Below are 288,358 nucleotides of genomic sequence, written 5' to 3' on the forward strand. Positions count from 1 at the left end.
CCCAACATGGACAGCCAACATGGCCCCTCACCCCCCGCTGGTGTTGTTGAATTCCAACTCCCATCAGCTCCAGACAGCATAGCCAATGGTGGGGAAAATGGGTGTTGTAGTCTAGCAATTATCTGAAGGGTGCCGTGTTTTAGAAACATATAAATCTACCGGAAAAAATGCAGTGCATAAAGGGCTAGAAAGGGAAGCCCTGGAAGAGCTGTTCACATTGCCAAGTGATCAGGGTCAGCGGGTAGGGACAACTGAGAATGAACTTCTGCAATCTTTCCAGGCAGGCTTACAGTATATCATCAAAAAGCCTGATAATGACACAAACTGATTAGCAACCCATAACTGGTATTTTTACAGACTTTGTATCACTGCTTCAACTGAGCGAGAGTGGCAGGGCGGTGTGCCAAATTTTAACATTGCACAGGGCACCATTGAAATTTGACAGCACAAAGTCCACCACTGGCTGTATGGACCTTCTTATGGCAGTTTATTATCCTCTCTCTGCCACTGAGCTATGACACTTCCCCTACATGAAAATACTGTGTAGTCTAACAAACTGAGTTCTTACGAAGATCACTGTCCTTGCTCTCAAACACCAAAGCAAGCACAAAGGAATGATTCATGAAATTAAAATGTCTCACTGTCAAAAGTTGAATGAGATAACAGCAGGAGAGGTTTTCTTTCCAAACTCCTATCAGGAGTCGCCATGCTGCATTTGAAGCCCAAAGTAAAGAGCTTATCTGGGAAAGCAAGAGATAAAATAAAAGCTGTTGAACTTTCAGAGGCAAGGTATTGGTGGGCTCTGGTACAGAGATAAAGATTTAATCAAATTGCATCACTCAGTCATATTCTTAGTGCACTCTCCAGCCTTATCATTCCTTATCATGAGCATGTAGCAAAAAGGGGTGATCTTAGCAATGCAAACCGGGTTACCATAGCTCTAACGGTGACAAAAAGGGATGCATGACATTGCTAAGCAACACTGCATCTCTAAAGGGGTTTCTTGCTGCCTCTAAAGGGTATGATAGTTAGAACAAAAGAGCGAAGGGAAGATGGGCCAGTAAATAAATAAATCAGAAACAAAAGTAATATCGGAACAGATGAGCAAACATAAAGGCAAAAGGGACAACTTAAAAATCAAACACCTATCCAACTGAAATTGCTAGGATATAGAAAAAGGCCAGATAATCAGAACACATAAGAAGTGCCTTATAGTGAATCAAGACAGGTCCACCTAGCCCAATATTGTCTAAACCAGCCTTTCTCAACCTGTGGGTCCCCAGATGTTGTTGAACTATAACTGCCATCACTCCTAGCTAGCAAGGCCAGAGCTCAGGGATGATGGGAGTTGTAGTCCAACAACATCTGGGGACCCACAGGTTGAGAACCGCTGGAATCGACTGGCAGCAACACTCCAGGGTTTCACACAGGGGACAATGCCTGGTCCTCTCTGAAGATGCCAGGGACTTGGGGTCTTATGTGTGTAAGGCAGACGCTCTGACACTGAACTACAGCCCTTCCCAGCATGATAGTCACTGACATATATAATAATATATTTTATTAGTAATATTTAAAAGTCCAGATGGAGACTCACTAGCATGTGCCTTTACCCTGCACAGACACCTTTAAATCTGTTCCTAATGAGTTCACTGAAACTTAGCACTCCTCGGATTTGTCCAGCTTAACATTTCACATTCATCACAGGCAGAATTTTTTGGCTGCAGAGCAGAAATTAGTTAAATCGCTGTCATGACCTTTTCAGTTTCTCAGCACAGATCCAATTTCTTTTGAGAATCAATTTGGGCAAGTTTTCGTAAGCTGAATCCCTTAAACTAAAGCAAAGAACTCTCTTGTCTTCTCTAATTCTGAAATCCAGCCTATTGTGGAATACAAATCCTTGGGACTCGCTGTGGAACAAACAGCAGCAACAACGAAACCCTGCATAGGAAGTGTGTTTTTATGAGTTTTAGTAACGGTAACTTAGGATCAGACTAAAGGATCAGTACCCTGTACCCACAATGAGCAATTAGATGTCCACTAGAAGGATATGAGCACAAACAGCACAATTATTCCTGTTAATTAAAATGTTACAGATCTGAAGTAACAGAGTTTGGGGGTGCAAGTGCACCCATAACTGCTACAGTTAGGGAATGTTAGAAATCAATAAATGGTAGAATTTAGATAATATCTGAAGTATTGAAGATGCTAAATGTTAGATTTAAAATGCAGGCTAAACCAGGAAATTGCCTGAGGAGTAGGTTCATGAAGGTGTAATTACAGTCATTGACCCTCTGCCTGAGTTCTGGATAAATAGCAGAGTTGGGAGTGGGAAGTTACGGGAGCTGTGATGTCACACAGGAAAATGCGTCCTTTTGAAATTTAGAAATTAGGGAAGAAGAGGGAGAGCTTGATGAAGGCCAGAGCCATCTTGGCAGGTGGCTGAAGGCAGACTGGGAGAGAGGCACGGAGATGTCTGCAAATCCAGTGCTGGGCTGTTAGGAATCATGGGTTCCTCCTGAGATGTGAATGCTGTGAAAACTCTCTCCGCTGAAAGCTTCCAATGTAAATACATGCAAATGCATCATATTTCAAGGACCCTGCAGACTCTGTCATGCCTATTTTCCCAAAAGGAATACAGGCCCTGGTTGAGTCCCAAGACCCCTTGGAATCCCATGCACTGCTCGATCGAGATCAGGGTGGCCAGGAGCAATAATAGTATAATCAGTGCTTTTTTCTAGGGGGGGACACGGATGCAGGGGTATCCCTAAACATTTTGTGAATCTAAGTTTGGCCTCATTGAGGGGCAGTATTTCAATATGAGCAGGGAAATGCGAGTCCCCCTAAACATTTTTTTAAAAGAAAAAAAGCACTGAGTATAATACTTGCAGTTTTGTCTTGTAGAGAGTAACAGTCATCAGATTATTCTCCTTAGTATCCAGTACTATACTGAAAATATAGTGGCTGGTGGCTATAGGATATGGTGGAAACAGCCATAAATACAATGGTGAAACCCCTCAGATACATCAGATGCAGAGCTGTGCCAGTGGGCAGGATGTGGACAACACAGGGGAGAAGCACCCTTATGATGTATTCTAGTCCCCTTCGATCCACAGCTGCTGCCACCCCATGCCCCATCCCCTGACAGCAGCAACAGCCCCATACCAGGCACAAAACATTTTCCTCCAGCTGACTTCAGTTTAAAAATGGAAGATTCCTTTGCGTGTCAACAACTGCCCCACTGCGTCACCATGGTGGAGCACAGGATGTGGTATAACTCGACACCCAATCACAGTACACAACCTCACAGGGAAGCCACAACTCAGATGATGGGGCATGTGTGGCTTCATGTTGTGCACACTCACAAAGGGGAACTCTGGGGTGGGAAACTACGCAACAGAGCAGTCTTGTGTATTGTCCATGTGTTGATGCAGAAGTGTGTGCTGGGGGAGTATCCTCATCACTGTGAGTTCATTGGCTTCCTCTGTGCTGGTGTGTGGTATGTGATTGTCGTTGCCAGCATAATCCTTGACTGATGAACTGTGGCAATGTTTCAAGGGTCACACTGGGCATGCCTGTCATTTTAACACAATTTTTGTATTTCAGATTATATGTGTACAGTGGTACCTCTGGTTACGTACCTAATTCGTTCCAGAGGTCTGTTCTTAGCCTGAAACTGTTCTTAACCTGAAGCACCACTTTAGCTAATCGGGCCTCCTGCTGCCGCCGCACCGCTGGAGCACAATTTCTGTTCTCATCCTGAAGCAAAGTTCTTAACCCGAGGTACTATTTCTGAGCTAGCGGAGTCTGTAACTTGAAGCATATGTAACCTGAAGCATATGTAACCTGAGGTACCACTGTACTTCTCCTTCAGTGCACTGAACATATCTCTGAGCCAGTGTGGTGTAGTGGTTAAGAGCTGTAAGCTGAGGAACCGGGTTCATGTCTCCGCTCCTCCACATGCAGCTGCTGGGTGACCTTGGGCTAGTCACACTTCTCTGAAGTCTCTCAGCCCCACTCACCTCACAGAGTGTTTGTTGTGGGGGAGGAAGGGAAAGGAGAATGTTAGCCGCTTTGAGACTCCTTCGGGTAGTGATAAAGCAGGGTATCAAATCCAAACTCTTCTTCTTCTTCTTCTTCTTCTTCTTCTTCTTCTTCTTCTTCTTCTTCTTCTTCTTCTTCTTCTTCTGCTTGTGGAATAATGTAAGTGTAGGATTGCTCTGCTTGTGTACAAAATTCATTCATTCATTCATTCATATACCACCCTGAAAAAATATCTGCATTTTTCAGTCAATCCATTGTGATGTCAGCGTGCAACTCTAACAAACTCATGCTGCTGTTTGTTTGTTTATTTGTTTGTTTGTTTGTTATTACCCTTTTACCTCACTTTTCCTCAAGGGAGGTCAGGGTGGCATAAAAAGTTTTCCCTCCCTTCATTTTATCCTCACACCATCCCTGTGAGGTAGGTTAGACTGAGAACTGTGACTGGTCCAAGGTCACTCTTAGGTCCTAATCTGACACTCTAACCACCACACCACATAGACTAATAGTATGTGCCAAAGAAAGCTCGGATCGGCTCTTGACAGGGTAGACAATGCGACAGGTTGATGATTAGTTTGGAGAACATGGGGGCAGGAGCAAATTTGTGATTTATGTGCAATTGTTGGAAAGGCTAGAAGAGTAGAGGAAAATGTGATGAAAATGATGTATAGATGGTACATGACCCCTGTTAAACTGGCTAAAATATACCATTCGTCTGATAGCAAATGTTGGAAATGTAAGGAAAATGAAGGAACATTTTTTCACCTCTGGTGGACCTGCCCGAGAGTGAAGGCCTTTTGGGAGAAGATATATAATGAATTAAAAAAGGTGTTTAAATACACCTTCACTAAGAAATCAGAGGCCTTTCTCCTGGGTATTGTCGGCCAGAGTGTGTTAAAAGAGGACAGAACATTCTTTTTGTACGCAACAACAGCAGCAAGAATATTAATTGCCAAGAATTGGAAAACTCAGGAGCTACCCACTGTGGAAGAATGGCAGATGCAACTGATGGACTATATGCAATTAGCCGAGATGACCGGCAGAATTCGAGACCAGGGAGAAGAAAGGATGGAAGAAGACTGGAGGAAATTTAAGATTTATTTACAAAAATATTGTAATTTGGCTGAGTGCTGAATTGGATGTCAGTGCAGACAATTGTCTACCATTAAATTAGATTTAAGGTTGAATTATATGTCAAACCAAATTAAGATTACTAATTAAGATGAATTAAATGATAATTTGTTTGAAACTAATTTAATAATGATGTAAGTGTATGCGGGAGGTGTGGGGGAGTCCCATGTAACAATTGAGAGATGTTAAATGGACAATGATAAGTGCTTATCTAATATATGCTCTATTTGAAAACTTTAATAAATATATTATAAAAAAAAAAAAAAATAGAAGAGTAGCTTCTCTCTCTTTTTTTTAATTAGGGTTATGATCATTCTAAAGATATTCATCTTTCTAACATACTTATGTAGCCATGTTGTAGTGACATCACTTCAAGATTACTGCAGGCAACTGTACAGCGTCCAAAAATGGTCATCGAAAACCATGCCAACAACCATAGTTAATGTGTTGGGAATCTTTGGAACATTAATTAGGCTGAAGTGAACAGTTCTGTCAGCTGACAGAAGGAACATGACTCCAGCAAATTACTCATTTACTATAGTCATCATTGTGGGAATACATTTCATCTCTTTGTTATGGACAATAATTCCATGCATGAAATGTGCTAATTTAATTGAGGTAAGCATAAGTGCCATAAGAACTAGGAGGCATATGGTGCCGTATGGCAACATGGCAATATGGCTAGTTAGCAGTTATTTTATGTCAGCACGAGTAATAGGATGCCAAGTCAAGGAGTAACACTTGCGTAGCTGCCTTTTTTGTGACAGCTTGCGATGTGATTGATTTCTGGACAGCTCGCAGAAGAGACTGCTACCTTGCAGAGCACCTAGCAAAGGCGGGGAAAAGAAGCAAGCGGTTCACTGTTGAATACTTTTTGAAGAATCAAGAGCAAAAGGTGTTCTGGGTTTCTGTGCCACCTTTAAGTCTCATAGAGCAATGCTGATCATTTCCAGAGTGGCGATGAGTAAATAAGTAGACACCGCCCCCCCCCCCGGCAATAACACAATCCCAAAGCATGATTACTCAGAATCTAAGTTCAGTGGGACTTACCCCCTAGAACAGGCAGCCCCAAACTTGGCCCTCCAGATGTTTTTGGCCTACAACTCCCATCATCCCTTGCTAACAGGACCAGTGGTCAGGGATGATGGGAATTGTAGTCCCAAAACATCTGGAGGGCTGAGTTTGGGGATGCCTGCCTTAGAAAGTATTCTTGGGATTGCACCCAAACACACTTCATAGGGGATAAGCTGTACTGAACACAGGGTAGATATATCAGTAAAAATGCATAGGATTGCCCCACAAAAGTCTTTTAGAAACTTTGTCAAGAGACTAAAAGAAAGTGTTAGGATTTTCCCCAAATACAGGCGGAAAAATATGACAAGACTAAGTGTAGGAAAGTATTTTAACTTTCTGCTTTCCTGGTGTGCCAGCTGTTTGGAGCAAATCACAGCTTTCTCCAGCCTTACCCACAAATAAAGATGGATGTTATCTGCCATTTCAAGTTCTCGTTTCCCAGTCTTAAGTTTGGTTGCCACATTTCTGCACCAGTTTGTGTTTTTTTTTAAACCCTCATGAAAATTTTAGCATGCATTTCCCCTAGTGCTTAAGGGCCCTTTTGTCTCATGCAACCATTTTTGCAAGCAGTTTCTTCTACTAAAATGCACTTTTATGTTATTTTCACTAACATATGCATTTTAGTACACTGGAGGACTGAATTGCAAAATCTGGAGAAGTGAAAAAGTTGAAACATGGGTATGCTTCGGTTTGTGTCCTTTCCAGAAGTGCAAACTAGGTAGAGTCCCACTGAAATGTGAACCAAGCTCAATTTCTCCATCTCTGTCTACAAATAGCCACCAGCTTAGTCTTCCCACAGCTCCCAGAAAGCATTGGAGGTAGAGGGTGCTTGTGCATGAGGAGCAAAAGCACATCTGTCTACTGATGCTACTATGCTAGTAGCTGTCTACTAGCATAACAATGGCTCATCACGCAGAGGGTGATGAAGTTGTCTGCAACAGGACTTCCCCTTCCTCTCCTCTCCCCTGCAGTCCTCTGCACAAAATCAGTTCCAGAGGGTTGGGGGACTCTCTGGAACAGATTTAAGGGGTCCATAGAGGGGGAAGGCTGTACAGGGAGAGAAGACGAAGGCAAAGTCCCATTGGCAAGAGGAATTCCACTTGCATGGCAATGGATGCTCCTCTGAGAACCCACTCAACCCCTCCCCAGGGCTCCTAACTTCCATCTCCCAAGCTTCTGAACAGATTCCCAGGAACAGACACTTCTTGGGGTCCCAATCCTCCTCCCCCATCCTATGAAGACCCTCCCCTGAGGCCCCCACAGCTCCAACTCTCTGAGATCATCCCATTCCTCCACATGATCCAACTATCCCATCCATGTCACCTTCATGGGACTCATGACAGGCTGCTGATGAATGACAGTGCTTCTTGCCATAAATATCTGGGACAGGAACTTATGACTGAAAGAATGCCAGACTCAGACAAGAGGGTTTACAATAAATAAATAAAAATCATTGATTTACCACTTGGTGCATGGTGCAGTATGATGAACTTCATGGCACACGTAGAAATGAAAATTTAACCACAAGAGGGAGCTCATAATGTTCTCTTGTATATGACAAATATGTAGAGACTTACAAAAGCCTGTGTACGTGTACGTGCACACGCACACACATCTATCTGTAACACGAGAATAAATGTGATATACATGAGGGAGAGCACCTTTTTGCCTTTGTAAAACATGAGCTTAGTATGCAAGGAAAACGTAATTAACATTCATATTTAAGTTATTATTGATTGTGGGGCACAGTGGAATGAGAATCAACTCTCTGATTATTTCATTGGGTCTTAAATATCTCTTAAATATCTCCCATTTACCGTAATACTGTAGGACTCAATTCCGAAAATATCACATATTTTACTCTAGTTTTCCCAGAGTGGGCATTATTCTGACATGGTTGCCATTTTCGCTTCCCAAACCCATATTGTAGAACATTCGGTGAACACTAGAACATATTAAATTGTTCAGAATGGTGGGAGGGGGGAGTGGTTCTGCTCCCTCTGCCATGCCCTCCTTGCCCATTCCCAATGAACTCTACACACTGGGGGCTCAACGTTGAGCTAGTTGGACCAATGGCCAGTATAAGGCAGTCTGCTCTCTGCTAGCCTTCCAGCCTGAGGCCCTTTGATAAATCAGATTCTCAATTCTCTCTCTATTAATTTGCTCCAGCAAGTAAATGGCTAGTGGCCAAAGGGCCAGAACCAAACCAAAAAGAAAAAAATAAGTGTATTAAAATAACAGAGAAACGGAGAAGCATAAAGATTTATTAAGAGAAGTGATATAAAATAAATAAATTGCATAAAAACATAAGTAATGAAGCAATTCTAATATGGATATCACCCTCTTTCTCTCTCTCTCTCTCTCTCTCTCTCTCTCGCTCTGTGTGTGTGTGTGTGTGTGTGCATCTATGAATACAGCAACACTATCAATATATCTGCCTTCCAGTTCCAGAACAGCTAACTGAAGAGCAAAGACAATGAAAACATTTCACTATTATCGTGAGGTAATAAATGCAGTATATAAAACAATACAAGAAAAATTACTACAGTCTCACAAGAGTCAGGAGAACACCCAGTACAGCCTGCAGGATGAGGAGAGGGGGGATCATGATGACTGGCAAACTGACATGTTTACACTGATGGATTGATTTCCATAGTGCTACATTCAATTCCTATTTTGTATGTGTATATATAGGAGCATAGAATCATAGAAATGTAGAGTGAGAAAGGGCCCCAAGGGTCATCTAGTCCAACCCCCTGCAACGCAGGAATCTCAGCTAAAGCATCCATGACAGAGCCAATGTATAGAAATTGTAAAAACTTCACACTTGTGGCACGTCTGCTGAGAATTCTTTCTGGCCACTTATTGGCTTGTCTTCTTTACATAGTAAGGTCTAACCATCGCCATAAATCTAGTCAACCTTACAGCCATAACAAAAGATGAGGACAATATATTTTGCTCTTGGTTTCATATGCAATACATGGCTCCATTGTGAACCAAAGTTCCATAATTTCAGCTAAAATAAACCAAGGCCTCCATAGGCCCTTATTTTTCCCTATACAGGAGATAGTTAAAATCCTTCAAAAGCTTGGGATTACAACTTCCATCATCCCTGACCAATGGCTCGGGTGGGGTTCAAGCATCAGGTTGGGGAAGGCTTCCAGAAAATGAAGAGCCAGACCTTTAGCCATTACACTTAAGAGTATTTAGTCGCGACGCTGGTTTTACAGTTTACAGATCACAATCTCAAAGAATTTTCCCTGATCACGTTATGGACTTAATTTCATCTCAGAACTCTTTAGCTATAGCCTCACATAGTCTAATAAATAGCATCTACACTGCTGAAATATTTATAAGCTATTACCATGTCTTCTCTCCCCTACCACTGACACCCTTGATCTTGAAAAGCTAAGGACCCGAGGGCTACAGAAAATAAAGCTTTGAAGATACAAATCAGCTACAGCGAGAAGTTTAGCATAAGGATGAGGGAGGAGATAAACAGGGTTGGAGAAGTGCAAAATATTAGGGGGGGGGGTTGACTAATCATTTATTTTGATACGACCAAGAGCATAATCTTATATACCAGGCACATCCAACAGGTAGATTGTGATCTACTGGTAGATCATTTGATGTCTGTGGTAGATCATTGGTAGCACTTTGGTTCCCTAAAAAAGTTCAAATTTGACCTGAACCCTGCCAGTTTTTAACTCTAAGAGGTAGATCACAGTTTCTTGGGAGTTGGGCAACCCTGTAGCGAACCCCTTCACTGGGGATCTTTATGTAGTCAAAATGGGACCTCCACAACAAGAAAATGTTGGGGGAAACCCAAGTTTTGCAGAAGAACAAAATCAAGGTGCCTCATCCTTTTACAAAGAACCAAGGACCCCACAAGTCTTTTGATATGTGTGTAGGGGTGGATGCTTCTTGGAAGTAGAGCTGGTCCAGCTTTTAGAGGCAGTTTGTGGTGTGGAAACAAACCACCACGACATTCAGGAGCCTTTTGGTTAAATTTAAGCAGGGTTATACTTACTAATAAGAAATATGATAAGGCTACCAAGGAGTGTTCTTCCTTCTTTTAAAAAAACCACAGATCTTTGTGTACTATTCTTTGCCATTTCCCCAGGCTGTATACAGTTTCTGGAAGGCCCATGGGAGGGTGCCTCATAGGAATTCCAGGTGTGGTGTGTTTGAGGTGATGTGCAGAGACATGAACTGTCTGCATGTAGCATCACCAGTGCCTCCTGCCTCCCCATTTCACCTCCTCCTCTTATTTGTAGGCCACATGGTCCGTCCAAACTCACACCCCAGCCTGCTGCCTCAGGTGGGGTGGAGGATGCTATCCTGTTGCCAGTCTTGAAGTAAGATTCAGCTGCCAGTCCAGTCATCATCTGTATGTGTGTTTGGGAGGGGGGTGTCAACATTTTGTCTTTCTCCTCAGGCAGCAAAATGTCTTGGGACATTCCTGCCTCGCTGAGTAATGAACATGCATGTAGTTATCACAAAGGACATTTCTTCATCTACAAAGCACAAAAAATGGCCCACTACTTCTCTCCCCCCCCCCTTCCAAGAGCTTGTCAGCTTAAATTTGTAAATATAAAAGCATGCAAATCAGCAACCAATCCAAAAGCGGTGGATCTGCTGACAGACTTCAAGCCACAAGTTTTTCCAGCCTCTGACGAAACCACCGCCAACATGTAATTTCTAAAACATGGATGTAGATCGCTACTGGTTTAAGGGAAAGTGCTGTATATTGATTTTGAAGGCAGGGCCTCTTGCAGTGTATAATGTTGCTCACAATCAGCCCACCGTCTACCCTTTCCCCTAATAAGTCCTCGGAAGAAAAGAAAATGCCACCTCCAAGTGCCAATTGCTGCCCCTTGCAAATTCAAGGAATTATTCAAAGGGATGCTGACTTATTATAGTCAGCAGTCACGACTGTGCATATCTAATTTCTATGGAACATTTTACTGCATCGCACATCTGCGATAGCCATCTAATTCCATTGTGGCTCAAATTCTGCTGTCCCTTTGGACTTCCTTTTCTGCTTTGTCTATTTTACATCTATATTAATCTTGCCCAGATTCCTGTCTTTTACTTCCTGCAGAGGTTTTCATTTGTGTTGTATAACCAATAACACCAATGACAACAAAATCCAATATGCCTGCATAATGTTTCCCCTTCTTAAATTCACATACCCAAGAACTGTTACTTAAGGGCACATTTTATGGAAAGAAAAGAGAAAGGAGGAGAAGCACATGAGTGTTCTTCTTGTTAAAAATGATTCTTGGAAGGATGTACAACCCTATTAGAGGATATCATTATACACGTTTCTGCAATAAAAGTAGAGCTGACCTTTTAAGCAGCCCCCAAATTTGCCAGCTACTGCATGACTTTCCACAAATAGCCTGCCAAAATTGAGGGGAAAGCTGGCCAGCTTCTTGCCATTCACATCTGTGTCCAGTTTGTACACAGTAAGGACCCTTGCCCTGTGGATAATATTGTTTGTGTCAATCTGCTGCATTTAATTCAGACGTAATCATGACCTTCATGCTGCAGATTGGTGGAAACAGGTGAACACTATTCTTGCAAGGAGAATCTACTTCACTGAGGCAAAAATTATGAAACCGGACCATCCTTCCCTAATTTAATTATATTCATCAGAGCTGTGGTCTCACAATTTTCCAAAGCTTGAGGAAGGAGCGGGTGTTTGTGGCTCATAGATGTTCTCATGTGTCCTCTAGCAGATCAGTGCACAAAACCACAATCAAAACTGATTGAAAACTTCTGTAGACCCACTGAGAAACTTCCATCTATTAAACAGGACCAGGACACAAGTTTGGATAGCATGGATGTTGTTTTTTTAGTAGTAGCTCCAGAATGGCGGTAACATTTGATGCTACATTTGAAAATAGATGACAAAGATAAATCGCTATCCAAATCTTTTACTTTACATTTACTTTTGTATTTTATTGTTTGGCCACCTTTTCAATCATAGGGGACCTCAAAGTGGCTGACAACATAAGAATAAAATATTGCAGTATTATGGTAAAATAAAATTTATCAAATTAATTTGGGAATGTACTGAACCTATGGATCTAGGTCATTAGATTATGTGGATGAGGCCAACCTACAAGAAACGACGGGGAACTTCTTGACTTTTGTGAAAATATTAGCTGCAAGCAAACGGTGATGCCAAAAACATCAGCACTTTTTGAAAAAGTCATCACAAAAATCACCAGCGTTTTAGTATGAATTTCTCTGAATATACAAATTTTTGTCTGTCATTTTGTCTGTCATAGTGAGTGCATTTGTATTTTCACCAATATGTGCATTGCAGGTACCTTGAAGTTGTGCTGTTTGCAAAATGTTAAGACTTTGAAGGCTTTCTAAAATGTATGACTAAACCATTGTCAGATACAAGGAAGCTTTAGTGCTTCCAGGACAATTCAATTTGTCTGTTTTACAGGAACACTTCTTCATGAACGGAAAGTCATGAGCTAGATGGATCACAAATAACCTTTGAAATTATTAAGAGCATTGACAAACAGCATTTGCTATTGAAATGCGGTATTCACAAGTGTGCTAAGACAGAAATTGGAGAGGTTTAAAATGAAGGTTTTTACAGGTTCACTTCAGCTCAGAAGGGACCACTTGAGAATCAAGAAGAAATGAATGTAACGCTGTTATTCAAGAATGGGCCCCAGGAAATGCTCAGGAATCACAAAACAGTTGAGTTGACGTCAGTTGTGTGTAATATCTTAGAAACTATTTTAAGGGATGAACTGGAGGACATCTGGAACATGCTGTTTGAATGAAGTGAGCTGGTTTAACTTGAGGAAACAAAGAGAAAAATACATCCAAAATATATGATGTGGTTTAAAAAAGAAAAGAAATGTTCCCTGGTTTTTCAGCAGGTAAGGACCACATCAGGTCAGAGCTGTTTGATTAAGACGTCAGTACTGTGCATACATACCTGACAGTAAGTTCCACTGAACACATTGGGACATACTTTTTAGTTAATATGCATATGACTGGGTTGCTAGCCTTTGAATCTCATCCACAGATTGCCTCATCATATAGAACCATAGAACTGTAGAGTTGGAAGGGAATACGAGGATCATCTAGTCCAACCATCTCCTATTCAGAAATCTCAACTTGATCATACATGACAGGAGGCCATCCAACCTCTGCATAAAAACTTCCAAGGAAGGAGAATCCACCACCTTCTATGGGAGGCTGTTCCACTGTCAAACAGCTCTTACCGTCAGAAGGTTTCTCCTGATATTTAGTTAGAATCTCCTTTCTTGTAACTTGAAGCCATTGGTTCAGGTCCTAGCCACCAGAGCTCAAGAAAAAAAGCTTGCCCCATCTTCCATGTGACAGTCCTTTGGATGAGGGCAGCCAAACTTTTCATACCAAGTGGGCTGCAAGAGTACTTCAAACAGCCTCAGCTCAGTATACCTGAAGGAGCATCTCCACCCCCATCATTCAGCCCAGACACTGAGGTCCAGCGCCAAGGGCCTTCTGGGAGTTCCCTCACTGCGAGAAATGAGGTTACAGGGAACCAGGCAGAGGGCCTTCTTGGTAGAGGGCCTTCTCGCCCACTCTGTGGAACACCCTCCCATCAAATGTCAAGGAAATAAACAACTATCTGACTTTTAGAAGACATCTGAAGGCAACCCTGTTTAGGGACGTTTTAAATGTTTGATGTTTTATCATGTTTTTAATATTCTGTTGGGAGCCGCCCAGAGTGGCTGGGGAAACCCAGCCAAATGGGTGGGGTATAAATAAATTATTATTATTATTATTATTATTATTATTATTATTATTATTATTATCTGAACTCACAGACCACATGCTACCTTGTCACGTGGGGGGTGAGTGACAAATGTTGTCTATTTCTATCTGTCTGTGCATATCCTAGGTCAGCACTATTTTTAAAAAAATTCTGAAACTGAGTCAGATCATGTATCCACAGCAGTGACCAGAAAAGAAATTACCACTGGGAGGAGTTCAGAGAAAAGAAACGCCATGGTGCATCTGTAACAGTGAAAGCCGACGCCTTCATCTGCCCCAGCTGCAATGAAACCTGTATCTTCCATATTGGTTTCATCCACAGCAGGTGCTATAACTTTCCAACGGTTTACCTTTACCCCTGATGGATTGATGCCAACAACTTTTTTTAGAAAAGCTTCCTGAAACTAAAGTTCCTCCACCAAGATTTTCCCACAAAGAAAAAGATTTAGCACTTAACTGCAAGATGCTGAACTTTCTTACAGGTTCAGAGGAAGTGTGTTGCCATTAAGTTGTCCCCTGCAGAAAACCAGACAGTATTGGCCTATAACTAATAGCACTTTTCATCTTGTTACATCCAACTCTCCAAACGCGAAGAAAATATCCAGATGTAGGAAACATTTGTTTCACTCATTCCAGCTACTTTCTACAGTTTATCTAAAATTGCATCACCACACTCAGCAAAACTGGCCGGTTTTATTTCTATAAAATAGACCTAGAGGTTTCATGACTAAGAGAGATGCAATCAAAGGTGCAACCAACTAATTTGGAGCAGTAAGCCTTAAGGCGCCATTATCACATACATCATGGTAGAAAACAAAAGATTGGGTCTCTTCTGCCTCCTGTTTCTGACCCTTTCCTGACTGGGAAAACATTTTGCACATAGTTATTATAACTGATTATTGACAACACTGGTTTGTCAAAAACAGTCTCAGGCGAGTTCCATCCTTGCAACGCTAGCGCTAGTTAAGAATTAAATGCCATCTTAAAATTGCCTGAGGGTGAGCCATGATGTTAGTCCTGTTTATCTTGGTTTTTCGTTTGACCGAACATTGACCCTCCATAATTACTTGCTCAAAACATCAGCAAAGGTGAAGAAGTTACTGGGCAAATTAGTTGTCTCTTCATGGGGAGCAAGCATGCAAACATTGCAGAGAGTCATCTAATTTAGCTACTCTAGGGTGACTGAAAATTGTGTTCTAGCCTGTATCCACACCTTTCAAATTAAGTTAGAGTGACCTCACAGGTGACATTGAGGTAAGACGATATAAAAAATATGTATACACCATAATACATGCACACGTTCATTGTGCCCAATTTGCCACTAGATTCTGCATATTAATTTTTGTGTCCTTCATGACCCAAGGCGCAACTTCCTACACCCAAAGCCAGCTTTCAGCATGCTAGATCCAATGGTCATTTTTGTTTGTTCAGAAGTGATTTAGATAGATTTCACATTCACTGTCTTGGCTGATTGATGTAATGGACTCCTTTTCCTTTTTGGCTTGAAGTGTTTTGCTCTCACAATCCAGCTGGGGGAATTGTATTGCAGGGGTAAAAAAAAAAACCAGCCTCAAGCCACCAGTGACCTAGAAGGCTGTCACACACATGCTCTTCCCATCAAGCAAGCAGTGATGAAACACATGGGAATCTTCCTTGCTTCCTCCAGGGAAAGTTTCCAGTAGCACAGCTCAAGCCAGACTGAGATCCAGTATAGGTCCACCCCAGTGATGCACAAACAGCACATGAGCCAAATGATTGCCAAGTGACTAAACTTTTGTTCAGCAAATACACTCCCATTTTAACTTTTCAAGTAATTTCAGTAACCAAGGGCAGTTTCATGGGATAGTGAGGGATGGAAATAATCCATCTCTGAGCATGCTCAGCAGTGACAGACTTTGGGTGTCTGTTCTGATGAACGTCGACCACACAGGTACAAAACTGGCATGTGCAATATGATACGATACGATACAATAATCTTTATTATCATTGTCCCATACAGAACAACGAAATTGAAAAAATCTACATCAGACATTCAAAAACCAACAAGTCTGCTATCCCAACCTGGTTAAGCCCCCTAAAAACTCTGATACCCCATAATTAAATACAATATACTCCCATATAGACTATCTTACACTATGTTTAAAACCAAAATCGCATTTGAATAGAAACTGTTTCTCAGGCGGCTACATCTCAAATTTAATTCATGAACTAAGCCAGAAATTTGGGAGAATTTCAAGACTTTCAGAATTCAGCACCACCCTTAGTATTTTCCACAAGCTTTTCCTAACAAATGCATAAAGGACTCCACACACTCTGGCTAGATAACCATCCCTTTTGTTTCTCTCATAATTCACTCTGAGTCCTTTGTCTATCATAAAAATATAACTGAATCACTTTTTGATTGGTTCTAGCTACATGAAACCCTCTATTGCAGAGAGTGCATTTGCCATAAAAAGAGTGTGTCCCTGGCTACCTTGGTATTCTCTCTTCTCTTTCCATCCTTGATAATTGTCAGTATCCAGTGTGCCCATGTTATGACACAAACTTGTTTTGCTTCCTGGGAAACACATGCCTGAAATGTATAAATGACCTTAGCTAGAGAACTGGTAGCTAAGAATCATGCCCATGTCATTTAAGCTGTGGCAGTATCTAAGGCTATTGTGCTATTTCTGGTTTTATGCTCCTTTTACCTCTTTTGTGCAATAACTATAGCCAAAGCGCTGATATATAAGCTTCTAACCTCTTGGTTCCCTGTTTCAGGGCAGTGGGAATGCCTTCTGTTGAAAAAGAAAAAGATGGACATAGATTCCATACCCCAGACACACATGTTACCTGAATGTCCTTCTTGATGTAGAGTGGAGATACCGCCATCTGATCAAGTTAAGAGCCTTGGGGTTGTCTCAGCTGAGGTTGAACTGTGAAAAGCAGGTTGCAGTCATGGCTAGTACATTTTGTTATTTACATCAGGGTGAAGAACTTCTAGTCCCCCAGATGTTGTTGGACTCCAATTCCCGTCATCCCCAGCCAACATGGCCAATGGTCAGGGATATGGAGCTGAATTCCAGCAATACCTGGAGGCTTGCAGGTTACCCACCCCTGATTTACATCTACTGCTTAGGCTCTGGCCCGTTTAGAAGGGGGGGAAATAGTGCTATGTTAATCCATGCTGTGGCAATTCTAGGCTTGGCTACTACAATGCACTTATGTGTGGCTACTCTTAAAAAGGACTCTGAAGCTGCTGCACAATCCTGCTGTCAGTCATTTAATGAGTAGGGAAAGTTGCCAGCATATCCAACCAATATTGCGTAACTACACTTGCAACAATTTGCTTCGGGGGCAATATATGGTGCTCATTACTGAGAAACCACATCTCCCTATATCACCCTGTGCACCAGTTGAGAAATACTGAGAAAAAGCTGTAGCATAGGGATGATTAATAACATTTTGCTGTATTAATTATATAACAGGGATGACGCAACTGAAAACTAACGATACGGGGTGGGGGTGTGGAATGGCGCCCACTGTATGATTAAAGAGTTTAAACGCTTCAGTTAATGTGGTGTCACAATGAGCTTGTAAAAACTTAAGTTAATTGTGGTCTTTGCAACACACAGCTCTAGACTCCCTAGGCAGGTGTCATGTGATTCTATGTAATACCAAATCCACACCTAGGAAAAAGACAGAGGGCCTTCTCAGTAGTGGCACCCTCCCTGTGGAATGCCCTCCCTTCAGATGACAAGGAGATAAATAACTTTTAGAAGACATCTGAAGGCACCCCTGAATTGGGATGTTTTAAATGTTTGATGCTTTACTATGTTTTTATATTCACTGTAAGTCGCCCAGAGTGGTTGGGGAAACCCAGCTAGATGGGCAACGAATAAATAACAAAACTGTTGTTGTTGTTGTTGTTGTTGTTGTTTTATCTCTATAAAAGAAGAAAGGGAGAGGGAAGGAGGGATGCAATACATGGATACCTAAATCAGACTATCCTTCCCCATCTAATCCAGTATATTCTGACTGACAGCAACTCTCTGACTGACAGCAACTCTCAGATTTTCTGATCCAGCAACTGGATCACTGGCAGAGGTTGTTCACACTACTTGCTATCAGTTCCTTTTAACTGGAGATGGCAGAAGCTGAACCTAGGCTCTTCTTTTCCTAAGCTATGAATGTTCCCCCTTTTGCAAAGGCAAATGATAGACAACTGCACTTGCCTGTCAGGACTTAACAAGGGATGGGCTGAGCACACAAGCTGGGAGTATTGCTGTCAATAGGCAGATCTGCATCTGGTTAGTGTCTGGATGGGAGATGGCTCGGGAATCCCACATACACCACCTTGAATTTTGTCACGGTAAAAAGGCAGGATATAGAGCACCTTACCTCAGCCTCAGCTGAGAGTGTACTGTAATCCATTCTGCACCAGTCTAGTAGACCTGAGGGAACTGGTTGAGCTGGAAAAACAATAAAGGCAGGAATGGGGAACCTACAGCCCTCCGAATGTGACTGAACTACAACTCCCATCATCCTTGGTAATGACTGTTGGCTATGCTGGCTGGGGTTGATAGAAGCTGGAGTCCAACAACAGCTGGGGGCAGGGCACAAGTTTCCCATGCCTAGACTGAGGGATTTAGAGGAGGCAGAGGCCAGGCCCTACAAACAGCAACAAGGAGGAGAACAGGAGTCACCTGTTTCCTGTTTCCTCCTCAGCAGCCCAGTTGCCAGGCCATGACTACTTGGCACCTAGACTCGCCCCCCCCCCCCGAAAAATACCTTGTCTAAAACAAAGTCATTATGTGTACTTTTATAAACAACCTTTCCATTTCACCATATAAGCAAGTAATATACTATACAAATTAGAACCTGTGAAGTCCATGTAGCACCACTGGCCAGGAAAAAAGCTACCTAGATTTTTCATAAATAATAATAATTGGGGCAGACACTGGAGGCAGGCAGAGGAAGGGAGCTTCCCCCAGCACTGTATGAGAACAGATGTCTGAGCTGCAGTCTGCTAACATTTTGCACCTTTCAAATGCTGCTCTGACATTTGGTCTGTGTGCTATGCCCAAACCTCATTTGCTGTTTCTTTTCTTCCTGTTTCCGGGCATTGCAGATCAGGCACCTTTTCACAACCTTGCCCTGTTGTGATTCATGCAACCTTAGAAGTTCAAGCTATAACCAATTTAGAGTCTGTGGAAGACTCTAGCTTGTGCGACATTGCTGTTGCTTGAAGTGGGGCAAGGTCGGGGGGGTTACTAGAGGACGTTGTCAGAACCCACAGAGAACACCTACTAAGCTAACCTATCGTTGCCCTGCCCTTTTGCTGAGCTCTCTTTTTTAGAAACAGCTTTTGAGTCTAAGAAGTTTTCATTGTGGCTCTCAGTATATTCTCTCACGCAGAATCCTTTTTCTTTCCATTTCCCGCCCTCAACTAAATGCAAGACCAATTATAATAGCTTCCCTTCCTCTACCACCACCCCAACTAAAAGCAAACTTTTATATTAAAGTTCAAGTGACTCAGCGTACAGGTTTCCAAGACAGGGGTTGAACATCAGGGTGAGCAGAGAGAACAAAAAGAATGTGGGACTGCATATTTAACAGGTCCTTTCTCAGTTTCTCTGAGTTTCATTTAAGCAGTGGACAAATACATGGGCGTCTGGGGAGACGGACTGCGGGCCCCAACAATACAGCAGGCGCAATCACTCCTATATGCAGAATCCCTTGGCCTCGCCCCTGACATTTTCAAACCACACAACCTCTGCTTCAGAAGGCCTTTCTACCATTCATACAATAGTCACACTCTTACTAAGCTGCTTTCTTGATTGCTGCATCTTATTCTTGTACATTTTTATGAAGACTAAATTCCAAAGTGACATCTCTTCTACACACATATTTCACTGTATGGGCAATTGCTGAAAGCCCATATGTGTAGGATTCTTCATACGACAGGCTGGTTGTATGCCTTTTCAAACTATGCAAGTGCACTCTAGTTTGAAGTGAACACCAGAAGCCATCTTTTGAATTACAGCCGTCAATGGACATTCTTTTTTCCACTGACCAGTGTGTGCCCTCCTAGTCCTAACTTCTAATCTTCCCAACTGAGAATGTGAGAACTGAGAGAGTAGAAAACATGAGCGGACAGGCAAGAGAAGTGCAAGAAAGCATGACTCCTCATTCGCATTACAAGGCAATCCAAACCATGGCTCACCTGGATCTCAAAGCTCCCTAGTCTTTTTTTTTTTTTTAGACTAGGGTTTAGCTTAGCATGATTTTAGACCATGTTTTAGCTTAGCATGATGTCCAAACCCGCACTTACTTTTAAGCTCTCTCTTCACCAAGTTCATAAGTTGATTGTTCTAGCCAAAGGCCATGACCAACTTGTACTAGGCAATAGTATTAATAAAATAATATAGAACATGCATCCATGATACAAAAATCTTATAGGGAGTTAGCAAATTCAGACTGATAGGGATTTAGCAAACTCAGATCAACCCCCATCTTGAGCTAGCTTCAAACTGTCACTAACTTCTTTGCTGGTAGGTCTTATATGCAGGGCTACAGTCAGAATTCCTGTCTCCACTAACCCAACCAGTGGACCAGTTATGGCATTCAAACCCAAAACTTCCGTTTCCAATGTGTCAGTTCTGCTAAAGATTTCCTCTGCTGTTTGTTTAGACAGAAGGCACTGGTTGTGGAAAAGTTCCCACAGTGAGTGAGTTTCAATCTCTGTTGCATCCCAGTCTATTATGCCAAGATTGTTGTTATGTCTGGTTGAGGTTTTTTTAAATGGAGGAAGCAGAGGTTGCCTGGAGCATATATATTTGCTCCTAACAAGTCTGGGTCAATTGACCAGTTAGCTAAGCTTTCATTAGGGGAAATATATATAGCAAAATCTCTTACTTGGGATAAGGCTTCTCCAGCCCCATTACTTGCACACTCACAATGTAAAGGGCTAGGGCTGTCCAGGTAAGACATATTAATTTCATACTGCAGCAATTGTTTTGCAGTTACCTCTGCCTCCCTTGCTGAGTCACAGTAGTCCAGCATAGATTTCTGGACTAAATTTGGCAATGGAGTTCTGGATGCTTTAACTGAAGCACTGTGGGTCTGCGCTCGTGTAATATCCATGTTAAAACTGTTAAAACATCAGAGTATCCTTTGGTCGAGATGGTCTTCTAAGCATTTTTTATCGGTTAAAAACACTGAGCCAAAACAGTTGCTCTCCCAGTTTCTGTCCTCCAATTAAAATATACAGCTTTTAAGGCCACACAGAAGTAAAACAGACATGTTCCTTGCCTGCGTGAAGCAATTAACATTAACTGCTGAGCCAATTGACTTTAAAACTTTAAAACTATTCAAGATAAAAACAAATTAAAACTTGAACAGACTGTGGAGCTCAAGGACAAGCAGCCATACTTATCAATGTCTTCACCCAGAAGCTTCTCTCCTCACTAACGGCCAGCACAACCACATACAACTATTTGGGGTTAGTTGAAGTAGAATCATGATGTAGAAATTCTGCAAAATCCATTATTTGTAAGGCCAATGTCACTATGTGAGACTGTGGACTGACCACAAAACTGGCAAGAACAAGTTTGGGAGCAGCCGAACGCAGACTGCTAGAATGGAAAACATCTCCACATCTTGGAGAAGATGTGAGGGGACGCCATAATTGCTTTGTCCTGTATATATTGCTAAATAAATTACTTAGAATGCACACACCTAAGCTCCACATCGTTTCTGCTATACTCTGCTGATTGAGTGTGCACATATCTCCAGATATGTTTTGCTGGTGTGCACCAGGACTGAAGATTTATGAATGTCCCGGACTGTGCTTCATCAGGAAGATGCCCAGAGAGGGCTCTGCACATACAGCAAAAAACTTGGGTTGAATAAGTGAGGTTGAGGACTATGGTTGGATGAAGAGGTGGTGAGGTGCTGGGATGGCAGAAGGCATCTGGCTATAGAATAAACAGCCAAGGTCACATATTGTGCCTACATAGGGGGTGTACTAATGGCTATGTTCTCACAGACTCTTTGGGGCTCTGTCCTGAATAATGTCTGACTTATTATGAAGCTGGTTTGAGCCTCCAAATTGAACCCCCAAAGGGAAATAGCTTGGTTTTTTAGTTGTTGCCATGTTAGCTGCGTTTTACAGATTGCAATTGTTTCACGGATGATCTGTAAATTATTCTACACGATTTATGCTGTATTTGTGATGCTCTATAATGTTCTATCATGTTATTGCTATTTGCTGTTTGTAAGCCGCTTTGGGATTCGCTTGAATGAAAAGTGGCATAGAAATATAATCCAAATAAAAAGTAAATAAATAAATTCTCCCACAGTCATCACACTGTATTTTCATGCATTTTGCTCCAGCGTAAGGTGATCTTATGGAGGGGGCCCCACATAGTAAAAACTCAAAAGACCACGTTCCTTAAAAACCTAGCAAAAGAGCATTTTATACAATATTTTCATTAATGACCTTCAGTTGCCCAAGGAATTTCAGTGAGTCAACATCCTGTGCCATACTATTCTCCCCATGTAGATTTGCACTCACACATTCAATAATATGGTTTGGGGTTGATTTTTATTTATTTTTATACCAAGTTTTCAGATTATGTTCTCTGTCTGTGATGCAATGATGAACCATATCTCAATGGGTGGCCCAACTCTGTTGGAGATGCCCAACATGTTCCTGTGATACAAACAAATAACAAAACCAACTATATATAGCCATGAAATTGAGATGAAAAAATAATTAATGTTCCTACCTTCTATGCAAGAACATCTGTGGGGAACTTTATGAAGGCGACTGTGGATAATGAAGAAAATAATGTTTTCCTGACCAGCCACACCACTGCAATCTGAGAGAAATATCGTACTTCGTGTCACTGTTTAACTTAAGAGCTAGTGTGCTGAGCTTGAGAAAGTGCTAAAAAGAAAGAAAGAAAAGAAAACCTCCCCCATATTGATGTCATTGGCTTTGTGATTCATCAAATGTCAGTAAGGAAGAGGGAGTGGGGGGAGAACTACCTGAAGATTCAGCTGCGGTTGTACATTTAATTATTGATGGATATTTCCTAGTCTTCAAAATCTCTCGGCCAAAATAAAACGTGTCAGGAAACAGAAGGGATGCATTCCAGCAAGAAGGTTTTTAAAAAGAAAAAAAAGATGAATATTAAGCAACACTTGTGTGTTTCCTGGTATGCCTCTTACAAAGCTATAAACATTGGAAAAGGCACGATTTCCCGTTTCTGCCATCAAAGAACTTTGCTGGGACCTCTGACTGTAAATGTGTGTTGGAGAAAAAGAGAGATTGGAGAAGGACAAGGCATCTTGTCATTTGAACAGATGTAGTAGCGTGTGGAACGATGATAATTCGAGGGCCAAATTAGCAAACTGCAGCTGAGGGCCAAATAGGTACCAGCCTGCAGCTACATTTCCAGGTTTGGTATTCCCATTCAGATTTCATAATGTATGTATGAGGCAATTATTATGTGCAGAGAGAGGTTTCCCCAAGCTGAAATTAGGATGGGAATCTCCTCCACCATCACAGATGCAGCTAGGAGATGCAGCTTAGAAAAAAAGTTCTCATTGGCAGCAAAGGGATTCCCCCCCCCCAAAAAAAACCACCCTTGTCGTCATGATGGAGGGCTTACTATACTGCAGGTCCTGGCTTCAGTTAGTGCTAGGGGCTTGCAAAGAGAACAGCAGGATCCTGGGAGCTTTCCAAAGCTCCTGCGGGCTCTCTGAATGTCCCTTGCCATTACACACAAGGTTCACCGACCACTTGTTCAGAGGCGCCAGGTTGTGAGGGAAATTGAGGGGACCAACATCACACATGCTGGTGCCCTGACATCATACACATGATGTCCTCACATGATGTCAGGACATCAGGAGGAGCTGGGGGCAGAGTCAAACACCCCTGGAGAAGGAGAAGGAGAAGGAGAAGGAGCAGGAGCCAGCCACTGGAGCCAGGCTGCACTCTGCTCTGCATTTCGCTTCTTTGCTTTTTGGACATGGCCCCTACCCCAAAAATATTTGGGGGTCCCCAAAAGGAGCTGGAGACCCTGCATCTGTGTAACCTCTAGTATACATAGGGCTGGTGGTTCAGTGCTTCTTTATGGTATATGTAGGGAGGAAAATTGTATAGATGGAAATACAGTGGTACCTCAGGTTACGAACTTAATTCGTTCTGGAGGTCCGTTCTTAATCCGAAACCATTCTTAACCTGATGCATGCTTTCACTAATGGGGCCTCCCGCTGCCACCGCGCCACAACCACGCAATTTCCATTCTCATCCTGGGGCAAAGTTTGCAACCCAGAGCAACTACTTCTGAGTTAGTGGAGTTTGTAACCCGAAGCGTTTATAACCTGAAGCATTTGTAACCCGAGGTACCACTGTCTAGCTTGTGCAACTTGTCTTTGGACATTTCTTATAATCAAGCACTGACAATCATTTATGGGAAATGTAACATCAAGAGCCACCCTCTGCCACCTGATTTAGCATAACCACCTCATTGGCACATTTTAACTTTTATCATTTTTAGCTTTGGATCCAGCATCTGAATCAGTTCAGACTACACTGATTCAAATTTTATTCAAAGCCACACCCACAGCCCTACTGTCAACATCCAGTGTTAGCAAAGAATACATAAAGCAGTGAGGAAATGGAATAGCCATGACAGCTGGCTAGTCACATTGATTTAAATGAGATGAGCGGATGGGCCAGAGTCTCATTGTGTCGGTATGAGAGAGAAACGCTTTCAAACCCATATTTGGCCTGTCTTTCTCATGCTTGCAGTTTTCACTCATGGTAACACACTCATCCTTAAAGCATCACAATTCTTTCCATGGCAACAGATCTTCACACTGGATACATGTGAGAGCAATGGCAAGGGGGCAGTAGAGTCGAAAATGTTTGGTGGGGGGGGTTAATAAAAAAAAAATCAAATGCAATCTATTTTGTTAGGAATGAAGAAGAGATACACAAATGTGATGCAGCAAAAATATTTTTTTTTGCTGCAGAATGATAAAGCTGTCTCCTTTTATGCCTAACTTGTTAATACATGACACAAAGAGAAACAGAATTGTCAGGTACTTCCTGACATTGCAAAATTTGCTCCTGCATTGTGGGATATCATGAGAATTTCCCCCGCCTCCCTGTCCATAAGTTCTAGTACAACTTAACCCAAGTGCTGACATGGCTGTGTTGTATCCTCAGCCCTACTTCCCAGTATTAGTTGCTGTGAACAGGGGTGAGAAAATGCTTGTCAAACTTAACCCAGACCCTGGTGGAATTCAATATTGTACTAATACTATGGTTCTGTCATAATCAGAGCAGATTTGGGGGAGTTGGCGGGAAGCCCCATTGCATTAGCGAGAGACTCCTTTGTTGTCTTCTTCTTGTACACTGGCCTAGTTGAGCTAAGAGAACAGTGCTGGATTTAGGGTAGGACAGTCAGGTGCCCCCCCCACAGGGAGCCGAGCTGAGGAGGTGCATAATATTTTGATTATTGATTTATTAAATTTGTATATCAGTAGATCTCAGGGCGGTTCACAACATAAAATTACAATATAAATTACAATATATAAGAAATAGATAATAGAAGTAAAAACAAAGACAAGACAATAATTCCTCCTTCCACAGCACATTTAAAAGGCCTGGTTAAACAAGAATGTCTTCGTACATGGAGAAGGGCCTCAGATGATGATTGCAGGGTCTGGGTGAGTTCCTATGGAGAGAGGCTGTCCTTGAGGTGTTGCAGTCCTGACTTTAGGTCAAAATCAGCACTTTCAATTGGGCCCAGAAACTAATTAGTAGCCAGTGCCATCAGACCAGTTTTGGTGTAGTATGTTCAAACTGTCTTGCCCCAGTGAACAACCTGGCCGCTGAATTCTGCTCTAACTGAATTTTCTGAACCATCTTCATAGGCAGCCCTCCATATAATGTGTTGCAGTAATCTAACCTAGGGGTTACCAGAACATAAACAAGTATAGCTAGGGTGTCCCTGTCCAGATAAGGGCACGGCTAAACCACCAAAATGCTGCTAGATTCAAAATATGGCTAGATCTCCCACTTCTCTAGCAGGGCTTCCAACTATGCTAGGCAAACACTTGCAGCAATCTGGGTGCATTCAGTTATTCAAGTCACAAAGATGCCACAGAGCCTGAAGGACAAACTCTCAGCCAGAGAGGAGTTTTGATTTGCATAAGCTAGAGACCTTTCCTGAATAGAAAACCAAATCTCCAAGTTACTAATAATCCTACTGTCAGAAAAAGAAAAATCAGATTAATACTATTGGTATGGAATAAAAGAGACAACTTAATTAATTCCTGTAAGGATCAAAGATGGTGTCTGTGATAAACTCAAGTGTCCACACAGGACTGCAACATTTCAGAGTCTTCTCTCATCACTATTTCATTTAGAAGGTCTGTGTAGGTGTTTATAGTAAAACCTAGATTATGCCTGCCTCCCATCTGCTTGCCATGTGTGATCTGCAAAGGGGTATGAAGGAATGGTAAGAAACATACTGGGAGTGGGAAGAGTTGTTTTGCCAAAATTAGGAACTTGCAAAGTGTGTAAGGTTCAAATTTCAAGCCAGGGTAGGTTCACAATCCTTGGGCCCCTTCTCAGGGTGATCAAAGGCAAGGAAAGGTCACCCATGCCTTTCATGGCTATATTGAACCAGGACCTGAGAGACCAGGGTTCAAATCCCCACTGAGCCCTGAAGCTCACTGGGTGACCCTGGGCCAGTCATCAGCTCTTCGCCTAACCTACCTTAGAGGGTTGTAGTTAGGATAAAAAGAAAAGGGGAAGGATCAGGTACTTATTTATCTTTACATGCAAATGTTATATTTAAATCTTTCACTTAAAAAAAAAAAATCACATCCAGTCCAAAACCTTTGTGGGTGGTGTAGATGACTATGAAATGGGATGGGGGGAATCAATGTTTATGTGGAACTAAAACCTATGTCCATCAGGGTGGCCCATTTAGGTGAACCAATGTCTCACTACTGTGTGTATATCAAAAATGCTACTTCATTAAATAATAACACAAACATGGTTACTACCAATTGTGGACATATAGTATATCAACTCCAACAAGCTGATACGCACCTTTCTGCACTTTAAAAATATCATCTCGTACCCTGTCTTTAACAGTTTGATTTCATTCCCTCTTTATTTACATCGGTTCTCACAGTTGTCATTAAAGCTTCAACACCATCAACTCTTGGAAATTCACAGCATCAGCTGGGAGACATGCAGTTCTGACTGCTCTGCTGCTAAAGTTCATTAAAACATGTCATTAGTAGGCAGAATGGAAGATCAGTTGCAGCAGCAACAAAGCGAAGCAACTCTCTCTCTCTCTCTGTCTCTCTCTCTTTCTCTCTTTCTCTCTCTCTTTCTCTCTCTCTCTCTCTCCAGCACTGAGAACGAAGCTATGCTGGCTTACAAGGTGTGTGTTGGTGGTGGTGAGTATGCCTTCCATTTTGCAACACCAGCTCCAGGCTGACATACTTGAAGGCCTTGTGGATTAAGCCTCTTGGGAATCCACTCACCAAAATATCCCATTCCAAAGCAAGATAATTCCTACTGTTAGCTTTCTGCCTACTAGAGCATTAGTCAAACCTCTGCCATGGCAGGTCCCCTTCCTACACCTGTGGCACTCCTCTTTGATGGCAATGTGCCATCCACCCCAGACAGACACACAGCCATTGGGTGGGAGTTTGGACTGTGCTCTTGGATAATGTCCAATATGCCAGAATATAACCTTCGAAATGCTACAGGATTCTTTTTCAGGCTTATGTTCAAGAGAAGGAAAAAGGGGAATGGATGTTGAACCTACCTGGCACTATATCCTGCAAGATGAAGGAAATGGGCTAGAGCAGATCAGGTGTGCAACATGACCCCTGCTCAAATATCATGTTATCAAAGAGTCTTTGAGGGACAAAGTAGTGAATTAAAATAAAAACCCTTAAAAATAAAAAAATAACATTAGTAATTTATGCCCAGTCTTCCTGTTGAAAGCTGCTTCTTGTTGTTGTTTTTTTCAGAAAAGAGAGCTCAAAGAGACTTTAAAAATGACTTACGAAGCTCCTTTGACCTCAGGGAATGGTAGAGAGAGGGGACAGTCTTTATGTCAGCAAAACTAGAGACTATTTCTTTATATTAAAAAAATGCTTTCTATGCCGCTAAATAAAGACCATTTGCTTATTTGTCTAGGCTAAAGAGCTTCTTGTTGTGTCCCTGAGAATAAAGCCCTGTAAAGACTGAATAGCCTTGGTGAATTTTATTCCAAATACATTACTTCTCTTTTTGGATGGCAACATTTAAGAGCACAACTCTCCGATATTCTGTGGCTGCGAAATTGTTTTTTAAAGGAAAACAAATTGCTCTTGATAACATATTTCCAATTCAGTTGCTGTTCTACTAAAACCCCCGAAACAGCAATAAATAGAGAATTTATCTTGCAATTAAACTGAATTCTTATGAATGCCCTTTCCAGCCTTTGATAAGTGGTAACAATCCAATTCAGCACAGCTCAGCACAATTAGCATCCCCTAATTCAAATTCCATGCAGTAGAGGGCAGTAGCACACATAGAGTAACTGGCAGCTCCTGCACTAGAGCTAAAAAGAAAAAAGAAACACACATGCCCCAGTTGTTAACTTATTTAATGCACAAATGAATGGAAACATTAACAGTTATCTTCTAAACATGAAAGTACTGATAACGTTAAGACCAAAGTATATGAAAGAGAACTCTTGCTAGGCATCAAAAGATAACACTAAGAGACAATTCAAGTGGTACATTATCAATGCTTTGATTCCTGCTGCCTGAAAATTTGGGGGGATGTGGACCAATTTCATATTTACATAGATAAGCATCAGATCAATAAAAAATAGGACACAAGTTTTTTTGTCTTTTTCAGGCAATGCAGTTATGGAGGCTGGTGTATGTATGGCAAGGGCCTACTGAAGCCCGAGAAAATCCATGAAGATGGTTTCACTAAACACACATCTAGCACATCCTTTGAGTCTGCAGTATCACCAACCCAATCAAGCATCACTGTGTGATGTATGGAGGGCATAAGATATATCTTGTGGTGATGCAAATTGATTTCATCATTGTCCAGTGCAGTGTTGTTGATGCAGCTGTACGCTTTGAATGAATCCTAGTTATGCCCCTAAGACGTTCCAGAATCCAGTGGGTGGGGTGGGGTGGGGTGTTGTGGAATGCAGCGACACATGGTACTTTTGCCATCCTCAGCAGAACCCCCATTTCGAAAGTCAAACGGACTTCCAGATTGGATTAAGTTGGGTACTTTTCTTTTTGCTATTTATTTTGCATTTTTGTTTTCCAGGCTTTTTTGGTTAATTTGTTTTTGTGACTGTGTGAAAGTTACTGACTGATTGTGTGACTGCAGAAATGGATAAAAGCCCCCCATCCAACCAATGACTATCATCGGTGCAGAAAAATAATTTTAACTTTATCAACCTACAATACTGTCTTATTTATTTTATAGTCCAGTACATTGATTATTGCTTTCATTTTATGGATCAATTATTGCTTTCGTTTTATGGATCAATGGTCTCATTAGAGAGTACAATACATGTTAAATTGCTGTTTTGGGGGGTTGTTTTTAAACGGATCAATCCGTTTTGCATTACTTTTGATGGGAAAGCACACCTTGGTTTTGGAACGCTTTGGTTTTGGACCAGACTTCTGGAATGGATTAAGTTTGAGAACCAAGGTACCACTGTAGAGTACTAAATAAAGAATATCAACAAACTAGAGGAAATTCAAGGCAAGACCAGTGTAGATGTCCAAAATCAAAGGATATATGTGGAAAGTTTGTGAAAAATTGACATGTACAGCCTTTTCATCCTATTGAGGGTGGAACTGATTCTTTTTCAATATCTTAATATTTATTCAACACATATTTTACTAGGTATTCTACAATAAAAATGGGGGGGGACACATAACACATTCCTGCTTATATAGGGGCAGGGAAAGAGAACTGAGAGGAAGAAATAGGAATACGCTACTCCTCACAAGTAAAGGGGAGGGGGGAGTGTTTGAGTCCCAGGTATGTGACATCGGAATTGTCCTATGTCAACCTCTTATGCACATTTCAATACCAGTGGAAATCCTTATGCATCTCGTATATGTTTACGATTTAAAAAAACACGTATGAAATTTGTACAGCAATTTCCGCATCGACTGGATCTCCACAGAGAGATCATTAAACAGCTGATTAAAAACCAACAACAAACCAACGCTTCTTCCAAAACCCAGTTTCCTTAACTACGCAGAGCATCAATGTTTTACCTGCCTTAAGGAAAGCACTGCAAGGAACCATAAGCAGAAAAGACCCGACCGCCTTGTCTTCCTCCTCGGCAATAAGAGAAAATTACATGTTATTCCTGAAAGTGGTACTTTAGCACAGTAGGCAGCTCTTATGTTGTGACAAGATAATGTGTGTGTAAAGCACTCCTGTAATTTAGCTGTCACACAGACACAGCTCTTTGACTACGTCTGGGCTGAGAGAATTTGCTTTGATTTGCTAAAATACACCAGCCAATTTTCATCTCTTAGCAATGAAATTGACTCCACTTGATCACAATTGTCCCCCAGACCCCGTGCCACCTCCCTTGGTGGGTTTTGGTGGCAAGATATGGTGCCGGCATTTTACACGCTGACAAAGGCGATAAATATTTACAGCCTCGTGGCATAGAGTACCTCTGTCATTACTGAAATATTTGGAAGGAGGAAAGGGTCATTTTCAGCCCCGAGGAAAGAATAAGCTGCTGATTGGAAGACACTTACATCCAGCAGGAAATTCAGCAATTACTTCCCCTTCTTGCAGGGAAATATGGGAGAACATGATACTCCTAGTACAAACAATTCCTGCCCATGCTGGGACAAATCAATTAAGGCCATGAACTTCTACACTCATTCTTCTATTTGGGCCAAGGATGGGTAGAGGGGAGGTGGTATTATAGCTCATTATACAGCCTTGGCCATATTGGTACCCGAGGTTATCCAAAAGTTCTTCTCTTGTGACCCTCTATTCTCAGCAAATATTCTCAGTGCTTTGTTTGGTTCTATTCGGTGCTGCACTTCAGTTCGTACAACACATTTGCCCACGTGCAACAAAAAATCCCCTTCCACTGCTGCCCCCTGCTGCCCCCTGTCACTCAAAATTTGCTCCAGAGTTAGGAGATTCTCCAGAGCAGCTTTTGGGGGTGCATGTGGGGGATGACAGGAAGGGAAAGTCCTGATACAATATGATGGGAGAGAGAAAAGGGAGCAAGAGGAGATTAAAAAAAATTGCAAAAACAATATCTCCCATCCTTATAGAGACTTCATCTACCCCAGCTGCAACAAAACATGTCTCTCGCACGTTGGTCTCTACAGCCACAGCAGTCACTGTAACTATCCAACAATTTGACTACACCCCTGAAGGTGCACTCTTTCATTGTCTCCTGAGACAGATGGATGCCAACATATAGACTTACATAATTGATATCATACGAGTCAGGCTCTTTCCTGGAGAGGTCCTTGAGAGATGATTAAAACAGCATTAGCCTCATCTTTTCAAATAGACAGGCTTAACAAGGGGAAATGAGGGTCAACCAATCAGACGTAGCCATTGTATCAGTAGGAGGAGCTTGTCATGTATATAAAGGAAGATTAGCCATTAACCCTTGGCAACAGCAGAAGAGGCAATGAATTAGAGCATTCTCCTCTTGGATTGCCGTGAATGGAATCATCCAAGATGAAAATGCCACCCTGCATATTTGTGAGAAGATAGTTGATACATGCCAGTAGAGCAAGCATGGAATTGAGACCTTAGGAGAAGCAACTAGGGAAGAGGGGTGCAGAAGGAGGAGTTCAGGGTCCAAGAAAGCAGCAGGCTGGGAGAACTTCCGGTGGAGTGCGATCTTGCCGCAAGCGAGGGATTTCTCGGAGTGAGGAATCCCAGCTATTTCGGGTGGATAGGGGGGCTACAGGGCGCAGTAGCTCCCCAGAAAACCTCTGGAGGGTGTCCAGGGGGTCAGGTTCTCAGCAGTGCCCTAAAACTGCCCGTCCGGCCGTCAGGTAGCCCCTAAAAGCGTGAAGAGTACGGCGGAACGGGTTAGCGGGCTATCGGGATGCCATTGCTGCACTCGAATAGCGAAGCCCCGAGCTTGCAAAGAATAGCGCTCCACTCTCAAAACTAAGGAAATTTAGACTCAATTTAAACGGTAACTCTTAGATGTGGAACTAAGGAAGGCTCCGGATTAATAAGATCTTTTTTTCCGAGTTCGGCTGTCATCTGGAATCAGCTTTGACGCAGCAACTTATGCAGAGCTGGAAAATGAAAGTAAGTTGCCATTAGCGGCTATTGTTTCCGTTTCCCCTGTAACTTTTAGAAAGGAGATTAAGAAATAACGACAACTTTTTGAGAACTGGGAAGAACGGAAAGACGTAACTTGTCTATTTGGGGAACAGAATGTAACTATGGGACTATATAAAGATCTTTGATGGAATGGAGGATAACTAAAAGAGGGAGTTTCTGGCTGCATTACTTTCACTTTTAAAGACTAAGCGCAATCTGCTAAGGCTACAGTTGTAATGATTTGGCATACTCTCCTGTTTTCTTCACTTTTTTAAATTTTTACTCTTCTGTGAACTGGATTAAAAATTTGGACATCAAAATAATAGATAGAATTTGAGCATTTGGATTTATTAGCCCACTTTTTTCTCTCTCCCTGTCCTCTTAAATCTGGCAACAAACTCCCTAGTGGAGGGACGGAGTTATTACAACTTGTTTTTCTCTGATTCTTCTCAAGTCAGTGGAAAATTTTTGTAAAGTGACCTTGGCTCCCTTCCTGCTCTTGTTTTGTTATCCTCTCTGTGGATCTCTCCCTCTTGGATATTTTAGGAGTGCAACGGCTGATATTTATTAACAGTATATTATTATTTTTGGGACGTGCAAACAAAGAATTTGAATTTGGCATCAAGTTCTTTATCTATTTACTTTTTTGGGTATTCAACATTATTTGGATTTAACCTCTGCTTGGGTGTCTCTTTTGGATTAATTTTACTTGGATTTTTAATGAACTAAACCCATTTGGATTACAAGTCTAAGATTAAAAGGAGGAACCTAAATATGGATTAGCCCAATTGGGGGCAAGAAAATTGTTTTTATTTATGTTGGCGGTGGTGTGTCCTCCATCCCCCCTAAATTACTGAAGGATTAAGTACTTTCATTCCTATTTATCATCGGTGTTTATAATTTATCTTCACTAACGAAAGATTTCAACTGTATATGTTTGTTATTTTTTCGGATTATACAATTTCGGTATTTTTTTCGAATTGAATTGTAAATCAGATATATTTGTGATTTGATTTGGAGGGAGTGTTTAGGGATTTGGAAATGGAGAAAAAAAAGGAGGCGGAAGGGGGGACACCAACAGATAGGAGAGCATCCAAGCAGGAATCGGACTTTAGAGCAGAAATATTGAAAATGTTTGCAGAAATAAAACAGAGTCAAAAGAATTTGGAATCAAAGTTGGAACAAGTGGATAATAAAATGGAACAAGTTGATAACATAGTTGGGAAAATGGATAAAAAAATAGATGAGACAGTCAATGAATTGAAAGGACAAATTAAAGAGGTGTCCAAAAGAACGCAATCAGTCAAAGAGGGATTGAAAAAGACAAAATAGGAGATGAGGGAAGTGAAGTGAGAGGAAGAAAAGATGAAGGTGGAGATGATTGAAATAAACAAATCTCAGGAAGAGATTAAAGATACAATTGCAATGAATGAATTGAGACAGAGGGAAGTTAATCTGAGGCTGAGATCAGTACCGGAAACACAGAATGAAAATATCAAAGAGAGACTGATAACAGAAATTGCACAGTGGCTGGAGTTGCCAGTAGAGGAAGTCGGGAAAACTGTACAAAATGCATTTAGGATGAGAGTAAGAACAACGAAGGCAAAGAAATTTCCAGGTGATTGTTTAATCACGTTCAAGGATAGAGAGATGCGAAATTTGATTTTACAAAAGAACAGAGAGAAAAGACTATATAGTGACGGAAATTACATAATTATCTTTAAAGATATACCAATAAGGTTGTTGAAACGAAGAGATCCTTACAAGCCACTGGTTCAGATTTTGAAGAGAAATAAGATTGACTTCAGATGGGAGTATCCAGAAGGAATCTCCTTCTTCCATAAAACTAAGAAACATAGGCTGACAAGCCCAGAAGAAATTGGGAAGTTCACGAGAAGATATAAGGAACTGCAAGTGGAAGAAGAAGAGGCAAAGGGAGCAGGAGGAGGAGCAGGACCTAAAGATGAGTCAGAATCGGCAGATGAAGAAGAAGATCAAGGGAAGAGATCTGAAGAAGAAGAAGTAGAAGAAGAGGAAGAAGAAAAAGAAGATAGGTTATAATTAAACCTAAATTAAATTTATTTAATTCGACTTCAACATGGCTTTAAAACTATGGAATTGGAATATAAATGGGATGAATGATAAAAGAAAATGAAATAAAATTGAACAATTCTTAAGAAAGAAAAACTTGGATATTATCTGTCTACAAGAAACACATGTGGCAAGGAGGCACAGAAAAATCTTGATCAATAAAAGATTAGGGAATGAATTTGTATCTTCGGACAAGGAGGAAAAAAAGGGGAGTTGTGTTATACATCAAAAGCAAAATTGAAGCCAAACAAATTTTCAAAGATGAAGAAGGAAGAATTATAGCAACCCAGATCAAATGGCAAGGCGAAAATCTAATAATTGTCGGGATCTATGCACCTAATGGAAATAAGACTGATTTTTACAAAGTTTTGGAAGAAAAACTATTTGAACATATGGATCAGAAAATCATAATAATGGGAGATATGAATGGGGTGGTATCATTGGAAATGGATAGACTAAGAGAAGGATTAAATAAAGAAGGGAAACTACCAAGGACTTTTTTTTCGATGACTAAGAATTGTAACTTGGTTGATATCTGGAGACTTAGACACCCATTAGAGAAGCAATTTACCTACTATTCAGAGCCGAATCAGTCAATGTCAAGAATCGATCAAATATGGGTCTCAAATGAACTGACTCCAAGAATCCAGCAAATAGAAATACAACCTAAAGTAATCTCAGATCATAACCCAATAAAATTAGAAATAAAGGGTTTTGAAGAAAGAACTTTTAGATGGAGAATCAATGATTATCTGTTGGAGGATCAGAACATCATAGATAAAGCACAAAAGAAACTATCGGATTATTTTATAGACAACATCAACAAAGGCACAAAGATGAATATCGTGTGGGACGCAAGCAAAGCAGTTATGAGAGGATTTTTTATACAACAGAATTCATTGAAGAATAAATACAGGGGAAAAGGGGGAAAGGAAATCCTAAAGCAGATTATGGACAATGAGCAGAAACTAATCAAAAAACCAAATAATGCAAAAATCAAACAAGAAATTAAGACTTTACAAACCCAATTTGCAATGATGATAAATCAAGAAGTTGAATGGAACATAAAGAGACTTCGACAGAAAAACTTTGAGTTCGCCAACAAGTCAGGAAAACTACTTGCTTGGCAAATTAAAAAGAGAAAAGAGCAGAACACGATTAATAAAATTATTGTTGATGGCGAAGAGACTGTTAACCCGAAAGAAATTAGGAAAGGATTCTTGGACTTTTATAGGCAATTATACAAAAACAAAGAGAGAAACAACTTAAAGAAAATAGAAAAATTTTTAAAAGATAAAAAGGTGCAGAAGATCCCGACAGAACAAAAAGACCAGCTGAATACCCCAATAGAAGTGGAAGAGATCAAAGAGGCGATAAAAGCATTGAAGAGAGGCAAAGCCCCGGGTCCAGACGGATTTACTTCAGGATATTATAAAGAAATGAGAAATGTCTTGTTATTTCCAATGAAAGAAGTTATGAATAACATCTTAAAAGCAAGAGAAATCCCAGAAACGTGGAAAGAAGCATTTATTACTTTGATTCCGAAACAAGATGCTGATTTGACACAAGTTAAAAACTACAGGCCTATCTCTTTATTGAACACGGATTACAAAATATTTGCAGGAATTTTGGCGAGGAGATTGAAAAAGATTCTGACAAATATTATCCACAAAGATCAAGCAGGGTTCTTGCCAGGCAGACAAATGAAAGATAATGTAAGGAACATAATTAATATTGTAGAATATTTGACTGCCAAAAATGAGAAACAAGCGATACTGATGTTTGTGGACGCTGAAAAAGCCTTTGATAATATTACATGGGATTTTATGCTGAAAAATCTAGAGTATATGGAAGTGGGAAAAGACTTTTTCAATGGAATCAAGGCAATATATACAGAACAGAAAGCTAAACTGATAGTCAATAATGTTGTTACAGAAGATATAAAAATATCTAAAGGAACAAGGCAGGGCTGTCCGCTCTCGCCATTGTTATTTATAATGGTCCTGGAGGTTCTGTTAAATACGATTAGACAAAACAAATTAATTAAAGGGGTGACAGTAGGTCGGAAAGAATATAAAGTAAAAGCCTTTGCCGACGATCTGGTTATAACGATGGAAGAACCAGGGGAGAGTGTCAAAAAAGTGTTAGAGGAGATTGAACAATTTGGGAAAGTGGCCGGTTTTAGGCTAAATAAGAAAAAAACTAAAATAATGGTGAAAAATATGGAGTATAATAAGATAGAAATAATGCAACAACAGACAGAGATAGAGGTGGTAAAGAAAGTAAAATATTTAGGAATTTGGTTAACTCCTAAAAACATTGACCTGTTCCAAAATAACTACGTTCAGGTGTGGAAAGGAATTAAGAATGACCTGGAGGTGTGGGGTAGAATGAAACTGTCCTTTTGGGGCAGAATATCTACGATAAAGATGAACGTGCTCCCAAGGATGCTATTTTTATTCCAGACTATCCCTGTTATTAAAGGGGTAGGGATTTTCAAAGATTGGCAAAGAGTGATTTCAAGGTATATCTGGCAGGGCAAGAAGCCAAGAATAAAATATAAATTATTAACAGATGTAAAGGAAAGGGGAGGCTTCGCCCTGCCAGATATGAAATTATATTACGAAGCAGCTTGTCTTTGCTGGTTAAAGGAATGGATCAAATTAGAAAATACGGAATTATTGGACTTAGAAGGTTTTGATAACAGATTTGGGTGGCACGCTTACCTATGGTGTGACAAGAAGAAAGTTCATAAAGGATTTGGGAACCACATCTTCAGGAGTTCCCATAGAAGTATGGGACAGGTACAAAAACCTTCTGGAGCCAAGAGTTCCACATTGGTTATCTCCGTTAGAGGTTATAAGTGTTAAGAAAATCAATATGAGAGGGATATGGGCCACATACGGAGATTTAATAACTAAAGAAGGAGGAAAATGGAAACTAAAACCATACGAGTTGGTAAAAGATTATGTGTATGACTGGTTGCATTATTTCCAAGTAAATGAAATGTTTAAAAAAGATATAAAGGAAAGTGGATTTGCAGAAAAAGGTTCAAAGTTCCAAACGGAGATAATAAATAATGAATGTAAAACTCTGTCAAAAATGTATAAGATACTGTTAGAATGGTTTACGAAAGATGAAGAGGTGAAATCGGTAATGATACAGTGGGCCAAAGATTTTGGATATAACATTCAATTCGAAGATTGGGAAAAACTCTGGAAGGAAAATTTAAAATTTACTGCATGCATGGGGTTGAAGGAAAATGTAATGAAAATGTTTTATAGATGGTATATTACACCGGCAAAATTGGCAAAAATGTACAAAACATGTAATAAGTGCTGGAAATGTAAAGAAAAGGAGGGCACATTCTACCATATGTGGTGGGAGTGTAAAAAAGTAAAGAGTTTCTGGGAAGCAATATATAATGAATTGAAAAAGATGTTAAAATATACTTTTGTTAAGAAACCAGAAGCTTTTCTTTTAGGGGTTACAGGAAAAGAAATAAGAAGTAAGGACTGTAAACTTTCCCAGTATGCAGTTACGGCAGCAAGAATTTTAATGGCCCAAAAATGGAAACAAGAGGAAATACCGACGATTCAAGAATGGAGAATGAAACTAATTGACTATTCGGAACTGGACAAACTGACTGGGAAAATAAGATATGCCCGAAACCAAAAGTTCATCGAGGATTGGGGAAAATTTGTAGAATATCTGAAAAATATATGTGAGGTGCAAACAACGCTAGTGGGGTTTCAAGAAGCACTGTAAAAACTTTAAGGGGTATTGTTGAAAGAAAATAGAAAAAAGGAGGGATGATAAATGGCAATGCAATTAAAGAAATGTGTATTGAAGGGTAAAAATGGATGATTACCAGAGAAGCTGAAGGAAGACCAAAATTTGTACTTTGTTAAAATTAGGTAAAATTTGGATAAAATTGTATGATTGTATTGAAAACTAATAAAAATAATTACAAAAAAGAAAGAAAGAAAGCAGCAGGCTGGTCCAGAAGACTGAGGTGGAAAGAGGCTGGTTTGAGAGGGGAAGGAAAAGAAGGAACCTGAAATTCACATATTGCTTTTGATTTGAAATTAGCAGCCAAATCTTTGACTTCAGGTTACTAGAGATTTATTATCAGTAGATGTATAAAATAGACCACCATGTCCAAGAACTTTTCTTTGGTTTCTTTCAGCATTTTGCTTTCCCCGGCCTTCATCCTGTAGCCTTCTACCACACTTTGCATGTGCCTGGTATTTCACAAGCACATCGCCGCTTACAAAATAACCTCCCACCTCTTTGCATTTAGAGTGCTAATGCAAAGCAGATGTAAGCAATTGTTCTAATATTCCCATGAAATGGGTTATAAAGCACCACACTGAAAATATTTTCTTCTGCCCAAATGGGAGCAAAGTTCAGCACACCCTTGTTAGCGATACTCAGATTTCAGGCTCATGCAGTAACAGAAAAGAGCAGGTTGCAGTGAGACTGCATATGGAGATTTTGGCTCAGGAATAATATCGTATATTTGTATACAATAGACATTTGCTGCTTCTAGTTGTAGGCTAGATTCTGGCATGGAGAAGGGGAGCTTGAAAAGCCAGAATGTGAGTAGGCAGTAACTTCAAACAGATTTGCCTTCAAATTGCAAGGAGAATGAAGCTCAAGCACTGTGTCTAATAAGTATAATGGTTTTCAAAACTCTGGTGCTGTGCATTCAAGAGCCCAAGTGGTAGTAAATAAAGGCTTTAAAACCTCACTTATGCATAATGTCTGGTGGAAAATATTTTCTTTTCGTGGTGGTGCACGAAACATAATATTGTCTAGGTGGCTGTGGGGAAAATGGCTGAGCAGAAAAGGGAAAAAATGTTTGGGGGATGTTGTCATTTGTGGTTGCCATGATCTGTGCACAGCTATTACAAGCAGGGAAATTCCATTTGTGGCATAACAAGACAATCGGCACAAGATGTGGGCTTAAGGCACACTTCGAGTGTTACAACAGGAGCATTTGGGATAAATAAATCAAATTCAAAGCCACAAAAGAGTAGACCTTCCATGAAACTCCCAAATGAGAAGCTGTTCTCCATCAAGAGTAGCCAGCAGCAATTAATTAAAAGGGATGTGGAGGGATACAAAATTGTAGAATATTATAATTATAGAGTTGGAAGGGACCCCAAGGGTCATCTAGTCCAACTCTCTGCAATGCAGGAATCTCAGCTAAAGCATCCATGACAGATGGCCATCCAACCTCATTGTAACTTGAAGCCATTGGTTTGGGTTCTACGCTCCAGAGCAGGAGAAAACAAGTTGGTACCACCTTCCATGTGTTAGCTCTTTAGATATTTGAAGATGGCTATCATATCTCCTCTCAGTCTCCTCTTTCCCAGGTGAAACATACCCAACTCCCTCAAGCATTCCTCAAAAGTCTTGGTTTCCAGACCCTTGCTCATCTTAGAGAAGGAAGTAACTCATTCTGAAGTCTGAAAAGACCACAGGTCAAGAAGTGGGACTTACTCCTTAAGTCACACTATCAGAAGATGTGGTGAGGATTTTGCCTGGAGTTTGCCTGGCCTTGGGTGTTGTACAGCACAGGTTTGTTTCAGAGTGTACCTACAATGGACCCTTCTCCCTGCCTTGCAAGGCAGGACCTAGCTAGACCAGATTTCATGTCATTTATGAGTAGGCTGCTACCATTTTTTTTGAGGTGGAAACCTGAAATTATTATGGGGAGGGGCTAGTTCTCTGACAGGACTGAGCAGATTCTCACCTGACTACATGTGGCCACAGTACAATAATTCTGGTAACTCCCTTGCAGCATGGAGCCAATTTTACTAGTCAAAAAACAACTCTGAGTATGACTAACATTGGATATCACAGTTAGTTAGTGCCAGGTGTTTGTTTTTGTTTTTGTTTTTGTTTTTTTGTCTAAGGGAGGAAGTTGCTGAACCAGGGTGAGTTTACAAATCCAGGAGTTTGACAAAGTCAAGTTTGACATGGTGCCCAGTCATAGCAGGCCATACCAGCCAAGAGAATCAATTTCCCAGAGTGTACTTGCAGGATTGCTTTACAGACAACCTGCTTTGTCCCAGTAGGTCCAGATGTTAATGTAACAAATTATGTATTTATTCTGCTTTTTCCTACCCAATTCTAACCAAAGCCTGTACACCATAAAACTCACAAAAAATATTTTTAAAGCCAAAACAAGAAAGCCAAACAAATGTTGATACTGAATGTCCCTTGCTACTTAATTCTTTTCTTATGAAGAATTTTCTTTTTCTTATATCTGGATATGATGCCAACTGAGTAACAGATTTTATTCAACTATCATCATTTATTATTATTATTATTATTATTATTATTATTATTATTAGGCTTTTAGAAGACACATAAAACCATATCACCGACCAACTTTTTATTATTCTTTTTGCCTAGACTTAGCTATCAGTCACACCACTCTGTAAGGTAGGATAGGCTGAGAGAAAGGCACCAATGCAATGTCACCAAATGAGTTTCATGGAAGAGTAAGGATTTGAACACAGGACTCCCTGGTCCAAGTTCAATATCTCAACACTTGTACTTGTCATGACTTTCGAACCTGACACTACATAGCAGAAGATTCTAATGAGGACAAAGCTCAGGATGATCCCTTGAGAGATGAACTTTCAGTATTCCAGGCCCTACCATCCTCAGACTCAGCAGATCTACCCCCTGCAATACCTTTCTTTCCCCAGTCTCTCAGAAGTTCAATACTACGGAAAAAAGCAAGGTCACCTTACAAAAGGCTTCAGCTGGCTCTAGCTCCCTGCAGAGACAGTATCTACTGTAGCTGTCTCAGGAGGAGAACCCTTCAGCCTGCAGGCCCTCTGGAGCTGTCCAAGGTCCTGTTCTTCCCTGCTATCTGCTTGCACTTCACTTGGAACAGAGATTGCCCACTTCACCTCAAGCTTCCCCAGAATAAACTGTATTGGTCTTCTTGTGACCAAAGGTATTCTACCATCATTTAAAGAAAACTCCACAAAGTTCAGCTCAGTATTGTTCTCATTCTCCTTTGTGTTGGTAATAAATGGCTGATGATGACAGTTGGCAAATAAACAAAATTTACTGAAGTACTTCCAAAAATCTGAAGGCCAAGACATGAGAAGAAAGACTGATGAAATCCATTCCACTACTAAGATTGATGTGCTATTTTTCATAAGCTAGTCTAGAGCCAGCTGTTAACAACAGCATACCCAAGTACAACGGGAAGGTATTCTGTAATAAGATTAATAAGCAATCATACCACAATCTTATGAATCACAGCAATGCTGAACTGTAAAAACCAATCAGTGACATTGTATGAATTTATTATGTAAATAATCAACTCTGAAATCATAAAACTATTACAAGACTTTGGTTATAACCAGCAAGCTTTAATAGAGGGAAATGTTTCACATATTCATTGTCTCAGTTTAAATTGCTTTACCTCCCCTAGAGAGCCTGGACTTCAGAAGGATCATGTTTTATCAAAGTTTTTATTGTGAGTCTGTGAATAGCAGGAATCCCAGCTGGACTCTCATTCCCTCTCAACATCTTCTTTTCTTCAACTGGTTTTGATCTGTCTCTCTTGAGCTCAGCCTTGCGTCATTCAGAAAAATAATTCAAATAACTTCCATCTCAAAGTGGTTCATTGAGAAATCTTTCTTCTTCTGCACACAGAATGAACTCTGTTGTTCAATTAGCATAGTATCCAGACAGCTCTTCATTAAAAAAAAAATCAAGGACATGTTTTACCTGTAACAGCAAGCTTTCAAACATTGCAGCTGTAAACCTTTTTTTTCTAAAAGGCAACAGCAAGAAGGTATTTGACACCAAAAATAAATAGGAACCTTTTTTAAGAAAAAGAAAATAAACCTTGATCCAAAATACAGAGGCTGCATAAAAATCCAGAGATCCAATTCAAAAGGATAAGGTTGCATAACTTCAGCTTCAATGACATGGTAATATAAAAGGAAACATTATTGTCAAGTCATTGAATTTCATATTCTAAGGCATATTGTTTCAGTAAAGAAAGGCATATGGAGTGCAATGTACTTTGAAGCAAGTTCCATTGAGTTCAATGAAAACTACTCCCAGGTAAATTTGTATAAGATTACAGCATTACTAAATGACAGAGAAATAACCCTTGACTATCAGCTAAACTAGGGCTGGGCAACCTCTTTTCTTTGAGGTCTAAAGATAATAGAGCAGATAATAATGTAATAACAACAGAAAAAAATGATTCCTAATATGATGGAATTCATTGCAGGTGTCTATTTGAACACCAGTTTATAAAAGCTTAGCTATGAACTCATGACAAGACTCATAATTAAATATGCTCACCTGAGCATCTAGAGGTGTGCCTTTCCCTCAAGGCTGGTGAAGCACAATTCTCCACATGCATCTGATAACAGATGAAGGAATTTCATGGCAGAGGGTAGACTAAGCTCGAGGTTAGCTTGACCTTCAGTGCTTCCTCTTTGAGGAACTGAAACTGTTGATTGTTAATACTTCAGTCTTTCTCTGAGAAAAGTCTGAGGGCTTGGGTCTCTGGTCCTCTTTGCCGAACCCTTTATCTTCCATCTGAGAATCTCACTTCCCTTGAATATCCTTCCCTACATTTTAAAACAGAAGGTACCACCCAAGTGGAACAGAACAGGAAACAAGGTGAAGAGTGATTGATTGACAAGACACATTTTAATGAGTAAGCCTAGCATAAACTGATCAGAATGCTGGTGCTGTGCTTCTAGAGGACCCTGAAGGCAGGATCTAAAGAGTTGCTTGTTTTCTCTGATTTGGTTCATGCTTCAGCCCCACTCACATGCCATAACCTGTTTCTTATTCTTGTTGATGTATGAGCTATTCTGCCAGAAATGTTCACTGCTATGATGATGGGAGAAACTAAATGTAAAGATGAAATGGATCTCCATGGAGATCTAAAGGACCCCCCTCCTCAAAGAAGCCATGGGTCTAGGAATCGGAGAGTTCAGTCAGAAAAGAGGTGGAGCTTTATCCACACAATACTATTCTACAACCAATCTGCACAACCAGAATGTTCCAGAATTGCCAAATTGGGACTTGAGGGGTTTGCTGCATCAGTACTCTTCATCTCCAGAACTGTATTATTTATTTCATTTCTATACCACTTTATATTTTAAAGAAAAATCTCAAAGTGGTTTACAGCATATTAAAACATCAATAAAACAATCCAGAATCAAACATTTCTGAAGAAAGTCAAATGTGGAGTATACAGTCAAAGCAACATAATTGACAGAAAACTAAAACATTATCTTAAAGATTTCAAAATAAAACATTACCACGGGGGTCAACTACAGAATAAATATTTAAAACAAAGTTAACAAAAAAACACATTTTACACATTTTAAACAGCATAATTAGCAAAAGAATAAAATATTATCATAAGCATGAAATTGCTGTTTGACAGGCACAAAAAGATGGGGCAAAAGAATCCAGTAGTTAGGGTTTGATGTTCCTCTGGTCTCCCCAGGAGCCTCATTATTAGAGCTGGTGAGTCTGGGCTCTGCCCCCTAGGCCAGGTGGAAAGGGCCTTGCAGGGAGCGGCCTTCATGACTCACAGCCAGGCGATGTTGAGATGAGCATTGCCACTATTGCCTCAGCTTCTTCCAAGACTAGCAGAAGCCTCCCTTATGATAATTGTAGGATCTGCTTCATGATGTTGGTGTGGCAGTAGAGTGACCCACCAACTACAATATGTTCTGGCTATCCTTTCTGCACTCTCTGGCTTGGTATACATAAACAGAAGTCAGAAAACAGTAAGACCCAATAAAGAGCTCTCAAAATTAGCATGCACCATTTTACATTAGGGGGAATCTAATGTAAGTCGCTTGCACTGGGACATATACAAACCTTGAGCTGGCCCTACAGAGGGTGCTCTGGTTCTCTGGTGTTGTGAATAACCCTAGGAAAACAGCCCTTCAAAAAAGAAAAGCATTGCAATGCATTGCCTTCAGCAGAAAGTATCACTAAACTAATATGTTTCCATGGTCAAAGATTTGTCTTTTGCATTCACTCTGGAATTGCTTGGAAATGTACCCAGGATGGAGGGATTGTATCTATTTCTGAGAGCTTATTGTATACTATGTTCTTGGGACTTTTATCAAGGTGACAATTATGCTAATGAGCCTCTCTAATCTCCCAATAATTCAGGCCAACTAAAAATAGGCCCTTTAGAAACAATGAATCATCATAACTTCACTGTGGAAAGCTGAATCCACTTTAAAATTGGAGTCACAGCTTCACAGCTTCCGCCAAGCAGGCAGCTGATAAAATTGATCAAACTATTTTCTTCTATTTGTGGCTTCTTGTTTTCCAGGATTGCATTCTGGCTCCAAATATAAAATAAAGAAATAAACAGGGTTGAAGTGGAAGAAGGGTGGGGAGAGAATCACAGGAAGATGAATGCTGCAACCAAAAGATGGGCATTATAACTGACATAAAGATATTATGATGCAAAATGTATCGTCATAAAAGGTAATAATGTGAAATGCAGACATTTCAAACACGCCTGCTTGAACACGCTACAAGCTCCTTGCAGTTCACAAAGACATTGAAAGGGAGGCAGAATATGTTTGGAATGTCCTTGGTCATCAGTCACACTTCCCAGTGTTTCCAGATTTGCTAAGCACACCTAAAGTGATCAGCATCATCTGGGAAATTCAGCACCACCTCCAAGCTTGGGATTTGGGCTCTATTTGAGACTTCTGCACTTTTTGTGCATAAAATGTGAAACAATTTGCAAAATCCAAAGGCCTGCTTGGTGCTGCTCAAAGTTAACTCAAAGAGAGACTCGTTGTTGTTGCTTTTAAAAACCCCTCACAACAACCATAGCAATGTTGCCATACCAGCATCCCTTTTTGAAAAAGGCCCAGTGGATGTTTTATGCACTTGATGTCACAGCCATCAGGTGAAGACCACATGCACTTGTGAATTCTAAACATCTTCCTTGGAAATATTTCAGAAGCAAAGGGCACATAAGGAATGAAATGAAATAAAATAAAGGAGGACGGGTACATAAGATACGGAGAGGCTAGGGTCAATTCAGCTAATAGCAGCAGCAACTTTTCTGACAGTGAGGTCAGTTTCAAAGACTTCTGAAGAATTGTCACCACCTGGGACACTTGAAGCTAGGCTAAACAAAATGCTGGGAAGCAAAAAAATAATAATTCTATCTTTGCCAGGGGATAGTGTGGCCGCTCTAAAAGAACATTGCAGCTCTGACTCACACAGCTGAATTAGCAAGTCTTACCTCTATGGGACTGCATTTCCTCCGCATCTCTTTTAGACAGTCTGTGACCAATCAGCACTCTCATTTCCTTTTCATATACTAATTTACTCATCATTTTGATCTTTTTTTAAAAAAAGGAGGCCCAATCTTTTTTTAAACAACCCAGGAAGGTAAAATAAGATTTGGATCCCCAAGTCACAGCTTTGGTTTATACCTCCAAGTAGTGCTCCTTTGTGTATGATATTAGATTATTATTATATCTTTATTTATTTATTGCGATCATATCCCACTTTTCTTCCAAGGGGTTCTATGGACAGCTTTGGTGTACATAGTTCTCGCCTCCATTTTATCCTCACAACCACCCTGTGAAGTAGGTTAGTCTTAGAGTTAATGACTGGCCCAAGGTCACCCAATGAGCTTCATGGGTGAATGGGGATTCCAACTCTTTAACCATTACACTACACTGGCCTTTAGTGGACCTTGGGCTGGAAAAAAGGGCCCCATTTCTCCTTAATGCCCTGTGAATGCCACAGGCTAACCTACAGGGATCCTTCATGTGATCCAGCATGACTCTTATGGAGCAGCTCATTTGCTTTTGGTGTGAATTAGTTCATAGAATTGTATTATTCTCCCATATCACCAAATGGCACAACAAACCATTAGGTTCTCCTGTACAATTACATGCCTATCAACAGTAGGGAGAGCCTTAGATTTTGACATGTCGAGATTTAGATTCTGCAGTTGAGAAGTACTCTTCCTTGCACTGTCCTCTAAGCAAATTGTTCTCATCCCAAGGAGAATAAGGCTCGGTGTGGTGATTTTGATAAAACCTTGCATGTATGTATTATATTGGGTGTCTATATTTTGCATATAAATAGAATTCTTCACAGGTTTATTAATGTTCCAGTTTGGTGTACTCACTAAGCCTGACTCAATAAAGCTTCCATTATGACGAACAATAATGAGAAAGTTGCTAAATTAGTCAGATTGACAAGTTTTAAATAGCCCAAATGCTGACTGATTGAATTTTTGTATTTCTTGAGAACATCTCGCTTCTGTAACTGGCATAATGTTACCACAGATGCTCTTACTGGAAAAGATCCTTACAGATTTTCCCCATCCCGCCCTGTTTGCTCCTCTGGGAATGGTCATTGTTATAGAATCCAGATCTCTTGAACAACAGCACACATAAACAACAAATGAGGGGAAAGGAGCCGGAATCATCCTATCCAAAAATCAATAATCCCAAACTGTAGATTCTTACAATTAAGACTGTAATAGCCATAAATTATACTCTTTATAAATCTTGTATAACATTTAATATAATCTTATGTAAACAGCCACAGTGTGTTTCATTACATTCCTCTTGGCAGTGAAAAGTATTGGTCAAGAAGCAAATATCTGACTCTTCATCTATCATTAATTTTTTCTAAAGGTGCTATGTTAAAGGCACTATGTGCCATGGAAGAAACCAAGAGATAGTCCAATCACAAGAGAACTTTTCCAATAGTGGAACAGAGAATTAAATTTGCCCGTGATGAAATATCGACTACCCACTATCTCAACACACTAAGAAAGATAGTAACACAATAAAATTCAAAACAGAAATATTTAATTGCATAATTATTCAAAATCCAAATAAAACTATTTAGTTAAATTATAAAATTGATGGACTTGATCCATTGATGACAGCTTTTTACGTCTCCAGTTCCCCCTAACACCCCCCTTACATTTTAGAGCCTGCTAGGTCAGAGGTTTTCAACCTTTTTGGGTCCATGGCTCCCTTGACCAACTACCTTCTTTCTGCAGCTCCCCTGTGGAGTCCAGTTATGTTAGCCCTTGCCTGCAGAGCCAGCAGCCTCTCACCCTTTTTCGAGCACCCTCAGCCTCCTCTCTTCTCCCCTCTCCTTGGGAGTCCTCTGGGCAGCTGAGCTGCTCCCCCCCTCAAAGAGAGGTGCCTCTTCACACTGTCCCACAGGGGCCTGGGAAGCACTACCTGGCCAGCCCCAGAGGCACCATTCACCTGGGAAGCTTGTAGCCTTGGCTGCTGCAACAAACAGCTGCACAAGCCTTTGGGTGGCAGAGATGTGAGAGGGCATCAGAGGAAGGGAGGGAAGGAAAGAGGGACAGAGGCCAGTGTTGCTTGAACGGCCTCAATCCAGTATACCTGAAGGAGCGTCTCCACCCCCATCGTTCTGCCCAGACACTGAGGTCCAGTGCCGAGGGCCTTCTGGCAGTTCCCTCCATGCGAGAAGCTAAGTTACAGGGAACCAGGCAGAGGGCCTTCTCAGTAGTGGCACCCGCCCTGTGGAATGCCCTCCTACCAGATGTCAAAGAGAAAAACACCTACCAGACTTTTAGAAGACATCTGAAGACAGCCCTATTTAGGGAAGCTTTTAATGTTTAATAGACTGTTGTATTTTAATATTCTGTTGGAAGCCACTCAGAGTGGCTGGTGAAACCCAGCCAGATGGGCGGGATATAAATAATAAATTATTATTATAATAATATTATTATTGCCCATGCCACCCCTTCCATCATTCAAGGCACCCCAAGGTGCCATGGCACACTGGCTGAAAACCACTGCCCTAGGTAATTCCACTACCTCCAGGGGGTGCCCCCCCACTTTGAGAATCACTGCCCTAAACCCCTCCTTTATTCCCTTCCTCCTTTCAATTCTGCTGCAGTTCTCTTTTTCCTTTATCGTTATCTATACTTGAAACATGTGACATTTGCGAAGGGATGGAGAAATAGAAAGACTTTTGGTTGTCTGGCAGGCCGGCCAGTTAGTCGTTTGAGATTGTTTGGTTTGCAGCATCAGCTGTTTTGCCCACACAAAAAGATGGAAATATTTTGATCACAAAACATTCCCTGTTCAATCTCCAACATCTCCAGGCAGGGTCGGGAAAAGACCCTGTCTGAAAACACAGAGAGTCCCTGCTAGTGTGTACAGCTAATACTGAGCTACATGAAGGAACAGACCGACTCAGTATCAGGCAGCTTCCTATGCTCCTTATAAACAGTTTTTTAAAAAATAATGCAAGTTATTTCCCTTTGTATAGGTATGAAATATATTAGGAAGACAAACTCTATAATCTGGATTCTAAATAATACATTGGCTGTGTTGCTTCACAAGGCAGCCATGATACAGTGGTCGTCAGGGTAATCACCCCAAAGCAGAGCTTTTGATATTTTATTGGAATGCTTCCGTGCCAATCTCTCTCTTTTTTTTTTTCTGGAAGGAAACATGTTTGCAGCTGCCTTATTATTGCTTATCATCTGTAAACCGAGATGTCCTTCCAGGAAGTAGAGCACTTGTGGTTCTGCCGCAGCAGCATTCCCAGTAACTGTTCTTACACGCTGCCAGGAAGGATGTCCTAAAATATGGCTATTGATGCCTGCTCGGTACTTTGCTACTTACAACAAACCACAACGAAGGGCCTCGTAGGATGCGGCTTGAGGGAATTAAGCACGATGGGCCCTGAAACTCAGGCCTGAGCTTTCCTGATTAGTAAATTCCTAGGAAAGAAATGGTACCAGGCACGGGTGAGGCCTTTAAAAACTACGGCCCATCAATAGTTCAAGGGGGGAAAGCTTAGATAGGCAGAGAAAAGTAGCTTTCCCCCTTTCTCCTCCTTCATTTCATCTTTTACCTGGCTGAATGGTAATCACAACTACTTTATAAAAAGTTGCTCAGCCTACATTGTACTTCAAGTGCTTTTGTTGGTAGTTATCTACTGGAATGTAACAACTGGATATATATATATATAGTCTCATTACCATTTTCCTTTTTGCAGAGTCTCTCAAGCACAAGGAGTGTATTTTTTTTTGGGGGGGGATCTGAGGCAGCACTGGGATACAATACAAAAACCACAACAAAAAGACAGAACAAAGGAGCCTTTAGGTGTGTATCACATGCAGAGGAGTTATAGATAGCACATCACCTAATTTCACTCTGTAGCAAAGACAACAAAAACAGTAAAGTGGTAATAAAAAATATACAAGACTAAGGAGTTATTTATATATGCTGCCCTATTTCCCAAGCCTGAATGGACGGTTTCTATAATAATACAGGTTTCAAGGTGAAATCAAGTGGAAAGAGTCTGGTTTTCCTTTACCTTCTCTGATCAGTCACCTTTTCCATAATGACTATATTCCACAGATCTGGAGACACTTTCCATTATGAAACTATTACCAATTTTGCTGCCAGTCACATAAATGTTATTTTGAGAATATAGCCTCCTTATCACAGACAAAAATATTCAATAACAACAATTTTTGGCCTAAACTATATTTTCTTGTTAGTAACAAGAAACCTTTCCTCATGAAACCAAAGTTCAGATTTTTTCATATAAATGCATTTCCACTATAAATGACAATAAATACTGAAAATCCCATGTTTTGTTTTTAAAAAAGGTGACCAAGAGGCAAATATACCATTGATACCAGTGATGAGTCCATTTCAATGAATTTTCGCTCATATAAGTAGAGGCAGTCCCAAAAGATTATTCATTCCTCAAATTATCCCAATCTTTAAATTGCATCTCAGAACCAATTAAAATTAATATTTACTTTCATTTATCAGGGAAAACCCTATTATCGTCATATTGAAAATTCTGTATATATACCAATAGCAGTATCAAATAAGATTTACTTTGTATTGATTTTCTACGTGAACAAATAATTCATTATGTGGTCTTCACAGGGATCACTCTTCGATGAAGAGTGGGTTAGAAATTCAATAACTTACTGTGAGCTTGCAGCCATAGAGTTGAAAGTGGGGTATACATTCTTTAACAAAGATAATACATTTCCATTCCCCCACTCTTCTTCCTTTTCCTCCATCACCCAATTACCTTCCCCATCCTCTCTCACACAAACAATATATTACAGACAAACATGGCATCCCGAGAAAGTACCTTATACAGAGTTTAGCCATTGGTCTATCTAACTCAGTATTTTCTACACTGAATGGCAACAGCTGTCCAGGATTTTTAGACAGGGGGTCTTCCTCAGGTCTTCCTGGAGAGGCTAGATCGTGGGCATACATAGCAGATAGTACACCACTGATCTAAAACCATCCCCCACAGCCCCACAAACATGAAAGTATATAAATCATAAACATATGTCACACAAGATGAGTCCAGGTGCCCTCAGAATAGTCTAGCAAGGCAGTCCAGACTAGGCAGAGAGCACTTGTACCAGAGGGTGGGATGGGAAAACCTGCATGGAATCTGCTGCTTCCTGGCCTACTTTGGCTACTTACAGGTATATGCAGGAACCACATGATCTTTCAGTTTTCCGAACAGACTAAACCAACACAAAGTTGAAGCCTGCTCCTCTGGTCTCACCAGCAGTGAGAGCAAGTCTGGACCCAAAGGAGCCAACTCCATTCCATCTAGAGTGCTTCCAGATGATCTGACACATTTTTCATATTAATTAAGTAACACACCACAGATTCTGAGTGCATCCTTGTATAATATGCCACACAATACATTAAAGCAAGACTTCTTCCGTCTCAGGAAGAGATAGAGGAATAATAATAATAATAAAAGATCCCAATGTGTACTGTATCTTTCAGTCCCCCAACCAAGTTATTTATATTGGTCAGGTCTATAAATATGCTCCCTAGGGGACTGGATTAAATTTAATACTGAGTGATTACTAATGCATTCAAAAATTAAATTATAAAACATTTCTGATGGTGTCGTCTGTCTGAATGGGAAAGCTTTGCTGTCATCTCCATTTTGTAATTGCTTTGCCTCTCAGTCCTGAACTGAAGAATCATTCTCTCTCCCACACAAAGAGTAAAGTTGCAGCTCTGCATTTCTCTCCTGGCAATTGCCATCTTTTCCAGCTTAACCAATCAACGTATCATAGCATCAACATAAATGGAGGATAAGACAGCCTGACACACATTTTTAAATTTGCAATTGTTCATAAGCATTTAAGGCATTACGAACAAGTAAATCTGTGGACACTCTCTTCACAGGTTTTGTAAAAGTACCAGTAAAAGCCACATACAGATTATGAAACATCATTCTAAAGCAATTATTGGTGAAGGGACACTTTCAGTTAAACAACAGCTGCTTTTCTACCTTCTTGGAGAAGACTTGGTAGGAATACAGAATAGTTGCCATGAACCTCATACTCATTTTTCAGCAGGTTATGAGGCCTAAGAATATCTCTGCCAGGTTGGGTCAATGACCCATCTGATCCAACCTCCTGTCGTGCAAATGTGCATGTGATATTGATGACTTTGTTATTACACGGGGGCTTTTTTGTATTGGTCATGAGATTTTCTAACTCTATAGGGTAATTATATTGCATTTTGATGTTTGGTATATGATTTGCTTCTGTGGTATTTATTCTGAGATATTTATTGTTGTTCAATTATGTTACTGAAAATGTAGATGATGATTATTTAAACGTATTGTGTGTTACCTAAAAGGTTGCAAAGTGACTTACACTTAAAAAAAAGGACAGAAATGCATAAATAAACATGAAGATATTACTGGGGGGGGAGAGAAATTAATATAAAACATTAAGATAAAACATTAATATTTCCATCCTACAACAACCCACCACCATAACAGTCATAGAAAGCTTGCACAGCGCACAAACAGTAGATCGGAATCAGCTCAGTCCGTCAAAGGCTTGAAAAAAAGAGTAAGGGCTTGTCTACACTTCTGCTTGTTCCATGCATAGAAAGAACAGGTCGGAGTGGTTTCCCCCTTGACCCGCTGCTTTCCCAAGAAAATCCCACTCTTTAGCTCTAAATCAGAGCAAACATCAACCTGGAGAAAACTCGAACTGCTGTTTGCAGCACGACAGGAGGAAGTGTGGATAAGCCCTCGGTCTTTACTTGGTGCCAGAAAGATGGCAATGAAAGTACCACACAGAACTCAATGGTGAGAGCACTCCACAACTGGGGGGCCACTGCTGTAGTAGCAGCAGCAATAATATTGTTTAGTATTGAACATGGTGTTGATATGGGGGGGTATGTGAACTGTTTAGAGCTTTCTTAGGGACTCTAAAGTGATATAAAGGTTAATTAATAAATAACAAAAACTAAAAACAAGCACCGTAGGGGCTATCACATGAAGTAGTCCTAAATAATAACTATAAACCAAATGATGTGCTGTATATTATACTAAAGCAAACAAAAAGCTCACATACCAAGTACAGGAGTACAGGTGTTAGTACCAAAACCAAGGAGTTTTGTGTAACTACAAATCAACATTTTCCTTATTTCATTTTGCATGATTTATGCAGCTCTTTCCAATTTATTTTCCCAACATTTAAAAAATATGTGAGCGATGGAAAGCGAGTGGGGAGCATAAGGAAGGAGGAGTTCACCCAAAAAGCAACAAAAGCACCCTCCCCTACCCCAACACTCCTGCCTTTGCAGACACTTTGTTTTTGTGCTGTCCTCTACAATATTCACCACCATAGGAGTGACGTGTGTCTTTTTTCAAAGCAAATACTGGGATTCATGGGACACTGTGCCAATTGCCGTATTCTGCACACAAATGAAGAATGCAACAAACTATCAAGACTGGAATTTATCTACGATATAAACGAAACAGAGGCCATGCCAAACCAAGTTAAGAGTTAACTGGTTTGTCGTAAATGATCATCAGAGTGTACAGGATGTTCTAGCAGAGGCTTCCAAGGAAATGTAGTCAGGACCAGGATGCCAGATGTATTGCCTGTGTTCCATCATCTGCTTCCCAGGGTCTCTGGCCTGAGCCACCTACAGAACCAGCCTGGTGGGTGGCCTTTGGGAACAGAACTGCGTCAAAGCTGCTCCATGTGGCTTGCCACTGTGTGAACTGACTATACTCAGCTCCCACAGACTTTTTTTTTTTTTTAAATGCTCTTACACAGAGTCTTCCCGGCTCTTCATACGGGAGCACATCCATGTTTACACACTTGTAAGCATCCTGTGAAAGGTTTATCACCTTCCCTCTGGGTTGCTGCTTGTTAGGTAACTACCTGAAAAAAACAAAACAGCAATGATCTGCGATGATTATAGAACCTTGCAGATGATCAGACCCAGGTATAAACAATACGGTTATAGTGTTACCCTCAATTTGTACTCTACATTTCTGTGGGGCTCAGACCCCAGAACACACAACTTCTCCTCTTTGGAGGGAGGAGCAGAAAAACAATTGCATGACATTCTATGTACTTTAAAGTTGATTGGAGGCTCTAGAATCAAAGTTCAGAGAGGACAGAGTAACACACAAACACACAGAGAAAGAGACTAATAGTTGGCTATGCGAATAGTGGCCTTGGCTGCTATTGCTACTTTGCTCCTACTAGTGCCCATGAATTTATAGTGATATCTCAAGATCAATAAATTGACTGTGGTTTCACTAATATACTTGCACAGAGTGTAAGAATTAAATATGTTCCTCTAACAATCATTTTGGGAGATAGGATTATTTTAGGGGGATGGGGTTAATATATCTTCCCAGTTACAGATGGATAAACAGATGGATGGAAAACTCCACTGAACAGAGTGTTGGCTGAGTGTCATTCTCTGACTGACAGCCAATAAATATCATATGGAGTAAACCTGTAAACTAATGTGATACTATTTACTAAATTCCATCAAAATGGGATGGGCTGCTTGCCAAAGTGTCATTAGAGTAAACATCATGCAGGGTTGAATAACCTCTTGCAAAGGCAATCACACACCTCAGGTCAGTAATTACTGTTGAAAAGGAAGTTTTTAAAAAACAAAAAACAAACCTGCATTGGGATTTGGATGTGATGAATTTATTTTGAAGGAAGTCCCACATGTTCCATTACATGGGAAATGTTTGCAAGTTGCAATCTTTGTTCTTGGCAAATGTGCTATTGAGCGTGTGTGCGTCGTACATAATTAGTTTAATAGCGAACCATAGGGCAGCTTTTCAGGTAAGGTTTTCTTTTCTGTGCACATAAAAGTTTGTTTCCACATGCAGATCTCCCTTGCTGGACAGGGTTTCATCATGCTTCCTAACTGGATGCCTGATCATTTGTAAATTTTGCGTGACATAAAATGCTACACCACTTTCACCATGCAGTGATACGCGCTGAAAATGTGTCCATCATCTGTAAACACAGATTTCCCATCCCACCCCCAGTTTTTGGATCACCACTTAGTATTTTTGTAGTCACAAACATGTTCTATTCCAAACATACTTACAAATCAGACTATATTTGCACATCAGGCAGTAGAAATAAAACTTCACTGAATCTTTATTTATTTATTTATGTATAGAGTCTAAATTCCACCCTTCATCATAGAAACAAATTCAGGGTGGATCACAATATTCATATTCCAGCAGGGGGGAAAAATCCCAACTCTACATTACAGTCCAGAAACGAATACAAATTAGACTTCATATATGTAATTCCTTATTTGCTCTTGTATTGAATAGGTTTCCAGAGTATCTCAGAGTAACCTAAGGCACCCCAAATCCAAAGGGAGCCAGCAACTTAATAGTCTTATTAAGTATACATATTGTCTGCAGAAAATGAGCAGTACAAATCAAGCTGGCATCATCAACTTCTGTGGCATGCAGAGAGAAAACAACACTACCTTGTGGATATTTTAACATCCCAGTAGGAAACATTATGGAATCAGAGCCAACAATAGCTCCATGAGCCAAATATCTACATAGAAAGTAAGTATAAGTAACACAGAATTATTGCAATACTTTCTCAGACTGTTGCAGTGAAGTTTTTAATTATATATATATATTGTATTGTTGGATTTTGGCTCACCAATTTTATCTTCAGCATTATTCTCACACAACATATAGAGTGCCATCTAGTTATGAAGTAGCTGTGCTATTTTAACCACTTGCCAGAATCAAAAGATATATTTTAGAAGTTAGGCTCAAAAGTTTGGGTATGCCCAATTTGATTTTCCCCTTCCCCGTTTCAGGCAGGAGACCTTTGAATGTACAGTTCTTTGGAACTTGTCGTAGCGTTACTGAAAGTGGTCTCTGTTAACAGTGGACTTCCTTGGAGAGGATGGTATATAGCAGGCATAGGCAAACTATGGCCCTCCAGATGTTTGGGACTACAATTCCCATCATCCCTTACCACTGGTCCTGTTAGCTAGAGATGATGGGAATTGTAGTCCCAAACATCTGGAGGGCCGGAGTTTGCCTATGCCTGGTATACAGTATACAACTAATTTCAATTAACAACTGTCATAATATTAGGGAGAATCACATTTTCTGTTTAAACTCTATTATGGTAGTATTTATTACTAGACAGGAGCAGTTGGAACAGGAGGACAGATCAGATTGTATATAGAAAAAAACCATCTCCTTGCCAGGATTGGATGCTTTCTGGTTCACTCAAAGTCATTTTTAACTGCACCCAGGGACAGAAGAGAGAGCTGCTCACAGACATCAGTGGAGAAATTAAAGAGTTTTTAAAAATACCAAATTGGGGCCTGCTTCTTGGGAGAAAAGCAATGACAAACCTAGACAGCATCTTAAAAAGCAGAGACATCACCTTGCCGACAAAGGTCCGTATAATTAAAGCCATGGTTTTCCCAGTAGTGATGTATGGAAGTGAGAGCTGGACCATAAAGAAGGCTGATCGCCAAAGAATTGATGCTTTTGAATTATGGTGCTGGAGGAGACTCTTGAGAGTCCCATGGACTGCAAGAAGATCAAACGTATCCATTCTGAAGGAAATCAGCCCTGAGTGCTCACTTGAAGGACAGATCCTGAAGCTGAGGCTCCAATACTTTGGCCACGTCATGAGAAGAGAAGACGACCCTGGAAAGGACCCTGATGTTGGGAAAGATGGAGGGCACAAGGAGAAGGGGACGACAGATGACGAGATGGTTGGATAGTGTTCTCGAAACTACCAGTGTGGTGAGCCAGTGTGGTGTGGTGGTTAAGAGCGGTAGTCTCGTAATCTGGGGAACCGGGTTCGCGTCTCCGCTCCTCCACATGCAGCTGCTGGGTGACCTTGGGCCAGTCACACTTCTTTGAAGTCTCTCAGCCCCACTCACCTCACAGAGTGCTTGTTGTGGGGGAGGAAGGGAAAGGAGAATGTGAGCCGCTTTGAGACTCCTTAAAGGGAGTGAAAGGCGGGATATCAAATCCAAACTCTTCTTCTTCTTCTTCTTCTACCAGCATGAGTCTGACCAAACTGCAGGAGGCAGTGGAAGACAGGAGTGCCTGGCGTGCTCTGGTCCATGGGGTCATGAAGAGTCGGACACGACTAAACAACTAAACAACAACAAAGTTGTAGGATCCAAAGTTCAAGGGCTTTTGCTTATTAGTTTGGTGAGTGGGGTTATACACACAAATTTGAACAGATCTTATGGCAAAATGTTTTTTGCTTGCTCCATCTACACGGTTGGAAAGGAGCTTGCACTATAGCTTAGGCTGGGGAACTACTGCTTTGAGAAGCACACACTAAAGGCCTTTTTGTGTGGATAAATGTAATTTTGAAGTTCCTCAGATCATCACCATTGTGTGGTCCTTACAACAAGCCTTATACTGTTGGAGGCAGTACACTTCTGAATACCAGTTGCTGGAAACCACATGAGAGGAGATGATCTGAGGAACTTCAAAATTACGTTGCTTGTGGACTTCCCATAGGCATCTGACTGGCCACCGTGACAGGATGCTGGACTAGACAGGTCACTGGCTTGATCCAGCAGGGCTGTTCTCATGTTCCTCTGGTTTTTAGTGTCACATGAAGAGCTGAGGTTGAAGGAGGGTCACTTGCCCAAACAGGAAGCTCACATACCACACACCTTAATATAAGAATTGGCAGAAGACCCTCAAAGCTGAGCAGGCCTTATGGAAACCTCTATAAATACTTCTAGGTTCATGGCTGGGATGGGGGAAGTTACTGGATTCAGTTCACACTTCCTGAAAGAATGCAGGAGCAAAAACACAGCCATCCTTTGAAATTTGCACTTGGCTGGATTTTGCAAGGCAGTTCTGTACACATGGCACATGTTATGTGTACAGAAATGCACATGCTAAAGTGTGCATGAAAATGCATATATTTGTGAAAATAACCTAACAGTGTGTTATATTGGGGAGAAATGCTTTCAAAAACTTGTATATTAGGCAAGATTGCATACCAAAAATGTATATATTAAGAGCATTTTGCACTGAAATGCTAATGAATTTTCAGGAGTATTTTTTTTAAAAAAATAACAACCTGATGCAGAAGTGTGGAGAAATGAATCTGACAGATCCATCTACCCCTAGTTCATAGCAAATCTGAACCAATGGATTTGCAGCAGCCCTGGCTTCAATTCAGTTACACCCCCAAATCTTTGGAGCACTTTGGGCTGCCTTTCTATGCTAAAATTTGATTATTTCGGAGCTTTTCATTTCATGAATGATTTTAAAACGCACAGTCTAAAGATGTCTCTCCCCTTTCCCCCCACACTCTTAATTAAATAGCAAGACTAAAGATGGAAGCTAATATGAAAGTACCTTGTAGTATAATTTCTTCAAATAAGACTCTTCATAAACTTCTCCAAGTCTCCTGTGTGACATTCAGAAAGTCAAGAATTGCTGGCGAGTGTGATCTTATTCATCTGTTTTAGCCTCAGCGTTGCAAATGGTGACTTTATGGCACCACAGCTCGACAGGCAGTTAACACCCACTCCTTGACTTAGGATCACTCTCCCTGCCTATCTCTTGCAAGCACCACAAAATGCAAGTCTCCAGTTCTACACTGCCCTTCCCTCACTTGGAAGCTGCCAACCTGCAAAACCAGTTCCTTCTACAGCTTCCCCCTGCTCCATGCCACCACAAAACATACTCAAGCTGCTGCAAGGGCTCACCACTAATGCTAGTCCTGGATTCCATTGAATATTTTCCTAGTTCCAAGGTGGCTTCGTAGATCTGCCATCTTAGAATCGCCTCAAATGCCCCAGTAATTCTTGAACATTGTGACATATGGGAAGGAGATAGCTGCCACTGGGTTTTTTTTTGGGGGGTGTCTTCTTAAAATCACATGAATAACAGAGAAAAGCTTTTTAAAGATTACCATGAAACAAAACATATAAAATTGATAATGGTAAACGCTGATTTTTGTGCCTGCACTACAGGTGATTTCACTCATATTATGCCCCAGCATCCCTCACCCCTTTCTGAAAAAGGGGAAAGGAAACAAAGATGGAAATGATAAATATGTATCTATCTTTAGATCCTTTTATTTCCTTTCTGAATTAGGTGAAGAAAGTTTTCAAGAAGCTGTATTATATACCCTACTGCTGCAAGAACATTTTGCCAATATAGGCTCTGTAGGAATCCTCCCTGGTCACTTTCAGACATCTTTTATAAACTTCATTTTTCAGACAGGCCTTTTTAATCTGATATTCTTTGCTAACCAGCTTTTACTAATGTGTTTGACATTTTTATCGCTTTAAGGTTGCATTCTGTCATGTGATATGTTATATGGAAGTGCTGTCTTTTTTTTTTTTAAAAAAAAAGGTAAATAAATAAGATTAACTTTTGCCAAATGCTGGGAGGCAAATTCTACACAAGGGAAAACTGAAGGGTAAAAAACTATTTATTCTGGTTGAGCTTATGCGGTATTACAGATGTAGTGCATAAGAGATGTTTGGAGATCAACTCCACAGCATATATAAAAAAAGGTAAAAGACCCCTGACAGTTAAGTCCAGTCGCGAACGACTCTGGGGTTGCAGCCCTCATTTCGCTTTATTGATGGAATTATGCATTATCAAGTTGAAAAACTTGAACTGAATACTGACATGATAAATACCTCCATCCCTCATTCTCGGGGGCATCATTTTTACACATATTGTATTCAATAAATAAATCCTGTGGGGGCAGGGAACCTAGATTCTTCATCCATGTCCCTTAAACTTCAGGTAAATCTTTTTAACTCTGTCCACAAATCAATTAAGACAGAATATTTGGATTTAAGCCAACATCTCCCCCACCCCACTGACTTCAATAAAACTGAATTTATCCAACCAATTTGTCTTTTTCTGGTTGATTACTAAGGTCATAGTGAAGCTTCATTTCTAAGCACACCTTTTCACCACTTTCCTTCAGGAATGGTTTCGCTTTTGTGGGGAGTGGTAGTGTCTATGATACTTCTAAATCGCTGCTCAGTTATTTTGTAATGCTGTTTGCACAGCTACGGTATTAGCTCTCGCATAATATTCAGGGATATTCAACTTGGAAAAGAGCCAGCTCTTAATTTATTCTCTGTGGTAGGGAGGTAGAAATCTATCCGGTCGGATTGCTCAGTTTGCACAGATCAGCAACCACAGGAGTCAAGAAGCAACCACACGAGGGGATCTTGAAAGGTGAAAAGTAGAGCGAGGGGCCATTTTCAACCACATGAACTGCAAATCAGATGAGGGAGGTGCTGGTTTGATTGCAAACACTCTCGCCCTTCAGCAACTCTGCTGAAAACATTCCTTGTTTTGTCAAGTGTTTTTAAGAATTTCATCTGATTCAGTGTTAGCTATTTGTTCTGTATTTTATGATTTTGTAACGTTGTGAAGTTTTAATGATTTTATCGTAGTTTGAGGTTTCTTTTTGTTTCTGAGTCATTGGCTTAGAAAGACTCTTATAAAATACTCTTATAGTTCTCAACTCTGCGGCTTAATTAAAGGAAAAACACACCTACAATAAAGCTGCTGTCCTAACCTCACATACCTAGGAGTGAGTCCCACTGAATCATATAGGACTTTCTTCTAAGTAGGTGCAGTCAGGATTATTGTGCTATAAACTACCACAAGATACAAGGGTGATAAATAGTCCTTGTATAGATACACCTGGAAAATATTCTGGAGTGTAGCCAAGAGCCAAAAAGCTGTGCACAGAGAAGGGCTTTCCTGTCCACTTCAAAGTGAAGCCTATTTGCCCCACCCCAGCAGTTTCTCAAGGCAAGCTGCAAAGCAGAATTTGCAGCAGCCTAAGCAGATGCAGATGTGTCGGCCAAAAGCATAAAATACCCACTTTCTTTCACACATATTAAGCCTTCTGCAAAATGGAGGAAGGCTTACCTGGTAAAACACTAGGAGGCAGAGGGTTATAATTAGACTTCCTTAATTGCAATTTTTCTCTTCATTAGGGGCCCTCTGCTGCTTGAAAAGCCACACAAAGTTTTTTAAAAAACTAGGAATGGGGAACTTGTGGGCCTCCAGGGGTTGTTGGACTCCATCGCCCCTCAGTGTCAGCCTACATGACCAACGTTCAGGGATGATGGGTATTGTAGTCCAGCAACATTTGTGGGTTGGTGGGTTATTACATTTTTTTGTGACTACTGTATGTACTTTTTTTGTATTTTAAAATTGTAAACTGTCTAGTGATCTTCGGATGAAGGGCAGTATAGAAATTTAATAAAGAAATAAATAACAACATCTAGGATGTCCACAGATTCCAATACAGTGGTACCTCGGGTTACATACGCTTCAGGTTACATACACTTCAGGTTACACACTCCGCTAACCCAGAAATAGTGCTTCAGGTTAAGAACTTTGCTTCAGGGTTAGAACAGAAATCAGGCTCCGGCGGTGCGGTGGCAGCGGGAGGCCCCATTAGCTAAAGTGGTGCTTCAGGTTAAGAACAGTTTCAGGTTAAGAACAGACCTCCAGAACAAATTAAGTACTTAACCCGAGGTTCCACTGTACTATCTTGTATCTATCAGGCAGTCCTCCCTTTCCCCATTCTTGTTATTCTTTATTTTTAGAAATTTTTCCAACCAACTGAAGTGTTCTCTCTCTCTCTCTCTCACACACACACACACTCACACACAAAAAAATACTCTCTCTCACACACACATCTTTGGAGGTCCTCCCCAACCCTCCAGCAGTTGGGCTGAAAAGCTTTGACAAAGCAAAATAGGAGAGCAACAGTTTCTAAAAGAACTGCTAGTGTACTCTTTCATGCTCCCACAAACAAGCAGTACAAAACAAGACACATTTCCTGCTGGCATGTTCCTGATGCTAACCTTAGTCCATTAATCTTGAACAGCTTTTCCCTCTTTCGCTCTTCACAAAGCCCTCGGCGCGCACAGAAGTTCCTACAGCAGAGGTGCATGACACAACAGTGAAAGGAAAAAAAGACGTTAAACGATTTATTACTATCACTTCACTATTATGATTTAAGCAAAATAGCAGAGTTAGGGAGAAAACCGTGTTAGGTTTTGTGTAAGTGGTGGTCCTAGTTGCAGTAACGGATAAGAGCTTTCTCTGTTTCCCAGACTGAGTGGAAAAACTGAATGGATGGAAGGTGGATGGGGCAGCCATTATGTTGTTTGTAATAACTTGTTTCCTGCTCACTGAGAAAATGATGCGCCAAGAGGAAACCAAGCAAACATTTCCAAGTATTTTTGTTATGTTCTATCACAACACAATGCACACTGTATGTATGACAGGGACATAGTGAGGTGGTTGAGAAAGGGGTAACTTCAGCATTGCTCACATGTCCCAGGGGCAGCATTAAGTGTTGGATGATAGAAGGGACAGGACAGGACCATATTACTCAGCTGAATTATGGATTGGAAGGTTGGACAACTCACCTTGACCAGTCTGAGGACACCCTTCACTGTAGAGTGCTTGCTTTGGAGGACAGGGGGCGGGTGGGTGTGGAGGACTCCCTGGTCCTGAATGGGGTAACTGTGCCCCTGAAGGACCAGGTGTACAGCCTGGGAGTCATTTTGGACTCACTGCTGTCTATGGAGGAGCAGGTCAGCAGTGTCCAGGGCAGCTGTCTACCAGCTGCATCTGATATGCAGGCTGAGATCCTACCTGCCCGCAGACTGTCTCACCAGAGTGGTACATGCTCTAGTTATCTCCCACTTGGACTACTGCAATGCGCTCTGCGTGGGGCTACCTTTGAAGGTGATTAGGGAAAGTACAATGAATCCAGAATGTGGCAGCTAAACTGGTGACTCCCAGCACAATTCAGTGTTGGTGCTAACCTTTAAAGCCCTAAACAGTCTTGGCCCAGTATACCTGAAGGAGCATCTCCACCCCCATCACTGAGTTGAGGTCCAGTTCTGAGGGCCTTCAAGTGGTTTCTTCACTGCAAGAAATGAATCTACGGGGAACCAGGCAGATGGCATTCTCGGTAGTGGCGTCCACCCTGTGAAATCCTCTCCCATCAGATGTCAAAGAAATCTGACTTTTAGAAGACATCCAAAGGCAACCCTGTTTAGGGAAATTTTTAATGTTTGATGTTTTATCGTGTTTTTAATATTCTGTTGGGAGCCGCCCAGAGTGGCTGGGGAGATCCAGCCAGATGGGTAGGGTATATTATTATTATTAGTAGTAGTAGTAGTATTGGTTCAAACTCCCAATACATCCAGATAGTAAGGTTAAACGAGACCTCTGCCACAGAACTTAGACTATACTGGGCTTGAAGACCACTTTGAATGATTTAAGACAATTTCATATGTTCTCAAATGGGGAAACTTGCAAGGCTCACGTTTTCTTTTCTTGATTGGTCAGGTGCCTTTTGTATGCCATGCCAGTGTAAAGTGTTTTGGATCCTTAATACAGGGTTATTAGGTAAGGGGATTGCAAACAGTATGGTGCAATGGTTAGAACATTGGGGCTGTCCACCTGGGAGACTAGAGTTGGAATCACCACTCATTTATGAAGCTCATTGGATGACCTTGGACTAGTCGCTGTCCCTCAGCCTAACCTACCTCACAGGGTTCTTGTGAGGACAAAATTGGGAAGGGGAAATACATGTATACCACCTTGAGGTGAAAGGTGGAGAATAAAATGTAATAAATAAACCAAATTCTGTGGATGCTCTAAGGACAACTTGAGATGTGGGGTGTATGTTAAAAGCCCAGAATGAATCTATATTATCTCAGACACAACGGATTAAAGAGATTAAGCGAGTGAGAGATCTGTTTCACAAGGCTGCTAAATAAAGTTTTAATATTGGTTTAGGTCACAAAGCTTTCAAAATAATAGCCTGTGGCCATCCTTGTAGATACTAAAGTAAACTACAGTACAAACAGAATCCAACACTCAACCCTTAAGAGTCTGATTTGAGAAATGTAAAGTTCCTCATTAACCTGTGTTTATTTTCATAGTGGTTGGCATTGTATTTACAATGTTCTAACTGGCTCACTTTAACTGGCTGAGTATCTGCCTCCCCCCAACCAAAAAAAACCCTAAGAGAATAATGCACAGTAGATAATGTCCCTGATAATGCTAACCTTGAAAATAAGAGACAGCGGGGGGGGGGGGGGACACATAATGTTCCTTTTTCATACATTATTGCAGCAGAACTAGACTTGGTTGAATGGGAGTGCTCTCGTGCTTTTTGTTAACACACAGCAAACAGATCCTGAAATGAATGAGGTTCTTAGAAGTATACAGGAGACAGATTAGCTCGGGATTATTTGTGCATCTAGAGGGATGACAAAAGTGCATTTTGAATGAAGACTTTAAGCATTATTCTGCTGATCCAGGTGGTAGCAGATCATTCTTGGGGCCCGAGGCAAAGTGTTGGAATGCTATAATGAGTAAAAACACGGCTGGATTTTGTTCTCTGTCAAGATGACAAAAGGGAACAATGGTTGTGTATGGAAGCATGGTAAAACCAGCCAAATGTCAAACAAGGAATCTCTGCTCCTAACAGGGATGAAAGGGAATTATGGTGCTGCCTCATTGTTTAAAGAATAAACCACAAGGCCGCTGTTAATACTAAAATGGAGAAAGAACACACAGACACTTGCATATCAGGGAGATGGAAGCTTCTGCGTAAAAGGGAAATCATTAATATACGAACAAAAAATTGATTCGGCCACAATGAAAATATTTTAGCTTTTTTGGGGGGAAAAAGTTCATAGTGTCTCCTTGACAGCTGTTCAATGGATTCATTTTTTTTATTCAGTGCCCAGACTTAAATCTACCGTGCTCCAGTGAAAGTATACAATTTGAAAACCTTTCACATAAATTACACCACTCAAGTATTTTTAGTTGTTGGGTGAGTGAGGCTTGTTTAGGGAGGCATGGATCTCATGCCTTTTCAGATTTTTGTGGTTAGCAAGCAGCGAAATACACCCAAGTGAAGGTCACAAAGTCTAGCTAGCTGATGAAGAACACCTTTGTTTGACCTGTTTGCGATACTCTGTGCAGCATAACTGGCTTTCTTCCTCACAAGCTTGGACGTTAATAAAAGCTTGGCAGGCATCTGTGGCTTCAACTCCACGGGTTTCAGAGAAGCAAGCAAGCAAGCAAACAAACAAATATAGATGGCCACATTTGTCATTCACAAAAGAAAAGGGGTGAGCATCTTAGGAACAACCTCCCACTGCTGCAGCTGCTCCTAATAATGGAAAATACAAGGACAAAATACAGTGGTACCTCAGGTTACATACGCTTCAGGTTACATACTCTGCTAACCCAGAAATAGTGCTTCAGGTTAAGAACTTTGCTTCAGGATGAGAACAGAAATCGGGCTCCGGCGGCGCAGCAGCAGCAGGAGGTCCCATTAGCTAAAGTGGTGCTTCAAGTTAAGAACCGTTTCAGGTTAAGAACGGACCTCCAGAACAAATAAAGTACTTAACCTGAGGTACCACTGTATGCACTGGAATGTGTCACCAGAATTAAATTTGCAGCAGCCACTGATGACCTGGTGAGTGGGTACGGGGACTCCAGGTGCAGTATAACAAAATGCCAGACAATTATGTTGAGGTTTAATCTGAATGGCTGGCACTTTATGGCTTTCTCAGGCACGGGTATTTCATAGCCAAGCTGTTACCTAAAAAAGAAAATAATAATAATTTTGCCACAACATGCCAGTTAAGAACATAAGACTTATGAACAGCCTGCTGGATCAGGCCAATGGCTTCTCTAGTCCAGCATCCTTTGCTCACGGCAGCCAACCAGGTACCTGTGGGAAGCCTACAGGCTGGACATGAGCACAATAGCACTTTGCCCATCTGGTGTTCAGAGGCATAATGCCTCTGGCAGTAGAGGCAGAAGACAGCTATCGTGGCTAGTAGCCATTGATAGCCTTCTCCTCCATGAATTGGCCTAATCCTCTTTTAAAGTCATCCAAGCTGGTGACTCTCACTGCCTCCTGTGGGAGCAAATTCTATAGCTTAGCGATGTGCTATGCAAAGAAGTACTTTATCTGTCCTGAACCTTCCAGCATTCAGCTTCATTGGGTGCTCACAAGTTCTAGTGTTATGAGGGAGAAAAACTCTTCTCTATCCAACTTTCTTCATGCCTTGCATAATTTCATAAACTTCTGTCACGTCGCCTCTTACTTGCCTTTCCTTTAAACTAAAAAGGACCCCAGCGTTGCAACCTTACCTCGTAGGGGAGTTGGTCCATCCCCTCGATCATTTTCATTGCCCTTCTCTGTACCTTTTCCAACTCTACAATATCCCTTTTGAAGGGACCTTGGTCTCGAGAGTGCTCCTCAGATCTTTGTCTTTTTGCTATTACAGTCTGGTAGCATAAGCTGCTGCATGGAACAAATTCACAGTAAGACAGGGGCAGCATAGTGCTATGCATATTTACTAAGAAGTAAGTCTCAACCCTAAGGGACATGGGTGGCGCTGTGGGTTAAACCACAGAGCCTAGGACTTGCCAATCAGAAGGTCGGCGGTTCGAATCCCTGCGATGGAGTGAGCTCCCGTTCCTCAGTCCCTGCTCCTGCCAACCTAGCAGTTCGAAAGCACGTCAAAGTGCAAGTAGATAAATAGGTGCCGCTCCAGCGGGAAGGTAAACGGCGTTTCCGTGCGCTGCTCTGGTTCACCTGAAGCGGCTTAGTCATGCTAGCTACATGACCCAGAAGCTGTACACCGGCTCCCTCGGCCAATAAAGCGAGATGAGCGCCACAACCCCAGAGTCGGCGTGTTACTTATAAATCCTACTTGTAAATCATATGCATGTTACTTGTAAATCCTACTGAATTCAATGGAACTTTTTTTATAGTGTGCATAGGATTGCTGCCTTACAGCCCAATCTTAGGCATGTCAACTCTGATGTAAGCCCCATTAGGTTCAGGGGACTTACTCCCATGTAAGCATGTGTAGGAATGCAGCCTTAGACTCTAGTCCTATATAAACTTATTTGGAGGTAGGTCCAACTATATTTCATAGGTCTTAGTGTTCTCTCTTTCTCTCTCTCTCAATATGCATATAGGGCTTACCTCAGTAAACACGGATAGTTGCTTATGGTGCAATGTCATGCTTTGCAACAAAAATTTTTGCTTTGCAAGTTACATATACAAGCAAGTTGCATTGTCTGGAATAGGAAACAGCAACCAGAATGACTAAAATTCCACCACAAAGAATACCTTCAGAGAGTCTACTGAATAAGTAGAAAGAAAAACAAGAAGAAAAAGAGTGCCTCAGCATGTTTGCAAGCATTACTATTTTTATCAGTCTTTTTGCATCTATGCAAAGCAATTTATTGGCCAAATACAAAAAAAAGCAAATAAGGGTGATGGCCTGCAGCCAGTAACCTTGGTTAAGTGTAAAACTATTTGCACCACAGGTAAATCACATGTAGATTCAGTCCAGAAATTTTCCTAATTGTGATGAGCAGTCATTAGCAATTCCACATAAAAGGTAATTAATTAGCATGTGTCCTTTAGTAAGTGACACAGCAACAAGTAAATTTATTAAATGTGAAAACACATTTTTTTAAAACCGTCTGAGAGTCTATTTGATATGCTGGGATGCAATGAAATAGCACTCTGAAAACTATTCTCGTATGTTGCATGTGGTCTAATAACATGGAATAGCATGTTATATTTAGATAGTTAAAAAAAAGAAATGGATGAACAATGGAATACTCATGATTTTCTGCATGAAGACGTCACTTTGGGAAATTCAAGTCTCTTTGCAGAGTCATCACCCCTCTCTCCCCTTCTCCTGCCTGTTTCCCTCACAGGTGAAGTTTAGATTCATCAGGAAAGAGGCATCTATTTTGTATATGTGACTCTGTGAAGAGCCATGTACACAAATATATAACTAAGTAGATTGGGAGGTGTGCCCACGAAGAGCAGAGACGATCACTTACCCCTTGTCGGGTGATGGTTGCAGCCCCGCAGGATGTGGGGAGGGCGATCCCTCCCTCCTTTGAGGCTGGCCGTGAAGAAACCTGGGATTGCCTGCCAAAATCTCTAGTTTGAATTGGTCAGTCACAGCCTTTTGGGTGGAAGGGATTCACCGGTGAACCAGAGGGAGCAAGTCCTCACTCTGGTCCACTGCTGCAGCTTAAAAAGCAAGCTGTGTGCCTGAGCAGCAGCGTCATTCTTTTTGACAAAAAGGACTCGTATCGCCCAGATGGTTTGCACTTATCACCTGCCTGCAATGAAAAATTGTTGCTAGACATATATTGGGGCCTGCAGAGTTAGTTGCAGCCGTGGACGGATTTGATGGTGAGCCGGGGAAGTGACGGCTGGCTTGTGTGGCAGATAAGGCATTGGGTTGAATCTTGTAGTCCATTTTCTGGAAGTGGCGCATCACCCCATTTCCCTCTGGTAGGTGCAATATCTCTGGGTACCCCGGTAAAAGGGCCTGGATAGTTCTTTCTTGAAGCCTGGAAGGGAACAGTTGGGCTACAGAACTTACAGATGGTGGCCCAGGTGGCTTAATTGACCCATATCTTGAGGTGGCCCTTCCCAGGCATGATCCAGCCAACAGTAGTATTAATCAGGAAGCAAACCCAATGCCAAACCAAAGCCAACCTACAGCTGTAATCCATAAAGTTGTGGCAAATTTCAATCCCAAGTGACATTTTGTTCAATGATTGTCGCCTCACCTTCTCATACTGTGCCTGGGACCGTACCTGGATACTGTGCCTGGGACCGTACCTGGATATTTTGGAACACAGGGACCTTCAATTGTGTTTCCTAGCTCTTAGCCATCATTACTGAAATAAGAGCTTTCAAACCTCATCCCTCCAATGAGTAGGGTGGCCATGAGGATAATCCTGTATTTGAAAGTGTCCTGTATGTGAAAGACTATCTGGCCCAAGATAAAAAGGAAAAAAAAGGAGAGCAGAGGCCTTCAATTTGCCCAGATACTTTTAACACCGGGACAGCAGGTCATGGTGAGATGTGTATCTATTTAAATCACAATAATAACTTCTAAATTTGCATCAGTTCATATAAAATTAACATATGAAAGCTGCATGGAAATCTCTTTTTGGTGATGCTAACTTACCAGTGAAATGTACAAGTTGTTTCCAGGCTTCAGTGCACCTCACTTGGGTGGGAAGATGTGAAAATTTTATTTCAAGGTACCGGTATTTGGAGAAGCATTGAGAACAGGAAACACAGGGACTCGTTGACACATCGAGTGCAGAAAAAGCATACAGTAGAGGTTGCGAGTGAAACAGAAGATGTGAGAGTGGGTAGAGGAAGAAGAGTGAGTGACCCACTGGGAAATGTCTTTCTCTAGATACAGCTTTCAATGTTTGGCAAAGTCTTTTACTTGGGAAGACAATGGGGTAGTTTGCAAGATCTTGACTTTATAAAACAAGATATGAATGAGTTCCTCACCCTGCACATTAAGGCCCTTTGCACGAAGAAGGAAGCCTATAATAAACCAGTTTCCCATTTGGTCCAAATCAAGAAACTATGGCTACAATGTTCAGAACAAGCCAGAATCTTAAATTGGTTTCAAACTATGGTTTAATGGCCTGCCTTGTTCTGAAGTTGTTAACCACAGTTTCCCAGCTCATACAAAATAGTAAACTGTGGCTAATGGAAGACTTTCTGTTTTGCTTCCTTGTGCTGTGAAGCAGCTTATATCTTGGCTTGTTAAGCCAAAATATTATTACTGTAATGAAGTCACTCTGATATCTGAAATGGTATAGTCTAGAGCTCTACTGTATGTTCTGCATGTTTGAGTCAGCTCTGAGTCACAGTACAGATCTAGAATTGAGACATGCAGCCCCCAGAATATTTCAAAATTACTGTCATAGGCAGAATTAATTGACATTCATTGAGCAGGTTCAAGCAAAGATACTGTGAGTCATATTAGTTCTTGCACTTTGAAGAAATGGATTTACGACAGCCAAATTAATAAATTTTAAAGGGTTGTGATATTTTAATAACCTATTTGACAGAAATTTTTATTATGTATTAATAGTGCAAATGTTAACTTGCTTAAATGAGCGAGTGATAGCCATAACCAAAAGGTCTATCAAGATAAAGCAGATTATTACCAATTTTCTTCAAGAGTAGATGACTTAGTGTGCCATGACAGTCAATTACTGCCTTCTCTCATAATTCAATGAAACAACATTATTTGCTTTGTATTCCGGGTTCTCCTAAAGTCATTTAAATAATAGAAACAACAATGTCACTGTGATCTTCTAGATAATCCACAGGAAAAGTTTGAGTTTTACAAAGTCACAATGTAGCTGAGGTTTTGGTTTTTTTTTTTAAAAAAAATGAAGTAGTATGGTTTAAATAACTAAATAAACAACAAAATATTATGAACACAAATAACTCTGCTAATGTAATAGTAACTGCCTATGATAAATACTCCTAGTAGAGGGGGATAACCAACAGCCATTACAATGAGACTGTATATTTGGGATTGGTACTCATATCTTGTTCCCTTGTGATAAGCCATATTCCACTTTATTGATGATGGGAAGAGCAGACCATAGCTGTCAACTTTTCCCTTTCCTTGCGAGGAATCCTATTCGGAATAAGGGAATTTCCCTTTAAAAAAGGGAAACGTTGACAGCTATGGACCAGTCCTTTGCCAGGAATAGCACAGTAAGTCATCCCACCTTCCTAGTTCTTCCCCTTTGTCCAGTGCATCTATGGCTACCTGGGGACAGGACATACACAATGGAGCAGAAATTACTCCTCCCTCCTTCTAGCATGAGGAAGGAATCCTGGGAAGAAGCCTACTTTGCCACCCTAATAATAATAATAATTTATTTCTTGTATCCTAACCATCTGGCTGGGTTGCCCCAGCCACTCTGGGTGGCTTCCAACAAAGCATCATCATCATCATCATTTTATTTATACCCCGGCTCAGTTTCCACAGTCGCTCTGGGCGGCTTACAGCATAAAAGAGCAGTATGATCAAAAATCCCCCACTATGTTGATCATATTGCCTATGTATTATATCTACGATTGACCTTTTTACACCAAATATATGGTATCTGTAGAATAAAGTAAAAACTTAAAAGATTAGGGCTTTTCTGGAAGAAATATAAAAGAATGCTAGACTCTCCTCTCGAAGACAAAGAATAGCATTTGAATGGCTTGGAGCTCTATCAAGTAGTAGCTGGGAAACAGGCCAAAAGAGTCACTTTCTGTCTCACTCTCTGAGTCATATAAGAAAAAGGGCCAAGAATCCAGGGGGATCATTTGATCAAGCTAGATATGGAAAGGAAGAAGACAACATGGAGTGAGCCATCAGGATATAAGGGCCCTCTGAGCCCAATAACAAAGCACGCTGCAAGAGATTTATAGGATTGGGAGTCCATCACAAGTTCAACCCTGGCATGTCAAGTGCTGAGAGAGAGATATGCCTGTTTCTGATAAGTATGCATCCTACTAGCCTTACTGTGCTAGATAGTGACGTATTTTATTGATTTTCTTCTTGTAAACGTGCTATGCTCAAACGTCAAAAAATTGACTGGGCGGGAGGCAATTATCTAGGATGTTCCATCGTCTCCCAATCACTGAATCACCCCTTTCCCTATATTCTTTGTTCCATAAGCCTTTCCTACTCACCCAGCTCCTACAATCCTTGTCTGCTTTTCACTTTCCCCCCTGAGGTTCTGGCACACCTGCATTCCTACTATCATATTATCTATACAAATGGTCAAGGATTTGCTCTCCTTCCTCTTGGAAGCTGCAATAGGATCTCTACCCATCCTTTAGAAAACCATGAATCTTGTCTGCTTATAGACACAACATGATAAATTGCTTAAATCTCTCGAGTGCGCTCCATGTTCCCTTCCTTCATGAAAGATGCTTACGCTCCCAGTCAGAGAAAGACTGATCAATGCAATTCTTCAAATTAGCTCTCATAACGTGTATTGTCATTCTGATGAAATTATCGCTACGCGAGGAAGAAGTGGAGCTCCTTTCCTCGACCATTAATAAGTTAAACAACACCAGTCCTACTGCAGATTCTTGGATCCTCCTGAAAACTCCATCCTAGAAATTGCCTATCTATTCATTTTCGGTGAAAAACGTTATTAATGTAGACTAAGTTCACAACAGATCCTACACATTCCTTATTAGGAAAAATGGGAATAACTTGACTCTTTATTACAAAAGGGCGAAGTAAAAATAATGATTTTTCATTTTTATTGTATTTGTCCAGGGGCAGAGGGAAGAGATTAGATCATCAGGCAAAATCAATCAGAAACATCTGCTGTGTTTTGGAACACATCACTAATCATTTTAGGTGGGAAAGCTATGCTGCTTACTACAAGCATGTCACTTTGGGATAACCATCCCTGAAAAATGTATGGCAGTGTGTGCCTTCAGCGGCTCAGGCATGGACCTGCTAACCTGTAGGCCCCCTAACCTGGAAAAAACCTGGACATGCAAGCTGATAATTCTCTTAGGTGGCATCTGATTTTTCTGAATACTCCATGCAAAGTGGAAACAAAGCACTGCTTAGGGCAGTAAGCTCTCTACTGACTTGGAACCCAGCCAAGAGTGCCCACACTTGTCATCCTTTGGAATTGCATATTAATACAGTGGTACCTCTGGTTACATACTTAATTCGTTCTGGAGGTCCGTTCTTAAACTGAAACTGTTCTTAACCTGAAGCACCACTTTAGCTAATGGGGCCTCCCGCTGCTGCCACGGCACGATTTCTGTTCTCATCCTGAAGCAAAGTTCTTAATCAGAGGTATTATTTCTGGGTTAGCGGAGTCAGTAACCTGAAGCGTATGTAACCGGAGGTACCACTGTACCAAAATGCTGGAAGATGGTACATTTGAGATTTTCACTAACTTACAGGGAAGTTGCATAGATGGTGGTAGTAACAAGGAAGAGTGCTTTTAGGATTTGCAGTGGATTCTTTTAGAATCATATTGTTAGGTTTCTGGTTCAGCACATGCCATTCCCTACTGGTCCATTTGGATGCATCAAAAAACCACAGCTTGACTTGTTTAACACTCTGAATTTTAGCTGACTCATTAACCCTAATTTGTTTATTAACCCCTTCTCATAGATTATTGTCAGGGAACTGACATCGGAGCGAGAGGCGGAGGCAAGGCTCCCAAGCGATGCTGGAGAAGAGCCCAGCAGGGAGAGAGGCAACTCATTGGCTGGGGAAGGAAATCAACGTAACACCAGGGATAAAGGGGGGCAGATGGGGGAATCGGCGAGGGGGCTCCAGGACTCCTCGCCGGAGACCAGCAGGGAGAGCACGGGTCCTCCGCTACCCACACCCACCCTGCGCAGAAGACTTCCGCGCAGGGAAAGTAGGCGTAGACTTGGCGTCAAGGAACTTCTTTGCTGGAAGAAGTTCAAGAAACGCCCACTGACGGATTCTGCTAGCGACTGAAACAGCCACGAAGTGAAGGGCTGTCCAGACAGAAAAGGTTTAACCAGGCAACCTAGCCAGGAGTGGTGGCAACTTACGCACGAGCAACCCCTATAACCATTACAATTATAAATGCAATTTACAATAAAAACATATATAAAAATGAATACAGCTACATAGCACATGGCTGTGCATTTGCTGTTATAGGGGAAAGTAGGCATATTTAAAATATATGTACCTGTATTTTAGATATTATTGAATATTATCATGGTGAGTTATATACAAACTAACATAATTCTTGTCCTTTAATCTGTATATGTGAAAGATAGTTTTCTGTAGCAATGCAGAAAAAAGGTTGTTTAGTCATGTGGCGTTCCCTTCTTTGGCATTCTGATTTAATTAGTGAAGTAGGAACAATGTGCGGCTAACTTTTAAAAATGCTACAGATTTGCTGTTTAAAAAAATGTTTACATCTTAATAGCTGCTCTTAGCTTTGCTGAGCGTCCTCTTGGATTGTCTTTAATATCCTTAGCTTGGGGAGTGACCACTTTCTTCTGTATTGAGGTCCATCTTGAGTTAGAAGTTCCACTGGACAATTCATTCTCCTCCTCATTCTCTGAAGAATTCTTCTCCACTTGCCTGATCTTCTGCCTGACACTGAGATTGAATTTTTCTGATATATCTATTCCATGAAGAAACCGCTTGATGATACGATCTTCTAACGAATGGAAAGAAATTGCTACAAGTCGCCCCCCTGGTTTTAGAAACTTCTCGGCTGCCTTTAGCCCCGCAAATAGTTCGTGCAGCTCATTGTTGACAAATATGCGCAAGGCTTGGAACGTTTTGGTAGCAACATGCGTTGGTCTGTGAAGCAAGTCTTTTCGAGCATACAAAGCTGCGTCTGGGAAAGCACCTGTTATGAATAAAAGAGAATGAATTAAATGATTACTCTTCAGTAGCAATGAACTCCCAAATGATCCTTCTCTACTCCCCTGTATTTTTACTCTTAACTATATTAGTGATAGAATTTGTAAATGCTGATTTTTAATGGTACTTTTCAACATTTTAGAAGTCTCATGGCCAGAAGTTAGCGGCCTCTGAATCCTGCAGGTTAATCAAATGTCTTTGGCCAATATAGAAGAAGAAGAAGAAGAAGAAGAAGAAGAAGAAGAAGAAGAAGAAGAAGAAGAAGAGTAGTTTGGATTTGATATCCCGCCTTTCACTCCCTTTAAGGAGTCTCAAAGCGGCTAACATTCTCCTTTCCCTTCCTCCCCCACAACAAACACTCTGTGAGGTGAGTGGGGCTAAGAGAGTTCAAAGAAGTGTGACTGGCCCAAGGTCACCCAGCAGCTGCATGTGGAGGCGCGGAGGCGCGAACCCGGTTCCCCAGATTACGAGACTACCGCTCTTAACCACTACACCACACTGGCTCTCATAAAAATGCCATCCTTATTTCCACCATTTCTAATCAATGTTAGTGTTACTGGGGCAAACTGATAAGTGGTCAGAACTGTGAAGATTTTTTTTGGGGGGGGGGGTAATTTTCTTAGTATATAGAATTAGGAGATATACTAATAACTTTACTTATTCCCACATAGCACTGTCAATAAATAAACATTGACATCAAAATGTTTTTCTCATATTTCTACACATACATGAGTTAGAAGGACCTAATTCAATATTTTTTGCCCTACTGGAAGACTGAACTCATCAGGCTGTTAGGCAGCCTCCTCTGTCCTATCTGGCATCCTACAGAGTCCATTCAGTGTCAGCTGATGTTCAAGTTTTCTTATGTACGAATATGGAGAATTGATATTACAATCTATTCGTAAGTGAAATATAAACAGATGTTCTGTTTGCATACAAATATTCCCCCCTAAATACTGCCACAATTGTCTTTGTTCATCTTTAAACTATCACTTGCTTCCCATCATCATGGTTCAATTGACAAAAAATCAGGTATTTTGATTTGTCTAAACTGACAAGTATGGTAACATTTTCAAAATGTAGATTCAGGTAGGTAGCCGTGTTGGTCTGACGCAGTCAAAATAAATAAATAAATAAGTAAGTAAGTAAATTGTCCAGTAGCACCTTAGAGACCAACTAAGTTTGTTCTGGGTATAAGCTTTCGTGTGCATGCACACTTCTTCAGATACACTGAAACAGAAGTCACCAGACCCTTATATATAGTGGGAGGGTGGGGTTTTTCTCAGAAGGGTAGTAGGAGATGGCTGATTGACTCAATGGGTATGGTAAACCTATGGACGACTGTTGACTGCAATTAGTCCTACGGGAAAAAGCAAGGGATAGTATGCAGATGACCAAACACTGCTTTAGCATGTGTAGTGAGACAAGAATCCAATATCTCTATTCAGACCAGGTCATTTGTCAACAGGTGTGCACGCACACGAAAGCTTATACCCAGAACAAATTTAAGTTGGTCTCTAAGGTGCTACTGGACAATTTTTTAATTTTCAGTATATGTGAGGCAAAATATTTAAAACCCATATTGCATCGGGCTGTGGCAATCCAAGTTTTTGCACTGCAATAGTGTATTAATTTCTATAATAATGCCATGTTTGGAGGTAAGAGAAAACATAGTAAGCACTCCCTGCCCTTCTCACTGCTATTCATCTAATTCCAGTTGCTGCAACATTAGAATCTGCTTCCTACATTGTTCTGCCACATTGCCTGTTAAGCATCCACACTGCCGCCTCACATCTTTGGAACCAGCAGGGCTGCAGCATGGCTGCTTGAAATGCAGTCTAACCAACCCATAATGGAAGCAGACTTGAACATCACTGCAGCTGTAAAGCCACAATCCCGCAGAAACCATTTCCAATGGCAGCCATGAATCTGAAATAATGTTTAAATTGGTTAAAGGAGCTATAAAATGATGTCCCCTGATCCACGGGTTACGTATTCACCAAAGGTGGTGGCTGTAATCCAGCAGAGCAAATGAACCACATCTGCACAAACAGAGGGATTGCTTTCTTCTTATTTTTTTGGCAAAGCAACCCATCCCATCCCACCCACCACATCACACACCACTTTGAAATCAGGGGAATGATGGATCTTCAGTCACTCTGCCTTCCAGACTATCCTCTCTGCCCCTTTGGCTCCACAGAATGGATCCTAGGCATTTACATGAAAGCATGTATTGTCATCTTCCACTTGCCTACAAGTTAAAAGCAAATGGAAGAATCAGCTAGGAACTTTTTTTTTGGGTTAACACACATTATTTATGATCTTGGATGTATTTATGGCATCCAGTCTCTTATTTTATGTACTTGGATAGAATAAAGAAACAGACAAAAGGAAAATTCAGCACACTGTGTATAGAAGGCCGACACCTGAGCCAAGCAAAGAGATCTGGGAAAAAAGATATATGGCAAGACATATGTCTCCCCATGTTGAATAAATCTAAAAATATACCTTCATTTATAGGTTAAATACTTCATCTTAATGAAAAAAGCAATTCTTCCATATACTGTAAAGCTCACTGTGGTAAGCACTTAAATGAGTAACTATAAACAGTATCAGTGTGGTCAATGCTCTTATGGTATTCTTTGATAAAGATGAAACAATGTGCTTAAAAACTGAATACGAAGGGAAATCTCTCCTCTATGCACGTCCCTTGTTCCTTAAGAAGAAAATTGTGAAGTCATGCCCTCACAAGCAAGGAACCACTCCTGGGTCTCTCTCTACTTGTGGCCTTCCTAGAAACATCCAGCTGACTACTCATGTAAACTACTCATGTAAACAGAATACTAAACTAGATGGGTCCTTGGTTTGATCCACCAGGGTTCTTATGCATTTTGCCTGGCTTGGCAATTCCCATAGGGAAGGAATTGCTTCCTCTCACCTCCTTTGGGGCAGCCTAGTTAACATCAAACCTATCCATTCTGAGGGAAATCAGCCCTGAGTGCTCACTGAAAGGACAGATCCTGAAGCTGAGACTCCAATACCTTGGCCACATCATGAGAAGAGAAGATTCCCTGGAAAAGACCCTGGTGATGGGAAAGATTGAGGGCACAAGGAGAAGGGGACGACAGAGGACGAGATGGTTGGATAGTGTTCTTGAAGCTACTAACATGAGTTTGACCAAACTGCGGGAGGCAGTGGAAGACAGGAGTGCCTGGAGTGCTCTGGTCCATGGGGTCACAAAGAGTCGGACATGACTAAACGACTAAACAATAACAACAAAGTTAACATTACCTCTCATCAAGAACATAATCAGTATTGAATTTCATCTGCCCTTAAATTTGAATTACTGAACTGGCAGGTCCAACAACAGATAAAACATCTACAAGGAAAGAACATGCTCTATATCTTGGATCCAGAATAGCTGTTCTACAAATGGTTGTCACTGAAGCTTTTTCGCAGCAAACTGAGCAATGCATGCCCCATGGTGGTCTGCAGAGCTGATGGGGATGACATCTAGATTAGCCACCCTGAGCAAGCAAATGAAAAGTCAAGGTACAATTTATTCTTATGAACGAACAGAGTGACTGTGGCAGAAAGCTCATGAAAAATTAGATCTTTCTCAGGTAGTCATCTGGACCATCAAGGACGAGATGATGACCACTCGGTGGCTTGCTGTTACCAATCTACCAGGCGCTTAGTGGATTGAACTGCTCATGCTTGTTTCAACTTAAACACCAGAGCTTAGGAAGAGTCCATAGATGTACCTTTCACATTTTCTTGTTTAGTTTTGTTGGATATTTCTCAATATTTATGTAGCCTGGGGAGGTATACAAAAGAAGCTGATCATGTGCATACTCAACCCTTGTCCTTCCAAGTTTTCATGAACAGCTAGAGGCAGACTAGCTGAGTGAGTGGAAGGGTGCTTAATGATGTGGTTCCTGTAAACTTAAAACAGGCTTCTTCAAACACTTTTGAAGCAGCTCCCTCTTGGTTCTACCATGTAGGATAAATTCCAGCTGGACTCAAACATTCCATCCCTGAGAAAGGTGCTCAGGTTTTAGGAGGCCTTTCTATATTTTCCATATTTAGGCCTTTCAGTTCTAGATGTGGATTTTCTGTTTCTATTTTCTATTTAGGCCTAATATTGGAATGGAAACAGCCCCAGTCTCAATGACTGATGACCTTTGCCAAGAAGTACATACCTATCAGTTGTACTAGATCTGTCAGCAGCTTTAAATACCATGATATCCATCTGAATTGCTTAGCAAAAGTGGGATTTTGCTTTAAAATGTTGATTACATTTTGATCCCGGACAGTTGACTGCAAAAGGTGGTGGTGGGAGAACTCTTCTCAACACATTACCCATTGGCCTCTGGCTTCCCCTCAGGTTCCATCTTACATGAAACCATTCAGAGATTTAGAGAAAAGTGTCACCAATATGCAGATGATGCACAGTTCTCTCTTCTTTCCATCTATAGATACTATTGCCATTGTAAATAAGTGCCCGGGACAGTAATGGACTGGATGTGGGCTACCAAACTGAAGTCTAGTCTAGACAAGACAGGTCTCATGGGTCCATAAGATTGTTGATCCATGAATAATGATTTAATTAGTGTTCGTTGGGATTTTACTTCCCTTAAGAACACAAAATGTTCTCAATGGAATGCTTTTGCTCACCTTAGGTTGCTGCACCAAATATTCCCATTCCTGGAGATTGTCGATTGGCTATGGGAATATCTTTCTTAGTTACATCATATCTAGACTACTGGAATGCAGCCTATCTAGGTTGCCTTTGAAAAAATATCCATAAACTTACAACTGGTCCAGAATATGACAGCCGCATTTGTTAATGGGAGATACCTATCACAAGGATCTGCACTGGCTTCTAGTTTGTTTCGGTCCCCAATTCAAAATTCTATTAATGACCTGTAAAGCCATGTATGATTTGGGCCAGTATATCTGAAGAACTACTTTTTCTTGTATGAACCTACTTGCTTTATTAAGATCATCATCATAGGTTCTCATATCCTTATACATATTATCCTTCTGACTGTGACCAGGGAGACCTCATTGTAGTCATGCCAAGGTTCCAGAATTCCCTTCCTAGGAAACCTTGTCTTGGCATTTTGGTGGCTGGCAAAGATCATCCTTCTTAGAAAAGCCTCTGGCTAAGATGCTTTTTATGCTACAAAGATGTAGTGTCGGTTGTAATCATCATCTTCTGCTGCTTTTACAAGGACGTTTTTATAGATTATGCTTTAGCTCACTGCTTTATGCCCCTTAAGTTTTGTAATGTTTGTTTAATGTTTCATTGTTTTAATAATGATGTTGTAAGCTGTCTTGACTATTCTTAGGAAAAGTAGGTACAAAAATTTTAAATAAATATGTTTATCTCTGCTGGGGTCTGCCAAGAGAAAAAACAACAGAAAAAAATTAGTAGTGTATTCCTTCTATCCTGTTTTAATTGGACTAGCCCAGCCAGGAAGAGATGTATGTTATTTCATTCTTAATCATTTAAATGGAGGAACATTTGTGGATCCGGGGGGTGGGGGGAATCCATCATGTTCTGACCTTTCCACAAAAAAGAATTGCCAATGGAAGAAAAATCTTGCTTGGTAACAGGCTTTACTACGGATAATAATAGAACAAAATTTGTATGGGAAGCATGCAAAATAGATTTCATTCATAAAAAAAACCATGCTTCTGGCAAGATGAATGATTTAAAATCCCAAGGAGAGAAATTATCCTTTTTTAGTTTTGGGATACCCTGATGTTGCTTACACTATTGAAAATCTAATAGATTCACATGTTAAAATGCATTGAAACTTTAAGCTTCAGAATGAAATTAGCAACGTGCAGTGCCTGCCAATGGGCAGCATTCAAGTCCCCTGTGAGACAGAGTGTGTGGCAGACTTCAAAAATTAATTCTGAGCGGGCACCTGTTTACAGGAATTTCCTGTTGGATCTGAATCACATTTAATAAGTTTCAATGACGCAGCTTATGTCCTTTTGTCTAGGCTTTCTTAATAAATGTGGATGTATATCATATATCCATCTGAAACTCAAGCAATATTACATATTTCAAGACATTAGTTAAGTGTCTGTGAACTTGGATAGATCTGGATAAACTAGATTTACCTACCAAGATTCTTTTTAATTGCCTTTTTGGCCCATAAACTTATGTTCTCATCAAGAGAATCTTAAAGGCTTACATAATCTTACTTGTCTGTGAACAAGTCACAAATCTAAATGAAAGCAAGTGGAAAAAAGTCACGAAAGCTATCAGGTAACAAGGAACACCAGCCACCAAAAGAAAAGATCAGAAGGAGTTGAGGGAAGAACAGGGCCAGTCCTACCATTAGGCGGAGTGAGACAATTGCCTCAGGCAGCAGTTACTAGGGGGCAGTTACCTGAGCCCCCTGGCCATTTCCCTCTGTGTCACTGTGGCATCATACACCCCCCCCCCAAAAAAAACTAGCCTGCTGCACTCAGATATACTGGCAGACATATTTCATTGTCAGAAGTGAAGTAAGATTCAACTGCTAGTCCAGTCAGCTTCTGTACATGGAATGAGGAGACTATTTTGCCCTTTGCCTTAGGCAGTAAAATGTCTTGGTTTGGCCCTGGGGAAGAATACAATAGGTACACTGAGATGTCCAATCTTTTTGTATCATTAGACAACACCTAGACGTTAGCAGATGTATCAGGGCTCATGACTACGACTTGCAAATGAGTAAGATAAAAGACTGTGTCACTAGTCCAGCACAGTAGTTTAGTAGTGACTACTACCCATCTTACATAACCTGACTAATGCTTACAAAGGGACGACCTTCCCTTCCACAGGAACAAAGAAAAACAAAATGCAAAACAACTGAGCAATAGCAATAAAGATAAAGAAATCCTGGAGGGCCTGCAGTGCTGAGATTTATGCCTTTGTAAAAGGCCCATCTGCCCTTGTTTTCGATGTAGGTTTGGAGTGCTGTCTGTACTGCCCAAAGCGGTGGCAGCACCACACAGACAGACAGAGGGGGCCTGGCAACTCATAACATCTGGGATTGACTACTAGCATGCACTGTATAGGGGGCTGCTCCTGAAGACCTGTCAGAGCCTTCAGTTGGTTCAAAAATAAAAATGCATCTGCTCGGCATTGGGGTGGCATGGGTTATGTCAAACAATCTCGTCCCAATTCTGAAATGACATCAATGAATTCCTGTGTGTTTTGAGTGCAATTCAGAGTGATGGCGTTTACCTAGATAGCCCTATATTTGGGAGAGAGATTTCTCAAGCCCTGTTTGTGCTTTGAATGTACAGTGGTACCTTGGGTTACATACGCTTCAGGTTACATACGCTTCAGGTTACACACTCCACTAAGCCAGAAATATTACCTCGGGTTAAGAACTTTGCTTCAGGATGAGAACAGAAATTGTGCTCCGGCGGTGCCGCGGCAGCAGGAGGTCCCATTAGGTAAAGTGGTGCTTCAGGTTAAGAACCATTTCAGGTTAAGAATGGACTTCCCAAACGAATAAAGTACTTAACCCGAGGTACCACTGTATATGGTAGGATTCTTCACTGAGTCCTCCTGCTTGGGGAGTAACTGGAATGCTCTCTCCCTCCCTTCACAATGCCTGATGCCTACAGCCATTACCTCTCAGGGACAGGTAAAAACTTTTTATCCAACCAGGCATTTTATAATTCTGTATACAGTTGTATCTTGGTTGTCGAACGCCCTGGAACTCGGACATTTTGGCTCCCAAATGCTGCAAACCCAGAAGTGATTGTTCCGGTTTGCAAATGTTCTTTTGGAACCCGAACGTCCGGCAGGGCCAATCAGAAGCTGCGATTTAGTTTCCAAACGTTTTGGAAGTCGAACGGACTTCTGGAACAGATTCTGTTTGACTTCCAAGGTATGACTGTATTGCTGTTTTCAGTACTGGAACTTTACTGCAACTGTTTTACCTTCTCTGTGCAGTCTCTAGCTTTTGCATTTATATATGTGTGCATGGGGGGTATGGTTTCTACTGTCATTTTTTCAAAGCCACTTCAAACAATTCTGAAAAGGTGGTGTACAAATCTATTTAATAATAATACACAGCAACATCACAGGTCTTTCCATTAGCCCTTTGAATGTAGAGATGAGTTAAAGTTTTACAAGAGAGTTTGCTTCATGTATAAGCACAGAATCAAGCATTAAAAGTTTAAGGGACAAGTTGCCTCCTATTCTGTGATAAATGATCAACCAGCAGATGGCAATGTCCATTCTCCAGTAGCTTTGGAATGCCCAAGTTCCTATAGTCTCTGCACCTTGACAGCCAATAAAAGGTTTACTCTTGGCATCATCCCTGCCATTTCATCACAACTAGCTGCTCAGACCATTGTTGGGGCAAACATAACCCATCAAGGGTAATTGTAAAGGTATTTGTCTGGACAGGTACTTTGTGCTCTGGGAAGGGGAAATGTATTTTATGTATTACGTTTATATTTCAATGAAAAACCTTTAGAATGCCCTCAGTGTAAAGTGGCATATATCCAAAGTATTCTGCAAATGGCGCTTGCTCTGTATTGTCCTGCCCCAGGGATGATGAAAAGGTTCAGAAAATATTTTAGCTATCTGGCCAAAAAGTTTGATCTTATGCTGGCAGAACTTTTTCCTGCTTCTTTGCAGAGAATTTATTTATATTGACAATTTATATACTGCTTAACTACAGTTGTCACTAAGTGGTGTACTCAGTACAGACAAAAAATAAATTAAAACTATAAAATCGCAATACAGTTAAAATGCCTACTGGAATAAAAAAGTAGGCACTTGAAGTTCAACAGGATGAGGCCCATAATACCTGAATGCACAGCTCCTAATGGGTACCAGTTGTGCATTTGAGCCATCGGAGACCACTAACAATGACTCCTCCAAAGACCTTAATGACCAGGCAGAGTAACATATCAAAGGGGAGAGGTAAACGTTACAGTTTACCAGGATGGTTTGAACATATTACAATTGAAATTTATGAAGTCTCTATGGCCATTCCTTAAACGGTGGATGAGTTATAGTAAGGGTAGCACTGCAAACATGGCCCCTGTAAAATTTAAGAGGTCTTTTACTGAATCTTGTGAATCATTGTTCTTGCTGTATCAGAGTTGTCACAGTCATGTAACTGTGGACTTAGGAAAAGGCTTAAAGGCAATCTATACCGTCTGACAGATCATCTATACCACCAAGCATCCTCAAAATTTAACAATTCTAATTATTCACTTTGGTTTGCTCACTGCAATGTGTAACCTTCCAGATAAAACTGTATTGACCACCTGATAGAAACTATAGCGAAGAACTTCTATCCTGGGAGACAAAGACAAAACAGCTTTCTCTAGGAGCCAAAGTGCAGTGGCATACATGTGCTGTGTGCAAAAAATCTACCGTTGGCACCTTCACTTACAAGAACCTGAACTAGCACAGGTGAGAAAGTTACTGCCAGAAACCCTAGAAAGCTGTTGCCAGTCAGTGTAGACTGGGCTTGATGGATCAATGGTTTGATTCAGTAAAAGGCAGCTTCATATATTCATTCACAACACTCCTAGGAACATGATGATGGCTGAATTTAGCAAACTATCACATGTTCATGTGATGCCTTCTTTGGCCAAATGATACAAAAATGAGAGTGTTCACTCACTCAACTCATTAAAAACTTGCACAGTGAAATAGTTGAAAGAAAGGCTTATAGAGTAAATTTTAAAAATCAGCATAAATGAGAAGTTCATTTTTTAAAAATGCAGCAAGATGTTAAAAAACAGAAAGTCTTGGTTAAAGGTTTTTCATGTGGCACCATGAAAAACAAAGATGGCGCCAGGCAAACCTCTCTGGGAAAGTAATTCCAAGGCAAGGTACCAGAACTGAAAAGGACTTGTCTTTGATCAACAGCCACTTTACTTAAGATAGTGGAGGGACTTTGAATCAGTACTCTCAGACCCACCTTAAAAGTCCAGGCAGATTTAAGGAGGAGCAGATGGTCCTTTAGGAATCTGGAAGGTTTCTGGAAACAGCTGCCAAGATTGCATGCCTCAATAAGCCCTCCCAAATTCACCTTGTTAGCATCGGTGAAATATTTCATTACTCTGAGCAGTACCTGTCAACCTAGCAGTTTGAAAGCACACTAGTGCAAATAGATACATAGGCATCGCTGTGGCGGGAAGGTAAATGGTGTTTCCGTCACAGTGTTCTGTTGTGCCAGAAGCGGTTCAGTCATGCTGGTCACATGACCTGGAAAGCTGTCTGTGCACAAATGCCAGCTCCCTCAGTCTGAAAAACAAGATGAGTGTCGAAACCCCATAGTCACTTTTGACTGGACTTAATTGTCCAGGGGTCCTTTACTTTTTAAAATCAATAATGTCTACCTGTGTGTGCAATGGAAATACACTTGGGCAACAGGATTTCTGTTTTCTCCCCTCTCCAGCCTCTCTTACCCGCCCCCCATCTGCTCTGCTGGGTCATCCAATCCTTCAGGGTATATTTTTGGGTGTGCAGATGGCTGCAGTGGGGAGCAGAAAATGAGGAAGACTCAGTGCTTATGCCATGTTGGACCGCACCCTATTTCTACCGAATAGAGAAATCAGCTAGTAGACCGTTATTTCACTAGATGGGCAATTGCTTCTTCTTCCTTCGCAACTACATCCAATTGTGTGAAATTAAGACAGAAGCTTTGTTGTTTCGGGTAACTGAACGCTTCTCAACAATAGCGATAAAACAGATCCTTTGTTTTTGTCATCCAGGGTTTCACCTTGGTAGGCAAAATTAAAAACGTCTCCGTGTAAAGTCTATTATTAAACTAATCAGCATCCAACATTATAAAAAAGATAGAGCATATGGAAAAATAGCTGACATCAGAGCAGGATAGACAGGATTAGATCTTGCATGATTTCAAGTACAAATAGATCCCTCTGGGACTTAGTGGATTAATATTTTCTCTCTCTCAGACACTGCTCGGAATTAATGAGGGTACCTGCAACAATGCTGGCAAGCTGCTGAGTCCTGGTGATGGGGTAGATGCTGCGTGCCTGAACAACTGCTGAAGCTATTTTCTTGGCGTGCCTCTCCTCCCCGTATGTTCTCAGGATGGACGCAAGTGCCTGTTGATCTAAAGCATTCACAACATCAGCAGCGGTGGGCATGTCAGGATACCTACGCACAAGAACAGCCAATTAGTTCACTGACGTCAGCTTTCATTGACAAGGGGTGAAGCTTCACAGCATTGAGACATAAAGTCAAACACACATTCACTGCATGCAAGTGCTTCTGAGATTTCTCAATAAGAGGCAGAGATCATTTTAAAGCAGAAATAGCTCCTATCTTGTAAATCACCTCTTATTAATTCACATGGAGGCTTTCTCCCTCCAACCCTACCTCCTAACATTAATTAGCTATAAAGAGTAGTTGAGATGCCTTTTATCATAAACTTTAACATTATAGCAGTAGCTCAAATAAAATTCGAAAGACAAAACACTGCTAAGGCTGCCTTGGCTTGTATAATGCCAGGAGATGAACTCATTTTACAAGCAGATATTTTTCCAAGACATCACATTGCTTGATCTATTTCCTGATAAAAAAAAGAGAACCTTAATCTCTGTGACCTTTTCCCTCACATCTGGTGTTATGAAAAATGATCTTCTGTGAGGTATTTAACGATCACTTAAAGGTCTCTCAATTCAGAAATGGTCTCTCTTTTAGAAGAAAGGTAGTAGAAATGATCAGCCTGGATAACACACCCAGAACATAAGGGAGAAACCAGCATTTCTTTCATTTGCCTTTTTGGAATGATGTGAGGGATTTTATGTACCAGCAGCAGCAGAGACTGATTCAGAGTCCTGTGTGCTCATCACAGGCAAGGGATTTTGTTATAAACATTAGACCACCCAAATCCACAAGTAACAGTACAATCAGGTTGTACCATAGTACAAACTTAAGCGAGATTTATTGACCTGAACCAATGTGACAATTTAGACACCAGAAAAACGTTGTGAGGCAAAGAAGTTTGTGTGCTTTAAGATTTTTCCCCAGCACTGTTCCAAAATGCGGGGGGCAGGGAGGATCTTCAGAATTATAGATCTCCCAGAAACTGCAAAGTTAGGAGACCATTGAATCAAAAATTATTATTTGTATTGCTTCTTTATTTGGATTATTTCATTTTACCTCATTAAAAAAAAACCAACCACACACACACTGTGTTATCAAATTTCAACAGGACTAAAGCATATTTCTTTATTTCTTTTGGCGGTCAGGGGTTGATTGTGCTTTGAGTGACAGGAAATCTGTCAAGCCCCTTAGCAATCTCATTTAATGGTTAATCATTCTTAAGAGAAATATACATGACTGATTTCAAGTGTAATTTATACGGATCTTGGCTTAGGTTATGCTTTTCCTGGCTATATTAATTTGCATTTTTAATACCACGGACACTCTGATGATTTTTATATACAGAGCTTCTGGAAATATTTTTTGACTAAAATTTTTAAAAGTGGTCTCTAATGTATTCATTCATTCTATCTGCTCTATCAATCTGTGCATCAGACACCAAAGTTCTGCCAGTACTGAAGCCATCGGAATTGTACTAGCTCATTACCATTGTAAACTATAGATGTTCCACTTGGCTCATCTAACAGTAGGCTCAATGCAATACTGATTCTAGAATACTTTTTAATGAAGTGTATTTATTGTTGAAGACACTTGGCAGGTTATACACAGCTGCTATACATTCAGTAAAATGTACAGCCACACAATGTAATACTCCAGTTTTCCACACTGACACTAGTAGGCAACAGTTATCTATGTGGGGCCATTTCAAAATGGGCAATGCCTTGAAGACAGTTTTAATTCAGAAGCTTAAGGAGTTTTTGTTTTTATTGTTTACAGTTCCAAGAAACCACCTGGAAGAAAAGCATAATTGATCTAATCAAAAGGAGAGGAAAGACGCATATATAGGAATTGCCTCATTGGTCATACTCCAGCGAATCTTTTACATACATTTCAGTTCTGTGTTCCATATGGTTTGCTGTTGCTGTCATCAACCATCGTTTCTATTTTAAATGCCAGACTTAAAATCCACACGTTTGCAAACATTTGTAACAAGCCAATAAGCAAAACAAACACTGGCACTAATGCCTACACACTGAACATTAGGGAAAGTATTCTGCCATGGGGGGCGGGGAGATGATTTATGGTGCATATGCAGAGGTAAATATGGGGATTTGATCACAGCTCTGCAACATGAAAAGGAAATTAAATTCAGCATGCTAGTGAAAAATTGATTTCTTGTTGAAGAAAGAAATGTTTTATCAATATGTACCTGCCACCATCCATCCTCATGTCCAAAGGACCATCTTTTCTTAGGGAAAAACCTCTTTCTGGAGTATCAAGTTGCATCGAAGAGCAACCAGCATCCAAAAGAACTCCATCCAGACTCCCTGGCTGCACTCCAGCCAAGGTTAACAAGGCTTCTGCTTGACTAAACTGTCCAAGAAGAGCTTGGATTTGTTGCCTACAAGAAAAAAAGAAGAGAAAATAATATATATATAGTTAGCAGAAGGACAGCAATGCTTAACTTAATTTCCTCCTGGATCCCTATGCATATAATCAGCAACTCCTTCATCCGAAGTCAGCAGCATTGTGACTGGAATGTCTATTCTCATTGCAATCTGGTATGCTTACTTGAATAAGAACCTAACAGAAGTTCAAAAACCGTTTAAGTCTTTGTTCTACCTATGAAAAAATTAAAATGCAACACTAGTGCCCTATGATATAAAACATGGGTAGGCAAACTAAGGCCCGGGGGCCATATCCGGCCCAATCGCCTTCTAAATCCGGCCTGCGGACAGTCCGGGAATCAGCATGTTTTTACATGAGTAGAATGTGTGCTTTTATTTAAAATGCATCTCTGGGTTATTTGCAGGGCATAGGAATTCGTTCATTTTTCTCTCTCTTCAAAATATAGTCCGCCCCCCACCGCAAGGTCTGAGGGACAGTGGACCGGCCCCCTGCTGAAAAAGTTTGCTGACTCCTGATATAAAATAAGACCACAGATGGCTGCTTTATGTGTCAAAATACATGGGTGTGTAACTTTTTTAGTTCTAAAGAAGGAAATTAAACTCAGAGTTGCTGTTTGATCTCTTAAATCCACACTGTTGCTTTATTCAAAGCATAGCTCTTGCAACATCAAGAGAAACAGTGATTGTCCCAAGCGAACACATTGCTTCCTCAACTGGTGCACACATTTTGTCAAGATCACCAAGGTGAATGAAATAACTCCCAGAGGTACACAATGAACCTAACCACCAAAGGTCTACTCATAAATTAACAGCCTTGCTACTGCTGCCAGATCAATACCTGAATGAGGCTACGTGGAGGCATTTTTCAACTGGTTAATTGAGAAGTTGGGTGTGTGGGAAGGAAATTGGATTGAATGATGTGGTGTTCAGGGGCCTGTCAGAATGTGTCAGGGGGTACAAGTGTCAATTAGGGATGGACAAGCAAGTGAAAGGTATGTCCAACAGAAATAGACCACAACTTTTCATTCTCAAGGTGTCTTGTTATCATTTCCCATTTATTTAGTTTTAAAAGACTATGTTCCACCCCACCCAGAGGGAAACTAGACTGATCTGTGTCTGGTTAAGAAAATCTGATGACATCTAAGCTCTGAAGAAAGTAAAATGGATGTGCAGCAATTCAAGGTCCTTAGCACATTATTATTTTTCCATAATTCACCTCTTTCCCCAGAAGACTCATAAAATCCTTGAGTAGTAGTATTTCTACTTTTCAAATGGGAAACTGTATGAGACAAAGGATGCAATTTTAAGTGAGCTGTCCAAGGATGAATAGTAATGATAATAAAATTGCATTGGCATTTAAGAAATTCACAACCCAAGGGTTTATAACTTCAAACATTGACTTTATCATAACCATCTTAATATCCACACACACACACACACACACACACTTTTTGGCCCTCGCCACTTTTTCCCTCCATTTTGCGTAGCATCCACACTTGAATGGCATTCTAACTACTATCTGAAATATTCAACTGATTCTTTTGCATTCCTTTTCTTTGCCTTTGTTCCTAATTCCTTTACATTAGGGCTTCTTCATTTTAAAGAAATATTTTAAACAAATTGCTGTTAAAATGTCTGTTGCTCCTGCTTTAACAATAATACTGCCTGTTGTGTAAAAGCCACAGAAATAAAGTGGGGGTGGGGACAGGTCTTTGCACCTACAATCACTTTCACAGCTATTGTTCAGCAGTTCATAGCAAGGGTAGGTAATTCCCAAATCACAGCATTCTATTCATGTCACTTGCTGCTTAATCTTAGCAGTTAACTGCCGCCTGCCAACACTAGCAACCCAAAGTGTTTCGCTTAATGTAAGGAACATGCCAAAAGTCAATGCTTTCGAAAAGAAGCTTATTTCCAAACTTCAGACAGAAAGGTCTATTTACAGATTCAGCTTTTTTCCGTGAGATAGTTAACATGTATGCCTACAAGTGACAATTTGCATGGACACTCACTTGGAAAGGGGCTCAGTCAACTGTTATACAGCGATTACTCTCAAAAGCTAGCAATTCAGGATGGGTTTGAACAGGGCTAAAACTTCTACAGCCATTGACTTTCTGACAGAGCAGCTCCAATTATTATTTTTATTGAATAAAGACCAAGCCCTTGGGGCGGGGCAGGGAATGTTTTTAAAAATTGGGAGGAGAAACTGGCATAGAAAGAAAGCTAAGAGTACATGGTTTGGGGTTTTTTTTTGGGGGGGGGGAGAGTCCCATCGACTGCAAGAAGATCAAACCTCTCCATTCTTAAGGAAATCAGCCCTGAGTGCTCACTGGAAGGATAGATCCTGAAGCTGAGACTCCAATACTTTGGCCACCTCATGAGAAGAGAAGACTCCCTGGAAAAGACCCTGATGTTGGGAAGATGGAGGGCACAAGGAGAAGGGGACGACAGAGGACGAGATGGTTGGACAGTGTTCTCAAAGCTACCAGCATGAGTCTGACCAAACTGCGGGAGGCAGTGGAAGACAGAAGTGCCTGGCGTGCTCTGGTCCATGGGGTCACGAAGAGTCGGACACGACTAAACGACTAAACAACAACAAAAAATGGGGGGAAAGCAACTGGGCTGATTTTCAGTGATGCATGCATGTGTGTGTGTGTAGGGGGTTTGTCTTCTAGTGATAGTGCACAAGCAACCAGCCACTTATTTCCGGATAAATGGTGTCAGTAGGGGATGATTTGCAGAGAACTGAGGGGGAGTTAACCCTTTGTTCCCTGCCCAATGTTTTCTCCTCAGTCAGTTTTACACCCATGTCTGTGATGGGGCTAGAATCTAAATTGTGCAAAATTATTTGGGAAGGATATGTTGCAAAGCAAATAATTAAAAAAAAAAGTGTTAGGGAGGGACAGGCCCACCACTTCCCAACTGCAAATGCCCCTTCTTCACCCCAAAGCAGCAGCCATTCCAGTTTAATGTTGTAATGGGGCCCTCATAACTTGTAGTTCTAGCACCAGAGAAACACTCAAGTGGAATGTTCCTCTAGGTGCATTCACTTCAATTGGTTTTCCATTGTTACTGATGTTCACAGAAGAAGGTATTAACAGGCACCAGAAAACATGGTCTTTAGATTCAGCATTGTTAAGGGAACATTGAAAGAAGGTTCAAGAGAATTCTCATCCAGGCTTGTCAGAACTCAGTTCAAGTAGCCAATAGAAAAGAGACTTAACCAAAACATTGCTTGATACTATGGATATGGGGATGACCAGAAAGAGAACTGTATTTAGGACACCCTGAGATACTATTCAAGGTACCAAGTAATCCAACTGTTTCAGTCACTACTGCTGAGCTTTTAAGCTGTCAGCTGGAACAGATCTGGTTGCAGACGTTAAGTTTCCCATTTATCTGGGAAACTTTCAGGGAAGCTGCATTGACTTCTTGAACAAAACTACAGCTTTCTTGGCCAATTTTTAAAAAATCTCAAGAGCTCTCTCTCTGTGTGTGTGTGTGTGAGAGAGAGAGAGAGAGAGAGAGAGAGAGAGATTGAGAGATTTGGACAGAAAGACACACATCAGTACCTCCCCTGCCCCACTTTGCTACCCAGCATCGAAAGTGTTTGTTTTTATATAGGGGATTTTTGCACTGGTGTTATGCCATAAACACCAGCTGAGAGATTTCTGGTGACAACATATAGACCTGATGCCAGCAACCCAAAGCAACTAATGGTCATTCAGAGGTCTTGCTGATGAACACACTGCTTCAATTACCTCAGCAGGATGTGTGTACAATAACTACTGCCATGTTGGAATCATACACAAGATGCTCTGCCTTAAGGGAGGAGAAATGAAACTTCACTCTGACCAATATGGCACTTGTTTTCCAATGAATAGATGGAAGGTGATTCACTCTGCCTGTTGATGTAAACGTTTTGCTAAGACAATGTTCATCCTTTTAAAAATATTTTAGATCCTTCAAATCCCTTTTGGCTGTTTTATCTGTTGGCTCTGCCACCTTTATTTTGTGTTTTTATTGCTGTTTCATGTATTTTATGGGAATGGATTCTTTTTACTTTGTTTGAAGCTACCTTGAAACCACCTGGAATGAAAGGCAGAATATAAATCCTATAAATAAATAACACCCAGTTCAAGAATGCTAAGAATATCAGTCTGACAATGAGGAGTCAATGTCTCTTGTGTCAGCAGGTCCTCCAGGTGAGCGTTGTAACTCAATAGGCTGGCATTGTAATCAGAATCCTGTCCAGCATAAACAGTCTCGTTCCCTAGGACAGTTGTTCTGAAGCCAGCAGCTATAGTTCAGAGACTGCCTGCGTTCCCTGGTCACTCTACATACAGCACCATCTAGAGTACCCAAGAACAGACTCAGGTCCTGGCAGGATATTTGAATGAGATATACTCGGTCTAGTTTCTAAACTGTTGCAACCTACTCAAGATCTTCTGCTGATACTCCTCTGACAGACAGAAGCTTGTACAGGTATGTGTTGAGGACCACTCTCCAAGAAATGGAGGATGAGGAAACAGTTCTTTCTCTTCCTGACAACTATGTGGACAATTAACTATCTTCTTCGCAACAAACAAACAACAGCTGTGTCTGATCTGAATGTGTAGATACACCTCCACAGGTCACAGAACCAGAGTTGGAAAGGATCACAAAGATCTTAAAAGTCCAACCACTTTCCAAAGCAGGAAATCTATTGCTGGGCATCTATTTTGTGCTTAAAAACATATAATGAAGATGAGGCCACCACCTACCAGGATAGCCTGTTCGACGGTTGAATAACCCATACCACTAGGAAATTCTTTCTAATATTTACTCTTAATCCTTTATCTTGCAATTGGAACCCTTCTGTTTGGGCCCTATTGCTTGCCTGCAGCATTATTTAGATGCCTGGATCACCATGTCATTGTGAAGTGCTTCAGGGATCCCTGCTCATGCTTCACCTTTTGACAAGCCCCAAATACCCTGGAGGCAATTCCACTTCACCTTCACCAAATCCAATACCCACAACTACTAGCTACGTTAGGATAAGGAAAGAGATAATAGACCAGGGTGTGAGGAGAAGATATATAACTAAAGAGCAACTCTGACTGATCTCTGCATACTATGTGCTTCAAAGCCACTATGTGATAAGGGAGGTTCCTCCCTTTGCCGGAGTCAATTTAGTTTTGTCTCTGCCTCCTGTCTCAAGGGCATGGCTTCTCCCAAAGGATTTAGAATTCCCCACCCCCACAGGAGAGTTTTATTTTATCTTTAAACTCATTTGATGTCTCAGGAGGAAAAAGTATGTCTGTATGGAGATAATGCAAAGACTGTAGGGCAGCAAATATACAGGACAGTAACAGCAAGCAAGCAAATAAAACGAAAGATTACAAAACAGTAATATTTGGAATTCTTCCTCTGTCAAAGCCTATGAAGGTTTAATTGTTTTTTAAAACCCACATTTAGTGGTTAGAGATAACTGCAGATATTGCTTTAATGATAACTTTTATCTACATCTTTAAATTCACATTATAGTTCTCTGCCCCAAGGCAAACAGTGGGAGTGTAACCAAAAACAGGTCAAAAATATGAAGATTTCTGTTTTATGGCAGTTTCTAACACACACATACCCCAATATTTTTTTAAGAAGTTAAATGATGCAGAAACATGAAAAAATATTAGTGTTTACCATTATTTGTGTGTAGTTGCAGCTTCCTTATGTGTAATCCAAAGGCCTCTCAATTCTAAGCAAGACAGCACAACTTCTCACACAACCTAGCCCACAATGTATTTAGGCACCAAATATTCATTGTTTGTCTATAGGTAGTGATGCAAATCCAATCCAAAATAATAGAATTTTAAATCTGAATGTGACGGACCTTCTGTTAAAGATGGTTGTTTTCAGACTTTCAAACTTCAGACAGTGCAGTTCCTATTTCTGTCAATTAGGATCTTGAAGATAAGGAGTTTCATGGAAAGTGCAGGTATGAAACGTTAACCATGTTTTCTGTATTTGTTGGGAGGTTGAGATGAGCCTAACAGCTAAACTCTAACCACCAAGATTGTATATTGTGAACCAGCTCTCTGCAAATGATGTTTAAATGCTAATCACGTTATGCCTAAATTCCCAATATGACATACAAAAGCAACAAAGAACAAAACAACAAGTGGAACTCTCTTCCATGGCACACCAGAGCTGGACCCCTTGTGCTTTTGATCTTTTTGCTGGCAAGCAAAGACTTTTCAGTTTACACAGCCCTTTGGCCACCAGGTATTGTATATTTTATTCCCTGCCCCACCACTCTGTTTTTTCTTCTTTTTGTATGTGCTTTTAAATGGTTTTGAGTGTTTAATAGAGTTACTTAGTTGATTTGTTTAAAAAAATATTTCTAATGATTGTGTGTATTTAGCTGCATCTGTTTTAATCTATGCTGTGAGCCATTTTGGATTCTGTACTGGGAAAGGCTGGGTATTAAATAAACAAATGCATACACACACAAAAACAAAGCATGTATCTGGCACAAGTTCTCAAATTAAAAATAAGGTAAAATTATTTGAATAGGAAAATATTGTGTCTCAGTAGGCAGAATATGCTACATCTATCCACAAATCACAGGAAGCTCAAATTTATATTGAGACCTCAGGACACTTAGCAATTTCAGGAAAGAATCACATGCTTCAACTATGGCCAGGTTAAGCTTTTTGTTGTTCCAGGTTCTGTCAGCAGCCATCAATCTCCGAACGTAAAGAAAATGAAAAATGGCAGGATGAAAAAAAAAATCCAATTTCTTTTAATATACACTGCAAGCAAAGCTCATATTCTCAAATTTAACAACTGTCATTCATGGCTTCCTACTGCAAATGAAAAACCACAGAAATGTTAATTTCAAGCACCTATAGACTGTACTGTACAATTTAATTACACTACAAACTCCAAATGACATATTCAAGAGTCCAGATATTTGGAATTTATGGTCAAAAACCCACAATGGGTTAAAGGGCTCTACAGCTAAACGGTCATATTTAGGATACAAAACATATTGTGTAGAGCAACTGGAAGAAAGGACAATCCCACTAGCGCCTGATGAAGAAAATGATCTATTGGTTTTCTGCCTCACCAAATTTTCCTCCAACAGATGTACACCAGAAGGACATAATGAAAAGCACACTTTTATTCCAGAAGCAGGTTGTTGAGATATATGGGGTTGCACAAGGAGCAAAATTAGTCTCAAATATATAATACCTACAAGATTGGGAATCCTTTGACACCTTACCTTTTTTTAAAAAAAATCATGTTAACACAAACCTCAGTTTTGGTGTTCATTTATCATAAGAAAGTATCAGAGGGTTATTTAAAGCAATTGGCAAATTATAAATTAAGACCTGATTACTAGCTTCTAATAAAAGACACCCCTCAGTTCATTTCTCCACTTATTTAATTCAGACGAGTAATCTTGTAGCTAAATGGCATAATAGAGGTGTACCATCATACCACACAAGAAATTATAATTTTGGAAACAGACACAAGATTACCCTTGACAAGTTGCTTATGGATTTACACAATTTTCCTGGCTGGTTCACACCACGAGGGCTACAGCTACAGACTGAACAAGACTTTGCTTCATCTCTGGTCGCCCAATTAAACATGAAAAAAAGAACGGGTTAATAGTATACTGGCACTTCTCCTGCTTATGTGTAAGTTGTTCTGTTTATGGTTGCAAATAAAAAAATAGTAATAAATAATAGAACAAAAGATAACATACTGGTGTGGAGAAATTTACTGACCACTAACACTGGCTTGGGATGCGGCTTAGTCATGCTGGCCACATGACCCGGAAGCTGTACGCCGGCTCCCTTGGCCAATAAAGCGAGATGAGCGCCACAACCACAGAGTCGGACACGACTGGACCTAATGGTCAGGGGTCCCTTTACCTTTTAACACTGGCTTAATTTAGTGACCATAGGTTTGAAGCAGCTGAGTGATCAATAAAACCAGCCTTGGGCATGTCACCATCACACAAACAATGGAAAGGTTCTAGTCTCCTTGACTGAGAGGGAGAGCCTTTTGCTTGAGCGAGAGTCCCAGTAAGAGTTTTAACTATTCATAGAACATCACAAATTATAACAATTGTTTATGATATTAAATAAGTATATCAATGTGCATTTAAGACGAAAAAAATCTGGAATAGTATATTGCCGGGGGAAAGTTAGGAAAATGACTAGCACTGGTCTACATTCAGAAGAGAGATGCAATGTGGTCAGTTTCAATGTATGTACCGTAATATAATTTTACATGTGCTATAATACCACTTGTGGGATGACATAAACCAGTACTTCTGAATGCAAATGCAGCCATCTTTTGAAGAGGCATGAATGTGCTTTCTATTACTCAGTTTCACTTGAACACTCTGAACCATCTGCTTTGACCCAGCAAAATGCTATACTGTAGTATCAACTGCGTTTGACCAAACTGCGGGAGGCAGTGGAAGACAGAAGTGCCTGGTGTGCTCTGGTCCATGGGGTCACGAAGAGTCGGACACACAACTAAACGACTAAACAACAAAAAGTATCAACTGCACAATAACTTCAACCAATCAACCAACTCTTCTTTGCAAAATGCAGCTAAGTATTGGTCATTACATAGAATCAAGCAATTCCAAAACTTCAGATCTCCAGTTGTTGAATACATTCTTACTCATTTCTCCCAACTCACGAGTGCAATCCTAAGCATGTTTCTTTTGAGACAGGTTCAATGTATTCAGTGGAGGTTACTCACTAGTAAGTGGTTTTAGGATTGCAGCCTTCACTTTTTCAAAGATATGGGATTTATTACCAAGCAGTAATGCAGTATTATTCAATCTCCATAAATTTACACATCATTCTGGAAACATTTTGGCCATGAACTACAAGTCTCCTGCATAGTTAAGTCCCATTTTTATTTAATCATATCAATTCAATTTAATATTGCTAAATGTTCCTTACATTTGTGCTAATTTAAAACGCATCTGTGTATTCATCAGGGTGTAAAAACTAATTCTGATTTTTAAAACAGACAGAAATATTAAGGGTTCAGAAATTAGATGAAAATGGACTGTCAAAACAGTTCTGTTGCTACGTATGCATACCCTTAGCATAGTTAGTGGTAGTGCTGGATGAATCAATGAATGATAAAAGGACTATGCCTCTTACAAGGTCTTTAGTAATTGCAAGAGCTGCCTAAGTTGCCACAGCAAATTCCAAGTTAAATTAAATCCTTACAACACAAGATGGTGAATATTTTTGGCTATGGGAATCTACAGTGAAACACAAGCATAGACAGTGCACTCTCAGATCTTCAAGCCTACTCCTTTCAACCTAAGTTTGATCAAAGAAAACAAGTTCCCCAATTCACCTTTAACTAGTGCATAAAAACATGGTGCAATTCATTTTCAGTAAAAGTAAAATCCGATTCTCTTTAAATGAGACTAGTTAATGATATCATTGTGCAAGGTTTTCAATAGAAATCTTGTCATTTCAACTGGAAGTTTGTGGTAGGGTAGACTGACTACTGAGAACAGGCATTATTATTTGTGTACCTACATAGGAACATCTAGAAAGCAGTTACAGTATCTCTCTCTTCCCCTTTATCAATAGATTTGTTAGCAAGGTTTTAGTTGTATCCACAACAAAGCCATTTCTGGCAAACTAAATGCACTATACACACACACACTTAAAATGAAGGTGAAATATATACAAAATACTACTTTTCAATCTCTTCTTTACAAACTCTGTAAAAATATAAAATGCTTCTACAGCAGGGTTTTCCAGACTTGGGTCTCCAGCTGTTGTTGGAGCACAGCTCCCATCATCCCTAACTAGCAGGACCAGTGGCCAGGGATGATGGGAAGTGTAGTCCAAAACAGCTGGAGATGGGGGCACTGAGAGTAAGGCTCCATTTTTAAATAGCAATTTAAGCCCTGTTTTTCAGAAAATAAAACCACATGTGTGAAAAGGAATAATAACCTAACTTTTTAAAATCTAAAGTCTCTGAAATGCAAATAGGGTAGGTGATTAAATTTGATGAGAATTCCACATATTATTGTGGGCTTCCCATTTTGTCCCTTACAAAAAAACCTTTTTGTTTTGATGACTTTCCAACAAGATTTTAAATAAATAAAAAGCTGTAGTCAGATGAGTTCATTAGGAAGTGATGCGTGAACTGGAAAAACTTACAGAGAAATCAACTACCTAGGGAATTACAGTGAACAGTCACTTCTGCCATCTCTCTTGGAATAAGCATGTCACTGTGTTAAGGATGTCATTCTCTGTAAGGCTGCCAGGCATACAGGTGCAACAGGAAGAGGGAAAAGGTCACTGCCTTGCCCACTGTTCAAGACATTTTAAAACCTGATACACAACATTATTTATTTTATACCTCGACATAAAACATTGTGACTGAACAGGATACAGCCTTTCTCATGAGGTCCTTAACAATTCAGTAGCCTCTAAGTGTGAGGAAAACTGCCCTGTCTTTCCATTTTCATCTGGCAACAGGTAGGTTCTCTGCTTTGGCATAAAACAATCCCAAATTTTCCAATGGCAAAACATGGCTAATGTAGTTATTATACAATATCTCTCCAAGCTGGTGTCCAGGAGAATTTTTTTCCTGACAGTTCCTTGCATATTGGCTTTCGCAAACATGGCCAACCTGCTTCTCTGGCAGAATGTAACTGAAACAAAAGGGGGGGTGTTACTATTAGCTGCCAGAAAAGGCATTGTCCATTATTCTGAGCTGGATTAGGAACCAGCAGTTCTAAAGTGCATATGGAACTAATATGCTCTCTTCCTTTCTATTATATGCAGGGGAAGGTTTTTGAAATCGCACAGCAAAGTCTTTTTGCCTCCTGGATTCCAAAAGAGGCAGGACAGGAATCCTACTGCACAGGAAAAATGACTGCTGATCTACCATAATGTATCTTTATTAGTCAGGTCAACAGAAGCCACGGGGATATTTTAAACATGAAACATTATGAACTCTGTGATGTCCATATGAAAGATAAAGGGTGTGCGGTTTTAAAAATAAAATCAGAAGCATGAAACACAATTCCAGAAGCTAAATTTTAAGGAAGAGGAAGGAAGAGTTGTGCTCATGTTAAGATGGGTGTCAAGCGCTGATCCTCACTTTTGCTTTTGTAAGAGGGATCTTTAAAGCTGTGTCTGAAATCCTTGACATTCAACATTAAATGGACACAACTCTTCCTTCCAAGAGTTTGATGGAACCAAAAGTAGCATTAATTTCTCCAGTGGACAAAACATCTTTCTTCTGAATATTTTCTTTTATGTATTATCAATGGGCAACATTCAATGAAATAACTGTGGCTAGCACAAAGTTTAGCACTAGCACAACAGGACTTTGCCTCTTCTCTTTCCAGTACTTTGCTGGAGGGTTAGGAGAACCCCAGGGACAGATTTTAGAGGGTGCGCAGGGGGAGGGGGAGAATGTTCTCTTGCACAGGGAGAAAACCTTGCACTGGTGGAACCAGTGGTGCAGCGGGATGTTGAATGCAAGCACTTATTTACATCAGTGGTTCTCCAAAAAGGGAAGTGGGAAACATAAGGGCTGTGAATGTGGGGCTGAAAGCCAACAGATGAGAACATGATGTGCTGAGACTGGCTAAGGAAACCAAGGAGTCCCAATTTTCCTTGATTATCCCTTTCAAACAGGCAAACAGCAGAACAAATTTAGATTGTGGCCCTTTAAAGAAGATAAACGTATTATATCATGGTAAGATTGGTGCGTCATGGTAAATTCATCAATGATACAACTTGGAACTAAACATAGCATTTTATACCTTAAAGAGAGAAACTGAAATAACTCATTTTTGTAACCAAGACCGACGCCTTCAGATCATATCAGCTGTGCTGGCTGAGCATTATATGAAAGACGGTGCTACATAGGCCTGAGAGACGGGATTTGAGCATCATGCATATATGCAACGTGCATATTTCAAAATCCCCATGAGATACTGAAAACCAGGCAGCAGGAAAATCTGTCTGTTGCAGCTGATGTTACATTTGGAAACAATGGCATTATCCTTCATTTTCAAAATACAAACAGACTGACAGTGGTAAACAAACACTTAAGAGCAATCTCTCTTTCCTTCACACCTTGATAAGCAGATGGCACCCCCAACTTCACATTGAATGGAATTCACACATTGTCTACAGCCCCAAATTATCTGTTTCCTAGTGTGTGCGTTTAAACTAGCGAGGCATAAGCATCATACTTAATTTTTTAACACTATTCACCTATTATGGAATGAGGCAAAACAAAGAAGACTTATTTCCCTTTCCTGTGAGCCAGGTTTTAAAAACCCTATAGCAGAGGTGGGCAGTTTTTGGATAGTGGCAGCCTAGTCGCCAGTGGTGACTAGTGGACCCTGTACTTGGTAGGGCAGAGTGGTCAAGGAGGTCGTGGTGATGCAGACATGAGGGTCTCCTTGGTGAATATGATGGCATGATGGCAGCAGTAGGTCAGCAATATCTGGAGGGCCGCAGGTTAGCCACATCTGTTTTGAGGTCACATAGGTTTAGTGGAAGTAATAGGTGCACACAAGTATCTCACTTAGATTTGTGGATTTTAAAGAGTTTTAAATTTACGATTGCATCATGCCCTATTATTTATTTTAAAATAAAAATATAGAACTATATATCTTGTCATGCAGGCTAATGGTGCATATAGTCCTCACTGATAAACAAAATTGAGTGTGGAATTCCATATTCTATTTCACCCTACTGCACTATTTTAAGTTGTCCCCCCCCCCCGAGACTCTACTTCAAAGCATACACATGATCAGTTTAAATATAGAAATAGAAGTATGTAAAGGCAAGGTAAAGGCAACTGAATTAATTCTATCATGATTGAGAATTTACAGTGATTCTATTGCTGAGATGCCACATCTTTAAAACTCTATAGAAGGCCCCTCTCCTTCTTTCTATATTGAGAAAGAACTCTAATTGGCCAAAACCAGTCATAAAAATTTAACTCTGTTTCTGAAAACACAAGTGCCAAGGGGTAATGCATCACTAATGGTTTCCAGTGGAATAAATAGCAGTTCTGACGTCAAAACTTTGTTACACTCCAATAACTGTCTCACTTGGGGTTTCAGGTACAGCGAGTTACATGTCAGTTTTAAATAAAGATATAAAAATAGAATGCATGGCAAACCACACTGTCATTATGCCACCTGACACTATACAATTTGTGGCCAATAAATGGTTTGGAAAGAAGCAGATAACATAAAAATAGTATTTTCAGGCTCATGAAGCCCCTCTCCTCATGTTGAGTTTTGAGCTTTTAGATTACTCCACTCTCTCAAAGGTTATACTGTTGCATTTTACATTTAAGGGTCTCAGCAAAAATGGAACAAGCAGTATATCAGTAAACTAGTATAGTTTTGAACCGGTTTCCTACCCAAACAGAAAACCACATCATGCCTCTAACTAACGGTTTTGCATGTGTGATTATGTATGTGCATGTATGAGGGCGTAAGAGTAAATGTGGACCCACAATAATCTGCAATGCATGGAGTAGAGAGTTACAAAAAACCTCCTTGTGTCTGCCTTCAGCGAGTTTCTCACCCAGCTGGCCCCTCAGAACTGGCCAGCTACACTGCATTAAGCAAACCCAAAGTCAACAGGGGAAGAGGCAGGTTTCTAGACAAGGGGAAACAGGATCCTTCCAATCAGTAATGGCTGGCGGGGCAGCACAAGCATTGCTCACCAGGCATCCTGATACTTTGCACTACTGCCAGTTACCAAGAGGGAGGAGCAAAATGGGGAGCTTGACACAAGTGCAGTGGCAGGAATGATGGACTGACTCCACTGCTGCGCCTACACTGTACCCCCGCTGCCTTCCCCTCTTTCAGTAATCAGCAGCAATGGGAAGCCAGGGGAGAAGAACCATACCGCTAGTCACTACTTCTTCCAGAGTACAACTGTATTAAGCAGTTTCCGAAACAGTGTGCTTCCAAAGTATATTGAATCCGCAGTATATGTCCAGCCAGTTCCATTGGCATGAATGCATTACTCTTATAAGCACACTAAATTAGGAGACATAATAAGCTATTATGCAACAACACCAATATTATAGCTTTAAGTCATAAGTGTATAAAACACTGCAGCAGTACACTGAAATACAGTGATCTCCAATGAGAGCACTGATTTGCATATTCAGGCAAATAGATCAAAAGGAATATTCTGTCACCTGATATCACATAGGTGCATGAATGATTCAATGCTTGTTCCATTTGTGGAATGACCTATGTACAGTCTCTAAAACCGGTTGGCTCTGAAGTTGGGACATATGCTAACCTATTCACAAGACATCACACACGTGCATATTTACCATGAGATAACAGCAGACACTTCTCCTAGTTAGGAAGAGAGTTTTGCAGGCCTACTCTTAGGTGACAATGCAGTGATGGCTTGCTCCGGCGCAATTGTAAAGACATTAATGGAACTTTTTGTAAGACTATTTGGGACAGATTGTTGAGGGGACATGAGCAGACCGAGGTAAGTCAGTGGAAGAGCACAAAGAAGAAGACTGCAGTAGTCAAGGTGGGAGAGGACCGCGGATGCTTCAAAGATTTCTCTTCGACAACAGAGAGGAAAGGCTGTTTCCTGTAATGTTGTAAAGGAAGAAGCAGAATAATTTGATGACATACTAATTGAGGTGGGAAGAAAAGAGGAGTCAGAGAAAACTAAGACATTGTGCCTGATGAACAGGGTAGATAGGTGACAATGGGAAGAAAGATGGGAAGTTCAGTCTTGAGAATATTGAGCTTGAGATGATTACAAAGAATCAAAGCAGAAATATTGACTGGACACCTGTAGATAAGAACTGTAAAGATACCTTTGGATTTGGCAATGAGGCACTATAAAAGGTTAGTGGGACAGTATTTACTCTTGCAGAAGCCTTGCTGATTCTGCTTCAGCAGGGCTTGTTGTTCTATATGTTTGGCAATTCTCTCTTGAATGCTTTCCACCAATTTCCCTGAAATAGACATTAAGACACAGTAATTGTCTGCATCCCCTTTTAAAAACTGGTGTAACATTGGCCACTTTTCTGTCTCTTGGAACAGCATCTGCTCCTGAGGGCAAGTTAGATACAGTGGTACCTCGGGTTACATACACTTCAGGTTACATACACTTCAGGTTACAGACTCCGTTAACCCAGAAATATTACCTCGGGTTAAGAACTTTGCTTCAGGATGAGAACAGAAATCGTGCAGAGGCAGCGCAGCAGCAGCAGCAGCAACAGCAGGCCCCATTAGCTAAAGTGGTGCTTCAGGTTAAGAACAGTTTCAGGTTAAGAACAGACCTCCAGAACGAATTAAGTTCTTACCATTGTATTTTGGTTAGAAGTTGGAAGACCAGAAATTTCATATTTGAGTTCTTTCAGAACTTTTGTTACCTTGAAGCTTTGTCATTGAGGCTGAGGTGCTTCATCAGCTGTTCTCTTGCTTGCACACTCGCGTGCTATCTTAGATAGTTAAGTGCATAGTATGAGATTGCAAGTGACCAATTAAGTTTTATTTTAAAATGTACACGCGGCTTTGTGCAGGGGTTCTGTTCCCGCCCCTATGTGTGTCAGCTGAGCATGCATAAGCACACCCAGCCCATTCTGCTTCACCCCTGCTCTGCACTCTTCCAAATCCGAAAGGACCCACGCATCAATTTTCATTCATCATGAGACACGACCAGAATTATTTTGGTCAAGAAAATTCAGCTACAGCTTACAGAGGCTTCACAGCAATTTTTAAAAGCAATATGCAAATACTAATACACGTTGCCTAATTTATTTAGTATATTCATTAGCCACTATGCACCCTATTAACTATTCATGCAACTCATCTTTAAACAGCATGGCATATTTTTTAATTAAGGATTGCGAGCTCAGAGTGGGTTGAACTGTCATGGCCCAGCAATTCTACCCCAAAATAATAATGTCCTACTTGGGACATTTTGCAGGGTATGTTTCTTGTAAAGCATTTTTTCTTTTTAAGTTTCATATTATTACCTCTGAAATTATTAAATTGCAAGCAACAATATTCTACAAAGCACTGATAACAGTGGCATACATATAAAATATGCAGCAGTTGTATTTCAAATGCCACCAGTCATATTCCTTCTACTTAAGAAAACCCTGATCAATCAGCAAAAACTGTAGCTAGGTAAATAATGAACTACTCTTATTTGTTGTTCTGGGTTTTTCTGTTTTCTAATCATCAGTATCAGCTGCACCACAGGATCCCTTTGGTTATTTTCCTGATCGATCTCAAGCCCTTGGGTGACTTGTTAGCAAGATGCTTTGGAAATAAAAAGTGACGCAAAAGATGTGCAAACGCCTTATTAATCGTTAACTTACTTCTACCTCCAAGCCACCTGCTGTAGCTGCTAAGTTGATTATGGGGCAAAAAGACGTCAGAAAGCTCAAGAAGGTTTGTTTTAGTACAGGCTGCATCAAGCATTTCACCCCAAGATACTATCTGAATTGTCATTCAAGCTTCAAATGTTCACAGGATCTGACCTTAGAATTTAAGAAGTGCGTCAGTTCTGCAAAAAAACAAAACAAAACCCTGGCAATTAGTTGATCATTTATAGCAAAGAGAAGAAACTCAAAAATATATTGTGTCTTATTTTTAAATGCCAGCTGTTCGGTTGTTAAAAAGAGCTTGAATAACCAACTTTATTTTGCAGGATTGTTTTTTTAAGTTAAAGCAAAGAAAAACACAACACTCATGGTTATCAAATTATTATTTTTTAAATTACTAAACCTTTTTTTTTTCCAAAACCAAAACAAAGTCCACCCACATAAAAATATGAAACCAAAGCCAGGATCAGCTTCTGCTTTCATTTGTAAAGTAATAATATCCGCATATGTAAAATAAAATGCAGTGCTCCGAAGTAGATTTGTACCAAAAATCATAAGCCAGGTGGGTGTTTTTTCCTGGGGAATCTGCGCTTCTTAAAAATGAATTAATTCAATCAAGCATTTTGTCTACTTGAAAGTAAGTTCCACTATGTGCATGGAAAGTGGGGAAGCCACAGAATGAGTGTCGATGCAACTGCAGGCAGATGGGCAGACCAACCTTTAGTGATTCCGCACTAAAGCATAGAAAAATGCAACAATGTTTCTGAAACACTGAGCTGCCTTTAGTTATTGATGCTATTGTGTTTACTCCAGTAACTATATTTCCCTCAAATTCTTCTCCACATATTAGTTTAAATTTGTAGCAGCCATTGAAAACAAATTCAAAACAATTACGGTATACAACTTGTTACAATGTTTTACAACTTGTTCCTTTTGAAGTTTTACAATACAGTATGTAGAAATTATGTTAGAAGTTGGCAGGGAATTTCAGAGTGTTGAGTGCAGAGCTCCCACTGGATATACCCAGGCTTGAGTTTTGTTAAATAACTTCTACTTTATATAATTCTCTAGAACGTATTCATTCAGATTAGGTATACAGTGGTACCTTTCAGGTTACATACGCTTCAGGTTACAGACTCTGCTAACCCAGAAATAATACCTCGGGTTAAGAACTTTGCTTCAGGATGAGAACAGAAATCGCGCGGCAGCAGCGGGAGGCCCCATTCGCTAAAGTGGTGCTTCAGGTTAAGAACAGTTTCAGGTTAAGAACAGACCTCCAGAACGAATTAAGTACGTAACCAGAGGTACCACTGTACGGTTGATTCCCCAAAGATTAAACGGAATGGGTATCCCACCCCTCCTGTGCTTTCAATGTATGCGTTTGCATCAAACAAGCCCTCACTTACTATCAGTCTATAAATGGGATTACTACATTACAGCTAGCCATGGTTTTCTGAAAACCTCTCCTGTTGATAAATGGCTTGTAACAGCAGGAATCATCAGGAACTCATAGCTAAGGTAACATTCAAGTCTCATCATTATTTTATAGGCTACAGGCTTCAGCCAAGTTGGGCAGAGCCAACCCAAGATTGGGCTGCCTAGGGCAAACTGAAGCTGTACAAAGGGCAGGTCAGTTTGCAAGAGGGCTTTCAAATAGCCTAGGACTAAAAGCACTTTCTTTGAATGCAGGTGCCTGTTCCTAGGAGGGACACACACACACACACACACACACACACAGTTAAACTGAGCAGGGCTAAACCCTCCCTCACCAGTAGATGAGCGGAGAGTGCAATTCTGCTGGCTACAGGGGTCTGCTTCACATGGACTTTGTTGTGAAAGCAGCCCTAGCAGGATTGAATCTCCCACTCTCTGAGGTCAGCAGACACAGTATCGCCCACCACCTCCTGATGGTATCTTTAATTAAGGGTTTATAAACCCTATTTAAACATTAGTCCTGACCCCAATTTGATTCAGGGCTGGCTCTGGGATGGGTGTTTCCCAGATCATATTGGGAGGGGAAAGCATTAGGATGGATGGAAGTGGTTGTATATAAAGCATTCTATCAATGGTTTGTTATATCCCATACTCTAAATTCAGTTAACTTCCTACAGACAGAATCTAGTCAGTCTTCTGAATAATCGCTTGACAATTGACATTTCTGATTCACAGAAGTCAAGATCACACTGAAACACACATTTATATGAGAAACAGTATTACTTATTCTTACTTGTGAAGTTACCTGTTTCTCTGTTTGCTGTCATTTGCTTATACTGTGTATATAGCATTAGGGCCAGAGAACAGCAACATTGCCTGCAATGACTAAAAACTTTAAGAACCTTGGAATTCAAACTAATTTATATGTACCTTTTATTGTACAGGGCAAAGAAAGCCTTAAGCGAAAGTATGTGGCCATATATATACCCCCCCAGAACTCTTATTATAAAAATGGGCATGAAAAATGCAATGGATGAATTTAAAGTAACAGTTACTTGGGTTCAGTATTCCAGCCCAATTCATTGCATCTTATAGTCCAATACGAATCTGGTTGAAGCCAGTAGGACATTCCAAGTCCATGATGTATACGATTGCAATGTACATTTTAAAAAACAACAACACAAAAAACATCATCAGGCAAGGATTTTAAAGTGTGCAATCCTCTTTTAATGCTATCTAAGTTGATGTGCATCACTGCCTCATGTGGGAGCAAGTTCCACAGTTGATGTACCATGTGAAGAAGTACTTTCTTTGATCTGTCCTAAATCTTCCAACATTCAACTTCATTGGACTTCCAGTACTGAGAGGGAGAACAACCTTTCTCTGTCAATATTCTCCATGCCATGTCATGTAACCTCTTATGTGCCTTTTCCCTAAACTGAAAAAGTTGTGAATGCTGCAAACATTCCTCATGGGGCATCGCTACATCCCCTTGATCATTTTGGTTGCCCTTTTCTGAACCCTTGAAGCTCTACAATATCCTTTCTGAGGTGAAGTAGCCAGAAAAGTACACAGTCGCACCATAGATTTGTATAGCAGCATTACACTATCAACAGTTCTGGTTTTATTTATGTCTAATCTCTAATTGATACTGCAGTAACCTCAGCAGGTACAACTAATCCCAGGCAGCAAAGAGAGTTGCATTCATGAAATGATGGCTAGGGCAAAGGAGCCTCGCTGAAGCGAAAACATACCAAAACACCAAATCAATGTAAACAGAGTTCTAATTCCAGGGCCTTTTCCCACACATCTAGACTTTTATAAACCACCTATCTGCTCCCATTTATGATCATGTGTGAAACACATTCTCCAATTGGAAAATATATGGAAACAGGCATAACTTTAATTACATATACAGTGGTAAGAACCTTGGATAATTATACTGAAAATTTAAGACAACACAACATGAAGCACTGAGGAAGCTACAGTGAAATTATTTTCTTCCAGGCAGAATTAAATAGCCATACTTGAAATCTTGGCAAAGTTTAAGAAGCTTTTGAGATCTCCCTATCTGAAGGAAAGTGCAAGAATATTTCTTCAGTATTTTTCTGATTTCAAGAGGGTACTAACTAGCACATTCTGAAATCCAACACAGTCGAGGGCTTGGTGACTCATCAGCTGAAGACAATACTAAGGCCAGAACTGGTTCATTCGATGTTATGAATGGAAATGAAGGAAGAAGAAGTTCAGGACTGATTCAGTGTGAAGCACATAACATATAATACCTGACAAAAAGGAAAAGGGGAATAATGGCCAAACTTCACATTAAACAAATGGTAGGAAATTGCTTAACTACTTGCATAGTGCTTAAGGAGAAAGTCATCATATATTTGGCTTCTCACTTAGTAGATTTTTCATAGTACTAACTCAGGAATCTTCCCCACATATGGTTGAGGAAGTTTTTAAACAAAAACGGCATTAGAGTCATTAGGTAGGAGGGAATGGCAAGTATTAAAGGGGGCATATGTTAAGCGGTTAAAGACCTTTTCTCTTTCTTTCTTTCTTTCTTTCTTTCTTTCTTTCTTTCTTTCTCTCTGTCTTTCTGAAGTGCAAGGCTTTGTACCTACAAGGAAGTCTAGTGCAAAAGACGTACCTCTTATGGGCAGATGTGTGGAACAGTTGTGGTTGTCCAGAGATGAGGGAAATATGCCCACTCTACATATGCACAGAAACATTCCCTAACACTACTTCATACACACATTCCAGGTATGAAGCCTGACACTGGAAATAAGCTCTAAATGGGTTTTCATATATTCTGGAGCCCCATTTTTATTATGAGCACCCCTTCTTTAAGACATCTGTTCCCTATTATGGACCGTTGAACATCCATGCTATGTAATGTCCATTTGCAAGTAAAGACCTTCTTCTTCCAACAGGCTTTTGGGAACCGACTGCTTTTAATGGAAGGGTTAGTATCATGCTGTTTTTAATGTAATCATTTGTATGTTTAAAACAGATTTTATATGTGTATATAGTTTTAATTCTATCGCAGTTCAATTGTTTTTTTAATTATTGTTTTGTCTATGTTTTTAGCAATTCTCATTTTTATTTGTAAGCTGCCTTCAGTCCTGTCAGGGGAAAAGGCAAGGTATTAATAAATACTACTACTACTACTACTACTACTACTACTACTACTACTACACTGTCAATAAGCCACCACTGCAAAGACCAGCTTTGGAACAAGGAAAGATATTAAAAGAGCTTCAAACTGTGATTAATACCCTAGCTTGTTCAGAAGCTGATAACCATAGTTTCCCAGTTGAGACAAAACAGAAACTTATGGTTAATTAAAGACTTCCTGGTTTGAAGGGAAGAACAAAGGGAATGTGTGCATGGAAAAAAAGGTTTGTTCGTATCTCAGTTTATTAAGCTGAGATATAATTGTTTAGCAGGACTAGAATCTAGTAAGCCAATTATTTTTAAAGCTGATATATTATAATTATCTGACTTGCAAAGAGCTCGAAACAAATAAATAAATTGAAAACTAGCACTACTAGCATTGAAAACAAAGCATCATAAAGTGCAAACTATATATTTGGTCACGAGTATCTATACTAGTTGAGGTAATTCCACCTCTTCTCTTCAGAAACTGGGAAACCATGTTCTGATACAGAGCTATAGGACCTCTTACAAGCATTCCCAGGGTTCTATAGGGGACCTCTAGCAAGAGAGAGGCAGATCTGATTACATTAAATCTCAGTCTTGTAAGTTCTGGCTGATGGCAGCAGAAATCGCTGTCAAATTTCACTACTACAACCAACAGGAAAAATTGATATAAATTGGATTTTTTTAAGAGGTTTGCATGATTCACAATGCAGTACTATATAGTCATTTTGCAGTGTTTCTCCAAGAATACATGGATTACTCAAAGAAGGAAAGAAAAAGGCAATTTCAAGATGATGAGGAAAAAACATTGAACAGCTCTGCAACTAAACTAACATTATATCCAGAGTTACTTCCCTAATATAAACAAATTCTAAACTTTGGTACAGCCACTATTTTGGGGGCAGGGGATAGGTGCCCAGCAAAAAGTGCATGCATCCTAGTCCCTCCTAATTTGGATTGCATGGGGGTGGGGGAAAGGTTGCATATATTATTTATTGAACTAGTTCAGGGTTTCCCAAACTTGGGTCTCCAGGTGTTTTTGGACCACAACATCCATGACCACTGGTCCTGCTAACTAGGGATGATGGGAGTTGTAGTCCAGCCCTGAACTAGAGACATGATGTACACCATGGATGAGGAACAGATGCAAGGCCAAATGCAACCTTCCAGACTTCCCTATCTTGCTGTTTGGACTCACCCCAGGCCATGCCCCTTACTGGCCCTGCTTTGTACCCCCTTGCATGTTTCTGCCTGGTTGGAATATGTCCTTGAACTCAGATAAGTTTCTTGCCTGCTTGGTTGAAAGACCAAGGTATTACTCACTTTTGCCTCTGGCCCTGATCACTACCAGTGGTTGCCACAAGGTTATTCAGAAAGGCACGTGAAACGTAGACTGGAAAAGGTTCCACACACATTTTACACAACCACTGACCTATGGCCCTTTCTTTTAGAAATGATTAAAATTGTGATGCACCCCTCAAGGCTTTCGTCCTTGTTATTCACACAATCATTTGTAAGGTCAACTACACAAACCAGTTTTGAAAGACAAGTATTACTGAAGAGACAATTCTGCACAATGTAGACATCTGGCCTGCAATTATTTCTTCCAACCTGAGGCCACATAAAGATTTCAAAAGCCAGTGTACTGAACATGCACATAGAGAGGCAGAAAGTTGAATTGTAGGTGTTCCCTCTTGTATGTCTGGGTTTGTATTCTAAATTTTACACACACACAAATCAGAATTCATTTTGTTGCAGTAAACTTAATTTCACCTTGAACCAAAGCACACACATTTTAGGCAGTCAATATATATGATGAATTTATTTCCTCCTTCATCTAAGGTATGATTTCATTTCCAACTGAGTATATTATAACAACTTGACTCCACTGTGTAGGATCTGCGTAGGTTTCTCATCCTTTCAAGTTTGCAATGATACTAACATAAGTGCTAGATTGCAGGCACCTTTTGTAACCTTTCACTTTCAGTGGCTGTAAGAGGGTTTATTTGTAATATATATTGCAACTGACAGAATTCTATTTTGCTCTGGAATCTTTGCAGCAATTCCGAACTTGTAGGCTTCCCCCGAATGCACGTCAAAGGATTCCTACCCACACACTGAATACCTAATAGGGCCTGACCCATTTCCTTTTCTTATTAAAACAGCACTGCATCTTTAATGAAGACCACAGCTAGAAAAAAAAGAAGGGCTAAGCTTGCTCAAAAAGTATGAGTCTTTAAACTCCAAGAAAAACCCAAAGCATTCCATGCCATAACAAATCCACATACAGCATTAATATCCAATTTGGTTGTAAACAGTATGCTATATGACTGCCATTCTCAAAAGATGGGAAAATCAACAGCTAACACAGGTTTTTGAGCAAGAAGTCCGAGACTAGACAGAATCTGAGCAGTGAGAGCAGACACCGACTAGAGGCCTGGATCAGCTGGCCTGAAGCTTGGGCAGGGGCCATCTGGGGTGGAAGAGGGTAACCTTAGGTTGTCTCTCAGGGAATGCTGACTCATTTCTCCAAGTTGTGGGAGTAAGGTCCTACTACTTCGAGGGAAATCTTGTGTTCAGAGTCTGGGTACAGGTGGGTCCTGACATATACAGCCAATTGGAAGCTGAAGAAGCCACGCCAGACAAACCAGAACACTCATTTCTGGGTTTGCGGCGTTTGGGAGCCAAAATGTTCGACTGCTAAAGTGTTCATCAACCAAGGTACGGCTGTACTAGATCAGGGGTAGGCAACCTAAGGCCCGTGGGCCAGATGAGGCCCAATCGCCTTCTCAATCCGGCCCGTGGACGGTCCGGGAATCAGCATGTTTTTACATGAGTAGAATGTGTCCTTTTATTTAAAATGCATCTCTGGGTTATTTGTGGGGCCTGCCTGATGTTTTTACATGAGTAGAATGTGTGCTTTTATTTAAAATGCATCTCTGGGTTATTTGTGGGGCATAGGAATTCATTCATTCACACACACCCCATATAGTCCGGCCCACCACATGGTCTGAGGGGCGGTGGACTGGCCCACAGCTGAAAAAGGTTGCTGACCCCTGTACTAATGACTTGCCTCTGATAGCGTGAGCTTCCCCTTTAGGGATGGGGTGGGAACTCATTAGAGTGCTCCTTCCCTGGAGACTTATGGTGTAAGGGAGAGGCAAACGGGAAAAGATGAAAGGACAGAAACCAGCAGTTATAGAGAGCCTAGAGAGATTATCAGCAGCGTGTCGTCAGACAGTCGGTCTGACGAAGAGGGGGAGGAGGAGGATGAGCCTGGGACAAGTCATGCTGTACACAGAGGAAGTAAGGGGAGGAGTTTTCGCAGACTTGCATGCTGGGTGAAAAAAAAGGAGGAAGTAACATTAGAGGGAGCAACTGCGCACAAGGGGAAGGAGGTTAATGGAAACGCTGGAGATGTACGTTTGAACTTTGTCAAATAAATCAATTGTTTGGAACTGGCTGGGAGCCCGGAGTCTTATCTATGGTCAGCTGGACAGCACTAAGCCTCTGACATATGGTCTCTAACTGATTTTGGCTGTGAGACCTGGAAGACCTGCTTTCTACCTTGCAGGTCCTTACTGACTCCATATAAAGCTGAGGCTACTGAAGAAACATTTGGGTTGGGGAATTGTTTAGGGGTTTTCATTGGGGGTGGGGTTGTTGCACTTTTTGATATTACTTGTTTGTATCTTTATTTTAGATCTTATTATGGATTATGTGGAAATTGTTTGGTTTGGTTGTGTACTTTCTGATGTTTTTATTTTTTGTTTATGACTTAGGTTATGTTGCAGTTTTTCATTTTTTTCATGTTGTAAGCCACCTTAAGCATGGTTTAACTATGGAAAGGCAGCATACAAATAACATTATGTATGTATTATGTAATACTTTGGGGAACAGCGAGATGTGGAGGGCCATACATATGATCCTTAAGCACCCTCTCCAAGGTATGCTGATGATATCCAACTCTCTTTTTTCTGAAAAATCGGAACTGGGACTGACTTAGAAGGCCCTGAACCAGTGCCTGGAATCAGTGGTGGGGTGGAGTGGATGAATCCTAGCAAGACAGAGGCTCTGCGGGTGAGTGATTCCTAGGTCTAGGAAGTCAGTAAGTTGTCTTCCCTGGATGGGGTTATGCTCTCTCTGAAGGTGCAAGTGCATTGTTTGAGGTTGCTCTTGGCTCCAGCTGTCACTGGAGGCTCAGGTATCCTTAATGGTTAGGAGTGCCTTTTATGGCCATTCCATAGCTTGACCATGGTTGTCCATGCATTGGTAACCTCATGACTGGATGATTGCAATGTGCTCTATGTCGGATTATCTTTGGATCTGGTCCAGAGGCTGCAGCTAGTGTAGAACGCGGTGGCTAGGTTGCCTTTGGGGACAAACTACTGCTAGTATACAGTGTTCAAAACTCCCATTGTTCTAGGCGCATTTTGTGACTGGGAACTTCATTAGCGCGAGCAGTTTCTGAGCTCTGGGCACAGTACTGCGCCTAAGACTTCAGATTAAAACTGTGGAGTAGAAGGAAAGGAGGACCTTTTTCTGCCTCCTCACTTCCAGCTATTCTCTGAAGACTGGAGAAGAGACCCTCTTAAGAATATTAGTGGGGTGGGCAGGGGAAGGACTAGACCATGTGAAAAAATTAACGTAATATTTTAGCTGCAGTTCATTCATTTTCAGCTTTGTATTTTTGTTATAAAAAAGCGAGCCTAGACATTCCGTTGTTGTGCCCATAACCTAGGTTTAAGGTGCCATCTAGCTCCTAGGTTTCATATCTTAGTTTCTGACACTGCCAGTATATAATACCCTACTTGCAGGATTTGCAGTGGCTGCCAATCTGCTACCAGGCCAAATTCAAAGTGTTGGTAATAACACATGAGGCCCTCTAGAGATCAGGACCAGGTTACTTAAGACAACAACTTATCCCTTATATTTCCAGTACAACAGAAGAGGAAGAAAGAACTTTTGTGGAGTTGCTCTTTACTTTGCAGGAGAGCTCCTCCTGTAGCTTCCAAAGACCTCAGAAGCTCACACTGCAGTAACTTGGAGCAGGGCTTTTAGCGTGGCTGCCCTTGTTTTGTGGAATAGCATTCCTGTTGAGACACAACAGGCGGCCACTGTCTGCACATTCCAGAAACAACCAAATACATATTTACAGGCTTTCCCAACTGGATACATGGAACTTTGCTATAAGCATCTAATTTGCTTGGTTTCCTTTTTGTTTTAATTGCATTTGCTAGTTTTTTGTTTTGTTTATGTTGTTTCCAGTGTACACGGCCTTGAGATAGTTGTAGAGGTGATTAATAAATCAATAAATAATAAAAGCAATATACTTATTTTACAAAACTTATAAATTATTTATTGCATTTTAAAAATTGACCTTCAACCTAAAGACTCCCACGGTGGTGATTAGCTGAAGTATGCATGGCTGTAACAACAGTAACTCAAGGCACTAAATTCAAATTATACTGTATATACAGGCACGCGTGCACACACACACACATGCAAGTTGTGGCATGCAATTCTGCTTTCAAAATTCTACCTGTAACGTATATATATTCTGCCAGAGCAAACTATCTGGTGTAAATCTGTATCATTAATTTTATTTTATTATCATAGAACCAAAGAGTTTCAGAGTTGGCAAGGACCCCAGGGGTCATGCAAACACATGCATGTGTGCACACTCTTATGCTATTAACATATTAGACCTGAAATGAATTGTACTCACGGGTGAGATTCAGAAAGCCGCTGAGCTAGTTGATAGGCTGTGGGATCTCTGTCAAGAGCATATATTTTAATATCTGCTGCCTCTTGCATAAGCGCCTTGGTATGGCCTCCTGCTCCAAATGTCATATCAAGAATACACTGAGAGGTAGAAAAATAATAACCTTGTTATTTTACTTAATAGTGCAGGGGGGAATTAAAGTTTAGCATCCATCTCTGCTTATTAACCTTTAAATTGTTGATCGTATTATTTACCCAAACATTATGCGTATATTTGCATTTTGAGATCAGCATCAGCAGTCCTTAGGTTCCTAAATGGAAAACATAACTCACAGAAAAACCATTTGCCATCAGTCCACACCCTTGAAGATGTCTTAACTTCCAAAAGAAGTGGAAAAGAAACTTCACCATTCAGAGGCTATGTTTGATAGCTGTGGTAGGTCAAGCTATCTGCAGTGGTACAACATGGCCACAATAGTCCCAACAGGACTACTGCAATCTGCTCTATGTGGAGTGTCGTCTGAATGAGGCTTGGAAACTTCAACTGGTGCAAAATGCAGCTGTCAGGATGCTAATGAGACCAGAAGGTTTGAGCACGATAATATTTTTGCACTGACAACTATGGTGGTTACACAAAGCACTGGTATTAACCTTCAAGGCATTAAACAGTGTGGAACACAATTACCTTAAGAAAGGGTGGGCAACTGGATATGGCTGCCAAGCAAGATGCAGAACTGGTCCACCCTCTGTGGTCCACTTTTGAAAGGTAAGTGGGGATGCCTACCTGTCAGCCGCTTGATATCATTAATAATAATAATAATAATAATTTATTATTTATACCCCGCCCATCTGGCTGGGCCTCCCCAGCCACTCTGGGCGGCTTCCATAAAAACCAAAAATACAATAAAATATCACACGTTAAAAACTTCCCTGAACAGGGCTGCCTTAAGATGTCTTCTGAATGTCAGGTAGTTGTTTATCGCTTTGACATCTGCTGGAAGGGCGTTCCACAGGGCGGGCGCCACTACCGAGAAGGCCCTCTGCCTGGTTCCCTGTAGCTTTGCTTCTCGCAATGAGGGAACCGCCAGAAGGCCCTCGGCGCTGGACCTCAGCGTCCGGGCAGAATGATGGGGGTGGAGACGCTCCTTCAGGTATACTGGACCGAGGCCGTTTAGGGCTTTAAAGGTCAGCACCAACACTTTGAATTGTGCTCGGAAACGTACTGGGAGCCAATGTAGGTCTTTCAAGACCGGTGTTATATGGTCTCGGCGGCCGCCCCCAGTCACCAGTCTAGCTGCCGCATTCTGGATTAGTTGTAGTTTCCGAGTCACCTTCAAAGGTAGCCCCACGTAGAGTGCATTGCAGTAGTCCAAGCGGGAGATAACCAGAGCATGCACCACTCTGGCGAGACAGTCCGCAGGCAGATAGGGTCTCAGCCTACGTACCAGTTGGAACTGGTAAACAGCTGCCCTGGACACAGATTTGACCTGTGCCTCCATGGACAGCTGTGAGTCCAAAATGACTCCCAGGCTGCGCACCTGGTCCTTCAGGGGCACAGTTACCCCATTCAGGACCAGGGAATCCTCCACACCTGCCCGCCTCCTGTCCCCCAAAAACAGTACTTCTGTCTTGTCAGGATTCAACCTCAATCTGTTAGCCGCCATCCATCCTCCAACCGCTTCCAGACACTCACACAGGACCTTCACTGCCCTCACTGGTTCTGATTTAAAAGAGAGGTAGAGCTGGGTATCATCCGCATACTGATGAACACCCAGCCCAAACCTCCTGATGATCTCTCCCAGCGGCTGCATGTAAATGTTGAAAAGCATGGGGGAGAGGACAGAACCCTGAGGCACCCCACAAGTGAGAGCCCAGGGGTCTGAACACTCATCCCCCACCACCACTTTCTGAACACGGCCCAGGAGTAAGGAGCGGAACCACTGTATGACAGTGCCTCCAGCTCCCAGCCCCTCAAGACGGTCCAGAAGGATGTTATGGTCGATGGTATCAAACGCCGCTGAGAGATCCAGCAGAACTAGGAAACAGCTCTCACCTTTGTCCCTAGCCCGCCGGAGATCATCAACCAGTGCGACCAAGGCAGTTTCAGTCCCATGATGAGGCCTGAATCCCGACTGGAAGGGATCCAAATGGTCATTATGACATCTGGTGTGGGGTAAGTGGGTGTGACTGGGGAAAACCAGTCTCACATGTCAAATTAGGATTGCTGGCAGGTTTAGTTTGGTCCACAAGCCAGAAGTTCCCTTTTCTTGAGGTTTAGAATCACCTGTACTGTAATCCAAGATCTGCACCAGATATCCTGCTCAGGTGTCCATCCATGTAATAGGTCAAGATGCTGAGCATCCAAGACAGGGTCTTCTCAGTGGTAACACCGCAGCTGAGGAATTCTCTTCTAATTAACATTCATTTGGTCTCTACAGTACTAGGATTCAAGATGGCCTTATAAACTTAGCTTTGTAATATTGTGCTTCCTTAAGATAATGTGTCATACATTTCCTGCAGTTCTATAGTTCTACTTGTGCGTTGCGCCTTGTGAGGGATACTTATAAAGAACTTAATATATATTGTATAAAAGAGTAAGTAGATAACTTTCTAGGACATTAGATGCTACTATGAAAAGTTAATTATTAACAAGTTCCTGTGCCCAGATTACATATATTAATTTAAGCATTTTCCTAGGACTGCCAATCCAATAGTACATGCATATTAACTGTATTTTTAAAATGTATTTCACAAACTAGGCAATTAAAGAACATGAACTGACCTGGAGACATAGAATTGAGTTGCTCACAATGCCATAATGCGCATGTATTTCTGAAAAGACTGACTTAAAAAAGTCAACTTGTGCTAAAAACAACTCAAGAGAAACAATCCTCAAGTTGCAATTGCTGAATAATATCAGGTTTTGCACTTCTTTTTTCCAGCTATTACTTCAATAAGTGATACCAATACTGCATATGGAGATGTTCTGCTTTGGTAATTTCACATGCTCTGCCATTTATCAACAGCTCTGTTCTACTGGCCTGATGCTTTGTTTTAATATAGCATAATTGAAGAAACAGCTGAAAGGTAATTTGCTAAAAGAAAACCCCAGCAGAATATAGATACAGAAAATAGATTCACTATAGTGACAAACAGAGTTGTTCTCATGTGGATCACATATTTGTATGGCTCTTATGCTCTGCTATTCAATCTTATCAAACCCGTTTTCCCATTTTCTTACCATGTTTTTGTAACAAAATATGTCATCATGCTGCAGTTTGCATGGCCTCTGATAGGTGGCCATGCCAACTTCAGTGTGATGACGGAATAGCAGGCAGGAGGCAGAGACAGGTAGGTAAGCAAACAAGCAGCATGGGTGACCCAGAGGAACTGCAGAGGAACAGCCAGGACAGGGCAGGGTAGTTCCCCATCAACCATCCTGATCTGTTGTCATTGTGTCACTGCCGCTTTGGCCACAGCAGCATCAGAGGCCAAGGATGAAGAAAGTGACAACAAGGCAGGACAGTGGGGAGATGCCATGACAGGCAAGCACTCTCCCTGTTGCTACCATTGCTGATTGCTTATGGGAGACAACTCATGAGCCGGCTGGCAGTGAGTGGGCAAGTGGGAGGCCTGTGCAGATCTTCCCATGCCCCCCCCCCAATCTCTCCTTTGTCCACCAGGGCAGGGTTTAAGGATCTGTGAAGGGATGGAGGGGAGTTGGGTGAGGTTAAGGGAGGGGGTAGGGATGTGGGTGGCGCTGTGGGTTAAACCACAGAGCCTAGGGCTTGCCGATTGGAAGGTCGGCAGTTCAAATCCCCGCCATGGGGGTGAGCTCCCGTTGCTCTGTCCCTGCTCCTGCCAACCCAGCAGTTCGCAAGCACGAAATGCAAGTAGATAAATAGGTACCGCTCTGGCAGGAAGGTAAACGGCATTTCCATGTGCTGCTCTGGTTCGCCAGAAGCGGCTTAGTCATGCTGGCCACATGACCTGGAAGCTGTACGTCGCCTCCCTAGGCCAGTAAAGTGAGATGAGCGCCACAACCCCAGAGTTGTCCATGACTGGACCTAACGGTCAGGGGTCCCTTTACCTTTACCTTTAAGGGAGGGGGTGGCAAAGAGGTGAGGGTGGCATGAGAGCAGGGGCAGGAGCCCCTACTACGTGAAGCTTAAGAACAGGCACATCTCCCCAGAGCAAGGGTGGCTAAACTCTTTTGACCCTAAAGATGGACAGGTATACCTTTGAGGCTACAGGGCAGTGGTAGATGTGGTGGATGTATGTGTGCATGTACACATATGCTACGTATACGTTATATGTAGTGACCTCACACATACAGCACACAAACATGAGACAACCAGGCCCACAGCACTCTCTCATTCTCTCTCACACACAAGCAATCACACACACATGCATACACTGTCACACACAAACATACGTAAACACAGGTGCACATGCATATATACAACCAGCCCTTACTTGGAACATTATCATCTGTGAAAAGCAAAGGCAGCGTTTCTCCACACCCCTACTTCAGAGCAGGGGCAAGTGGAAATGCTGCCTTTTACTCTTAAAGAACAGGCAGGCATTATCTCTCTGCTGCTTAGCGCTAAGAGTGGAAAAGAAAGATCACTTTGTCAGTTCTTAATAGAAGGTATCTAAAGTTAAATATGTACCTTGGATTTCAGGAAAGCCCAGAGGAACAGTATTCTATGGCTAGCTACAGTAATGGGAAAAGGAGCCCAAGATGGGTGGGAGTTTCTATGTATGACTGCCTAAGTTGCAACTATAAAGAATTCAAACAACATAAAACTCAGAGCGTTCTGAAGAGGCAAAAAACCCAAAGGTCATGTCATACATAAAAAATGGAAGCGATGGCAGGTAACAAAGCAGAAGTTTGGACAAGCATCCCAGACTTGTAGGGCGTTTACAGCTATGTTCCAAGTAAGATGGACAGAACAGCAGGACTGCTCACACACAGATCATTTTTAGTCACTTTAAAATTTAAGTGTAGGTAAGATGGAACTTCCAAATAAAATGCCATAATTAAAGTTCCTGGTTTGCACTAGAACTTGACAGAAGTACATACAAATAGGAAGAACATGTATGCTTTATCCTGTGCTTCCTTGGCCAACCCAGAGACAGTACATGAAAGGCTGACTTCAACACATTTTTTTTTTTTTTAAAAATTGTGTCATATATAACTAATCTTCCTTTTGGAAGATTAAGGCTGCAATCCTATACCCAGTTTCCTAGGAGTAAGCCCGACAGAATTCAATTGGATTTACTTCTGAGCAGACATACAGGACTGCACTGTACTAATAGCTTATGCATATTCCCAACACTTCGTAATACATTAATTACAGAATTCATTCAACATTCAAGAGCACAGAAAACAGATCATTAGTTTGGGCATACTTCACACACCTTGCCTGGTCCCCCCTCCCCCCGTTTCCCCCCCTTTTTTGGAGGGGGGGATAATTCAGTACAACTAGATGACATTTTATCCCCATGGTCCTGTAAATACCAGAAAAGATTATTATACGACCACTTCCTGCAATGAGTCACACTTCTATAGTTAAGTTATGATGCCCTGCTACAGTTTCTCATAGGAATTTTATAATCAGTTTGTGACTGTACATTTTTGAAAGTATTCAAGTTTCTCATGATAGCCACAGAAAAATAAAGCATTCCAATGCTGCTTCCCCCCACCCCAAATTTAGTGATACATCTATGGAAGTCCATCACCTTAAGTTTGCATTTAAAGAAGAGATAATGATCTTCACTTTGAATTTATAATACTGGTTTAAATCACTTTGTCATGTTTTTCAACAGTATGTCTCAATATTTACTTTTCTATAATTAATGTATTCTTGTCACTATTTTTTTCACCTTTTAACAAGATTAGATAGAAAAAAATACGGAAAAATATTTTGTTCCATTAGATCTCTGGCTGTACTGAATAAAAGCATAAATCGCACAAGGCAAGAGTATTAAAACTGATCTTGAGATAATCATTCTTATTAATGAATTTTGTTCTTACAGTGTAGTAGGATTTTTTTAAATTTTATTTTTCGGTGAGGTCTGCAATGATGGCTTAGGCTGTAGTCCTAGACACACCCTGGATGTAGATGGCTGGATGGGGAGTGGGGTTAGGCTCTTGTGTGCCACACTCACTGCTGGTGGAAATGAGAGCCACTGGGCTTGGGAGGGCACCACTGCAGTGGAGGTCCCAGGTACAAGCTATTGCTGGTAAGTAACCAGCGGAAAGGCTCCCAGAATGAATGTAGCTAGGTGGGCCACAAGGTGCCAGAGGTCTTGAATGCACTAGATCCTAAAGCCCCACAATGTTTCAACCTTTCACCTATGCCAGCCTGGAGATGGAATAGTGAAATAAAACCTCACAGATCTTCTGCCTTGCTAGCAAGAACCAGTAGGACTTCTGATACCGCTCCATGTCTCTCCAGCCTCTCATTAGGATTGCTTTGCCCACTTCCTTTCATTGATCACACATTACAAGATGCCGCCTGAGAAACTTATATTTCTCTGTCATCACTTTGAGGCCTTTGCTTTTCCACCTCACAAAATGCAAAGGGTGTGATCCAGACCTGCTGTTCTTTGAGTGGAAAGTCTTCTCCATTCATGGAAGAGATCTGGATCCAGCAGAATTTCCTGCTCCACTGGCTTCCTGCAGGCAGACAGGGAGCGGGGAGACTATTTTCACCAACCATCATCAGATCACTCAAAGTTCCTACTACACCCTCCCACTGTTTCAAGAGGTCTCCCAGACCTCTGGAATAGGTGAATGGGGAGCATAGGGGAAACCAGTGAAACGTGTTTGCTCCTCTTCCATTTTCAACTAGTCCACACAACTCTGGATCCAACAAAATGTGTGTGGGTGCGAATGTTAACAAACCTATTGATCACCTTATATATTAATGGTATAATATTTCATAGCCTAGACACCTGCAGTCCAATAAATGGCTGGCTGGTTCCAATCAATAGGAAACTCACCTACATATATACACAAGTTCTTGACATTCACTGCCCCATTAGGATTACAGCTCACAATACTGCAGTGACAACAAAAGCTCTCTCAGGGTAAGCCTATCCCTTCTGGCATCTCACACCCACATAACATGGGTTTCCAGCTCATCCAACCTCCCTTGCCTGCTCAGTTCCCTCCTGTCAATAATGCACAGTCCCAGTGTAATGCCTACCACAGCAAGGTTTAATAGTGCTAGATTTGTGGAGAGAGAAACATAATATACGGATATAGTAAGCAAGAGGAGGGAAATGGTGGGGAGTTAATGTAACAGAGTAGCTGAAGAACTACATGCAGTGAGGAAGGGCTGAAGATTGAAGAGGGGAGAAGCAACTGAGGAGAGAAGCCAAGAGAAGGAAAAAGAGACAAAGAGTGAGCAAAAGTAACATAATGAATGAACTGTGACAGAAATTGCTATTTCACTAGCAACAGTTAATTGGCACCATGGTACATAATCAGTGGTGGATGGGGATGAGTCATTCATATTTTCTTACTGTTTATGCATTGTTATTAGTAAACAGACTATGTAATCCATTTTTAACTATATGTAACCCCCCCTCCCCGGATTCCAGAGCGATTACCAATTTGCCCTCCCTATCCTTGATGTGTACAACTTGAAAGGTTCGCCCCAGTCCTACTTGACTCCTCCTTTCTTCAGCTCCATGTCACCACCTGTTCCCTCCCACCTTTCAGGTACCTACATTGTGCCACTTCCTTCGGCCACCTGTATTGACTTATTTCAATTTTCTCAAGCCTCCTTTACCACCTACCATTTCTTCAAAATCTTCTCTTACTCCACTGATTATTATGCACCATCCTTGTGAGCCTTTATCCCTGGTCTTCCTGTTCCTTAAGTTTCTGTCCATCTCTGGATATCTTCCAAGTCCTTGGGCTGTACATGCGTTTGGTCTGAATCCCAGACAATTGCAAATGAACATTCTTTGCCACCGCTCCATAGCAGCTAATCAGTGTCAGGGGCTCCCCTACTACAAGCACAATACTTTTGAGAACCCAGCAAAGGATCCCAAGGGTCTGAAGTACTGATGGAAAGTTTGTTTAGAGGAACTGTCAGAATTAAAAACAGCAGGAGCTCCGGTTTGGTATCTTTAAAGCTGTGATCCAATGCAGTTCTTTCAAGAGGCATAATGTGTTTCACATTTAGTAGCTGTGCCAGGAGATTTTGAATAGTCTTCAAATACAGCCCCACGTTCAGCTCATTATAGTAATACCAGCATACATATGCCCGTGGTCAGAACAGCATTTCTCAGAATGTCTGTCATATCAACCACTATCATATCAACCCAAACTCGTAAAGGCCCTTCTGGTTATGGGCCACCTGAGTCTGCAGGAGCACAGACAACTCTAGGAGCAAACTGCAGGCATGATCCTATTATCCTCCACAATGAGTAAGAATATTACCCACTCCAAGTTCTCATGACCTTATATGGGTTGTGCTTTGGGATGTTTACCCTAACCCACCATTAATGATCTAAAGCCCCCTTTCAGAAAATCTCCCACTATATCTCAATGCCACCATAGTGTCCTTTTTCCAAATCTCTGAGCAACCTCTTATAGCAGTTTTATGCAGATGTTGAATAGCACAAAACAGCTCCTCCAAGCAGTGCAGGAAGCTATGATGGTCAAAAGCCAGGCAACAGGGTCCATTTCCTGATATAGGTAATCAGCCTGGTTCTTAAACCAGGTCAGAAGTCAGACCAAACATTTTCCATCTCATTGTCAGACATTGTTGGGCAGCTGCCTACAAAGAACTCATTCTTCTTGTACATATCTATGCTATATACTTATGTAAGGAGAAAATCCGCAGGAAGGGAAAAGCTATAAAGACAAACCAAACAAATCAATGCAATGCTATATATTTCATTTTCCCTCCATTTTACAAAGATCATTGGTGTTACTAGGATGAGTCATCCTATCTAAACTCTGCAAATGTTTGGTCTTACTATTTAGTCTTACTGTTCAAAATCCTACTTCTTCACAGCAGAAATCACCTCTTGCTGCAACGAACTTGTTTTTAGTCAGCTTTAGACCATAAACTCTAAGTACACGAAAATTAAAAGATTGAAGTAGTCTACCTTTTTCATGACTGACGGTGCACTGAGAGCCACGACTTGTTGTGGCTTTCTCATTCTATGTAGTTACAACTCATATATCATTTTATATGGCCAATACACACACACATACACAGTTATCAGTTTATGTGATCTAGACAGATTGACAAGTAAAATATAAAAGCTAGAAACGACATTGTTTGATGTGCCCAACAAATCTGTCTGCCATGGGAATCTCCACATACACACATCAAATTGGCTTCATATTTATGGCTTTTGGTTAAATCCAGCTTGAGCTTTTTTTCTTTTTTAAAAGAAGGTCTCTATTCTCCTGCACAACATCTGTTACATTAGAAATAAAAGGGAACAAAATTCTAAAGAACCTGTAGTTCTGCTCCATCCCCACAGCCCAGTTGTGGGTAAAATATATTTCTACTACACTCATTCTCTAAAAGACCATCACATTTATAAAGTGAGAAGCACTTGTGCACTAGAGTCGACCTCATCAGATCCAGAAAGTGCAGGAAACTTGCTGTACAAAAATGTGATCAACTAATTATGAAGCAGTCACAATGCATTTTTGTGGGGAAGTAAATATATGAATCCCCGTGGACCCACATGTGGGTGAACAACAAAAAGAAATGGCCTGGATTCAAAAAGTGGGGCTTTGCACACTCTCCTGCAGGGAGAGATTTCCAGTAGCTGATATTAAACTCTCAAAATCACAACTTGTGCAGCAGTACAGTGTTAGGAATATAGGTTTTTAGACTTTTCTTATCCCACTTCTTTCTACCCCCCTTTTAAGGAACAGACCACATACTGCTAATAAAGTTAGAACGCTTTACTTACAGATTCACAGGTCTGATACATGCATTATTCCATGCAGCTGAAAGGAGAAACACAGGGAGAATATTCCTGGGTAGAAAATGCAGAATATAGTTCCAAGCATGTGCTGTAAGCTCAGGAACATGATGGTTACATGATGCGGGGGGGAGGGGGGAGAAGCTTCACTTACTCTCCAGAAGAAGAGGGGGCATGACTTAATTGAGTCCATCTAGCAATTCAGCGCTGTGGTCCTTAACACTTCATGTACTAACTAACCAGCCTCATGTTTGCTGTATTGACTGCAAACTCCCACAATTTTGAAATACTAGTATGAGAGATTTGTTCAATCATCTGTCCCTAAGACAGAGCCTTCTATGCTTGGTCCCACATCTCCAAACATCAACCACTGGAAGCAGAAGGCTGAAGCAAGAAAGGTACCTGCCAAATACAAGGGACTCCCATGCTGTAAAAATGTACAGAAAACATCACTAACTTGAAGGGGGGTGGGAGTGGGCGTGGCTCCACAGACAAAGCAGCACCACACAGGTACATTAAGATAAACCAGGATTACAAGGTCTCTAGACTCTATTTATTCTTTAACTCTTACTACAACTCTACAATTTTATGATTCTTATCAGTAATTTGCAATGTAATTTTGATATATTTCTTTGAATGCTTGCTTGCAATGTGCTCCTCTCACCCAGGAAAACAGAATGCACATCTTAGTTAAAGTTAGATTTCAAAAAGAAACACACACACACACACACATACACACTTTACATGTTAAGTCAGAGTTGAACATAAGGTAGCTCTGGACAGCTGGTAGATCTCTGGGTGACTTTCAGAACATCACCAAAGATTTCTGACTCCCAGCTGCTTAATAAGAGCAGCAATGAACCTACAACTCCCTTTCCTCCCAGATCCCAAATTACATTGCTGAATGAAGTAAGGTTGGGGTAACCAGAGGGGAAATTGTGTGTGGGAGGATTATGAACCCATATCAAGTGCTGATACGAAAAATAAATAAATCTTGGGATTAAATTTCACTAATTGTAAGAATATGATCTTTTCAACAGATTCTGCTTGGTGGATTTCAAGACCCTAGTAAAACAAACAAACAAACCTAAAGTAGATCCCACAAGTCTGAAGTCTGTCGGTTCATCTGGTAAGTGGAGTAGTTCTAAAGTAAGATCCAAAGAGGGAGGAGTGTAATGTGAGGAGCAAATTCAAGGGAGGGGCGGACGGGAAGGGCTCACAAATACCTAGATCTGGCCCTATTCACAAACATTTCTCCATCTTAAAGAAGCTCATCATATTTTGTTACCTGAGATACCGGCAAAAAAACCCACACACCCCCAAAAGCCCACCACCACCGACAACCATCTACCACCTTCTCTTTGTAACTAATTACTTTGTTCTAACAGGAGCTTCATAATCCCAATACCTCATGGAAAACATGTGAGAGGGCATTAAAATCTGACCTAACATTCTGAAAAGGTAGAAGAAGCCCAAGTCAGATGAGAAGACATCCTTACACTAATAGTGGTCCTGAGCAACAACATACCCCAGAATACGGTAACAAAACCTGTAAGATAAAATTTAAGTCTAAATAATTGAAAAGGTGCTACAGAATTATACAATGCAATAGTCAAAAAGTCATCTCACATCCCCATCCTATTAATGAATTTCCCTCATTTTCTATACATCGTTAGCCACTTTTACAATTGACTTCAGCATATTGCAAAGAGAATGCAGCAGAAATAATCAACAAACATACCCTTAAATTAACATGTCATGATGCGCAGTTTTATTTAAAAAGAACTATTCTATAATTATCTCTTTTTGATGAAAACCTTAATTGATTTGTTCCTGCTGTTCTCTGCAGGTTGCTTTGCTATTCTGCACCCAAAAATTAACAAAACTGCTTACACCAGTTTAATTTCAGGGAGCAATCCAAAATATCAGTGTCAACTGCAGAATGGCTTATTATGGCAACAATCAATCTATTTAAAGGAGACTAATGGAAGCAGTATCACTTTTCGTCTGACACACACATGGAGTCTTTTTCCTGTCAACTCAAGTTCAAGCTTGGACTCAATTTACAACTCAGCCGAGTACAACATACACAAAGCTATCATGGCATAAATCTCATCAGCCTATGATAATGTATTGCTTTGGAACACTCAAATCGTGATTGTAAATAGTAGGCTCTCTGTTGAACGATAAATACAACATTAAGGAAAACAGACTAGAACCAATATATGTCCTTCTTTAATCTGCACTTTAAAGCAATATTGTCATAGTCAGCTACAAGCACTGTAATTAGGATGATAATTTAATACACATTGTTCAAAACATGAATTATCTTTTCAAAATATTTACAAAAGTTTTTTGGCCAAAACTGAATGAAATCATCAGATTACAGTCAGGCTATTGATTCAACAACAGTGGTACCTCTGGTTATGTACTTAATTCGTTCTGGAGGTCTGTTCTTAACCTGAAACTGTTCTTAACCTGAAGCACCACTTTAGCTAATGGTGCCTCCCGCTGCCGCGGCGCTTCCGCCGCCCGATTTCTGTTCTCATCCTGAAGCAAAGTTCTTAACCTGAAGTACTATTTCTGTGTTAGCAGGTCTGTAACCTGAAGCATATGTAACCTGAAGTGTATGTAACCCGAGGTACCACTGTATATTATGATCCAAATTAAAGTAGCAGGGGAGCAGATTAGATTATTACGTTAGGAGTTGTGACATGTAATGCAAAGTGAAATAGCTTGAATATATGGGGGAAATTTAAAAGAGACCCAGTTTAAGTCATTGCACAGTAGTCATTTTGTATAAACAGTATTTGTAGAAGAATTTGATTACCACAAAGGAAACACTGCTACAAATATACGATCTCAGGCATTATACCTTTATACCTGCAACAGATTGCCATCACCTATCTATGAGAAAGCCAAACAATAGCATGGGACAATCTAGTGCTGTCACTGTCCCAGAAATAAGCAAACTCGGAATGCTATGCTTATTCTCAGAGATTATTAAACACAACAGTTCTCTTTCTTTCCATAAATAATAAATCTAGGAAAAAATTGTTGATGAGTTGATTGCATCAAACACAGTAACACTTAATGACTACAAAATAATACATTTCTACAAGGACAAGGGGCACACAGATGATTAGCATGTTTTAAACCTTTTCACAGTGGAGTTCTATATATGACTATATATTACATGGAGTTCAATACAGCTTCCTCCAGATAAGTAGGCATAGGATTGCAGCATCAGCAAGGATTGGGTTCTCCTTTCTATATGCTGCTTCTCAAGCAGCATTTTGAGGTTGCGTGCAGATGTACCTGAAGCACCAGGATGTGTTCTGCTTCTCTACACCTTTGCTGCTATACTAACCTGCATGCAGGGGTTGTCAACCTGGTTCCTACCGCCCACCAGTGGGCGCTTCAGGATTATTGGTGGGCAGTAGGGGATTCTACAGCACAAGCTGAATCCTCCTTCCATCGAGCACTGGTGAGCAGTAGGGAAATTTTACCTTCAAGAAAGATGCATTAGTGGGTGGTAGGTATAAAAAGGTTGACTACCTCTGCTCTAGAGCAAACATTGTGCCCCAGACATTGGGCTTCAAGTGAGTTGTGCACTTTGCTTCTGTTTATCCACTGCTTGGAATAGTTATCTGCTTAAACATATATTTTGTTATTTAGTCGTGTCTGACTCTTCGTGACCCCATGGGCCACAGCACGCCAGGCATTCCTGTCTTCCACTGCCTCCCGCAGTTTGGTCAGACTCATGTTAGTAGCTTTGAGAACACTGTCCAACCATCTCATCCTCTGCCGTCCCCTTCTCCTTGTGCCCTATATTTAGAGCTGTTATTTATATATTTAGACATGTTTTATCGTTGCTATTCTTTTTAAAGGGGGGTGTCCTCTTTGTTTTTTAGATTTTGAAAACTGTTACAGCAAGGGAAGGAGAACACTTCCACAGCAGTTTCATCACTGCTGAAATCATGTCTTTATGCACTCCACTTTTAAAAACTACTTTAATAACACATTAACTAATATTATAAAAAGTGGGAATAGGTGCTTCAGAAAATTCTAAGACAGCCTGTGGTGCACATAGATATCCCCACTCCTCTGGCTTGGGTAATTTGACCCCATTAATACAAACAAATTTAATCTGACAACAAAGATTGCTTGTCTATTCCCAAATTCCAATGGTACCACTTCAGAAATGCAGATAGCTCTGTTGCAGAGCAACACAAATAGCCTCTGCTTTCTACCCCACATCATATCATCATGGTAATTCACAGTGAAGAGGGCATAGGAGGACACAAGGCAGGAAGATGCTAAATTAACAATAACTTCAAGCTAAGACTCAAGTGATTTACATTGAGCAAGATTGTGGAAATAATCAGGCAAGCTACCCAGATTCAAGGATTTTGCTTTTGTAAAAGCAAAAAGCACTTGGTAGAAATGAAGACTCTTAAATAAATAGCACTGAACTCAGGCTGAACAATACTAATAAATGTAGGGAAGTTTTTTTTTTTTAATGATTGATGTTTTAATGTATTTTTAATCTCCTGTTGGAAGCCGCCCAGAGTGGCTGGGGAAACCCAGCCAGATGGGTGGGGTATAATAATAATAATAATAATAATAATAATAATAATAATAATAATAATAATTCTCAGCATTATACACCAGTAAAATACATAGCTCACTGCAGCATAGTGGTGTATTCAGACACAACCTTGTTGCAAGAGTTTCCCAGATTTTTAGTTAGTTGGTTTCAACACTGTATTCACACCGTGTGTGATCTTCCATTGCGATGACCTCAAAAAAACACATTTCAGAGCCATCATAGCAGTGGGTGGGACTTGACAATTATGGTTTACTCCTCTTCCCCTTAGCCACATGATTCCTTCTCACCCCTACTACCTATTCTGCACATGCACACAGTTGAATAAAGTGTACTTGTAATGCAATTCTATGTCTATGCAGAAGTAAGCCCTGTTGAATTCAATGGGACTTACTGCATGGCAAGAGAGGTTAGGGTTGTACCCCAGGTCTACAGTAGGGCATTTTATTTTATTAGCCACCAGACATTTGGTTAATTAATGGGGTAAACTTGAATAACTTTAAATATGGATAGAATGGAAGATTTTAGCATGAAAATATCATTTTTATTTTTAACCATGTTTTTTGGGAATGGAAAGGAGTCTTCCAGCAAGACGTCCTCTTCTTCTTCTCCTCCCCCAAATCTGCTCTGGAGGGGAAAGTTCCATTGCACAAGAAGAGGTTTGTTGCATCAATACAGTGAAAATGTACTTGATACAGTGAAAATGTACAGGCAAGCTCAAATCTAACAGTAAAAGTCGGGCTCGCTCCAAACTGCATGTTTTTCCTTAGGATGCAGACAAACTTAGATAACAACTGGGTTTGTTATTTTCACATATGGGGTATCAACCATCATTTGGTTCCTTCTTCTCAGCAGCGATAGGCACGACCAGCACAGCTCCTAACAGAGCCTGATTTGAATGTCTGTTACACAGTCCATCTTCAGCCTCTACAAGAGCTTCATCATCTGCAAACTTCTCTCTCTCCATCCTGATGTGCATGTGTTTAACCATCTAGCCTCATGAAGAGCTCTGGGTAACTCAAAAGCTATTTAGCAACATTTTGATTGGCCTTGTAAAGGTATTGCCCTAATGGGTTTTTGAAATAGTTGAGATGGGTCGGAACAATGGCCTGTTAGAGGCAGTTCTACACCACCACCAAAGAAGTCATCAACAGCTTTCTTAGTTCAAACAACTCGCACTGAATTTCAGCATCTTACACGCAGAAGCACTTCATCTCATCCCATGAAGCAACAAGCCGCTCCCACACAGAATTCTTTCTGCCTCCCTTCCTCCTTCTCTGACAGGGTGCCTAGACACTGATAAGGTGCAGAATGTATAAAAACAGGCAAACGAATAAGCCCAGATGCTGATCAAAGAGCCCAAGAGTCTCTTGAAGCAGACAAGAGGCTCCCTCTTATATCTGGTGAAAGCAGAGCCTGTCTTCCACTTCTGTCTGGGGAAGCCCTGCACTGGGGCCGCTAAACACAGTTGGCTGGTTCAGAAGCCTAGCACAATTAACCCTACAATAGCATGAAGGGGAGAAGATCACATATAAATCTGCCTGCACTAATGCAATGTGGTTGATTGCTGTATTAGCATCTGCACAGCTACCCTGCTTTACAGCAGTACAATACATTTAGTGGGTGCGTTGGAGGCAAAAGCAAATTGCTCAGATTACTCAGCACCTTGTCAAACACAAGATGTTGCACTGGGAAAATAAAATGCACAAAAAATAAGTTTAACTCAAAACAACTACATACCACGCTTCAAATAACAATTAAAAAGGAACACCTGCAAAAATCAGTTAACATTTGATGTCCACAAAACAGACTGCCACAGAAAACCTAACTTGGCAGGACCATCAGATTAGGCCACCCAAACATAACTACTACCTTGTTTTTTCTTCTAGTTTTCCCAATACATGTTTTTGTTATTGTACATTTCAGAAATGTGTGTGCAGATTTAAACTGAGGCAACCATGTCTCTTGAGAGGAGAAAAGCTACTATGAAGTGAACACTACATATATACTACATTTTTCAGTAATTAGAAATACAATGCTTCTGAGGAAGAGAGGATTTAATGACCTCTGATACACTGAAATTCGAGATGCTCATATTCTCATTTAGGATGCAGGTACAATACACCAATACATAATTAAAGAACATGAAGTTATTGTGATTTATATTTATGTGAGGTCGGTTTTACAAAATGGAGAGTATTTCAAGCTCATAGGGAAATTAATCTTATTTTAATTTCTTACCCCAGATTAATTTCTTACTATTGAAGCTCAAATTTCTCACCACTATATGATTATAACACAACTACCAGCATACTACCTACTGGAAAAAATTAAATCCACAAACTAACTGTCCGATGAAAAATTATTCTGTGTAAAATCCTACAATATAGCATGCATACAATGTATATTAAATACTGATGGCATGCCACATGTTTTTCCAAACTAATATACAGTAATGGGAATAACTTATAAAAAATGTTCACAGTTGAGCAGTGGTTTTCAAAAAACTAAAATACATGAAACAGAAAAGTGTTGTTCTCGATATAATTTTGGTGACTTGTTTTGAAATAGTCTCTGAGGAAAATCACATCAAATTATGAACTGTCAGCAATAGTCTGAATAAACCAGAAACTACAGTCAGGATTGAAGAATAATGAATCAGAAGCTTCATTAAGAAGGCAGAGCTAGAGAACAAGCCAGGAGTCAGTAATGAAGAGCAATTAGGAACAGAGCATAAACCAAAAGACAGAATTGGAGAAAAACGTCAGGAGTCATGACCAAGGAGAATAACTAGAAACACATGATATGCCAGAACCAGCAGCTAGCTTGGGTGAAGTTAGGACTGAGAACCCTAAGTGACCACATGGGACACTGCTTAGCAGCTCCCCAAACTTCCCTGAGCTTCCCATTTGAGGCAGTAGTCAGCAGTTTCTAACAGTCATTTATCAAACATGTTTGAAATTAAGTGCATATCAACACACTATTTTGAATTATGTGGATTTTTTTTTAACTTCAGGTATGCTTCAGCCACAATTTACATTCTCGACTCTATTTATTAAGGAAGAGGGAAGGGAAGTTCCATCGAGCAGCCTGAAATTCTTATAGTAACGTAACTACTTTGTTGGATACTGTCCACTCATTGTTTTGGGAGTACCAGTTTTAAAAACAAAGAATGTAAGCGAGTGAGAGAGATGAACAAAACGGCACAGTTAGGTGTAAGTTTACTACCTGTATTGTTCTATTTTATCAATATTTCCAGTAGTATAAACACATCTAATTCTTTCAGTCTTCCCTCATTACCTGCAAGAATAAGGTAAGGGTAATGGGACGCGGGTGGCACTATGGGTAAAACCTCAGTGCCTAGGACTTGCCGATCGTATGGTCGGCGATTCGAATCCCCGTGGCGGGGTGAGCTCCCGTCTTTCGGTCCCAGCTCCTGCCCACCTAGCAGTTCGAAAGCACCCCTAAGTGCAAGTAGATAAATAGGTACCGCTTTATAGCGGGAAGGTAAACGGCGTTTCCGTGTGCTGCGCTGGTGCTGGCTTGCCAGAGCAGCTTCGTCACGCTGGCCACGTGACCCGGAAGTGTCTGTGGACAGCGCTGGCTCCCGGCCTCTTAAGTGAGATGAGCGCACAACCCTAGAGTCGGACACGACTGGCCCGTACGGGCAGGGGTACCTTTACCTTAAGAATAAGGTTTGGCCACCTCATGAGAAGAGAAGACTCCCTGGAAAAGACCCCGATGTTGGGAATGATGGAGGGCAAAAGGAGAAGGGGACGACAGAGGACAAGATGGTTGGACTGTGTTCTCAAAGCTACGAACATGAGTTTGACCAAACTGCGGGAGGCAGTGGAAGACAGGAGTGCCTGGCGTGCTCTCGTCCATGGGGTCACGAAGAGTCGGACACGACTAAACGACTAAACAACAACAACAAAATCATCCCAGAAGAAAATTCTCACTCATTTGTAGTTGCTTATTTGGAAAGAATAGGAAGCAACCTTAGACACAGAACCAAACTCTGAAAGAGTTCTAAAAGATCTCCAAAGGTAATATTGTGCACATCCTTATTCTCCTTACAATACATGCTTAGAAGTTACTTTGTGCCGACCCTTCATTTAAAACAAATAAACTGAGCTATTTTAAGAAAGGCAAATGGGATGAGTCCTGTTTCACTTTCCGTATCAGAATCTTCTCAGTGCAAAGGCCTGGTACTCCAGGGTTTCTGTGACAGCACCTCAGAGCAACACACAGGAACATTTGATGCTAATTTTACACCATCTAATTTGTCAGCCCTTGTGTAGAAAAACAAAGTCCCTCTTTTATCAGCATTTTCCCAGCAGCAGAACTCCAAACATGACATCACTCACACTCAAGAAGTAATCCTGAGATATTTATTAGGCCTCCTTATTTAATGGGAATCTTTTTAGTATGGCTGAGGTCCATGGAGATGCCATATTACTCATCTTCAAGGATTGTCAGGGTTTGCCTGAGCTTTTCTTAATATAGGCTCCCACCTGCAACAGACTTTATCTTTAACTTAAAATCGAATCTTCTTAAATTATACAACTTCCCAGTTCTCAAGTAGTAAAATTTGTTCGTTTCCTTGCATAATCAATCAATTATTTAATTTCATGTTCATAAAATCTGAACTTTATATCCAATAACCAGTCTGGTGAAGCTTTTGGAGTGTCACACTTCGACCTGGTATGCCTACTAGATTCAAATCTATGCTCTACCACAAAGATCAGCACAATTCTATAGATGTCTGTTCAAAAGCAAGCTCCACCAAGCTTACTTGGGCTTAATCCCAGGTAAATATAAAATTGAACTGCACTCCAAGCAATTTATAACCTCCACACCCAATTGCTCGGCCTAATCTCCCTTAAAGGGCAGTTGTCCCTCCCCCTCAAATGTAATTATTAAAGCTTTTAAACAATGTACATGAACATGAACATACAAACGCAAAGTATGTTTTCCTGTTTTAATACCATGATGACCAAGCAACACAATCCACAGGTTAATTCATATCCAGGTAACCCCTCCACAATGTCCTATGATACAGTGCATGTAGGCGAGGATCTACATGCAGACAGATACCAACAACAACAAGCTGCAACATATTTTCAAACAGTCACAAGACTCTTTGTTGGTTTTGCTTAAGTACAGTCAGGACAGCAGAACAGAATTTCACTGCGTTTGGAAAATAACCAAATCATAAGGCTTAGAAGTAAAAAGAAAAAACAAAGTTACAATTTTGTCTCATGACATCACAAGAGAATGTTTATCGCCTGCTGATACAAGCAGCCACTCTGGTGTTTTATAGCCTAAGTAATCACTTGGTCCGTGAACAATTACTTATGCCCAGACAAACACTTTTATCAGCTTATAGCTATGGACTCTAATTGAGCCAGTATAAACTTGAACTCTATAGATTCCTTATATAAAAGGAGGAATGAATTCTCAGAATGTAAAGTGGAAGTCAATGTTGCACAACCAAACGGGACTTCTTCCTCTTCCTCTCCCCCCACCCTCCCAACAGCCCTCTGTGCACCCCTCAAATTTGCTTAATTAGATTTAAGGAGTGTGCAAGAGGCTGCAAGGAGGAAGTAAACTGCTCATGCAGAAGCACACAAATGCTGTCAGATTCAACCTGAAACCTTTATTGCTTTGCATTCCAACAATGCTTTTTTTTATTTGTATAGATTTATAAGCCACCTTTCCCAAGGCAGAGGAAATGTTGTTTTGGAAGATTCATAGTTATGCGTCTGAACAAAGGTGCCATTGACTTGTATTATCTTCTTAAGACAGTGGTAAATGCACAAGGCCTACAGTTCCTCAGCCATATATGGCAGCAATTGCTTTTACTTATTGCAGCTGTTCCTTTATTAATTTTATGAAGTGCAAGATGAATTCAGAATGCATATTAATCCTGCTATTTCATAGTACAGAATTTTGGAATTTACTGCATTCTACGATACAATCAGATTCAAGGTGGCTTACAAAGATAAAATATATGCAACAGCCAAAACTAAAAACAAATCTGATAAAGCAAACAGCAGTAAAACTGAACCATGAAAACACAGTCCAGAATTCCCATGAGTGGGATTTGGTTCATGGAAGAAGTGGAGTGGGGAGGTATTTAAACTCCTCCTTCCTTCTGTGCCTGCCTGAAAAGCTGCTCCAGAGGACTGGGAACAGTGTGGAGGGAGATGTGGGGATGAACTGGAGGGGGAATAGACAAGAATTGCCAGCCTCCAATGAGAACCTCTGTAGGGTCTCAGTTTCTTCTTCAGAAGGAGTATATTTAGCAAATGAGTTCTATTTTGAGAAATTTAAAATATGGGAATTCGAAAATTAAAGTTGACTGCGTTTAATATACACGTCTATTTCTGAACAAACACACATAGAGGAGATGGTTGTGTTTCAGAATTGTGCTTCAGAACTGCTGCAATAACTGACCTTTATTCCATTTTTCTGGATTAAAATGGGCAAAGTGGGTTACAGCAATGGAAACAGTGAAGCAGAAAAACTACAAAACTAAAATTTGAATAGTAAGTGTTTACTAGAAAGTGTTGGAGTGGTCTATTGTTCCAAACATATCAACTATTATTGTGTTTGTTTAGTTTGGAAATCATTTCACGCTTCCGTGGAGAAAAAGGTTTAAAATATCCATTTCAGAATTAGCCAGCTATACTTTCCCATTGTGGGAACGCCATAATTTCCTGCAAAGATTTCAAAAGATTAAATGTGAAACTGCCAACCATATTTCAGACATGTAATAAAGTTTATTTATGCAAACAGCATGCTTTTTTATCCACTTAAAGTCCCCCAATGCAGCCAAGTAAAATGAAATGTGATCCAAAAGTTAAATTAAGCCAGGATGGCAATATATGTTTCTAGACCCACTCAAACAAGAGCATGCAAGCATCTGAAGTTCAACATGTTCTTCACCGCTTTCATCCATTTCCAAGGCCAAGTATGACAGTAACACAGCCATAAAATAAATCAATAAATAATATACACAGAGAGAATAAAAAAAAACTCTTACAATGTAGTGTTCCACATTGAATAGGAAGAGATCAACATAATGGTTGAGGACTGCTGGGTTGTAGACTTGCTGAAATAACTGAACTTTTTTCCATTTCTCTGCATGAATGAAAATCCTGTTTGCCTCTAAAGAGAAATGTGAATTCTGATTAAGTGACAACACTGTTTCCCATGGTCCACTTCCATGTCATAGAAGTAGTATCTGGATTTCTGTATCATACAAGTTACTTGGACAGTATATGGTGTTTCCCAAACGAGTGTCATTTATCCTTTAAGGCTGCAATGGGAAATACCCAGATGATCCCAGCAATCTACATTATGTGTTAGGCACACAATGAGCTGGTTTTCATATAACACAAAGCCAAAGAATAGTTTAGCAAGAACAGGCTAGTAAATAGGCTTCCAGACAGATTGCAGGCATTTTATTCCTGCTTGTAAACTAAACCATGGTTTGGGTTAACGTGTCATCTGCAGCCACTGTCATGGTTGGTCTCCAGACAAACGACAGACTGTAACCAGGAAAACCATGAGCTCAGGTGCTTTGCATACTGTGAGCTAAATAATGGCTTGGCTTACAGTAGCCAAGGAGGATCTTGGGAAGAGCGCAAGAGGTAAAATCTCCTCTTCAGAAACCCTCTCATTTGCACAAAGTCATGTGTCATTTACAGTTCTTAAAATGTCCTGATAATAAGCAGGCTCACTATTTAGTTAAGCTGGATTCTGTGCTTTCAAGGCACATTAAGTGTAAGATCAAACTAAACCTGTAGAAAATTGTAAGCAATTTGGCATCTTACTACAACTAGGATTCCTTACATAAAAATTACTTGGAAAGTGGACTCCCGTTCTTTAAGTTATACCCAATAAAACAGTAGGACTTATATATATATATTTATTCTACCACTTCAGGTGATTATAAGTAAAAAATTGTGAATATACATAGAAAGAGCTATATCGCCCTACTGTGTACAGGTGTTTAGCTAGTTTTAATATTGCAGATAATCAACTTCACACCTAACATAATTAAAAATGCACAGCAATTACAGTCCATTTGCAAGACAGTTTTACAACTCTGCTTGCTCCTCACACAAAATTTAAAAGGTAAATTGCATGCTTCCAATTAGTCTTTCAAATGCAGTTTCATAAACTTCAAATTAGCAGGCAAAAGTCTGCAAACTGAGCTTGGCGTTACAAACTAATGAGCAAAACCACCTTGAGGGGCATGTTAGTCATCACTAGACTTAGTCACCTTGAAGACAGAAAGAAATACTGTATATCTTTATATAATTCACAAATCTATTGATTAAAAACATATCTAAATTATATAAAATTGATTCAACATACTCTACTGTGCACTTAAGTAGGCTTATGTTAAATTGTATTTTAAGTGGTTTGTCACATTATTTAGAATCATTCCAATTATTAAGAGCTTAATAATTAGTTAAGAAACTATCAGTTAATAAACTATAAGCCAATTATTTGAGCAAATTTTCCCAACAATTATTCAAACTCAATTTAATTCTGATAATATTTGTAAGAAACTTGTGAGAGGGGGGCAGCGAGAAATCAATCAATTAAAAGCTATGGGTAGAATTCAACATCACACTCTTCCAAGTGTTCCATCTGCACTAGCAAATCAGCTTGCCAGACAGAAGTTCTCCCTTCCCTGCCCCATGCACTGTTCTGAGGATTACGCTTGATCCCCCAGAGTCAAATTGGAGGCGGGGTACAGGGAATGAAGGGAGATATGTCCCATTGCTTCAGTGGCAGTATTTGTGCAGGTATTCTATGGAGGGCCGCCATTTTATGTCAAGAGTGCTCTGATGGTGTTTCCTGCTTGGCAGGGGGTTGGACTCAATGGCCCTTGTGGTCTCTTCCAACTCTATGATTCTATGATTCTATGATTTTCCCATTTCTGCATTGATTGTTCAGAGCAAGAGACAGAGAAATCCACCACCCACCCACCCTGGTATACATTTTTGGCCGCTGAATATTTGGAATACTGAGGACTGCAATACGCATTTTGATGGATGTTTTTAAATTGTACTTGCTGTTGTCAATTAAAACAAACAAACAAACCACTCCTATCAACTGAAAACACCAGCCTGATTTCCTGAAAGAGTCCCACCTTGTGGGATAAACTGCTTTGTGAAAGTGATATTCCGGAATATAATTATACAAATAACACAGGAAACATTTTCAACCACAAATTCAAAAACTACACCGTGGCAATAAAGATGTCTTCCTTTCAGTTGAAACTAACAATGTATGGCAAATTCTTTTCCATCACACTGTAGCCAGGAGTGACATCTGTAGATTTGTGCACACCTTCAACGGATAAGAACTTGTGCAAACAAAGGATAATTTGGTATTTGTGTACTTAGGATTACAGGAAAGCTTTCTCAAAAGCACCTTGGCAGAAGATTTTGTGGTCTTTCTGTATCTGAAAACCTTATCTTTCGTTTATAATTCTGTTTATGTCTGGTGATAAAACAAACACACATTAAACTTTTTACCTTTTCAGTTTAAATAGGTAGTGATCTCCAACCCACACTCCAATGCTCTAGCTCAAAGTTGGGGGCAATATAGGTGTGGGGTTTTTTTACAAGTGTATTGCCAAGGAATCCGGAATGACTCAGTTGCACAGGGCCAAACCAGCAAGTCCCTGCCATTCTTTCAAGCTCCACAGTTGGAGCTGGACATGCGAACATGGGGTTGTCCTGAGTTCAAGAAAGGTATAGCACCAATAATGGGAGAGGCAGAGTCCTGGTGACTACAGCTGAAATCTCTTTATGTTGTGTAACGTTGACTAGGTCCTGCTTTTAGCATTTGGGACCTACTGCAAACTCTGCCCCCAGGCAAAAAAAGAGACTTCTATATCAATTACGTATTTCACTGTACGTGAAAGTTCAACTCTCCTTGAAATCTAATGTGGTACACAACACAAACATGTCACTTATTTATGGGGAATCCTTTGACAGCAATTGGCTCAGCTGCTGTGATGTAATGGAATTAGACTCACCATTTACACATTGCCAAAAAACATGATGCAGATTTGGGTGTAAATTTAAGAAATGACTATGGTTAAGAAGAAATACACCTCATCATAGTGGGGAAGACTACGACCAATTTCACGCAATTTCAAGTTGTCTCTGATCATCAAAAAATTTAACACAAGCAACCTTACTGCATATGTCATTGGTGAAACTTCTAATGATTTTAACACAGCTGGATAATGTTCCAAGTAAGCAAATCCTGGTTGATCATTTCACCATCATTCAACACAGAAAAATGGAGACTAAAGGCATTTCTGTGTCGTTCCATGGTAATCTTGGTAATAAATGTAGCAGCATGAAAGGACCTTTTAAGGCAGAAATCTATGAAATTCAGCATAGGTATTTCAATAAATGAACTCTTAGATGCTATGAAGAAATACCAAAATTAACTTCACAAAAACACATACAGCAGGCATAGGCAAACTCGGCCCTCCAGATGCTTTGGGACTACAACTCCCATCATCCGTAGCTAACAGGATCAGTGGTCATGGATAATGAGAATTGTAGTCCCAAAACATCTTGAGGGCTGAGTTTGCCCATGCCTGGCATACAGCAAAACTGCCCCAGAGTGATCATTTAAAAACAGTGGTTAGCGATAAGCACTTAGATCCATTGGAGATGTAATATATAACCAACCTTAGCACTAACCTAAAGTTACTGCCTGAACACTAGAAATTTCTGATTCCACAGAGAAACTCTGGTCCCAGAGACTATATACTGGAAGAAGCCCTGCAAAGAAAGAGGCTGGAGAGGTGGGGAAACAGCCTATTTTATCTATTTATTTGGAAAATTTCTAAACCACACCTTCATCCAAACATGGATTCCATGGCAATGCAAGCCCACACATGGTTAGCCATCAGCTTCACATCCTGGTTTAGGCATTTAGACATGATGTAAGCCAGCTCTAAGGAAAACAAACCAAGGTTAAGTCTATTATCTTGGGCTAGAGTACAGGGCTAGAGTAGTAGTTCAATACAGCTGTTTGAATACTTTGGCCATGTGCTTTCCAGGAAGTAAGCACTTCCAACAGAGCAACGCTGACCAATGAATATTCCTCTACTCATTTATTTTTATTAATTTATTTCTGGCCCACCCTTCATTTAAAGACTGCAGGGTAGCATACAAGATAATACAAACCCATACCATAAAAAGGAGGAATCTTAAAATACCATAAAATTTAACATTTAGATAAAGTAACTGAGGAAGCAATCTCAAAGATTCAAACATATGTAGCCCAAGTTTAAAAAGTGTGTTTACAAAGGCACCTAAAGACAATTCTGAGGGGCCAATCATACCTCCAGCAACAGGGGGTTCCATTAATGGGATGCCACTGTTTAGGCAAAATGGCACCTGATCATTACTGAAATTGTAATGAGTAAAAATAGTTATAGTCTAATAGGCAAACTTGGCCCTCCAGATGTTTTGGGACTACAACTCCCATCATCCCTGACGACTGGTCCTGTTAGCTAGGGATGATGGGAGTTGTAGTCCCAAAACATCTAAAGGTCCGAGTTTGCCTATGCCTGGTCTAATGTAACACAGGTTCAGCTTAATATTCTTTGTTCTCAACCTTTTGTCTCACCTTTTTCTATATATTTTGTGGTGAGGGGTAGCTGAATCATACAGAAGAGGCAGTGAGATGGTTTCAGTGTGAAAGAGAAATATATTAATGGCATTTGGAATCTCTTAAACCTTCCTCAAGGATAATAATAAAATGAAAATTACCAAATGAGTAAAAGATTATGGTTAAGTAATTGAAAATATTAGCAAGCTATATATGCCACATTTATGAGCCACTGAGCTTCATTTTGTACTAATTCAAATATTAACCATAATTGGAATTCTTAGGATAACATATACTCAAGATGAATTATTTACTTTTTAGTAATAATAATGTCGTGCTTCTGAAATTGCTTTGACCACTAAACTATACTGGGTATGGGGCACATTGTACAGTTCTGATAATTGAAATTTAATAGAAAGGTTTTGCAAAGGAGGTCAGTGAACCTGCTTTCCTTTTGATCTTTCATCCTTGCGGGTGCTTGGATATTTCTTTAGTAAGAAAAGTTTTGCTGGATGAGTCAGTGCACTGAGTCATAGGCAGCTTGAAGCCTGTAGTGCTATAGACTAATTGGTAACAGTCTCAAATTTAATTAAAGCATAGTTGTCAGCTCGGATTACTGACTGACAATCCTACAGAAGTATTTTGTTTTTTAGGAAACTTGTTTTAATTGTTCTTTTATATTAAAGGTATTTTGTTTTCAGTTCCAAATCCCGTTTAATAGGAAAAGGAGTTGTCCTTCTACTTTTCTGTATCTTCATTTATTTCCTAACATTTTCCAGAGCTGCCAAGTACTGTATCACAGCAAATGGCTTGCATGCCCCTTTAACCACATTCATTGAGCAACGTTCTCTATCCCTGACCTTGCCCCATCCTAAACGATTTAGCCAAAGTCTTATTATATTATTTTCATAGCTTCAATCTGAAGAAAAATGTGTATCATGTCTTATCATGTATCATGCCCAAACTGTTCCATAAGACGAGCCCTCCTGCATCAGAGCAACAGCCCGTCTGGTTGCCAAATGGATGCCACCGGGAAGCTCACAATCAGGACTTGAAAGCAATACCCCTCCTTCCTTTTCTTCCTCTCAACAACTTGTATTCACTGGCACACATTCTCGGAACTGGAAGGTTACATATGCACATCATGAAAAGCAGTTTTTGATAGACTTACTTTCTGTGGATTTGTCTAATTTCCAGTGGAAGGCATCAAAGCTATTGGCCATCACATCTTAAGGTAGCAAATTCCATAGTTTGACTATGAACGGAGTGAAGAAGTACTTCCATGTGTCCGTCATGCATCTACCACCAATCACTTTCACTGGATAACCCTGAATTCTAGCATTGAGAGTAGAGGGAAAATGTCTCTCTTCACTTTTTTCTCTACGCAATGCCCCCTTGCTCCTTTTTACTAAACGAAAATGCCATAAACTCCTAAATGTTATGTTGGCATCTGCTCATTTTCACAGATGACATTTCAGGCAGTAGATTTCAGATTTTCAGGTTTACTTAGAAGAAAGTATATAAAAGTAAACTTGGAAAAATTAGAACAATCTGATAATAGTCTTTTGTCTTTTTCTACATTACATAGTTACATCATTTCCTGTATCAGAGGCGTTTAGGAGACGAGAAATACATTTACACTGTTTAAATTTTACAGTAAGAGTACTAATAGCAATAAAGAGCTGCTATGAATCATGCTAGATGATTGGTGCAATCATATTAATAGAAATAGAAGTTAAATGAATCTTCTGCAGAGGCAAATGCTCATTGTTCCTCATATGCTCAAATGTGAGAATTAAATTGTTGAAGATACTAACACATGACATTTCTGGTTCAACAGAAAGGACCACAATCAACCGTCCATGTACCTACTGATATTATTTCCTCAACGTAATTCCCCTGTGAAATTGTCAAGATGCTTTCTAGACCCTGAAAATTTTAAGCAGTTGGTAATTGTTTGACTTTTTAAAAATATGTATTTTTACCAAGTGCTAATTAAAGGGTAACTTTTCTGAAACATACATGAGTCAAGCGCATATGCCAATTGAGAAATAGATTTCCTTCCTCCATACAGAACTATAATTACATCCCTATCCTTAAACTTCAACTGTCCAATCCGAACCAGGTCTATTCAGAAGCAATGATTCTATGTTTCTATGATTGTAAGTCATATTGAATTCAGTGGGGCTCTCTCTCAGTTAAGCAGTGTTAGATTGCAGCCTAAATTGTTCATGTGACCGATAACACTTTCCTAAGCAGGCTTACTCAAATGTAAACATCCCATAGTTTAATAAAATTTACTTTCAGTTAAGCGTTTATAGGTCTGCAGCCTAAATCTAACAGTTTTGTTGCATGATAAATATGATGCACTCTACCATAATATTCTACATAAACTTGATTGTGCTAAGATGATTTTCATAACAAGATTGCTTTTTTCTTCTGAATTTGCAACTCCCTCCAGATATAAAAATGTGGCGCATGGTGGGGAGGTGTCATATTATTAACCAACTTTGAAAGGTACAGATATATACTGATAATGAATATTCACTGCATCAATCAGAATTTAAAAAAATAATTATTTTATGAATGGAAAAATTATAAAAAGATGCATCTTATGAACTTTAAATTATACATTACTTGCTGGATTTAATAACTTTGTCTCTCATATGAAATGGCTTATGCCCAAATAATAGTTATGCCACAATAACTACTGTTATCTCAAAACAGCACTTTAGTATATAATGTTTTAAAACTGTTGTTTTTGTTGTATTAATTCACAAGTCAAATAAAGACATTCTATTTATCAATTATTTCAGATACAGTCTATTCACACAAAAGTAGAAGCTACATAAGAAGATACCAGAATTTTATCAGGTTTTTCATGTCACAGTTCTTAAGCCCAATCATTATTTGACTCTTGAAATTTCATATATTGATTTAAAACTATGCAGAAAAAGAATACCGAGAAATAAGAAACATGTAAAAACATGATTGAACAAATATTGGGAAACATTGTACTGATTCTATATGCATAACTACCACTCTTCCAGCTCAGAATTAGCTTCCAGTGAAGTCATGTATGGTTAAAAAATTGCCTGTCCCTGGGACAACTTTAATTCCAGCATTTTTTTACAATACGGATGGTTTCAGTGGCATTTGTGTCACTAACTTTCATGGCACAAAGTGTTAATGTTCTCCTAGGACTATCTGGTGCGATAGAAAACTGAAAATCTAAATCACTGTGTGTAAACTGGTCCTCAAATATTTATAAAGCTAGCCAGTCCTGGGAAGAGTATAGAACCACTTATTCCTATCACTACTTCTGGGAGCAGTGTCTCATTCAAAAGACTTAAGATTACTTTCTTGTGAGTAGTTTTGCCAAAGAAGTGCTAAGACTAATGCTGTAGCACAGAGGGAAAGCGTACACAGCGTCATTTACAAGCTGAGTCATCCCACAGCACTGCATCTTTTTTATTATAACATAGTGCCTTAAATAGGCTCCTGAAATACTATCATTTGTTACGTGATATATAGTGATAGCAGCAAGCTAACTTAGTATCACAGGAAAATGAGATCAAGTGCATACACAGCACGGCTCTCAGTGGGCAGACCAAGTGCCTTGCTGTTTTCTTTCTTGGTAGAAGCTACAGGTTCTCCTTCAGTAGAAACGTACATAGGGAATTGCAATGACGATGGTACCAAGAAGGTCTAACTGCTGAGAACCAAAGTACAAGTACAAAGTCTAGACAGGTTATGAAACGCTATAGCAGGATCTGTGTAGCTCAAACTGCTCAAAACTTCTGTGTATCAAGCTGAAACTCTGAACGCATTTTGCACACTGCAATGTAAGTGAACACCTGCACAGATCCATCAAAGAATAATTTTAATATTTTATCAGGCTTTTTTTGCCACTTATTGGTATTTGGGAACACACTTTGTGAACCACATTTGCAATAAAGCCAACACCCTAAAACAATGGTACCGCTATCTTTGAATTCGTGCAAAAATTCACAACACCAAGAACAGCAGAAGGCTCTGTGCAGGCCATTGCATTTGTGAAGCCTTCCAGTCTCCTGTTTTATCTCACTGATTATTGGTGCTATCAGAAAAGCTGCACTCATTGCCCGGTAGGCAAGAGCAAGAGAGGAAAAAATCCACATGAAAGCTAAGTTGCTAGATGCAACCGTTGGTTTTCGCACTCAAAGCTACAGTAGATGCCTGCCCACCAACCCAATCTTGGCAGGCACATCACAGGTTCAGAGCCATGACATTTTATTCTATAAAATGTTGCAACTACATTCATGTCTTCATAACAACAAGACTGTATTGAGCAGTTATGCTTCTGAAGCATTTTATACTAGGTATAACAAATAAATCCCAGCATATCACCATGTGTACATATGCTATAGTAAAAGATAAACTGAAATGATCCCTGAAAATTCCTTCATACGGCTGCATATCCTAAGCCTGCTGCTTTATTTGCAGAAGCAGCTATTTCCGCACAACTTATCAAAACTTCATACTTCAGTTAAGAAGACCAGAATTTCTGAGGTAGTAAGATGTGAGGAAATATAATCTAACATTTCATCCTCATATACTGTCCCCTATTTGGAGGCTGAGATGCAAGCTTCACAGATACATAACAGATAATATGATGTGCCTGGATGGTGAGGCCATGAACCATAGGAATGGAATGTATACCTAAATGTCCTATCAAGGAAGTCCCACTTTAAGTCCCAGATTTCAGAGAGAAATCTGCTCAACTGTCTCCCACTGAAATCAATGGGACTAAAAATGCTTATCTTTGAATTATGGCCAATCATCCTTATTTGCTGGCTTGCAATATGTAGCTTAAGTAGAGGCTGCTTTTTAAAATAACCTATACAAATCACTTCAATTCAGGCAGAACCTGTATGAGTTAGCAACAGCACAATCTGATACACGTCTACTCAAAAGCAAGCTCCAAGCGAGTATAGGATTGCAACCCAAGTTGTCTTTAATATTTAGCTGAAACTGTAACATCGCAAAGCAGTTATGGCATAGCTTACTATATCACGCTGCAATCTTATTTATGCACACTTATCTGGAAGCAAGCCCCATCACACTCAATGGGATTTAGTTCTCAGGAAACCTGATGATGGTGAACTGTTGGTCAACCAATGGCAAAGCAACCCAAATAAACAAATGTTTTCAATGGCCGAGAAGACCTAAAATTGACAGCTGCTCCCACTACTCTGCACAAGCCATTGCACAATTCAAAATTACCGTATTTTTCGCTCGATAACACGCACCTGACCATAACACGCACATCGTTTTTAGAGGAGGAAAACAAGGGAAAAAACATTCTGAATGAAACAGTGGATGTATCATTTTTGTGCTTCATGCTGTGGCCACAGACATGTGATCTGATGGTGAATTTGGGGTGACCCAATGCAAAAATCCTGAGAATCCCTGTGGATCCATGCTTTGTAACCACGTTTTTGCACCATTGCAGCCCCAGGCAACAGTGGGTGTGTGATTTTGGGGGGGGGGGGCAGGCTGTAGCCATGGACATGCTATGTGATCTGATGGTGAATTTGGGGTGACCCAATGCAAAGATCCTGAGGATCCATGTGGATCCATGCTTTTTAACCACATTTTTGCACCATTGCAGCCCCAGGCAACAGTGCGTGTGTGATTTTTGGGGGGCAGGCTGTAGCCATGGACATGCTATGTGATCTGATGGTGAATTTGGGGTGACCCAATGCAAAGATCCTGAGGATCCATGTGGATCCATGCTTTTTAACCACATTTTAAGTGGGGAAGGAAGGAAAAATACAGAATGGACAAGGAGCACGAGAGGGGTGTGCAGAGAAGCAGCTGGCTAAGAATGCAGGAGAGGGGTATAACGGGAGGGAGGAAAGGAAGGCAAAAGTTTTCCCTCACCTACCCACCCAAGCCAGCCAGCTCTCTCTCTCTCTCTCTCTCTCTCTCTCTCTCCCTCCTGCATGTTTTCAGCAGCACCGGAGCACAGAGACGACACTCTGCTTTCCCCTCTGCTTGCCTGGAGGGGAGGGGCTTTCCCTGCTCTTTGTTCCGTTTGAGCAAACACAGCAAGGAAACAGAGGAGGGTGGGCAGTAAGACCCTGAGGCAGAATGCAGGAAAGCAGCCACTTCCTCTTTTCAGGTTTCCCTTCTCCGAGACGCGCGATTTGATTTTTGCCTGATTTTTTTTGCCATTTGGCTCCAGGGACCACACATTCGCTCAATAACACGCACAAACATTTCCCCTTCCTTTTTAGGAGAAAAAATCTGCGTGTTATAGAGGGAAAAATACGGTATGACACAAGAGAATTTTACAAAAACAGATTTCACTTAGTTCCCCCTCGCCATTTTTTATTTTACAAAATGCAGCTCCAACATCCATGGAAGACCTATGGGAAAAGGCTTCCTTTCTTCTCCGAAGCCTTTTATACTAAGAATTCTTCTCTCATAAGCTATCTACCTTCCGTCCCACGAAGGGGTGTGTGAAGTTACCTGCATTTTTTCTCTGGCACACTGAAAAGCAGTTCTGGAGCAGGAACAATTTCTAGCCAAGAAAAAAAAGAGCCATTAGGGGAAAGGTTTAAGATGCCTCCAGCTCTGGTCTTCTTCCATGGAGGACTGCAGCTTCATTTTGTAGGAGGAAAAAAAGAGTCCGGGAAAAGCTGCATGTGATTTAGTGCCATGCATATTTTGGCCCCCGGCTCCCAGAGAAGCTAGATACACTTAACATCAACACGGAGGCTGAAATAAACAATGGTAAAGAGACATCAATGTGGGCATCTCATTGCACAGCCTGTACATTTTAAGACCAATGCTACCAGTCCCTTCTCAGCTCCAGCACACCTACACTTCATCCATTATTTTGCAGCCCTCCCACACTTATTTGCTTTGCCCATTACTGGCTGTTATCGCAAGCCAAAAAAAAAAAAATGAACAAGAAGAAAAATAAATGTCCTCCAGCCATTTAGCTACAGGACCCTCCAAATCACAGAAGATGAGGGACAGGCACTAGTCAAGGTATGAAGTATTATGGGTGGTTTTGGCTCCACAACCAGATGTGCCTATAAAAAGGTTGTGTTGATTTGACCTTTTGTATTATTCACTACAGCTCTGTACATACTAGCACAGAACCTTTGGGGAACTAGAACAAAAATACCCTAAAATAATAGTTAATATAGCAAGTTTTACAGGAAGTATGTTTCAGCCGGCTTACTGCAGTAGGCGTTCCATTGAGAAGAAAATGAACTAAAAAGGGAGTGACTCATTCATACAATGTACTTCAGAGAATACTGCACAAAAGGGATTTGGGAGGAAAGGGTTCTAAAGCAATGGGTAGATACTTAAGAGTTTGCCTGGAAATCCAATCCCTTACATTAAGTGAAAGTTTTCCCACAGGCAAGAGCAAAGAGTTCAAACCTATTTCAAAGAGCTCTGATCCCATCACCCAAACAAACCAGTATGCTCTTTCTTCATTTTCTGCTATGATACATATTTTGTCAAATATATTCAGTACCTATGAGATAGTTACAATTTGTGCCGTCAAGCCTGCAAAAGGAACAATGTGCTAAAACTGCATTAGAGTAGGTCAAGAGATGGAAGGAATTGGAAAACGTAGTTTCTGTCTATCACAGAAGCAGCCTACATTTTATAAGCAACCATAAGGCAAGCAAGTTTTGGCCTTGATTACTGATCTCAACTTTAATGAAGAAACTGGCCAAATAATATTAACTCTTTGTGCAGTATTTTGCCCAACAAACTTGGCTGGCACTCATACACTACCCTCCATGTCAGAATCAGAATACTTGCCATCCCCTAAGATAGGAGGATATAAACAAAAATACAGAAAAATAGTACCTGCTTTCATTCTACATCATCGTAACTGCATAGCTGTACTCTAAAGAGGCATAACAAAAATCCACTGGTGTGTAATAAAGGTACTTTGAAGATACTATCATTTACAGAAGCATATAAGTGGCAGCCATTCATGGTTATGAAACAGCATTTAAAGTTCTGAAGTATCAGCGTCCCTAGCCAACACTGAGACTGAAGCCATAGCACAAAATGACCACAAAATTCTTCCAGAGGGGCAATCCTGAGTATATAAAGTGGCTGCTGAAGCTTGAAGTTACAGATTAGACAGACCAGAAATTCACATATCCCTTTAAGCATAATATTTTATATATATATATATATATATATATATATATATATATATATATGAATAAAATCACAACTTCTGCAGACAATATCAGACAATAGAGTAACACAAAGTATAAAACATTGGTTATTTTTTTAATAATTACAGTTTTGGTGCTTAAAGGAGAAAACATTGATGATCCTCTGCCAAATGGAGCCTCACATTTTGCTTCACTAACACATAAATCTTTGTGAAGCACACTTTTGTGGCTTCCAGTATCATTTACCACTGAATGTGAAAACAAATATGATTTTTTTCTAATCCCGTATTGTTATTATTATTATTTAAAAGCCATATGGTGCAAGTATTTCTAATCATTCGTGTTTTCACTCTGAAACTCGCAGTTGACTTTGCCTGAAATCTATACACATTTACCTGGGAGTAAGTACCACTGAACTTTACTTTCTTATAGTTAAAAAAAGGTAAAGGTAAAGGACCCCTTGGTGGTTAAGTCCAGTCAGAGGCAACAATGGGGTGCGGCAGTCATCTCGCTTTTCAAGCCATGGGAGGCAGTGTTTGTCTACAGACAGCTTTTCGGGTCATGTGGCCAGCACAACTACACTGCTTCTGGAGCAACGGAACACTGTGATGAGTGCCAGGGCACATGGAAATACCATTTACCTTTCCACTGCAGGGGTACCTATTTATCTATTTGCACTAGTATGCTTTTGAATGGGTAGGTTGGCAGAAGCTGGGACAGAGCAACAAGAGCTCACCACCACTGTGTGGATTCGAACTGCCAAACTTCTGATCAGCAAGTCCAAGAAGCTCAGTGGTTTAGACCACAGCCACCCGCATCCCAAGACTTTCTTATAAGCAGGCATGCACAGGATTTCATTATTAGGAACAATAAACAAGCTGCACAATTCTGAATTGTCATAGCTCTCAGAAGTCTCACTGGAACCAGTAGCATCGAATGCAACATACAACAAAATAATAATAATCAAAAATTCATATGGGAATAGCTTAAGAAATAGATTTTCTTATATCTCTGTATAGTTAGAGATGGTATGTTAATACACAGATTATCACAGGACTTTTCAGTGTGTGTGTGTTTAATGTTCAAAAGCCTTTTGGAAGCCCAACTATGCCACGTCTACCTCATTAAAGACCAACACAAAGTTTGTTCAGCTTCATTGAAAGCTTCATCTTGCTTCAGAAATCCTTTCACACTTTATTTTTGTCTTGTTGGCCAGCTGAAGGCTTATGAATCTTGTAAGAACCTGGAATGTTGGGCAGGGCAGGGGGAGTCCAAATTGGATGACATTATATACGGAGGTGTCAGAATCAATTGTTGAAAGTTCTTCAAGGAATATGCCCTGGTCATCCTCAAGGATGTAGATAGGGTTCTGTGAGATCCACCAAAGCTAATGTGGAGCCTGGCCATCTCTGGTGGTGAAGGTCAGCAAGGAAGAACATGGTGAGCCACAAAAATTAATGCCTCTCTTGATGAGGGTAGGATTTCTCCTGTACTAAGAGGTGATGATCTGCCCACTTTTTAAAACTTTAGACAGAGATAGCCTGGCCAGGTTTAAGTCCACATACAACATTTCTTTTGGAAAAAAGTTGTGCAACATGTGGTGGCTGAACAGCTATAGGCATTCCTGGATTTTAAAAATCCTTCCTTGATCTCTGTCCATCTGGTTTCCAACCTGGATATGGGATGGATACAGTTTTGACAGCTCTGGTAGATCTCTATTCTGAAATATACATGGGAAATGTTTCCCTATTGATCTTGCTCACCCTTTCTATGACTTCTATGTTGGACTTTCTGACAACTTTTAACTTGCATCTCACGCTAGATCCTGTGGCCTCCCCTCCAGTCAGCTTCATATAGAAATAGAGAAGTACTGTATTATCTTACCACGATCATCATCATTATCAACAACAACATTGTTGTAGTAAGCAAAATACATTCAAGTCAATCACAAATCAGTTCAGTACAATAGAGAATCTTCAAGGACATAAATTACAGAACAATTTCATCTAAAACTTACTCTAGCTGTAAAATAAAGCCTGCAATTCTTTATTATTATTCAATCTACTTTGAAAAGAAATTTCAACTTACCTGTCCTTTACGTGGTGCTAAAAAATTCACAACTTCCTCAACCATAACTGGTATATGCCGTTGTTGATAGTCTTCATTGTCTACTCCGCCATTTAAGTATTCAGCACCATGCAAATGCAATTTTTCTTCAGTTTCACATTTACGGGTTAATGAAGAGTGTATATTTTTTACCCATGTACCTAAGCAATTTGGGCTAGATCTAACTAAACTGTGAAAAGGAAATCGGTTGCAGGTCTTGCATAAATACAGCAGCTGGTGCATATTGTAGGTAAGTTTGATTGAAGGGCAGGGTATAAAAATAATAAAACAAAGAAGCCACCCTGGGGAAAAAACATATTAGAAGTCAAAATTCACATTTTTAAAATGGCTTGTATTAAAAGAAGAACTGTATAAAAGCAATAGTAATTTGTTTTACTAATCAGCACAAAAAGATTTCAGTGCCAGTAAATGTTGCAAGATGCTATTTAACGTATGCCACTAATGATACTATTGTATTTGGCCAACTCTAGTACTTGCAAGTACTCCACTAGCATAACTTTACAACCTGAGCATCTGTTACAAATTCAACTGTTCTCAATCACAGATCTATTCAAATATAAACCATATTGACATATATGCCTCATTGAACACAGTGTAGATTGGGGACGCCCAAACTGCTCCTAGTTCAAAAAGATTCAAACATAATTGGGTCAGTATTGAGCAGTAGCCAGAACATGATGCTTGGATAACAGAAACCCTGCTTTGCAGTCTGATTCAGTCATGAAGTTCACTGACTTGCTCTGGGAAAATCACTGTCTCTTAGTCTATATTCCATCTCAGAGTTGGTGTTAGCAAAAATGAGCTAAGAATTTACTCTGCAAAATACTATTAAGTATATAATACCTTTCCAGGATTAAACTTATAAATAGAAGGCAGACATTATCATGGAGAAAAATATGGAGGATATCCTATGTTTGCAACCTCATAGGATTGCCTGTGTGCTACATGAACATTTCATTGTACATTCTTGTTCTCAATCTACATCATGGTAGCAATACATGAATGTTCTTTTAGAAATGGGATTCTTTATGCGGCTTGAGGATATGAACTGTCTGCTTCAACATTTGAAACCTACTACAGTCATACCTTGGTTCTTGAATGGAATCCGTTCTGGAAGTCCGTTCGACATTCGAAAACAAAGCCATGGCTTCTGATTGGCTGCAGGAGCTTCCTGCACTCAAGTGGAAGCCGTGTCGGACTTTTGGGTTCCAAAGAACATTCGCAAACCAGAACACTCACTTCTGGGTTTGTGGCATTTGGGAGCCAAAACGTTCGAGTCACAAGGCGTTCGAGAACCAAGGTATAGCTGTACCTGGCCTGCTGATCTATGCAACATATTAAATGGGTTTATGAGGTAGCTATGCTTCAGATGATGAGATGCCGCCCTGAGACCTCCAGGTAGAGGGCAGTATATAAATTCAATTAATATAATAATAATAATAATAATAATAATAATAATAATAATAATGCCCTCTGAATTGCAGTTTTTGTTTGTTTTTTTAAGGCATATTTGCCTCAGAGGAATCTATCCCAATCTGGTGGATTTGAGCAATATTGCCCACTGTAAAACATGCCACTTTGGGGAAAAGTTTTAGAGTGGGTAGTAGCAGCTCAACTCAGGATGATGCTGATTATTTAGATTATTCCAGGCTGGGTTCAACCTAATTTCAGGACCTTGTTCACCCTGATAATGACATGCACCAGGAGGGTGAAACACAATCCTACTGATTATCTTGTGTTTTTCAATACCATCAGCTATGATACTTTTCTAAGCCACGTCATTAGACTCCCATTTGTCATCTCCCTCCAAGTATTTCTCCAGAATCTGCCACCCCAGGTCTGACACTGAAAGCGCCAAGGGACTCGTGACAACTGCTGTCCAATACCATGCCTTCCGATTATATTGTCATCCATGTTGTTTCACTTTGACATCATTCTACTGGGAAAGATAATCCATTCAGTACACTGAAAATACTCAACTTTATCTCTTGCTTCCACCAGCCAACCCCAGCGGGGATACTATGGAAACCCCGAATCAGTGTCTAGGGACAGTGCTAGTGTAGATGCAGGTGAAAATCCAGTGACTAGAAGTTTTGTGGCTCTGGACATAGATATGCAATCTGTTTTGGATGGAGTTAACACTCTCATAGAGTAGGCCAGACCCAGCAGGCTCTTCTTATGTTCTTAAGAATCAAGTATATATAAAAGTCCAACTGGATCCAACATTATCACTGAATGGCCAGGTTACATAAGTAACTATGAACACTTTTACCAGCTTCAGATGGTTCACCAGCTACAGCCCAGCTAGCCTCAGTCATCCATGCACTAGTTAGATCTAGGCTGGACTATATAATGCTGTCTACACAAAGCTGCCTTTAAACGCAGTTTGGAAACTAACTGGTGAAAAATGAGACTGCCAAAATGTTTGTAGGAGGAGGATTATGAGTAACAGTTTGCAATTTGTTTCCAGACTCAATTGAAAGTGCTGGTGTCAAACTCTAAAGCGTTAAATGATCTAGTACCAGGTTATCTGAAGGGCCACGTCCATCCATATTAAACTAACTGAGCCCTAAGATCAGCATCTGCAGTCCTCTGCTTTCTGCCCCCCCCCCCCCAATTAGTAAAGATTACATTGGCAGGGTCTTCTAAATGTGCAACTGCCTTCTGACTCTTTCTCATCACAAGCAATCTTTGAAAGGTTTTTTTTATTGTACAAGGATTTTTCTGAGTATCTTTTTTTGCTTTTGCAATGTTGTTTGGTGGTTTTGTTACTGTTTCTGTTATTTTTATTTTTATTCTGTGAGCCACCTTAGAGAGAAATATTTTTAAAGGCAGTATATCAACAATTAGAATAAATAATGGGCTTAAATTGACTGAATTGTTGGATTGCAGTCTACAGCTTCCCCGACAGTAAAACCCTCAAGGGAACACAAGAGTGTGCAAGAATACAGAAGCTGAATGGAAAAAGAACAAATGTCTGTTGAAAATGTTAAAATAAGGAGGTAGCAAGAAAAGTGCAGGAATAGCTACAAGGAACCTATGGAGATCAGGCACACTAATAGAGGGCTGCTGAAAAGAGAATGGCATGACAGCCCAGTGACTGCTGAAGAGGCCTTGGGGAAAACGGATGGATTGTCCACATTTCTGCTGCAGGTGCAAGGAAATAATTTCCTTCCAGTTCTCCAATACATTTGTCACAGCAGTGTCAGACCTCATAGCATCTCTTGTATCCTTCTTCTTTGCAGCTTGCAAGGATTTCCCCCTCAGCGGCTATCCCGTTATCCGGAAGCACAATTCAATACAATGCTGACTGCTATGAGATCATAGAATGCAGGGCAAATGAGTTCCATTAAGTTTAGTAGAGCATACTCTCAAGTATGTATACACAACTGAAGTCTTAGAATCAAAATATATACAGTGGTACCTCTGGTTACAAATGCTTCTGGTTATGAACACTTCAGGTTACGAGCTCTGCTAACCTGGAAGTAGCTGCTCCTGGTTGCGAACTTTGCCCCAGGATGCAAACAGGAGGCGTGTGCGCACAGCGGGAAGCCCCATTAGCGAAAGCACGCCTCAGGATAAGAACGATTTCATCTTAAGAACGGACCTCCAGAACGAATTAAGTTCGTAGCCAGAGGTACCACTGTAGTTGGGAAAAGCTGGAGGTCAGGCAGTATATTATAACTGGAATACAGCAGGTTCCTTCCTTTTGAACAGAGGTCTTTACGCTTGAAAAAATGTTTTGAGGCTTACAGAAGTATAACTCTGACAATACATGCAAATAAGCTGGAATCCCACAGAACAGCAGAGACGAAATCAACTCACATAAAGCTTGGCTTTACTTCATTGGACAATATCTGTGTTGATAAATTCATATCATAGGGCTGTGCTATTATGCACTCTGTGTGAGGCTTCTCTTAAGGAAGGTCTGGAAACTGTAGTTAATGCAGAAGTTGGGTTGCTGAGTGATGCAGCCAACCATATGAATGTTACACCTTTCCTCAAACAACTGCACCGATTGCCAATATTTAGAAGAGTCAGCTTATGTCTTTAGGATTAAGGCTGGTTGTTTCTCTGAGCTGTCTGGAAGCTTGCTTGCGTGTTTGTATGTTTGGTCATGTACCAGGGTACTGTGAGAAGCTGAAGGAGGAAGTGAGTTGGAGAACACAAGCTCACATCTATTTGGAGAAAATATAGTATTGTGGGGCACATAGCAAGATGATGTAGATTGGAGAATTATATTATGCCTTTGGACAAGGAGTCTGAGAACAGGATGCAGACATTGGAGAGCCCAGGGGTGCATACAGAAAATGCTCAGGAAGCATCATCTACAGCAGGGGTCAGCAACCTAAGGCCCATGGGACAGAAGTGACCTGCGGAGGTCGTTTGACCGGCCCACGAGCCGCCCCTGAACTGAGCTGCCCGCTCACATGCTGTGCTAAACCGGCGCGGCGCAGGGACTCGCTTCCGTGGCACCGGAAATTGTGTCTGCGCAGACGCCAGAAATCGCAGGCTCCCATGCACGTGCGATCTGGCCCACAGAGGGATCTCCGCAGGACCAGTCCGGCCCAGATAAACCTTACTGACCCCTGATCAACAGCTTCCAGGCTTTCCAAACCTGCTCTCTGAAGTATCAGGTGTGCATACCCTAATGGAAGCTCATCACCAGTAGGCTACTTAGCTCGGAAGAAAAGAGATGCTAACAAAACACTGCAGGCAGAGATAACACACTTGAAGGACCTGGCACAGAATCTCTAGCACAGGTTGATAAAAGTATCCTTTGGGGACTAGTTGACTTTGTCTATACCTGCAGCCAATGAGAAAAAGTCCTTGGCATCAAAGAGTAGCACAGAAGCAAGGATGACAAATATAGGGAGCATGGACAATTAAGGAGTGTGAGAGCCCTCCAAATGAAAGTGACATCAGGTGGAATTCTAACTGAACAATGGTTCTGAACTTTATTTGAGGATAAACACTGAAATGTGGCTAACCTTGAGTCAGAACCAGATTTGAATCCAACAAGGGGGTAGTAGTATGTAATGCAAGCTCCTATTGTCAGAGAAAACAGTGAAAGCAGTCTCCTCTGTACCAGGGTAAACGTATCCAACTTCATCAACAATTCCTTATAAGGCTTGGTTTTCAGACCCTTGATCATCTTGGTCACCCTCTCTGCACACGTTCCAGCTTGTCAATATCCTTCTTAAATTGTGGCACCCAGAATTGAACACAGAATTCTAGGTGTGGTCTGACCAAGGCATAATAAAGTGGTACTATTACTACCCCTGGTTGTGATACTTCTGTTGATGCAGCCTAGAATAGCCTTAGGGTTTTTTGGTGCTGCATCACTGTTGACTCTTGTTAAGCTTGTGGTCCACTAAGACCCCTAGATTCTTTTCACATATACTACTGGCAATGTTTTATTAGTGTAGCTGGTTCTTCCTGCCTAAGTGCAGAACCTTACATATGTCCCTAGTGAAATTCATTTTGTTAGGTTTGGCCCAGTTCTCCAATCTATTAAGGCCATCTTGAATCCCTGATTTTGTCTTCTGTGGCACTGGCTATCCCTCCCAGTTTGGTGTCATCAGCAAATTTGATGAGCGTGTCCTCAATTCCTTCATCCAAGTCATTTATAAAGATGTTGAACAACAACAGACCCAGGACAGAACACTGTAGAACTCCACTTAGCACTTTTTTGCAGGATGACGAGGAACCATTAATGAGCACTCTCTGGGTTCGGTCAACCAACTACAAATCCACCTAAGTTACCTCATCCAGCCTACATTTTACCAGCTTCTGCACAATACCATGGGAGACTTTGTCAAAAGTCTTACTGAAGTCAAGATACACTACGTCTACAGCAATCTTCTGACCCACCAAGCTTCTAACTACCAAATAAGAAATGAGATTTGTCGGGCACACAGATTGTTTGAAAACAGCAAGTGGGAAAATTTGGGTTTTGAAAAATTGAGTTTCACTTAAGGGGCAGAACAGAAAAAGAAGAAAATGGACAGACAAGACATCAGAGAGAAGTGGAAAAATAAATTCAAAACAACAGGAAATGACAAACTGAGAGAACTATCACAATCTACTATTTGACTAGCAAATGTTAACTGGCACCATACCATGTATTCAACTGGTTAGGACTGGGTTATATTTAAGTATGGGTGTATGGGAATTATTCAATAATTATTAGTTGTTTGCGCTACTTGTCACAAGAGTTGATTGTGTTAACCTTTTTTAACCCACAGTGTAAATGGTTTTTTTTTTCATATTCATTCTACTCAAGATGGACTACCAACCTGCTTTACCTCACACATAGTTGAGAACGGTGTGTATTAGCACTTAAGAAATGCCACACAATGCATAAAAAGCTAGCGCAAACAGGGGGCAACTGGGGGAGCGAGTGCTTCCTTCTCGCCTCAAGAGCCATGTTGGCACAATCATTCGTTCTTCTACACCTCGCGTTATTTTTAAAGGAGCGTTTAATGTCGCGACCGCTCTTCGCAGGCTCCAGACAAGGAGTCATTCGCTTACACGTGGAGGGGGGTACATGTCCGACGTTACTCACTGCAAGAGGTGGAGGGAGAGTGGGGACGAGGAGGAATGTCTGACCACCACCTCTATTACCTTAGCAACGGGTGAGCTCCCTTGTGGGTGGGAGAGACACGGAAGGTGGGGGTCCACTGTGGACCTAGGAAGGGGAAAAAAACCAAGGCTTCTGAAGTGTGCGCATCTGGAGAACAGCACAAGCCTTCCCCTCCCTCGCAGCTCGCCTCTCCACCCCCGTCCCGGCGCCTGAGGACACTCGCTCTGCGGCGTAACCGTGCTACTCACAGCGCTCGACGAAGCCGCTGCCCCCCACGCTCCTCCTCGCACAGCCTACAGCGCCAGGAGCGCTGCCAAAAGGCTTCCTCCCTGCAACAAGGCGCTGCGGATTTCAGTTCCGCCTTCAGAGCCCGCTCCTCCTTTGCAGCAACGCGGTGAGAGGGCTACGCAGGGCTTCTCCCATCCCACCCACTTCCTTCTCCCCACCCCCCACAAATACGGGACTGGGCACCCGCCCCCCTCTCGAAAGCTACTCGATCACTGCCTGCCTGCAGTGCATTCATTTCAAGCGGGCTTGGGGGTTGCAAGGCGACGGTCGTGTGCACAGCGCGCACGGATTCGAAATCGGCCTCGATGAACGCGGCGGGGCTGACTCAACAAATGCACTGCAGGGATGCGCAGGTTCTCCAGCGAGACTGGCGGGATTTCCACCGCCCCCTCCATTATCTCTACGCAGACTTTTTCCTGCCTCTTTCCACAAAGCCCCGTATTTCCTTTCCTCCCGGTGGACATCCCCGCTTTTTGCAACGCGGTTGTCAGACCCAAAGCAAAATAATTAAGACGCCATCGGCAGAACCGCGGCTATCTTTTTATGAGACATCAATTAGGGATAAAGGGGCAGGTTTGTCCCAAGGGATGCTGCGGTGCGACAATATTTCGATGCGTGTCTTGTTACGTAGTAAGAGGTAACCCGTTTGCGATCAGGCTGGCCGCCACACAACCTCCCGCAGCCCATATAATCCTAACAGAGACCGTTTTCCCAACGGAGTTGCTATAGGATATGCTGTGCTCCGTCTTCACCCGCTTGTATTAACATACGTCCTTCTCTACCACACACATCTGTTGCAATCCGCAAACCTTAAGCCACCAGCAGATACTCTCATCAAATACTCTATTTTAAGAACATCTTAAAAGCATCTTCCCGAAGGCGCACAGGTTCCTCTGACATCTGCCAGTAGAACATCCCATCCGGAACGGGCGCTCGTTTTTCATTCAGTATTTGTACGGCTACGCGCACGAGCACAGCTACAAACAAATACTGTATCTCGTGTGAATTACTGTTTTCTCATTTCACATTTAACAAGCGCCCACAACTCCTCAGAGTAACTGCAATTTATGGAACAAACTAAGGAATCGCGAGGTTCACTTTTCTTGATCCCATTCAGTGCTTCAGCGGCAAAACTCATTTCTCGAACCAGCTCCCAGGGCACCAGTTTGAGAAAGGCTGGCGTGTATCTTTCTAGTCTAAAACAGTATCGCCCGCCCCGCATAAAAGCAGCAGAGGGTGGTGTCAATTTCCAGCCAGCTGAGCTGGAAAAAGTTAAACCCTTCCCTGAGCATTCCTTAACTCCCAATCTCAGGCTCCTAGTTTTGCTTTTTAGTTAAAAAAAACCTTTCAAGCGAATTGTTGGTGTCTCCTGTCCAATTTACCCCTCACTCCGCACTGCACTTGCAGCCATGCAACCTCAAGGACGTGCGCTTTTAAAGACTTGCACATAAACTTTGCGCGCTGGGCTCAAGTGCTCGCGCACCTAAAAAGACGCGTGTACGGTTAATCTCTGTGGCTTTGAGAGCTATTTTAGCTCATGGCTGAAATAAAATTTAAATTCAAGTCACTCGCTTGTGCTAGAAGAGGCACAACCCGTCGGCGTGGGGGGGAAATCATTTCTATTGAGCTTACTTTAGAGTCACTGCGTAACTGTTTAGGATAGCGCTGTGAAATCAGCGATTGAACCAATTAAAGCCAAGTTAAGATGACCGCCGACTGCTACGCGACAGTTTATTTCTATTCGAAACTTGAACTGGGACGACGAAACGCTGCTCCACGGAACTTTCGCTGTTGCTTTATTCCTGCAAAATGCAGCCTCCCTGCTTGTTTGTGCTCATCAATTCCTGCAAAGACACTATCCCTTTCTTATCGTCCCAGTTCGGCACAGAAACAGTCGAACCCCGACTTTCCCCTGCTTTGAATACGCGTCTCTCCCCTCCAACCCGCTCGCGCGAGTCCCGCCCTCCATTCATTCATTCGCTCACTGACAATATCCGCCCCCCTTATTTCCATGCGCGCCACCAAACCGAGCAGAACGTCCACAATCCCAGCATTACGCCCTCGCTTAGGAGACGGCTGAAGGCGGAGGGATGGGTCCTCCTTTGGACCAAAATACATCCGAGGGCGCGTCGTAAGCGTGGAGGCTCTTATGACGTTATGAAGCCCTCAACCAATCAGAAGCCGTGGAACGAGAGGCTGCTTGGGTTTGAATTTGGTGGCTCGCTGAAGCTAGCGAGCGAGCGTGGAGGCGGCGGCGGCGACGCCCGAAGAAGCGGCGCGGGCTGCTGATCAGCAAGGAGGGTCCCTAATGCCCGGGTGAGTATCTCCATTTACGCCTACTAGGGTGTCTAGCTCGGTTCAGCTGAAAGAGGGTCCCGATCAGCTCGCTGCATTAGTGAGGGTGGCCCATGGCTGCTTACACTTTCCGGCGGAGTTTTGCGCTCTTGTGCTTGCCTTTCTTTTTGCAGCGCAACCGCATAGGAGGGTCGCTGCTTATTAGCCGCGCGACTTTATTCCATTCGTTCGCCCAGGTCCCTGCAGGGACTTTATAGTACTGTATCGAAAGAAAGTTAAGATGGATCGGGAAGTTCTCCGCCCCAAATTGCCTTTTAAGTCTACACCCCTGCGCACGGTTGGATGGAAATTCTGGCTGGCTTCGAGTTAGAATGTGGTTAGGATCCGGCATATTTATTAGAGAGTGGGGGTACGGTCTTCTGCATACTTACCCGGTATGAAGTCCCGTTGAAATCAGTGGGCACGGCTTCCAAACTGACATTTATAGGACTACGCTGTGAAAGATAGCATTGGTGAATGCATATCTATGCCGCGCGGTTGGTGGCAACACTGAACCAATAGCATCCCATGGAAACGGCGTAAAGAGTTTTGTAAACGCCTTCAAGACTGGTCGCCTCCAGATGACCTGTTGCTGAGCATGCGTCCTGATTTGTTTGCCCTTTTGTGAGTCTTAGCCCTTGAGATCATCTCTGCAAATTTGGTGCAGTGAAAATGACCCTGGGGCTGGAGCAACTCTCCTATGAGGAAAGCTTGCAACTATGGGGTTTGAGGTTTAGGAAAAATGTGAGAGAGGTAGAAAACTATGCATGAAATGAGTCATGACTCTAGAACCCAGGGCCATGTGGTGAAGCTTAACGAGGGAATATAGAGAGGAGACAAAAGGAATAACTCCATAGTTAAGTTGTGGAATTCATGAATGTAATATGCAGCAATGGTCAGCAATCTGAGTGACTTTTAAAGTGGTTTAGACAAATTTAATGGAAAGCAAGTCTATTAACCAGGATGACTATGCACTAGCTCCAGTATCGGAGGTGGTATGCCTCTGCATACCAGTTGCTGAGAATCACAAGTGGGACAGTGCTGTTGGCTTCATGTCCTGCTTATGGGCTTCCCATAGGCATCTGCTTGGCCACCCTGAGAACCGGATACAGGACTAGGTGAGGCCCCTTAAGTTATTGTGATAGTTACGCCACACTTACCAGAAACATTTCCCATTACTTTTCTTACAGCATAAAGTCTCGTTTTGAAGAGATAGAGCACCACTGTTCTTATTTATAACAATGTATTCACTTTATTGAGAGTGGTTTATGATAGTGATTGAAAGCGCTGGCAGACTAGAAGCAACCTCCCACATATATTACAGGGATTTTTTGTGTGGATTAGCATCCACTTCATTATTTTCTAAGGTGCTACAAGACTCTGGAATCCATTAACATTCAATTGGCTGTATTTATGAGACCTAACATGGTTATTATCTTGTATGGGAACATTTGGAGTAGCAAAGTGGAATACAAAAGACTTCCTCTCAACAAATGGAGTTCACCAGACCGTATTCCTCTAACTAACTGCTGTTGGCATTGACAGAGTAATTATTGTATAGCATGAGTGAAACCTAATGCATGTGAATATGCTAACTGAAAAATGACAATGTGAGCAAGCACCAAGTAACAGTAAAGAAAGAACCAAGTTCTTAAACTAGATCTTATGTCAGTCTAGAAAATACATATTCTGAACCTGTGCACATTGAAATTTATCTATGTGGTAGGAGAGTTTCTTTGGACTATGAGTATGTAGTATGTTATGAATCATTTTGTTTGTTCAGGAGTTAAACTTGCAGATATTATTTTCTGTTAAGTTTGTGAGTCTTTTATAGCCTCATCCTCCCTCCACACAAGAGTATTTGCACTCTTCACACGTTAAGTTGAGAAACCCGTTTTGGTAGAATTCTACTATATCTAAAATAGTTGCATGGGATCTGTGGTGGTCAGCTGGACAATTGAAGCAAACAAAGCCTATTTTACTGGACTCCAGTCATTGGCAAACAAATGGCAGGAGAATATTGAGTTACATCTAAGCTTGTGTAAACATTGCATATAAGCTTTGCAGATCAACTGCTGCTTGTAAAACCAAAAATAGCACTTACAAAATTACATTTTGGTGGGTTTAACTGTACATCCCAGTATACATGGGGCCCATAGAGCAGTGTGTCTTTTTTTTTCATTTGCATAAACCTCTTGTTGCATTTTCTTAAATTACTGCTTAAAAAATATAACTGGTCAGTTTACATTTTTGGCCAGTCAAATTATCAACCCTAGACCTAACCTAAATCCATTTGCTTCCTTGGTTTAGCAGCACAATTATATGCATGTTTAGTCAGAAGAGAAACTTACCTCCTTCAGAGAAGTTTACTCCCAGGTAAACAAGTATAGGAGTGCAGGTGTTGTTGTTTAATCTGCTTTCATTTTCTTCCACCAGCAGAAGAAACTGGATTTACTTTATATGACAAATCTTCCCCAGACACCATAACCGCCTTTCGTAATGTCTACTACTGTTCAAGAAGATGTCTGCAATCACGTGAAGGTAGTGGTCCGTGTTCGTCCAGAAAGTCAGAAAGAGAGAGATGGCAACTTCAGGAAAGTGCTCCAAGTTGTCGATAAGCATATGTTGGTCTTTGATCCCAAAGTGGAGGAAGTCAGTTTCTTTCATGGGAAAAAAGTTCCATGCCGTGATCTTAACAAGAGGCAAAACAAGGACCTCAAATTTGTGTTTGATGCTGTATTTGACGAACATTCTTCTCAGCTGGAGGTCTTTGAAGATACTACCCTGACCATGCTGGATGGCTTTTTAAATGGATATAATTGCACAGGTAACTCTTCTGCATTTCTACCTTTGTTAGTTATGGAAATAACCCTGTATCAGCAGTCAGTTCTAATTTGAGCTGGGGCGGGGGTGTCCTTCTGCCCCCTATTCTATTTATAAGCTTTAAAACTTTGTTGTCGCTATTTTCCAAGCTGTTGGGGATGTTTGGTTTCTTGTCCTTTGCTTCACATGTAGTAACTCTCTTCCTGCAAATGAAAGCCGAAACCTCCTGCATCTCATTTGCAAAAAAATAGATTATTACAGTACTGAAGAGCATGAAGAATAGCTTTCCTCGCCATTACTTCCTGATTCTAACGGTTACTTCTAGCTTTGGTACTGAGCAGTAGCAGTGTGTGTGGTGGAGCAGACCACTCTCCCAACATTGGTGGCGCTGCTGCTTACCAGAACAGTTGCAATGTTGAGGGAGGGGTTCATGGTTGCACCAGTGGAACCAATCCGGTGCTCCGGTCAGCATGCAGTGCTCCCAGCCCCATTCAGATAAGCAGCAGCAGAGCCATGATCAGAAGGCAGCTCTGTTGACCCTCCCTGTCACACTGCTGGTTCTGAGCAGTTGCTAGCTATCACAGATGTACAGCGTTCTGCAGCCATATTTCGCTTGCACCTTCTCACAAGTCAAATGATAAGTTGATCGCCTTGGTTGAAGGGCTGCCATGTTTCTCCTCTTTCCTCCTTTTCCCCCACCCCACCCCCGAAATGAGCAAATATACATATCAGGTGAAGCCAGATTCTCCTGTTTTCGAATGTTGAGCTACTTAATGGATGCACTAATTAAACATGCCCCTTCCTACGCCCAGTCTTGCTGTTTGTATCTCACACCTTCCTCCAAAGAAGCCCGTGGCAGCAAAGGTATCAACCCTAACGCAATCAAACTTCTAAAAACTGTAAAACAACCTTCTGAAAATGGCTGAAAATGGCTAAAAGCAATCGCCTGCTTTCAATTTAGTGCTTGCTTATGGCGCAACTGGAGCTGGGAAGACTCATACGATGCTGGGCTCCCAGGAAGACCCTGGAGTGATGTACCGGACCATGTTGGAGCTCTACAATGCCATAGAGCGGATGAAAGAGGAGAAGCATTGCGCTATTGCCGTTTCTTACCTTGAGGTAAGCAGGCGGAATAATTTTGCACAATAACAGTTGTTTTTGTGTACGGAATAGGGTGAAAGGGACCCAAACCAGCTTAGTCAGAGGCTGAGAAAACATTGTCTATCTTCCAGCCAAACATTCTGTCTTCCAGCCAGCATGAGAGATGTTCTCCTATGGTGCAGCCCCATGTTTCTGAGGAGTACATACCAGTATTCCCCACCCATGGCATCACAGCACCAGAGGAGCCAGTAGAATTGGAAAGAAAGTGTTTTGAATTCCTCCCTGATCTGATATTGGAGGATTTAAAACTGCTCAGGGAGCTTCTTGGGATTCAAGAAAGGAAACAAACAAGCAAACCAACCAAGGGCTTTGCTCCCAGCTGCCAGAGAACAGAATACAACATAACTTCCCAGTAGCCAAGCCTAGGATTAGGTCTCATGACAGCATGCACAATTGAGAGTTTTCTGCTTGTCTAGTTTCAAATGTATTGGTGCTTCCCTCCTGTCAAATTGCCACTCTGCCTCCTTTGGGCCTGAAAGTTAAAATGCCAATTTGGATATTTGGACAGAAAATTAGGACTCTTAACTGAGTTTAAAACTTAGGAATAAAACGTATCTGGAAGCGCATGCCATCTCGTGTAGGTGCATTTTTTCATCTTCTAAAATGGGACTACACCTACCAAATCCAGATACCTTCTGTATGATTAGCTGCTTACCTTTGTGTATCTTAATGTCTGCCTTTTCCAATGCCTTTCCCTCCCAAGGTCTACAATGAGAAGATACATGATTTGCTTGTAAGTTCAGGACCACTGGCTGTTCGAGAAGATCCTCAAAAAGGAGTGCTGGTTCATGGGTTAACAATGCATCAGGTTTGCACGTATTTATATTATCCATGTTATTCATTAACTGCTTATTTATTTATTTATTTATTTGCCTGCTTGCAGTATTTACAGGCATTCCTATAACACAGTTCTCGTAGTAGCTCACAAAGCAATTGAAATTCTATAACAAATTCTCAAAGCAGTTTTTGAGTCTTTAAGGCTTCACCTAAGAGGGAAATCGTAAGTTTGAGGTACCTAGTTTGTCACCTAAGTTGTTTTTCTTTAAGTTGCCAGAAAGTTGGCAGACGGGGAACGTGGGAAATATTTGCATTAAATCTCCCAATATTGTAAGGCTTTGTGTGAGTTAGAAGGTTATTTGTTCTGTTTTTACTTTCACAATATTCTGATTGATTCTCCCTGTTGACCAAATTTGTCTTGCCCACATCATGTTAAACCATGGCTTAGTATTACATGCATGCCAGCGTTACAAAGTTTGACCCAATATATAAGCGTGCCTGTCTGCAGCTTTGTTTCCAAAATTCCAATTTCCCCCACTAAATCGGTTTTAACTGGGATACCTTGAAAAGTTTTCAGAGTCATTTCAACCCACTACAGGCACTATTCTATCAAAAGAAGCAGAACAGATCAGACTGCCCTCCCAAGCCATGATTCATATACTATGGACAAATCAAGTCCTTTACACGAATGCTATCTGTTCAATCCTATCCATCTTGATGTGAAGATTTACAAGCTTTATTTCTGGGAAGAAAACACAGTGCAAAACCATTACTTTATCAAGACACTTGAAATACTAGCGGGCCTCTCTAAGTGACCTGTTTGCGAAGGCAGTTGCTATGAAACAACTGTTTAAATCAAACATGGTAGCAATCTTCAACCCCTTTATCTCAAAGTTGCGCTGTCAAAATTGAAACAGGTCTTTTGAGTAAAGTGGCTTGGGGGCTGAAGCGTTTGATCAAACACAAAAACCTCCTCATCACAGTTGTATCCTAACTCATATTCTTAATTTTTTATATCTGCTACACATGCACCTAATTTCTCCCAATCTGTCCTCTCATTTCTGCCTTCTCATTTCTCCACTTTCCCCTCTTCCTCTATTCTATGTCTCTTTCACCCATAGTGCACCTTGGCTTCTTCGGTCAAGGCTTGGAGGGAAGCTGGCAGTTGGGGGAGAGCCTGCTTCCAGGCAATCTTCTTCTACCTATGCCATTGTTTCCATTTGTACAGCTATCAAAGGGCCAAAAATATCAGAAGCTGACGGGGGTGATACTACTACTGCTTAATGCCTTTAATGTCAGCAGCAGCAAAGTAAACAGTGAAGCGATATGGTCCCTGCAGAATTAGCTGACGGCCTGTAGAAAGAAAAGGGGGGGACTATTAGAATATTCTATCCCCCAACCCTAAAAGTGTATCAGCGTGAAGCTGCTGAGCTTGGGGACCAGCTGGGTAGTCCTCTTCTTGCTAAGCCCTGAAGCTTGGCAGTCTACAACGGCCTTGCTCATGTGGCTCTGAATTGAAATAACACAGTGCAGGGGCGACTGTATTTTTGCCTCCCTGTGGAGAATTTTGGAGGGAATTGGGGCCATGGATGTGTGCACTTCGTGACCCTCAACGTATCCCCAGCTCAGGTCCCCTCCCCCCATTCAGCCAGTCCAGGATTATTTTCATCTGTTTGGGTTATGGTTGTAATGTGGCTGGCCCCAAACAAGCGTAATGGAGTCATGTTTGCCTCCACCTTCCCAGCTTGTACTTCAGCCTACTGGATAATTTTCTCTTCACATCAGATATTTGAAGGCTTTCTGGGAAGGCTGAACATGGAAGCAGACTGCCAAGAAAGCAAACCAAGATAGCCCTTGGAGATGATTGTGTGAGGACTATTCCCTATAACAAACATTGCCATTAATAGTCCAAGTCCATTTTCATAGGACTTATAATTATAAAATAAAATATTATAAAATATAAAATATTATAAAATATATTATAAAATATTCAGTTCCTTCTGAAACAAATAGTGTATAACCACATTTTTCTATCTGTCAATAGTTATTGGATATTGTATCTTATTTTTTAGATTTTAATGAATGCGTAAGTCTTACTGTGAGATCTACTCACTCAATGAATTGATTTGGGTTTATTTAATTCTGTGTTTGTGAATGCCTTTCCCTTCCTAATGGCTTTAAGATGAACTTTGCAGTGGCATCGCCACCAACTCAAACAATGTGCCTAGCACAACCTGACGGCTAGCGGTTTTGGAATAAGTAAAATGATGCCTTTTAGCTGACCCAACTTCTCGAGGCAACACTAGGCACAAGTTAATCTTGAACATAATCTTCTTTGGGCAGGTGCTGAAGCTTATGCTCACCTACAGAAGCTGGTTTGATAAAAGGTATCTTCTTACCTGCTTTGTGTGTGTCATCCTCTGGGACCAAGATGGCAACAAAAGCCAAAGCTACGATGTTAACATTATGACTGAAATCCCATGACAATGAAACTCCCAGATTAAAATCTAGCAAAAAGATTTACTAGTTTCATTTGACTATTTTCCCCCCTCCACCTTTTGTAGCCGAAGTCTGCCATGGAGATCTTGCAAATATTGGACTATGGAAACAAAAACAGAACACAGCATCCCACTGATGTGAATGCCTCCTCATCTCGGTCCCATGCTGTCTTTCAGGTAAGATGATACAGCAGATAAGGTGTCTGAGGATCTTAGATAACCTTTGAAGCTTTGTTTAAAAAGAGAGAGAGAAAGAATCCTAGGCCTATGGCACACCAGCTATAATAGCTTTGGTCTTGGGAAGAGAGATCCAGCTCGCACTTCTGTCTGCATTAAATCCTTTGTGCTAAATAGCATTCAGGAGGGAAGCTCTCATGGTCTCTGCCGTCACTCAACTTCAGATGAGGAATCTATTGAGGTGTCATAGCTGCTTGTGAGAAATAAATGTACTTCACGCTCATATAAATAGCAGTATTTTTTTCATGCCTAACTGCTGTTGTGCATTTATTTATTTTTATACTTAAAAATCTATCAAAAAGTGATTCCTACTAAAGCAGCTGACATAGTATATAGCAGACTGAGCCTATGCATGTTTATACAGAAGTCCTGCTGAATTCAGTGGTGCTTGGTCCCAGGGAGATGTGGCTGGGATTGCAAACCAAAAGCATAATCCTATGCACAGTTGCTGGAGAGTTAAGTCTTGCTGAGTTCAGGTAAACTTATTTCTGAGTAAACGTGTTAAGATCCCAAAGAGAGTGTTGTTGGAATAGCAAGCTTTCAGATTGTGTGCTTTCAGATTGGTGGTTTCATTGTGTACATAGCTGTCAAGGTTTCCCTTTTTTTAAGGGAAATTCCCTTATTCCGAATAGGATTCCTCACAAGAAAAGGGAAAAGTTGACAGCTGTGATTGTGTCTCCTTTATTGCATTGTTTATACGGCACTTGGAGAATTGCAGGTGGAAAGTGGGATAAAAATGTTGAGAATATAAAATAAACAATCCTTTCTGAAGTGTGTTAATCCAAACCTGGGTCTCCTGCTGTTTTTTAGACTACAGTTCCCATCATCCCTGACCACTTGTCCTGCTAGCTAGGGATGATGGGAGTTGTAGTCCAAAAACAACTGTTGACCCAAGTTTGGGAAACACTGTGTTCATCTAAGGAGGAGCATCTAATCTTCATTTTTAATTTCCTTGTCCGATTCAATTTTGCACTCTCTGCATGACTGCCAGAAAGTCTGTATTACAGAAAGCTTAGGTTTGTGCATGTTTCCTCCCCTGCATTGCCCAACTTGTAGGCATGGAAGGGTGATTGTTTTATCTGGATTCTTTCCTCATTTCCTTGTTCTGTACTCCTCTGTTTCAGATCTACTTGAGACAACAAGACAGGACAGCATGTATCAATCAAAATGTCCGTATTGCCAAAATGTGCCTCATTGACTTGGCAGGCTCAGAACGTGCCAGCGCCACAAAGGCCAAGGGAGCGCGTTTTAGAGAAGGGGCAAATATTAATCGCTCGCTGCTAGCCCTTGGCAATATCATTAATGCTCTGGCAGACCCAAAAGTAGGTACCCATTTTCTTCTCACCACCTCCCCCAGCTGGGATTGTGTTGCATAAGAAAGTTAATGTTCTATATTACCCCCCCCCCCGGCCTAGGATGTTTATGTCTTTCAATGTAAGTTGCTTGGATACCTTTTAGGTCACAAGTGACTCATGAATCTCAAAAAGAATAGTGGCATGGTAAGGCATGCAAGAAAATAGAGCAGGGGTCAACAAACTTTTCAGCAGAGGCTTGGTCCACTGTCCCTCAGACCTTGGAGGGGGGCCGGACTATATTTGGGGGGAGGGGGAGAACGAATTCCTATGCCCCACAAATAACCCAGAGATGCATTTGAAATAAAAGGACACATTCTGCTCATGTAAATACATGCTGATTCCCGGACTGTCTGCAGGCCAGATTTAGAAGGCAATTGGGCCGGATCTGGCCCCCAGGCCTTAGTTTGCCTACCCATGAATTAGTGTATGTGAAGCAGTTTGGAATGTGCTATAAAGTACCGTATAGGCCTGAATATAAGCAGCACTTTCCCCAAAAATTCCAACCACGAAAAGTTAAAGTGCGGCTTATATTTGCAACCTTACGGTATGCAGCCAGGAGTGTGGCAAAGCGGTACCCGCCCTCAAGGCCAGGAAGGGAGAGAGAGCAAGAAAGGGGAAAGGCCATCAGCAACACAGCGCGGCGCTCGGCCTGCCCGTCTCTCCCTCTCTCTCTCTCTCTCTCTCTCTCTCTCCCCCTCCCCCTCCCTCCCTCCCTCTCCCCCCCCCCCCAGTATACAGCCAGGAGCAGCAAGGAAGGGAGCGGCTTATATTCAGCTATCCCCCCCCCCCCAATTTTAATGGTGCGGCTTATATTCGGGTGCATCTTATATTCAGGCCAATACGGTAGTTGTTCCCAAACATTTTGGTATGGTGGCCCAACAAATCAAAATTCACTTAGTACAGTGACCCATTAATTTATTGTAACGGGAATTTTGGAGCTTGGGTCTTTGGCAGCCATTGCTGTCAGACATTTTAACGCCTCACAATCTAGCCTATTGCTAAAGACTACGATATGGTGAAATTTGGGTTAATGGGATCAAAGTCAGGGTGCTTAGCAGGACTGGCGATGGTTCAAATGAACTTTTGTTTTCAGGTGACATAAATAATCTGATCTACAGGTAAAAATATATTTGATCCCTAGTTTGCATATTAACCATGCCTTAAGCTTTTTCTATTCAGGTGAGCAGCAGCAACCCACTTTGCTGCTGTTAGCCATTCCAGCTGATTCTCTTGGTGTTTGGAGCAGGAAGCCTAGGTCAGCAGGGACTTCCATGCAGGATTTGCCCTGGTTAAAGTAGAGATGAATAGCGGTAGCAGGTTGAGCAAAGCCCATCAAATCACTTCTAGCACTTGAAAGAAGTAACTAAATATAGGATGTGGGTTGAATCTACTGCAGGTTTCCCTTTGTGTTCCCCTCTTGCGGTTCCTCTAGAAATCTGTAAACAGTGCTTGGCATACGCTGAGCTTCAGGATTTATTGTGCTGGGAACACAGAACTGCTGCTGCTGAATTTGGGACGGAATCTGGGTTTTCACTAGACTGCTGACTCCTTGTATGTACAGGGATCTGTGGGTGGAGAGAATGTAGCACCCATCCTTCCTTTTTTTGCAAGAATTGGAGACTCTAAATTGCTAACCTCTGTTACCCTGTCTCATATAGGAGGACATTGACTAGGTGTTGCAAGAGGCTTTCTAGTGGGGGGGGGAATTCAAGGTTTTTATCTCCTGTCATTTATGTGCATTGTGAAACAGCTGTTCATAGTAAGTCATGGTCTGATGCTAAAGTAATCTCAGCACTCCATTAAACACTCACCCTCTTCTGTGTGGGGTTGTGGGGGTTTTTTTGTTCTTCCAGAAGAAGAACCAGCACATTCCTTATCGGAACAGCAAGCTTACTCGTTTACTGAAGGATTCTCTAGGAGGAAATTGTCGCACAATAATTATAGCTGCTGTTAGTCCTTCTTCTCTGTTCTATGATGACACATATAACACTCTTAAATATGCCAATCGAGCCAAGGACATCAAATCCTCTGTAAGTAAACTTCTTCTTTTTAAGTTCTGCGCTGTTGCTTTCAAATTATAAAATGATGTTTGTTTGTTTGTTCTGATTGAGTGGAAAATTTCAACAGGGAAAAGATACTGCCCTCTCTTTTTTTGCTTCATATTTTTAAATATTGCAATCTTACTGAGCACTTTTTCTTTTTACGCAAGCACAACTGCCTTCTTTGCTGCTTGTACTTTCTTATCTACCCTTCCCTCTGTTTCATGGCATTATTTCAAAGGGGAAAACAATTCCTTGATACACTTGACCTACATCCAATTTCCCTTCTCCCTTCCGTATTTTCCTTCTTCATCTGCAGCTCCTCAATGCATATCTTAGGCCTTTCTCAAGGGTATCCTTACATATAAAGGAGATCCTGGGAGCGGGAGCGGATACTGGCTGTTGTAATTTGCAGAAAGGAGTGGGGAATTCCCCCCTGGGATGAGCACAGCTTTGGATCCTGCCCATTGGGTTGAAACTCAACTAAACCAAGCAAAGTTTATCTGGCACTGGCGAAAAACGGCAGGTGGTGATTGTCACCAATTCATTCTCCTCTCTGGCCCTGGGAAAAGCTGTTCTGGAGGGTTGGGGATAACTCCAGAACAATGTGGGAGCAGCAGGAGGAAAGAGTAATTTGTGATAATCGTGGAGTGGAAGTCTGAATGCAAGCCATGACTTTTATTATGTTTAGGCATGTCTGGATCCATCCCATTACCTTTTTGTTACCTTTATTTAATCAGGGGATTTTGTGACTGATGTTTGTGTTGCTTGATATGATGATCACATGGTATGTTTTCCATAGCAAAGGAAGAATATACTGTCTTCTGATGTTTATGAAACTGAACTTTGTCTTCTCTTCACAGCTGAAGAGCAATGTTGTAAGCTTGGATAGCCATATAAGTCAATACGTTAAGATTTGTGAAGAACAAAAGAAAGAGGTATGTCAATTACTGGAATAGTTAATGTTGCTTTAGTTACACATAAAGAATAACAGCATAATTAAAATAAGGCATTAAGTGTTGTGCACCCAGATACTCCAGATTTCCAGAAAACCTGGTGTTTTTGTGTCATATTAGGTGTGATGTAGATCATTAGTATGGCTTTAAAAATTGGTTTTGAAAAAGCTGTTTAAACAAACTCATGGAATACTAAAAATGAGATACAAACCGCACATGCACCCATTTCTTTCAAATACACTATTATCCTGTTTCAGATCATAATGCTGAAAGAGAAACTACGAGTCCTTGAGTTGGAAAAAACATCTTCTCCTGACAGACATGCCACAGATCAACAACAGGTGGAAATTTCAAGGTAAAAAATAAAAATGCTTACTTATTGTGTTGTCTTGTACAAAGTTATGACATGATCCACAACTACTTGTGTGTATAAGATGACAAAATACTTCTAATACCTTCTCTGTTGTCAGCCTTAGTTGGTCAATGGTACCCTGTCAGCCAATGTACCATAACGCACCTGGTCACTCCTTACAACAGAGAGGCTCGTCCATACTTTCATATTGTTATCCAGTGGCCTCCTCCCTTGCCAAAATTTAATGTACAAGCTCCTGGGGATCTATAGGGAAGTCGAGTTTAACACCTGGTCTATAAGCAAACTCCCATATATGGTCCACTACCTTGCACAAAGGAGGGAACATTTGATTATCTTATTGTGCCTATAAAACAGCCATTGTTCTTTTCTTGATGGTATTGCCTTTGATGTTATCCTGGGATAAGGATTCAACACCTGAAAATGCAGATTCCTAATTTTAAGGGTACCTGTCCTTAACCTTGAATGCTCAGGTGCTAGATGTAGCCAGATATGCCTTTGCCCACCTTAAGTTGGTGCACTTGTTCCTGGAGACTGAAGATCTGGCCGTGGTAGCACGTGTCATAGTTACATCATGGAACCAGAGAATTGTAGAGTTGGAAATGACCACAAGGGTCAACTAGTTCAACCCTCTGCAATGCAGGAATAATTTGCCAAACTTGGTGCTTGAACCCACAACCCATGTCAGGACTGTACTCCCCAGAATTATGTTTAGTCAGAACCAGGGATAGGACCTTCTCAGTTTCTGCACCCAAGCTCTGGAACCCCCTTTCAAGAAACATTCACCTTACCTCCTTGTTACTGGTTTCTTTTATTTGCCATGCTGTTGAATTTCCTTTTTTAGAAAGGCTCTTCAAGTGTGTTTTTAAGCTGGGGCAAAATTTGTTAAATTTTGTGCAGGAAATGGTTTTCAACAGATATTTTCATTTTTACTCTGCTATTTTTACCATTTCCCTTTTTTTATTCTTTAAGCATTTGTATTATAACTTTTTTATATTGTTTTAGCCATCTTGGGCTCTCTTAGCAAAATGGGCAATATAAATGTTTTCAATAAAGAAATATAACTGCTGTTTACAGCTATATTTTCTGTCTAAGCTCTAGAAATTCAGTTAGGCATAAGGAGAAAAATTATGCCCAGTAAAATCTCTCTTTTGAAGTTCTAATGCTGCCTGTTGCTGTGAAATAACCTAATACCGACAGGGGCAGTGGAAGGGTTAAAAGTGCAGCTGTGTAACTTGTGCATGCTTGGGACAGTGGGTCCTTATCCAATCTGGCAAAATTAGGATTCTAGGAACTGGGAAGCAAGCACTAGCCACTGAGAATGTGGGAATATATTCCATGTAACATCAAGATAATCACGAGAATTTGAGCCCCTAGATCTTGTGTTAAGAGCAAATTATCGGCAGCTCCATTTTCGTTCGAAATACCATTTATTTCAAAAACAGGAATTCAAAAATACTATTACAGGGGTGTGTTTAAAAAAATAATCTTCTGTTAAGAGAGAATCGCTGCCTACTTGGTTAAAAATAATCTGGAAAATTATGTTTTGCAGAACTGTGTATATAGCGAGACAACTTTTTAATGACCTTTTTCTGTATAATAAACAAATTAAGCAATTTTACTCTTTTAAATCTCTGACATAAACTAAAGCTGCTATAACTCCATATATAGACAAATATCCCCAGGGAAGGATCATAGGTGCTAATCACCGTTTGTTACATTACAGATTTTTACAATCAAACTTTCCCATGGTAACCCGCATTTTAATGCTCCAATTAAGAGGTTTTTAAGCTACTAAAAGCTGTCAAAAAAGGCACACCTGTAATCTAAGTTCTAATAATTTACAGCTGTATTTACAACCTGAATTTATAAGATAAAACATTTTTATGCTTGGAGACAGAGCCATTTTAGATCCTTTAGAGCAGCAGCTATTGCAGAGGTCTCTTCCAACTCTACAATTCTATTATTCTTGGGGGGGGGGGGCAACCTCCAAGAAAACTATGCAGATGGTGCTACTGCAGGCTCAATCCACCAGCTGATGACCAATGTTTCAGGAGACAGCTTTCCAGAAAATCTCTAGCATTGCTTTGTCAATACAGCATTTCCCCTTTTGCCTATTCCTTTTTTTCACATGCGCTAAAGTCATTTTTCTGCACACTGGCGCTCCTTTTTGACCAGGTACCGCTTAGTAAGCCACTTGAAAACGTACTGTATCTAAAGGTAAAGGGACCCCTGACCATTCATAGACAACACTGGGGTTGCGACACTCATCTCGCTTTATTGGCCGAGGGAGCCAGCATACAGCTTCCGAGTCATGTGGCCAGCATGACTAAGCCACTTCTGGCAAACCAGAGCAGTGCACGGAAACGCCGTTTACCTTCCCACTGGATCAGTACCTATTTATCTCCTTGCCCCTTGACGTGCTTTCAAACTGCTAGGTTGGCAGGAGCAGGAACAGAGCAACGGGAGCTCACCCCATCACGGGGATTTGAACCACTGACCTTCTGATCAGCAAGCCCTAGGCTCTGTGGTTTAACCCACAGCGCTACCCACATCCTTTTTTTACTGTATCAAACTTGGTTGCAAATAAAGAGAGGTGGTCCCATCTGAGCTCCTTGGTTAAGCTGTCGAATGGCATGCATAGCTGATTGTTGCTTCAGATGGTAAAGGCATGGCGAGTGTTTAAGCAGATATCTCCTGGCTCCTGTCCTTGAGATTAATGCCTGAATGCAAAGCACAGCCAACCCACAGTGCAAAGCCTAGACCAAAACAAAGGGGTTTGTGCTAGTCAATCCAGTAACGTAGCCTTTTGATGCACTTACACGAGAGAATATGGGAACATGGGGGTTTCATTCAGATTTGGGGATTATTTTATTAGTTTCCCTGATTATAATGCACTTCTGTCCTGTTGGGTTATGGAAATGTGGCTTTTTGATCAATATGCCACCATGTTGCACTAAATGTTTAAATGGCAGGAAAGAACAGGTTATTTGAGACACCGCCTTGCCCCTTATATACTCAGTAGGTTGCTGCAAATATTAATGGGCTTCCATCTTCCATCTGCCTCAGCCAGCTTAGTCCATGGTCAGGGATGATGGCAGCTGTAGACCGGCAACATTTTTTAAAAAAAACTTTTTAATGTTTTTATTCTATGGTTTTATGTTTTGTGGTTTTATTCTGTAAACCGCTTTGGTATTTTTATGGTAAAGCGCTGTATAAATTTAATAAATAATTATCATCATAATCATTTTATAAACAAATAAACATCTGAAGTACCACTCCTGCTTTAACCTCTTTGGTTAAGCATAATTTTTTTAAATTGAAACTGCTATTTACTACAGTGTAACGCCCTGCCCCAAAGCTGTGTTTTATGTAACTTGGTCCTTTTTCTATATAAATGTTTGGGGCAGGTTTAGAGAAATTTTGAAGTGCGTGTTCGCAAATCGAGAGGAAATCAGGCAAGAGTTTCTGAAGCTGGAACTGCGCCACAAAGAAAACATCCTGAAAACCCATTATCAAAAAAATTGCCATGAACAAATTGAAATGATGTGCGCTCCGGAGAGAATGGAGAGGGTAAGCTATTAGTATGACAGTTCTGCTGTCCTTTCTGCCATGCTTATGCCAAGCTGTTAGGCTAATGAAAAGAACGTGGTTCTGATCCTGTGTGTCTCCTTACTGCAGTTATCCAGGGCTTCTTGAAACGAATTACAAGGGTTAGATCTTTGGGGGGTTCACTTGAACCCTCTCCTATTGAAAGCATGCACGAGAGTGTTGCAAGGTTGCACTGGCTAACCTCCACCTTCCCCACTGGCAATACATGTGCCAGCAGTCATTTGAAGCAGCACTATGCACATTCATTTAGAGGAACGTGGAGCTACTTCACACAGCTATAAAGCATTCAGCCCCCAGCACACATATTAGCAGCACTAGCTGACACCATCTTTTCATGTGCTTTTGGTGTATGTGTGGGCTTGTGTGAATCCTCTTAACGTGGTTTCTAATTAGAATTCACCTTGTCCTCCTGTCCAGGTTTGCCTTGCCCCGCCCACCACCTGTGCGGGAAATTTCCCCTGGGGATTCAAGTGCAGAAGCTCATACCAAATTCTCAATCGGTCTAACTTGATTTAGTAAAGCATTATTGAACAAAGTTCAGAGAGTCTACCAGAGCTTTATAAATATGCAAGATGTACATCATCTTAGCTGCCTGTCCTCCAACTGAATCACCTTCTGCCACCCCAGCACCTCACCATCTCCTCATCCAACCACAGTCCTTGAAATGCAACTTGTTCAACCCACTTTCACTGTATCTATTAGAACTCTTCTTGCACCTTGTATGGAGTTAGTTTTCACTTTAAACATTCACCTGTTACGTTCCTCCTTAACTGGTTCTTACCAGGTTACGCTTCTGAGTACGTAATAGGAGTTCTACCTCACACTGTGTTGTTAAAGATCTTTTATATGTCCTCTGACTTGTCTGCATACTTCTTCCTTGGTCCCCGCTTCTCTTGTCAACTCTTTTTCCCCATTCCTTTGGCCATCTTGCTGCTCAAATCTGCTGGCTCTTAGTTTACTTTTTGGGTGCTCTTTCCTTTCAGTGGGTCTCCCCAGCATTACTTTTTCTGCCCCTCAATGTTTGCTGATCATAGCGTTTTTTCTCTACTCTTACTTTGCTTTCCGCCAAGACACAAACTGAACCACCTCAGCTGTTACTCCATTTTGTGACATTTCTTTAAGAGCGACAGGAAAGAGGGCTTGAGCCTGAGCTGCCAGTTTTTATTCTGTGTGGTGTAAGAAGGAACTTTGTACTCCTGGCTCTGCATTTTACAGATAGGCTTTTTACTTCTGATTTTTTAATCATACATTGTTCATATATTGCCTCTCACATATAATGTGGCTCAAGTGGCTAATACTTAAATGTATAAAACTTCGCTCACATAGCAGTTGACTGTAAGTGACAATCTTTGAAGTTCTGTTGCAAAATAATTTTGTGTGTTAGGTTTTCTCAGACATCTGCTTTCAATTGAGCATAGTGATAGCTGTCTGAAATGGAAGGTGATATAAATTTCTTCTGTTGAACGAAGCAGGAAATATTTTAAACGCTGAAATGCAGGGTACATATACTGGCAGCTTTTTCTTTTCTTTTTCTTTCTTGCTCTTAATAGTCAAAACCATGTCTTAAATTCGGGAGTTCAAAGAGCATTTGGAGGCCGCATTCTTCAGAAATCACACTGGGGAAAATATTGGGTTCACATGCAGAACATTCAAGCACCCACCCCACTCCTTTTGGGTTCAGGCAAAAAAACCCTAAATAAATTATTTGGACCAACTCTGTTACTTATGATTTGGGTGAGTGTGGGCTGAACTAGCTGATACAGAGAGGGACTGGCTTGCAGCAGCAGTCAGCTTTCCCTCGGGTAAAATCTTAAGTTTTTTTAAAAAATATGTGTGTATTTATTTTTTGATAAAAATATTTGCATGCCACGCTTTCACAAGTGGTTGACAACAATTATAATACAATTAAAACCACACAAAAATTAAAACAGATGGCATCACACTGGGCTTCGCTGACGACAACAGCCTGTGAACTCCAGCACAGTTGAGGAAACTGAATAATATTGCATCATGAGATGCTGGGCTGTTGCTTTGGTAGTATGTAGTTCACCATAGTATCCAGTTCTGTCCTTTAGTTTGAAACTTAGGTTTGTTTTGTTACAGGCGACTGACAAGCACGACCACCGGCTTGCGTTACTTAAAACCCGGCGCTTGCAAATAGAGCAGAGGGAAGCGGAAGAGACTAAACGCTTAGAGGACAACACTAATTGGTTACACCGGGTTGAAAACGAAATGCGCCTCCTAGGTCAAGATGGCCATATTCCTCAGGTAAGCTCCTTTGCCTCTGGTTGGCCACTGTGAGAACAGGATGCTGGACTTAGATGGGTCACTGGCTTAATCCAGTAGTACTGTTCTCGTGTTCCTTTGGCTCCTGGGAAATATTTTGGATGTTCAAGTGAGAGGGATTGTTCTTTATTCCACTGTAGCAGTAAGCAAATTCGTGTGCGTGTATAAAAAAGTGAAGTGTGTGTGTGTGTGCGTGTGTGTGTGTGTGTGTGAGAGAGAGAGAGAGAGAGAGAGAGAGAGAGAGACTTTCCACACTCCAGACCAAAACCCAAGAACTGAAGGAAGATGATGGGTCAGTGAGGATGAGCAGGGAATTGGTTTTGAGCTGACCCTTCAGGCCAAGTCACTTACCATCTTGCTTCATGTGTCCTTCCTTGGTTACTTAAAAATAGTGCTTGCTAACTGTAACTGTAAGGCTTTCCCATTTTCAGATAGCTGCTTTGTAACGTGGTAGAAGACAGATGTTTTCTGTTGCAATTTTCTCTTTTAAATGTGCATGTTTTTTCACTGCTTTCAGGGAAAATAGATCAATTCCTCTCCCTCCCCCTTTTTAAAAAAGACTCAAACAAATTGCTGTACTTCCCTGAATAGTAGTGTATCTACAATAGACTATTGTAGTTTCTTGTTGTTCACGTAGCATAAGAGTAGATACTGTCTTCATATGAAAGAAAAGAAGAAAACCAGGAAGCGAACAAAGCACCTGCCTTCCATTTTTCAAACAAGCCTATAAACAAAGTTGACCTGGTGTCTGCTGCATTTTTCCCGCAACCTCTGCCGCTGAAATAATACCTTATCCATCTTAGCCACTGCTGAAAATGGAAGTTATTAGCATGTAAAAATGTGATAATAACTGGGAATTGCAAGGATGAGAGCCATGCTTGATGAATGCTAGTATGCCCCCACTGTCACTGAAGTTTAGTACCAGATATGGCACTTTTTAAAAGGACTTTACCTCAGTTGGGGGGGGGAGTTGGGGGGCGGAGTTCCTGCACCCTCCTCCTCCAGCCTGGCAGCTTTCAAAGCACCAGCATGCAGGCAGGGTTTGATACTTTGCTTCCCAAGCAGCCCCAGAATTAAGGGGCTTCAATAAGAGGTCTCCTAGGTCATTCCGGTTTGGTTTTAACTTGAAGTCCCTTGGTTGATTTGTATTGACGGCTATCAGCTCTGAGTGAGATTCAATGTATACAGGTATAACGTTAATTCAAGAAGCATTGTTAGCTATTGTTAACGCAAGGGGAAGTAGCATGATAGTACAAATCAGTGTATGGTAGGCAAAAATTGCACGAGATTTCCTTGGCGCAAGCCAACAGTTAGTTAATGGAATGGCTGTTGCTACAATTGTATGCCACCCTCTTGACTCTTGACCTGTTCGCCATCACTTGGCAAGAAGTAGGACTGTTGTTTTTCAAAGTAGTAGCATTCCTGTCATTACTGGGTTGGCTGCCTATGAGCTTGGCTTCAACATGGCTCCCTTTTCCAGGAGCTCAACCGAGATCTGCAGTACTTCCATTTGAAGTTGGAAGTGAAGGATTTGAGAACTCAGGCTGAATACATGAGGACTCTTGCCTCCCTCCAAGAACAGCAATATAAACAGACAGAAAAGTAAGTCGATGTTTGAAATGCCATATTTTGAACAGATTCCCTATTTAAAGCTTTTGACGTATGTGAAGGCTACAAATAGGCTAATTTTACACGAAAATTGTGGTACATTTGATTAAACTTTCGTTGGACTGCTTTTGAACAAGAGGTCTGAAAGTGACAGCGACAATGTTTCTTTTTCTGTCCTATTCCAAAAAGCTGAACAGATTGCTCTCTAGTTCTTTCAGAATATCTTAGTAGGAACACTTTGACCTTTTAAGCTCAGTGGTGGCCAATGTCTTTGGAAGGTGTGCAGCAAATCAAATCCAGAGCATGAGGGTGCCATTTTGGAATCCATTGTGGTCTGTAGGCAGACTGCTGTGACTTCATAGCTTTGCCTCTTGTCTTGCCTCTGGAACCAAGAATAAGGCATCCCTGCAGTGTGGAAGATGTAGGCAGGAGAATGTGCCTAGTTCCATTCTGTGGGTAGCTAACCTTTTTTTCTGGCCTGAAGGCCACATTCACTCTTGGCCAGTGATTCAGGGGCCCATACCAGTGGTGGGTATCTCGTGCACCACAGGTACCCAGCCCTTCTCTTCAGCTGATTATAAATGGGGGAATGGGGGGTTTCACCTCCGCCCCCTCACCAAACAATGACTTGGCCAAGGGCTTGGGACTGTCCTTGAAGACAACTCTGATACTTCAACAGGTCCAAAATACAGAAGCCAGATTACTGGCCCCCTTTGGAACGCCTATAACCCCTCTTTTAAAACAGCTGATCTTAATAGTGTTTCCCTTCCTGGGAATTTTCCCCTTAGAGAAGCCTATAGAATAGATACCGATGAATGAGTTCTTTGTAGGCAGCTGCTCAGTGGTGCCTAACAGTGAGATGATAAATTTCTAGTCTGACTACCTACCTGGTTTGAGGGACCTGGTTGATGACCTATACCAAGATCTCTCATTTGCTTTAAGGGTTAGCACCAACACTTTAAATTGTGCTTGGAAAACCAATTGGGAGCCAATTTAGGTCTTTCAGGACCGGTGTTACATGGTCTCGGCAGCCGCATTCTGAAACTGCAATTAATCCAGAATGCAGAAGGATCAACTCAAATATTTTAGGGTATAGGAATCCTGCTGAAAATGTAGGTTGGCACCTAAAGATTAATGACCATAAAATCAAATCTAGAATTGTGAAGGCACTCTGCAACATTTAACCCCAGAAAGAAACTCTACAAATATAAACACTAGTTTATTGGGAATATGGTCAGAGTGTTAAAATTCAAACAGGACTTGCTGACAATAGTCTTCTCTCACTGCACAACTGTTTAAAAGCTTGTGTATACTTTCTAAGTAGGATGTCTGCATATATATAATGTTCCTTAAATACAGTTTACATGAAAGCAGCATGCAGTGCTATCTCTGAGATGTTTGTTGCTTATTTACCGTGAAACTTTCATTTTTTAACAGAATACTAAGTGCTTTGCTTTCTGTTATAAGAAAGCAGTACGTAGCTTTGAAAACAGCAGGGTTAGCAAACAGTGCTGTTGAGGATGACTTCAAGGCTTTTGAGCAGCTGATTCACAGAGAGAAAGCCGTTGTCTGGGCTGACCAGATGACTGAAAAAGAACCAAAACAAAATGATTCACCAGTGATGTCTGCTATCATGGCCTTTCCACAACTTGTGAGTTACCAGAATACTCCTTGCCGTAAGTAGACAGTTGTCTCTTTTTCTGTTTTTAAGGTGTTGCACCTTCCCTAAGGAAAAAAAGGTCAAATGGTGGTGATGATGATCTTTTTATTGAAAGTTCAAAAAGTACCTAACTATATGTGCACCAGACATGGTGAACGCAAACAAAAAAGAGAAACAGATCCTGTGCAGAAGGGAAAACAAAGGGGGGAGGGGGGAACCCAAAACTGTATATTTTACAAGGTTGTTATTGTACTTCACCAGATCTTAACCTATTACAGTTTACGGTATTTGTAAGAATGGATTCCAAATATCATTGAATTTGTCCATGGCAAGTCTGTATTTATATGCAAGTCATTCATATGTTGCGAGTTTGTATAAGTCTTCAATCCAATCGTAGAAGGGTGCCGCATTTTTATTTTTCCAATTCATCAGTATCACATTGTCCTTTTGTAAGGTTCCATGTGCTGGTTATATAATTCAAGAGGATATTTTGCTCTGTAAATGTAAGGTTGTTCTATACAGTTCTGTTGATGGTTTCAGTTACCTTCTGCCAAAAATCTTTCAATATAGGACAATGGTTATTATGAAGATTATATATTTATTTATACCCCACCTTTTTCTCTGTTGAGACTCAAGACAGCTTACAGATAAAAGACCTGCCAATAATTATTACAAGTTCTGCTCGCCTGAATTCTGAATCCAGCCAAATGTGACTAAACCTAACTTCAGTGTAGCAGCTAAAGTGTAAGATAGCAAAAGAAGGCCCTTTCTTGGAAATGGTGTGCTTCAACCCCTCAGGAATATCTGCCTATATCACTCAACTCTTCCTAATGTAGCAGTTACAGCCTTGCGAAAATATCAGTTCTAGGGTGGGCATTGAAATGAGTCTGCATGTAGCTTTTCTCCAGATCACCGAAGAAAGTAGAAAATGTTGATATAAGCCTTGATCCAGATAATTATTTAAAGATACCCGTGTACAGTAAGACCTTTTCCTTCCTGTTTTGTAACCTTTCTGAATTCCTCCACAGTGCTTGTGATGTTTCATTTGGGAGGCGGGCTGTTTTGTTAAGATAAGGAAAGTACCCACTGTGTACACCTGACAAATAAGGGTGATTCGACAGATTAAAGCCGTTTGTTAGCTTTGTGTTACTTTTCCTAGTGCAGTGCAGTCATCTTTTGCCGGTATCCTTATCAGTAGATAGTCTGGGTGTTTGTACGATCAGGCCAATTTATGCCATGAACAGTATTATTGGTCATAAAATGAAGTGAGGCACCTTTAATCGGTTTAGCAAACGTTGTTTCCTGTCTGTGGCTTTCTGTTGGAAATGTGAGCGCTAATATTTGTACTGACTCCTCCTTAAAGCGGTAATTTTCTGCATTTACTGTACCTCTACAACTTCTGCATCCTGGGTGCTCCCTTCCCTAGAGACGTTTCAGAGCAAGCAGTGGTGCAGATAGGAATTGCGGGGAAAGTTGCAAGCTCGCTAGTGAAAATAATCTGATTTATGCGCAAACACAAGGGGGAGAATTGCTGTTGGTCTTCCCAAGCCTATGGTTTTAGAGAGTCCAAGGCAATCCTGGGTATTCCTTCTACAATTAGAAGATCAGTATTGGCAAACTTCGCTGAAAGACTTCCATTCCTGATCTTCCCTAGTCTGAATGCACCCTCAGCTTCCGTAGAAAATGATGAGGCCCAATAGATCTTGTCACTACACCATGTGAGCCTATGGTGTACTCTGGATCCTCCAACCTACAATACACGTGCTCTTCAACAGTTAGATTGATGTGGGAAATGTTCCTTCAAGGCAGAAAATTTGGAAACCAACCCTCCTAAACAAAATACTAATATTTTCAGAAACAAAATATGATATGGAGAGCTATGCTTAAGAACAAGACTTCATGAAACACTGGATATTTTATAAGTCTTCTAGAGCTCTTACCATCTAAACTTGGATAAACAAAATGGTACTTACAAGTTAGGATGGAACATTTGTATGTTTTGTTTAAAGATCCAACACACAAAAATCACCAGCAGCTGAAATTATTCCTTAGAAAAGTCATGGGGAGCAGGGAGTTCCCATGTTGTTAGGAAGCCCTGACTTATCTTTAGTTAGGAAATTTTTAAACGACAATTCATACAGATCCCATTGCACCATTTTTGGTTCATTGATTTTATTTATTTATTTATTTTGGTTCGCAATCTATTCAAGATGTTAGGCAGGAAATGGGGTTTTGCACAGAGGCTGAAAAAACATTGGCCACCTGTTACACAGTGGTCATTATTCCTTATTTAAAAATCCATATTTTACTTGCAGCATAATTGCATGGGCTTTACTTGTCAACATAACAGTAAAGCTGTTCCATTTTGGGGGCACCAGACTCTTTGTTTCCAATCCATTTTTGAATTAAGAGACATACATGTTCCCGTGGGAATATTTCAGAGGGTTTTCCAAAATTCTCTATATTTGGATAAATTGGTCATCATAATGTTTCATTTATGATGAAGTATGTAGGCAGTATAATTTTAATAAAATAATGGGCATCTCGGGAATTAAACAGGAAGGGTGTGTGTGAGCCCAGCTTGCTAGCATACGTAGTTTACTGTTTCGCTCTTAAATGTGGATTGATTACTAGGAAAGTGTAGTTTGGAAGTGCTTTTTCCCTAAATGTCTTCCTTTAGATGTTAAGTGTAGCAATGCCCATCAATGCCAGCTATGTTGTCTAGTACCAATAATGCCATCTGCTGTGAATTATCAGTGGATGATAACTTACGTCTCAGCATATTTATAATATTTACAGTGGTATCTCGGCTTAAGAACTTAATTCATTCTGGAGGTCTGTTCTTAACGTGAGGTACCACTTTAGCTAATGAGGCCTCCTGCTGCCACCGTGCCACTGCCGCGTGATTTCTGTTCTCATCCTGAAGCAAAGTTCTTAACCCGGGGTACTATTTCTGGGTTAGCGGAGTCTGTAACCTGAAGCGTCTGTAACCCGAGGTACCACTGTATTGGTGTTTTGCATCTGTTCAGCACGCTAGCAATGCATTAAAAAAGATAATGAATAGGCTTAGACATTTGTCCAGTCTAAACCAGTCCTTTGTTTCTGGTCACACCTCAAAATGTCTGGTTTGCATATGATGGAAACATAGTATAGTACAGTATTTTAACTTGGGGAAAGAGTAGGCAGGGCTTTATAAATGGACTGTGAGAAACACAAAGAAAAGTCGGCTGGTATCAGAAGTTAGAGCAAAGTTGATTCTCTGATATTCTAGTCAAGGTAGTTAAAGACAGGAGCAGAAAAAGAGCAAAGGCAGCGGTTGTGCTTTAAAGGAGTAGGGCATTGTGAGAACTAGCAATGTAAAGTTGGCACAGAAAGCAATCAAGGGACAAGGCAATCTTAATAGGCATTGACCACAGACAAAGAAGTCAGCAAGATTTCAGAAATTTTACATGAGAGTAAGCTGAGGGTGATGAGCTTTAGCAGTAAATCCCATTCATTTCCCTCCATATTTCTAACTGCTTTCTCACTGTATTGGTGAAGAGGGCTATAAAAGGTGAAGGAATCAGTTTAAGGGTTCTTCTGGTTAAAAAAAAATCTCCATATTTTGCAAAACTCAGTTCTTGGGATGTGTATGCCCAAAGTACAGTGCCCCTGTGTTTGCTATAGACAGACACACAGACGTGCTTTGGTGATAGGCTGCTTATAGCAAACTTTAATGACAAAGATCTCTGGGCAGTTTTCAGTTCCAGAACTTAACTTGGTAGCACACTTCCAAAAACTTGTAAGGTTGGTTAGAGATTTCTCTCTCCCGGTAGAGTAGGGTGGGGTTGCTGTTTGATTGAACCCATCACTCTTGGCTTTTCTACCTCGCTTGGCAACTTCAAAGCCTTGTTATTATATTCTTTCAGTAGCACTTGGATGAGAGTAAGAAATGAGACTTGGCAGCAGAATAACAACATCATCCTTTGCTCTTGAAACAACTTTAATTTCAAATAGACTGTTGCCTCAAAAAAAGAGTGAGGGGCTTACCTTTTAGCTGCAGTTTATAGCAGACTGCAAAATCATAGGCAGCTGTGATATTTTAACTCCTGCCATTGAAGTGCAACATAAATTATTATACCAGTCAAGTAAAAACACAAGCTCTAAGTTAAGAGTGGCATTCTTAAGGCTTGCGCAGTAGGATTTTGATTGATGGCGTGATCCGTGTTCTCTGTGTGTGTGAGATGTGAACGCGAGCTCCATTCACAGCCAGGCACTTGCCAGTATTTCTGGCTTTGTTTCAGATATCCCATTTCTTTAAGCGTAGCTGTGCATTAGTAGAGAGGGGGGTGGGGTCCATTTTTAAATGCAGGGGGAAGTGCCCATTACTTCCTCCAGTGACCAGAAGCAAAGCCAATTTATTACTGGGAAGAGCTAATTGCTGTGAATGTTCATGTTAGTCAAAACATTGTCTTGAGATGCAGGATTGCATCCTCATTCATTCTCTCACCTGTAAGCTTCAATACTTACTGGAGAGCTTCTTCCCATTCAAGCTGCCCTGTTACAACTGCCTTCCTTTCTCCATCTTAAGTAATAGCATCACACTAATGTTGCCATTCTTTTGGATGCAAGCTGGGGTTTTGGTAGCTCCCACACACCCACATTCCATTTATTGCTTCCAGAATATCTTTAAATTGCTTGGCATAATAACGCGTTGGGGTCACATGAATATTAAATAGCTAAAATTCATTCACTAGGCAACATTTGCAACTCGGAATTCCATGAGTCAGAAAGCTGTTGAAAGAATCAAAATTTATGATTAGTAGAGTAATTGGATCAATCACTGGAAGCCCAGAAATGTTTATTGAAGTGAATACATTAATATTTGATTTCACTTTAGCCGAACAACCGAGCAGACTTAATTTAGCACAGATTCCAGAAATACCTTCTCATGCATGTATTTAACATGAGTTCTGGAAGAATAAAAAAAAATCCCAACCCGTTATTTTGTCCCAAACCCAATTAGAACTTGTCCCATTCATCAATGTCTTTTTGACATGAACTCGACTTTTGTGGACTGTGACTCATGTTTGCTAAATACTTCCCTCACGCTTTTCACATTACTTGATACCATGCTAAGTCTTGTCTTTGTATACTCGCTTCTTGATAAATGAGTTCCTTTATCGGCAGAGATTTCTGGAGGCATGACATGGCATAGCCAAGGCTGTCCAAAAATTCTTAATTGAAAGGGAGAGAAATCATTCATTTGAATACCTTCATGTTCAACTCCCGTTTTTCATGTCGATTCTGAAGCGTGGCAAAAATATATTTTGGCAGGTGCAGCTCAAACCTGTGAAAGTTTACACAGAAGTAAGTTGCACTGCTTGCCATAGGGCTTACTTCTAGGTAACTGTGCAAAGGAACGCATCTTTAATATAAGGTGTATTTGCTTTCCCCATAACACACATGGTAATAAGTTGAGGGGGATGTGGTTGATTTTACATCCTAAATTAATTCTTAAGTATTGTATCCAATTTATCTTAATTTATGGGACTGGATAGATATATGCGGGCATGGCTGCAAGCATTTGCCTCCATTTTCAGCACACCATAGTTTGTTGAAAGTAGGGGAGGGGGTTTGCAGTAGTGAGCTTTAACTATGGTTTGTCCAAAGAAGCCAGGATCATCAACCTCTGATCATCTCCTCTTCACGACTTCACTGGAAGAGAAGGGTTTGAAGCACACCTAAGCTTGTCCTCATAGCAGTAAACCAGGGTTGGGCGGCCTGTGGCACTCCAAATGTTGCTGAACTACAAATCCCATTATCCGTGACCATTGCCCATGCTGGCCACTTTGAAGGGCAGGATAAACGAGGACAATCACTCTTTTAAATATACAGTACTTTGATTAAATAATAATAGCAAGTTGGTGTACAGTGTTATAATATCCATAATAAGATCCATTCATGTTCCATTCAAGGCCTGTCTGAACAGTACTGTTTTCAAAAGACCTCTAAAATATGGCTGGGGTGACTCTTGCCTGATCTTTACAGGCAAGGACTTCCAGGGGGCACATCAGGGGCAGGAAGATCTCAGTGACTGAGGTGGAGCATAAGGAATCAGGAGGTACTCTGGGCCCAAGTTGTTTGAAACAATTGTTTTGCTAAGGATTTCTTTCATTCTGGTGACATTATGGGGTTTCCTTTTTCCTAATGGCTCGCATTTGTGCTTCATGGAACCCCAGCAACCAGCTTTTTATTAATGAGCTTGCAGTGCAGTATGAAATATGGCTCATTGTGTTGAAGTTCAACAAATTATTAATGTTGGCAATACTTTTTGTGTTCTCTACCTATCTGGTTTACAGTTTAAATGCTTACATTTACGGGTAATTTAAAAGTGGTTTCAGTACTGGGAGAAGCTTCTAAAACTTGGCACTCTCACCAAAATGTTTCTCTCCCCCAAGACTTCGTTCCCAGTTTCTCTTAGGACATTTTGAAAAAACCCAGTGCCTTACAGTAAACAAAACTTTTTTTCTTCTTCTTTGGAAAGAGGAACGTCAGTGCTATAATGTATAAACACAGACCAACGGTCCGCCAACCACTACTTTTCCCCGAAACACATACTTTCAGATGCATAAGCTAGAGCAACGCCTCATAAATTAATATTTTAAAATGTTGCCTAAAATGTTTAATGGATAGCTGTTTGAAAGATTATAATTGGATTCTCTGGGCAGAGCATATTGTTGATATTCAGCAAAGTGGCTATTCAAAATGTTATGATTGGAGCCCTGCATCACTATTCATATAATCGGGTTTCTCGGCCATAGGATTTTGGAAGATAAATATTTTGAGCACACAGAGTTTGTTTATTGTCTAGAAATGCAATGTGGAATACTTCAGACTAAAATTGATGAACCAGGAAGTACTGGAATTGTATCTAGCCAAACACCAATCTGAATTTTTAACCAGAGGGCAGGGGGGAGAGAGAATACCTCTGAGCCATTGAGTTTGAAGCAAGTGTATAGGTAGGATTCTCTTGTTATTTTTCCTGTGAGGGTCGGACCAAGAACAGAGACTGAACAGTTAACTACTACATATTCACAGGAATGGTCTCACTTAGTCCAACTGCTATGCAGAGCATGTCAACCCTTCACCATCATAAGTATAATACATAGCTATACTTTGTATAGTTCTACATCATATACTTTGTATGTTCTACATCAAAACCTAGGATGTTCTGATACACTTTTTCCTGACCTTCTGTGTACTATTTTTCAGCTTAAAGATCTGCTACTTGTAAGCCAACCATAAATATTTCCTTCTAGACACCTTTAGCTTGTGGTTAGAATCATGGCTATGTCTAGTTGCACCTTGTTTGGGTGAATGATCTAAAATGGTGGTGCAATGCTTTCTAAATTGCTGAAGATCTCCCCTCCACCACCCCAGTAGTTCATCTTTCATTGGTTTTGGACTTAACATGTCAGTTAGGGTGACATGCCTTTTTTGAAGTGGCTTGATGACATGTGATTTCCGAATTTATTCTATCAAAATTAAGCAGTGGTAGATTTTGAATAAATGTCTTACGAAGGCTAAGCTCATTGTCTGGCAGAGGTGGAAATAAATGCAAAGTGTTTGTTTTATGCAGATAAGCAAGCTAGATGCACTACTACATTCTAAAGGCATTACTAAACCTCTGTGTTTTGGTTTCTAACTATTTCAGCAGGCAGAACAGAGGGGGGAAAGCAAGTCACATGCTGTAATAAAATTTCTTACACCCCTTTCATAGTTTTTCCTCCATCTGCCTAGTCTGTGTGTGGAAGGGAAAGCAGGTTTAAAATATTGCATACAGAAGGAAGTAGCAAAGTACAAATTAAATACAGTACTAGTGAATAATAATAAAACAATTGTGTAACAGTAGAGAGGTAAGGGCTTCAGTTGGAGATCCCAACTTGCCAGATGTTTGTTATTTATGCAAACATCCATGTAGGGAGTCCATCTGTCTAATAATTTTCCACCCTTCCTCTGCTTATGTAAAGTCGCTTTCTCATAAGTGGCTAGTTGGCTCATGTCTTCCATCCCTTGTACTATACGGGAAGAAGATCTCTCCTTCCAATATTGAAGTGTCAACTGTTTGGCCACCATGAGTACCTTCATTAGCCAGTTATGTTTTCTGTCTCTCTGGTTCCAAAGGACTAGTAAATACTACAGCAAAACACTAACATCTTTACATCTCAGGAATCTGTTTAAGACCATATTTATGGTTACCTCTGACCAAAATGTCATTACTTTGGGGCAGGATCATATCATATGGCACAATGTTATTGGAGGGGGGAGCACAATGCCAGCACTGTTCTGTGTTTTACATATATTTTTTTGGAAAATGCATTGTGGGTTCCAACGCACTCTAAGGATGTTTTTTCATGTTGTATCAGACATAGCCTGATATCCATGGAGACCAATCTGACAGAAACGAGTATTGCTTTCCATTGCCTATTGTGTATGAGCTGCAAGAAATTAAGACCACCACTGCTATAATCCGCTTTCCATTTTCCGTGGTCTCTTATGCTTCCTTCTTAAGTTCTCCTACTTGTTCCTCACTGCCCTTGCCTCCTTCACTGTGTGATACTTTCTGTCAATCAGCCATTATTACAATGGTTCTGTACTGGCTCAGCTGCTTTTAATTATGGCGTATAAGCTGCTATCCTCAGCAACTGTACAGTTATGTGCTGATAAATTATTATATTAGTTCCCTGTTTCCTTCTCTCCCACACTGCTGCTGGTGCACTTATAGGTATTTGTATATAATTTTTGTATACATGTAGGAAATTATATTATAGTAAGTCCTGTAATGTAATATGACAACATTTACCAGTCTAATATAAGAATGTTAACAAATAAATAAAATGCAAATTTCAAAAAAAATAATGAAAGCTTGGAGAGGGCTTAAAATGATCCAGACTAAGGTACAGTGGTAGCTCGGGTTAAGAACTTCATTCGTTCTGGAGGTCCATTCTTAACCTGAGGTACCACTTTAGCTAATGGGGCTTCCTGCTGCCGCTGCGCAATTTTTGTTCTCATCCTGAAGCAAAGTTCTTAACCCGAGGTAATATTTCTGGGTTAGCGGAGTCTGTAACCTGAAGTGTCTAACCCAAGGTACCACTGTACTTGAATCCAAAGGGAGATCAGGGTGACTTAAGGTAATACAATTACATTAAAACATTAAAAAAAAGTTAAGTCACTACTAACTTGTCCCATTGTTTTCAGGGAAACCTAGGCTCAGCTACCTTGGTCTAGATCCAGCTCTACAGAACTGTTCTTACTCTTCTCTGCAAAGCCTAGAACACACACCTAAGTGATTCTTCTTGCCTGTGTTTCAACTTAGGTATGCCATCAGAGAAAGTTAAGACCCATGTGGAACTTGAGGCAGAATACGGAGTACCTCCTAATAAAAGAATAAGGCGGAAATTGATGGAGTCTCCCATGGCAGCACAAAGTCCTCAGCAATCCAGTCGGCCAAGCCCTAATCACCTGGTGGATTCCATCAGCAAAGAATTCCACCCCATTCTGTATACACCCAAGGGCTGCCAGAAGCCTGTGGAGAACCTGTGTACTGAGACTGTGGTAAAGCAAGTGTTAAATGCAGCAGCAGGCCTTCAAGAAATGAACAGTCGCACTGCACAGGCTCAGGAGCCATTAAAGCAGGAGAGCCATGGGGATAACATATGCATCGTGACTCCAGAGCGCCTCATGAACTCAACAGTTACTCTATATGAAAGCAACATGGGCAGTACAGACTACCCTCCCGATGAATCTGAAAGCAAATTGCAGGTGACCGACAGCAGCAACAATAGTTTACAAAGGTATTTTCTGTGTAAGAGGAGGTGTAATACCCTCTTTCCTTCCTCGCCACTTTAATCCTGATATTGGTTTATCTGCTTTCTTTCCTTTTTGCACAATTAGTGTGACCTCAGTTGTTTCACATTCTAATGTCAGATAACTGTGGCATTTAAAGCCTCTGAAAGACGTGCCTGAATTGTTAAACTATGTATGGCCTTGTCCAAAAGATCGTGTTGCTATTTCCTCCTGCTGATCCCTTTTTCCTTTCTTTCATGGACTGCAGTCCATGAACACAAAGTCTGGCGAAACACGACAATAAGGCAAGTGAAGAAGCAAGGGTAGAATACTGAGCAGTTTTCACAATGGAGTGAAGGAAGCATTAGGTTCCTCCAGTGATCTATTTTGGGATCTGTGCTACTGGAGTCAGGGATTGTAGGCAGACCTACAGGTAACACCAAATTATTCAGGTTGGTGAAAGTCGAAGCAGGCTGTGAATTGCTCCAAAAGCATCTCTTCAAAGTGGGCGGGCAACAAAATGGCAAGTGAGGCTCAATTTCAAAATCACATTGGGGCAAAAAATCATGGCAACGTATTCATTGATGTGGTCTCTCTGAACTGGTAAGTACTCAGGAAAGAGATCTTGGGGTTGTTCTAAGCTCTGAAAATGTTGGCTTGTTTATGGTGGTGAGAATGGGAAATGTTGTGCTGAGGATTGAAATACATCTGCCTGTATTAGGATGACTTTAAATAAATCAAAGGTACAACTGGCAGCCTCTTTTTGAAAATGACATTGAAGAGCTGTAAAAAGTGCAGACCAATGCACAAGATGAAATTCACTTTTGTAAGATGCAGTGGTCACCACTGGCACTGATGGCTTTGAAAGGGGATGAGATAAACCCATGACAGATGTGTCTCATCAGTTGCAAAAAAAGAAACCATGATGACAAAATGGAGCCTGTAGGTTCAGCAGCAGTAGGCCTCTGAATCTTCATTTCTTGTAGGCAAGGATGTCAACAGAAGAGTTCTGTTGCCTTCAAGTGCTGCTTGCGCGCTTCCTGGAAGCACCTGGCTGGCGAATCAGGTTACTGTCCTAGAGTGGACCCTGGGTGGATCCCACAGAGTTTCTGGGCACTGCTGTAAGAAAATGTTCAGCATTAGCAAGGTCATAGGGTTCAAGAAGTTGGTAGTGGGGCACCTCTTGCAGCATCGGCCTTTGCAGGTACCCAGCAGTGTCAACTGCTGATTCCTGTGCAAATTTCTCATCCTGGCCCAATTCTAGGTGAAACCAGGGTATTTCCATTGAAGGTATTGCAGAACAGATCCTCCAGTGAAAACACATTAAAGTGTCAGTATTGGCAATTTCTGGATTTTTAAAAGCTGTGCAAATAAAATATCCTTCCATTGCATATTTTGTTTTAATACCGACACTTATTGGAATGCAAGATTATTTTTAGAATTTGTGGCTTTTGTTTTAAAGAAATACTCTGGGTTTTTCACAACTACTTCACCCCCCCAATTGCTGTTATTTCAGACTTGCTGTCGCGCCATCATTAAATAGGCAGCCAGACCCCATACATAATAAGCCATCTTATATGGCAATGACATCTGCTGCTGAGAGGAAAAGGAAGTTATTAAGGTAAGTCATGCTTCAGGTTCAGTGCTGCTTTCCCCATCTGTGAAATGGGTTGCTGGTGTGTCAGTGCTGTGGTTTAGTAGGAGGCAGGAACATTACCCCAATCCAGTAGTCCTCATGACTTGATCTTCTGTTGGACACCCCACCCCATATATCCCAATAAAGTGAGATGAACGCCGCAACCCCAGAGTCAGTCACAACTGGACCTAATGGTCAGGGGTCCCTTAACCTTTACCTTACAGGACCTGAATACGTCCAAATTACAAAAAATGTCAAATCCTCATCGGAATGAGATGCTTCAATAAAATGTTACACTAAAGGAGCATCTATTACATTGTTCCTGATCCTAGATCGGTGTTCTGATAGTCTTACTTTGATAGGTCTAAGAGTATGACCTACATACAACAATCCACAGGGATATCTAATCACGTAAATTACACGTGGAGTAGCACATGTGGCAAATGCCTGTAAAATGAACTTAAAGCCTGCTTGGTTGTTAAACTCTTTTGCCTGCAGAGCATATTTGCAGGAGGTACAATGCCCACATTTTAAAAAACCACGTGGTCGAAGGGGTCACAAAGAGTCGGACATGACTAAACAACAACAACAATCTTAACAGCAGTTATAAGGTTAAGCATCATTTCTTGATCCTTTCTCCTCTCCTAAACATTTAATGAATCAGGAGAATAGACTCCCAGGAGTAAACTCCTGATCAGTTTTTGACTACCCTTTAATTGCCAGGTTCCTACGCTGAATTTTCAATGCTCCTGTGCAGAACTTCCTGAATGGAACATTTCCTGTTTTCTTTGAGCCTACCTGCGAACTATTGACCTTCCTATATGGGAGCTTTAAAGCAAAGCACAACCATTATTACAACTCAGGTTTTACAACCAGAAACCCAGCACAGAATAGCTGGAAGTCCTATTCCATCACACTGGGAAACAAATGCACAGACACAAACCAGAAATATAATTTGAATCATACTTGTTCAGCTTTTCTTAGGACCAGGAGAAGAAATAGCCACAATCCATACAAGTATATCTGTGGTGGATCTTTCTTGTAGCAAATTAGTCACACACGTGGTCCTCGATACTTTGAATAATATACTTTTAGATGTTGTGTTCCAAAAACCGAAAACTAAGCATGCCAGCTTAAGATCACTGTGCTAAAAGCAAACTTGTTACAACTTTTTCTTACAGTTCAGTATCGAACAGCGACATTACAAATCAGTGTGGTCATACAACTGCAAAGCGTATTAAACAAGACAGCATGTTAAGTTATAAAGCTCTAAGAGTCCCTAAATCAACAGGTAAGTATCAAATTACAATTTTCAGTGATTATATCAAAACTTGAGCAGTAGGTGGCTATGGAGGAGCGCCAAGATTGTGGGCCGATATTTACCATTTTTCTTAGTCTTTTGCTGTGGTAATTTAGATGTACAGTTGGGTCGATATACTTTAGCTACTCAGTTAAATTGAGTGAAAAAGTTACTCCTTAAGAAACTCTTAGTCGGTTCCATGTTTTAATACAGTGGACCCTTGGGTTACATTACCTTCAGGTAACGTAACTTTTGGGTTGCAAACACAGCAAACCCGGAAGTGTGTACTTCCGGGTTTCACTGTGCGCAGAAGCGGTGCCTCTAGATGCAGACTTTTCGGGGTATGTACGGACCCCCAGAACCAATTAAGTTCGTACCTGGAGGGTCAACTGTATAGGGAAAGAGGAGCCAAATAGCCCAAAGGGGATTGACAGTATTCTCAGAATTACATAATCTCCCTTACTTCAGGACTGTATGTACATCTTCCCACTTTTACCTACCCCTACCTGTGACACTAAACTGCCTGGATGTTTTCTAGCAGTTTATCCATCTGTTTGGAAGGGCATAAACCCTGGAGCTGTTTGTTGTCTTCCTCACCGTGCAGTGGCTTGTGAGCAGTTCCCATCATAGCTGTGGCAAAAGGTGGAGCTGCTGAATTCTTCGCCGCACCCTTCCACAATTTTTCAGTGTCTCATGAGATCCTTCTGGCAGGTTCTTTCCTAGCTTCTGCCACCTCTTTTCTGTGATGTCTCCACTTCCTTGGTGCTAACCATCATAGCCATGCCCCATATATTTTTGAATCCAGAGCAGTGATAGGCAGGAGCAGAGGGGCAGTGCCATGCTGCCACTCTCTGACAGTGGTGGCACTGTAGCTTACCGGCACGGGGCAGGGCAGTGGTGAGGTCAAGAGTGGGTAGACGCACCTTCCTCTTTAGCAATCACTCGTAGCCAAGTAAGATTGTCCGCAAGTGACTGTGGAGGCCAATTCTGGATCCACACGTCCTTCCACAGTGGGGACATTGGTTTCTGGGTGGGAGTTGATCATGATGTGGATTTGCCAAGTGTGCCTTCCTCTTAGCACGTTTCTCCCTTGTGTCCTGAGTTTGAGTATCTTCAAAGCCCACGACACCTTTAGTAAAGGCTGTTTTCCAACTGGAGCGCTCGCAGGCCAGTGTTTCCCAATTGCTGGTGTTTATACTACATTTTTAGAAATTTGCCTTTAAACTTCTTTTGTTGACCACCAGCATCACGCTTTCCATTTTTAAGTTCGGACTAGAGTAGTTGCTTTGGAAGACGATAAGCAGGCATCTACACAACATGTCCAACAAGTTGATGTTGGAGAATAATTGCTTCGGTGCACGGCCCCAGCCACTCCTGCCGGCAGTGAGAGTGACTTCTTCGGACACCTTTTTGTGTGGTGGGGAATGCAGAGGCAGGACATTTTCCTGGATAGCATGCTTATGGCAGGGAAGCCAGTTTTAAATTAGCCAAGGATATCATGAGTTTTGCTGATGTGGGGCTATGCATGCCACTGCCCAGGCTCCCCTTGCCAAAGAACAGGTTGCCTTTGCCTCCATCATGGTTCCAGTTGCATCTGTGCATTTACAACGAAAGCTTGATTTGGACAATATCAGCTCTCTGGCTCACATACTCTAGAGGTCCCGAAACAATTGCCTTTTTGCTACCTCTTGTCCTTTTAACCACCCTTCCTCCAGGCAAAATTAATGTTCTCTTTCTGTTATGCAGCTTGTGAAGTGCTGCACGTAGCGTTCCCCGGAGCTAATAGAAGCCGAATACAGTGTTATCAGTACTTTGCACAATGCTATCTTCGTGTTAATTATTTGTACCAAATGTTAGGTAATAAAGGATACCAGCATCAATTACTGTAATTGTATTGTTAAAGAATCATGCAATTGAATTGCTAATTTAGAAGCTGGGAGCGCATTAAACATGCTTAGAATCTTTAAAAAAAAAAAAAAAAAAAAGCCTATCAATATTCCAAGGCACATGCTTGGGCTTGTTCTGTGCGCAGGGGTGGGGAACCTCTTTCAGCCTGGGAGCACAGATCCAGAACTGGCCCACTTGCCAGGGGCCGTTTTTGAAAAGTGGGCAGGATCTCCCACTTGACTGTCATGTGACACCAGGTGATTAAAATGTCAGGCTTCAAAGGGAACAGGCAAAGTAGCACAGTGCCAGGATCAGGAATCAGCCTCTTCTGTCGCCTTTTACTGTTGAGCAAACGCTTCTCTTTGAACCTTAGTACTATGGTGCTTGATGCTGATGTCAGATATAAGAAATCCCTTATCCGAACTTAGTGCTTCAGTCTGAGAAAGGTGTGACCCAAACTATTCATTAGGTGGAGCTGAGCCTCATATTAGTTCTGTGTGGTAAGTTTTGAAAACTTTCTGAGCCACAGGATACTACAAGTTATTGCTTGGCCATTCACGGCTCTCTGAGTGGCTTATGGAGTAAAACAATAAACACTATGTTAGCAGCATTTTTCAGACACTTATCAGATGCAGCCAGCATTTATAGCAATATTAAAAAATGAGAAGTTAACAGTTCAAGCATATAGTTAATGTCATTTAAATAATAATAATAATAACAATAACAACGATGATGATATAGTAATAGTAGTCCTACGTCTGCCCTGTTCTGTTAACCTTAACATTTAGGGAAATAATAAACATAATCAAAGCAGTAGTATCTGTGTCTCTCTTTAACATGGCTAATTTTTTGTTCCATAGAAACTAGAACAAGAAGCTGGAAGCAAAATGAAGTGCTAAGAAAACGTGTCAGAAACAACGGCAAGGAAAATGCAACCTTAGACATGAAATTCAAGACATCCAAAAAAGCATTTTAAATTACCTACGTTGAAATAAATCCTTGCTTTATACAGATTTTAATTTATTAGCAAGACAGGAAACTTTCCATCTGCTCTCTGCACTGTTTCTCACTTACCTGTGGTAGTAGTTATTCATTATACTTTACAAACATGTATTTTTCGAACGCTCGCATCTGTGCTTTGGTGCATCCTTCACTCGCTCTGAACATGTAATTGGAAGCTGCATTGTACTTCACAAATGGCTGCTTTTGACATCTCTGCCCTTCACCATATTTCAGTGAAATAATCTCTTGCAGTGAGAATACAGTCAGAAAGATGGGTGGGGCTCCTCTATAGTGTGTTTAGCTGGTACATAGTTGGTACTTAGTTGGTACATGAAGCATCATAAAGTTTAAGAAGGAAATGTTACAAAATTCCCCTCCTTCTAATGCAGCTCTTCATAAATGACAGGTAGCATTGAGCTCTCATCCCTGCATGCTTGCCCAATGCAGGGTGCAAACACCTTACATACTGTGGACCTTTGAAGAAACAGCTCTACTGTATTCCAGCGAGGAAGGTGCAAAACAGATCTTAAGCGATGCGCCTTAATGTCTTTTGCCTCGCATTGCTGGCTAAATTACAGTGCATGCATCATAATGCTTGCTTGTGCCTGGTATGGAGGCAGTGGACTCAGGAATATCGTATGTCCTTCCCTGTGCTGAATTTGGAGTAGGAGTGGAATGTATCCATGGATTTCATGACTCATTGGGACTCGTAGGGAGTGAATGTAAGAACTTTAGTTTTTAAAAATGTACCTAATAAGCCAATATACCTATGGTTCTCCAAGTCCTGTTGGGCTCCAACTCCCATCAGCCCCAGCCAGCATAGTCAGTGGCCTAGGGATGATGGAAGCTGTAGTTTAGCAGCTTCTGGAGTAACAAAGGTTTCCCACCATTGGCTTTTTAGGTGCTCTTTTAGTGAAATTCCTGCACATGGCAACATTTCCTTTTTCAAACTGGTGTTTGAAACTAAACCTTCTAACAACTTGAATGTAAAAATGTCCTTGTATTTTTAGTCTGTATCTGTGTGTCTTAGATTAACTCTTGTGTTGCTTGTGAATTAAATTTTTTTTTTTTGTAAAACCAAAATCTTTGTCACACACCTGTTCCTCCTTCGAAACTCTCTGGCTCTTACAATTAGTTTGCTTTACTCGTAGGTTGATATGACATACGTGGCATACTGCTCCTGAGGATTTAAAAGTCCTTGATTTTAATGGAAGCATGTTAATGCCCAGCTCAGCAGAAAGGATCCAGAAACTTTCCAGAATCTGTCCCCTTTCCTCCATCATCTATTTCTGTATTTTCTTGTGGTGGCAAAGGTAACGTTGCCCTCCAGTCAAGAACTCCTTGAACAACAACAACAACAAAATTTATACAGAACCACTCCTAAAATTCGACTGAGGTCTGAGTACTGCACAGAACTTTCAACTATGCTGAAGTCTGCCTCTTTTCCCAAAGTTCTAACATGGTTAATACATTTCCACTCCTTTAAATAAAAACTAACAGTAAAGAAAAATTAAGACAGACTAGATCAGGAGTAGGGAAATCGGCCCTCCAGTTGTTGTTGGGCTATATCTCCCCTCAGCCCGTGTCACCTTGGCCCTGCAAAAACCACAGGTTCCCCATCACTGCTGTAAATTTACATAAGATTAAGACAGACTGGTTATTTTAAAGGGCCTGATATCAAAAAGAGAAGAGTGCTGGGCAAGGCAGCTACAGAGCGTGTTCAGGGTACCACCAGAAGGCCATTGCTTCCAACTGCACCTCAGATACATGGAGCTTGAGGGACAGAATGACCTTTGATGATTATCCTAATTAACAAGGAGGCTGATATGGACTCGGGCAGCCCTTCAGATACATTAGTTCTAGGCCATGCAGGACTTTCGAGGAAAACACCGCCACTTTGATTTGAGCCTGGTGACAGGCAGGAGACAGCACAGCTTTTAAAACACTGGTGAGATGTGATGGCAACACCTAGTCCCTGTTGGCAGCCTTGTGGCAGTATTCAGACAGCCTGAAAGGACAGCCCCACATATCTGCATTGCAGTAATCTGGTTCCAAAATGGGTATGGAGCCTTTGTGGATCCAAGAGGCTCACTGCTAGATGGTTGCCTTCCATGAGAAGATGACAAAAATAAGAACGGGACTAAATTGCTTATCCCAACACTTCCCTCCTTGTGTGTTCACTCTGTTTCATAATGCCTGAAGATGGCTTTAGAAAACTAAATATGTTTCTTAAGAGTCATGAGCAAAAGCTGGGGAATTGCTTGCAGATCTAAGTGGAATGGTTTTTGCTAAAGTAAAGGGCTCATCTTGGTACTCAAATGTTTTGCATTTTTCATGGGTTAAACAAATATGTGATACTCCTGGTATGTGAGTGGTAGGACAAATCTGTTCCCACTTTTTCTGAGTGGAAGATATGATGGGGGCCTCGCCGTGTATGAATATGGCGCTTGGAGAGCACAAGATGGATGCACAAACTGTTAAAGAATCTGCATATTATTTCATTTCAAAGAATTGCTCAATAATGAAAACAATTCTGCACACAGTTGTAGCATGCACTACTCAGGAAACAAAGTGGACTGACATCTTGCTTCAGCCTTTACACTGACATCAAGGAGAGTGCCACCATTTTCCCACTTATTTATATCTCAGTAGGTAATGATACCTTATTAACAAACGAAGAAGTTAAATGGGCATATCCGTGCACCCATGGAGATTCCCAATTACACTGTAACTGTCCTAATGAAGATCCAAGCAGCACAGAGCTAAGTGGCTTGACACTTATGTCAGCTAGGCTGCAGTTTCTGACTCCTCAAAGCAAAGCTCACCAGAAAACATGATGTCAATTTAGACTTATAAATAAAATCTCATCTCTTAAACACTGCACTAGTTTAAGCATTTTTCAGGGCAAAATGCTTAGTCCAATATGGTAGGAGATTCCCAAATCAAACCATGCACCTGATTGCTGTAAAATTAGCTGCTTAAAGTACATCTGTGAGAATGATGGTATACATGCAAAACGAAGTCACTCTCACTAGTGGAAAACATCTCTATATACAAAAGAGATTATTCAGTTCTTGTGGCATCCTACCCAATATGCATGAGAATGAATAAGTTCAGCCTTGAAAGCTAATGTGCAAAAGGGGGCACAATACTAGTTGGAAAGGTGTTTGCATAATTATTTGACAGGATGATACATTTTGATTGCATACAAAAATGGGGACACTTAAGTGGCTTCCATCTACATCTCAGCCCCTATGCGCTCTCGTCATTGTACATGATGAGCATGCCACATGGACATGGAGGCAGGATGACTCAGTTTCGGCAATGTAGCGCAAATCTTATGCAAGCATTTCCCCCCCATCAACAATAACAACTTTATTTTTGCCACAAGGTCATTAGAGACAACTTATTCCTTTGTGACTAACTTCATTCAGAGAGCTTCAATGAAATATTGTAAAGGGAAGTAACATTGCGAAGGTGGAGTAGGAGGGTTAGAATTCAAAGCAAATGTTGCAAGAATGCCATTGACAAAAAAACCAAGATGCTTTTGTGGAAAGGGAGTAGCAGGTGCTTTAGAAAACTTCATTGAAAAATATCCTTGAAAACGGAATATGAACAAGATTTCTCAGAAGTGACAATAATTTCATTTTTTTAATATAAATATTGAGTTTTGTTTAATAACATTAATCCGGAAGCTCTGTTCCCTCCCCTCACCCCCTGCAAAGACAAACCACAGGAAAACTAGACTGTACAACCTGAATAAACTATACAGATTTGTATATATTGATTGCGGGGGTTTTTATTGGTGATTCTGAAGGGCAAGCAGCTGTGTGTGATCCTGGCCAGTTTCTCAGATTTCAGCAGTCATTGCCTCAATATTTTCAGGTCTTTCTTTGCAGCCATAAAGGTTGGAGCCTTGCTTTTAAAAATGAAATGAAAGTTCAGCTTCTCTGAGGATTTTCTGCAGCTGGTTCCATGCTAGCACAGAATTGTTTCAGAATCACAGAATGTCCACAGCCCTGCTCATAACCAAGAGAAGGCATTTGTGACCAATTAGTTAAATGGAATTTATTAAGCATTTTAAGTTCTGGAGGATCTCTTAGATACAGAGCAAGCATTATTGAAGGAAACATGACAAACTTTGATGTATTTAAGAGACGTGCTTCCTAAGCCCCCTTACAGCCGGCCACCATAAGTAACCCGGGAAAGTATGATCTATTAAGACTGTTCTCAATAACTGCTGCAATAAACAAAAATGGACTCTTATTTAATGTTTGACATCTGTATTTGAAGCTGCACACTTTCAATGGCAAGATTTAAAAGCTTTTACAAAGTGTAAACACATTTTTGCTGTTGATATATTTCACAGAACTTTACAAGGCAGCCCGCTTTACAACACGTTCCAAGAACTAGCTGATACAGAAATGTTAAAAATGTAATGAATTATTTACTTTAATGCCAATGTCCTTTTTCTTCCTCTTCACAAAGAGAGAAAGTAGCATTTGGAGGAGATTTACATTTGTGCATGTTAACAGGTCATCTCTGAGTTCATTAGGCAACTGCATAGCGGAAACAAAGAATACACACTTTTGGCTGTGTGCGCAAGGATGGCTGTGAGGTGTGCAATGCAACTTGGCACTGAATTATGAAGAAACGTGTTTTTAAATTAATAAATAGTACTTTTCAGACCTCGGAATATCAGGAAAAGGTTTGATCAGTGCAAAAGGCTTGTTTACCAAGAAAGGCCATGGTTCATGGATGTAAAAGGAAATTTGGAAGCAGCAACCATTTTGGGGGGAATTTTTCCACCGGGAATGAAGGGTGCTGAGTTCTTTGCATGAGGTATGCTACCTGGAAGCGTCATGATTGTACTGAGCACAGTGGTCAGTGCACAAAAGCATATTAGGACAATAACTTTATCAGGTCACCCAAAATGTTATCTCGACACTTTATCAGGACATATGGTAAAGAAAATAAACAGCGGGATGGAGAGAGAAATTGGCTGGTGTTAAAGAAATTGGCTGGTGATAAAGCGTCTGCATCTGGCAAGAAGACGAAAAGGAGAAATTCAAATGAGGCTCTGTGGGTGTTATGCAGGCGTCAGGGTAGTCGAGGTCTCCTGGGAGGAAGAAACCCATAAACATCGCACCACTTCACATTCTCCTCATAGCTGTGAACACTCCATGATGTCGCAGCAGCTCAGCCAGGGACTGGAGAAGGCTTCCAACCAACTGGCAAGCAAGAGGTGATCAGCAATTGCAAGTATTGAGGTCCAGAGCATATATCTATGGACATACTTTCCATGCTCTGCAGCATTTGGTTTTCTCCAAGCTAAAGGATTATTTTCAGTGGCTTTGCAGCCAACACATTCCTTTTTCACTGCCCTTGACCATAAACCACTCTTTTGCAAAATACCTAGTTTACAGAAGTTATGCATATTTGCTCGGTTTATTCTAAAGATAGACTCTTTGCTTCTGTCTTTTGTTAGATGTATTTGCATAGGTGAACAACTGTGACACATATACACTTAATCACTTTTAGCAGCATGTACCAAGGTTACATGGGACGAAATGTGAAGTTTATGACAATTACCTGGAATCTTCTAATGTCTTCTTTTCTTTTGGAGATGTTAGAATAAATAACCCTATGCTGGTCTCAGGTAGTTTTGATTATAATGCCGTACCTACCTGAACGTTTATGGGTAATGAGTGACTCATCTTTCTTAGCTGTGTGAGAAGAAAGTACAGCAAAGTGTTCTAATGTGTGGGTTGCTGGTGTGTTAGCCAATCTGATCTTTGCAGATCTGGCGTTTGCATTTACTATTGAAAAATATTTGACTTCTGAACTTCAGCTGCAAGTCCTAGATTAGAATTCCTGGAATTCCAGACTGGAGCTTGCTTAGCATCTCTCACACAGAATTCTTATTAAGCTCAAGCCATTTGTGAGATGAAGGCTCAATGACTTTCATGAGAAAAGTCACTAGTTTTTTAACCACTCTTGGAATTGTAGCTCTGTGAGAGGAATAGGAACCTTCTCTACAGTAGCTCCCCATCTATGGAATGCTCTCCCGAGGTAGGTTCGCCTGGTGCCTTCATTATACACCTTTAGGTGCCAGGCAAAAACGATCCTTTTTAACCGGGCCTTTGGTTGACCCTATACCTATACCCTTTTAAAATGTGTCTCTTTTTTGGGGGGGGGGGGTGTTATTGGGTTATGTGGGACATGGGTGGCACTGTGGTCTAAACCACTGAGCCTAGGGCTTGCTGATCGGAAGGTCAGCGGTTCAAATCCCTGTGACAGGGGAGCTCCTGTTGCTTGGTCCCACCTCCTGCCCACCTAGCAGTTCGAAAGCACGTCAAAGTGCAAGTAGATAAATAGGTACCGCTCCGGCGGGAAGGTAAACGGTGTTTCTGTGCACTGCTCTGGTTTCGCCAGAAGTGGCTTAGTCATGCTGGCCACATGACCCAGAAGCTGTACGTCGCCTCCCTTGGTCAGTAAAGCGAGATGAGCGCTGCAACCCCAGAGTCATCCACGACTGGACTTAATGGTCAGGGGTCCCTTTACCTTTACCTATTGGGTTATTGTTTTTATTTTATATATTGTGATCTTTTCTGTGAACCACCCTGAAACCTCCAGGTATAGGGTGGTATATAAATTAAATAAAGAATAATAATAACAACCTTCAGAACCCTTTATAAGTTGTTGGAGGAGTTAGCAGTCAGCAGCAGTTCTGTTTAGCTGAATGCAGCCTTTGGGAGCTTGTGACCAGGGCTTGTAAACAGGGGCATTTGTGAGGGCATTTTGAGAGTGAAGTCTGAAGTGCATCTCATGGTATATGTAGAACCAAGAGACATGGACAGAGAGTGAGCTGCTGCAGTGAGCTGCAACACCTTTGCCGCATTTGTCTTGGTGCATGAGAATGTGCAAAAGTATACCTGGAGGAAGTGCAAGCTAGTTGCCTTTCTGGAAGAACAAGCGCAGCAACTTGTGGCCCACTTATCCACATTTGGAGCTACTAGGCAAGATGAGGAATTTCTTGTTGGAGCAGAGTGGTCTTTCCTGGAACAGCAGTGCAGGTGGGGTGTCCCTAGGGAGGATTGCAGGAGATGAACTCCTGAAGAAACATGACACACAGAAACGGTACCATCAGGAGCCATGCTGTATCAATGGAACTGCAAAATTGATTCCCTCACCTAGGACACCAATTTTGGGTCAGAGGAGCAAGGACAGCAGTTGCAAACCTCAGAACACACCAAGGTGGCTGTGGAAGGTACAGTGTATAGAACGACTCCTGGCACACCCTAGAAGAGGAAGAAACTGGGAGGGGCATCTAATGCCACAGAAGACAGAATTGGGATTCAAGATGACCTTAATTAGTGTGTTTTTTTCTGGGGGGACGCAGGGGTACGCATACCCCTAAACATTTTGTGAATCTTTGTACTTTTGTCCATTTATTGTATTTATTTTCCCCGATTTGAACTATAAAATGGTGGTTTTCTTGAGTCAAAATGAGAGTACCCCTAAACATTGTTTTAGAAAAAAAGCACTGACCTTAACATATTGGAGAACTCGGCCAAACCTAACAAAATGAATTTCAACAGACACAAATGTAGGGTTCAACTCTTAGGCAGGAATAACCAGCTTAACAAACGTAAGATGGGGGACGCCTGGCTTGCCAGCAGTACATGTAAAGAGAACCTAGGGGTCTTAGTAGACCGCAAGCTTAGAATGAGTCAACAGTCTGAGGCAGCACCAAAAAATGGAGAGAATGCTATTCTAGGCTGCACCAACAAAAGTATAGTATCCTGTATAGTATAGTATCCAGCATAGTATAGTATCCAGCAAGTGATGTTGTTGTTGTTTAGTCGTTTAGTCGTGTCCGACTCTTTGTGACCCCATGGATCAGAGCACGCCAGGCAACCCTGTCTTCCACTGCTTCCCACAGTTTGAATCATAGAATCATAGAATCATAGAATCATAGAGTTGGAAGAGACCACAAGGGCCATCGAGTCCAACCCCCTGCCAAGCAGGAAACACCACCAGAGCACTCCTGACATATGGTTGTCAAGCCTCTGCTTAAAGACCTCCAAAGAAGGAGACTCCACCACACTCCTTGGCAGCAAATTCCACTGTCAAACAGCTCTTACTGTCAGGAAGCTCTTCCTAATGTTTAGGTGGAATCTTCTTTCTTGTAGTTTGGATCCATTGCTCCGTGTCCGCTTCTCTGGAGCAGCAGAAAACAACCTTTCTCCCTCCTCTATGTGACATCCTTTTATATATTTGAACATGGCTATCATATCACCCCTTAACCTCCTCTTCTCCAGGCTAAACATGCCCAGCTCCCTTAGCCGTTCCTCATAAGGCATCGTTTCCAGGCCTTTGACCATTTTGGTTGCCCTCCTCTGGACACATTCCAGTTTGTCAGTGTCCTTCTTGAACTGTGGTGCCCAGAACTGGACACAGTACTCCAGGTGAGGTCTGACCAGAGCAGAATACAGTGGCACTATTACTTCCCTTGATCTAGATGCTATACTCCTATTGATGCAGCCCAGAATTGCATTGGCTTTTTTAGCTGCCGCGTCACACTGTTGGCTCATGTCAAGTTTGTGGTCAACCAAGACTCCTAGATCGTTTTCACATGTACTGCTCTCAAGCCAGGTGTCACCCATCTTGTATTTGTGCCTCTCTCTTTTTTTGCCCAAGTGCAATACTTTACATTTCTCCCTGTTAAAATTCATCTTGTTTGTTTTGGCCCAGTTCTCTAATCTGTCAAGGTCGTTTTGAAGTGTGATCCTGTCCTCTGGGGTGTTAGCCACCCCTCCCAGTTTGGTGTCATCTGCAAATTTGATCAGGATGCCCTTGAGTCCATTATCCAAGTCGTTGATAAAGATGTTGAATAAGACCGGGCCCAAGACAGAACCCTGTGGCACCCCACTAGTCACTCTTCTCCAGGATGAAGAGGAACCATTGATGAGCACCCTTTGGGTTCGGTCCGTCAGCCAGTTGCAAATCCACTGAGTGGTAGCATAGTCAAGACCGCATTTTACCAGCTTCTTTACAAGAATATCATGGGGCACCTTGTCAAATGTCTTGCTGAAATCAAGGTAGGCTACATCCACTGCGTTCCCTTCATCTACCAGGCTTGTAATTCTGTCAAAAAACGAGATCAGGTTCGTCTGACATGACTTGTTTTTCAGAAATCCATGCTGACTATTGGTGATCACAGCATTCCTTTCTAGGTGCTCACAGACTGTTTGCTTAATGATCTGCTCCAGAATCTTCCCTGGTATTGATGTCAGACTGACTGGGCGGTAATTATTTGGGTCCTCTCTTTTCCCCTTTTTGAAAATAGGGACAACATTTGCCCTCCTCCAGTCTGCCGGGACTTCGCCTGTTCTCCAGGAATTCTCAAAGATGACTGCCAGTGGTTCTGAGATCACATCTGCCAGTTCTTTTAATACTCTTGGATGCAGTTCATCTGGCCCTGGAGACTTGAATACATCTAGACTAGCCAAGTATTCTTGTACTATCTCCTTAGTTATTCTGGGCTGTGTTTCCTCTGCTGAATGGTTTGCTCCAAATTCTTCAGGTCGGGCATTGTTTTCTTTATCGGAGAAGACTGAGGCAAAGAAGGCATTGAGGAGTTCAGCCCTTTCTGTGTCCCCTGTTTGCATTTCACCATCTTCTCCTCTGAGTGACCCCACTGTTTCTTTGTTCTTCCTTTTGCTACGAACATACCCATAAAAGCCTTTTTTGTTGCTTTTAACCTCTCTAGCAAGCCTGAGTTCATTCTGTGCTTTAGCTTTTCTGACTTTGTGTCTACACGTGCTGGCTATTTGTTTGAATTCCTCTTTGGTGGTTTCCCCCCTTTTCCATTTTTTGTACACATCCTTTTTAAATCTTAACTCAGTTAAAAGTTCTTTTGATAGCCACCCTGGCTTCTTTAGGCACCTTCCATGTTTCCGTCTCATTGGTATTGCCTGAAGTTGTGCTTTTACTATCTCCCTCTTAACAAACTCCCAGCCTTCATGAACTCCCTTTCCTTTTAGTATTACTGTCCATGGGATCTCACCCAGCACTTCCCTAAGTTTTATGAAGTCGGCTTTCTTAAAGTCAAGAAATTGAGTCCTAGTATGCTTGGCTGCTCCTTTCCGCTGTATAGTAAACTTCAGAAGAGCACGATCACTCGCGCCTAATGATCCTTCCACTTCTACCCCACTAACCAGGTCATCAACATTGGTTAGGACCAGATCTAAAATGGCTGTTCCTTTTGTTGCTTCTCCCACTTTCTGGACAATGAAGTTGTCTGCAAGGCCAGTGAGGAATCTGTTTGACCTTATGCTCTTGGCTGAGTTTGACATCCAACAAATATCCGGGTAATTGAAGTCCCCCATTACTACTATCTCCCTTCCTTTTGCATGCTTGGCCATCTGTTCCAGGAAGGCATCATCTATGTCCTCCGTTTGGCTTGGGGATCTATAGTAAACTCCCACAATGAGGTCACTGTTATTCTTCTCTCCCTTAATTTTGACCCAAATGCTCTCACTTTGGCTTTGAGGTTCTAAATCTTGGATCTCTTCACAGGTATACACATCCCTGACATATAACGCCACTCCTCCTCCTTTCTTGGTCAAACTCATGCTGGTAGCTTCGAGAACACTGTCCAACCATCTCGTTCTCTGTCGTCCCCTTCTCCTTCTGCCCTCCATCTTTCCCAACATCAGGGTCTTTTCCAGGGAGTCTTCTTTTCTCATGAGGTGGCCAAAGTATTGGAGCCTCAGCTTCACGATCTGTCCTTCCAGTGAGCACTCAGGGCTGATTTCCTTAAGAATGGATAGGTTTGATCTTCTTTCAGTCCGTGGGACTCTCAAGAGTCTCCTCCAGCACCATAATTCAAAAGCATCAATTCTTCGGCGATCAGCCTTCTTTATGGTCCAGCTCTCACTTCCATACATCACTACTGGGAAAACCATAGCTGTAACTATACGGACCTTTGTTGGCAAGGTGATGTCTCTGCTTTTTAAGATGCTGTCTAGGTTTGTCATTGCTTTTCTCCCAGCAAGTGATAAAGGTAAAGGTACCCCTGCCCGTACGGGCCAGTCTTGACAGACTCTAGGGTTGTGCGCTCATCTCACTCTAGAGGCCGGGAGCCAGCGCTGTCCGGAGACACTTCCGGGTCACGTGGCCAGCGTGACAAGCTGCATCTGGCGAGCCAGCGCAGCACACAGAACGCCGTTTACCTTCCTGCTAGTAAGTGGTCCCTATTTATCTACTTGCACCCGGGGGTGCTTTCGAACTGCTAGGTTGGCAGGCGCTGGGACCTAACGACGGGAGCGCACCCCGCCGCGTGGATTCGAACCGCCGACCATGCGATCGGCAAGCCCTAGGCGCTGAGGTTTTACCCACAGCGCCACCCGTGTCCCACCAGCAGGTGATAGCACCACTCTATTCTGTCTTGGTCAGACCACACCTGCAAACCTCAGGGTTACACCGAGATGGCTTATGCATGGGTGATGCAGTTTTGGTTACATAAGCACAAGCCCAGGAGGACTCAAATCAAATGCAGCCCTCTCCGCTCCAGCCCTTCTCTGCCTCTGATTAATTTGTCTGGCTGAGGATTGACAGCAATGCCTGCTGCACTCACCGTCATGCAAGGAACTGCTTACAATCCCGGTCTGATAACTACCCCGTGTCTGGCAATTTTAATTCACCAAATGTATGAAACAGATTGGCTCTCTCCTTCGGGATATCCCAGTAGGCTATCTAAATGGGGAATGTATGTGGTTGTAATGGTAAATGATCCATTTTATTTCACAGCGGTATGCTGCTTCGTGAGAAAATATCCATTACATTGGTTGCTTCGACTTTAATTTCCCCACAATTATGAAGACTTTAAGGTTAATGTAGCATGAATATTGTCTATTTAAGTTAAATTGACTGCCTGTTATCTATCATGGTAGCATTAGCCAGCTTTGTTGGAGCAGATTTATGGTGGCTGCCGTACTTACCGCTGTTCAGCATTCCTGCCTGACACAGGACACCCAGAACAGGAGAATGGAAACATGCCAGGCTGTTATAACTGAGGTGGAGAAGTGCCAGCCAGTGGACCACATCCAACATCTTGGGATTCAGCTTGCACCCTCCCCTCCTCAGCCCCACTTTACACACACACACACAGAGAGAGAGAGAGAGAGAGAGAGAGAGAGAGAGCGCAATTAGGCTTACAAAAGAAGCTTCCACTTGTGCAACTGTTGCAAGTCAGGGGGAGATTGGTGGAAAGGGAGAGGGAGAGAGATGAGGGGGAGAAAATAGGTGGCCCAGCACACTTATTCCTTCAGCTCCACCCGCTGCTGAGCCTTGGGATGCAGCCCCCAAGACGTTTCCCCACTTGGTATTTGGCATTCCTTACTCCTCCTTGAGAATCTCACTTAATAAAGTCTTGCCTTGAATCTCTGCCTTCCTGCTTCCATGAAACTTGAATCTTAAGATGCTTCAATCTGAAGCCTCCAGCCAAAAGGATGGCTAGCTTCTCCCATGCATTCCAAAAATGTGCTGTTTCTATAGCTGTGTAGAGAAGGAGGTGTAAAGTGCCTCTCTTGTTTCTCTATTAAACTAAAGAAAAAGTTTTTCCCCCTTCCTCTGCTGGACTTCTAACATTTGTGGTGGGCACCTCTTTGTTCTTTCACAGTTTGAGGGAAATGAACATTCTCCTCAGCGCCTGTGCTTCCCTGCTGATTACATTTCCTAAGGAAGCAAAGCATCTGATGTGACTGTCCCTCAGGGTTTGTAGGTGGGGATTCGAGCTGGCATTTTGATTCATGCGCTTTAGAAATAAGCAGTACCTACTTTATACTGTCTAGGTGTTATGTAACGAGCTGTGTGGGAGCCCTTTGTGGGTGGCAAAACCAAAAGTTGCAAAGACAAATAGTTCTTTAAAAAACCAACAAACTTCATTGTGCTACAATCAATAAATAAGCCATTGGTTGTTTGGGAGGTTCTGTCACCGCTTTGGTTATGTTTGTCTCCAGCTATGGTATCAATCAACTAAACTATATTGCCAGGTAATTTAGCTGAACATTAATATCTACTGATGTTATTGATGAGCCTGCTTCTCTCGATGGATATTTTCAGTGGCTTCTTCCTCTCTTTACCACTTGCTTTTTCGGTTTTAATAGATGCCAGCTAAGAGCTAGGCCCCATCTGCACAATACATTAAAAGCACTATTCTACCACTTTAAACAGCCATGGTTTCCCCAAAGAACCCTGGGGACTGTAGTTTGTTGAGGGTGCTGAGGTTTGTCACAACATCTCTATTCTGCTCACAGAGCCACCATACCCACTTTGAGAATGGTAGCTCTGTGAAGGGAATTGGGGGTCTCCTAGCAACCCTCTGACCTTTACAAACTACAGTTCCCAGAATTCTTGGGGGGAACTTGTGCCTATTTAATGTGGTATAGTAGTGCTTTAGATGTACGGAGCACATGGGGCATTAAACTACACCATTGTTTGTGTGTGGAATGCCATCTTCTGACATCTAGGAAATAAGCCTTCTTCGTGGTGGCACCCACTTTCTGGAACACCCTTCCATGTGCATTTCAGGAGGTGGAAACAGCAGTTATTGAAAAACATGCAGCAAACTTTTGTTAAATAAAATTTATTGTGTATTAGCCTATTGGGAACCCTGTTGGAAAGATCCAATCTGTGTCACACATTTGGTGAATTGCCAAACACTGGGTCAATATCAGATATAATCCAGGATTTAATTCTGGATTAAAACATTTTTCTGTACTGTTCTGTTTTTATTGATATTGATGAATGTATGATCAACCAGAACTGAACACAATAGTCCGAATGTGGTTGCACCATCAGTTTGTATAACAGTGTTACGATATCAGTAACTTTATTTTCAGTATCTTTCCTAATGTTCCCTAGCATGGAATATGCCCTTTTCACAGCTGCCATACATCTTCATTGATCTACCTACTACAGCCCCAAGGTCCTGGTTGGTCACTGCCAGTTTAGACCCCATAAGAGTATATGTGAAGTTGTGGTTTTATACCCTGACATGCATCACTTTACACTTGTTTACACTGACTTGCCTTTGCCATCTTACCACTCATTCACTCAGTTTGAAGAGGTCCTTATGGAGCTCTTCACAAGCACCTTTTGTTTTAATGACCCTGAACAACTTAGTATCATCAGCAAACAAAGTTATCTTATGCTAAGCCGTGGAAAGCCCTTATGCTTGTGGAAGGTGGCTTCTACTGCTGGAAAGACGCCTCTAAATCCAATCCACTGGTTCTCTGATCATTAATTGCATGTGATCATTTGGTGGTATGTGATTAAGGCCACATTCACACCATACATTTAAAGCAATTTGATACCCCTTTAAACACTCATGACTTCCCCCAAAGAATTCTGGGAACTGTAGTTTGTGAATGGTGCGGAGAGTTGTTAGGAGATCCCTATTCTCACAGAGCTACAATTCTCAGAGTGGATTAACGACCAATCTCTCTTTACAGGAAACACTTGGAATTGTAGTCCTGTAAGGGAGATTAGCAGCTTTCCGACAACTCTCTGCACCCTTTACAAAGTACGCTGGTTTTCCCACTGAGGCGCCATCTTGCAAGTCTTCTTCAGACTGTTGCTATTCCCAAAGTCAGTTTTTCCACCAATTTTTGTAATGTTCCCTCCAATGTTTGATTTAGAACGGCAAAGGTGACCAAATAAATGTCAAACATGCTATGGTTTTTCAGCTCAACTCTGCTACCAATTATGCAAGGAGCAAAGCGCTCTGCTGCAGCCAAACCTGGGTGAGACAAGGGTGGGTGTTCGTCAATATGTCACGATTTTCTTGTTGTTGTTGCAAGTGAAGGGCTTTTCATCTCTGTCTCCTGCTTCACTCCAGCCGAACCCAGGCTTTGAGAGGAGTGTGCTTATTTTGCTTTAAAATGCAGGGTAATCCTTTTTGCTCCTTTTAACTCTTCTGCATCTTGTGGCAAACCAGCTTGAGACCTGTTCTGTACACAGAGCCTCTGTGCTTTTCCTCTGACTCATTGCTTTTCAACAGCATCCTCTTTATCCAGGCAGCTAAATCAATATGACTTCTCTTGAGTGATCAAAGTGATTAAAAAAAATAAAATCAAGGTACTAACCACCCATGTTCGATATATTTTAAATTGTATTATCCTTAACTATTTTGATTTTATTTTATTTTTGGCATACCAAATGAAATGTAATCAACCTAACACACACAAACAACAACACCTGCATTTGTGGTCAACTACAGCTGGTGGCTAAACTTACAATAGGTTACGAACTATCCATATCCTGTTCCCATCCTATGACCCGAAATTTAAGGCTAGGATCCAAGAAAACTAGTCCATGAAACTGGGAGACAGTTTAAATACTTGGGTGTTCCCCCCCCCCGACCCTCAAACAGCCTTCTTCCTTTGGTGCGCTGCAAATTGTGAGGAATTTCGGGAGAATTTCAAAAGCACTTTGGAATATCTCAGGGGAGTCAGTTTATCAAGGAGGAACAGCCAAAAATGCCCCTGGGCTGGGAAAGCACTAGCACCCTTCTGGAATATAAACGACTCTTTGAATCCAAACATAAATCCTTACTTAGGTGAGAAGCATAATATGTATTTAAGGGAAAGGATGTCAAAACAGGAAAGAAAACTGAATCTCTTGTTTCATTGCGCAAAGGAAAGCTTGATTATATTTTATTATATTGTACATGCATTACTATACAAACTTCTTGGGTCCACTCAGAATGTACTCTGTATGTGTAGTTCTCCTTCACTGACCAGTTAGGGGGATTTGTCTCTTTGTATTTGAAACCTCACCTTCATGTAGGTTCAAACCTGGCACAAAGCTGACAATTTGCTGCTGTGATAGCACTCCCAATCCATCACCTGAGGTGGGCACCTGACTTTGCTTAGTGATGGAGCCAACACCTGGCTGATCAGTGTGTGCTAAGTGTGTGCAGTGATGAAGCAGTTACGTGATCTCAACAAGCCAGTTTGGTAGCATGAATCAGCCCAAGGGAAATTAACAGTTCCAGCCGAAACATCCGGTGCTGGACTTTTCAATCATCATTCTTTGAATAAGCAGGAAAATCTTGCTTACTGAAACCATGGTGACAGCAGGAATATCCATCGTTCATAAGGCACACACATACTAGACATGTAAAGCCCTGTTCTGAGTAATGTAACTAAGGCCCTAGAATAGGCATAGGAAAACTATGGTCCTCCAGATGTTTGGGACTACAACTCCCATAATCCCTAGCTAACAGGACCAGTGGTCAGGGATGATGGGAATTGTAGTCCCAAACATCTGGAGGGCCGGAGTTTGCCTGTGCCTGCCCTAGAATCAAGACATCATAGAATTGTAGAGATGGAAGGAACCCTGAGCAAATGCAGGAATCTCATGTAGATCATCCATGACAAATGAGCATCCAGTCTCTGCTTAAAAACCTCCCAGGAAGCAGAGTCCACAACCTTCCAAGGGATTCTGTTCCACTGTCAAACAACTCTTAGCATTAGAATGTTCCTCCTGATGTTTAGTCGGAATCTTGTTCCTTGTAACTTGAAGCCATTGGTTCAGGTTCTATCCTCTGAGCAGGAGAAAACAGGCTTGTTCCATCCTCCATGTGACACCCATGAGATATTTGAAGATGGCTATCATATCTCCTCTCAGTCTTCTCTTTTCCAGGTTAAGCATACCAATCTCCCTCAATTGTTCCTCATAAGGCTTGGTTTCCAGATCTTTGTTCATCTTGATTGTCCTCCTCTGCACATTCCAGCTTGTATATATCCTTCTTAAATTGTGGTGCCCAGAACTGGACACAGTATTCCAGGTGTGATCTGACAGAATAGGGTGGTACTATGACTTCCCTTGATCATGACACAGTACTTTTGTTGATGCAGCCACGCATAGCCTTCTCCCCCCCCTTTTTTTTTTGCTGCTGTGTCACACTGTTGACTCATATTAAGCTTGTGGTCTACTAAGAGCCTCAGATCCTTTTGACTGGCAAGCCAAGTGTCCTCCATCTTATATTTGTGCAGCTAGTTCTTCCTACCTAAGTGTAGAACTTTGCATTGAAATTTATTTTGTTTGTTTTTGTCCAGTTCTTCAATCTGTTAAGGTCATATTGAATCACAGTTCTGTCTTCTGTGGCATTGGCTATCCCTCCAATTTGGTGTCATCTGCAAATTTGATGAGCATCCCCTCAATGCCTTCATCCAAGTCATTGAACAATAATGAGCCCAGGACAGAATCCTGTGGCACCTACCTTGTCACTTTTCCCCAGGATGATGAGGAACCATTAGTGAGCACTCTTTGGGTTGGGTCAGTCAACCAGCTACAAATCCACTTAACACTTATCTCACCTAGTCCACATGTGACCAGCTGTTATATTAATGACATGTTTACTGCTGTCCAGTCCACATTTTACCAGCTGTTAGATGTGTGAAATGTTTACTGCTTATATGGACATGCAGCAGGAAGCAGGTCCTAAAGACTGACAAGCACAGCATATCAGAAGACCAGATGTTGTGGATCCTTCTCGTGCGAGCACAGTTTGGATGCTGCTGTTGGCAAAATTTGCCAAATTGTCCAGCCTTCTCCCATTGCTTTCCTGTTACAATATGATACGATATCTTTATTGTCATTGTCCCTTGCAGAACAATGAAATTGAAAACTACATAAAACTACATAAAAACTACATAAAACTACCACAAAAGTACATAAAAACTACATAAAACTACTACAAAACTACATAAAACATTCAAAACCCCCTAAAAACTCTAAAACCCCATTTTAAAATACACTATACTACAGAGACCCCTTATGCTGCATTTAGAACCAGAATTGCATTAGCGTAGAAACTGTTTTTCAGGCGGCTAGTCCTGGCCTTTATAACCCTATACCTTCTTCCAGAAGGCAGAAGCTGAAAGAGATCATTTCCGGGGTGCGTACTATCATGTGCTATCTGTGCCGCTTTCTTATGGCACCTGGCAGCATATATTTGATCTAAAGTGGGAAGAGTGCACCCAATAATTCTCTCTGCAGTCTTTACAACCCTGGATAGCATTGTTTTTTCCCTGGCTGTGCAGCTCCCAAACCACACACACAGACCATAAGTTAGTACGCTCTCCACAGTGCAATGGTAGAATGCCATCAACAGGTCCTTTGAGAGATTGTTTTTCCGGAGGATTCTCAGAAAATATAACCTCTGCTGTGCTCTCTTCATCAGGTCTTTGCTGTTCTCTCCCCAGGTTAGGTCATCTCTCAACTCCATTCCCAGAAATCGAAACACTGAGACCTGTTCCACGCACTTCCCCTCAATAATAAGTGGCTGAATATTCAATTTACATTTCCTAAAGTCCACAATGATCTCTTTTGTTTTCTTTAAGTTAAGCAGTAAGTTGTTTTTCCTGCACCACTCCCCCAACTGCTCAACTTCCTTCCTATAGGCCGTTTCAGTTGTTACTGGCAGTAATGGTATATTAAGGTGAGATGATGGATATGCCAACCCCAGGCCCAACTTGGACAGGGGAGCAAAGAAAGAGGCAACATTTTCATAAAGTTCCATAAGAGTCAGCAGTCAGCCTCACATTTTAAGGAAATTGCAGTCAAATAATCCAGACTGGATACAAAATAGCTGAACATGTGTGTGTGTAGAAAGGAACAAAAGAACAATGGCAGTTTTGAGAGAAGACTAAATTCTACGCTGAAGTCAGCTGTGGAAGGCTAGGATCATTTGAGACTGCCCCTGGCTGCACTGAGACAGCACTTTATTCCATTTCCCCAAATTTCCTTAGCAGTTCATTTTTGTTTTATGGCATCTTACACACACACACACAGAGAGAGAGAGAGAGAGAGAGAGCGCATGAGGAAATCTGGGGGTAGTATTTCTGGTGTTCTCATGAATGAGTTATGGGGGAACAGAAGTGTGCATGTGCATAAAACATGCCGACATGTCCAATGATGTCTGTTGTGAATGAAAGTTAGCATGGCATGGTGGTCTACTGATCAAAAGCCACAGTTCCACAATGCAACAGGTAATGCTTTGTAAAAGGAACATTGGAATTCAGGGCAGGAGCACTAGCATTATAACCAGGAAAACTAGCAGAATAATCTCCATGTCCGAATGCACCTTCCCTCTGGAGATCTTGTAGGGCAGGGGGTGTGCTATGCTGCTTGGGTCCATGTGTTTTCCATTCATGGCATTTATGTAATATCCTAGATATTATACACCACAACCTATTCTAGTGGCTACTTTCAAGCCTAGCTTCAGCAGGAAGGGGGAGACTGTTGAGCATCAGGGAAGGCCTCTATGAGTACATGGGGCTCATGGGTGCCATACTGACCACTCCTCTGCTAAAGAAAGAAAAGAATCATGCCTAAGGAAACATTTAGGCTGCAGTCCTATACCCTATGACGTGGCAATAACCCCCATTCAATTCAGTGAGACTGATTTTGAGTAAACATACAGAGGGTTCTGCTGTCGGGTGGGTTTTTACTATGTCGGCCTGTTAATTCTTGATGCACATCGTGCACTCGCAACTGTGCATCTAAAGCATATACTTTCTGCAAGTGATACACACACCCCCTAAACAGCAGTCTTGGCTGCTACAACTTTGTGGTGGAGCCATGTTTTGTTTTACACTGATAAGCTATTCTCTCATTGCCACTGTCATTGAAATGGAGAGTTAATGACTAAAGTATCCCTTTGATCTCGCCGATTTATCCTTGTGTTCTCTGGAGGTATCTATATTACCAGCTATTATTATCAGGGGTGATTACGGGAAGCGTTGCCAAATATTTCCCTCTAGTTAAGCAGATGTTTTTGCCTTGGGCATATCTGTGTGTGTTTTTATTCATAAAGCAATAAGAAACTTATGGTGTATTCTTTTTTCATTTCCTCTGAAAACCATTTAAGAATTACTTTCCTTCAGATCTGGAAAAGCACTGACAAGGGACTGTAAGTGCAGAAGAGGAACAGCTGAAAGCAACATGCTAAACTGGCTAGCAAAGCCAAAAAAATTAATCCAGAGATCCTTTACTACAGGGATGGGGAAGCAATGACCATCCAGGTGTTGCTCCCATCATCATTGGCCATGCTGGCTGGGGCTGATGGGAGTTGGAGTCCAAAAACATCTGGAAGGCCATATACTCTCTATCCCTCCTTTCCTGTGAGGTTGCTAAAATACTACTATGGAAAAAAGTGTTTTCATATTATGGTAGATTAAAGTGTTGGACGTACTTGCCCAATCTGTCAACTTTTTATAATGGGTGAGCCCAAGTGACATGAAAACTAGTCATGAGGATATAATCCATTCCTCTGAACAGCAGGTGGGGTTTAACTTAAGAAAAATTCTCCACGGTGGGCCTACTCAGTCTTAATGTTACACACATTAAGCCTCCTGGAGGCTCTCAGAGGCTGATTTAGCTTCCCATTCCTACTGCCTGCTCTGAACTGCAAAAGTCGAAGGGCTGTTAATTGCATGACATGCCTGACTAACCTGGTGGGTGGCCAAGTAAACCTCAAAAAGTACACAAAGTTCTCCTGCACCCTTAACAGTTGTGAAGAAGAGGGAATTTCAGCAGGTGCAGCTGGCCAATTTAGAGGGTCCCAAGTTTGGTAGGCTTGATCTACAACTATGTTCCCCTAATATTTTTTAGATACATAGCCAATCTCTCTCTCTCTCTCTCTCTCTCTCTCTCTCTCTCTCTCTCTCTCTCTCTTGCTCTCTCTCTCTCTCTCTTACACACACACACACACACACACACAGTTTGCTGGGTTTTTGTATGCAGAAAGAGACATGCAACTATGGTGTACATTCTGACATGTTATCATGCATAATGGAAGTGGGAATCATGAGAAATATTGACAACAGTTTCTATAAAATATTTCTGTAATGTTTGCATGAGCAGGGCTTACTGGCAAACAACACTGCAATTCCTGTAGAATGCACAGGATGAATGCTAAAAGCATGAACGTGACTGATGTTACCACTTGAAGAAGGTAATAATGATTTCCCACTTATGATATACCATTATCTCTAATTTATTACTTATTGTTCACCAGCAGATTGAGAACAGAGATTGGCTGACTGCTCTAATAAGGCACCTAGTTCTGATTCTTCCTGCTTTGAAAATCAATTGTTGTAATGATGAACTAATTAGAAGAATTAAAATCTACCTTCTTCATTAAAAAGACACACAAGCAAAGCTTACTGTACAAAAAGGGATGCGTGTGTATTTAATGATGATTATCCTGCTTGGAAATCATTATGAATTTCCCCCATTTTTGTAATCTCTCTCTCTCTCTCTCTCTTTCTCACACACACACACACACGAATACATATTTTTAAAGGTTAGGTGAAGTCTCTATTATTTACTTTCTTTTCTTTCATAGAGAGTATTTGTTGGACCATGAGTAATGTTTTGCACTGTTCTCCTATGTCTAGACAGATATTCATAATGAAAAAATTGTCCGAATAATGAAGCAGATTTCCAAAGTCCATGAGGATTCAGGTTTATTCAGAACAAGAGTGATTTCTATCTTATCCTTGAAGGCCACTAAGGCCACTTTTATATGCCAAAAAATTGATTCAAAATCACTAAATAGCAACAGTCGCAAGCTGATTGGCCTTGGATATTCCCTTTAGAAAAATAAGTGGGAGCAAATGCTCACAACCAATTGTCAGGCACTTTCAGAGGAGGTGAAGTGGGTTCAGAAGCTTTTGCAGTGGTGCCAAGGTGTAGCTAACGTGAACCCTTTTTGTGACACCTAGTGCACACAAATGGGTCCCTTGTGTCCATGGTGGCTACCTCAAGCTTGCAGTGAATGCTGGGCATGTTCATGAAGAACCTGAATCTAAAACACTCAGCCACTCGCCTGATGTTGATGCTCTTAGTGGTATTCAAAACTGTAGGTGACAAAGAAATTGGCCAACTCTTTCATCAGAAAGGGAACAGTTGCCATAGGCACAAAGGTGGTGATGGTGGGAAAATGTCAGCACTGAGAGCGAAACGGTAATTTCCACTAGCCCTCCATTCTCGTTGACAGTGAACGAGTGAACCTCCTGTATGAATCGAAGGCATCTCCATTCATGCAAGGGAGCTCCTGATTGCCTCCCTCCCTGGCTCTAACTCCCCTACACCGAGTTCCATGTCATTATAGACTCTGTGTCCCTCAATCCTGAGAATCCTATTTTCAGGGCAGTGCACCGGGAAAGAAGAGAAGCCCTACTTGATGTGTGGTTCCACTCTCAGTTTCCTGAATACCATCCATGTAGTTTGATTGGTTTTTCAAGTCTAGAGAATGTAACACAGCCTGCATATTGCTTGACTCATCATATGCCAGGACTGCTAGAATTAGATGAACTGCTAGAATTAGATGAAGGTTCTGCTGGAAGAAGGTGTGGGGCAACTGGTCCATCTCCATCGGCTGCATGAAGGCAGCAGGATTCTCTCTTGTTTGTGGACCACTCTCACCTTCTGGGGCTCAACATTCCTCTTGCTTGACTTCCATTGACTGTATGCTAGTTTCCCTGGTAACACAGACAGACCTAGGCTTATGGCAGCTCTGTGTTATCCAGGCTTCTGGGGAATAAAGCATCCCAGCATCTCTGCACCTTCCCTGCACTTCTATCCCAGGTCTATTTTATGTAGACACCCTTCCATAGATGAACTATCTGGACTGATGTTCCTTGATGCCTCCTGTGTTGTTGTTTAAAGAAAAAGTGGTAGGAAAATACAATATTTCATTCGTGATATAAACTCCAAATGTTTAAATTATAGGAATAGTTTGTTATGACTATTTTCCATCCTTTTTCATGCTAGGAATACTTATACATTACAATTCACAGCATGTGTATTCAGAAATTTAGCCCTATTGAGTTCAGTAAGGGTTACTCCCTAGATAAGTGTATACAGGATTGCAGGTCCAGGTTGCAAAGTTGATGGATTTCTAGGACAGTCTCACAATATCAAAAAGCCAATTCACACTACCTTGCTTTGGGAGTAGGATGACCATTTCTTCTCAGCCTGATTTGAAACAACCTGTACTTAATGTTCATGTTACCTTCTTATGAAACTGATTGAAATGCAAGACAAAACGTTTTTTCGCCTTGCTCTCACCTTTGGAACATCTAACCCAAGAAAATCAGTCTAGTAACTTCCTTGTTTTCTTTCTGCTGATGAAGAGCTTTAATACGCAGGATGAAACGGTTAAATCTGCTATGATTAAATGGGCACAAGATATTGGTCATAACATTATGTTTGCGGACTGGGAACAGTTGTGGACCACCGGTATGAAATTTACGGCATGTAATGCCTTAAGAGAGAATATTATGAAAATGATATACAGGTGGTACATGACACCAGTCAAGCTTGCAAAAATATATCATTTGCCCGATAACAAATGTTGGAAATGTAAAGAAAATGAAGGTACATTCTTTCACCTTTGGTGGACATGCCCAAAGATTAAGGCTTTCTGGGAGATGATCTATAATGAAATGAAAAAGGTATTTAAATATACCTTCATGAAGAAACCAGAGGCCTTTCTCCTGGGCATAGTCGGCCAATTGGTGCCAAAGAAGGATAGAACTTTCTTCATGTATGCAACAACAGCAGCAAGAATACTCATTGCAAAGTATTGGAAGACACAAGATTTACCCACCCTGGAAGAGTGGCAGAAGAAGGTGATGGACTATATGGACAAAACAAAAAAAAAATTTTCTTTCCAGTAGCACCTTAAAGACCAACTAAGTTAGTTCTTGGTATGAGCTTGGTATGAGATAATTTTTTTGTTTTGACTATGGCAGACCAACACGGCTACCTATCTGTAACTGGGACTATATGGAATTAGCAGAAATGACTGGCAGAATCCGAGACCTGGGAGAAGAGTTGGTGGAAGAAGATTGGAAGAAATTTAAAGACTATTTGCAGAAACACTGTAAAATTAATGAATGTTAAAAATGATGTTGGATTGAAAATAAGTGGCATTAGCAACAAAGTTAATGAGAATATGCAAAAATGAATTGATAATGGATGAAAATATAGAGTTATAATATGATAAGATATAGAGTTAAGATAAACGAAAGAGGGTAAGGATTTGCTGATTTGATTATTTAAATGGGAATACAAAAAGGGGAGGTGTGAGGAGGTCAAGGAAACAAGCTAATGAGTTTAAAGTTACAAAAAATGGATTTGTTTTTAACTCTTTTTTATCTATCCGTTTTTTGTATTTTGTATTTTTCTTTTTCTTTTTTCTTTTTTATGTATTTTTGTATGTTTTCTTATTTTATCTTTTTCTTTTACTATGTTTTTTTTGTATTCTGTAAACCTATGTTTTTGTAAAATTCCAATAAATATTTTATTATATATATATATATATATATATATATATATATATATATATATACATACACACACACACACACACACACACACACACACACACACACACAAGCTTTCCCTGGTTGCCATCATTCAAGTTGGTGCTGCTTTTTTATCATTTATTTCAAGATTTTCTATTCATCATTTAAAGTATTCTAAATTCATCCAACACAAGAGGACTAGACTGTGCTTTGGACACCCCTTGAGAGACATCTGCTGTAACAGTGGAGTCAGGATCCCAGTGGAAGCAAGTAATTTTATCCTCAAAATGCTTCAAAACATGTCACAGTGGGATGCTGTCGGTTCTACCACCTCCTTTGGGCCAGAATGTAATGGGAGGCTCTGGAAACCTCTAAGTTAGATTACTGCAAAGTGTTATATGTTGGGCAGCCTCTGAAGACAATTTGACTTCAGCTGGTGTAGAATTCAGTAGCCAGGTTGCTCACTAGGGCAAGATGGTTTGTGCATATTGCACCGATTCTGGCTGCATTGGGTGCCAATAATTTTGGGCCCAATTCAAAGCACTGGTTTTGACCTATAAAGCCTTAAATGGCTCAAGACTGCAATACTTCAAAGACTGCCTCTCCCCATATGAATTGACCTGGAACCTGCAGTCATCCTCTGAGGCCCTTATTCCTGTGTCTCCTCCAGTGTGGTGCCAGTGTGGTGTAGTGGTTAAGAGCGGTAGTCTCGTAATCTGGGGAACCAGGTTCGCGTCTCCGCTCCTCCACATGCAGCTGCTGGGTGACCTTGGGCTAGTCACACTTCTTTGAAGTCTCTCAGCCCCACTCACCTCACAGAGTGTTTGTTGTGGGGGAGGAAGGGAAAGGAGAATGTTAGCCATTTTGAGACTCCTTCAGGTAGTGATAAAGCAGGATATCAAATCCAAACTCTTCTTCTTCTTCTTCTCCATGAGAAGTCCAGAGGGTGGCAACACAAGAATGGGCCTTTTCTGCAGTGGCTCTCTGTTTGTGGAATATGCTGCCCAGAGAGACTTGCCTGGCACCTTCATTATATATCTTTTGGTGCCAGGTGAAAACATTTCTCTTCAACCAGAGAGAACTTGAGCTGATTAATATTCTATGGCCTTTTAAATGTGTTTGTGGAAGTAGGGTTATTGGTTTGTTTGTTTTTTGTTTTATTATGTATCATGTGTTCTCATTTAATGATCTTTGGATGAAGGTGAAGGTCACCATACAAATATATACTGCTACTACTACTACTACTAATAGTGACTTACATTTACCCCTCTACAACCCTAGGTGCCGCCAAACAGCATCTACAGTTTGTTGGAGGGTTGTGGGAAATTTGAGATGATGGGCAGGATTCACCTAACAGACTCCATCACGAGAAGGCTTGCACATAGGCTTCTGCTTGAGCAATGGGGCTTTCTCCCCTCCCCCCTCCTCCCTCCCTCAGGCTCCCCTCTTGCCCTGAAATTGGCTGAGGGGTGAACTCCCAGACCAGCATTCCATCTGGCAAGCTGCAATTATTGTGCAGACAGAACCTTTGTGATAGTGCAATGTTGAATTCTACCTAATATGTTTATACAATTTTGTCTTTTACTACAGATTGTGTTAGGTTTTGTGAGTTCACTTTATAACTGCTGTTTTCACAGGTTTGTTTAACTGTTCCATAAAATCATGAGCTATTTCATGCAATCAGTTTAATTATATGCAATTAGATTTCTTTAGAAAAGAACCCTGCACAATTACATCACTGCGTGTATAGTAGACTCTCCCCTGCCCAGATTCAGCTGTGCAGTATAGGAGACCAAAGCAAACTAAAGGAGGGTATTAAGTTTACTTTGAAAGTACACTTATTATTTCAGTCCATAATTTGGAAGCGAACTCCAAATCCTTTGCATGAGTGCATACTCCATAGCAGTATAAGCAAAGTTCCATATACAACATTGTGTATTTTTGTGTTTATATATTTCTTATTGTGAAGGAATTGGGCTTTGTTGTCCTGTGCTGCTTGTGTGGACTGTTGCATATCTTAGAGGCGTCCATATTTTTTCCCGTCTTTCACATGTCTATCTTGTTTGTCCGTTGTTTGTCCATTACAGCCTTCACTTGGAGACCTAGCAAATTCCTGGAGGCTCAAATATCAAGGTAGTGAAACTCCATTAACCTACGTGGCACATTTCTGTCGGAGGGCAGGAAAGTTAGAAAGCCAAACTTCCTTGTAACCCAATGGGAGGAGCATGTGCTAGAACAGGGGAATCTGTGTGAACAAGTGACAGCAATGAGGCAGGAAATTCAAAGTGATTTTTTTCCCAAAGTGAATTTCCAGCTTTGCAAACCTGGAAAATTAGGGCTGCCATGCGTTTGGATTTTCCCGGACATTACCGGGATTTCAAAGGCGGGATTGATGTCTGGGGGGAATTTCCCAAAGGCGCTGCTTTGCCCTGGATCTTAGACAAGTCAATCAAAAAATTCACTTTTTTTGGCGTTTTGAAATATGGCAACCCTAGGAAAATAGGCAAGCAAAATGCTGCTACTTGAGAGTAAGAGTCTTCTGAGAGGCAGGCAAGTTGAGGGACTGTTTAGTCCAGAGAAAGTGGATGGCATTTTAATATGCTTCAGCTTGCTCCAAAGGTTTACTGGTTTTCTGTAACTTTGGCATTGCATAACATTATTTTTTCTGACCTCACACTAGAAGTTAAAATATGGCATCACACTACCTTAAGAGGCTGCAGGGAGACCTCAGGGGAATTTGGAGACTGGCTGATAAGGGGCAGCTTTGTGCAAATAATTAACCTCTTGTCTGGGGGCAGTAAGTCCCTCAAGGGGGAAGGGCGCACTCTGTGTGCAACAGGAACTCCCCTCCCTCATACAGCACAGGACCCTGGGTGACTGGGAGGTGGCCGCCCCATTCATACATCTACTTCTACTAGCCACCAAGAAGGTCAAGGACCTACTGAGCACACAGAAGCACTGGCTACCGAATACCCAGCAGTTCTGATTTCTCCCCAAGATTGTCCTTCTTTTTTCAAGTTTTTCTTCACAGCCATATGGGCCTCACAGTTGTAATAGGGGACATAAAGGGACAGCACATAGAATTACGTACATAAGCATTGCCATTCTGGATCAGACTTAAGAGTAAGAATAGGACATGGCAAAAATCATCGTGCAGGAGTCTCAACAACCTGCAGTTCTCTAACCCAAATAATTGAACGGCCCAGTGCAGTTATGACACTGGCTTCTAGAAAACCATCATTTCCAAATTTGGAGTCGGCTATAGGAACACGTTGCTGCCTCTCTGAAGCAATGTTCTTGCTATGTATTTGATTTCTTACCCACCCTTCATCATAAGGTCCCAGGGCATGAAACAAATAACAAATTTCTCTTCCCATCTTGGCAATAACCGGCAGGGCCTGCCTGACCACTAGGCAGCGTATGTCAGTTACTTTGGGCAACTGATTTGGGGACCTCATGGAAAAGAAAGGAAATTGCCGATTGTTCAATTTATTATAACCCAAGGAAAGACGTCTGTGAGATTTTCTGTCTCAGATGCCAAAATAACTTGATAAGCCTTTGGTACTAAGCACCTTGACTGAGGAGAGTGGGTGGTTGGCATTTGCTGTTCTGCCTCAGGGAAGAAAATGTCTTACGACTGGCTTTGATAGACCATGGTTTGTTCTTACATGTGCATTATTCCAAGTGGTTCTCTTATAGCCATAATTTGCAAACCAACTTCAAACCATGATTACAAGCTCTAGTTTTTGAAATAATGATAATGGACATGCAACAAGAAATTATGGTTAGCATTGGGTAGGGAAGGGAAGGGGATGGGGAAATTGCTCTGGATGGGAGAAGAGGGAGGAAAAGGAAGTCCATGTGAAGCTGAATCTCAGTTTCCAAACTATGGTCTGCAGAAGCTAGTAAGACATCCTCACTGGACCTTCAACACAACTTCAAGTAGCCTTGGTAGTTGACCCATGAGAGTGAAGGGGTGTTTTCTTCCATCAATTTTGGAAACCGACATCCGTTACCAATTGTCGTCAGAGAGTTTTAAAAAGCCTCCCTTCATACATGTGCAATGAGATGTGCTTGATTTGCTTCCAATTAATGGTGTTTTCATAACATTTGTTTAATTGTGACCTGAGGGCAAGTTGAAGATTCATGCTGCTTCACAATAGCTCATTAGGCCTTAGTCACAGTTCCTTGAACAACAGAAGAAATAAATTGGGCTGAAGTCTTCATTGATATATAGATAGAAAGATGTCATAAAATCAGGTTAAGAGGAACCAAATATAACTCCCCCCCCCAAAAAAAATCAAATGATTCACTTCCTTCACTTCCTCACCTTCTCAACGACTTTTCAGTGTATTTTTCATTTCTCACTTACAATGGCATTAGGGTTGTGGATGATTCCTCTTACTTTCTGTGTACTTTCAAAGTGAGTCATCTTGACATTATCCTGCAATGATCAAACAATTTATACACAAACACACATATAGATGAAATTAAGTCACAATATCCAGCTGATTTTAATTATTTGGAATAAGATTGCATTGAAGTTATATAGTAAATCACATTAAAATTATAAATAAACTACTAGTTTGGATTATTCCTTTCTACCTGTAAAAAAAGCAGATATAACGGAAAGTTTTATTATAATTTTTTTTTAAGATAGCAGAAATGTAGCAGATGCTTAAAGCACAATTCTTAGTGTGTCTACTTAGGAATAAGTTTCATTGAATATTATGAGATTTGCTCCAAGGTACATATGTTTAGGACTGCAGTCTGAACTTCTTAGCCCTACCATTTCCTGCTAAACAGTATGGTAATTATGTTTTCTTCTATCTCAACTCCTAAGTCTTGTGAGATTGCTATCGCTGCTGTCGGACATTTGGAATAATGCATTACTGAATGACTAGCTTTTGTGAATGATTATAGGAAAACAGTAAATAGGGAAGGAGGAATCAATTGTGTATGCTTTTATCCAAAACTTCCCCACTTTATTTTTCTTCCCTTGGAACAACAGAAAGCTTACAACTTTTCTGGCTTTCAGGGTCTTGCAGGATTTTTTTGATAAATGTATAACTTCCAGCAATAATTGATGCAAAGGAACTGAACCCCCTGATTTCGTATGGGAATGTTTGTGTGTACATTGGTACAGCTTGCTTGCATTTGCTTCTCTAAGACCACAGCACTGCTGACAGGAGAAAGCATACTGCAGAATATGGGTACAGTCCTTATTTGCTCATACTTCTGCCTGATCCCTATTTTGTCCCTTTTGGGGTCCTTTCTTGTCATGAGCTGCTAGAGTGTTCAGTCATAATGGTTGGGGAATGGATGCATGGTTTCTCTGTGGCATCAGCACTCAACACTGAAGGGTCGATGCTTGATCATAGGGCATGGACTTTGCATATCGAGGTCCCCAGGGCCACCCCAATAACTCACACATCACACAGAATTTTTGTTTAAGGTTTTTGGCATAATTTTGGCCACAACTTTATTAAAATACAAAAATGTGAGTGGTTGCTTAGGTTGCAACTATCTGCCCCCACCATGGGGGACAGACTGCCATTCTGCAAGATGCGAAAGTCAGAAAAGGGGAATACACTTGGGGGTAGCGATGGAGCAGGGAACCTGCCCTCAGCCCTCCCCAAATGCAAACAGGAGCTCATTGCTATGGCCCGAGCCCCCTTGACAGAGTGGACAAGCAATAGTTAGCCCCTGATTCCTTTAACAGAATCCCTTGGAGCAGCAGCATTAGAGGGGCAGGCACAGCCAATCCATGCCCCTCAACCAATCAAACTATAAACCAGTGCCTAACCGCAACCTTACAAGTTGTGACGATTTGCTACGCAGTAGGCAAAAACCAAATGACCCCAGCCAATCAGCCAGATGGACAAAATTCCTACCAGGCCCCTGCCGCAAGAGCAGACAACCCCATGACAGGCATAGCAAGGTCAAAGTGAACAACCCTAATTCTAGGGAGGGGGGGACGGGCAATCCGATGCACGGAGCGAAAAGAGGAAGCTCTACGCCTTGTGCAGGGCGTTTTAGCATTTCTGGCTGTCAATCAACAAATGGCAACATTAACTTCTTCCCAACGACAAGGGAAGCCCCAATCGCATCAGTGGCCAACGATCAATTAGCCCGCCCCCAACTTTGGAGTTTCCTGGCGGCCCCCACCGCAGCACATGCTCTCCATGAAGGAGAACACACTTTGCATACAGAAGGTCCCAGATTCAATTGCTGGCATCTCTAGTTAGGGCTGGGAGAGACTCCAGTCTGAAATCCTGGAGAGCTGCTGCCAGCCAGTGTGGACAATATTGACTTAAATGGATCAATAGCCTGATTCGGCATAAAGCAGCTCCCTATATTCTGAACCATGCGGCTTCATGCTACAACACAAAGGCACTACGCAATGCAAAGCCTGTTGTTTTATTTACTGCAGCTGCAGAGGTAGGTTTTGAACAGTTGGTATTGGAGGACAATTTTCTTTTCCTGGTATATCTTTTAACAAATGATTCTACACCCTCTTAGCTTTACAATTAATGTATTACAGATGACAAGCATACAGCATATGCAACCGAATGAATAGCAATGTGTAATTTCAGGGTGGTGGGGTTGGCTCAATCAGTAATTCTTGGTTTGGGAATTTGGGTATTGCTTGTTTCCATCTGTGAAATGTTGGAGAGTGTGCTATAGCAAATGCATCCGACAAGGTTTCCAGTTTAAGACCATCCGGAAGGAAGGCCTGAAGGGGAAAAGATGCAGTAACTGACCATCATAAAGTCCAATATGGGGCGCAAAGTCTCTCCCCCCTCAACAGATGGGGTGTGTGATATAGAATTAGAGATAATCATCACTCAGTAATTGCTTTTCCATAACAGCAGGTTCATAATTCATAATTGTCTTATTTGTTAGGGCTTCACATTTTAATCAGTTTAGATGATAGCTTTATCAACACAAAGCTTGAGTTGATTAATTGGTGAAGCTGAGAGCTAGTGCTTATTTATGAGACAATTTTGGTTCTATTGGGGAGCAAGAAAAAGGTTAAAAAGGGCCAAAAATTAAGTTAGCTTTATTTATTGAATTATAACTTCCCCAAAATTGCACTTCTAGTGAGATTTTGGTGAGATGCAGATGTATTCAAATTGAAATGATTAATTGGGTAAAAGGCAAGTGATTGATGACGTAAAATTTATTTAATCAGAAGACAGTTCTGATTATTATATTCGTCTACAAATCCTGACGGCTTGCTGTTTTCCATTTCAGGGTGAAAAGTAGAAGAACCCGACTGACTGTATCATGGAATTAGGCCAACCTGGAATCTCCTTGCCTGGCATCTTTTATGTATGTGGTAGTGTGTGTGTGTGTGTGTGTGTGTGTGTGTGTGTGTGTGTGTGTGTTTTAAAGGGAGCATTCTTCTTAAATACATTCATCCAGTTACAAATATGCTAGTAATTAAGATTACCTCGTTGTTTCGAGGGCTTCTCTCCTGCTGAATGCATTTGCATAAATAATACGTATACTAATCAGCATGTATGCTGTGTTTGTGATTAATGGCTTGTTAATGCTGTAGAAGTCCCAGGTTGTTCAATTTAATTAAATATCAGGGCACTAAGAACCACTGTAGTGGTTTGTATTATTTATTTAAATATAAATTGCTGCTTATCTTGTACATGGAATGTTTTGCATGACTCTGCTATTATACTTGTCAGAGGGGAAGAAAACAGAGCAATGAAACAATTTACTTCCAAGTAGTGCATTTGACCTAAGTAAGGTTATTCAAAGCGGTTTGAAGAGGGCTGCTTTAATTCTAATAGTTAATCCCTTGAAAGACAATGAAACAAATCAAAAGGAATCGTCACAGCTATGCTCGTTGCTTAACACCTATTTACTGATGAAATTTATTTACTGAAATTATAATGATGACAGTGATCATGTTATAGGATTGTATCCAATGCTACCCATGCACAAGCAAAACAGACTTCTGCTCATGCAATTGGGCTTTTTCTCTCTCTCTTTCCCACGGCAGTCACCCTCTGGAGAAGATATTGGGGATATGCAAGGCAGGGGAGTGCAGTAGGGAGGAGTAGAGGAAGCAGAAGTCCTATTGTATGGATGGAAATCCACTAGGGCAACAATGGTTTCCACCCAAAGAGCCATCAAGGTCCTTGACAATATACTTAACAAAGATATATCCCCATCTCAAGGGTCTTGCAACCTAAATTTTAATAATGGACAAGACAACAGAATGGGGGAGAGAGAGAGGCACCATCTTTGGTCAGTCATGACTTCTTCCAAAGAGTACTGGGAACTGTTATGGGTGCTGAAAGTTTTTAGGAGACCCCTAGTCCCCTCACAGAGTGACAGTTCCCAGTGTGGTTTAACAATCAATCTGCTCTCACAGGAAACTCTGACTCTTCAACTGACCAGATGCCAGCATTATGACTGCTCTCTAAATCAGTGGCTCTTAAAAGGTGGCACAAGACTCACAAGACTTTTTCCTGTTGCCTTGTACCACATCCACGTCCTTTGTACCTTATTCCTGCATCTTCTCTAACCTTACTATAGAAGCACTGAGGTTCTACCATGTTTAAGTCTTCAGTGCCATAACAAATGCATTAAACATGATACTGCTTTGAAATTTGCCTCAGCTTTTCTAGAACGGAAGAAGAGCCCCCTGTGAACCTGAAAGCTCACCTAACCCACAGAGCAGATGTTCTTGTGACTCTTTTTCACAGTCTTTGGGACCCCCAGTGCAGCGACTGAATTACAAGCATCTAAATGTCCTAGTTCGAGGTGACACAAGAGGAAGGCTCATAAAGTCAGCTGTACTGAACGTTTGGAATTGGGATGAGGGAAAACACCTGCAGCACTGCCAGGAAGCAAGTTAATATCTACTTAGAAGTAAGGCCCTAGGTAGGTAGTATAATGAAAGCATAAATAAAATAAAAGTTGTAGTGTGGATCTGCACTTGCTGACCAATAAGTAGCTTTTCCCAGAAATTCTTAACCACATTTTAATCACCAATTATGTATTTTCACATTCACAGCACCTGAGTTCTCAGAAACATTCTTATTCTAAAAAATACTGTGAAAAAAGTACAGTTGGGGGAAAAAACCTCAAAAATATATAACTGAGCCTGGCATATTTCCAGACAAATTATACAGTTAAGGCAGACGTGTTTTTCAAAGATCTATATTGGGTGATATTCAACTAAGTTTTTTTCTCAGAGTGAACATGCTCTAAGTTAGACCAATTTATTTTAATGGGTCTACTCTGGGTAAAACTTAGTTGAATACTACCTACTGTGTATGTGTGTGTGTGTGTGTGTGTGTGTGTGTGTGTGTGTGTATGATTCCTAAGAACATAAGACAAGCCTGCTGGATCAAGCCAATGGCCCATTTAGTCCAGCATTCTGTTCTCACAGTGACCACCCAGATGCCTACAGAAACTCTCAAGCATGGAAGAAGGGGGTGCGGGTGTGTGGGCCGTCCTGGGTGTCATCACTGGGGGGAGGGTGACAAAATGAGAAACAAATGTGGGTGTGGGTGGGTGTTTTCAAATGGGCTCACAAAATTTTTTAGTTCAGTCAACAAACGCAATGGAACGTGACTGGCACTGGGCGCCACACTGCGGGGGCCGGCACTTACTGCGGGGCCTGCAGTGTGCCTGAGCCATGCATTTCTCCTGGGAGTGACGTGGTGGCTTGGGCGCCTGCAGGCTCTGCGTTGCATGAAACAGCAGCGTGGGGCTTGCGTCTGCTTACCGCCTCTCCCTCAGCCACCCTACAGCTGAGGGGGAGGCGCTGGAGAGGCTCCACGCAGTGTACCCCGCCCCCATGAGCAACTCCCCCCGCCCCTGACTGCAGGACATGTGCGCCGCACCAGGCACCCGAGTGGCTAGCTACGCTGCTGCATGAGAGCCCTCTCTCCTCCTGTGATTTCCTACAACTAGTATTCAGAAGCGTTACTGCCTCTGATTGTGGAGACAGAACATAGCCATAGTGGCTGGTACCTGAACTAATGCCGATCATTTGAGTTGATGGTAGTTGTAATTGCTGAAGACAAAAGGCAGAAACCTTAAATCTGGGCTCACCCACACTTATTGTCTCATGCCCCCACTCCACCCCACCCCAAGAAAACATCTCTTTAGTGCACAGTCACAGCAAACAACAATTTAGGGAAAGGGGAAATCCGCTCAGACCAGTGTTTTCTAGGCATGCGGCAAGCAGAAGAAGGGATGAGCCCTCTTCTAGTAAAAAGCGAAACCAAAACAAAACCCTGCTACTCATGTCATGTCAGAATGTTCATGTGAAAGCATAAGATCTGTGAGCAGACAAGTACTTTATTCACTTTCCAACTATTCAGAAATGTATTAATTAACAAAATTAATGCTTAGTAGTAATAGAAACCTCCTGAGTCCTCAAAGCACATCTCATACATTGCCCTGGTAAGCCTTACAGCTTTAAAGTAAGCCAGGTTATTTCCATATGAAATACAAGGTGCTGGAGACTGAAGATGTGGCTTGCTTGAGGATCGTGGGATAGCTGAGGATATCGTACCAATTGATACACCATTGGTGTATCAATTCTCATATCTAGGTATTGTACCCGTGATGTTCAGAACACGTGGAAAGGCCATTGATGAATGGCAGAGCACCTGGTTTTTCATGCAGAAGGTCGCCAGCATCTTGAGATAGGGTGGGGAAACACTCCTGCCTGAAAAGGTGGAGATCCGCTTCCGGTCTGTAGATGAAAGGTAGCCAATATGGAGCCCTTCAAATCAGCCCCAGCCAACATGGCAAATGAAGAGGGATGATGGAAGTTGTAATCTATCAACATCCATCTGAAGCACATCCCATTGGCTACCCCAATAGATAATGCTGAGTTAGATAGGCCTATGATCTGACTCGGTATGAGGTAGCTTCCTCTGTTCTACAACCATCAAATGTAACATCAGAACAGTTCTCGAGAAAGAGGGGAAGCCACCATGTATTTCAGTGCTAATAAGGGACTTAGCAAGGGAGGTAGAATGCATGCAATGTCAAGATTCAGAGGTCAAGACTGCCTGGCCCAGAGCAAGTAAATGTTGAGAAATGTAAAAGATTTTACTGCGAATGGTTTTCTCATTATAGCATAAATGATCATCTAAATTAAGCAACTTATTAGCCTGAGGTGAATTATTTGTATTGATTTTGTTCTGGAAAGGACATATATGGTAATTGAAAGGAATGTGGTTTTTAGTCTACTAGGCATCATGCCATCACCTTGGGTTTTTCTTTTTTTCCTTTTTCTATAATGGAATATAAAGGTAATTGTTGCAAATGCTTTCATTTGCAATTTAAGGGTCATGCCATAAATTATGGCTATATTCTAGATTTATTTAAATACCAATATTCATCAGCGTTCAACATTAAAACAAAGCCAATTGCTACATGTTAGACAGCAATTTTATTATATGAAACACGTTAGAATTTTAGAATGTGTGCATACCGTAATGCATGATTTTTAAAAAGAAAAAAAAATCTGCTGCAAATAATTGTATTTGGCAGCTGAAACATATGGAGGCTGTCAGATTCCTCTACTTATTGTAAAAAAAGCATATGAACATGAGCCTCTTTGATCAGACTGAAGAGTGGCCAACCAGATGTCTACGGAAAGCCCACAAGCCAGATATGAATGCAATAACACGCCCTCATTTGTGTTCCACAGCAACTGGATCACAGGGATACTGCACATGATACTGGGTGTAGATAACTATTGTTTGTTATTATGGTATGTACTTTTGTGGTTTTGTATTGTAAACCACCCTGTGATCTTTGAAAGAAGGGCAGTATAGAAATTTATTTTAAATTATAATAATAATATTGACTGGTAAGCAATGGTGCCCTTTTCCTTCATGAAGTCATACATGGCAGGGACGTGGGTGGCGCTGTGGTCTAAACCACTGAGCCTCTTGGGCTTGCTGATCAGAAGGTTGGCAGTTCGAATCCCCGCAACGGGGTGAGCTCCCATTGCTCTGTCCCAGTTCCTGCCAACCTAACAGTTCGAAAGCATGTCAGTGCAAGTAGATAAATAGTTGCCGCTGTGGAGGAAGGCAAATGGCATTTCTGTGCATTCTGGTTTCCGTCATGGTGTTCCATTGCACCAGAAGCAGTTTAGTTATCTCCCCACATGACCCGGAAAGCTGTCTGTGGGCAAACACCGGCTCCCTCGGCCTGAAAGCGAGATGAGTGCTGCAACCCCATAGTCGCCTTTGACTGGACTTAACCATCTAGGGATCATTTACCTTTATCTTTTTAGTATTACTAGCCCATCTTGAATGCTTATGCCTGGCTGTACTGGATGCTTGAACAGTGGCAATGCCTCTGGCTTGCTTAGTTAGAGGATGGAGTAGGGTGTGTGTGTAGAAACCACTTGCTTGGTTGGGATGTAGCCTGCTGTACAAATGTGAGTGTTGTAACAAGAAAGACAGAAAGGCAGAGAGAGAGAGAGAGAGAGAACCATGCTGAACTCTGTGAGATCTCACTGGAACCTGGAAGCCACAGCTGCTTCTCTTTGCTTCTCTGGTGGCGGTGGCAGGGGTGCCTGTGGGGTACTGTCCCTTGGGATTCCACCACCCGAGGCAGCTGCCTCAATCTGCCTCATGGGTGGCTGGCCCTGCATTAACTGCACAAGAAACCTGCTATTCTGTCATGCAAAGGTGGTCCTCTGCTGGGTGGATATATGAAGTTGCAAGTAGTGTTATTAGTTCATAGCAATTCTGTGTTCTCCAGCTGTCTCTCCCATGGATGGGCCACCTGTGGTCCTCTGAAGACTGTTGGACTCAAATTCCTATCAGCCCAGCCAGTTGACCAATGGCTAGGCATGATGGGAGTTGCAGTCCACCAACATCTGCAGAGCCACAGTTCCCCTGTCTCCATATTGCTTTCAGTTGCCTTTTGGTGAAGGGAACTAGTGTGTAAAAAACCAGCAAACAAGGAACAATCTGGAGCTGTTCAGCTGTTACTTAAATGTTTTCAAAGTCTTCATTTCTTTCCAAATTGCACTGCCTAAACTCATTAACTGTGGCATGCTTTTCTATTGATTAGCTGGTTAATCCATTGTACTCATACAGACATGAAAACTTTGCTTTGGGTTGAAAAAAATCCACTAAACTACATTGAAAAAAATTGATCAGATTCAGACTGGAAGATACAGTTACACACTCATCAAATTACAGGTATTGATTGCCAGTTACTACACCTTACCATTTGATACCATCCAGATAGCTAAATAGGCACTATCTCATTTCTTTTGCAGTTAGCACTCCAAAGCAAATTTATTTTCTTGCATATTGCAAACAACACAGTAAGTTTAACCCTTTTGTTGCCTTTGGTAAAGTATTAAGAGATCTTCTCTTTAAATGTTGGTCCTCTAAAGGTGTTCTTAAAGCTCTCTGGTGTGAATATTTGAAACAAGCACAAGAGCAGGAAAGTTCATTTTTTATTTTCAGTATTTCCCCCTTCTTTCCTCATCTTTGTCTGTTAGGGAAAGGGATTTTTGCTTAGTGTCATTTCCCCAGTCAATAACCAGGAGATGAAGTATATTCCTTTGGTCAGAGCAAACATAAGCCTTTAGTCTAAATGACTTGCATTTTTCATGAAGAAAAATGGCAGAAAATAGACCCTGAAAGCATAGGGGTGGGTATTTTTTAAATAGGCTGTCTACACATCAGTTGCAAAGTGTCATGACCCCAGTCAAGGATTGGGGAACATTGTCATTTTGAGAAGATAACTGGGGGTAGGAAGATTGCCAAAGGCCAATTTCAGCCAGCATCCTGTTCTTACAGCCAGATGTATATGGGAAGCCCACAAGCTGAAAAGGACAGTGGAGTTTCTTGCTCCAGGAAGGGAAGAGGGGACTTTTGCCAATTTCTCCTTCCCCCTACAGCGACTAGCACCACTGCACACTCTGCTGATTATCCAGAGCAGCTTTTCAGGGGTCTGTAGGGGGAGGAAAAATACCTGCGGCCTCTCCTTAATGAAGAGTTCTACCCATAATGGGTCTGGATCAAATCCACAGTATTGAGAAAGGTTTTGAGCAGGTTCAGAACTGTAGTGTAGAGGTGCCTTTACAACACTTTGGCTGCAAGTTTTTCAGGTGGATTGTTAGGGAATTCACAGGGTGTCTGAAAAGGGCTAGTCCAATGTCAACGAAACAAGGAAGGGCCAGGCTAAGGCTTGAGAGAGCTAAGGAACCAATGTGTGAGGAAAGGATGGCCAGGCATGAAGAGGCAACTGAGAAGTAACCTGGGGAGTGGGCTTGACACAAAAGTAGAGATTAGGCACAAGAACAAGACATGCTGGAAACTATAGATTGTGGTGAAGATGAGGGGAAGCAGGCAAAGAGCAGATGAACCAGAGAGATAAGGGCCACAGACTAATATGGGCAGAAAGTTAGATTCTATAAGGTGGTAAAATACTGGCTGCTTATCTGAGTTACTCAGATAAGAAGGCAAGCTTAGGATAGTTGCTATAGAAGGTCAGCAGGATCTCTATTGGCTCTCCAAGTCACCTGATAATCTGGGCTGGCCAGCTGCAGTATCTCTGTCACTGTCAAGGGTGTCAATGCTGGAGCAGCAAGGCTCAGGCCAGCTGTTCTCTCCACCTGTAAACTGTCCTGGTGAGACAGAGACCCAAGCTCCTGAGTCTTGCTTCTATTTTCTCAATATTGAACCTGTAGGTACCTTACAATCCCACTAACAAAACAATAGAGAACCTTGGGGTTTCCTCAAAATACGGATGCATATGTTTATGCAACAACATATTTCAGATTTATTATACTTCGCATGATTGCAAGTGAAGGAACATCACACGCTGTCAATTGCTCTTGTTGGAGCAAAATGAAATTTGCCCCCTAACATTTTGTGCTGAAATTTATTGTCATAACTTGTAGAAATTTCAGAAAATTTCCCACATCACAGTATCTTTTAACACTGGAGCAGTTTTCCACATTATATTTTCCAGACAGCAAGTCAATCATAATGTAACTCAGATTCCTTTCTTCAGCTTTGAATTTGGTGCTTTATGTCCATCCTCATTTCCAACATATTTTCTCTTTGTTTAACAATCCTATGATGCCTCAGTGAGGTTTTTATGACCCTAAGAGCATACAATGTAGGCTAGAATTTGATTTCATTGTGTAGCTGATTTTTAGACGATGAAAACCAAGCTATGTGTACGGGTTTGCTTTCCCCCCCTTTTTACTACTTCCAGGTTCTTAGTAACTGCCTACCACGTTTTTATTTGGTTTTATTTTGGATCATTGCAACCCAGTGTCCAGAACACAAACACTGCTTATAGGATATAGATATTATGCAATAAATTGATTAAATAAGAAGGGAAAAAATGAAAGGAAAAAACCACCCTACACTGATTGTTTATTGTTTGTTGTGTATAAATCTTTTTGTCAAAATATTTTTCACTGCACCATTCAATTACAAAAAATATGTGTTATTATTATTAAGCCACTTCCATTGAGACTTTCAGCTTCCTTACTTTAATAGGCACTATACTGGCTGAATATTGGTTTTAACCCCTTTGGTATTCCATTGGTTCTGCACAATCCCTCCTGCTTGATTTCTATAGTGGAGTACACCCCTGGAACATGGTGATGGAAATCACTAAGGGAATCTGCAGAAAGGGGGAAACACATTGAAAGCCAGGTGGGGGGTGAGCTTTCTGTTACTTCTGCTGCCACACTACAACTGGAGGTGCTGGATGAATGTCCATCCAGCAATGTCCATCCAGCATGACCAGCAAGCAGAGAACCCCTCCAATAACCAACAAACAGGAGAGCTAACTCTTGCTGTTTCCTCCATATCAAAAAACAAAACCCAGCATGTCAAAGAGATGGGTTTCAGGTTAGCCTTATCCCTGACGTGTAACTTATTGGTGGTAATATTTTGTATGGAGTAATATTCATACACATGAACCCCACCTGCAATCAGAAGTGGTATAGTTCAGATACAGGTTCTTCTCTGTGAGAACTAGGCCAACCAACCACCAGTTAATTACTGCTTTCCATTTGCAAAAGGCTCAGCAGAATTCCATCACCCAGCATTATTCCTCTTTTACAAATTGGGGACTGAAGCTCAGAGGGAGCAAAACTCGTCACATAGCAAATCCATCAAAGAGGCAGAGATTTGAACCCAGGTCTCTCAGACGGACCTATGAATGTTCCATTCACTAGACTGGGCCACACCAGAAGCCTTTGAGACTCCCTGGTTTCCTGAGAGAACATCCCCAAGCAATTTCATGTCAGGAAGGGAGGGAGGAAAACGAATAAAATGTGAATCTTATAATCTGGAGCTCGTCCCTTTGAGTAGCAATTGCCAGATAGGTTGAGGTATTTTAGCACCTTCCCTTCAAGGCCCTCAAAAGGCAAAGATTACTGAACAAAGCCGTATGTACTCCCTGTATACAGTTGCTTGTTAGGTCTGCAATCTGCACCAGGGTGACAGTAAGCAATACCACTTTGCCTGTCATCACACCGGCATTGTGCATTCAGCACCTCTCCAGTTACTTGTTTCCTTAACTTCCTTTCCCCCCTTCTTCATGGCAGCTGCTTCGCCGTTGCCTTTTCTCCCTCCCTCCCTCTGGCTTTCATTCTTGGGTGTTTCTGTTCCCAACTCGCCTAGCATTGCCTGTATGATCAGTTTTACCTTACAGCCTTTTTGTTTGTTTCCTTTTTCTCAAAAGCTGCTCTTGTCCCCGCTCTTGATTTTACCTTTTGGCTCGGCGCCTCCCTGCAGTGCCATAAGCGGAGTGGGACAATGCCAGGGCAATGGATCTGGTTACGTTATCACCGCTTGATACTCCTCTGTGTGTGTGTCTGGGCAGGAATGGACACCGTTTCTGGGCAGCAACTGGGTGCGCAACACTTCTTTAAATGTTCGTTTTTGTTTAACTTTATGAGAGTTATATGTCCCATGTAGGCCACGCAGGGTAGCCACTTTAACCACACTGCAGGTACCAGGAGTAAATGGCCTTTGTCAAAACTCTTTTATCCTTCCACACCCCACCCCTCCCATGTTACATTAAGCAATACCATTGTGAAAATGCTACTGCATTAGCTACTGGTCAGCTCTTTTTGCATTGCCTTTCTCCTCCCTATAATGCCTGAACTTCTTCTTGGGCACAGGGAACTGATCAGCATAGGGATGAGTGGACACATCTTTCCTCTTTCCATGACTAATAATAATTTAATAATAATAATTTTATTATTTATACCCTGCACATGTGGCTGGGTTTCTGCAGCCGCTCTGGTCAACTTACAGCATATATAAAATGTAGGAAAACATCTAACATTAAAAACTTTCCAATACAGGGCTGCCTTCAGATGTCTTCTTTATCTCCTTGACACCTGAAGGGAAGGTGCCACTACCGAGAAGGCCTTCTGCCTGGTTCCCTGTAAATTTGCTTCTCGCAGTGAGGGAACCACCAGAAGACCCTCAGAGGAGGACCTCAGTGTACAGGCTGAACAATGGGGGTGGAGATGCTCCTTCAGATATACTGGGCCGAGGCTGTGTAGGGCTTTCAAGGTTAACACCAACACTTTGAATTGTACTTGGAAACATACTGGAAGCCAGTGAAGATCTTTTAGGACTGGTGTTATATGGCCCCAGCAGGCACTCCCAGTCACCAGTCTTGCTGCCACATTCTGGATGAGTTGTAGTTTTAGAGTCACCCAGAGCCCAGAGCTCTGAATGCTGTAACATATCAGCCATTCCTTTCAATGGAAAGTCCACACCTGCCTCCTATATACACATGTCTCTCTTCTGCCAGGCTTCACACTGAAAGCATTGACTTGTACGCACAGGAGCCCCATGCGTGGGTAGGAGGAAGAAAAGGGGTGCCACTGATTTTTTGTGCCAGTTTTTTTCCAGCACCTGCAAGGGTACCTATAGGGGCCTTGTCCTGCAAGCTGTGCAGCGTAAGGCGTTGTCCTATATTGTGCTATAATGTAGCATCTGCACAGATAGCGATAGATGACAAGGATGCAAAAAAGAGGGAGCTCCAACAACATTTTGTATGGCCCTCTTCAGGCTACCTGCCAAAACGGTCTGCAGATACGTAAATGGTTCACTGTGTAAACAAAAATGCACATGTGGTAGTGCCATGACAAATAAAAGTATTTTAATTTAATAAATGATTTTCAGTCTGCCAGGAGTTGTCATCCCTTAGAGAGGGCCATATTGCTGATTTAATGTTGTTGCACTCAACTACAAATGCATGATTCAGTATGTTTATATTGTTGCAGGCTACCCCAAACTTTGAGCAGTGTGAAATTCCAGGGGTTCCTCGTTTCTCATTTTTACAGTATGAAAATCAGTTTGCCACATTTCTGCATCACTTTGCAATTTGTAAAAGAAATTCCCCAGGGAAATTCTTCACCATTTTAATGCACGTTCATCCCAATATACACATATTTGTATGCAAGCTTGCCTCACAGATACATTTATGCATGCAATTTTCCCTAATTATAATGCATTTCTGTATGCTCTTTTCACAAATACAGGCATTTCTATGCACATTTCCCCACAATATACACCTTTTTGTACAAATTGCTTTTGCTGGGAAAGTATGAATTTCAAGAGATAGATGTGTTTCAGTTTGTGCATTGTTTCAGAAAGTTCAAATTAGGGAATACAAAATGAACCAAATTGCCCCAACTCCATTCTTACTGAAATTATTGAACCAGGGACTTCTTGGATCACAGATCATGCTGTTAATCACCACATCATATCTTCAAATATTCCTTTTGAAAAAACATTTTGGGATCATCCACATTTCCTTTTGAAAAAATAAATAAATAAAGTTTTTATTTATTTTCAGGGTAAAAAAGATAAATTTTGAGAAAACAATTATTACGTGAGTAAACAACAAATAACTTCTCCTGATAAAATTACAGACTTTTACCACAATCATTTATCATGTCACGTCCTAAAGTTTAATTTGATTATTCTAAAAGATCACACCACATTTTCCCATGAGTGCTGGGTGGATTTCTGCCACAGTCTGAACAATTTATGTATGCAATAAACATTTGCCATTCATTATAAAAGGAATATGGATTGTGTGTGCCCTTTGCCACTCTCACCTGGCATGTTAGTTTCTCAGCCAATGCTATTGACCATACTCTGTTATACCACGAATCAATGTTCAGCCCAACACTGGTTTTCCAACATCTGGCTATCTCCATACAGGCAGAAGTTAATAGAAAGCCTAGGAGGTCATTTTTAGGATAATCATGAGCAAATGAGATCCTAAGCCCAAGTAGTGCTAGTAAGGGAAAGTTTCAATTGTTTTGTTGTACAGTTGTACCTTGAAAGTCGAACGCCTTGCGAGATGAACGTTTTGGCTCCCTGATTGTTCCGGTTTACAAATGTTTTTTGGAACCCGAACATCTGTCACAGCTTCCTCGGCTTCTGAATGGCTGCAGCCAATTGGAAGCAGCGCCTCGGTTCCTGAATGTTTTGGAAGTCGAACAGACTTCCGGAATGAATTCCATTTGACTTCCAATGTATGACTGTATATCAAATCTATTCATTTGAAGACAGCATTCCAGAAGGGTTTGATGATGTCACAACACCACCACATATGGAAATATGTACCTTTGACTGTGTATCCCCTCCAACAATTGGGATTGACTTCCTTACATATTCAGGATAGCCTCACTGGTGTATAATGCCACCTATGCAGAAGCTTTAATGAGGCTTCCCTTATATTTGCAGAAACTGATTTCAATGGTCTCCCAGACCAAAAAGACATCCATTTCTCATTTGGTATTTGCACATCGAAGTCCATTGCCTTTTTCTAGACCCAGGTCTGGGCTTTCCAGGTCTGAGCATGTGGGTTTATTGGCCTGGCACTTTCCCCAGAAAAACCCACATTTTACTGTTGAATCGAAGCATATGGCAATCCATGGGAAATGGCCAAAAGGTGTGGGGGAACCATTCAGGCACAGACCTGGAAAACTTGAACAATAGGTCTAGAACCTGGGTCTAGAAATACAGAGCAAAGGTAGGTTTGGATGAGCCCGTGAACAAAATGGCACCATCTAGACATAACAGTCCATTGGGAGCTCCAAGGCTTGCAGAACTACAACAAATTTTTAGTAAAAAACCTTAAATGCTGGAAAAACTCCAAAAACAGCTCAGTGAGAAGTGAGCATGTTCAGTGGGCACTGAATGATTACTATTGTGGTCAGTGGGGGGCAGAATGCAAACCTGGCTGGAGAGTAATGGAATGGAGTGTCTTGGGAGAGGGCATGGATGGCTAGAACTCTAAACAGGAATATATTTTATTGCAGATCCCACTTGTCAGCATTATAATAGGTGTTCTGATGCCGGTTAGAGTAATTACCTGGGGAAGAGGCATGGGGATGAGTATGCTAGCTGCACCTTCTGTCATTCACGTGACTTGGTTGGCAAGTATGAAGTGGGGGTCTTCCAGGGTTCTAAAATGTGTGTGTGTGTGTGTGTTCACAAGTGCAACAGAATCTCTGCTTCAGAGAATCACATTCGAAGTTGGCTTTCTATAGCTAATGAAATGAATGAGAGCCACAGGTGCCAGCCATTTTCCAAAGAAAAAGAATGAGAATCTGTAACGCTATTTTCTCATTAGTTTGTAGGAAATGGACAATTCAAAGACGTCATTGACTCAAGAAACCAGGTCCTTGGCCTGAAGAGCAGAGTGATGACCAAAGTCCTCCAGAGCTAGCTAAGACATAAACATTGACTACTTGACCTCCGGAAGATGCTTGCTGTGATTGCTTCATGCTTTCAAAGTTTCAGGCTCACGTTATTAAACATTCAGCACTGTGGAACATGATGGGTCCTCTGATCTAACCTTCTCTTAAGTGCATTTGATACAATCTCCAGTGTCGCTTCCTTCACTGTATTCTATATTATGTTTCTTTCTGGCCGTTTGCATTCTGGATGTTAACTCTTCATTGCACGAAAAAAAAAGCCATATAGAAATCTATTCCCGGCTTGACAGATTCAACAATATATTGAAACGATATTTTTTTCTAAACTAAAACATGCAGAGTGAAGTGCACTTAGGAGCTTTAGTCACACAAAATGGTTTATATAACTGTCGGATAATATATAGGTGGAACGTTTTGAAACATTCACGATCGTGACTCCTTGTATACTTTATGTACAATCTCCAGTTGATAATATATAAGCAGAAACCATATCTTCCAACATTTCTCCAGTGAAAATAGGGATGTCCTATTCCATACCCTCTAACATTTCTCCAATGAAAATAAGGACCTCCTAAGGAAAAGTCGTACAGCTTCTGGGACAGTGCCTAGAAAACAGGGAAATTTGGAGGGTCTGAAAAACTGCATACAGGTTCACCTTGCTATTCCTTCTGTAGCATTGATTCCTGAGAGTCTGGGTGGGTTACAACTTGTACAGATGTTCATATTTTGAGAGGTTGTTATTGTCAGAGGCACTTCTTACCAAGTTGTGCTACAGGTGTTGGGAACTTAGCATCCACACTGCAGTAGAGGCCACTAGGGAAGTACAATTATCTGACGAGTTAGTACCACCATTTTTTCAGGGAGCAACTGTGTCTAAAACTGTGTGATTGGATGGTGATGCTGATTTTTGTACAAGGAAAGAAGCATTAAGGAGGGGATTTTGAGTGGGGAAGCAAAACCAGTGGGGAGGGTTAGTCCTTTCTCCACTTGCCATTTCTTGCTCCATCTCATACACAGACACATACTGTCCATATATGGTTTCTCCTCAGTAGCATTAAAGATGGGACACTTCACATAAGAGAAAGATGCTAAAGTGAGATTTGAAGTAGAGAAGCTATAGGCAGGGGAAAGATGAAGTGTGTTGTCCTTCATCACCTCTTCGCTCAAAATCCCTTCACTCAGCTGCTTTTCTTTTTTTAAAAAAAATAATAAATTGAATTCTTGAAGACATTTTTACATAATGCTAGAAGCAGAGGTCATCCAATGAAGCTGGATGTTGGGAGGTTCAGGGCAGACAAAAAGAAGCACTTTTTCACACAGGATATAGGTTTTTTAAATTAGTTTTTATTAAAGATTTTCTGGTGTAATAAACAAAGAAAGAAACAAAGAAAAGTACATATAGCACTTCCACTTTCAATTCATAGAGTCTTTTTCACAGTTCCTTTACATTAGGTATGAGACACTGTTGCCATACATGATGCAGTTGGGGGGAAAGAGAGAGAGAGATGTGGGGGGTAATTATATTTTGTTCTATTGCAAATGGCTAATTTGCCCCAACAACCCCTCCCCCCCACCCCTGCTCACACAGCCAACCAAGCTCTGACCTTTCCATTCTCTTGCAAATGCCGACTAAAATAAATCAGTGTATAAATAAAGGACTCATCCACACGACGCTGACACAAAGCCCCTACACATGATAAATGTTAAATGTTTACATCTGGAGGGCCAAGTTTGGGGGTGCCTGACTTTGAGGATTTCCTCTTCTTCAATACAATCAAACAGTGGATACATTTTATTACATAAATAAAGATATAAGATTCACTCCAACAAGGTGTAATGGTGACCACCAACCCAGGCGGCTTCCAAAGGCAATTAGGCACATCCATAGAAGCAATGTCTACTAGACATGAAAGCTGCATGTATCTCTAGCACACCTCTGAATACAAGTTGCTGGGGATCATGAGTGGGAGAGGGCTGTTGTGTTCATGCCCTGCTAGTGGGCTCCCCTAGGTACCACTGTGGGAATAGGATGTTGTGTAAGGAGGTATGTGTGAATCTGAATTTATGATATGGTTTATCTATGTAGATCCACACCACGCACTTAAAGTATATCCAATGTACATGTAAAGTATATTTAAAGAAGCCTGGGAGCTGCAGTCTGCCCTTCACAGAGCTACATTTCCCATCACTCTTAGCAAACTACGGTTCCCATGATTATTTAGGGGTAAATATGCTTTGAATGTGTGCTGAATGTGCTTTAAAAGTATGGTGTGGATCTGTCCTCCTTTTTAATGGGCCACCTGTAGGTTAAAAAAAAATATGGATTCAGATTGTTGAGTTCTACACAACTCTTGTTTGATTTACGTTACATAAGTTAATAACCACCACACAAAAAAAGTCCTCTGGCATCACCACAAAGGCAAACTAGTTGATTTTGCCATAAGCTTTCATAGGTTCACTCTCCTACTCCGATTGTATTCACTAACCAGGCACAAAATTAGCTTGAGGACATCTTCAGAGCTTTTTTACACCTAGATAATTCAAAATTGATTAGGTGAATCAAATAAACACACCAACGCAACTGACCAGCTTCCTGATCCTTGTGACTCTCTTGCAGTAATTGTCATCTCTGCCGCCTGCTGAAAATAGGAGCAGGCCACTTTCTCACTTCTCCAGTGGGGAAATCAGTCGGCTTTCCTGCTCTTTTTCCTTTGGCCTTGCTTAAGTTTTCATCGCTTGACTCCAGTGGAGTGTCAATTCACCACCAAATAAGAACATGGAAGGCACATAATCTCAAGGCCTGTAGGAAGGCGAGGTTTCACACGCCGTGTTTCTGGTGATTTATCCTGGGAAGGAGTGGGGAACTAATTCACTTGTAACCCTTGTGTCAATTGATAAAGCTGGTGTGCTTAGCCACGCTGAGTACCAAAGCTGTCAAAACTGTTCTACTAATCTAGCTCAGAGGCGGAAACGCCAGGTACTGTAACTGTTTTCACTTAAAATTGCTTTCTTTTCTGTAGGGAAACAGCTACGCTAGAATCCACTAGTCTGGTTTCCCATCAGATAGAGCCATTCATAAGTTGCTAAGTGATTGCTTTATGGGGTGAGCCTCAAGGATGGATTTATCCTGTAGAAGCACGAATCATGTCACATAAAATGCAATGCTTCGTAAAAGTAAGATGCTATGTAGGGAGTTCACTCACTGCTTAGGTCACCACTTAATCAACTCGGTCTTTACTAGTGGCTTAGAGAGAGATACAAAACATTTTTTTGAAAATAAAAAATACAGATTTCTGAAATACCGTTAAACCTTTTTGAGCCCACGGCTCCCTTGACCAACTGCATTCTTTCTGTGGTTCCCCTGTGGGGAAATGTGCTCCGAGCCTCAGAAGGCTCCACTTCGGTGCCAGACACTCAGCTCCCAGACAGGCATTGCAACACAGCAAGTAAAAGAAAGACCAGCACAGTGCCTGCCTGCCCAGCCTCCCACTTGTCCATTCATTCCCAACAGAAAAGGCTGGCGGAATGGCTGGCTGGGCTCCCTCCCTCACTTGCTTGCTTACTCCAAGGCTGCCTCAGCTCCTGCCAACCGGCACTCCTTAGCCAGCCTAAGAGGCACCATTCACCTGGGGAGCTTGTAGCCAGGGCTACTGCAACAAGCAGGTGTGCAAGCCTTTGGGAAGCAGAGATGCGAGAGGGTGTCAGAGGAGGGAGGGAAGAAAAGAGGGGTGGAGGCCAGTATTGCCTGCAGTTCCCCTGACCATCATTCAAGGCACCCTGGTTAAAAACCACTGCATTAAATACATAAGTATTGTTGATTTCAGTCACCTTTTGAATATTTCTAAATACCTGTTTTTAACAATATTTTTAATGTTCTGTTTTATATTTTTGAAAATAGCTTAGAGATCTCCCCCCCCCCCAACTAAGTGGCATATAAATTTTGTTAAATTTGTTGTACTTCCTAACTATCTTGCCAGTGACTTGCATTCTTAGAATGTGAAGCACTGTAAGCCAGGCTATTCTACATGGGAAATCCTTGCTCCAAAGAGGCTGTTGTTGTTGTTGTTGTTGTTGTTGTTGGCTCCCAAGCTCCACCCACTTCAGGTTCTTAAAGGGCCAACCCTCTGGCCTGAAGTTGGGTGCCTCCACCTTTGTTCCATAGCCTCCTACCAAGTGTGTTCCCTGTGGCTCTGGACTGGTGAGGTACAAAAGGAGGCATTTGGTTCATCAGGTGGCAGTTTCCATGAGGGTCCTGACTCTGGCCTAACAGGTTCTGGTGGTGCAGGAAGGTTCTGTCCATCAGGCTCAGGCTGCTTATACTGTATACATTTAAAACACATTTTTCTCCCAAAGAATCTGGGAACTGCAGTTTATTCCTCACAAATCCTTGCACCTTTAACAAGCTATAGTTCCTAGGATAGTTTGAGTGGGGTGGGTGCTTTAATGGTGCCTATGCAGCCTCCATTTTCCATCAGAAGGCTCAGAGCCCTGAGCTGGGTCTGCATCTTTGGCCAGCTCTTTAGCTGGGAACTCTGCAGCCTCCGACCCTTGAGTTTTATTCACTGCTGGAAGAAGAAGGAGAAGAAGAAGAAGAAGTAGTTTGGATTTGATATCCCGCTTTATCACTACCCTAAGGAGTCTCAAAGCGGCTAACAATCTCCTTTTCCCTTCCTCCCCCACAACAAACACTCTGTGAGGTGAGTGAGGCTGAGAGACTTCAGAGAAGTGTGACTAGCCCAAGGTCACCCAGCAGCTGCATGTGGAAGAGCGGAGACACAAACCCGATTCACCAGATTACGAGACTACGCTCTTAACCACTACACCACACTGACTGGAGTCATGACTGAAGAAGAAGAAGCCAAATAAAGACTGCAGCAGATGACCGGGAAAGGGGATGAGCTGTTTGACAGGATATGAATCTTTCTGTCTTTCCCAGGCATAGCAGTTCCACACTTGCTGAGGCAGAGGCTGATAGAAGTTGTAGTTCAGCCCCACCAAAAGTTCCCCACACCTGCCTGACAGTCATGTCTTAGGGAACACCATTTTGCCCACACTGGGCATTCTTTGACGATGATGAAGATTTATCTTTGCCTTGCTGTCAGTGTGGTTTTGTTTTACATTATTGGAATAAGAAAATGCTACATTCCCCAACAATCCTGTCAGTTCTCCAGGAAAGATTGATGCTTCCGTTTAATATAAACCACACTTTATACTTCTTAACAGGACAAATCCTGTTATTTATGAAGTCAAGACTCTCCCTCTCCCCGGCAATAGCTGTGATTTAAGTGGTGGTTATGAGAAAAGCTCGTCTCTTGTGCTGCGTGATTCAACCCTGCTAAGGGAGGGAGAAGGAGGCTAACAATGTGCAAAGTGGACTCAAGGGCCTGAAACATGGATGAAACCAATTGTCTCATCTATTATCTTGATGGCCTAGATTGTTTCTTCTGAATTTCCTGAATCTTAATCCAAGAGATCTCTTTTGTGTTATTTGGGCTATAAATTATGTATATACATTCCCCATCCCTTTTCCTTTGTGGAGCTCAGTTTCTTGGCTTCCTGTGAGACCTCATAAGTGACTAGGAACATGTTGGGACTCTGCTAGAATCTGTCTTAAAGGAGAGGAGGGAAAGTAACAGAGTGGCAGTATGGGAGTGCTGTTGTCAATGAATAGCCAATGATGTTACCTTGCAGGTCCGGCAGGCAGATGAACATTTCTGGCAATTTCCTTACAATAACACTAGAGCTGGCATTTCTCACTCCTTGGCATTTCAGGTAAATGTTACCACTCCCATGTCTCTTCCCCTGAAGCATCTCTGCCTTCTTCCCCATTTAGAGTGTTGTTTTCTTGTCCACCTCTCTCAGGCACACACATGCATGATTGTTCCCTACAGCATGGTTACCATCAATACATTTTGTCCAATTTCATCCTGACAGTCCCATGTGGTGGTGATTCCATTTCTTCCCTGAAGATGCGATGCCGGTGTGTTTAGGAGAACGTGTTTCCTGTACCTTTCCTCAGTTTTTGGGTCAATTGCAAGGAATGCTTCCATCAACACCTTTGCTCTGAGTGATCACTCTTCATCTGAGGGTCTTCTCACCAGTGCATCCCAGCAAGGTACTTAGCCAAGCAAGACAATTGTTTCCTTATGTCTCCTGTATCCCCTTATAAAACAACAGCAACAGTTACTTCCAATCTTCCGGTAACAAAGCTGACTTGAGTGACATGCATATTTTTGTTAGAACATCAACATTGTCACAGTCAGATTTCCCAATCTACAGTCCCATTCTTCCCTTGAAACTTTCCTTTATTACTTTGTTGCCAGCTTTTCCACATACACTGGGTTATTTTTTTTTTAATACTGTATAGGGAAAGTCCTTTCATTCCTTATTGTGCAGGATGTAGTCAAAACATGTTTACTCCTCAGTCATTGCTTTTATCCCATTACTTCTAAATGTTGCTTCTTGTAAAATTCACTGTAAATATTCAAATAGTGGCAGATTCTCACGGAGCCTGTGGAGAGAATTTTCATTATCCTTTTATGTAGCCTTTATAGAATTTTAAACCATGAGATACCCATTGATCAAAATATCCCAAATACCATTATTTATTGAATGTAGGGTCAAAGAGAACTGGGAATATAGATGACTGTAATGGAGACAAAGCTTCCCTGTATTTCTCCCAAGAAGTCCATATTCCATGAAATATTGTGCTTCACCCTCCACCAATATCTTTCTGTCCTTGGTAAAGTATCTTCAAGGTGTTACACTGCAAGCCTGAAATACAGTTTTTACTCCATGAGTCCATTCTTCAGATTATCATATTATCCAGTTGAGGCAGTTTGCATAATATTTCAAAACTAAAACTGGAACTCCTGATCCCAGATTTAATAATATAATAGTGTGTGTGTGCGCGCGCATGCACGCACGCGCACACACGCATCTAATAATCTTCATGTTTCCATTTTCCTCATTATATCAAAGCTAACTTTCACTTTCTTCTCTTCTCAAAGGAATGAGTTCGTCAATTATTACCACTTCCTGGTTTTATCTCTATTATTGTTGTTGCAATATTTTGAAGGAGAGAGTTGATTTTAGACAAAGTGTTCATTTCTATAGCTATTTCTTCCATACCATGATGATTTAAATTTTGTTCATCTGCCTAATTCCACCTTTGCATTCTCCTTTCAATTTAACAAAAATTGATATAAATCTTCATTATTTGTTTGAAAATTTATTCCCAGATAGTGTCCAGGCTCATTGCTAATCACCATTTGTTTTTACTGTTCAACATTTTATTTTATTAAAGAGGGGAAAGACAAGACATCTGTTTTAAAGTATTCCTCTTATTACCTGCTATCCCGGGACACTCAGCTACTGTTCTCAATACCTGGTAAACGTATTATCTGGTTTTAGAGCAATAAATGCTATATCAACTGCAAATATACTTAACCTTTGTCATTCAACTTTATCACTATGGAAGTAATTTGATTCAAGTGGCTGGATGTCTGAAAATCCTTTTGCTGAAGCCTTCAAGTTGCCCTATTCCAACCCTAAGATGTTGGGATTTGGAAGATCTGGGGCTTCTTTTCCATTTTATCATCAGATGACAAATCCTGAATGCCTAAAATTGATATGGCTGGGTCATGCCATTGGATGGTCTTCAGTCGACTTGGTCTTGGGTCATGTATCTTTGCTCAAAACGACTCTTTGTTCCCAACTATTCTCTTGTCAGAGTTGTCATTGCACCAACCACCAACCCACTCAGCTGAATCTTTCTCTCCATTTTTCAACTTGCAGGCCAGGATGAAAACAAAAACCTCCTAAGAAGCTACCTTGCTCCAGTCCAGAGGGATAAGACAAGGGAGTATTACTTTTTCACTGCAGTTGATGGGGAAGCGAAGTGAAAGCAATAAATGGTAAAGACGATCATGATGCCTGTAAGAACTGTCTTTGAAGACTTCTAAACAATCAGAAACATTTGTTTCTTTTCAGCAAATGCTGCCAGAGGAAGGTCATCTGATTCATATCCATCAAATGTTCAAGAGATGACTCATAGTGAAACAAATCACACTTTTAAAACTTGCCTTTGCACACACGCCGGAAGAAAAAGCACTCTCTTCATTTAAAAAGGCTTTTAATTGTCTCTCCCCAGCAACAGGATTATACAATAGCCTGCCCCCAAAGGTTATATCTTTTGCTTTAATCCTAAGCAAGTTTATACTCCTACATAAAAAATAATACATAATGTTCTATTAAAGCTCTATACCACCCCCCTTTGGGGGCCTTATACATTAAATCAAGTGTCACATAGTGACATAGCAAGTTTTCTACAGCCATCTAGATTCTGCTGTGCTAGGTTAGGATGCAGTCTATGTTATTCTAACACAGGGATGAGAAACTTGTAGCCTTCCAGATCTTGGAATCATAAAATCATAGAACTGTGGCGTTAGAAGATACGGTACCCCCAAGGAGCATCTGGTCCAATCCTTGCAATGCAGGAATCTCAGCTAAAGAATGGCCATCCAACCTCTTTTGCAAAATCTCCAGTGAAATAGAGTCCACCACCTTCCAAGGGAGTCCATTCCACTGCCTAACCGCCAGAAAGTTCTTCCCGATGGTTTGCTGAATCTCCTTTCTTGTAACTTGAAGTCATGGATTCAGATCCTACCCACCAAAGCAGGACAAAACAAGCTTGCTCCATCTTTCATGCGATAGCCCTTTAGATATTTGAAGATGGCTCTCATCTCTTCTCAGGGCTAAGCATACCCAACTCCTTCAACCATTCCTCAGGAGGTTTGGTTTCCAGACCCTTGATCATCTTGGTCGCCCTCCTCTACACATGTTTCAGCTTGTCAACATCCTTCTTAAATTGTGGTGCCCAGAACTGGACACAGTACTCCAGGTGTGGTCTGACCAAGGCAAAATAGAGTAGAATAATTAATTCACTTCATCTGGACACTATACTTCTGTATAGTGTCTATACAGAAGTATAGTGTCCCTCAATTACTTCATCCAAGTCATTTATAAAGATGTTGAACAACATTGGGTCCAGGCCAGAACCTTACAGCCTTTGTCACTTTTTTCAAGGATGGTGACAAGCCATTAGTGAGCACTCTTTGGGTTTGGTCAGTCAACCAGCTAAAAATCAACCTAACAGTAACATTGTCTAGCCCACATTTTGCCAGCTTTCTATTCCAAGGGGGGGTCTTGTAAAAACCTTACTGAGATCAGGATACTATATATTCCACTGATCCTCCAAGCTTGTAACTCTATTTAAAAAATAAACAAGATCAGTCTGGCATGACTTATTTTTGAGAAACCCATGCCAGCTCTTAGTAATCACAGCATCCTTTTTCAAGTGCTCACAGACCAACTGTTTAATTATCTGTTCTGGTATCAATGTCAATCTGACCGGTCACTACTTGCTTGGGCCCTCCCCCCCAAAAAAAAACTTTTTGAAGATGGTGACAACATTTGTTTCCCCAATAATTCTCAAATATTATAGACAGCTCTGAGATTACGCTCACAAGCTCCTTCAGTGCCCTTGGATAGAATTCATTAGGCCTCAGAGATTTGAATTCATTTAAAGCATCAGATACATCACACCGAATGCTCAACAAACAGGCAACATCTTATAACTTTTGTGAAAACTTTGTGTGATCATATCAGTATTTAATACCCAATAAATAGCCAGTGTGGAATCTCTCTCTATATGCTTAGTGGCCATGGAATGCTAACTGCCTTGAGCAGGAAGACTGGATAGGAAAGGGGACTGAGGGCTCACCCACACTTTCATTTGCTCTGTGCTCTCTGGGCACAGGTCCAGGCTTTACAGGTCCATGTCTGAGTGCCCCCCCAATGCTTTCCCCCAGAAAGCCTTTTTCAGGGACTGGCTGGATGAGGAAGAGTGGTGGAAACTGCCCTCCCAGAGAGGACACAGAAGACAATGACTTAGATCCCACATCATGGTAGTGGAACACAGAAGAGCAGTCTGCAGAAGGGATGAGCTGGGAGGTGCTAGAAGCAGGGGGTCTGAGCGATCAAGGAGGGTCAGGAGAAGGAGGGCCTTCCAGGACAGGAGGGCTAGAGGCTAACAGTCACTATGTGAGCACAGACTCATGACGGAGAGGAGTCACAGGATTCTACACAACAGCAGGACAGTCTAAGAGGGGGCTCTCCTCCCCCTCTGACTCCCAGGTCAAGGAAAGTCCTGCATGTTGCTGAGCAATGGGCCAGACAGGCTCAGAGGAGGAGCTCATCCCCCTTAACACAGCCCTTGTCTGCTTGGGAGGGATCCAGAGTGAGAGGCTGGAGGGGTGAGGACAGGGTAGTGGTCAGTTTCAGCAATGTCTCAGCTGGTTTTTATTTTCTGTTAATAAAAGGCTAATTGCATTCTGTGCCTCCCATGCTTCCCTGCCCTCTGTTGACCTGGCCTTGCTTGACAGTTCCTTGACATATATCTTTTGCTGCTGAAACAGAGCAACTGGTACTCTGCAGAAAACCCAAGTGCCATTTGCTCTTTCAAATGAACATGGGATTTCCTAGGAAAACACTGGTACCAAAAACCAAAAACACCATTTGTACACAGATGTGCAAAGCCCGAATTTGTGCCTAGAAACGTGGCACAAAATGAAGTGTGATTGAGCCATGAATGGAGTATCTTGGGGAAGGGCGTGGCTAGCCAAACATTTTGTGGTAGGTCCTGCATGTGTCTACCTAAGAATTATGAGCAGATGTTCCATGTGATGTATCCATTTCTGGGCTGTACCATTTCGTATTGAAGGTGGGGGATCAAATGTCTGAATGTTCCCCTCCACGTAGAACTTCCCCTCACACATACACAGAGTATGCCACAGAACCATAGCTGTCAACTTTCAGATTTGAAAATAAGGGACCAGTAGCCTTGAAAATAAGGGACCAGCAGCCAAAATAAGGGACCTGCAGCCTCACATGTTCCAGGCACTCCAGTCTTCCTGTCCTCCTGCAGTCTGGTCAAACTCATGCTGGTAGCTTTGAGAACACTGTCCAACCAACTTTGTAACCAGAGGTTCAACTGAATAGAATCTGAATCACATGCACCACAAGGCCTATGCAGCCTCAACTTAAGATGGCTCCCCGGCCTGGCTTTGCACTGCAAAGTTTGCAGCAGCACGTGCAACAAAATGGTGTCCAGCATTCAAAAAACCCCTCAGCTTGCATTAACTAGTCACACACAAGGCATGCAAGCTCCACCCCCCCAGTCGTTCTTAGACTTCTTATTGGGTGAGCAACACAGCCAAGCAACACAGTTGGAGCCTCCCTCCTCCCTGGCCGGCAGGGAGGGAGGGAGAGGAGCTGCTTCGTTTGAAATTTAAGGGACATCACTTAAGGGACATTTAAGGGACATCCATCAATAAGGGACAGCAGCGGGACATGGCGCTGGAATAAGGGACTGTCCCTTCAAATAAGGGACACTTGACAGCTATGCACAGAACCTTGTCCTCACTAGTTTTGGATGTGTAGCAAGGAATGCATTTTTACAAAAGAGACCATTCAAACATTTAGTCCCCGCACCTGTAAAATGAAATGGTACGTCTGAGGAGCAGATACATCCCATGGAGCTTTTAATTGTCTGTTTAAGCTCTGAGTCACAGGATCCCTACTGTGGGGGTGGAATCGGAAGCAAGGCTCTACATATAAAACCAGGAGAACGAGATCAGGATGTGTGGGAGAAGATCCCTAACCCTGTCAACAGTAGCTAGTGATAGACAGATAGGTTGAATCTGAGCTAGGGGATCTTGGTTCCTTTCAGCTGTTGTCAAATTCAACTCATGTTTAGCAAAATTGTGTCATAGACGGTTTTATCTGAGTTGCTGGCTCATCCTTGTTTATCATCTCGTGGGGCTTGACTCTATAAATATATTATTACCAGCCATCCAGGTTACTGCATTGAATGATCCTATTATATTCACTAGTTCTAGCATTTCAAAAAAGAGACCAGTTTCTAAACACCACCTGGATCTTCAAATTAATTCTGTAACATGGGTGCTCTTTTGATAATCCGTTGCAGATGTATCACATGATAAACTGATGAACATTTGAAAGATCTTGCGTAGCTAAAGAGAATCAGAACCGCTTTGTTAATGCAGGATTAGAGTGGTTCTAATCCCATGATATAAACAGAACATTATGATGTAGTGATGTTTTAAAGGTCTTTCAGTAGTTTTTACCCAGTTTTGAAAGTGCATGTGAAATGCGATAGGCAAAAATAATAAAGCTTTTAAAAAATAATATCTAAATGCCCACAGCAGAAATAAAGCATTTCTTGTTTCCCTCATACTTTCTCCCCCTCTGTTATTTTCTCCACTGTCAGAATTTGGACTGCAAAATCCTCCAAGGAAGAGACTTCTCTTTTTTTGTACTGGTTAATCTGCAAAGTGCCATGTGCATGGATGGCTGTATTTTAATGGACTGTGATGATGATCATAATAATGTTGCTTCTAATAATCATATTTATGTATGATCTTTGTGCTTTTTATTGAACCAGAATGATGTTGTGCATTTACCTTAAACTAGCTTGGTAACAGTTGTACTGAACAGTGGTAAAGAAATTCAATAAATAAAAACTGGGTAAATAAATTAAAATAATAATCATATTGTTGCACATGATGAAGCTTCTGGTAATTTTCATTTCATAGCTACCTACTATAACCCCAATGGTGTAAGGGGAAGAACAGCTTCTGGATGTTTCATCTGATACCAGGAGGTGATCCTAGCACAATGAATCAATAACTCATTACTAGAGAAAGTTCTCTAAGATAAATGGTAAAACATGGAGAAATTAGTGCTCAAAATAAGTTTCTTTCTTTCTTTCTTTCTTTCTTTCTTCCTTCCTTCCTTCCTTCCTTCCTTCCTTCCTTCCTTCCTTCCTTTCCAAAGGTTCAATCAGTTAACATAGTGCTGAACATAGTGCTAAGACGTCTCTAAACTTGGCAGCATTTATTTATTTATTTATTTATTTATTTATTTATGAAGCCTGAACGACACCATAAATGGAATTTGAGAAAGGGGTGAACACAGAGTAGGAGGGAAGAGGGAAGAGTCCGTTTATCTGCCATTTTTACGAGATGCCCTCTCCATTGTAGCCTGGGAGAATCATCATCATAGGAAAAAGGCAAGTTCCTAATGGGGTTTTGAAAGGCATTTCTTTGGATCAATGGCAGTGACTGTGAGCCCTAAGCCTCACCTAACAGTGTCTTTGGGGATCAATGAGTTTTTCATTTGTCAAACAGAAGCAAGGAGCTTTTTTAAAGAGCTAACATGTCGGTGTCAACATCTTTGTATAAAAAGCCCCAGCGACACGTTATTAAAACCCTATTGGATATAATGCTAATAGACATAGCTGTCAACTTTCAGGTTTGAAAATAAGGGATCAGCAGCCTCGAAAATAAGGGATCAGCAGCCTCACCTGTCCTGGGACAGTCTACGGGATATCTAACAATCCGGGATAGCAGAGGGAAGCAGTGGAAAATGGCACTGGAATAAGGGAATTTCCCGCAAAAAAAGGGAAGGTTGACAGCTATGCTAATAGAGTTCAATAAATATTGCTGAAAGAGAAAAAGGCACACCTCCAGTTCTACGTAAGAAGCCCGAGACACTGTAGCTGATGGTGTGGTGGCCGCCACAGCTCACGTGACCTCCTATTGGTTGTGCTGCTGCTGCTTACTGGGAGGTAGTTAGGAAGTGGGGAGGCAGCAGCAAGATTGGTGCAATACAAATTCTCAGGTAGAGCCAATCCAGTGCTCCTGCCAGTACATTTGCTGCGTGTTGACCTGGCTGCCACCTCATTCCTTCCCTCTCTACCTCCCAGTAAGCAGCAGTGATGCGACTGACCCAAGGTCAGGTGAGTGGCGCCGCTCCACCACACCGTCTGTTGTCACCGAGACATGTTTGTTAGGGAAAGAAACACCAGTAAGTTCTTGAGCCTAGTTGATTTGGAACATGCAAAATACACACTGCCTTCTCCGGCCAAGCAGTTGAAGGATAGAAAGCAGGTGATGACTTTCAGCAGCCAAAATGATTCTATTCCTATATAGGGCATGTCTCATTCAGCTATGGTGTATATTGCTTACATGTGGATGACTGCATCCTTTATTGTTGGGTGCTTCCCACCCCCCTCTCCCTTATGGTAATATATACTGTATGCAAACTTAATGAAGAGGATAGGATGTCAGTCTGTCTGCTGGTCAAAGTACAAGTGGGCCTAAATTACAGAAGGCACTGTTCTTAATTTATCAATATAAACTGAAGCGTTTCCTTAAAATATGCATACTCAGTCAGCCTAGATTTTGCAATTGTCCATCTCTAGATTAGCCATTAAAGAAAAAAGCCTAAAAATATCCACCAAGAATCTCAGAGACATTCGTCCCCAAAAGGTTTCTATTCACGGCACATTTGAAAGTCTATTGTAATCTTAAAGAAAGCCATAATAATTGATTTGTTGGGGAGGTTTATTTTATTTCAGCTCAACTTTCTTAGTTAAGTTATACAGTGCTTCAGATTTCAGTCTTGTACAAATCCCAAGTGGAATCAATGTAAGAATTGCTATTCAAATTCCACATTCAAAACAAAATAGGTACTCATACTACTGGTAGTACTTATAATTCCATGTTTTAGGTAGTGTAATTATATTACTTATAATGTACCTAAGTAAAACAACTAAGAACCACAAAAGTAAACCGCATATAGAACATTAAGATACACTGAAATGCAACATAATGGCAAGATACCATCTTTAAAATCTAATGTTATGAGAACACATAATAATACGATCACCAAAATCATTCACATCACACAAAACTAATCACAACCCCACTTATGCAATCGTCAGTCAACAAGCTAATTGCACCCATTATATCACTCAATTCTCACTTCAGTAAAAAAACCCCTCAAATTTTTACATTTTTCAATTATAATTCTCAATCTGACTGTTTTTATTGCATTTTTTTATTTTCAGAAACTGAGTAAAAATGATACTGTAAATAAATATCCATATGCTTAGAGCTGAAGAGCAGTAGAGCTCTAAGGGACAATTGCTAACCTGTTTTCCGTTAGGCTTCTTAAGCTCCACTGAAATGTAAAAGGATGCAGCCATAAAGGGCCAGATCCTTATCTCACCTGCCTTCATAGGCCAACTTCATCGGCAGCATTTTTCAATCCCCTGCTGTAACCAGTGATCAGATGATAGTGAGTTAGAACAACCTCCTTTCAATCAGCTCATTGGCACTGGGAGAGCACCATCAAAGAGTCTCTTTCCAACTGATGCTCAACTCATAGTCAATTAGAGGGAATCCATCAAAAGCCCCTGCAGGAGCATTTCCCCGCCTGTGCTGAGAAAGCTGTTTGCATTCAAGGTATCCACTCCCCACCCCAACAAAAAAAGCATCATAAACATAAAATCTTAAAACCCTGATCCCTTTGAATAAGTATAATGTTGTCATAAAAGGTAAAGGGACCCCTGACCATTAGGTCCAGTCGTGACCGACTCTGGGGTTGTGGCACTCATCTCACTTTATTGGCCGAGGGAGCCGGCGTACAGCTTCTGGGTCATGTGGCCAGCATGACTAAGCCGCTTCTGGCGAACCAGAGCAGTGCACGGAAACGCCGTTTACCTTCCCGCCGAAGCGGTACCTATTTATCTACTTGCACTTTGAGGTGCTTTCGAACTGCTAGGTTGGCAGGAGCAGGGACCAAGCAATGGGAGCTCACCCCGTCACGGGGATTTGAACCGCCGACCTTCTGATTGGCAAGTCCTAGGCTCTGTGGTTTAACCCACAGTGCCACAAACCTGTTAATTTGTTATGTATCTTGAATGGTAGATTAAAAGCTAATTGTAGCTAGCATTTGGTAATGAGAGTTGATTTGAATGGGTTTACTCTGAGTATGACTTCATTGGGATGCAACCCACTGGGAAATATTTAGCAAACTTTTTGCAATATGAATATAAACTTTCAAAGCCAGTGTGTACTAAAGTCTGAATTATTTAAACCTGATTTACATATTAGTTATCATTACTTGATTTCATTGGGATTATTCTGAAAAAGACTTAGTTGCATACAACCCAATATCTCATATTTCCCATTTCTGTGTGTGTTGTTTTAGAACTTAAAAGCATCTTTCACAACTCTGTTTAACAGGTTCTAGATTTTTGCAAGGAAATCCAGAACCACTTTTCTGTTCTGCGCTGCACTGGCAACAGCTAAGATGTCGTGCAATCCAGCCTCTGGAGTCTGAAAACCATTTTTTAAATTAGGCAGCAACAAGACTGCATTATTTGAACATCATTCAACATTCTCTGATCCTGATTTGATTTTAGGTTTATTTCATAGATGTACCACTCTCTGCCTGTTATCTTTGTCAACTTAGAAATCCATTTACTCCTGGTAATTGCTCCTTCATAAGGCACTTTTTCTGAAATAAAGTGACTGTCAGAGGAAAGCGTTTTTTAAAGAAAGGCTGATAATCTGCCTTACAGCCAGTTATCTTCCCATTAGAAGCACATGAGTAAATGTTAGTATGACTCCTGACATGATAAAGTCTTCAATAATATAAAAATTACAGGCATGTCATTATGTACTTACTTGTGCCACTGAAACTGTAATCAAGGAAACAGGAGCCTGAGGTAGTATCAATATTGCTATTCAGGTATGAATCATGTATGGTGTTGTAGGTCATCTTTATTCCCATGGTAACAATACTGCTAATGCATCTGTAGGTAGTAGATGTATTCTACTCTAATGGGATAAATACTACAGTGGAAATACAGCAAATGTATTGTTACAGTGCCAGAATCTGTTCGTTGTTTTTTTTAAAAAAATACATATGAATGCAGAGCGTATAGATCAACACGTCAATCACATTACAACGACAATTTGCTCTGTACACAATCTTGGTGAGAAGAAGAGAATGAGAAGTAATAAGAGAACAATAGCAACAGGAATAAAATCACTGGGAGTGAATGGATCATACTGGGCTGTCTTATGCATCCTCAAAAACCAGTTGTGGTCATTGGCAAAGAGGCCGAGCCAGCCCAAGACATTTTGCTGCCTGACGTGATGCAGCAAACACAAATCTAGGTGCGGAGTACCCATAGCTTATCAAGTTATTTGAGCAATAAGATCCCATAAGCACCCTTCCTGGCAGTAAAAATACAACAACAAATGGAGTAACTGACAATCTGCTGCCACCCTTTTAAAATCCCCCCCCCATTTGTTGAGGAGGCTGCCCCACTCTGCTTTTGGGTTCCCACTGGCACCATCTGGAGCAGAGTTGCTATGCTAGCTTCCCAGCCGGGGAGTTACTATTGCTTACTGGGACAGAGTGGAAAAGGTGGCAGGGAGGTCAGCATGGTGCAAATGCACCAGCAGAAGCCCTGGATCAGCTCTGCTGCCGTTTCTGCACCATGCCACCTCACCCTTTCAGTGAGCAACAGAGACTCACCTGCTGAGAAGTTAGACTAGTGGCTCCACACCAATTAGCAAACCATGTCCGCTAATCTCCCAGTCCTCCAGTTCCACAGCTCCTACCTTCCATTCTCTCTCAGCACACACACACACACACACACACACACACACACACACCTGCCATTAACATTTCTTTTTAAAAGCGAGATCCTTTCTGAATTCTGCACAGGACAAACAGGCCATCTCCAGGCAAATGAACATGTGCACACACCTCTGACATTTGAAATGACACTATTCAGATATCAACAGTAGAACATTTAAACTGATCAGGGCCCTCTGTTCCTTCTCTTAAGATAGCCATTCCAGAACAAAAGAACTTTAAAATAGTAACACCCGCATGACAATATTGAATTGCAACTATTTGTATGGGTTTGAATAAGGCCAATAGTTTCCTGTCCCATTACAGGTCCTGGAATCATAGAATCACAGACTTGGAAGGGACCCCAAGGGTCATCTAGCATTTACTTGGTAAAGTTAGGATGGCATCGTTATCATCAAGCACTGCAGCTGTGAAGGGACACTGTGCTCATTTTACAGACATGTGTTAGTTTATCCAGCACTTTTAAGTTGGTTACATCATCACCAATTACTGCTGCACTTAAGGGTCAATTTGCATACATTTAAGCTCTAATTGAATTGTCACAGACTGTACTTTTGCAATCAATTCCCATTTAACTCAGTACTTTACATCCTCCCCACCCATATATACCTGGCACCTGAGGATCATAGTACAGTGGTACCTCGGGTTAAGAACTTAATTCGTTCCGGAGGTCCGTTCTTAACCTGAAACTATTCTTAACCTGAAGCACCACTTTAGCTGATGGGGCCTTCTCCTGGCGCGCTGCCGCCGTGCAATTTCTATTCTCACCCAGAAGCAAAGTTCTTAACCCGAGGTACTATTTCTGGGTTAGCGGAGTCTGTAACCTGAAGCGTCTGTAACCCGAGGTACCACTGTATACTCCACACATGTGATTAAGTGGGCTGCAGTCAATGAAAGCCTGCTTTAAAAAAAGGGTCAGCCTTGAAAATGCCACAAGACTCTTTGTTGCTTTTAACACATCCAGGATGACCCTTAGACGCTTATCTGCAGGTGTGCTTTGATCCAATAGTTTGGTGTTACCCATTTTTCAAAATAACACTTTCCTGTGATCCAAATACTGAAGCATAAGCCTAGTGATAAATTTGGCAAGTGTGGGACTTTGCTTCCAATCAAAATATGGAATCCAGCAAATTAATTGAATTTGAAGTTCTGTCCAAGCCTAGGTCTGAAGGGAAAAGCAGAGTGTATTAGCTTTGCATTTCTCAAACTTCAGCTGGCTTCTAATGCTTCCAGCCTTTAGCACTACCTGAAAATGAATGGCTCTAGTATAATATAGATTTCTATGATTAATTATCAGCTATATCATAATTAACATACTTCTCTACCTTACAATAAATTCTGCATAGGAAAGGGTTGCAGGAAATTCCTGTAAAGGTAACCCCCAATGCACACAATGGTGATATGCACGCTCATTTGTCTTGCTCCTGCCAGTGCCGGTCTCTTAAAATAATGATAGATTTTTATTAATGTGTGCTTGAATACACAAGAGCTATGGAGTCAGGTCTATAACAGACACAGGTGCAGCACAGTTGGCTGCATTTTAAAAGTAAATGTATAAAGCTTTTTGTTCAAGAACACTTCAGGGCACTGTTCTTCATATTTAGCATTAGGTTCTTCAGTGAGAATGCTGCACACATTCTCTTCTAGTAATTGCTCTTGGCCTTCTAAAATTTTAAGAATGACCTACAGATGCTGACATTCATTGTTGCTGTGCTTCTGATATTTCCTGTAACATGCATCCCCATATGTTTGCTATAATAAATGTCAGATAGCTCGTGAATGGAGAGGTTTGCTCCCCAGGCCTTGGCAGGCCATGGATTGACCACCCATGATTTAGCAGCGCAGTAGAAAATTCTGACATTTACCAGGCGATTCCTATCATGCGCATATTTTTTGCATATTTGTAGCACATGTTCTGCACAGAAGTCACAAACATGGGTCTGGAATCCCTGGGGCCATAGGTGTGCGCAGCACATTTCATTAGGGCGCGTGGCCAGGGATTTTTTGCTTATTTGTTTATTTCAACCAAGGAAAAAAGGGAGGAGGGGAAATGACAAGACTGACAGATGAGGAAAAGGAAGAGGGGAAGGGGCCAAAAGGCAACAAAACCACCACAACAAGAATGGTCAGGAAACCTAAACAGGATATTTTTTCCTGCTGAGAAAAAGACCTACACCAAGCTAACAAGAGGCAGGGCAGATCCAGAGGGAACATAGCCTTTCACCTCCCACAGTTCTTTCCGCAAACAGTAGTGAACAGAGCTCAGATGAAGGCAGAGCCGTGAGACAGTGAGACAGTGCAGGCAGAAGAAAAAGGCTGGAATGGACTTACAGCTTCTGCCTGTGAAGAAGGAGGAGGAGGAGGAGGAGGAGGAGGAGGAGGAGGAGGAGGAGTTTGGATTTGATATCCCGCTTTATCACTACCCGAAGGAGTCTCAAAGCGGCTAACATTCTCCTTTCCCTTCCTCCCCCATAACAAACACTCTGTGAGGTGAGTGGGGCTGAGAGACTTCAGAGAAGTGTGACTAGCCCAAGGTCACACAGCAGCTGCATGTGGAGGAGCAGGGATGTGAACCCAGTTCACCAGATTACGAGTCCACCGCTCTTAACCACTACACCACACTGGCTCTCCCCCGCTCCTCCTTACTCCTTGTTCCTTGTTCCTTGGCCCCCAGTTGTTGTTTTTTAAAAAAATTAGGGGTTGACTGAACACACCCAGCACAGTCTCTGTATCTGCCTATGCTTGGTGGGGCAGCAGTCAAGCACTCCACCTCACAGGTGTTGCCTCTCAAATGAAAAATTGCTCTTTCCCAATACTGCCTACAAAACAACCCTTAATTCTTGGAGATGAGAAGCCCCCTCACTTTCAGTCAAGGGACTTTTTAAAGTATCAGGATGGAGCACAGCCACTCACCAACCAATCACCATCTTTGGCTGTATGGACTTACTTTGAATTTCATTAGGTTGGTTCTGAAAGTATTCATGTCTGTCCTACATGGAACCCATACTGAAGTGTACAAAATTATGATAAGATACTTGGGGTATATAACTCTTTTCTGCGTGGGACATTATAATATAGAAAATAGTAATTCCTATCACATCTCTTATCATTTGCATCTTAGAGTTGCCTTATGACAGTATTCACTCTGGTTTTGCAAGAGTGAACGGGCTGAAATATCCGAATCAGCTCTTTGTTGTCTGTGAAAATGATAGGCTGGCTTCAGTGGAACGCTAGCCATGTCTACTCAGAAGCAAGCCCTATTGAACTTAACGGGGCTTACTCCCAGGTAAAGGTAAAGGGACCCCTGACCATTAGGTCCAGTCATGGCCGACTCTGGGGTTACGGCACTCATCTCGCTTTATTGGCCAGGTAATCAGGGTTAAATTGCAGCCCAGACTAGTTGAACATAGTCCCCACTGAAATCAGTGGGACTTAAGTTGTAAATAACTTGTTGCATTGATTTCAGTAGGACCTAAGTTAGTCTGGACCCAACACATTGTGTTCACAGTCCAACTGTGGGCACAATCAACTTAAGCCCTGTGGCTGAAGTACAGCCTCCATCAATTTCAATACACCTTACACAGAATTTCCATGTAGACTCTAGGGAAATGAATAGAAAGTGCAGTCAAATGTGTTTGGTGAATTACAATAATTTGTGTTTTAGACATTTATCGTGAGGCTCTCTGGCCTGCTGTGGAACTGTGTTTGCTTACTGTATTGTAACATACTAACGCTTCTTTCCTTCAAACTCCTAAGCTACTTCATTGCCAACCATCTCAAGCGCAAGCTAGGATCACTGCACTCCCAGGGTGTTACACCAGCTTAGCAATAGGGGTCAGAGCTAAACAACCACCGTTCTGAGCTGCAGCATTATGGCAGCATGCAAAGGCATGTATATCAAAGTGGGGAGGAAACCCTCTTTTATCAAAGTTTTTTTTAATGACTGGTGAAATATAAGGAAGCTTCACATATTATATATAACAAGAGGCTTGAAATATTTGAACAAATATTTGTATCTGAAGAAGTGTGCATGCACACGAAAGCTCATACCAAGAACTAACTTAGTTGGTCTTTAAGGTGCTACTGGAAGGAAATTTTTTGTTTTTGTTTTGACTATGGCAGACCAACACGGCTACCTATCTGTAACTGGAATATTTGAACAGTTATTTTAAACCGGTTTGTCACTCACTCAGATTTTATTAGGTGATCACAGACTCTTTAAAAACAAAATAAAACAGATCCCTGGCCAACAAACAATGTCTCTCCAAGAGTCTACTCCCCAGTACTAAGCTTGGGTCATTTTTGCAATCCTGCCCGTGAAGGCAAGCATTGGCCACTGGAGCGATGGCTGTTTGGTGCCCTGCTCAAAGAATGAAGTCAGCACCAGGTGAACCCACCTAGGGACTGCAAAGTCTTTTTTTGTGCTAGAAGGATACCGGACTTTTAATTCTTGATCTGTGGTTTTAATTGCTGCTTAACTTCTGCCATTGATGATGACAATCATTGTATTTCCTGTCTCCCTTCACCACAAGGCCCCAGGGCAAGTTACAGCAAATGAAAACATAAATAAAAACGATAAAAAGCAACCCTACCCATAACCTCTAAATCAATAATCTACACGACACATTGCAGGGAGGGCACCAAAATCAACCCTTCAATTTTCAAAGGCAAGAGTACAGGCTATAGAGATGGAAATGCATAGATCCATAGATGCAAATATTTTCCCCACAGTATTTGCCTTGACTTCTATTTGCTTGAAGTCATGGAAATCTTTCTTTCATTTCTTCCATATCACATCTTTTCTTTCTTTTCTAAAAAAAAATAAACGCCTTTGCAGCGTTCAAAGAGGGAATACCCTGCATTTATTTCCAGGAAAGCAGAAGACTAACCTGGGATTTAGCTGTGAAGGCTACTGTAGGCTACAAAATCTGCTGGAGGGTGCAGGATTTTCTTGGTGTCACTATGAATAAATCATCGGTAACACTTTCCCTCTTTGACGGTGGCAGGTAATGCTCAGGGAGAGTTCTTGCATTTGTCAAAAATGGGAGTTTTGCAATGAGCCTTCAGCCAAGCAAAAAGTGTTTTGCAGCAGCTGGATTGACATAGGCTCTATCTTCTCTTAGGTAGATGGTTGATCCTGTTCATTTGATACAAGGGCATACCTACAGTGCAGCGAAATATAACCTTCATCATATCCTTTCTGGCACTTTTTTTTAAAAAAAAACAGCTGAGTTTTTATTGTTTCCAAAACCAAAAATGAAAACATTGCTCTGTTTGATGAGTGGGGAGGGGCTTGGAAGGAGGTGTGGTCTTGTTTGGAGAGGGGCAGAATAGAAGGGGAACCTGGATTGGATACCTCTCTCCACACTGGAGGGTTGGGGAAGGGAGTAGCAGCTTGCTCCATCGCCCTCTGGCTCTCACTGCACCACTTGCTCATTGGCGCTGCTGCCAGAGTCCTGGGGCTTCATCACGTCTGGGAGCATGGGTGTGGGCTGGAGAAGGGATCAATGCGGAGGGGCTCAAAGGCACCACTGGCTCTGAAGGCCAAGCCAACTGTCGCTGGGGCCTGAGCTCATGCTGGCTGGCTGGTGAAGCCACGGTCTCTGCTGTCATCAAAAGCTGGCCATCCTTGTATAGTCTTTGTTCTTCTGGGGGGTCTTTTGAGAATCCCCTCAACAACTCTTTTCAGTTCATACAGCGTACTGGACTCCTTGGCGTCTGTGAAGATGGTCGTGTTGCTACGCTGGATCAGTAGAAAGGCATCCATCTCTGTAGCTGCAACCTCAGCCCAGACCCCCTAGAGAGGAAAAAGCAGCAGAACCCTCAGTATCCCAACATGCACCTCCTTTCTGGCACTTTTGAATGTCCCCCCACCCCTCTGTTCTTTCTCTGTAATCTAGGCAATATGTGATGAGAAAGAGGTGGGCTTTGGCAAATATTCAGTTGAATAATATCTGGCTGGTCAATGACAAGTAACTGCATTAAAAACAAAATGACAAGGAATATACAGTGAAAAGAAGAACCTTCTTTTTTTTTCATTCAACAAGTACCACTTAATAGTGTAGGCACAGAACCATTCCTTTCACTGGAACATTTGCCCCGGGTCCCAATTTGTAGGAGTAGATCACCCAGCTGCCTGGCCACTGAAGTACATGGAAAAACAGCACAATGGAAGGGAAGCAGTTTGGCAGGATACATTTCACAAAAGGTATGGGCAGCAAGGGCATCTAGAGGCACAGACAGATTACCCAAGAACTGACAGGGAAAGGGAAAGGGAGAAAACTCAAAGAGGAAGAGGGGAAAAGGGCAAAACTGAGTAGCAGAACGGAGAGGAATGGGTGAGGCTGTCCCAAGATCTGGAGTAAAAGCACAAATATATCTTGGTGGGGTATCCGGGAGGGCACATCAATATGTGTAGAATTAGGCTTTGCAATGTGGTTATTTGTTTAATTTATTTATCTATGATAAATAAACATAAACATAAAGCTCTACAGAGTAAATCATAAATCCATTAAAAGGGTGTGGGATGGGGGGGCTACACAAAACAAAACGAAAAGAGCCACTCCTCCAAAATTTAAAACAGTTGTTAAAAAACAAGAGGCTTACATTACCTGAGTCATTTTAAAGGTTGTGCTATGCTAAGCCTTTAATGTTTATGTGGGTTGATTTTCCTCTGTGCGTTTTTGTGCACTTTTATCCATACATGAGCACTTTCAATTTTATGCCTTTCCCTTCAATTACTATTTCCCCTCCCCTTCACAAAGTCCTGGAAGTACAAGGTCTTTTGCAGACACATACATGGTTCTTTGTTTACCTGTGTACACACGTCTTTATAAAAATTGTGTCATCTATGGAATTGAACGAGAAAAAACTTCCGGAAAGGCAAATGTTTCAAGCGTGTTTCCGAGTGGGTAAAACAGCCAATTAATTTTATTTTCAAAATACATGTTTTTTCCATTTGCCAGTTTTGCACAAAACAGCTGTTTGACAAAGGAAAATATATCTCTGTGTTGTATCTGGCTGAGCTGCAGCAGAGAGACAAAGAGCAGCCAGGCAGGAGAGTTCCTCTGATCTCCAGACTTTCCCTGGCAACATAGAAAGCTGTGGTGCAGTTCAAAGAAGAAAATAGCACTATGTTTTACACACAGACACTAGGGTTGGGCGGCAACTTCACTTCAGTTCACATTTAAAGGTAATGTCACCTAATTCATAGTTTCAGAAACAATATACGAAGCAAAATATTGCCATCCTCCAAAATTCACACTTCTCCGAATTTGGTAGTACATTTTTCCAGCCAAGTCGTGTCTACAAAAATGCATTTATTATGAAAAAGTGTGCATAGAAATCAACATATTGTTTAAAATAATATACACAAATTCATTCTATTAAGAAAGATGGCAAAATATGTATGTTAGGCAAAATTGCATACATAAATGTATATATTGGGAGCAATTATTTTTAAAATAAGCCAAGAGGGGAGGCGCATTGCTGCCAACACCATCAATATCACACAGATGAGCAAGGGCTCCTCAAGAGTAAGTAAATACTTATGAGGAAGCTGGTCATCACATGCAGAGCAAATCTGCTAGCAACAGGGATGGCTTGCAGCTGTGAACTTTTGCATGATACACTGAAGATTTAGGTTGTAAATCATTCAATATTCGTAGTAGAACTATTTATTAAATTTATACAGTGGTAGCTCAGGTTAAATACGCTTCAGGTTACATACGCTTCAGGTAACCCAGAAATAGTGCTTCAGGTTAAGAACTTTGCTTCAGGATAAGAACAGAAATCGTGCTCCGGCAGTGCAGCGGCCGCAGGAGGCCCCATTAGCTAAAGTGGTGCTTCAGGTTAAGAACAGTTTCAGGTTAAGAACGGACCTCTGGAACGAATTAAGTACTTAACCTGAGGTACCACTGTACACTGCCCTTCATTGGAAGATCACAGGATGGTTTATGGTATAAAAACACCAAAAAACATGACATAATAACAAAGGAAACAAGAATGCCCTCCCTCCAAACACACATAGAGGGACAGTATGCTGGAGCATCTTCCCATTAGATTTCTGACTTGTGGGCTCCTATCACCTAGCTGGTCATTAGAAAAAAGAAACCCTTGTTGGGCATTTGGGCCTTTTACTGTTTGTGAACCATACTTCTTGTGTTGCTCTTGAGATTTGACCTTGGACTGCTTCTTGACCTTGCCTCTTGGGCTCCTCCTTCATTCAGACCCTGGGCAACTGTAAGGTTCCAATTCTGGGACTGCTGCTCCTAAGTCTCCGCTGCTCTGCTTATTTGCCAGCTGAAGCAGGACACAGAGGCACTGCTAGGTAAAGGTAAAGGGGCTCCTGAGCATTAGGTCCAGTCGTGGCCAACTCTAGGGTTGCGGCGCTCATCTCGCTTTATTGGCCGAGGGAGCCGGCGTACAGCTTCCGGGTCATGTGGCCAGCATGACTAAGCCGATTCTGGCGAACCAAAGCAGCGCACGGAAACGCCGTTTACCTTCCCGCCGGAGCGGTTCCTATTTATCTACTTGCGCTTTGACGTGCTTTTGAACTGCTAGGTTGGCAGGAGCCACTATTGGCACAATTCAGAAATGGTAGAGGGGTCTGTAGGGCTTCAAAACCCTGGTGAACCTGTTTGGACAGAGACAGTAGAATAGAACAAACGTGTGTGTCCTTCACAGAAAATGTCCCTCTCATAACATCTTCAACTCATTTAAAATCTATGTTTTGTCTCCAGTGTTTTTGCCACAGGCAACAGCAGCTGAGATTATTGCTTAAGATTGTTGTTTAATTGTTAATACCCTCCATTGCTCGTGTTACATTGAGAGCTCCTGCAAAAGAAGGGCATTGAAAAAATATTTTTGGCTAACATGAAACAAAAATTAAAGATCTGGTTTGCTTTCTGCCCTGATGCAACTTTAAATCAGCTCCAGCTTTTAGAGCACAGTCCTCCAGATGTAAAATCCAATGTTTTATTCATTTAAATTTATGGTTTTCACGTAGCTCAATTTGGTACAGTTCACAAACTTCACACATGTTTGAACAACAAAAAAATGCAGGGTAGCACAAAAATAAATGTGCTTCGTGTAATGTTTGCCTTATGAAATATGTTTTATTTCAGATACTAGAATGAGGTCACTGGTCTGGAAAACAGACAGCTAAGCAAACCAATGAATAATATTATATATATAGCAAATAAGCTATTTAAAAACATTTGTAGCATGTTTCTTCCCTGAACAAGAATACAGCAGCCATGAGCGCACAGATTGTCCAATGACACGACAGAAATTTGTTTCTTCCTTGGCCCACCTCTAGTGATAGATGGTGCCCATTTGGAACTGGTGGGGAGGAAGGCAGGGAAACACACTGTAGGTGCAGCCAGGGTCAATGGCAGGTGCAATCACATCCAATGACAGACAGAGCCAGCCAAGGGTGTGTATTAGGGCTGTGCACTGGATTTGACTGAGGCCTGAGCCCAATCAGAGAGCTTCGGGTGTTGGACAGTGATGGAAGGCTGCAAGTTGGGTTGGACAGCCCAGAGCAATTCCTGGCTCTTCGTGGGTGGGGCATCAGGCAGGAAAGCAAGGCAGGCAGAGCAGGGAAACCACACAAATAGGCCAAGCCCTATCTAACCAATGATTACTTCTTCCTAGGAAGAAGTAGGCCCGACGTTGTGATTCTTCTTCCTGCCTTATGCCCCACTCTGCAGGATCAATTCCTCTGCTCAACGGCCGCTGAGTGGAAGCATTGTTCCTGTGGGGTGTCAATGCTGCTTCACAAGCAGCTTTCTTGCAGGAAAATCATGTGCTCCTTCATCAGCAGCTTGCTTCGCTTGTGTGCTCCTTGAAAAGGAGCAACACCACACAGGATCAGATCCTTCAGCTTACTAGCTGGTAAACAGAAGAGTCCAGTCCTGCTTGGTGCCCCTCCTGGCTATACTTTTAAACCCTAATTAAGATCAAATTGTGGGGGGAATACCTTAGACCTGTCCCCTGAGTTTCCTCAGGAACAGATCCAGAGGGGTGGGTGGTCCCTAGGGGCAGGTTTAGAATCATTAAAAAAGCCCAACCTAAAAATCAAAAAAGAATTTCGGATAGAGTCAGGATATTCCAGCCTACAATCATTGGATCCCACATGTTATTCGCAAATCCAATGTGTGGTTGTCTGCTAAGAGAAGTTTGCCTGGGTGCGGTGAACAGGCAAAGTACAATCCATGATCCTGAACTATATATAGGCTCTGCACACTGAGTTCTCATCTGAACCATCCTCTGTGCCATTCTATTTTTTTGTAATAGCATTGCCAAAGTGTTTTATGGCCTTTTTATCCTCGCAACAACCCCATAAAGTAAATTATGGTGCAATGTTAGCAAAACAACAAAAAGAACAACACCAGTACCTTAAAGACTAACAAATTTATCATGGCGTAAGCTTTTGAGGACTAAAGCCCACCTAATCAGATGCATCACTCTTCGCAATCCAATCATACATTTGCTAGTCTCTGAAATGGTACTTGGCTATTGTTTCATTTCTGCTGTAAGCCACGACTAGCTACCTTACCCCTTTGGTTGAAAGGATATCAGCAAAACATTCCCAACACCACATAATGAGCTAGTAACAGAGAGGAGGGTCTTTAACTTAAGTCTCCAGATATTGTGGTGTGCTTGCTTTTTAAAGGCATGAAGACAAGGATGCTCTTGCCAATTAGCTAACAGTGCAGACAATATTCTACCCAATCAAAGGGTGATGCAGCCTAAGGGGGTTAATGATTGGCATCGCCACCTCCTACCTGAAAACCACAGCCTCCCCTCATGGAGGAGACATTTCTAGGAACCATAAGCCTCAAAAAATAAATGGCATGAGCATGCACTGAGCACACCTGCCTCACCAAAGAGGAACCTCTGTATTTATTTAATCGGGTGATCGCATGACAGGTATCCTTTTTATAAACAGTATGTTGTACCATCACCACAGTAGAAGTTTTTGGCTGGATTAAGCCAAAGGGCTATCTAGTCTAGCATACTGTTCTCACAGTAGTAAAACAAGCAAACACACACAGCTTTTTTAAAAAAATGAAAGAAAATCAGGAAGGGGTTGGCTATAGGGGTGGGGCAAGGTCAGCGGAGCGGTGGTGGGGTGCCCTGAACTGCCCTCCCAAAATGTGTGGGGGGGTGTTTCTTTTTCTATAATTCTTTTATTATTTTTCACAATCAGACATTGTCTTCACATACCATAATAAACAAATACAATAAAAATAAAAATAGAAAATAAAACATTTTCATACCATATTAAATCCGTACAGTGGTACCTCAGGTTAAATACGCTTCAGGTTACATATGCTTCAGGTTACAGACTCCACTAACCCAGAAATAGTACCTCGGTTAAGAACTTTGCTTCAGGATGAGAACAGAAATCGTGCTCTGGCGGCGCGACGGCAGCGGGAGGCCCCATTAGCTAAAGTGGTGTTTCACGTTAAGAACAGTTTCAGGTTAAGAACAGACCTCCGGTACGAATTAAATACTTAACCCAAGGTACCACTGTATTTTGGGATTCCTCCGATCCCTTGACTTCCCTCCATTCCCTCGCCCGATTCTTTTATATTTTCTTATGTTGTATGTGTCTATAATTTTCTTAATATCTTTAAATATTTCCAAACATTGTCCTTAATATTATAAGTGGTTAAAAAAACCAAAATCCTGCTATTGTGTTACTTCTTTACAATGCTTCTGTAAATATGCAATAAACATTTTCCACGTTTTTCTCATGTAGGGAGTAACCAACCAGCACATTTGCAAAGTGGATAAAGTGTCGTTGGTAGCACACATACAGAGAGAGAGAGAGACATCAAGAATAATACAGCTTATTTATTTATATTAGCTAAAATAGAATGCTTATTTCAAACCTAGTTTTAGCAAGGGGAGGAGACACTGCATGTGCCAGAGAAGGCCTCTGTGGGCACCTGTGTGCCTTTGGGAGTCCTATTGGAGGCCCACGCTCTAGTACATAACTTTGGATGGACTCATTTTGAACCACTTCACAGTGGAACAGTTTCTATCATGCTCTGCTCTCAGGCTTTAGCAACTGCTTCAGGAAATGTGTTGGTTATCTGATCATCCCATTTTGAATCAAAAGCAGCCCTGTGCAGCTAATTGCTTTCAATTTATAGCTTTGTCCAAGTTTAAAGAAGGATAAAGGTGACTAAATCCGTGGGAAATCGTGTTATCTTTGAACAGCAAGGGAAAGGATAACAATAAGGATTTGGAAATGCTTAATCTCATATATATTTGTAGGTGGCTGTCAGGCGAGGGAAATCTAACAAGGATCAGTTCATTTGCACTACTGGGTTTTTCACACGCTCCTGGGAAGTTGCTGAAATTATTAAAAAATATGGTAAATCCTAGTAAGTAATCCCTCTGTTTGACAAATATTTTCCCCTTACCTTCTAATTCTGTGCAGATGTGGAAGGGATACAGAGGGGGATTCTTGTATATTTGATCATTATTAAAATCTGGGATTTTTACATTTTTTTGACTTTCTGCCACCTATTGGTAATTCTAGGTGCTGAAACTGCACATTGCCGTAATATGTGTAATTCTGACTCTAACCCACATTGCAGTCCACTTCAGTTAGCCCATTTATTAAATGTTCCTTTGTGTACAGAAAGCTGACTGAGCTAGACATCCTTATGGATCAAATTATGTCGGAGGGAGGGAAACACCCAAATGTTTGAATAACATGATAGCTTTTCTGGCAGGTCCAATTACAAGACAAACGTAGAGACTGTTGATTACCATTCATTCCATTAAGAATTCTGAACCCTTACATCTTGCTTTTCAATTTAATAGGAACTTCATATAAAATTGTAGTAATTGTTCATGATGGACTCTTGTGTGGTAAACACATTCATTTAGAAAACCAAGGAACATTCCCAAGTTACTGAAACTTTAGATGCTAATGATTTTTCCCCAAAACAAGCAACTGAGTCGAATGGACTCGAGTTGAGTCTGGAATGAATTTTAAGTACATATCCCTTAATCGCTTTGGAGCTTATGTTGTATTTTGTAATAAAGAGAAGGCAGTTCTTTTAAAAAAACAATAATCCTGAAGCAGCAATGACTGATGCCTTTTCAGCTGGACATCTCACTGGTTTGGGATTGAAGGGATATTACCTTCCCCATCTGTTCCCTGGTGTATATATGCAGTAATAAACATATACATTGCAATCTTTTCTGCAGTTCCTAATGTATGCTTAATGCCACTTCAAAGTCCTCCTGACAATGGAATATGGCCCTGATGGATCAAAGGCAAAGAATGGCCAATTCATCAGTGCTTATTACTTATAGAAAGGAAAGAAGGGTAATCTTCCTTTGAAGATTATCTATCGGTGTGAAACTTGAATCTAGTAAACAACAGATGACAGACAGTTTTGATATGTGAGGCTGATTACCACCGCTGAGAAGTCATTCCATGTTTAAAAAGTCACTGGAAGCAATGCTTTGCACAGGTGCACATGCTGTGAATTCCTTAAAGCTGCATCTCATAGGTGACAAGGGCCCAAATGGATCACTGGAAGTTTCAGGAATGTTTTTGACAGAAGTATCCAGGCTGCTTGGTGAGGTGATTATATCTGTGCGGGTTTCAATGTTCTTTGGGCAACAGTTGGAGAACCCATGTGGCTACTTTACAAGCCTGAAACCAGGCCTTGTTTTGAGGTAGGTTCTTCTCCCTCAGCTATCAGAACCATCTGGAGAAACCACCACACATGGTTGTTGGTGTGCTTTATTGGACTGAGGGGAAGATCACATGGGGAAAAGACCACAACACATGTTTTTTTCTTCTCTGTGTTGCTTTTATCCAGCTCTAATCCAACTGAGTAACTGATACAGCCACTGACACTGATTAATAATGCCAGGCATGTACTTGATTTACTGTTGAGTAGGAATTACCCATTCAGATTTTTTAAAAATTGAGATGGGAAAAAATGAATAACAAAGAAAGGAATGTATTTTTCATTGCAAAGCTTCTACGGTACATCATAAGAAATGCTCTCACATGCTGCACAAGAAGACCAGGTCTGTGCACTGTCTCAGTCTGTAGGTCTTGCTGAAAGTTGCTTTGCCACAATCTAAGACTACAGCGTTTAAAGCACATTCCCTCTGCCAAGAATTCTGGGCCCTGTAGTTTACTCCTCACAGAATTACAATTCCCAGCAGCTCTTAACAAACTACAGTGCCCAGAATTCTTTCAGAAGGAAAATGTGCTTCGAATGTGGTTTCCAGTTGTAATGTGTACCCAGCTTAAATACATTTGCACATGCCGGCACTTGCTTCTGTCATTAAGCAATGCAAATGTAAAGCTTTCATTGACAAGAATGCTCATTCACATTACAAATATTCATGGCTAAAGCTAACCAAAAGTCCAGAGGTAGCACTATTATCAATATACGATGGTGTGGAAGGTTCACAGGCTATGAAGGACTTGCTCACAGTTTTATTGACAGCTGCACAAATTATTATAGCCAGGAAGTAGAAGGGGAAAGCAGAATATAAAATGGAAGAATGGCATAAGGAGGTGTGGGATATAACTATTAATGATAAATTAACATGTGCCATTAAGGTAAGATGGGGAATATGCAGGAGAAATGATTTTGAGGAGATATGGAGGGTGTTTGTCGAATTTGTACTGTTAAAATGGAAAGGGGTCAAACCATCTCAAGAGGTGTTGAAATTTTGGGAGGTTGGATATTTACAATGGAATGGTCTCAGTGGTGGGGTGCACATTTTTATTCTTATTTATATGTGATTATTACTTTGTCCACAACAATAACAACAACAACAACAACAACAACAACAATAAAATAATAATAAAAATAAAAATTTTAAAAACCCAACAAATATTCATGCTGAATGTTCTCATTCTACACGAACAATCCAATGTTCTTAATATATAAGCGTGACATACATTCTTAGGATTTGACTAAGTCTAAATTAGTTGCTAGGGGGATGATCAAGCCTGATCCCTGTGGCAGCTCCAAGCTATCCACAGCTAGTGGGTTTGGACCAGGCAATGCCTGGTGTGATAAGAGCCCAACTGGCTCGGGTTCCGGTGCCTCCCACTCACCTGCCCATTTGGTGGGTGGGGAAAAAAAAAAGGCTGATGCCAACAGCGTGATGCTTGTGGTGGTAAGCTGGAGGCCAGCTCAGTTCGCATAGCCGAATGGAGGGGCACCTCTACTCAACCCAAACCCTCTCCCCAGCCCATTTTCATCCAGCCCTTAGGAGAAGAAACGTAGTTACCCAACAAGATATTTCTGATTGTATCAGTTGATGAAGACACACTTCTTCACAAAAAGACACATTCCACCCTAAAAGGATTTGTACATTGAAGGGTAGGGTGCAAATTCCACTTCCACTTGCATAAGGCAAGGCACAGCATTTTCCCCAATATCTGTTGCAGCCCTCTAGGCCATATACCAGGGATGTCCAAGTTCCAAGAGACTGTGATCTACTCCCACTATAAAAACACTGGCAGTGATCTACCCATTGGATTGACCAAAGATTGTTATCGACCGATTGGACATACCTGCCATTTACCGTAATACTTTTTTCAGAAGACCCCTGCAACCATCAGAAAAAGTTTTTGGGGATACAGAGGGTCTGCATTTGGTAGAAGAAAGTGACGAAAATCTAGTTTCCTGCTTTACACAGAGCTGCCACTAGGACAAAGGCATTATTAGTGACAAATCTTGGTCGTTACCCATTAAAAACAATGAGATATAAAATATAGCTCCATGATGTTCATAGTTATGCAGAAGTGAGCCCCAGTGAGTCTGCTGCTAAGTTAAATGTGTGTTGGCTCTTAGGATTAGTCATTACTAATTTCAGTTCCACATTTATTTCAATGGGACATAGTCACGGTCAATGTTTGCTGGATCATGCTCATGGAATGATGAGTGTATCACTTATGTACTTGAGATGCTTTACCTATGATGATGTTTATGTCTCAGTTCCCATGAATTTCCTGGGAGTAAGGCCCATTGGAACTTATTCTCAGTAGGCAAGTGCAGGATTGCCTTGTTGCCATAACCATTTTTGATAACTCTTTCCTAATTTCAAAGGTTAGGCATGTAAGTGTCCAGTATTCTGACTTTTGCAGTCATCAGCTTTCCAGCTGAGTGGGAGGGGGACCCTAACAATTCCATTTTTCCTGTGAGCATCATCAACTTGTCCATCAGAATCTCACTCACAGGAAAAAGCAACAGATCTTACAAGTAACAAATAGATGTACCGCATACCCCCTGATAAAGAAATATGCATTTGTCCAGGCACTGTTAACTTTTAGATGGCATTAATCAGTATTTTGGGGACGCGGGTGGCGCTGTGGGTAAAACCTCAGCACCTAGGACTTGCCGATCGCATGGTCGGCGGTTCGAATCCCTGCGGCGGGGTGCGCTCCCGTCGTCCGGTCCCAGCGCCTGCCAACCTAGCAGTTTGAAAGCACCCCCGGGTGCAAGTAGATAAATAGGGACCGCTTACCAGCGGGAAGGTAAACAGCGTTCTGTGTGCTGCGCTGGCTCGCCAGATGCAGCTTGTCACGCTGGCCATGTGACCCGGAAGTGTCTGCGGACAGCGCTGGCTCCCGGCCTATAGAGTGAGATGAGCGCACAACCCTAGAGTCTGGCAAGACTGGCCCGTATGGGCAGGGGTACCTTTACCTTTACCTTAATCAGTATTTTGATGCTGGATGCTTAAGTGTGTATATTTGTATATGTGTATGTATATATGTGTGTGTGTGTGTGTGTGTGTGTGTGTGTTGTGATTTTATGGGCTTTACTTTGTGAAGTGCGTACACAGAGTATGAGAGGTTGATTAAATAAATACATTAAATTATTAGGCTGCAGTTCTATGCACATGTACCAGGGAGTAAGAACCATTGAACACAGTGGGATTGAATAAACACGCATAGGAGTGCACAGCGAGTGCCTTACATGACCATTCGCTAAAACCTACTGTAAATGTAAAGCACACACTGCCCTATGGGGGATGGGGAGAAGAGAAGCTAGCGCTTGCCTCTGTTGAGCCGAGCCCCAATCTGCTGATTGCAGAGGAGGAAAAATCTAAGGAGCCTTGTACTTCCCTATAAATCTTCCTGCCCTCTGGATAGGAGTTGACTTTGAAGTGTACAGTGCTGTTCTTGATACTCAGCTGAAAATGCTGCTCTGGGACTTGGCCTACTACTTGTTTAAAGCGCAGCTGCTGTTAGAAATTGGAGTCTCACTTTTCCTTTACTCATCTCAGATGTTCTTAGGTGATAAAAGCACTCTGCACTCATGGATTTCTACTAGAGCTGCAACACTCAAAATATCCATCAGTTAACCCAGCCCTGCCAGCAACAAGGCAGGTCCAATGCCATGTCCCAAGCTCTGCAGGCTTACCCTAACTTAGGAACCTCAAGTCCCAGCCGGCCCAGCCTCCCTCTCTAGCCTCACACACCCTACTAAACCCACATTCCTACCCAGTCTACACCCCTCCCTAAGGGTTTTGGCCCAGCTGGTAGGTGTCCTTGAACTCCAATAACAAATCTTGCTTGCTTGAATGGAGTATAGAAAAGTATGCAGGGTCGTACCCAGGCTTTATTTCACCCTGGTCAAAGACCCAGTTTGGCATACACCCCATGTGCATTTGTGTACACTCACGCGCGCACACAGACTAGGAGCCTCAATTGCAGCCCTCTGGAGGTTTCATCCAGGGCAAAAAAACAAAAACCCAGCTACAAATGTGTGGATTTGTGCAGAAACTAGATTGCAGTACTATTTTATATTCCTGTGTATATGGCATGCAGAATAAGAAAGTGCTTTGTGACCCTATCTAGAGAATATTTCATTATTCCAAAATGAAATAAAGCAAGTACTGTACAAAGGCAATCAATTTATTCAAGTCTTGACTGTTGTGACCTGCCCTGGGACCTTAGGTTGAAGGGTGGGTAATTTAAATATAGTCAAAATAATGGATGGTGGTGCTTGGAAAAAATACATTGTTGCTTCCCCAACTTTTGCCAGCCCTGTGTTCACCTATTGATTCAACATGTAACATGATGAGGAAATTTGTACAAAGTTGCTAGGATGAAGGTGTGCATTCTCTAAAGACAAAGAGAGTGATTCTGTGCAATGCTGTGGAGAATGCTCCACCAGCACAATCATTTCTGGGAAGAGAAGGAGCTGTGGCCATCGATTCTTCCCTTGTTGGTTGTAAGCCCCCCAATCTCACAATCCATACTCATGCCTTAGGCCAGGGGTAGGCAACCTAAGGCCTGGGGGCCAGATGCGGCCCAATCACCTTCTCAATCCGGCCCGCAGACGGTCCAGGAATCAGCGTGTTTTTACATGAATAGAATGTGTCCTTTTATTTAAAATGCACCTCTGGGTTATTTATGGGGCCTACCTGGTGCTTTTACAAGAGCAGAATGTGTGCTTTTATTTAAAATGCATTTCTGGGTTATTTGTGGGGCATAGGAAATCATTCATATCTTTTTTCAAAATATAGTCTGGCCCACCACATGGTCTGAGGGATGGTGGACCGGCCCATGGCTGAAAAAGGTTGCTGACCACTGCCTTAGGCAGTGGGGCAGAGCAACTATGCTACCTTTGCAGCAGGTGGGTCACTGTTGCTTTCTGGAAGGCTTGAGGTGGTGAGAAGGTCATTGGAAATTTACCTCTGGTGCGCTTGTACCAAACTGACCTGCCCGCCATATTGTCCCTCACTCTCCCACTCCCAATAGGAGACAACAACCAATCTGCCTGGCAGAGTAGCTCTCCTCCACCTGGCGAGCTGCTTCTGGGCTTAGGAACTGTGGAACTACACAATACCGGCAAGTTTGCAGAATCAAGACCCCTCACGTATTGTTGCTACTAAGATATTCCTGAAACAAGGCTACATCCTGCCTTTCACATTAATTGAACTGAACTGCCAAAACTTCCTTTTACCATAAGCACTTCTTCACAGCCGACACACTTCCTGGATCTATAAAAGATGGTGGAATGGGTGAACTGTATTTAAGGAAGACATAAATATAGTTCCACAAAATGAAGCTTGCTGACACAGAGCACTTCTTGAATAATTCACTTTGAAATTAACACTTATAATACCATTTGCCTTTTAAGTCCAACTCAGAGAAGCTGGAAAGAATAGTTCTCCGGAGAGGGAATTAATGGCAAACATTAGTCTCTCTGACTTGCTTCATTTTAATCAAAATGATCAGATGATTACCTATAATGAAAAATAAACTAACCTCAGTCAATTGATAGCAGTTCAATGCCTCTCCACTTCTATGGCTGCTTCAGTGTGATACTTATAATTAGAGTTTGATGAAAAATGTAAGTAGAGAATGCACATCTTAAATATGAGGTACCTGCAAGACAGAGTGTTGCATGCCACTGATGTAGATTTATGAATGATCAGTGTTGCATTGTGTGAAACACAGCAGGCAAGTTTCAGGATTTGTTCTTTACAAGAACCCAATATAATGGCCATGACACATCACACACATCCTGCATTTGTAAGAACTTGATCATTAAGTGTGGCAGCACCTGAACTTTGGAACTCCCTGCCAATTGATATGAAGCAGGCGCATTCTCTGAATTCTTTTCAGTGCCTGCTAAAAACATTCTTGTTTAGAAAAGCCTACCCAGATGCTTAGAAAGTTGTTGTGGATTTTAACCTCTTTTAGCTTTTTAAATTTTTTGCACGTTTTAAATGATTGTTGTACATTTTTCCTTGATCATATTATTTTTAGCTTTTTGTAAACCACTTTGAGGTTTTCCCCCCCTACAATCAAGAGGTATATAAACTTTATGAAAGAAATGAAACAAACAAATAATATATTAACCAAAGCCAGTTGAAAAAGGTGTAACAGTTAGAAATAGACAGGACAGGGTGCACCTGGGTATATTCTGAGCCTAGGGTTCCCAGCCAGGACCAGAACTAAACTGAGTTCACAGTCATTGGAAGCAAAAGTTCACTCCTGGTTACATCAAAGTTGTCCATGTTTCAAGACCCCGGTTCAAAGGAGAAAGGACCCGCCTTTTGCCATTGTTAAATCGTTGGGATTAGAAATTTTTGCAATCACCCAGAGATTTCATCATCATCATCATCATCATCATCATCATCATCATCATAAGCCGGGCTGAGAGCAGCTAACATCATATAAATAATACAATATGTATAAAAAACAAGCAATCGATTAAAATGCATCCCAAAATTAATTCAAATAAATTAAAATTAAAACTGGACAAATGACAATCCTCAGGTTAAAATTGAAAGCGGTTAATACTCGCCAGGACCAACTGCTTCCACTGATATTATAAGGACCTGGGAGTGGGCTGGGGAACCTCCTTCGTGCTTGTTCTTATACAAAGAGAAAATGAGTCAGACTGAACCCTGCCCAAAGGCCTGGCGGAAGGATGTCAAATTTCAAGCTACCTTTTGCCCAGCCCTGATATAAAGACTTACCGTCAAATCATAGAACTGGCAACAGTGACTTAGGAGAGTCCTGCATATATGTCACTTTTGAAGTTGTGCATAAACTGAACACAAGTTGTTAAATAGGTGACCCTTTTTAGATATGCTTAAATCCTGGCTTCAGCGGTAGTTTGGTTCTTTCTCAGTTACACTGATGAAACAAGTGCATTTCATTTCTTCAAATGCTCCCTCATGTGGCTTCTTTGTACCAATACTCAAAACATTTTTGACTTCTTGGAAACTGAAGCTCTATGCCCAAAAGTAAGGCAAGGCCAATCTGAGGAGTCTTTCGCGTGGAAACGACAGCAGCAGCATCAACCCCTGCACGGCTCTTTGATACCAATAAATGACCGAGGCTGCAATTGTGTGGAAATAAAAGATGGAGTTATTATGGTCTGGATTGTATGTGATTGCAGTTTAAAGAGTGTCTTTTCAAGAGAAGTGCTCAAGACCTTCTTATTTTGAAAGCTCCAATTGCCCATGATCTTGCCTATAGTAAGATAACATGTTGTGCCTGTTGTATTTCAATAAATTTGAGGGTAGGTGAAGGAAGACCCCAATTCAATATTTTTAAGTGTTTGGAAACATGACCCCATGAACATGTAAGAGAATAAAAACAGGAGCAAGAGGAAGCAGAAAGCGATGGTAGGAAAATATGACCATCTTCTCTCTTGTAGATATTCCTGAGAATGCTGGTGTATATCTATATGCCTGTGAACTGTTGTGCACAGAAATCATGGGCATAGCTAGGATTTATGTTGGGGGGGGGCACAGAATCTCAGTTAGTTAAGTATTTTATATTGATTTACTTGATTTGGGAGTATGCCCCCTCCTGGGTATGCCCATGATAGAAATGAATGCCATTTTTTAACCCAAGGGACCCAGGTTCAGAAAACTATGCAGCTTTTTAGCTCCTCTGGAAAGATATGGCATGGAGGCAGAAAAGTGAGCATTTGAAGCTGTCACATACGAGTCAACAGCTCTTAAGTGTCTCAGGCAGAAGCATACCCTAGTTCCACTGTGAGCTTTTAGGTGGGGATCTAGGAACTTCTGTGTGCTGTTGCATTAAGCGGACCCTCACCCCCCAAAGCTACCTAAATAAACAGCTTCATGTCACTTCACAGTGACGTTGGCCCTGGTTGTTGATAAAGCAGTTTTCAAGATCTTGGGGTAAATAATTGGCTGTCAATTTAGCCCAGGCATAGGCAAACTTGGGCCTCCAGATGTTTTGGGACTACAACTCCCATCACCCCTAGCTAACAGGACCAGTGGTCGGGGATGATGGGAGTTGTAGTCCCAAAATATCTGGACCGACTTTGCCTATGCCTGATTTAGCCCCTAGGCTACGTTCAACGTGCCCATACTGGTGCATAAAGCTGTCTGGGACCAGGATACTTGAAAGATAATTGCATCCCTTATAAACCTAACAGAGCTATGCAGCAGAGGGCATCTTATCAGAAGGTCTGTTCTTGTATGACGTAGGAATTTGGTTTTTAGTCGGTGGCACCTATCTGTTTGGACTCCTTCCCATTAAATATCAGCCAGGCACTGTCTCGGTCATGTTTTTGGCATCTGCCAAAGATGCTCTTCTTTCATGAAGATTTCTAAGTGGAGATTTTTATCCCAGCTGGTATCTCTATTGGAGTGGATATTGTTTTTAAATATGTAATTGTTTTAACTGATTTTATATGTGCAATGCATGCTGCCAACAGTACAGCATAGACCACAGTGAACTGGATAGTACACAGGTATGCGAGCTTCCATAAGGCAGCTTCACCTGTTGGCTGGGCAGATGCTGCAGGGAATGCCTACAAGCAGCAACTAAGAGAAAATACGGCAGGTTCAGAACAAAGCCTTGCTGGCTGTAGAATGCCTTTGTTTCCATCATTTGGGAAATTCCATCTTTTCAAATTTAATTTCCTTTACCATCCAATGCCAAACAAATGTTGTTGTTGTTGTTGTTTAAAAAAATATATCAAATAGAAATGACGAGGTCATTAAGGACAGGTTTCTGGCTAAAGCTAGTTTGCAAGAAAGCTAGTAAACAACATGCAAATAAGACATTCAAATGCACCAGCTCTCTTGCAAAGTGTTCAAGAGAAATCATTTTTACTTTTGCCTAATTGGGCACAAAAGCTTAGGCAGTATTTTCAGCTCAGGTGCCTGGTCTCCTAAGAGCGTTTCACACAACTTACCCAGAGACATATTTATTTATTTCAGTACCATATGTAAGAGTGTTTTGCATTAGGGATACAGTGGTACCTCAGGTTACAGATGCTTCAGGTTACAGACTACGCTAACCCAGAAATAGTACCTTGGGTTAAGAACTTTGCTTCAGGATGAGAACAGAAATCGTGCTCCGGCGGTGCGGCAGCAGCGGGAGGCCCCATTAGCTAAAGTGGTACCTCAGGTTAAGAACAGTTTCAGGTTAAGAACGGACCTCTGGAACAAATTAAGTACTTAACCCGAGGCACCACTGTACATAATATTGTACAGTTAACTTTTTAAAAGCAGATTGCACTTTTTAAAAAAATTATGCCCAGGAGGATTCAAATATCTGATTTCTTTCAAAAGTATGTTAAAATAAAAAAGGGAGTTCTTTTCTGAAGTACGGTGCATAGTCACAAGCTGTAGGAACTTCTCTGTGGTGGCACCTTTCTTGCTGGGTTTTAGTGGTAAATGGAAAGCTTTTTACTTCAAAGAACTTTTAATTGAAGTAAATAATAATAATAATATCTGATGATTTGCATCTTTCATTCCTTCTCCTTGTTTGTTTTCTCTCAACATGGTGGATGGGTTGGGTGGAGGTTACTTGACCTCCTGACAGTTAAATCACTGCTGTTTACAGGAAAGGAGGAGGAGGAGGTGTGGGGAGGTCAGCATGCTGTTTTAAAAGTGCATTTTTATACTTGACTTCCTTTAGCAATGTTTTCTTTGGAAATATATATATTTTTTAATGTTAACTTCGCTGCATTAAATGTGCATTCTGCAGTAATGTTTTATTTTGAAATCGTTAAGATAATATTTTAGTTTCCTGTTAATATGTTACTTTGAATGTATTCTTTATATGAGACTTTCTTCAATAATGATTTATTCTGGGTTGTTTTATTTATGTTTTAATGTGTAGTAAGCCGCTTTGATATTTCTTCTTAAAAATATAAAGCTGTCTGGAAATGGATGATGATGATGATGATGATGATAGTAATAATATATTTTTGCTACTAGCTGTCAGGCTTCAGGGAATCTGATCCCTCCCCCTCATGGCAGGCTGCCAGTAAAGATATACAAGAAGTTCTTACCAATGTCTTTTATTCAATGTTCACAGAGAGAGGCTTAGAAACATTGCCTCTTTGGGTAATTGAGTTGCTCTGAGTAAACTCCTCCCCACCTCCTTCTCAGTCGTCAACAGCATCACCCACTTTTACTGCTCGCCAGGTTCTGGGCAAAGGCGGGTCTAGAATGCTTTCTAATAACAACGTGTCAGCCAGCTGCTCCAGTTCTGCTCCTCCCTCCTCTTCTTCCATGATTTGCCCCTCTTCTATCTCTGAGCCGTGACCTTCTGCAAACCACTGTTGTAAATCTATACTGTCTTCCTCTTCTCGGGAAGATTGAGGAGGAGGGGGCGGCAGTCTTTACCATTCCTCCTCAGTCCGGTCCCTGACACTAGCCTTGTTTACAAGGTAGCTTTATCTTCCATTTTAATGTGATGCTTAATCACTGTTGTACCAGTTGGGGGAGGACAGAGGATTGGAAGCACAAGGGGACAGAGGATGAGGGGATTCTTTAGCTGTGATTCCTGCACTGCAGGGGGCAGTGGCAAAGCTTGGGAACCAGTGTGGTGTAGTGGTTAAGAGTGGTGGACTCGTAATCAGGTGAACCGGGTTCGCATCATCGCTCCTCCACATGCAGCTGCTGGGTGACCTTGGGCTAGTCACACTTCTCTGAAGTCTCTCAGCCTCTCTCACCTCACAGAGTGTTTGTTGTAGGGGAGGAAGGGAAAGGAGATTGCTAGCTGCTTTGAGACTCCTTCGGGTAGTGATAAAGCGGGATATCAAATCCAAACTCCTACTCCTCTTCTTCTTCTTCTTCTTCTTCTTCTTCTTCTCATCTCAAATTTCAGTGGCACCCTCCTCTCACTTTCCGTTGGATGCCATAGTTGAGGCAGTGGTGGGGGCTGGGTTGGTGCGCATCCTGGGGCGTGATGCACTGCACTGCCTGCAGGGGTGTGGTGCCCAGTGCAGGCAGGGGGCAGCCATGATGACACCCTACTGGGATCGCGATGCTGGTGGTTGTGTGCTTCCCTTGCACTCCTCTTCCTCCGCCAGTGAGTTGCGGTACCTGCTGCAGTGTCCTAGAAGCTCTGTGCCCGGTGAGACTGGACCAGTCTCTCTCCCCACAATCTGCCTTTGTTGGGGGTGGGACTAGATGACCCTTTGGGTCTCTTTATGATTCTGTACCTCTAAAACCAACCCTAACTACAAGCAGCACTAAAAATAGGAGACAGGGATATTGTGCTATCGTTCAAATTATTTCAAACTGCCCTTAGATCAGTTGATGAAGAGTGGCATACAAATATCTAACTAAATGAATATGATAATTTTTTTAAAAAAAACCATAGCAACTAAGGGTGCAATCCTCAGAATCCAGGGAGGGTCTTCCAGAGGGTTAGGGTGTAGAACTGGCTACTCCCAGACTATCTCTGTTTGGTGGGTGGGATTCAACTGTGCCCCAGCAGATTCCAGTTGTGCAATTAAAGTGGATTTGGCGCTCTGGCACAACAGACCTACTCCCCACCTTCTAAAAAATCAGAATTTTAATGGTGAGAAAAGGGTGTGCTGGAAAGAGTGGGATTACAATTGCTCGATGCCATGGCATGAAATCTGCCCACAAAGAAATCCAAATAAATGATTGATATGCAGCCGGTGTCTTCTATAATAATATTTTATTATTTATACCCTGCCCATCTGGCTGAGTTTCCCCAGCTACTCTGGGCAGCTCACAACAGAATATTAAAAATAGAATCAAACATTACAAATTTTCCTAAACAGGGCTGCCTTCAGATGTCTTCTAAAAGTCAGATAGCTTTTTATTTACTTGACATCTAATGGGAGGGTGTTCTACAGGACAGGAGCCACCACCTAGAAGGCCCTCTACCTGGTTTCCCGTAGCTTCACTTCTTGCAGTGAGGGAACCACCAGAAAGCCCTCGGAGCGGGACCTCAGTGTCCGGGCTGAACCATGGGGGTAGAGACACTCCTTCAGGTATAACCTCCCTGAAAACTTTCTGCAAATAAATCTGGGTTGGTGCTCAGTGAAGAGATCGTCCAGAAGTGACTGGAGTAATGATATGAAAGGTAGGTGAGTTTGAATGCTGCTTGTTGGATTGCAGTCCTGGTTTCGTTCAGTGTTAAATAATTTCATTTTCAAAGGGAATGGTTGCCAAATTATTTCCCCAAGGAATCCAAGGACTGCTGGGGAGCCTTGCAAAGTCTCCAGCCTCCACACTTTGCAAAGCAGCCCAGCAGCACCGCATGTCACTCTGCTGCTTGTATTCCACTCAAGCAATTGCGTCAGAAACTGCTGAGTGCCAACAGCAGCCATCCCTGCCTAGTTGGTTTTTATTTTTATTTTGGCGATGCTTGGCCTATTGCGTTCTTTTATGTGCCTCTAAAGAGAAAGAGGGTCAGTTCTAATTTTAGAGGTTGCTTTGTGGATTAGAGAGAGAGAGAGGCAAGGCTTTCCTTATTTAGAATGCTGCAGTACAGGCAAAGACTAACACATACCCCAGGCTACATGCCTCAAAGCACCTACTCTGGAGAAGCCCCATTAACCTGCGTATCACAACTGCAAGCCTCAGAATAACAGCCAAGCTATCAGTTGTAAAAGGAGATACAGGGTGGTATCAGGGCACTGTGTGGGTGTTCATCTACCTTTCCTCTAGGTATAGTGGAGTTTACAACCAACACACAGATGAAAAATTACCGAGTCTCAGGAAACAGGAGTCTGAGATACAAGGAATATGCAATTTTAATGCTAAAGTGAATGATGAATTTTAATGCTATTTTCTTTAGATTGTTTTAAATGCTGCGGCAGCTAATTTTAAAGCATTTATACCCGCTCTGCAGCCCCAAAGGCTGCCAGAGGGACATACAAAAAAATAGTAGTAAGGCAATCCCTGCCCTCAGGCTTATAATCTAAAAGGCATGGCATGTGATGAGAAAGAAATGAGGAGGGAGGAGGAGAAAAACAAGCTCAGACACCAAGTTCTGAGCTTACCAAATTCTGAGCTAACTTACAGTTCCTGTGATACAAATAAGACCCTACCTGCCCACAGACTGTCTTGCCAGAGTGGTGCATGTTCTAGTAATCTCCCAGTTGGACTACTGCAATGTGCTCTATGTGGGGCTACCTTTGAAGGTGACCCAGAAACTACAACTACTCCAGAATGCAGCAGCAAGACTGGTGACTTGGAGTGGCCGCTGAGACCACATAAAACCGGTCCTGAAAGACCTACATTGGCTCCCAGTACGTTTCCGAGCATAATTCAAAGTGTTGGTGCTGACCTTTAAAGCCCTAAATAGCCTCGGCCCACTGTACCTGAAGGAGCATCTCCACCCCCATTGTTCTGCCCAAACACTGAGGTCCAGCTTCGAGGGCCTTCTGGCGGTTCCCTCACTGCGAGATGTGAGGTAACAGGGAACCAGGCAGAGAGCCTTCTCGGTGGTGGTGCCCGCCCTGTGGAACGCCCTCCCATTAGGTCAAGGAAATAAACAACTATTTGACTTCTAGAAGACATTTGAAGGCAACCCTGTTTAGGGAAGTTTTTAATGTTTGATGTTTTATTCTGTTTTTAATCTGTTGGGAGCTGCCCAGAGTGGCTGGGAAAACCCAGCCATATGGGCGGGGTATAAATAATAATAATATGTTGTTGTTGTTGTTAGACAGTTCTGTGCACTGATTATGGATGTTTCAGAAAGAAACCTTTCTGAAGGAGGAAAAAAATCCCCCTACTCCAGATTTGTTCTAGGACCAGTGCAGGAAGCAAGGCTTGGGTCAGGACATGGCTGCTCCTACCACAGAATTCTCCCTACACACAGCTGACTCGATGGCAGCTGGAATCACAACAGGAGGGAGCTGGATGGCATTGTTCTATTTCCCCATTGATGTTTTGTTTCTTAGTGGTTCTTTACTAATGCATACACTTACAGAGTGACACAGGGAGGGGCGGACATGAGGGTAGCTCCCCCAAGACTGCATTGCTGTCACTTGCCTGGACAGGTTGTGGTAGGAGACAGTGGTACAGTTAGGACTGCACAGATGCCTGACAGGAATGCGGTATACATAGTGGCACCAGCCCCATCCACATAAAGAGAAGCAATGCAGGTGTCAGGGGAGTGAATACATGGTTCCTCCCCATGATATGCACTGCTACTGATTGTTGGATAATAAACTGCTGTGTTGAGTTTAATATTTAAGTCAGCTTCAAAGAAGCAATGCCTCAGCAGCGCTAAAGGGATGGTGGAGAGGCTCCCTACATTACAAAGCCTGATATGACTTGTGTGACATCATGGCTGCGGATTAACTAATGCCTAAATTTCAGAAAGTGTGTGTGTGAGGGAGGGGGCGGGCGGGCGGGAGGGAGAGAGAGAGATTCCTAATGATTCTTAGCAAAAGAATTCTTGGCTTTATCAGTAAGAATTAGTACATGTGCAGCCATTGGTTCAAAGTCCAACATTTGGAGAGCTAAAGACTCTCCATACTAACAAGATTTGACATGGAATATCTATGAATGAGATCTTTGGAAGATGCCATT

The 288,358-nt window shown here is 41.4% G+C and overlaps 2 protein-coding genes and 1 pseudogene across 11 annotated transcripts; 1 reads left to right on the forward strand and 2 right to left on the reverse strand.

Moving 5' to 3' along the window:
- Positions 1-72,809: 72,809 nt before the first annotated feature.
- Positions 72,810-160,668, reverse strand: METTL15 (methyltransferase 15, mitochondrial 12S rRNA N4-cytidine). Of its 5 annotated transcripts, none has more exons than XM_083599661.1 (8): positions 160,648-160,668; positions 151,009-151,328; positions 150,684-150,767; positions 114,479-114,615; positions 87,549-87,740; positions 85,209-85,387; positions 73,412-74,206; positions 72,810-72,971 (listed from the first exon to the last, which is right to left on the reverse strand). In XM_083599661.1, exons 2-7 carry the CDS (start codon positions 151,267-151,269, stop codon positions 73,761-73,763), a joined length of 1,299 nt encoding a protein of 432 aa, XP_083455787.1. In that variant the 5' UTR covers positions 151,270-151,328; positions 160,648-160,668; the 3' UTR covers positions 72,810-72,971; positions 73,412-73,760. The 5 variants fall into 5 exon arrangements, with proteins under 5 accessions (XP_083455787.1, XP_083455785.1, XP_083455784.1 ...); XM_083599659.1 differs by lacking the exon at positions 160,648-160,668 and adding an exon at positions 157,882-158,013 and having other exon boundaries at positions 72,810-72,968; positions 73,446-74,206; XM_083599658.1 differs by lacking the exon at positions 160,648-160,668 and adding an exon at positions 157,882-158,013.
- Positions 160,103-198,373, forward strand: KIF18A (kinesin family member 18A). Of its 5 annotated transcripts, none has more exons than XM_083598351.1 (17): positions 160,103-160,237; positions 162,692-163,082; positions 164,040-164,197; positions 164,943-165,047; positions 167,581-167,691; positions 168,876-169,073; positions 170,960-171,136; positions 172,009-172,083; positions 172,359-172,456; positions 175,882-176,044; positions 178,187-178,351; positions 179,850-179,971; positions 181,415-181,653; positions 190,996-191,473; positions 192,982-193,086; positions 194,283-194,392; positions 197,149-198,373. In XM_083598351.1, the coding sequence occupies exons 2-17, from the start codon at positions 162,755-162,757 to the stop codon at positions 197,262-197,264; spliced, it is 2,748 nt and encodes a 915-aa protein (XP_083454477.1). In that variant the 5' UTR covers positions 160,103-160,237; positions 162,692-162,754; the 3' UTR covers positions 197,265-198,373. The 5 variants fall into 5 exon arrangements, 4 of the variants coding, with proteins under 4 accessions (XP_083454477.1, XP_083454478.1, XP_083454479.1 ...); XM_083598352.1 differs by having other exon boundaries at positions 160,117-160,237; positions 162,695-163,082; XM_083598353.1 differs by lacking the exon at positions 160,103-160,237 and adding an exon at positions 160,929-160,999.
- A 67,073-nt stretch (positions 198,374-265,446) lies between these two features.
- On the reverse strand, positions 265,447-265,866 carry LOC310751392 (elongin-B-like; annotated as a pseudogene). Its single transcript has one exon. The product of its transcript is annotated as an elongin-B-like (transcript).
- Between the last annotated feature and the right edge of the window lie 22,492 nt (positions 265,867-288,358).

Source organism: Podarcis filfolensis (assembly GCF_964270895.1).
Source record: "Podarcis filfolensis genome assembly, chromosome: 1".
Taxonomy (NCBI): domain Eukaryota; kingdom Metazoa; phylum Chordata; class Lepidosauria; order Squamata; family Lacertidae; genus Podarcis; species Podarcis filfolensis.

What these genes read in the sequence shown, in the direction of transcription:
- KIF18A (XM_083598351.1), top strand. Translation starts at nt 162,755, where the DNA reads ATGTCTACTACTGTTCAAGAAGATGTCTGCAATCACGTGAAGGTAGTG. An exon ending in AAATGGATATAATTGCACAG is followed by an intron (nt 163,083 to 164,039) that starts GTAACTCTTCTG and finishes CTTTCAATTTAG; the next exon opens with TGCTTGCTTATGGCGCAACT. An exon ending in CAACAGGTGGAAATTTCAAG is followed by an intron (nt 172,457 to 175,881) that starts GTAAAAAATAAA and finishes TGTTTGGGGCAG; the next exon opens with GTTTAGAGAAATTTTGAAGT.
- METTL15 (XM_083599661.1), bottom strand. Translation starts at nt 151,269, where the DNA reads ATGCACCAGCTGCTGTATTTATGCAAGACCTGCAACCGATTTCCTTTT. An exon ending in CGGCTTTCTGAATCTCACCC is followed by an intron (nt 87,741 to 114,478) that starts GTGAGTACAATT and finishes TTTTTCTTGTAG; the next exon opens with GCAACAAATCCAAGCTCTTC. An exon ending in ATGAGGATGGATGGTGGCAG is followed by an intron (nt 85,388 to 87,548) that starts GTACATATTGAT and finishes TCTTGTGCGTAG; the next exon opens with GTATCCTGACATGCCCACCG.